General features: G+C 43.4%; 2 protein-coding genes and 1 long non-coding RNA gene across 10 annotated transcripts; 1 reads left to right on the top strand and 2 right to left on the bottom strand.

Annotated features, from left to right (window-relative positions):
* The first annotated feature begins 48,794 nt into the window (after window positions 1-48,794).
* On the top strand, window positions 48,795-130,371 carry MXI1 (MAX interactor 1, dimerization protein). 5 transcript variants are annotated; one of them, XM_033183135.1, is made up of 6 exons: window positions 48,795-49,345; window positions 69,996-70,128; window positions 87,326-87,355; window positions 122,967-123,081; window positions 123,716-123,887; window positions 128,579-130,371. In XM_033183135.1, the coding sequence occupies exons 1-6, from the start codon at window positions 49,072-49,074 to the stop codon at window positions 128,740-128,742; spliced, it is 888 nt and encodes a 295-aa protein (XP_033039026.1). In that variant the 5' UTR covers window positions 48,795-49,071; the 3' UTR covers window positions 128,743-130,371. The 5 variants fall into 5 exon arrangements, with proteins under 5 accessions (XP_033039026.1, XP_033039033.1, XP_033039052.1 ...); XM_033183152.1 differs by lacking the exon at window positions 48,795-49,345 and adding an exon at window positions 67,786-68,095; XM_033183142.1 differs by lacking the exon at window positions 87,326-87,355.
* A 5,895-nt stretch (window positions 130,372-136,266) lies between these two features.
* Window positions 136,267-148,945, bottom strand: SMNDC1 (survival motor neuron domain containing 1). Of its 4 annotated transcripts, none has more exons than XR_004430610.1 (7): window positions 148,732-148,941; window positions 147,454-147,573; window positions 144,541-144,730; window positions 142,651-142,793; window positions 141,563-141,741; window positions 139,219-139,372; window positions 136,267-138,271 (listed from the first exon to the last, which is right to left on the bottom strand). XR_004430610.1 is itself a non-coding variant. In XM_033183198.1 (7 exons), the coding sequence occupies exons 3-7, from the start codon at window positions 144,541-144,543 to the stop codon at window positions 138,134-138,136; spliced, it is 600 nt and encodes a 199-aa protein (XP_033039089.1). In that variant the 5' UTR covers window positions 144,544-144,730; window positions 147,454-147,573; window positions 148,732-148,941; the 3' UTR covers window positions 136,267-138,133. The 4 variants fall into 4 exon arrangements, 3 of the variants coding, with proteins under 3 accessions (XP_033039089.1, XP_033039082.1, XP_033039073.1); XM_033183198.1 differs by having other exon boundaries at window positions 141,563-141,724; XM_033183191.1 differs by lacking the exons at window positions 144,541-144,730; window positions 148,732-148,941 and adding an exon at window positions 148,409-148,668 and having other exon boundaries at window positions 141,563-141,724.
* Window positions 148,946-197,553: 48,608 nt separating this feature from the next.
* LOC117067066 lies at window positions 197,554-204,499 on the bottom strand. The gene is made up of 3 exons (XR_004430589.1): window positions 204,383-204,499; window positions 203,096-203,335; window positions 197,554-197,599 (listed from the first exon to the last, which is right to left on the bottom strand). It is a non-coding gene; the product is annotated as an uncharacterized LOC117067066 (long non-coding RNA).
* Window positions 204,500-270,009: the final 65,510 nt, after the last annotated feature.

Here is a 270,009-nt window from a genome sequence, read left to right as displayed (position 1 = left end):
TCGAGATATGCTGAAAGTATAAAACACATCAGATTTCAAAGGCTTAGTATGCAAAGTAGAATATCTCATTAATATTTTTATAATAATTACATGTTAAAATATTTTTGATATATTGAGTTAAATACAATTTATCTGTAAAATTAATTTTACCATTTGCTCTTATGTTTTAAAATTGTGAACACTAGAAAACTTAAAATTGCATAGTTAACAACTAATATCATAATTAATGGTAAAAGACTGAACGCTTTCCCCTAAGATCATGAAAAAGACAAGGGTATCTGCTCTTGTCACTTCTATTCAACATTGTGCTGGAGGGGCTAGCCAGGGAAATCAGGCAAGAAAGTGAAATAAAAGGCCAGTTTGGAAAAGAAGAAGTAAAACTATCTCTGTTGACAAATAATATTTTATGTAGAAAACACTAAGATATCTACCCGCAAACACCAGGCTATTAGAGCTAATAAACAAGTTCAGTAAGATTTCAAAATATAAGACCTGCATATAAATATTAATTGTATATCCATACACTAGCAAGTAAAGATTCAAAAATAGAGTTTAGAAAACAATTTCACATCTAGTAGTATCAAAAGGAATAAAGTACATAAGCATAAATTTAACAGAAGTACAAGATGTGTACATTCAAAACTAAAATATTGTTGAAGGAAATGGAAAAAGACCTAAATAAATGGAACAACATCCCATAGTTGTGAATTGGAAGGCTTAATATTGCTAAGATGGCAATATTCCCCAAATTGATATAGCAGATTCAATGCAATCCCTATCAAAATTCCAACTGACTTCTTTGCAGAAGTTGATAAGCTGATCAAATGAATGTAGAATGCTTGTAAAATGCATGTGGAAATGCAAGGAACCCAGAATAGCCAAAACAATTTTGAATAGAAAAATAGAGGATTCATACTTCTCAATTTTAAAACTTACTACAAAGCTACAGTAATTAAGACAGTGTGGTACTTGTCTAAAGACAAAGACATAGAGATCAATGGAATAGAAATGAGGGACCAGAAATAACTCTCACAGTTATGGTCAATTGATTTTCTTTTTTTTTCTTAAAAATAAAAACAGGGTCTCATTATGTTGTTCAGGCTGGTCTTGATCTCCTGGGGTCAAGCAATCCTCCCACCTCGACCTCCCAAAGTGCTGGGATTTATAGGCGTGAGCCACCATGCTCAGCTGTCAATCAATTATCAACCAGGATGCCAGGACCATTCAATGGTGAAAATAAGAGTCTTTTCAACAAATGGTGCTGGTGCAAATGGAGATCCACACGCAAGACAGGGCAGGACTAAACCTCATGTTTCCTGTGTCCAGTATCAATGTGTGAAACTGGCTGGGATTAAACATCCAACGAGAAAGGAAAAACCCTCGTCTCTTCCTGGGATCCCAGCCGCCACAGCAGGGACACCAGGCAGTACACAGCACCACCTAAAGAAGTGCCTGTGCTTTGACCCAGCAATTCCACTTCTAGAACTTTACATACACACGCACACATGTGCACCTCGACTTAGGTGTGTGGTTATCTGCCGCAGCATTGTTCATAACAAAAAGCCCTGGAGGTAATCTGTGTTCATCAGTGGGGGCCTAGTTATGCTGCATTCATAAAGGGCCATAATTTATATAACAGGAAAAAAAAAAAAAAGATGAGAAAGCTCTGTATGTACTAAGGAGGAATGATCTCTAAGATCCATCATTAAGTTAAAAAATAAGGTGCAGAGGCCAGGCACAGTGGCTCACACCTGTAATCCCAGCACTTTGGGAGGCCGAGATGGGTGGATCATGAGGTCAGGAGTTCGAGACCAGCCTGGCCAATATGGTGAAACCCTGTATCTACTAAAAAATACAAAAATTAGCCGGGCGTGGTGGCGGGCACCTGTAGTCCAGCTGCTCAGGAGGCTGAGGCAGGAGAATCGCTGGAACCCAGGAGGCGGAGCTTGCAGTGAGTCAACATAGGGCCACTGCACTCCAGCCTGGGCAACAGAGTGAGACTCCGTCTCAAAAAAATAAATAAATAAAAATAAGGTGCAGACAGTGTTCAAAGTATGTTAATTTGTTTATCGTGTGTGTGTGTGTGTGTGTGTAGGGAAAAGGAGTGTTTGCATAGATACTAGATACTAGTGCATTTGGTTGACTCCAGGGAGAAACTGGGTGATTTGGCAAGGGATAGGAGAGAAATGTTTATCGTACATCCCCATGTCTCTTTTGTATCCAGAAAAATAAATGCATATTCCAAAAATTAATAAAAGAAGCCAGCAGAAGCCGGGCACGGTGGCTCACAGCTATAATCCCAGCACTTTGGGAGGCCGAGGTGGGCGGATCACCTGAGGTTGGCAGTTCGAGACCAGCCTGACCAACATAGAGAAACCCCGTCACCACTAAAAATTCAAAATTAGCTGGGTGTGGTGGCGCATGGCTATAATCCCAGCTACTCGGGAGGCTGAGGCAGGAGAATCGCTTGAACCCAGGAGGCAGAGGTTACAGTGAGCTGAGATCATGCCATTGCAACATGATCTTGTTGCCTGGGCAATAAGAGTGAAACTCCATCTCCAAAAAAAAAAAAAAGAAGAAGCCGGGCGCGGTGGCTCATGCCTGTAATCCCAACACTTTGGGAGGCTGAGGCGGGTGGATCATGAGGTCAGGAGATCAAGACCATCCTGGATAACACGGTGAAACCCCGTCTCTACTAAAAATACAAAAAATTAGCAGGGCGTGGTGGCAGGTGCCTGTAATCCCAGCTACTCAGGAGGCTGAAGCAGGAGAATGGCGTGAATCCAGGAGGCAAAGCTTGCAGTGAGCTGAGATGACGCCACTGCACTGCAGGCTGGGCAACAGAGTGAGACTCTGCCTCAAAAAAAAAAAAAAGAAAGAAAGAAGAAAGGAAGAAAGAAAGAAAGAGAGAAAGAAAGAAGGAAGGAAGGAAGGAAGGAAAGAAAGAAAGAAAGAAAGAGAGAGAGAGAAAGAAAAAGAAATCAGATACCTTCATTGCAGACCTTCTCAGAGCCTTAAATATGCTAAAAGCACTGGGACATGCCAGATGTGGCTATCCCATGTATCCTTTCCCAAACTTGTTTGACCTCAGAAGCACTTTGGAGGAAAACACCTATTAAACTCTCCTGGAATAAAGGCAACCCATGGAGCGCAGTTTGAGAAGTGCTTATTAGGTGAAAGTAGGGTAAACACAAAACACTATTCAAAGGCACAATGGTAGAGATAATGACTGCAATATAAATTCCTGTCATTCTAACCTCCTATTCAGTTTCCCTGGCCATGCTCACAATGCTAGGTGTTTTTAAAACTACAGACTATAAACCATTTGTGGGTAATGAAATCAATGTAGTAGCTTACAACTAGCTTTAAAACAAATGAATTGGGATAGAACAGAAAATAACAGAGGGTATTGCATTTAACACGGGTAAGTTTTGCTTTGTGAAGCACACATGCACACATGTATGCCCTGGTTTGTGATGAAAAATGTATTTCTTACTGTGGATTACAGTCAAAACATTCAAAAAGACATTGCTCTACAGCTCCTCTTTCAGTACTAGGGAAATTACCACGTGAAGGCTTCCCTACCTTCCCAGCTGAACCTGTGGGACCGTCTGCTGAGGGCTTTGGGGACAGGGGCCTCTCTCTGGCTGTGTGATTGCAGGACAGATTTTAGGATTAGCAGTGTCACCTCACTGGACCCAGAGAATGACAGAGGCCCCCTTTGTTACCCAATGTGCCCCAGAAATGCAACTGATCTTTCATTCTTTTTTCAAATGCTGCTCAGCCTTCCCGACCAGAAGCACCTTTCTCCCTGGGAAAAACAGGATTGTTTGGGGGGCTTAAGCTTCTAGGTTCAACTTAGACATCCAGAATGCAACTCCCATGCCTTCCCTTCTGAAAACTCATTTTGACTTTGACTCTTGGACATTTCTCTTTAGCCGTTGTGTTTTTCTTTCTTAAAACATTGTGCCTGGGTATAAGTCCTTTCCTTGCCCTGATTCTCATTCTCCGTGATGGGTGAGTATTGTTTAAAACTTCAGGGAGTGGCTGGGCACATGGCTCACTTCTGTAATCCCAGCACTTGAGGAGGTTGAGGTGGGAGGATCACTTGAGCCCAGGAGTTTGAGACCAGCCTGGACAACAGGGTGGGACCCATCTCTACAAAAAAATGTAAAAATGAATAGGTGTAATAGCATGCATCTGTGGTCCCAGCTACCTGGGAGGCCAAGGTGGGAAGATCGCTTGAACCTGGGACTTCAAGGTTGCAGTGAGCTCTGACCACACCTCTGCACTCCAGCCTAGGCAGTACAGCAAGACCCTGTCTCTAAATAAGTAAATAAATAACTTTGGGGGGGTTCACATTGACCAGTTGGAGCAAATATCCTGTGAAGCTTTATTTATTTATTCTCTATTAGTGATTGATTGATTCTCTATTAAGGGGTGCTTTGTCAAAGTTCCAGCACAGCCACTGCCAGCTGTATGACTCTGGGCAAGTGGGCTTCTCCCTCTGTGCCTCTGTTTTCTCATCTGTTCAGTGGGGGTAATAAAATCTGCCTCCCAGGGTGGTTATGAGGATTAAATAACACAGTTTCTCCAAGACGTTTATCACAGTCCTGGCACATAGTAAGGGCTCAATTAAGAATTTTTTTTTTTTTCAAGGCAGGGTTTTGCTCTGTCATCCAGGCTGGAGTGCAGTGGTACACAATCATGGCTCACTGCAGCCTCGACCTTCTGGGCTCGAGCAATCCTCCCACCTCAGCCTCCTGAGTAACCGGGACTCCAGGTGCGTGCCACCATGCCCGGCTAATGAGAACTAATTTAGTCACTGCTCCTGGCACTACTTCTTTATAGTGTAACTCATCCGTTTCCTTGAAGCTTGAAGTGATCTGATCCAACCTCCTGTGTCTTTCAACGGACCCATCAAGGTTTGTAAAATAGCTTTGAACGTTTGGAAGCAGTCCCCAAACCTGCAGAGGTTTCTGCCCAGACTCCCAAGCTTCCTGTCACCTCCTGCTTCGGTAGAAAGAGAGAGTCTAGTGTCATGAAGAGTTCAGGGAGGCTCTTCTGTGCCTTGGGAGAGCACACAGGGCCCTCTGAAGGGACCTCACCTTACCTTCCCTGTAGGTTTTGCTTAAGATTTTCTCCTGATTTTTGCACTGAATGGCCCCGATCCCAGGAAACTCCTCCATCCCGGGCAAACCAGGTCGGTTAGTCACCCTACTTCCCAGCCCCCCCTCTGGTGGCCTTTATCCCCCACCCAGGACTCCCTGCAGCCTCTCACTTGGAATCCCCCACCCCTCTCGCACATGCACGCTCTCTGCTTTCCTGCTCCCTGGGCCCTGGTTCCCTCATTCACTGTCTCCAAAGGCCCCAGCTTCACTGGCATTTCTCAGTTGACTCATCCACCTTCGCAACTAATCTCTGTGTCCCTTGAGGCCAGGGACTCTGTCTTGTCATAAATCCAGCCTTGCGCCCCTCAGCAGCTCCCACCACTTGAAGTGGGAGGACTGGCGCCTGACTGAGCGCTGGGCAGTTGGCTCAAAATCAGGAGAGAGCAGCTCCAGGGATCATCTCCTCCTCTCCTCCCTGTTCATTTCACAAACCCAGGATGTCCCCTGCCCCTCTGGAATTCTACATGGATGCCATGGCCCCAGACATGAGTAGAATTAACTGAGAGTCCTTTTGACTAGAACCATCAACAGAGATGACAATGTGGACTCTGAGCCTGTCTTGCTCAATGGGCCACATTATCAGGAACGATAGTGACTTTTATTGAAAGCACTAATTCTGGCTGGGCGTGGTGGCTCACGCCTGTAATCCCAGCACTTTGGGAGGCTGAGGCAGGTGGATCACCGGAGGTCAGGAGTCCGAGACCTGCCTGGCCAACATGGTGAAACCCCGTCTCTACTGAAAGTACAAAAATTAGCTGGGCGTGGTGGTGCATGCCTGTAATCCCAGCTACTTGGGAGGCTGAGGCACGAGAATCCCTTGAACCTGGGAGGCAGAGGTTGCAGTCAGCTGAGATCGCACCACTGCACTCCAGCCTGGGTGACAGAGTGAGACTCCATCTCATAAAATAAAATAAAATAAAATAAGTCATCAATTCCTGAATTCCACCTTGGATGTAATCAATCAGAATCCTTCAGGATGGGGCCCAGGAATCTGCTTTTGAACAGGTAATTCTGACGTCAACTAAAATCTAGAAACCATGATGTAGTTGTAGAACTTCTTTCACCTGCTCCACTCCCAGGTACCTTTCCTGGACTCAATCCCTGGCTCACACTCTACTGGAGGAGCAAATGTCGGCCCACCCAGTAATTTCAGAGCAGGGGGTCAGGTGGGGGGCGAGTGGCCCAACAGCACGGTCATTCCGAACGGATGATGTGGACAGGCCAGCCCCCTTCCCCAACCTGGGACAGACCCTAGAATCTGGAATTGGTGAAGGGGAGAAGTTGGCTCCAGGGCAGCCTGGCCAAAGACCCCCTGGCCTGGGGCTTCCCTCTTCCAGCACGTGGTCTTTGCAGAAGTGTAAACCCCAATATTAGTTTTGGGTTTTTATTTTATTTTTTCATTTTTATTGTGAGACAGGTCCTTGCTCTGTTGCCCAGGCTGAAGTGCAGTGGCACAATCTCGGCTCACTGTAGCTTTGACTTCCCGGACTCAAGCGACCCTCCTACCTCAGCCGCCTGAATAACTGGGACTACAGGTGCATGCCACCACATGAAGCTAATTTTTAAATTTTTGGTAGAGATGGGGTCTTGCTGTGTTGCCCAGGCTGTTCTTGAACTCCTGGGCTCAAGCAATACTCCCACCTCAACCTCCCAAAGTCCTGGGATTACAGGTGTGGTCTGCTATACCTGGCCTGTTTTGAGTTTTTTTTTTTTTTTCTGAAGTGTTGCTCACCTGGAGCTGGACCCCAAAAGAGGATTTTAGGAGAGTCACACAACCCTTGAAATTGACTACACAGTTGTGCCTCTGTGTGTGTAAATGCACATGTATGCTCATGTGCTTAATAATGGTTAATGGCATGGACTGTGGAGTCACACTCACCACGTTTGAAACCTGGCTATACCAGTTTACAACCAGTGACACAAGTAACTCAGCCTCTCTGAGGCTCTGCTCTCTCATCTGCAAAATGGGGATAATGAGAATATTTACCATATGGGTTGTTGCTAGGGTTAAATGAATCAGTACATGTAAAGCACCTAGAACAGCACTTGCCCTGTGGTAGATATTACTGATCATTAGCTGACAAAATAATAGCTTTTGGGCCGGGCGCGGTGGCTCAAGCCTGTAATCCTAGCACTTTGGGAGGCCAAGACGGGCGGATCACAAGGTCAGGAGATCGAGACCATCCTGGCTAACACGGTGAAACCCCGTCTCTACCAAAAAAATACAAAAAACTAGCCGGGCGAGGTGGCGGGCGCCTGTAGTCCCAGCTACTTGGGAGGCTGAGGCAGGAGAATGGCGTAAACCCGGGAGGCGGAGCTTGCAGTGAGCTGAGATCCGGCCACTGCACTCCAGCCTGGGTGACAGAGCGAGACTCTGTCTCAAAAAAAAATAAAAAAAAAAATAAAAAAATAATAATAATAGCTTTTGGCACATCTTCAAAAGTCAATGTTCCAAAAGGAGGTTAAGAAACACTGACGTTCTCTTGGAGCCCAAGAGGCAGTATCGTGGGGTGGTTAAGAGTCTAGTAGTTCCATCCACGAGCTCTGAAAGCTCTGTCAGTTTCAGCCGCGCTGGGGACAAGTAACTAACTGTACCCCTCTAAGCCTATTAACACATCCTTAAACTGACAGCAACCATGGCACTCATTTCATGAGACTTCTGTGAGGGTTAACTAGGGGGCTGGATTTAGGGTGCTCAGCACAGCGTCCCGCAAGCATCAGTGAAGGCTCAGCAGCCATCACCATCATTTTGCTGCTGCAGGGGTTCCCAAAAGACAAGACTTCTCTATAATATCTCCTTTGCCAGCTTCCCAAAACACCATCCACCAAAGCAGTCGGGAGAATGGTCCACGAAAGCCTCTCTCCATCCATCCATACTGTCTCCGAAGGGATAACTTCTCCTCTGCAAGGGAGTGTTTTAACCAGGACAGGCTCCCTCCTCTCAGCCTCAGGGTGGAGAGAATCACTGAATACCCTCCGAGCTAGAAATGAAAAGCCTCCCCCTTCACCTCCTCCCCTTCATCTGGCAAATGTGGCTTTCCTCTGCTTTTTCCTGGCTCCCAGGGCTCCTCCCAGCCCTGCTCTAGGTATCTCTGGGGCATCAGGGCGGCTCTGAAGACAGCTCAGGTGCCCTGGAGCCGTCAGAAGGTGCCAGAAAGTCTGACACAGTGGCTCAGGAAGGACCTGCCTAAAAATAGAATCTCCAAATCTCAGGCCACACAGGAGTCGGAAGCCCTGATAGAGTATCGGGTGCAGCTTCCTCTCAGTGGGGGCTCCCTAAGGCCATGCCTCCCACACCTACTTAGCGCTTGCTAAAAGCAAACTCTGGGGACCACCCTGCCTGCCCGCCCCTGGAGGTTCAGCTGTGGTTCTGGAGGGGGAGGCCTGGAATCTGGAGGTGGAGAAGCATCTAAGCAATTCATGTGTCAAATAAGTTATAGCATCTCTTGAATACCTCTGGGAATGAGGAACTCACCTTTGGCTGCCCAAGGTTGTGAGGAGGATGGAGTTAATGGTTAAGAGTGTGGACTTTGGAACCAGCAGCGGGTAGGGACCTCCGCTCTCCCAGGTGCTAGCTCAGCCACATTCAACCAGTTACTTAACTTCACTGAACTTAATTTCTCATCTGTGATCTAGGGACAGTAATTAAGTGCAGGCATCTACTTCCCAGGTGGTCAAGAGGTTTACTTAAGCCAGTGTAGATAAAAGTGCTTATCATACAACTTGACATTGTCCTCCAGAAATGGCTGTTGCTAGAATAACAATGACAACAACAACAGCGAGAAAGTAGTTATTTCTTATGTTAAAACAACATCTCCTTCTCTAAGATGTATATCCAAGGGGATTCTCTCTGCCCTCTGAAGTCCCACTTCCTAATCTCTTTTTTGTGGCAGCCCTGCAGGTATCTGAAGGCAGGCGCCACATCCCACTTACTCTCCTCTCCCCAATATTTTTTTTTCTTCCCTTTGAATATGAGGATTCTTAAGGCTGGGTGGCAACCTCCCAGGTACAATTTGAGGAAGCAGTAGAACTCTCGCCCCCAGACCCTCCAGGCACCACAAATCACCCAAAGTGTCACATCTTTATTTCTAGAAGGCCCCCAGTAAAAATGTTTGTGATGGTGACTTAACGGCAGTCAATAGCCACTAGCACAAAACAGCTTTTGGAATGTGTTAGAAAAGGGGAGCAAGATACTCAGGAAGAGGGTCCCAGGGCAGCCAAGGTGGCTGGATCCCAAGCATCCTCCTTGCACTGAACATGTGCTTCTCTCACCCACCCCCTCCTCAGCTCCCTTCTCTCTCCTGGTGTTGAACCTGTGTCCCAAGGCCTCTGGAATAACTGCTCCCACTCCACATTTTTCAGAAGGAAGGGAGAGGGAGAGGGCTGAAAACTTCCCATTGGATGGCCTTCAGGGGATGGAGGACATTGTGCATTTTTTGCAGCTCTGAGAGGAGCCCAGTATCTTCCCGTGATGTAGAGGTTAAGTGCTCAGGCTTTGCAGAGACTGCCTTGGCACTGATCTCCCATCTACCACTTAACCTCTCTAAGCCTCCGTTTGTTCATCTGTTAAGAAAAGAAAGAAAGAAAGAAAGAAAAAAAACCCCCACAAATATCCACTTCACATGGTTACATTGAGAAATAAATAAGATAATCCATATGAAAGTATCCTGCAAGCCTTTGCTACTGTGATCTCCTGCGCTACAAATGGGAAGGTTTCACCAGCCCTAGCGGGTCTCACAGCTGTGACAGATTTGGTTTAATGTCCTGGGCGTCAGAGCTTCGCACGATGTCCCCTAGAGCCTAAAGCCTGGTGGGGGGACTGGAGCAGCTGTTTGTCAATGAGGAGAGATCAATGTTTCTGGACCAAGGGCTGGGCTCTGCCACATCCCCAACCCGGAGCAGCTGCTCACATGGTACAGTTGAAGTGACGACCCTGTAGCTGCCCTTGAGCCCTTTATGACTCTGGGTTCGGCCATGGCGGCTGCGCCCCCGGAAGGAGATGGTCAGTTTCCTCGTCCTTTTCTCTCAGTTTGCAGCAGGAGGACACCCTGGAGGCAGGAATGGGTGTGGCTTTGCAGAAGAAGAAGTTTTCTGGCTTCCGGGGGTTGCAGGAGGGGACCCTTCCTCTCCCTAACAGCCTTGAACCAGGGACTTTAAACAACCCAGGGTGGATTTTCTTTCTGTTTGGATTTGGGCTCCGGGAAATTAAGCCTGATGTGTGGTCCTCCCAGGCTTTCCTGGAGAGGATCCCCGCCTATCTCTCTTCCTCCCCAGCCCATTTATTGTGTAGCTCTTGTGGGCTGCTGGGTCCATCAGTGGCCAAAAACATTTTTTTAAATCTGCTAACAAAGAATACTTCCTCTATCTCACACTGCACTGAGGAACTATAAACTTTCTAACAGAAATGGGAGATCAGGAGTCAAAATATGAAACCAGAAAAAAAACATTAAAAACCCAGACTGTTTTCCTGGAGGGCTTGCTGTAATTTGCACAAAGGACTGAGCTCTGTCTCGCAATGACTCCTTGTTGGAAGGCAGCTGCCCCTGGCGGGGGGCAGACCATCCTTTTCTTTCAGGTCCAGCGACTCCCTGAGGCTCTGAGCTGAGGACAACCCCAGTCATCCGCTGGGAGCCCAACCTTGCCTTTATAGATGCAGTATCTGAAGGGAAATGACTCACCTAAGATCACGGCTGCGTGAACCTTACCTTTCCTCTCCCAGGAGGAGGATGTCACACCTCATGTTTCAGAGTCAGAACTGTGTGCAAATCACCACTATGTGATGTTGGAAGCAACAACAGATCTATATGTATGTATTAGACACTACAAAATAAAAGGAAAGAATGAAGATGAGTGTGCATCCAGTTTGCTTCATAGAAGCCGTTTTATTATCAGAAAGGTCAACGTAGGATGTTTTGGGGATCAAAGGGAAGCCAGCACATCCATCCTCTCGACAAACCATCTTTATCCTAAACCGCACAGCCTGAAACTCAACCCATCTAATAAATCCACTTTTAGTCTGAGAGTACACACACACACATTCATGCACGCACGCACACACACACACACACATATATATATATATATACACACACACACACTTTTTTTTTTTTTTTTGAGATGGAGTCTTGCTCTGTCGCCCAAGCTGGAGTACAGTGGCACAATCTTGGCTCACTGCAAACTCTTCCTCCTGAGTTCAAGCAATTCTCCCTGCTCAGCCTCCCAAGTAGCTGGAATTACAGACACCCACCATCATGCCTGGCTAATTTTTGTATTTTTGTAGAGAGGGGGTTTCACCATGTTGGCCAGGCTGGTCTTGAACTCCTGACCTCAAGTGATCCGCCCCCCTTGGCCTCCCAAAGTGCTGGGATTACAGGAGTGAGCCACCATGCCTGGCCTTATTTATATTTTTTAAACATCGCAGAATGACTTGACCACAGTTTAAGGACCTGTCTTTCATGTGATTAATGGGCATCCAAGTTCCTGATGTGATTTGAAGGACATGGAAGAGGCTGCCCTGCACCCTAAAACTCTCCCCCAGCGTGCTGACTCTGTGCCTGAAGTTCTATCATAGGTTCTGCTGCATATTCTTTGGTTTGACTTTGTGTTTCTGGGGTCCCCAGAAATAGTTCCAGGGTGCCAGCTGAGCATTTGTCTACCATGAAGTCATTCAAGTTCCAACTCTAATGACCACAACTTTTTCTGATTTTCCCCATTACCATGCACTTGTTTTCTTCCAATCTGCACGGTTGCTGTTTTGAAGTGCTCTGACAGCCAGATGTCACATGTCTCTCTCTTGCTACCTTCAAGATTTCTCATGCATATTAAGTAAACATGACTAAAAATGACAGTAATGCCCATTTACGTTAAAACAACTGTTATTTTTATGTTATGATGTCCCCCTACTGTCATTATCACTATGCTTATACGATTTTACACAGGTGTAATCAAGGCTTGGAAACTGTTTTGTATTCTTTATTTACCTGAAATTGTTTCATATGTACTTTTCCACAGATCTACTTAAACTTCCGTATTATCTTTCCTTTTTATTTAATATTATTTTACCTCTTTTATTTTTCTTTGGAGAAGGCATCATAACTCAGAAACTTCCTTATTTTCTCTTTCTTTCTTTCTTTCTTTCTTTCTTTCTTTCCTTTCTCTCTCTCTCTCTCTCTCTCTTTCTTTTCAGATGGAGTCTTCACTCTGTCGTTTAGGCTGGAGTGCAGTGGCACAATCTTGGCTCACTGCAACCTCCGCCTCCTGGGTTCAAGTGATTCTCCTGCCTCAGCCTCCCAAGTAGCTGGGATTACAGGCACCCGCCACTACTCCCAGCTAATTTTTGTAGTTTTAGTAGAGACGGGGTTTCACTGTGTTGGCCAGGCTGGTCTCAAACTCCTGACCTCATGATCTACCAGCCCCAGCCTCCCAAAGTGCTGAGATTACAAGCGTGAGTCACTGCACCTGGCCCCTTATTATCTTTCATAACAGCAATGTGCTATTCCATCAATTTAATAAAACAAGTGTACTTAACTATTTTCTTTTGTTGGACATTTGGGCAATTTCCAAGTTTTTATCACTGTGGATCTTGCTGTTATATCTTTATATAAACAGCTTTTTAACTTTTGACCAACATCCTGGGGATGGCTTCCCCAAAACCCCTTTGGATTTTGAGTTCATGGGAGAAAGGGACTGCACTTGCTGTTTCTTTGACATTGCATACTTTTTTTCTTTCTTTCTTTTCTTTTCTTTTTTTTTAATTACAGGCAGAGTCTCCTCCCTATGTTGCCCAGGCTGGTCTTAAACTCCTGAATTCAAGTGATCCTCCTGCCTCAGCCTCCTAAAGTACTGGGATTACAAGTGTGAGCCACTGTGGCTGGCCATGACATGTCATACTTCTTATGCCCACCTCTCAACCCCTGACCTCACCCAGGAAAGAAATCTGCTCATCCCGAGGGCTCTATGCTTTTGCTGACTGATATTGCAGAGGGATAGCCCTGTCTTTCTTACTGTCCTTAAAGAAAGAGATAGACGATCTTTCTTTAGGCAATACCCTAATCCTTAACAGATTTGGCTGCCAGGACACATTGTCCAATGGTGGCTGGAGAAAGACCCTCCCAGGAATTATGGAAAGAAGGACTGCCCAGTACACCAGGCCGGCTGCCCACACATCAGCTGCAGAGTTTCACGTGAATAGCGCTCCTTTAGAACTGAGCGGGTCCTGTTATTTCTGACCTGTGAGTGATGAAGACAAAGAGTGGTTCTTCACCCCAGCAAAAAGGGTCTTGGACTGAAAAAGTTAAAGGCCTCGGTGCTGAGCCAAGGTCAAGTCTGATTGTGTTTCCAGGAGATCAAGAACATTTCATGTTAAGCTATATGTATTCAATAAACAGAAAAAGAGAGATTATGTCCCATTAGTGGGACTCCTCACAGGCCCTCAACATTGTAACAACTGGTCTATGGGGGCAGGATGGGCTCTTAGAGTCTCTGCCCTGCCGCTTACCAGCTGTGCATCAATGGGCAAACCACTTGACCCCAGCGATTTCCTTGGAGGCTACACAATGGAGACAATGCTGATGCTAAGGGACTCCACAGAGTTATTGTGAAATTAAACAATGTAATATATGAAAAGTGCTTTGTAAATACGAAGCAAATGCCAAGGATTTTTGTTACTGGTATTTGGATGATCGTCGTTGGCTAATTGGAGAACACGTCCATTGTGCTTTTGAATGGAGGCTGTGACCTATGGCTTCTCTTTTGAATATCAGGTAACTGAGCTTAACAGCTCAACCTAGTCATAAAACAATATGATTTCAATCATCATGATTGAATGTCAGTTTTTTTGTTTTTTTTTTTCTTTTTGAAACAGAGTCTTGCTCTGTCACCCAGGCTGGAGTATGGTGGCATGATCTCTGCTCACTGCAACCCCTGCCTCCCAGGTTCAAGCAATTCTCTTGCCTCAGCCCCCTGAGTAGCTGGGACTGCAGGCGCCTGCCACCACGTCCGACTAATTTTTATATTTTTTAGTAAAGACCGGGTTTCACCATGTTGACCTGGCTGGTCTCAAACTCCTCACCTCAAGTGATCCGCCCACCTTGGCCTCTCAACAGGCATAAGCCACTATCCCTGGCCAATTGAATGCTATTTTATGTGTAAGACACTGAGCTTCTGTGGAAAGAGAAGAGAGAGTTACTCACTGTGTGGGAGACTCTTCCCCGTCCATTATGTTATTCAATCCTTACCACGACTTTGCCTGATAGATACTATTATTCCCCTATAATGGAACAGAAATTACTTGGGAAAAGTCACATCTCTGCACATGCCACAGCCTGGGACCTGAACTCTGTCTGACTCCAGGGCCTATGTTTCCGCCTTAATATTTTGCTACCTCTTTGTCCCTAGGACTTCAGTGTAGATGGGCAGTAGGTCAAGAGACATAGACAGGAGGTACTAGAGGAGGGAGAAAGGACAATAATAGCTTCCTATATGCATCAGTTAGCTATCGTGCATAACAAACCACCGCAAAATGTAGTGGCTTAAAATAATTCACTTGTCTTTAGCTCTTGAGTCTGTGGGTTGATGTGGTGGTTCTTCTGGTCTAGAACAACTTCATGTGTGCACCTGTGTTCAGCTATTGGTCATCTGTAGGTTGATTTGTTGACCTTGGCTGTGCTTTCTCACATATCTAGGGCCTCAGCTGGGACAATGAGGCTGATTCAGTTCTGCCTCACTTAGTCTCTTATCATCCAGCAGGCTAGCCTGGGCATGTTCCCAAGGCAGAGACAGAGTTCCAAGAGAGAGCAGAGTGGGTAAGACCTCTTGGGGCCTAAGCTCAGAACTGGCCCACCTGTCACTGCTGGCCGAAGGCGAGGGGCAAGGGTCAGGGGAGCAGGGGAGGCAATGTTTCCTGCTGGCCAAAGGGGAAAAAAACTAATATTTATGTTTAACATAAATTAAAATATTTAATCCTAATAATAACGTTTTTGAGATGGAAACTGCTAGTAGTCCCACTTTACAGATGGGTTTATTGAGTTACGAAGGGACAAAGCAGATTTTCCCTAAGAAGCACTCTCTGTTAAGTGGCAGAAAGTTGAGATTACAACCCAGAAGTCACTCTCTTAGCCACTTGTGCCTACAGTGTTTGCAACATGACGCTGCCCTGGGGAGGGGCAGAAACCAAGGCTGCTGAGGGAGATGAGGTAGGTTACACAGCACTGAATGCCTGCCTGTGCCACCCTGATAGGCACCCAAGTTGCCCAGCTTCTGTGACCTCCTTCTCCTGAGAAGGTGCCGAGGGAAGAGAGGGAAGGGGCCCTGGAGGATGGCATAGCCCAGCTCGGGCCACTGGCCCTTATATCACTGGAAATGCTTGTTTTGGTGCATTTAATTTTTTAAAAACGTCCCCTGGCTGGGACTTTCCATGTCTGGCTCAGTCAGAGAGCTGTTTGTCTGGGACGAGCTGGGAAGCCCTTGGACCTCGGAGGCCCCGATTGCCGCGTCAGCTCAGCATTGTAACAAAAATAGCCCTTCTCGGGGAAGGCAGGTACTTCCTCTGGCTGCGTTTCCCCTCTCAGCCCCGCCTGGCCCTCAGAAGAAAAGAGACACAGAAGCCACTGCACACAGGACTGGGACGTGGCTGGGGAAAGGGCTTTATGGGGACTCAACAGTAACAAAGGGAGGAAATGAATATGCAGTATTAGTAATTATACTGTACGCGTCCCAATTTGTATTTCAATATGTCATTTCCATAATAAAACTGCTGAAGCGAGTAACTAATGACACGGACTCATGTCAGGGAGTTGGGAGAGGAAAGGGGTGACAGGGGCTTTTTTTTTTTTGTTCCTAATAACAAAATTGCCTTCAGTGAGAAACTCTTTCATGGCAGACTGGCTGTTCACAAGGCAGATGTATTTCAGGAGATGAAGCTGCAGCCCAAACCCTTTATGGAAAAGGAGTCAAGGTTGACTGGCCAACTGTTGGAGCTCCCTGGCTTCCGCTACTGTGTGGAGTTATGCTCCGGGGCAGGGACACAGACTATAGGACCTCGAGGCTGGATAAGAACAAACTGAGATGTAATCTGAGCTTTGTGAAGCCCAAAAGCTAAAAGTACGAGCTGGCTGGTCTTGCGAATTTCGCTGTCCCATTTAAGGTCCCGAACCTATTATATTTCTTTTCTTTTCTTTTTTTTCTGTGAGACAGAGTTTCGCTCTTCTTGCCCATGCTGGAGTTTCTATGGCGCGATTGCAGCTCACTGCAACCTCCACCTCCCCGGTTCAAGGGATTCTCCTGCCTCAGCCTCCTGCGTAGCTGGGATTACAGGCATGTGCCACCATGCCTGGCTGATTTTGTATTTTTAGTAGAGACAGGGTTTCTCTACATTGGTCAGGCTGTTCTCGAACTCTCGACCTCAGGTGATCGGCCCGCCTCGGCCTTGCAAAGTGCTGGGATTACAGGCGTGAGCCACCGCGCCCAGCCCCGAACCTATTGTATGTCTAAAAATTTCCTTGCCTTTGCATTTGCTGTTCCTTCTGCTTGGAGTGCCCTTTCTCCTTTCTTTTTCTTTCTACTTGTTCATTTGTTTGAACTCAGCATTATGGTCACCTTCCTAAAATCCAGCCCTGGCCACCAATCCCCAGATTCGGATTCCTTGTGTTGGAGAAATGTGCTCTGTGCAGGCCCTGGGCTGACATCTGCAACACTAACCGCATCACATGGTAACTGTCATTTCACTTCTCCCCTCCCACACTGGGGCAGAGAACCCAGCACAGTAGGTCAGAAACTCCAGGCCAGGGCCCTTCTGAGGAAGGGGAGGAGGAGCAATTGCCAGAACCTTCTCCACCTCCCGATGATCGGGTCAGATTTACCTGGCTTTGCCCAAAGCACCTTTCTCCACTTACAGATGGAAGAGAGTACAGGAAAAATCACAGAGTAAGTGTCTGGTTATGAAAAAATAATAATAACACCCCCATAATTGTATGGTGCTCTACCAATTACACAGCCCTTTGGAAACCCTGTTCCAACGGATTCTCTCTTAACAACACTGCAAGGTAAGCAAACAGGAATTATAGTTATTTTCATGTCACAGAGAAGAAAGCCAAGACTCCAAGAGTAAGTAACCTGCTCAAGGTCACATAGTGCAGATGTGTGTTTGGAGCTGAGACTTGAACTCTGGTCTCCAATTCCAACTCCAGGGCTTTTCCTACTGACATGGAAGGTGTCGTGATGGTTTCATAAAGCGTATCAGTCATCAGGTTGAGATGTTATTTTTTTTTAAATTATTTTTATTTTTATTTTGAGACAGAGTCTTGCTTTATCACCAAGGCTGGAGCGCAGTGGTGTGATCTTGGTTCATTGCAACTTCTGCCTCCCAGGTTCAAGTGATTCTCGTGCCTCAGCCTCCCGAGTAGCTGGGACTACCGGCGTGCACCACTGCACCTGGCTAATTTTTGTATTTTTAGTAGAGACGGGGTTTCACCATATTGGCCACGCTGGTCTCAAACTCCTGACCTTGTGATCTGCCTGCCTTGGCCTCCCAAAGTACTGGGATTACAGGCGTGAGCCACCGTGCCTGGCCAGGCTGAGATGTTATTGTGGCTCTGCAACTAGCGGGCTTGGATTACCTTTAGCTCAGATTTTTGTTTTTTCTTGTTTTTTTTTTTTTTTTTTTCTGAGATGGTGTCTTGCTCTGTTACCCAGGTTGGAGTGCAGTGGCCCGATCTCGGCTCACAGCGTCCCCCACCTCCTGGGTTCAAGCAACTCTCCTGCCTCAGCCTCCCATGTAGCTGGGATTACAGGTGCTCACCATCTTGCCCAGCTATTTTTTTTGTATTTTTAGTAGAGACTGGGTTTCACCATGTTGACCAGGCTGGTCTCGAACTCCTGGCTTCAAGTGATCTGCGTGCTTCAGCCTCTCAAAGTGCTAGTATTACAGGCTTGAACCACTGCACCTGGCCCTTTAGCTCAATTTTTGAAGAAGCCAATAAAAAAGATTACGAATTTTATATATATGTACATACACACACATATATATACACACACACACATCTATATACAATATATAAACTCGCCTTTCCTGAAACTGATATCAGATGAATATTCTTTAGAATTATCCTCCAGTGAATTTTAATCTTAGAACAGGAAGTTTTGGGCAAAATGAAAGAAAATGAGGATATTCTCTAGCTGAGGGACCCTGGCACAAGCCTTTTGAGTTGAAGAATTGCATAATGTAGTTTGACCTTTTATTTCCTCAAAATCTCCTTTTCGTCCACTGTCTTGTTCCCTCAGCCAAAAATTGCGCTTACACTTCACCTTCCAAAGAAATAAAACAAGATCAACCAACAAGCAAATAAGAAAACTCTTGGCCAGGTGTGGTGGTTTGTATCTGTAATCCCAACACTTTGGGAGGCCGAAGTGGGAGGATTGCTTGAGTTCAGGAGTTTGAGACTAGGCTGGGCAACATAGCACGGTATCTTCTCTATAAAAAAAAAAACAGCCAGGTGTGGTGTGCACTTGTAGTTACAGCTACATGGGAGGCTGAGGTGGGAGGATTACTTGACCCCAGGAGTTCAAGGCTAGAGTGAGCTATGATTGCCCCTCCACTCCAGCCTGGGTAACAGGGTGCAACCCTGGCTCAAAACAAACAAATCAACAAACAAACAACAACAAACTCTTCCCTCAGCTCCGTCTTTTCTTCTGTTCTGCATTAGGTTTTTAGAAAAAGCATTCTCAACGTCTCCACATCTTCTTACAAAACAACTTGCCTGCTCCATCTCCAAAACCACCAGCTTTATTGGGACCCTCCTTTTCTTGCCCCTGAACAGTTACATCAGCCTTCTGAAGGGTTTCCCATCTATTTTCTGGCTGGGCCCATCCTCTTTGCAGCTCACCAAGAGGAGCTCTCCAAAGACCCCAGGTCCCCATTCCTGACTCAGCCAGGATTCTTCAGACTTGATTCTACTGCTTGTGGGATGACCAGCAGAGGAGTTCCCGAGTGGGCTGTTGTCTCCCACTCTCAAAGCGTGGTCGATCCTCATGGGGAGAGGAGGAGGGAGGGAGGTGGTAAAGGGCTGTATCTAAATCACAGACGGTACTGGAGATATGCTTGTGCGTGCGGAGAATATCTCTGGAAGGATACCCAGGAAACCAGGTGGCGGGGTGGTGGGAGTCCAGGAGTGAGAGAGAGACATCTTTTGTTCATTGAGTCAATAAACAAAAGGTGTTCAGGTGTCTCATTGTTATTGAGCCACAGTTTGTCAGGTACTGTTTTAGGCACCCCTCTGCACAGCTCACATCTTCCCATGTGTGCACTCCAGCCTGGGCAACAGAGCAAGAATCCGTTTAAAAAAAAAAAAGAAAGAAACTGAAAAAATAAATAGAATAGAGAGGGGAAAAGTCACATCCATACTATTGAACACTATGTGCCTATTCAAAAGAATGGGAAGAACACAAAGATATACACATACATAAACGTATTGGAAAATGTATTTTTATGTAGGGAAACAAATCATAATGTATACTGCATTATTTTCTGCGTGTAAAAAAGTGTACATCTATAAAATCCCATATGTCTATGTTTGCGTAGATGAAAACATTAATTAATTAATTAAGGTTAAAATGATTAAAATCCCAGAGATGGTGGTGAGTGCCTGTAATCCCAGCTACCCAAAAGGCTGAGGCAGGAAGATTGTTTGAGCCCAGGAGTTTGAGGCTCGCCTGAGCAACATAGTGAGACCCTATCTCTAAAAAAAAATTTTTTTTAATGTTTGCATAGCTAAATGCAAACATAGAAGGAAAAATCTGGAAGGACTGTAATGCGTGTATGGAGGTATAACAGAATGAATGAGAATTACACTTTTTACACTATCTTATATATTTCTGTGTTAATTCAAATGTTTTTATGTGTAAAAATTAACTTTAATCTTGAAAAAGAAGCCAGAGACCATGGCTGGTCTCAGAGACCCTCTCCCGGAAGGGTGAAGTTCCAACGCCTTTGAAGGCTACTTCTGGCCCTGGTTAGGACAGACATTCCAAATCTAGTCAGGGCCTAAAAGCTTCTCTTCTGTGGAAAGAAAGCAAGCCTGTTGGCTTTGAAAACTGATAACACTGTACCTGAAGATAAGTCCAAAGCCCCCAGGAAGGCTGCAGTGAGTGGGAGGGCTGGGGGCGCTGCAAGAGACCACATTGTTGATGGTGTCGCCCGGGTCCTGGCTCCAGGAAGCAGCAATGAAAAGATATTGGCAACTTTGGCATGGGGGAAATTGCTCTTTTCTGTAGGAAAGAGGATTCTCTTTTGAGGACAAAAAGCCACTTGCCCTGACAAAATGCTTAATTAGGAGATAAGCCAGGGAGCAGTGGGAGGGGTGTCGTTTGCCAGGGGTCCTGGGGAGAGTGTACACAGATGCTGTCCTCCGTGTCCTGTGGTCAGGGCTGATCAGAGCTTCGCAGGCTGCTGGAGAAGCAGCGTATAAGGTATTACCGCCAGGGCTCTCCTGGCCCCGGGACAAGCCATCAAATCTGTCAGGACCTTAGTTTACTCATCTGTAAACTGGCGACGGTAATCCCCACCTCACCAGGGGTGGAGAGGATTAAGCGAGACTCTGCATTTCAAGTTCTCAGCACAGTGCCAGGCACCTAGTCCCTGCTCAGTGACTAGTGGCCGATGTCACTGTGATTATTACAAAGGCAATTCCACACATTGGTAAGGACATGGGCTCTAGGCTCAGACCACCCTGGTAAGATTCTCAGCTCCCTCACTGACTAGCTATGGAATTCGGGCAATTTCTTGACCTCTACATGCCTTAGTTTACTTATCAGTAAAATGGGGATAATGATAGTACTTACCTGGTAGAGTTGTTGCTAAGATTAAATGAGCTAATGTTTGTTAAGTGATATCTGTCTGGCCCAAAGCGGTCAGGGCTTGGTACATGTTAGCTGCTACTATTGATAACAATGGTGGTAACCACAAGGTAAGTATGTCCTGAGGATCTGAAGTCTTCTTTCCCAACACGCATTCTCTCACTGTCCAGTCCTGTTAGGTTGAAAGAGATATGCAACAGGATTCCCTTCTTACTCCTGCCCAGACAGATAAAATAAAGAGGGAAGAGGTTTCATTCCATGTCCCAGATGCCCCTGCTGGAAAGTTGAGGCCCAAGATTCTCATCTCCCTTGTTTCGAGACCCATGCTGTTTTCTCTCAATGTGGCTCCAGGCACTGGCCTGATAGTGATGTGGACTGAGTGCCACTTGCCTGCAGCTTTGGATAAGTCCCACAAGAGGGAAGGTGGCAAGTGCAGGGATTCCTAATTGGAATTTGAGACTTGAGATGGTCTAGTGGGCACCGCCACCACTGAAGGTGGTGAACCTGGAAGTCTGAGAAGAGATGACCTGGGTCTGTCCCTAGGGGTTGGTACTGCTCAGATTTGGGCTCAGCAGTTTTTAGTGGAATCATTTCTTCCCAAAAGGGTCAGGGAGTAAAGTACTCCCTGCAAATCATCTACTGAGGCAGTGGTAGTTGAGGGACACCCAGTCTCTTAGTGCCAGATGCAGATGTTACAGAGGGGTGGTCCGCTAAAGAGGCCACATGACCCTTCTCAGACACCCATGTTTAAAGTGCCAATTGCTGGCCAGGCATGGTGGCTCACGCCTATAATCCCAACACTTTCGGAGGCCAAGGTGGGTGGATCATTTGAGGTCAGGAGTTTGAGACCAGCCTGGCCAACATGGTGAAACTCCATCTCTGCTAAAAATACAAAAATTGGCCAGTTATGGTGGTGGGCACCTGTAATCCCAGCTCCTCAGAAGGCTGAGGCACGAGAATTGCTTGAACCCAGGAGGCAGAGATTGCAGTGAGCCAAGATCATGCCACTGCACTCCAGCCTGGACAATAGAGCGAGACTCAGTCTAAAAAAATAAAAAATAAAACAATTAAAAATAAAGTGCCAATTGCCATGGGAGAGTCATCAGCATAAACCTTTATGCATATGTTAAGAGCAAATCACAAATTAATTGGCAGCTTCTTGAAAATTAGAATGACACTGAAGTGATGAAGACACTGTGTGTGTTGGGGAGAAGGGATAGGAAGTAGACGTCTTCATACACAGCTGATGGGAGCAAATAAACTCCAGGACAATTGGATAAAACCTTTCTCTAACCTCAACAATGTACAAATGTCTATCCAGCTATTCTCTTTCAGGGAGGATTCCTAAGGAAATAATTAAGGATGAGGGCAAAGATTTTGCTATATTTATTGGAACATTGTTTACAGCAGCAAAAAATATCTGGAAACAATTTAATTGTCCATCATTGGGAGACTAGTTAAATAGTTAAATTAATTATGGTGCAGCCATACAATGGAATATTGTACAGCCATTAAGATATCATGAAAGCATACTTATTGACCTGGAAAGATGTTCATGATTCATTATTGAGTAAAAAAAAAGAGATTACAAAACTGTCTCTACGGTATATAATTTTCAAGAATAAAATATACATACATGCACACTTTGCAGGTAGGGAGAGCACTTTTTCACAGAGGACTTTGCTAGGAAAACATGTAATACGGGGCTTTATAAGGAATGTTTCTGCATTATGGCAACACAGCTTTTCCACATAACATGTTTTTACTTTACGCAGAAGGTTCGGGGAGGTACAAACCAAGGAGTCTAAGTGGGAAAATAGGTGTTTGTGTGTATATATCTACCAAAAATGTTATCACTAGCAACTGGGATTTTGATAATTTTTATCATCTTCTTTTTTCTTTTCTTTTTTTTTTTTTTGTTTTTTGAGATGGAGTCTTGCCTTATTGCCCAGGCTGGAGTGCAGTGGCGCCATCTCGGCTCACTGCAACCTCTGCCTCCCGGGTTCAAGTGATTCTCCCGCCTCAGCCTCCTGAGTAGCTGGGGTTACAGGCGTCTGCCACCACACCTGGCTAATTTTTTCTATTTTTAGTAGAAACAGGGTTTCGCCATGTTGGCCAGGCTGGTCTTGAACTCCTGACTCCAGGTGATCCACCCACCTCCGCCTCCCAAAGTGCTGAGATTACAAGTGTAAGCCACCACGCCCGGCCTATATCTAATTTTTTCATCTTTGTATTTCTGTAATGATTATTTACTTATTTTGAAATTTTTTAAGCCTTTTTTTTTTTCTTCAAAGACTAATGGAAATCTAGATGGCCAGAGTTCTACAAGACTTGAAAGGGAGTGGAGGGGAGTGGAGAGAGCAATAAACTCCAGTTGCCTCAGAATCTCATCTGCAGCCGCTCAGGGACCAATGCCCCTGACATTTCCAGAGACTCTCTTAGACACATGCCACCAATTGCCAGGCCTTCTTTTCCGTGGTCACATCTCCTTGGGGTGATGGTGCAGACAAGTACCATGTACTAGATTCTGTTTCTGGGCAAACACTGGGTCTCTGCCACGTGGCCACCTCATTTTTGATTAGGCTTGGAAAAGAGAAAAAAACAAGGGAAACCAAAACCACTGCTGCACTGGAAAAACATGAATGAGAACCGGGGGGGATAGCTCCAGGCCCTAGTACACATGAAAAAGAGAACTTCAACCCAAGACAACAGTGCGCAGAAAAGAGAGCTCCTGCCTTGTGTGTGTGTGCGTGTGTGTGTGTGTTTTAGCTGCAGCCAATATTTTATGAAAATGCCATTAAAGTGAATATAAGCATATATAAAAATAAGTAAATAAAAAGTAAATAAAACATACAGTGATAACTCTTAGAATATAAGAAAGTTATACTGAATAAGTATATTATACCAAACATTTGTGTTAGAGGAACTCTATACAACACTAATGAATTTTTTTTTCTTTTTAAAATTTTATATCACAGTAAGATAACTGTAGTTTGTTTCTGGGCAAGAGGCTACCCATGTTGAAGTGGAATAAGGTATATTTTGACAAATATATATATATATTCAGCACCTATGAGTGGAGGACATAGTTATATCTTCCAAGGGTAATTCTGATTCCTTCTTTCTGTTTATTTCTTGCCCTATTTTTAATTAATCTTTTTATTTTGATATAATTATAGATCTTGTCTACCCTTCACCCAGTTCTCTAATCCTGCAAAGCTATCATACAATACCACAACCAGGATATTGACACTTCGTATAGTTAAGAGACAGAATATTTCCATCACAAAGATTCCTCATGTTGACCTTTTATAGCCACACCTACTTCTTCTCTTCTGCATCCATCCCCTCTTTAATCCCTGGCAGCCACTAATCTGTTCTTAATTTCTTTAATTTTATCATGTCTTTTTTTTATTTTAAGTTCTGAGATACATGTGCAGAGTGTGCAGGTTTGTTACATAGGTGTACATATGCCATGGTGATTTGCTGCACCTATCAACCCATCATCTAGGTTTTAAACCCCGCATGCATTAGGTATTTGTCCTAATGCTCTCCCTCCCCTTGCCCCCCACCCCTGACAGGCCCCAATATATGTTGTTCCCCTCCCTGTGTCCATATGTTCGCATTGTTCAACTCCCACTTATGCGTGAGAACATGCGGTGTTTGGTTTTCTGTTCCTGTGTTCGTTTGCTGAGAATGCTGGCTTCCAGCTTCACCCATGCCCCTGCAAAGGACATGAACTCATTCTGTTTTATGGCTGCGTAGTATTACAGGGTGTGTATGTGCCACATTTTCTTGAGCCAGTCTATCATTGATGGGCATTTGGGTGGGTTCCAAGTCTTTGGAATTGTAAATAGTGCTGCAATAAACATACGTCTGCATGTGTCTTTATAGTAGAATGATTCATAGCGCTTTGGGTATATACCCTGTAATGGGATTGCTGGGTCAGATGGTATTTCTGATGATATAGAAATGGAATCATGTAGTGTGTAATCTTTTGGGATTAGCTTTTTCTTTTCAGTGCAATTCCTTTGAGATTCATCCAGAAGGTTGTTTGTTTCAGTATTTCATTCCTTTTCAGTACTGACTAGTATCTCATGCTATGGATGTACCAGTTTGTTTAACCACTCACCTGTTGAAGGACATCTGGGTTGTTTCCAGTTTTTGGCGATTACAGATAAAGCAACTGTAAATGTTCATTTACAGATTTTTGTATGAACACAAGTTTTTCTTCCTCTTGGTTAAATGGCCAAAACTACAATTGCCAGGTCATACGATTGTTGGATATTTAGTTTTGAAAGAAACTGCCGGCAGGGCGCGGTGGCTCACTCCTGTAATCCCAGCACTTTGGGAGGTCGAGGTGGGTGGATCACGAGGTCAGGAGATCAAGACTATCCTGGCTAACATGGTGAAACCCCGTCTCTACTAAAAATACAAAACAACCCAAAAATTAGTGGGAGGCTGAGGCAGGAAAATGGCGTGAACCTGGGAGGTGGAGCTTGCAGTGAGCTGAGACCACACCACCGCACTCTGGCCTGGGTGACCCAGCCACACTCCGCCACTCCGCCTCAAAAAAAAAAAAAAAAAGAAACTGCCAAACTGTTTCACCATGTGACTGTACCCTTTTACATTCCTACCAGCAGTGTGTGAAGGACTCCATTTCCCCACATCCTCATCAGCATTTGATGTCACTTTGTTTTATTTTAGCTATTTTGACAGGCGTATGATGACTATCTCATTGTGGTTTTAATTTGTGTTGAACATCTTTCCATGTGTTTATTTGCCATCTGTATACCTTCTTTTGTGAAATGTTTCTTCACATCTTTTGCCTATATGCTAGTTGGATTGTTTGCTTTTTTTTAACCGTTGAGGTTAGAGAGATTTTTATACATTCCAGATACTAGTCCTTTGTCAGATATGTGGTTTGCGAATATTTTCTCCCAGTCTGTAGCTGGTCTTTTCATCCTCTTAACAGGGTCTTTCATACAGGAAATACTTATAATTTTGACGGAACTCAATTTATCAGTTTTTCCTTTTAGGAATCATGCTTTTTATGTCATCTATGAACTCTTTGCCTAGCCCTAGACCCTAAAAGTTTTCTCCTATGTTTGTTTCCAGAAGTTTTATATTTTTATGTTTTACCTATAAGTCAGTGATCCATTTGAGTTAATTTTTATAAAAAGTATGAGACTTAAGGTTCTCTCTCTCTCTTTTTTTTTTTTCCTATAATGCCCAATTGCTCCAGCACCATTTATTGAAAAAGCTATCTTGGGAGGGTCAGTTTCATTTTAATAAGTTTTTTTTTTTTTTTTTTTGAGACGGAGTCTCGCTCTGTCGCCCAGGCTGGAGTGCAGTGGCGCCATCTCGGCTCACTGCAAGCTCCGCCTCCCGGGTTAACTCCATTCTCCTGCCTCAGCCTCCCGAGTAGCTGGGACTACAGGCGCCCGCCACCTCGCCGCTAGTTTTTTGTATTTTTTAGTAGAGACGGGGTTTCACCGTGTTAGCCAGGATGGTCTCGATCTCCTGACCTCGTGATCCGCCCGTCTCGGCCTCCCAAAGTGCTGGGATTACAGGCTTGAGCCACCGCGCCCGGACTTTAATAAGTATTTTTATACTTTTGGAGAATAAAATTCTCCAAATGACTAGAATTTCTAGTGATGACTAGAATTTCTGTATATACACAGAATGTATAGAGAATGACTAGAATTTCTGTATATACACAGAAGTTTAAAAGAAAAGTCTATCTTTCCTCCGTTGAATTGCATTTGCACCTTTGTCAAAAATCAGCTGAGCATATTTGTGTTGGTCTATTTCTAGATTCTTTACTGTCTTATTAATCTACATGTCTATTCATATGCCACTACCACACCGTTTTGATTACTCTGTGTGTGTGCATAAATCTACTTGATTTTCTTTCTTTCTTTCTTTCTTTTTTTTGAGACAGAGTCTCATTCTGTTGCCCAGGCTGGAGTGAAGTGGCGCAAAGTGGCGCAATCTCGGCTCATTGCAACCTCTGCCTCCCGGGTTCAAGCGATTCTCCTGCCTCCGCCTCCTAAGAAGCTGGGACTACAGGCGCGTACCATCACCTTGGGCTAATTTTTGTATTTTTAGTAGGGACAAGATTTCACCCTTTTGGCTAGGCTGGTCTGCAACTGCTGAGGTCAAGTGATCTGCCTAGCTCAGCCTCCCAAAGTGCTGGGATTATAGGTATGAGCTGCCGAGCCCGGCCAATTTTCAAGATTTTCTTTTCTTTTCTTTTTCATTTTTTTTTTTTTTTTTTTTTGAGACGGAGTCTCGCTCTGTCGCCCAGGCTGGAGTGCAGTGGCGCGACCTTGGCTCACTGCAAGCTTCGCCTGCCGGGTTCACGCCATTCTCTTGCCTCAGCCTCCGGAGCAGCTGGGACTACAGGCACCCACCACCACGCCTGGCTAATTTTTCATATTTTTAGTAGAGACGGGGTTTCACCGTGTTAGCCAGGATGGTCTCGATTTCCTGACCTTGTGATCCACCCGCCTCGGCCTCCCAAAGTGCTGGAATTACAGGCTTGTGCCACCTAGCCCAGCTAAGATTTTCAAGATTTACTATACATAACAAAGGAAACCAAAACTGTTGCTGTGCAGGAGAGCTGTAGCTGCGAAACATAGGTGGTGGCTACTGGCTCCAGTATGCCTGTGTATATGTGTATCTATATACATACATAAATAAATGTGCATATTCATGTACCATATAACATTTTGGTCAACCATGGACTGCATATATGATGGTGGCGCCCTAAGATTATAATATTGTGTTTTTACAGTAACTTTTCTATGTTTAGATACACAAATATTTACTATTATGTTACAAATACCTATAATATTCAGTACAGTAACAGTCTGTACAGGTTTGTAGCCCAGGAACAATAGGCTGTACCAGATAGCCTAGGTGTGTCGTAGGCTATAATATCTAGGATTGTGTACGTGCACTCTATGATGTTCACACAGTTATGAAATTGCCCTATGACTCATTTCTCAGAAAGTATTTCTGTCATTAAGTGACAAATGACTATATATATTATATATACACAAAGTCTTAAAATCTGGTTTGAAATCAAGTAGATTGATACCTACCACTTTATACTTTTTAATTCAAAATTGTTTTAGCTATTCTAACTCATTTACCTTTCCATATAAATTTTAGAAGAATTTTGTTCATATGTACAAAAAGTCTTTCCAGGATTTTGATAGAAAGTGTATTAAATCTGTGTCTCATTTTAGGAAGAATTGACATTTTTACTATGTTGAGTCTTCCAATCCATTAACATGGTATGTTTCTCATTTATTTAGCTTATCTTTGATATCTTTCATCAGCATTGTGTCATATTCACCATACTAGTCCAGAGCTATTTGTTGTTTTGTACCTAAGCATTTCTCTAAAGAAAAGATTTGTCAATTTTACTGATTTTTTTCGAAGAAACAACTCTTTATTTTGTAGATTTTCTCTATATTTTGTATTCTAAATTTTGTTTATTTCTACCCTTTATTATTTTCTTCCTACTACTTGCTTTGGGACATTTTGTTCTTCTTTTCCTAGGTTTGTGAGGTGAGAGCTTGTTGATCTCAGACTTTCCTCTTTCCTGATGTATTCATTCAGAGCTATAAACTTCCTTCAGTACTGTTTTTAGCTTCTCCTCACAAATTGTGATATATTGCATTTGAATTATCAATCAGTTCAATGTATTTTTACATTTCCCTTGTGTGTTCCTCTTTGATTCATGGATTATATGGAAATGTGTTGTTTAGTTTGCAAGTATTTGAAGATTTTCTTGTTATCTTTCTATTATTAATTTCTAGTTTGATTCTATGATAGTTGAAGAACACACTTTGTAGGATTTTATGATTTTATATTTGTTGAACTTTTTTTGCAGCCCAGAATATGATCTAGCTTGGTATCTCTAATGGCCACTTGAAAAGAATGTGTGGCAGGGTGCGGTGGCTCACGCCTGTAATCCCAGCACTTTGGGAGGCCGAGACGGGCGGATCACGAGGTCAGGAGATCGAGACCACCCTGGCCACCAAGGTGAAACTCTGTCTCTACTAAAAATACAAAAAAAAAAAAAAAAGAGAGAAATTAGTTGGGCACAGTGGTGGAGTGGCAGGCGTCTGTAGTCCCAACTACTCGGGAGGCTGAGGCAGGAGAATGGCGTGAACCCGGGAGGCGGAGCTTGCAGTGAGGCAAGATCTCCCTACTGCACTCCAGCCTGGGCAACTGAGCAAGACTCTGTCTCAAAAAAAGAAATGAAAGAAAAGAATATGTATCCTGCTAGAGTTGGGTCGAGTGTTGAGTAAATGTTGATCAGATCATATTTGTTGAAGATGCAACTGAAATCTTCTATATATCCTGATTTTCTGTCTAGCTGTTTCATCAATTATTGAGATAAGATTACTGAGATCTACAAGTATAATATTGAATTTATCTATATCTCTTTTCAGTTTTAGCTTTATGTATTTTGCAGCTCTGTTGTTTGGTGCATGTGCATTTAGGACTGATATATCTTCCTTATGTTTTGACTCCTTTATTATTATATTCTGTTCTGTCTCTTGTGTTTTTTATCCTCTGAAGTATACTTTATCTGATATTCAAATAGCCGTATCTGCTTTTCTTTGATTAATACTTGCGTGATATATCTTTTTTCATCTTTTTACTGCCAACCTGCTTATAGTGTTACAGTTGAAGTGAGGTGGTTTGTTTTTTGTTTTATGGTTTTTTTGAGACAGGATTTCACTCTATCACTGAGGCTGGAGTGCAGTGGCATGATCTCAGCTCACTGCAGCCTCTCTACCTTCTAGGTTCAAGCAATTCTTCCACCTCAGTCTCCCAAGTAGCTGGGACTACAGGCGTGCACCACCATACCTGTCTAATTTTTGTATTTTTTGTAGAGACTGGGTTTCACCATGTTGCCCAGGCTTATCTCAAACTTCTGAGCTCAAGCAATTGGCCTGCTTAGGTCTCTTAAAGTGCTGGGATTACAGGCATGAGCCACCACGCCGAGCCTGAAGTGTTTCTTGTAGACAGCAAGTTTGGTCATGTTTTTAAATTCATTCTGTCAATCTCTATCTTTTAATTAGTGTATTTTACAATTTATATCTAATGTAATTCATGGTATGTTAGACTTAATTCTGCCATTTTATTTTTTGTTTTTTGTTTGTTCCGTTTTCTGTTTTTCATTTTTTAGAATTTTATTTTGATTTCTCTACAGTATTTTTGAGAATATCTCTTTGTGTAGCTTTTTATGGAGTTTTATTACGGTTTACTTATATCATCACTTTACCAGTTCATATGAAGCACAGTACCCTTACCTCTCTTTACTTATCTTTATCCTCCTCCATTCTTTGCCATCTTCCATATATACCATATAGTTAAGAGAATTATATATCCTGTGATATAATTATCTTAACTATTTCCTCTACATACATTTAGAGCAATGTCAGACAGCTGTATTTTCTTTCATCATCAACATATAATTTTAAAAATTCAAGAGGAGAAGGAAAGCCTAGTATATCTACATATATTTTCACTTACATGTTCTTTCTTCCTGATGTTTCAAAGTTCCTTTTTTTTATTTTTTTAAAAATCATTTACTTTCTTGTTTAGAGAACTTTCTAAGCCATTCGTTTAGGGTATGTCTGCTGGTGACAAATTCTCTTAGCTTTCCTTATCTGAGATGTTCTGATACTCTCTTCATCTCTGAAGGATATTTTCAGTAGGCATAGGATTTTCAAGTGACAGCTGTTTCAGCACTTGAAAAAGATTGTGCCACTTCCTTATGGCTTCCATGGTTTTTGATGAGAAACGTACTCTCACTTGAATTGCTTTTCCCTACAGATAAAGTATAATTTTTCTCTAGTTACTTTCAAGAGTTTGTTATTAGTTTTCAGAAGCTTAGTTTATGGTGTATCTTGGAATCAGAAGCTTACTTTAATTATGGTGTATCTTGGAATTAATTTATTTGGATTAACTCTGTTTGGGGTTCACTAGGCTACTTGAATCTGTAGGTTTATGTCTCTTGACAAATTTAGGAAGTTCTCAATCATTATTTCTTCAAATACTTTTCCAGCCTTGCTGTCTTTCTCCTCTCATTCTGGAACTCCAATGATATGAATGTTAAATCATTTGTTATAGTCCCATAAGGCTCTGCTCATTTTTTTCAGTCTATTTTTGTCTCAATTATTCAGTTGAGTAATTTCATTGTTCCATCTTCCAGCTCCATTTTTCTTTCTTCTGCCTCCTCCATTCTGCTGTTAAACCTGTCTACTGAGCTTTTTACTTTTGTTATTGTACTTTTTAGTTCTATAGTTTCCATTTGGTTCTTTTTCATATCTTCTTTTTTTGCTGAGACTTTCTATTTATTCATATATATATATATATATATATATATTTTTTTTTTTTTTTTTTTTGAGATGGAGTCTCACTTTGTCGCCCAGGCTGGAGTGCAGTGGTGCGATCTCGGCTCACTGCAAGCTCCGCCTCCCAGGTTCACGCCGTTCTCCTGCCTCAGCCTCCGAGTAGCTGAGACTACAGGCGTGCACCACCACGTCCAGCTAATTTTTTTGTGTTTTTAGTAGAGACGGGGTTTCACCGTGTTAGCCAGGATGGTCTCAATCTCCTGACCTCCTGATCCGCCCACCTCGGCCTCCCAAAGTGCTGGGATTACAGGCGTGAGCCACCGTGCCCGGCCTTATTCATATATTTCAAGTATGTTTGTAATTATTCATTGAAGCATTTTATTGTAGCTATTTCTCTTTCATCTAAGCACTGTCATCTATTTTTAAATTATTTTTAAAATTGACAAACACAAGTTGTATACATTTATAATGTGCAACATGTTCTGTATATATGTATATATACACAATATGTATACATTGTGGAATGACCAAATCAAGTGAACTAACATATTCATTATCTCATATATTTATCATCTTTTGTGGTGAGAACACATAAAATCTACTCTCTTAGCAATTTTCAAGTATGCAGTATGTTGCTATTAACTATAAGCACCATGTTATAAATCGATTTCTTGAATTTATTCTAACTGTCTAACTGGAATTTTTTTTTTTTTTTGAGACAGAGTCGTGCTCTGTTGCCTGGGCTGGAATGCAGTGGCACGATCTTGGCTCATTGCAACTTCCGCCTCCCCGATTCAAGCGATTCTTGTGCCTCAGCCTCCCGAGAAGCTGGGATTACAGGTGTGCACCACTATGCCCTGCTAATTCTTGTATTTTTGGTAGAGACAGCATTTCACCATGTTGTCCAGGCTAGTCTTGAACTCCTAACCTAAGGTGATCTGCCTGCCTTGGCCTCCCAAAATGCTGGGATTACAGACATGAGCCACTATGCCCAGCCCTAACAGAAGTTTTATCCTTTAGCCAACATCTCCTCAATTCTCCCTCCTGCTCCCATCATCTTTTGAGTGTCTTTTTCATTTGGTTCAAGATCTTGCTGGTTCTTAGAATGATGAATGATTTTTTTTTATGGAAACCTGGAAATTTTCCTGTTATATTATAAGGCTCTGCATTTTATTTAGACCTTCTGTTTCATGTGGCTTTCTCTAACCACCATGGCAAGAGAAGAAAAAGTACTGCCTTGCTACTGCTAGGTAGAGATAGAAATCCAAGTTCCTTTGTTGGTCTCCAAGGACACCTGAGGGGGCACTTTGTTAAACGGTGCAGGAATGGGAGCGCCCCTGTGGTCTCCACTAATCACAGCGGGGAGGGCCCTTATTACCAGCTGGTAAGATTGAAGGTCATGGCCCCCTATTCTGCCTTCTCGGACATCATTCTGGTGGAGGAGTGGGGAAGGCGTATTACAGCCTGGCTAGGGTGAAAGTTGAGGCTCCCCACTTGGCCTTCTCTGGTGAGAGCGAGGATGGGGTCACAATTTCTCTGTGGTACTTGGCTGGAGTAGAGTGGTTATTATCTAAAAGTTTTTGTCTTGCTAGGCTGTCCCTTTCCTGGTCCTTTGGCTAGAGAGCATAGGCTTTTGTTGGGACTGTTTTCACCTCTGCACTTTTTGGAGTGTCCAGGTTACTGACTTCTTCAGCTCTAAGCCTGGAACATATGAGGCAAAAATAAAATCCAGAGAATTAATCACGGTGTTGTTCCTAGGCTTCTGAGATCTCTGGGCAGTCTTCCTTTCTCTCTCCACCTTTTAGAGTTGTCTTATGCTTGTTTGATATATAATGTCTAAGGTTTGGGGTTGTGCTTAGGAGGAATAGAGAAAAGTATGTCTACTCCTTCTTTTTGAAAGTAGAAATTTTTTCTGCCCCGTTTTTATTTACACCTCTTAACCGAAGCAAAAGCCCACTAAAATTTCAGTATCATTCCAACTTTCAGCGTAACTCATCAACATTTTCAAGCGATCAAAATCCTTTGCTAATAGAACGTCTCCATGAGATATTTTGGGCCCATCTTTCCAGAGAGCTAATCAGGCCTGAGTTATTCAAGTATCCTCTCTGGGTAAATCTGTTATCACAGTAAAATTAACCCCATCAAAGGTTGTTAAATCTCCATAGTTCAAAGAGGGAAGATAGTTTTACACTCCGAGTGGCTGTCCTAAAAACACCAAAATGCCCAGCTGTTGGGTCTTGCTTTACCATGTCAAAACTCCGACTGGTGGCTGGTGATGTCCCCAAATTAAGTATCTGCAGCCCACATCCCACTTTTTAGATTTGGTCTCCTGGAGATGTGGCCTAAATTCCTATTATGTTTCTTTCAGCAAAGCAAGTGACCAAAGTCAAATCAGAAACAAATCTCTGAATATTATGAATAAAGAAGTTTCCTTTGAACTGAGTCTTTTTAACTGTGTTTCCCAGAGATTTCCTGTGCAGCTTCAAAAGGAGTTCACGATCACTTTGATTAAGACTTTATCTCAAATCCTAATGGAGACAGGCGTTTTCTCAGAATACCCATAAGTATGAATGTTAGCCAGTTATATAGCCTTGTTAAAAAAAAAAAAAAAGCAACATAACCTCTCCTTGGGTTCTACACTAATAAAACGATTTTCTTCATTAGAGGTGAGAGGCAGCTATTTATCCAGCTCTGAACCCTGTGGCAGGAAAACTTCTGGAAACCCAGAGAACTTTTCTGTTGGTACCATGTTTGCTCTTAGGTTCGTCCTGATATTGATTAAACATGGACAAAATGCTGTGTGTTGCAACCAGATAATATATTGTCTTTTATTTCACTATTATTTTAGTTATTTGGGGATTTGGAGAAAGAGGATGGGGTGGGGGATGGTTAATGGAGACAGATGGCCAATGCAATTATCACTTGAAAAACAGGTTTGTCCTTCAAAAATGACAACAGTGGACTCTCAGTGGCAGGGGAAATTTGAAAAAGGATTAGGAACGGATTACCTAAGAGAAAAAGAACAGGTGCATCCAGGGTGCTCCAGTGAGCAGGGAGGGGCTTCAGCGTTTGAATGACACCCTCAAAATAGTCCTTTTGCATTTCAGTTCTATTTGTTTCTTTTCTTTTTTTTTTTTTTTTTTGAGATGGAGTCTCGCTGTGTCTCCCAGACTGGAGTGCAGTGGCACGATCTCGGCTCACTGCAAGCTCCACCTCCCAGGTTCACGCCATTCTCCTGCCTCAGCCTCCCCAGTAGCTGGGACTACAGGCGCCTGCCACCACGCCCAGCTAATTTTTTGTATTTTTAGTAGAGACGGAGTTTCACCGTGTTAGCCAGGATGGTCTCGATCTCCTGACCTCGTGATCCACCCTCCTCAGCCTCCCGAAGTGCTGGGATTACAGGTGTGAGCCACCACGCCCAGCCTTTTCAGTTCTATTTGTACTCTAGACTTTGACAATGGTCAGTGCTGGGTGAGTTTGGGCTCATCTTAAAGATGGGCAAGAGACAGAATGAGCTAAGAAGTTTCTCTCCATTCTTTGACGGGAAAACAGAACTTAAAGATCATATGTTGTACTTTTCAGTGAAACAGATATACAGACGTACCTGAAGAAAAGACAGGAAACCCATAACTCTGCATGAGCCCCAGTTCTCCTCTTGGCAACCCTGGGAATAGGTAGGGAAAGAATATTAATTATCTGGAGAAGGTGGCGGTAAAGTCAAGGCAAGAATTTCCATAAGGGAGCTTATCAAGCAGTATTATGGATGGAAGTGATCATCTGGCCCATACTCATTAAACAGATGAAGAGACTGAACCCTAAGTGATGCAATGACCTGCCTATGGTCATGACAAGTTATTGGCAAAGTCACAGCTGGAAATCAGGGAGTCAGGTCCCTTTTATCCACCCCAGCCCTTTTCTTTATGCTACGAGTAATGCTATTTTGGCTAGGCACGGTGGCTCAAGCTTATAATCCCACCACTTTAGGAGGATGAGGAAGGAGGATTGCTTGAGCCCAGGAATTTGAGACCAGCCTGGGCAACAACATAGTGAGACCCTGTCTCTACAATAAATAAATAAATATGTGTGTGTATGTATATATATATGTATCTCCAGGAAGTGTGGTGGCTGCATCTGTAGTTCCAGCTACTTAGGAGGCTGCGGCAGGAGGATTACTTGAGCCCAGGAGTTTGAGGCTGCAGTGAACTATAATTGTGCCATTGCATTCTAGCCTGGGCAACAGAGTGAGACCCTGTCTCAAAAAAAAATTTTTTTTAAAGAGTGATACTATCTTAACAGGCTTGGCCTATGTGTTTCCCTCAAAAGCTGAAAGATGGGAACAGGGGGTTCTGAGCCTACATTCTGTTCAGCAGAGGGACTTCTTGAAGAGCTGCAGGTTTTATAGTACTGCACTCCCACCTGCATGGACCAATGTCCCCTGCTCTCCTGCTGCTGCCAAACATTGGGAGAGGAGGATCTGTAGGGGACCTCTGGGAAAGATAACAGCAATAAAATAATAACAACTACTTATTGAGTGCTTTGTCCATGCCAGACACTGGGCTAAGTAGGCATTTTATAGGCATTATCTCATTTGATTCTCATGATAATCTTGTGAGGGAAGTATAATTATCATTCCCATTTTGCAGATGAAAAACTGAGGTTCAGACGAATTATGTAATTTGCCCAAGCTTATATATCTCCTAAGTAAATGACAGAAATAGAATTTGCACCCATCTCTGTCTGGCTCCAAACTTCAAGCTTTGGACCCTGTGTTGTGTGACTTGTCAAGATGGACTTCACTCTGAGCTCCCCAAGTCACAGGAGACATTTGGGTGGCTGCTTAACTCACATACACAAAGGAAATGAAATTTGACATATACTGGCTTTGCTGTTTCTGGATGGAGGTGGTTAGTGGGAGGGTTGATGTCTTTGGAGGGCACTGAGTTCTCTAGAGATGGTACTGGGCACTCTGGTGTGACCTTGAAAACATGATGGCTGCACAGTCCAGCTCCACTCTGACTGTGGCTGACTTTGTCTCTGGGATGTGGCCCAGCAGAACTCCCTGAAGGCAGAACTTTGGGTAGGTGACATTTGTCGCATATCTCCACTCCCCTCCTACTCAGGGGTTGCCCACTCTGGGTCAAACCCCATTTTCCCTCCTATGATCTCCAAGATTTTAGCTCTCTTCTATCAGTGATTTCCAAGCACAGCTGCCCACTAGAATAACCTAGGAAGCCTTTTTAAATTGTTAGTATCTGAACCGCATTTCAAGAGATTCCGATTTAATTATTATCAGTTGTTTCCCAATTAAGGTTGCCAGATAATATATAGGATGCTCAGTTAAATTTCAATTTCAAATGACAATGAGTACTTTTTAGCATAAATATGTCACAAATATTACATGGGCCATATTTATACTAAACCATGATTTGTTGTTTATTTCAGATTTAAATTAACTGGGCATCCTGTATTTTCACTAGAAAAATTTGGCAATCCTATTCCCAAGTGATTCTGATGTACAGGCACAGGCTGAGAATCTGCCATATGCGATCCACAGTCCTTGCAAATGCACTTATGCGTTACTCTCCACTTCACAACCTCTGGCCAGGACAGCAAATGCATGCATTTTCTTAGGGTCTTCTGTGGATAATGGCCTAGTGTCTGCCCTCTAACTCAGCAGTGGGGCTGATCTTGTGAAAGGGAAGACAGACACCATAAGAGGTCACTGTTGGTGCTCATGGGAGGTTGGTAATGTCTGATAAATAACTGGAGGTGCTACCTATTCCCTGGGCTGGTCCTGTATGGAGTTCCTAGTAATTGAACAATGCTTATTGGGTAGCTACTCTATGCATGATGCTTGCTAGGCCATGCAGGGGATGCCATGGATGCTCTAGAACTCACAAACTGGGAAGGGAGAATCTGAGTTTCCTTTACTAGAAATTTTAATCTACAATCTAATGAGGATTAGATTGGAACCAGTACCCCTTTATGCACATAAACCCAATTAGTAAGATTGCATACACTTATACCCAACCAATGGATGCCTGGACAGAACTGAATGAAGATATGTGCGTTGTAAGCAGGAAGAAGGAATGTCTTGCCATTTCAGGCTGGAGACCAAGAGCTCCAGCTCTACCACTTACTAGCTATGCCATCTGGGTCATGGTATTTATTTTTCTTCAGTCTCCATTTCTTCATCTGTAAAATGGGAATGATATAGGCTGGGCGTGGTGGCTCACGCCTGTAATCCCAGCACTTTGGGAGGCCAAGGCGGGTGGATCACGAGGTCAGGAGATTGAGACCATCCTGGCTAACACGGTGAAACCCCGTCTCTACTAAATATACAAAAAAAATTAGCCGGGTGAGGTGGTGGGCGCCTATGGTCCCAGCTACTCAGGAGGCTGAGGCAGGAGAATGGAGTGAACCTGGGAGGCGGAGCTTGCAGTGAGCCAAGATGGCGCCACTGCACTCCAGCCTGGGCAACAGAGCGAGACTCCATCTCAAAAAAAAAAAAAAAAAAAGGAAATGATGATAATGGGTCATGCAGAGAGTATGACGGTGAAATGAAACTGTGCATGGAGTTTGGGTGCTGGAATACCAACACACCTTAGAGATACTGCAACTTTGGGGTTTTCATTCCAGACCACCTTCATAAAACAAATGTCACAATAAAGCCGCTTACATGAATTTTTTGGTTTCCCAGTGTATATAGAAGTTATGTTTACATTATACTGTATTTTATTAAGTGTACAATAGCGTTATGTCTAAAACATAAATGCACAAACCTTAATTAAAAATACTTTATTGTGGCCAGGCACAGTGGCTCACGCCTCTAATCCCAGCACTTCAGGAGGTCGAGGTGGGTGGATCACCTGAGGTCAGGAGTTCAAGACCAGCCTGGCCAACATGGCAAAGCCCCGTCTTTCCTAAAAAAAAAAAAAAAAAATTAGCCAGGCTTGGTGGTGTACATCTGTAGTCCCAGCTCCTCATGAGACTGAGGCAGGAGAATCACTTAAACCCAGGAGGAGGAGGTTGCAGTGAGCTGAGGTCATGACCCTGTATTCCAGCCTGGGCAATAGAATGAGAATTCTCCCTTAAATAAATAAATAAATAAATAAAATAAAAAAGAAAGAAACTTTATTGCTCAAAAATTCTAACAATCATCTAAGCCTTCAGGGAGTCATAATGTTTTTGCTGGTGGAGGGCCTTGCCTTGATGTTGATGGTTGCTGAGTGATCAGGGTGGAGTGACTGTGGGAATTCCTTAAAATAAGACAACAGCAAAGTTTGTTGCGTTGATTGACTCTTCCTTTCACAAAAGATTTTTCTGTAGCATGTGCTACTGCTTGATTTCACCTTACCCTCAGTAGAACTTCTTTCAAAATTGGAGTCAATCCTCTTATACCCTGCCATAGCTTTCTGAACTAAGTTTATGTAATATTCTAAATTCTTTGTTGTGATTTCATTAATGTTCACAGCATCTTCACCAGCAATAGGTTCACTCTCAAGAAACCACTTTCTTTGCTCATCCAGAAGAAGCAACTCCTCATCTGTTCAAGTTTTGCATGAGATTGCAGCAGTTCAGTCACATCTTCAGGCTCCACTTCTAATTCTAGTTCCCTTGCTATTTCCACCACATCTACAGTTACTTCTTTCACTGAAGTCTTGAACCCCTCAAAGTCATTCATGAGGATTAGAATCAAATTCTTCCAAACTCCTGGTCATGTTGATATTTTGACCTCTTTTTATGAATAACAAATACTCTTAATGGAGTCTAGAATGGTGAAACCTTTACAGCAGGTTTTCAATTTACTTTGTCCAGATCCGTCAGAAGAATCATGATCAGTGGCAGATACAGGCTTATGAATTATATTTCTGAAATGATGATTTGAAAGTTGAAATTACTCCTTGATCCATGAACTGAAGAATAGATGTTGTATTAGCAGGCATGAAGATAATATTAATCTCCTTGTACATCTCCATCAGAGCTCTTGGATAACCAGGTGTATTGTCAATGAGCAGCAACATTTTGAAAGGAATTTTTTTTTTGTTCTGGGCAATAGGTCTCAACAGTGGGCTCAAAAACAGTAAACAGACGTGCTGTTATCCAGGCTTTATTGTTTCATTTATAGAGCACAGACGTAGAGATTTAGCATAATTCTTAAGGTCCCTAGAATTTTCAGAATAGTAAATGAGCACTGAATTCAACTTAAAGTCACCAACTGCATTAGCTCATCAGCCTCTATCAAGACAGTCAGCCCGGCCTTCGAAACTTTGAAGCCAGGTATTGACTTGTTCTTTCTATGACTTTTTTAGCTATGGAAGTCCTAGATGGCATCTTCTTCCAATAGATGGCTGTTTCATCCACATTGAAAATCTGTTGTTTCATGTAGCCATCTTTATCCATTATTTTAGCTTGATCTTCTCAATAACTTGCTGCAGCTTCTACATGTTATGGAGATGGCTATGTTATTATGGAGATGACTTCTTTCCTTAAATTCGTGAACCAGTCTCTGCTAGCTTCCAACTTTTCTTCTGCTGCTTTGTCACTCCTGTTAGCCTTTATAGAATCAAATAGAGTTAGGGCTCTGGATTAGGCTTTGGCCTAAGGAAGTGTTCTGACTGGTTTGATCTTCTTCTTCTTTTTTTTTTTTTTTTGAGACGGAGTCTGGCTCTGTCGCCCAGGCTGGAGTGCAGTGGCTGGATCTCAGCTCACTGCAAGCTCCGCCTCCTGGGCTTACGCCATTCTCCTGCCTCAGCCTCCCAAGTAGCTGGGACTACAGGCGCCCGCCACCTCGCCCAGCTAGTTTTTTGTATTTTTTAGTAGAGACGGGGTTTCACCATGTTAGCCAGGACGGTCTCGATCTCCTGACCTCGTGATCCGCCCATCTCGGCCTCCCAAAGTGCTGGGATTACAGGCTTGAGCCACTGCGCCCGGCTGATCTTCTATCCAGACCACTAAAAACTTTCTCCATAGCACCCATAAAGCTGTTTCACTTTCTTATTATTGACATGTTCACTGGAGTAGCACCTTTAATTTCCTTCAGTAACTTTTCATTTGCATTTACAACTTGGCTAACTGGTGCAAGAGGTCTAGCTTTCAACCTATCTAGGCTTTGTCACTGAGGTTAATCATTTCTAGCTTTTAATTTAAAATGAGATACATGTGACTCTTCCTTTCACTTGAACACTTTCTGGCCATTGTAGGGTTATTAATTGGTCTAATTTTAATATTGTTGTGTCTCCGGTAATAGGGAGGCCCCAGAAGAAGGAAAGAAATGGGGGACTAGCTAGTCCGTGGAGCAGTCAGAACACACGCAACATTTATTGATTAAGTTTGCCATCTTTTGTGGGTGTGGTTCATGGTGCACCAAAAATTACAATAGTAAAATCAAAGATCACTGACCACAGATCCCCATAACAGATATAATAATTATTTGAAAGTTTGAAATATTTTGAGAATTATCAAAATGTGACACAGAAACACAAAGCAAGCCCCTGCTGTTGGAAAAATGACGCCAATAGACTTGCTAGATGCAGGACTGGCACACATTTTCAATTTGTGAAAAATGCGGTGTCTTGGGAATGCAATAAAGCAAAGCATGATAAAATGAGATGTGCCTGTACTAAGCATGCTATAAATATTAGCTCTTATAATGACAACATCTCTAAGACAATATGGGACCATATTTCCCATGTTTATAATGCACTCAAAAGTGTCCATGTCCAGAGAATTTAAGAATAAAGCTACCAAGAGAAGACCTTTCCTTTAACACCAGTTTAGTCTAGGATTTGATACAGCCTAAATCTTTGAAGACTGTGAAACGTGACACAGGAAATGGAGAAGAATTTCCCAATTCCAGTCTCCCTGTTTGGTATTTTCTACTAAATTTTACTTTCACAATGATGCAATAAGTATCCCAAGTCTAGAGCAGGTTCTTGCAACTGTATGCCAACATGCTATTCTCATGTGCCTGCCTGTCTGGGATGGGTGTTTTTAGGGTGTAGTTATATGGAAATAGCCTCTGATTATGTTTCTGACTTTTCCAGGTAGGTTATAATTTCAGACAGTTGTTTTGACGTGACTCTTTGGCAAGGCACACATATCTGTGAGATCTTCAGAACTCTGAATTAGAATGACATGAAAAATTTTAAACTATTCTAATACATGAGGTAGTGTGTCTTGATACTGTTTTGTTTTGTCTGAGATAGAGTTTCACTCTTGTCACCCATGCTGGAGTGCAATGGCACGATCTTGGCTCACTGCAACCTCCGCCTCAGCCTCCTGAGTAGCTGGGATTACAGGCATGCACCACCATGCCTGGCTGATTTTGTATTTTTAGTAGAGATGGGGTTTCACCATGTTGGCCAGACTGGTCTCGAACTCCTGACCTCAGGTGATCCTCCCACCTCAGCCTCCCAAAGTGCTGGGATTATACGCTTGAGTCACTGTGCCCAGCCTTCGTACTGTTGTAACATGCAAAGGGTCAGCTGTATGCAAACAAAAGTTAATTTTCAGAATAAGCAAGGAGAAAGAAAAGGAAAACATGAAAGCAAACCATTCCTCACTTTTATGACTATTTCTGTGGTGTGTGGAGAGGATATAGTCGTCCTTCTGTATAAATCCTGCTACTCTGGCCCTAATTTTGAGTTTACATTTCATTGTCTGAAAGACACAGCAGTTAAGGGGTCTGTTTTTATATATGCATCTGCATGTGTATGCCTGGGCATGAAATAACTCCTGTGAGGTTGGAAGGTTTTGGCTGTTTGCTCACTGCTGTGTCCCTGCACCTAGAACAAGCCTGGCACACAGGAGACTCTCAATATCCTCTGATGGAATGAATTAACGTATATGTAGAGTATGTGCTCCTGGATCTGTTATCCCTGATAAACATACTCACTTCAGTGCTCATCAACTTTTTCACCCATGAGAACTGTGCTTTGGATAAGGAAAGGGAGAGGGACAACTTATAGGCTACTGGTAGGAGAGACAGAAAAAAGAGAAAGAGAACATAGACTTCAGAGGTGAGGACAGGGTGGGTGGTAGGCAGGTGTCCAGGCAGAAGGTCAGGAACTAGAAGCAGCAGATTTTGTATATCCTCCAAAGTTGGGTGGGGGTCTGTCTTCCAGATTATTCAGTCTAGGCGTCTTGGGCCCCTAGACTAGGAATGAGGCTACTTCAACTTTCCTTTCTTTCTTTTTTTTCTTTCCAAAAAAGAACCAATGGGAAGCAGTCTTTTCCAGAGATAAGGCAGATTGGGTGACCTAAAATGCCGATCTTTTTGCCTTGGGCTAGAATTTTACCAGCTCGGTGTGGTCACAATGGTTCTCCCATGCTGTTCCAAATACTTCTGGGCAGTGACATCCCAGTCTGCGATTCATGAACATAGGAGAGATGAATTAATGAAGCTTTCTGGAGTAGTGGAGAGAGGCAGACTCTGTGGCAATGGAAAACCCTCTTCATCAGCAAGGACACCGAGGCACCAGATGACGAGATTGTTTATTCAAAATTACACAGTAGTTCAGTAGAAGAGTTGGCCCAAAGCCCTGGTCTTCTAATTTCTTCTCCCATCTTCTTGTCATTTTTGGTTTTGTTTTCCCTAAAAATCTTCCAGGACTCTTGTAGCTTGATTCTATCTTGACATGCACACCATTGTGTTTTTGTTTTTTGTTTTTTGAGACAGAGTCTAGCTCTGTTGCCCAGGCTGGAGTGCAGTGGTGTGATCTCGGCTCACTGCAACCTCTGCCTCCTGGGTTCAAGCAATTCTCCTGCCTCAGCCTCCCGAGTAGCTGCGATTATTGGTGCGCGCCACTATGCCTGGCTAATTTTTTTTTGTATTTTTAATAGAGATGGGGTTTCACCATCTTAGCCAAGCTGGTCTCAAACTCCTGACCTTGTGATCCGCCCGCCTTGGCCTCCCAAAATGCTGGGATTACAGGCATGAGCCACCGCGCCCAGCCACCCACACTACTCTTTATAGTTTCAAAAGTTTCTTCATGTATACCCCTTCAGCAAGGCAAGCATTGTTCTTCCCACTTCGTCGATGATAACACGGATTATCTGAGAGGTTAAGTGACTTATACAAGTTCAGCTAACTAATAATCAGGAGGAAAACCCTTTACCACTTGCAAACTACCTTGCCCTTTCATCTCTTGATGCCTAATATTTTACCATTAGAACTTTATTCCTTAAAGCTTAAGGTACTGGTCATCTTTAATTCCAAATGCCTCCAGGGAAAGTCATATTTAAGCTAGTCAGTCACTGATATCTGCCACTTTAATGTATATAAATTTAGAAACTTTTACTGAATTAATTAAAAAATAAGGAGATGTTAAAGGAACCGGGGCCTGAAAGACTGAGAAGACACCCTAGAATGGGGGAGATGTGAGAAAAGCTCCATCTGACTTCTAATTTAGTCTCAGGCCACTGCCTTCACAGCCTGGTGATTTCTGAAAATTCTCCATTAGAGGCATCTTATAACACAGGAGACCCATGTTGTCACCAGATCTGTCACCAGCAGTAAGGACAGGGGAAAGGGCAGCTGAGTCTCTGCACTTTTTTGTAATGGAACCTCAACCATCTGGCTCAATGGGTTTCTGGCTTCTCCACGGAGACAGCATTTAGATATTTAAACTTTAATGTGAGTGACTCAGGAATAGTTTTGCAGACAGCATCAAATGCCTCTTCTCACCACTGGAGCAAGAAGCCATGAACGGCCAGCACTGAGGCTCTGACCAGGCAGGGAAGAGCATTCAAGCCTTTGACTCGTCACCTAAGCCCCAGTATTGTGCCATGCATGTGCTAGGTGCCAGGGCCTGGGGATTCTAGGAGGAGCAAGGCGTGCTTCCTGCCCTTGATGAGCTCATAGTCTAATGAGCCCTCTAAGTACTGGGTGTTGGACAGGAGAAGCCCAGGAGTCTGCTGAACCAGGAAGAGGCTGCCAGACTCACAGTTCTAGGAGAAAGGAGGGCAGAGTCCAAGAGAGCTGAGATAATGCCTCCAGGAGCAGGTGACACCCAGTGAACACCACTGTAGGGTGGAGGCTACTTATTGCCTGCCCATGTCTATACCCACTGGTGAGTGTGTGGGTGGTGGTGGGGGGTATGGGGAGTGGTTAGAGGAGGCCTGGTCCTCACTTTTAGGCCAGTGGGAGAGAGTCTCACAGTTCTCCTTGCTCTTGCCATTCTGCTTGTGTCTTACAGTTCCTAACCCTCTATTCTTGGGCTTTCTACGGGGCCACTCCTTTCCAACGAATGAAGGCAAGAGTCAGGCCGCCAAGGAGAAGGAGCTGTGAGCCAGTTCCTCATCTAACTCCTGGATGATTCCTTTCCAAAGGGGAAAGGTACCCAGGAAAACTGTGGCTGGGAAAGCTGTGAGAATTAGGACTCAAGTGACAAGGGACGGGACAGAAGAGCTCTTCATGGTGTTTGCCAACTCTGAGTACAAAGACCACAGGGCAGAGAGCAAGAAAGAACCTGACTAGGACATTTTGGCAAGGTCCAAAGGAAAACTAGAGGGTGGAAGAGTGATGGATTTAGGCAGAAAAGGCTGGTGAGGCCGGGCACAGTGGCTCAAGCCTGTAATCCCAGCACTTTGGGAGGCCGAGACGGGCGGATCACGAGGTCAGGAGATCGAGACCATCCTGGCTAACCCGGTGAAACCCCGTCTCTACTAAAAAATACAAAAAACTAGCCGGGCGTGGTGGCGGGCGCCTATAGTTCCAGCTACTCGGGAGGCTGAGGCAGGAGAATGGCGTGAACCCGGGAGGCGGAGCTGGCAGTGAGCTGAGATCTGGCCACTGCACTCCAGGCTGGGTGACAGAGCGAGACTCCGCTTCAGAAAAAAAAAAAAAAAAAAAAAAAAAAGGCTGGTGAGTGGGGAATAGATGAGGCAGGAAGAGCAACGCTAAGGAACCCAAGAGAGCCAAAATGGTCCATGACAGAGGGAAGAGCATCCCATCCCAACGCAACGTGGGGAGGTCTCAATGGCAACGCATCCATCACCTTCTCAGTAATTAACCAGCCTCTGTGTACATAAATACATAATTATAGGCAAAACAACTCCTTTGATGTAAGAGTATAGAATGTCTGGGGGGAAAGGGGCAAATAAAAGAAAGAACAATCTTGCTTTAATATACAAACAAGGTCCATGGAAAGGTATTACCAAACAAGCAAATAAGCCAGACAAACAAATGAACAGAATGTTGGGAAAGGAGGACCCAGGCTGACTGGGCACCCAAGATATCCTGGGCCCTCTGAGAGCATTCTAGCTCACTTCATTGGGCATTTCTGCTTTTCTTTCAAAGAGTTCATGTCTTTTCATTAGAGTGACTGTATTCGCATCCCCTACCTGTTCTATGCAGAAATTATCAGCATTTCCAAAGGGGCCGGTTTCCTTCTGAAATGAAAGCCCCAAAGAAAGGGGGGTTGCAAAGGGTTTGAATGGCTCCTCCTGGGAAGCAAATCTAATCGGGAATGGAGCTGAGCTTGTAACCCAGCATCCTGGATGCCTGTCCTGTGATATAACCCCTGAAGCACCACTCTTTCTGTTGTGGCCAACTTTATTAGAGAAATCTGTTAATTGGGGAACGGAGGGGGAGAAGGGAGAGAGCAATGGGATGTTAATATGATTTAACACTTGATGGGCTCTGAAAACAAATAAGGAGGGGGCTTGGCACATTCGTCGTTCCACATATGTGTTACCAAAATGAATATATGCAAGTAAACTATATGCGAGACTCTGGGGGCACAGTAACACAGACTTTATGAAACAAAAAAGCATTTCTCCTGCTTCCACTTGTCTCTTGTGGTGCCATTGTCTGATGCTAAGAACTCACATAATAACAAAAAACAATGCCCCTATGGTGGGGGGAAATCTTGATTTGGCACCAGCCGTGGTGTTTTCCATGGGAATGATGGTGGGGGCTGTGGCCGACTGTGGGAATAGTGCAAATCAGCACTTTTTTGTAGATTTTCTTCAAGCCATTGTTTATTTTGGCTTTGGTCAGATCCGTGGCCCAGCTTGAAGATTCCCACTGGGCTTTCTGAAACTCGCAGACCTATGAGAGATGGAACAGGCATAAATAAATAATTATAAAACACCCTTCCCCCACCATGGCACTCATGCACGCGTGTGCCTGCCTTGGTGGTGCATATATGTTGCAGTACTATATATCTGACCCATGCCACCACTGGGCAATTAAAGAGAAAGCAAGGTTTTGTCTGGGCTTGGCTGGTTCATTGTCTCAGTACCATCTTTCATTTGGGGCAAGAGAGCTCAGAGCTGTTTCACACAAGGGCCAGTTTTTGCAAAATGGCATTGGAGAAAGCTGATTTGAAACTGTGCATACATGAGGACTTCCTAACATCTTTAGATGTTTATAGGCATTTCAACACAAATAACTCAGGTTGTGGTTCTCACAGAAACAAAAAAGTTAGTAATTGTTCTAATAATGGAAAATAAACTTTTATCTCCAACACTTAGAAGCTTCTACTCTATTGTAGCTAAAGGATGCAGCGATCACCCAGGCAAAATTTGTCACAAGATGGAAAATGAGCAAAGAGTATGTGTGGTATAATTATATTATGGTCCAAAATGAGAATACATCGGCTTTAAAATGACAATTGCTAATTGTTCCTCTCATATCAGCAACACGTTTTTAAAAGTGTTTTTACTTTTAATTAAAAGTAATTTTAGTTAAATATTTTTAAAAGTGCACAAAGGCTTTCTTGAAGGCTCTGGGAGAGTGTGTGCATGTATACATATTCTGTAAGTTTTATACAGAGTATTTCACAAAGAAATGTATTTTCCTTTTTTTTAAAAGAAAAGTTTCCATGACCTGTAAGAGTCTTTTTCCTTTTCTTTTCTTTTCAGATGGAGTTTCACTCTTGTTGCCCAGGCTGTAGTGCAATGGCGTGATCTTGGCTCACTGCAATCTCCGCCTCCTGGGTTCAAGAGATTCCCCTGCCTCAGCCTCCTGAGTAGCTGGGATTACAGGCATGCGCCACCACGCCCGGCTAATTTTGTATTTTTAGTAGAGACCGGGTTTCCCTATGTTGGTCAGGCTGGTCGCCAACTCCCAACCTCAGGTGATCCGCCCACCTCGGCCTCCCAAAGAGCTGGGATTACAGGCCTGAGCCACTGCGCCTGGCCATCAAGAGTTTTTATGACAATGTGTATGAAGCTGCCGCTGAGTAGGGTGGCTGCATCGCACACCTCCAGGGGGCAGCATTGTCTTTGTCCTCTATATAAATGGTTCTCCTGGAGGAAAACTCCAGGCGACCTTGCAAAGTAACCATATTTAGATGGGCTTGTCATCGAGATATTTTCCAAGGAAGTGCAGAAGAGTCTTGTTCACTACATCGTGTTCCTTTCTTAGATACAAGTTACATCAGAATAGGGGACTCAGGCTCTTGCCTGGGTCTGGATTGGAAAAAAAAAAGATCTTACCATGGGCCAGCGTGTGCTAAGTCAGATACAATTTAATATACAAGCTTCTTATCAGACATTTCAGTGATGTGGAAACTTAGGCCAAGAGAAGTTAAGGGACTTGTCCAAGCTCACACAGTCTGTATGCAGCAGCGCTGGGATTTGAACCCTTTCCTATGACACTCTAGAGCAGCCTTCAATTATCCCCTGCCGCCTCCAGTACTTCCCAGGGCTGGAAAGCATCCATGATTGCTGGCAGCAGCGGCAGTCAAACAATGTCAGCTGGGGAAGGGGTCTTCAGAGGCAAAAGGTGGAATTCAGTTGGGGAGGGGGGTGGTTCCTAAGCTGCCACTTCTACCTCTGAAATAAAAGGGAGCCCGGTGTGGAGGCATCCTGGTGTGAGCTTTGCACAGCTGAACCACGGCTGGGGAGACGAGTGTGGAGAGGGATGCTGACATCTCCTCCCACTTCTGAAAAATAACTTTGCATTTGAAGGGAGAAAGGAGTGAGTAAATCTGTAACTCGGATTTGGACGGCCTGGGATTTCATTTGGCTGTGTGAAGGCACACACAGGTGCCTGCAAGTGTGTGCGTGATTATGTATGTATGTGTGTCTGTGTGTAGGAGTGTTTGTGTTGGGGGTGGGGGATCTCCTGGTTACATACTGGTTCCCTTCTTCCCATTTGGATTGGGGGGCTTTTATTTAAGTCATAGCAACCACCATGTATGAAGACCTAACTATGTGCCAGGCATTGTGCTGGACAATTTTTGAGGTATTATTTTTCTGTGAAAAAAGTAGTTTGTTTTTATGCAGGTGCACCCAGAGACATCAAATATTTTTTTCCATTCCAGTTAAAACAGTGTTCTACTCTGTGGTAAGTCTTGGAGAGAGGCAGGGAAGGCTGCGGGGACGGGCAGGGGCGGTCCCGGCCTCGCTAGTCTCCACCTTTTATTTTGACCGGTCCGATGGCGACAGTCTCGCACTAGGACCCAGGCGCCAGAGCGCCTCCGTCTGTCCTGTAGGTTCATTCAATCTCCCATACACACAGACCCACTGCGAGACCGACACACACTCCCATACACTCACACACACAACTGCAGGCAGCGAGGCTCGGGAAGTCAGGCCGGCTCCTCGCCCCGGCGCCTTCTCCTCTCCAGCCGGCCGGGTCTCCCTGGGGGCCCGGAGCTCTGCCGGGCCGCGCAGCCCGTTAGAGGACGAGCTCGGCGGACCCCCGTTGCTCCATGGGCAAACGCGGGCGGCCGCGCAAGGAGGCGCGCTGCGAGGGCGCGGGGCTGGCCCCCTCCGCGCCCCCAGTTGTGCCCCCCGCCGCGGCCGCGCCCCAGCCCCCGGCCCTGCCCGAGGAGCCTGCGGGGGCCAAGCCCAGGTGCCCCTTCTCGGACATTTTCAACACCAGCGAGAACTCGATGGAGAAGCACATTAACACTTTTCTGCAGAACGTGCAGATTCTGCTCGAGGCCGCCAGCTACCTGGAGCAGATCGAGAAAGAAAACAAAAGTAAGTTTGGGGGCCCCTGCTCTTCCTCGGCGCCCGGCTCTTTCTTTCTCCCCTACTTGGGCGACCCCTGTCGCGAGCTCGGCCCGTAGTCCCCCCACCCCCCCACCACACACATCCAGCCCTTGGCAGTAAAGCCGATGACACCGGAGAAAGGACACGCACGCACAAAGCTGCTAAAGATGTAACAAAGACGGGCGAGGGGGAGAGAGGGGCCTGTCGGTGCGTCGGTCTGTCTGTCTCCGGCGGGCTGGGGCTGGGAGGATGGCCCAGCGGAGGAGCGGGGGAGTGTTGTTGTTTGCTGACAACTGAGCCGAGAGCTCATCTCTTTGAGGTCGCCTTTCTTCCTTTTTTTTTTTTTTTTTTTTTTTTTTCCGGAGCCTTCTCAGGCAGACAAGTGTTGTTTTTCTGTCGCTCGTTCCTGGGTGGGGTGGGGATTAGAAGCCGAAAGTTGGAAACCATAGGCAGAGCTCAGAGGTTCCAGAAAGAAAACACACAGACACACACTACAACAATAACAACCAAACAGCCCTCCACGGCGTGGGCTCGGCTCGCTCGCTCGCTCTCTCGCTCTCTCGCTCTCTCTCTCTCTCTCTTCCTCCCTCCTACTTCGCCTTTTTCCTTCCTTCTCGCAGCAGGACTGGGCTCAGGCCATCACGTCCACGGACACAGTCCCCCAGTTGCCCTGGGGTGCCACCGCCGCCCCCCCAAAGAAAGAGGCCGGCGGGGCCAAGCAACGCCAGCAGCTCGCCCCGGACACGCCGTCCTGAGCCCGGGAAACTTGGCCGTGGGGACGCGGCTAGAAGGAAACTTTGGGATCTTGGAGAAACAATAGTTGGGGAACAAGGTGTGGGCTGTTGTGTGCTTTTTCTTTATTTTCCGGGAGACGGTTCCTGAGTGAGCGCGCAGGGCAAGCAAGGCAAACGCCTTCCTGGTCGATTTCTACCTCCCCCCCCAACCCGCCCACCCCCAGATTCACGTGGAGAATAGTGCGTGGGTGGGGGTGTGCTGGGAACCCCACCGTGGCCTGGCCTCTTTTTTGTATATATTTGTTTCATTTTTGCCACTACCAGCCAGGTCCCCCAGCTTTCCCCAGGCAGTCGACTCAGCGCCCTAACGGGGGCACGCGTGTGCAGCGTATCCAGCACGGTCCTCAGAATAATAGCTGTGAAAAGGAGGAAGGGAACTAGGCAGACAGACCGATAGACAGGAGGAAACCGGGATGTTTAATGTGTCCGAACAAGTAGGAAGATCAGTGAGGTGCGAGTGTGTGTGTGTGTGTGTGTGTGTGTGAGAGAGAGAGAGAGAAAGAAAGAAAGAAAGAAGAAAGGTCCCGATTGCAACGTGTCAGATCTTGCAACCTTCCCCCCACCCAACACAACAACCCTCAGACACAAAAACACCATTGCTGACCGACACCCCAGGTCTTTAGGGTTAAAGTAACCGTGTGTTGGCAGCGCAATTATGCAGACGCTGTAAGGCCAAAACAAGGATTTGTGTTGCGAGGTCGGTGGTGCGTTCTTTTCTTTCTCTTCTCGCCTGTTTTCCCGGAGTGCTTGGGTTGCGAGAGAGGCGCATCGCAGGCTATGCAGCCGAATCGCTTCGCAATTATTCATGCTGGTGGTGGTGGGGCCGGGGGGCGGAAGGTGGGGGGATGCTATGTGTGCATTTGTCTGGAGGGTAGTTTCTGAAAAGCCAGAGCTGCTGGGGAGCTGGGTGAAGACGTGGTTTTGTTTGGTGTGTTTGCTTTTGTTGCAGGGGGGAGGGGCGCGATTTCTTTAGCTACCCCTATCCCCGGCTCCCAGTTCTCTGGAGTCTGTCCCGTGGCTTTGACTCTAACTAGGGGTACACCCCATGAGGGCACCTTGGCAGTGTGTGGCAAAGCTGGCTTGTCCCCCCACCCCAGCCCCCCACCCCCGCCCGCCAGCGAGGTGTATGGAGCAGGCGGTCGGAGCTTCCTCAGCGTCCCGCCCCCACTTCGCACCCGCTCCGCAGACAATCGGAGACCTCCCCCCGCCCCACCCCGCCGCCCGGGCCGCCGCCACCTCGTTGTTTACCCCGTGCCGGGGCTCCGGCGTGGCCACCAGTCACGTAAGCAGAGAGCCAGGCGCGCTGGGCTCGGGCTGCCCCGCGCGGGGCGGGCCCGTGGCGGCGTAACCGGGCCCCAGAGGCTGGTGAAGCCGAGGGGCTTCCTCCCAGCCCATCTCCCGAGGCGTCCATCCTGCAAATCTGCCGGCCCCCGAGAGGGGTTTGGAACCTTAGCGCCCTAGTCTAAGTCAACTTCGTGTGCGTAATAAGTCCCTCGGCCCCGCAGCCCCCCTTCTCCAGCCGACTCCCGGAGGGAGTATTTTTAGCTCTCTCGCCTCTTTTCGCCGCTGCTGTTTGGCTCTAAATGACGTGATGCCAATGGCCCCCAGATTTCCCCGAGAGCTTGGGGCGCTGCGCTGTGCCCAGTTTGGCTGCAGAGACCTTGCTCCAGGCCCTCGCCCGTCCCCAACAGCTCGGACAGGCTGGGGTGACCTCCGGCAAACTCCGTGCGACCACCCGCCAGGCCCTCTGTTATCCCCCTCGCAAAGAGAGGCGGCCCACGGGGGCCACTTTATCCCACCCACCCCCTCTCCTCCCCTCCTACTGCCCGGTCTGGGTCTCTGGGTACGGAAACGGCGGGCCCTACATCTGCCTCGTTTTACGGGGGGCGCTTCTTCGCGCTGGCGGCGCTCGTCGTTGTTTTCTGCTCGCTGCACACAATGCCCGCGCGTCACGGCAATCCGCGTGTGCACAGCAATAACGCGAGTTGGGGGGCGGGTCGTGCGTGCGCCCGGCTCGGGCACTGCGGGTCGCTCCGCGCGCGCGGGGCTTGTTTTGCTCCAGAGCTCTGCTTTCCGAAACGCTTACATCATTCAGTCGTTGGGGGAGGGAGAGGGATCTGGGCGTTCCGATAGGATTCCAGCATCTACTGGGTCCCTGGTTTCTGGAAGGCAGCAAGGACCCTAGCTTTTTAGTTATTATTATTGGGAGTGGGGTGGGGTAGTTTGTTGTGTACGTCTTTTTTTTTTTTTTTTTTTTTTTAGGTCACTACTGCAAAAGGGCATCGCTGGCCGACTCAGGTGCACAACCTCCCCGCCTTCATTTCAGCGAGTTCCCCTATAATCACTTGATCTGGGTTTCTCCGCCTTCTCCTCCTCCCCCTCCCGGCTAGAGACACATGGTTTCCACATGGAGACAAACTTCTTTCCTCCGACTGGACTTGACCTAGCTGCGTCATTCAGCCAATCGGCAGCTCCAGCCTCTTCTGACGTCACGCGTTGCTGAGGCCGGAGGCTGCGGGGGTGGAGCCAGGATGCAAGCCAGGAAATCTCTGAGAGCTGTAGTGAGGCCAGCTGGTCCAGTCTCTTCTTAAAGGGACGCTCTTCTCTCCGGAGATGAGTGTCGGGCCCCGATTCTCCATTTAGGGTTCGGTGAGACCTTTCCGAGATGCACGGTGGACCCTGGTCACGAGTTAACACGTTCCATTTTTACTGCTGTTTGCAAAGTACTTACTTGGCGGGAGCTTGCCTTATTTTCCATGGTAGCCAGAACTGCTTTTCGTTCCCTTGTTGAGGTTTCTGTACTGGTAGTGTTCACCAAGTTGTGGCCACATTGCTGAATTATTTCTAGTGGAGAGGTTGAGTTTTCTTGGAGGAGGAATTCAAATTAAGTCACCCATTGTTGACTGTCTGCTGTGTGCAAGGCAGGGGGGATTCCCTAGGAAAGGCAGGTACATTCTCCCAAAATTCCAACTGATGTGAATCTCTACAGATCACATATTGAAGGCCTCCAGAAATATTAATCATGAAGGCTGTGACCCTGTTACCACAAATTCAGAAATTATATGTAAATAATCTCTGACATCACCTATACACATTTTGAGTCCAGTGGAAGGGTGGGAATTAAGGACTGACTCATAAGTAGAAAAAGATTTTGGAAAAGGTTAAAACTAAAAGAGAAGAAGAGATCCATAAAGGGATGTTATGTGCATAAGAGCTGACTGGCAGGTAAGTGAAAGAAGCTGTGACAGCAGGTAAGATCTGGAGGAGAGAAATGGGCTTCCTAGTGTCTGGGGGAGGTTGCTTTGGAGGCAACACTTAAGATAGGGAAGGGCGATCAGATGAGAGTAGAAAACCATAACGCTCCTTGGAGTGGATCACCTGGTTTGAGGGTGGGGTGCTTTCCTAGGGGCATGGAGAGCCCAAGAAGCAGCCTCTTCCTCCTGGCAGGGGAAGCTGCTGTTGTGTGGTGTCATTTGGCCCCACCCTGCCTTCCTGACTTAATCTCCTTTGCCTTGCCCTGAAACCTCTGTGTCTGTCCGGCAGATCCACCAGCAAGCAGGCTTCACAGTAGAACCTCTGTGCTTGACTTCTACTGTCTAGAATGCCTTCATTCTCTTACTCCCCTAGGGATATCTGTATCCTACCGTCTCTTCAAGACTTAGGTCAGTTCCCACCTCCTCCAGGAAGCTGCCCCTAGGTATTTCAACCCATGTGGCTCTATTTCTTAAGTCATTGTACTTAAGAGAATGAAACCTTTGCAGTCACATGGAGCAGGGCCCAGCTTGCTACTCTACTGCTTACTGGCTTTGACTTTGTACACAACTTACTTAGCCTGAGGTTCCATTTCCTTTTTGCAAAATGGGGATAACAATAGTATGACCCTCATATCATGGTCAAACAACTAAATGAGGCACTGCACTTAAATATTTAACGTACCTGAAATATAATAGGTGCTCAATAAATAGCACCTTCTCTGAGCTTTGATAATCAGTACCATGCACTTCTCTACTTGCTTCCTGTGTGTTAGCTTTATCTTTACAAGGACATTATTAGTAACATAAGAGAAAAGATCACTTACGGTATTCAGTGTATGTTACCCATTGCATATAGCACACCACTGGGCATACAGTAGTAGATCCTTAACGTACATTTTTTGATTGGTTAGATTTGTCATTTACTAGCTATGGCACAAGGATCAGGTTTGGATGCCAGGGGACACATGATAGCCTTTCTGAAGATTTGGAGAAGAATCAGGAATACTGATCTCTAACTCCCTTGGGTGATGAGACCAATCCCTGTAAGAAGATGATAGTTGAGACCTGAAGAGCTGAGACTGCATCCTGTGAACAGCTGTGACCCTGAGAACAATAAGAAAGTAGGAGACTAGAGTGACTTCTGCTGAAATTGAGGGCTTTGACGGCAACTAATGTTCAAGCTGGTCACATTTTTGCATGGCAACAATCTTATGATGAATTCATACATTCTTCAAATGTACATTGAATGTCTACTATGTGCAGATGCTTCTTTCTGAAAACTCTGTAGGTTGAAATATGGTGGGAGTGGAGTAGGGTATTTGTCTTTAGTGGAGTTATGTGAAGAGCATTCTTACATCAGGCCCTATTTCCTCTGCATCCCAAATTATGTTCCCCAGATTTAACTTATTTTTTCCAGTTTTAAATATGATCTCTGCTGACTGGTAAATACCAGAAGGCTTTTTTGAGGATATTGTTATGGCTTTCAGAGTCACAGAGCTCCCAAGGACTGCATGCCCTGGAAAGGGGATCCAGGGAAAGGGTACAAGGCCTTGGAAGTTAGAGAAGCTGAATTGAGCCATTCCTGGTTTGGGAGCAAAAAGGAGGCTCCATTTAGCTACTAAGGCAAAACAGTAGCTGCTCATCCATCTCTCATCTCTGATCAAAACACTCTCCCACTGACACATCCAGAAATGGGGATTCATCTGGGGATGCCTGGGCAAAAGTCTAGAGGTGAAACTGAAGAAAATGAAGAGGGTGCCAGCATGCAGGAGCAGCAATAAATTGTATGGCATAATATCAATTATGGCTACCATTTATTGAACACTGACTATATTCCAAGTATGGGGCTATGCATTCATTATCTCCCTCGATCTTCATGCTAACCTTCTGATGGATGCAATTTTATTACCTCCTTTTACGGAGGAGGGAACTGAGAAGCCGGGATGCCAGGTAATTTGCCTAAAAGACATATAGCTAGTAAGTGGCAGAGCTGAGTTTTGAACTTAGGCCTCTAATTCCAGAGCCTGTGCTCTTAACCATATACACATGTACTCATTTTACAGCCAAGGAATGAAGTCCAGAGAGGTGAAGTGACTTACTCAAGGTCACCCAGGAACCTGAAGCAGAGCTGGTATTTGAAACACCTTGTTTATTGTCCAAGGTCTTCTTGTACACACCTTGCTTAGAAAAGCTTTAGAAGTGAGGCTGGAGACAGAATAGCCAACCAGAGAGTTTTTTTTTTTTTTTTTGTTCTTTCAGAGTTGTTCAACTCTCCTGGCCTTAACTCAAGTTTAGGGCTCCTAGGAAACACCACCCTCCTCCTACTGCCTTTCCCAAGTCTGTCCTCTGGGCATATTAGAGGACTTGGGGCTGTTGCTATGGTACTGGGGCCAACAGCAGGTTCATCAAAAGCTGGGTCTTTTGCCTTTTGAAAAAAAAAACCAAGCCCTGCAGAAGCGAATTGGCCACAAAGATTTGCATCAGTCATTGTGGCTTGTTCTGTTTTAGATCCCCCTGCCTCCCTACCCCACCCCCTCCTCCCTACCACCACCACTTTCTATAAATACAGTTGGATAAATATTGATTTAAACTGGGTTTCTGGAGGAGAAGCACATGCTTGCCTTGGCTTGGTCTTCACTTAGATACCACCAGTATGTCAGGCCTGACACACCTAACCCCCGACAGCTCTGGCTTCCAAATGTCTTGTTTTGGGGAGATGAATTGTGGTTTTGTGGCTTTTGAGTTTTTTTTTTTTAAAGGAGAGAAAGAAAAAGAAATACAAAAGTAACAACCCAGCAAGAAATGGGAGTTTTCCTGCAGAATGAGGAAAGCAGTTTTCAGCAGGCAGAAATGCAGGAGCTTTATGGTAATCTGGCCTCCTAAACCATTCTTCTCCCTTCCAATGTTTCTTTCCGGTCCACTTCAGTTTTTTTTTTTTTTTTTTTTTTGAGATGGAGTCTCACTCTGTTGCCTAGGCTGGAGTGCATTGGCACAATCTCGGCTCACTGCAACCTCCGCCTCCTGGGTTCATGCAATTCTCCTGCCTCAGCCTCCCAAGTAGCTGGGACTACAGGTGGGTGCCACCATGCCTGGCTAATTTTTGTATTTTTAGTAGAGACAGGTTTTCACCATGCTGGCTAGGCTGGTCTCGAACTCCTGACCTTGTGTTCTGCCTGCCTTGGCCTCCCAAAGTGCTAGGATTACAGGCGTGAGCCACCGCGCTGGGTCCAGGTTTTGTTTTTAAAGGAGGCAGATAGTAGCACAGAGCATCAGGTTCAGAAGGAGCCCCAGAAGTCACAGAGCATCCATCATCTGTACAGTCATGGAGTCTGAGACCCAAAGAGGGACACTGGCTTGCCCAAGATGACACAGCAGAGGCAGAACCAGGTCTTTCTGGGCTGTGTTCCCTCCCACCTGATATGAGAATGGGTTCCAGGAAGAGTCCCAACCTAGGCATGTGTTTCACAGGTCCAGTGCTCGTAAAGTCAGCAATTTTCAAACCTGGTTTACTGATCCCAGGGTGTGTCCGGTTATTGCAAAGGTCGTTGCAACATTCTCAATAGTCTTTCAAAATGAAGCTAATTTCAATTTGCCATACTTAGAAAAATACTGTCTTTTACATTTGGGGGATGGGAGGAGGGAGGAGCTAGAAGGTGGTGGCAGTGTCCAGATGGCTATCCCAAGCCTTGACTGAGGAGGAGGAATTCAAGTCTTGGGGGAGCCTTCTGGAGGTCAGGAGTGGAGCTCTAGGCTCACAGTGGGGAGAGAGAAAAAAAGAGAGGGAGGGAAGATGGAAGGGAATGGGAGAGGCTTCAATTCCCCAGGGACAGACGCCTGCTCTCTGGCTCTTCTAACTTAAAGGAAGCAATTGTCTCTGATGTCATTGTATCCAAGTGGCCTGGCTAGAGGTGTTAAAGCTGTCAACAGCTGACTTGATCTTTGTGGTCAAAAATAATGGGCATTTGCCACCATCATGCTGAGCAGGAGGCTTCTTCTTTGCTTCCTCATCTTGGCAGAATGTGTGCTGGGCCCCTTGCTTATGAAATGTTTTGAAAGTTCAGGTGACCCTTGCTTTGAGCAATACACTCTAGGAAATATATGTAAACAGAATCCTCTTTCAAAAAATATTTAGAGAAACTCTCTTGAAAAGCCCTTGTGGCAACTATTTAAGTAAGATGTGGAATTATGTTGTGAGCCATTCTCCCTAAATTTGTGTTTATTCATTCATTTATTAAACCAGTACATAAAGAGTACATACTTGCTTAATGGGAGGCACTGGGCTAGGTCTTGGAGGTAGAGTCCCTGCCCTCATGGAGTGTATTATTGTAGTGCCAGATTTTAGAGGTAGAGTTCCTGTCCTCATGGAGTGTACTATTCCACTGCCAGGTTTTAGAATTTCACTTGTCTTAAAGTGAACCCCAACAATGCAGGATGGCATTTGACTTGAAGTTTTCTGTCTTTGGTTCTAGCCATCATCATAGACTGAATAAAAATTTAGCCTGGGCTTCCTAAAGGAGTAGTTCCTTCCCTCCCTGTCTCCTCTATCTATGTTTAAAATATATACATATTTTTGGAGACAGGGTCTTGCTCTGTTACCCAGGCTGGAGTACAGTGGCACAGTCTCAGCTCACTACAACCTCTACCTCCTGGGCTCAAGCAATCCTCCCTGCCTCAGTCTCCCGAGTAGGTGGGACTATAGGAGTGTGCCACCTTGCCCCACTGATTTTTTGTACTTTCTGTAAATACAAGATTTTGCTATGTTGCCTAGGCTGGTCTCGAACTCCTGGGCTGAAGCAGTCCGCCAACCTCAGCCTCCAAAAGTGCTGGGATTACAGGCGTGAGCCACCGTGCCTGGCCTACAATCCTTTGTATTTTTGTGTTTGTCCTTGTAATGTCTACAGATCTATTTTTTTTTTTCTTTTACCGCCGGAGCTTAGGAAACTGTAAGCAACATTGTAAATAAATACATTCCACTCTCAGTTCTTTACAGATAGGGGCCTTCTGCACTTGGAGGATTGTCCACACCAGCATTCCTCCCAAGTCCACTCTCCTGTACAATATGCTCTTGGCCACAGACCTCTAATATCCAACTCCAGTGTCTGTAAGGAAATTTAGACACAGCAAAATTAGAAAGATAAACACACGGTCCTGAGGGAGAGGGAGATTGAGAGATTCAAACTAAAGTCAATAAAAGGGGATTTGGATTACCTACTATTTGAAATTTCTTTTTCTGTGTCTTTATTGCCATTAGCAAGGATACTTGAATAAAGATGATTTGGGAGTAGGAAGGCTATTGTATTGAAGTGGAGGGCATGCCTAGGGCTGCTCTGGGCAAGTGAAAGCTGGTGTGGACTTTGTTTTTATTTCTACAGGGGCTCAGAACTACCTTATGGTGCCCCTGTGTTATTTCCCTCTTAACACCACTACAGCCTGACCGTCCTGCCATATTTCTTGGCTCCCAAGACTGTGTGTGCCTTGCATACAACTTCCATTTTTTTCTACCAGTTGTAAAACTGAGCTAAGTTCAACAAATAATTTCTAAAACCTGCCAGAGAGCCAAGCTCTGTGCTTGGTGCTTCCAAAGGGAACCATGTATGATTTCCAGTTCCACGTCTATATTCTAGTTCAAATGACAGACATAGAAATCAGTCAACAATTCTTGTCTGTCTTCTGGGAGTGTGATAACCTGTCCCCAAGAGAGCTGCTGACAAGCGCAATGTCTTCTCTGTTTTCCAAAGGAATGGTGATAATGGCCTCCTATTATTGAGCATTTACTATGGGCCAGCACAATGCTACATGCTTTATATTAAATTCTCACAAACATCCAATATGCAGGTGCTGTAATAACCCTCATATTGTAGATGAGGAAAGCCTTAGCTTTAGCAAGGCTAACTTTCCTAAGTCCACAGGCTAATAAATAGTGGAGTAGAGACTAAAACCTCAGGTTTTTCTTTCTTCCTAGAGAGACCTTAGGGCTCTGGGAAAAGCCCTGGGGAGTAAGAAATGTGCAAGAGGCAAGAATTGGAATCTGAAGGCCGGGCGCGGTGGTTCACGCCTGTAATCCCAGCACTGTGGGAGGCTGAGGTGGGTGGATCACAAGGTCAGGAGATCAAGACCATCCTGGCTAACACGGTGAAATCCCGTCTCTACTAAAAATATAAAAGTTAGCCAGGCGTGGTGGTGGGTGCCTGTAGTCCCAGCTACTCAGGAGGCTGAGGCAGGAGAATGGCGTGAACCCGGGAGGTGGAGCCACTGCACTCCAGCCTGGGTGACAGAGCAAGACTCCATCAAAAAAAAAAAAAAAAAAGATTTGGAATGTGGAATGTTTTAACTTAGGCTGAGGGTCTCCTTGGGGATGCCTCCCTGGCATTCTTTTCTCCCCACTCTTGCTAGCGTAGAGAGCAGGCTGTCAGAACCTCCAGGGCCCTTTGGGTGTTGACAGTGGAGCCAAATGGCTCCTTTCTCTAGACGGAGATGGTTTAGGATGTCACTGCTTACACGTGCAGTAGTACCTTGCCCAGCAACCCCTGGGGAACTCACCCAACCAGTGTCTCCTGTGGTTCTGCATACGAGGGTGTCAGGGTGTGAATCCACACCCTGTCAGGCTGTATTAGGCTTCTGGAGGCGCCCGAGCTTGTAGGGCAACTGGGCTGGCCCATACATGGAGCCAAGGGCTTCTGCCAGGGAAGCCAGAGGAGAGAGGCAAGTGTGAGCTGCAGAGATGAGCATTAAGTCCTCGCTGCCACTGTGACAATGTGGGTCAGCTGGTTCCGGTCAGACAATGACATAGGCCAACCTCTTCCTCTCACTGATCCAGAGCTAGGAGATAAGAGGGATCTTTAATATAACTGGGTTTGGCCGGGCATGGTGGCTCATGCCTGTAATCCCAGCACTTTGGGAGGCCGAAGTGGGTGGATCACCTGAGGTCAGGAGTTCAAGACCAGTCTGGCCAACATGGTGAAACCCCATCTCTACTAAAAAGTACGAAAATTAGCCAGGCATGGTGGCGAGTGCCTGTAATCCCAGCTACTTGGGAGGCTGAGGCAGGAGAATTGCTTGAACCCAAGAGGTGGAGGTTGCAGTGAGTCAAGGTCGTGCCACTGCACTCCAGCCTAGGCGACAGAGTGAGACTCTATCTCAGAAAACAAAAACAAAAGCAAAAAAACCCAAAATATAACTGGGTTCCTATTACTTACTTTTAAAAAGCCCTTCAATAGTTTCTTTCCTGCCTCACTTAAAATCCAAACTCCTTGCCATGGCCTTCATCATTGCGGTTCAGCGTGAGTGTGATTGGAGGATGGAGAGCCTTGGTACCTGCTGGGAGCTTGTCAGAAATGAGACTCCAGATCTGCTGCAGCAGGATCTGCATTTGCCACAATACCCAGGTGATTTGTGTGCTCCTTAAAGTTTGAGAAGATGTCCTAAACAGTCTTTGTGATCATCCCAGAACTCCTTACCCACCCACCTAAACCTTACCCCACTTTTATCATCTATCCTGTATCCTACTCATCACAATTTACACTTACTCTACTTGCTTATTGTCAGTCTGGAGGGCTAGAATATAAGCACATAGAGGACAGGGACCATAAGTAGTTTTGTTCATTATTTTATCTTTGGCATCTAGCTTAGTGCCTGGCATATAACAGATGCTTAAGGAGTATTTATTGAATAAATGATGAGTTTTCTGTCTTTATCTTTCTGACCTAGTGTTTCTCAACACAGGAGCTGTTGGTGTGACAGTTCCTGTACAGATTCGTCTGGAATATGGCAGGATTTAACATCCTTGGTTCCCACCCACTAAATGCCACTAGAACCCCCCAGTCTTTGTGACAATAAAAAAGACACTCCTACAATGTTTCTAACACCTCTTAGTATGATGGGATTGCCCTTGGTTGAGACCATTGCTTTAACCAATTTCGTCTGACCTTATGCGATTGAACATAACATGATGTATGCTGTAGGGTCCAAGAGTCAGAAAATTCAGGTTCAAATCTTTTCATAGCCTTTGTAACCTTGGGCAAATCACCTAACCTTTCTGGGTCTTATTTGTAAAACAGGAATCTCAGAGGCGTGCTGAGGATTAAATGAACTGACTGGAGGAGCAGCACCGCGCATGTCGGCCCTAGTTACGTGGCAGCTAGTAGGCAAATGGATGCGTATTGTTCTAGGATCTAGGGACAATCCCAGCTTCCTCAAATCAAACCACTGTTGCTAGAAGAGCTGGTGAGATCAGCTACACCTTGGACAGGCAAGAGAATGTTATTTTTATTATAAGTGCTGCATCTGAGACTGAGAGAACTCAGATACAAGGTGGCAGGAGCTGCTTGTGTGGTTTGGTGTTCAGGGCCTGGCTGGACCTAAGCGTGACCTCCACAAGTTTCTGCTGCCTGGAGAAGGGTGGTGATGCCAAGGGGTGGGGGCAGGGCAACTCAAGGCCAGCTCCTGGCAGGGGAGGGAGGGTTACCCAGGGCTTTGGCAAGAATGTGGGGCATCTTCTTAGCAGTAGGAGAAGGCCTCTGGCAGTCTTTTTTTTTTTTTAAGGTTTTAAAAACAAGTAATATCTAACTTTGAAAGAACAGACTATTGCAATACCAACATCTAGTAAACACAACAAAAAATACAGTTTACTTTTGCTTTCAAATATAGATGCAGAAATCCTAAACAAAAATATCAACTCTTGGAACTGAACAGTGCTTCAAAAGAATAACACACCATGGCTGACCAGGTTATTTGCCAGATATTGCTGAAAGTCACAAAATCTACCAGCATAAACGATTACAGGCACACATTAAAGAATAAATGTGATTACACTAATAAATGTTGAAAAGTATTTGGGAGGCATTTCTAATGAAGAAAACTACTTCGACACAACAAAGATTGTTTCCTGTGGTGGTCTTTTAATTATAGTGGAAGGGTGAGGTTGGGCCCAAGGCTTGGGGTCCTCACCAGGAGTGAAGGAGTTCACTCTGATGGCAACATTGCCTTGGGGAAGAAGGAACCATGAACAGAAAAAAACAGCACTCGGATCCTTTGGGAATGTAACTTGATCTTGATATTTAAAGGATTGGGCCCCACAGGTTTAAAAAGCTTGAGTTCTAACCCTTATTCCATCAGTTTGATAGACAGCTGTTAGCCTTCGGCCAGTGACCATACCTCTCTGAGCCTCAACCTTCTCAACTGAAAAATGGGGACTGTATTGAGAAACAAACTTAATAACACAAACTTCTATGACATAAACCTTGAAATGTTATTTGGGGAAATATTCACTTGGCATGGCCCTAGCAAAATCCTCCCAAATACCTTATTGGTAGCACCCTGGTGTCACCCCAAGTGGGGTGCTCCAGAGTAAGCAAGCCACTTAGATGTGCATGTGAATTGAGTCCTGCAATGCAGATGTCTTCTTGGACCAAAGTTCGTGCAAAAAAGAAGGAAAAGGACATTTGAGAGATTAACACATCCATTATAATCACTGAAATAGGCTGCTGTAATAAGCACCATTTAATAAAATGTAAGAAGCCCTTTTCTAAGAGGGAAGAGATGGGTCAGGATGGAAGTCAAGTGCAGCTGTTTGAGCCTTTGCCAGTGGTCTGATCTCACCAGTAAAGCTGGAGTTAAAAAACAACAAACTTCCAGATTCAGCGGTCTCAGATAAACACTGCCTCCCCCTGGCGTTCCACCCACCCCATGTCTTTTCCCTTTCTCGCCAGCTCGGGCAGCACCTGAGTCACTTGGTGCGTTTCCGTGTGGTTGGGATGTCAGCCGGCAGCCCTGGCGACCGGAGCCCTGGGAGGCGGCAGCTACCTCTCGGGTTTAGCATTACGTCATCCCTTCTAGGCCCAAATTTATCTCGGCTGCACAGAGACCCGCAGCTCTGAGCTGCCGCTGACTTGAGGAGAGCTTACGCATGAACTTAGGCAAGGCTGACTCACCGGGCGAGGGAAAGGTTTTCTGCTGTTCTTCACGTTTCTGGGCTCTGGGGGAAGAGGAGGGGAGGAGGCTGCGGTAGTCATTTTGGAGTGGGGGATGGAAAAATGTATAACTGTTACGGTTCTCATTTAAGAGCTTGGAGTTCACCTCCCCTATCCCCAATGTTGAGTATTTGAAAACGCTCATCCTTAAAGATAGTTGCGGAAAACAGTGCCCTATTCAGTAAACACTTTGCAGTTTCGGGAAGTTTTCCAAAGTGCAAGGTGTCATCAACACAGTGACTTTGGACTTGTAACTTAACCTCATGGCCCCTTCCTCTCTCCCCATCTCTCCTCCCTGAAGAAAAGATACAACACATCAGCCTCCATTGTTTATGAATCTGCAATAAATCACTTGGAAATTGTCACTAAGTAAACTGTGCTGAGAAAGGACCCTTAAGAATTGAGGGCTTTGCCTGCTTCCTTCAGAAGGCAGATTGTCCCCATCTGTGGCTGTGATCGTTATAGGCCTGGGGGATTCTGGGGGACTTTTTCCATTTTCAAATGACTCCCTTGAGAGAGATACATACTTTAGGGAGAGGGCAGGACAGAGACTATGGGTAGGATTCCAGGTTCTTATATCGGTAGACTTCGGAAGCCTTGCTTTTCCTGTTTCCCCATCTGCATTTGTAGTGGAAACTAGTGCACTGGAGCAAAAGAAAGGCCATGGCTGCCTCTGGGTTCCTCTGGGTTGAGACTGTTGCTGAGGGATGGTTTGTGGGTAGCATTACTTTCCTGTGGATAGAGCCCTAAGCTTTGTGCTGGAGAGGCCCTTGTAGCTGATATCCTAGGAAGGACTCCAGGAGGCAGCCAGAGCAGGGAGAAGGAAGTGGTACCTCAGTTGCTTTTGGAAAAGGCTGGAGATTTCTGTACATGAACCAGACCTTAATACTGCCCACCATGATCATCTCTCCTCTTCTTCAATGCAGGTGGCCTTTTGGTGAGTCTCGCTCTACTTTCCATGTCCTCATCTCCCTCTTGGCCATGGCTCTAGAAGAAGGGCTCTAGGTTAGTTCACCTGGAGGTCAACTGTGGAAGGCCATGCATAGGCCCCAGGCCTCTTGCATCTAGCCATCTCTTCCTAACCAGCTATGGCTCTGTGACCTCTGGAATTAAAGCCATCTTGAATTCATGTATATTTTCAGTTTGTACTACTTTTCTTGATTGCTTGTCACACAAGTTTACCTCCTATTAGGAAAAGTAGAGTTGTATTTGTCCTGACCAGGCGCAGTGGCTCACGTCTGTAATCCCAGCACTTTGGGAGGCTGAGGCGGGCAGATCACGAGGTCAGGAGTTCGAGACCAGCGTGGCCAACATGGTAAAACCCTGTCTCTACGAAAATACAAAAAATTAGCTGGGCGTAGCGGCAGGCACCTGTAACCCCAGCTACTCAGGAGGCTGTGTCAGGAGAATCGCTTAAACCCGGGAGGTGGAGGTTGCAATGAGCCGATATCGCGCCACTGCACTCCAGTCCGGGTGATAGAGTGAGACTCTGTTTCAAAAAAAAAAAAAAAGAATAGGCCGGGCGCGGTGGCTCAAGCCTGTAATCCCAGCACTTTGGGAGGCCGAGACGGGCGGATCACAAGGTCAGGAGATCGAGACCATCCTGGCTAACACGGTGAAACCCCGTCTTTACTAAAAAATACAAAAAACTAGCCGGGCGAGGTGGCAGGCGCCTGTAGTCCCAGCTACTTGGGAGGCTGAGGCAGGAGAATGGCGTAAACCCGAAAGGCGGAGCTTGCAGTGAGCCGAGATCCGGCCACTGCACTCCAGTTTGGGCAACAAAGCGAGACTCCGTCTCTAAAAAAAAAAAAAAGGAAAAAGAAAAAAAAAATTTCTACCCTCAACTAACAGATGTTCTAAATGAATGATATTTTCTGTAAAATAATCGAGTCCCACCCCTACCCAACATGGCTCTTGTTGAGGGTGGAGGGTGGTTGTTACCAACACCCAATGGGAAAGCCCAGATCTGAAACGACCTAGTCAACAGCTAAAAAAACAGTCCCTTTCTCAAAGCCTTTACAAAAAAAAAAAAAAAAAAGTTATTCTGTGGCTTGTGAAAACCTCTCATTTTGGGTCTTCTTGCATTTGATGGAATATCTATTTGGTTTTAAATGTGGTGCCAAGTGTCATATTTAAAAGAACTGGCAGAATTTTGCAGCTTGTGACCTTACTGGAGATTTTATTCACTTTAGAAAAAAAGAAAATAAAAGGTATGAGGGAAAGGTATGTTAAAATGCAGCATGAAGCCGTTAACATTTTTAAGTGGGTAAGAGTTCCATCTCAAGATGGTATTTTCTGCAGAAGCCAATGGAGTGACCACGGGAGGAGGAAACTCTTCCCTCACCAGGAGCTTCGTGTTATTTTGGATGTGATGTCAACCAGCAGGTTAAAACAATTGGGGTGGAGGCCCAGCGCAGTGGCTCATGCCTATAATCCCAGCATTCTGGGAGGCCTAGGCAGGCAGATCATGAGGTCAGGAGATCGAGACCATCCTGACTAACACGGTGAAACCCCGTCTCCACTAAAAATACAAACTATTAGCTGGGGATGGTGGTGGGCGCCTATAGTTCCAGCAACTCGGGAGACTGAGGTAGGAGAATGGCATGAACCCGGGAGGCGGAGCTTGCAGTGAACCGAGATCGTGCCACTGCATTCCAGCTTGGGCGACAGAGCGAGACTCCGTCTCAAAAAAATAAATAAATAAATAATTGGGGTGCAGAACAGTTATGGGTATGTTTGCATGGTTCCCAGCTTGCTCCTAGAGCATTCAACAAGTACCATCCTCTTTTCCTTCCTCTCCCTAGATCCCTTGTTCCCAACTCGGGGAGAGGGGAGGGATTTTGTGCCCCAGGAGATATGTTTGGTTGTCACACCGGAGGGGTAGTGGTGTGCTACTGGCCTCTAGTGGGTAGAGGCCAGGGATACTCCTAAACATCCTGCAAAGCACGGAACAGAGCTCCTGCTCCAAGGAGGAATTACCCAGATCAAAATGTCAATGATGCTAAAGTTGAGAAACCCTGGTCTAGACTTTGAGAATTTTTTTAGATGGAGGACCTAGAAACAGAGTGGCCATGAGAGCAGTCAGGGGCCTTTTTTTTTTTTTTTTTGAGACTGAGTCTTGCTCTGTTGCCCAGGCTGGAGTGCAGTGGCGTGATCTTGGCTCACTGCAACCTCCGCCTCCCAGGTTCAAGTGATTCTCCTGCCTCAGCCTCCCAAGTAGCTGGGATTACAGGCACCCGCCACCACACCAGGCTAATTTTTGTATTTTTAGTAGAGACAAGGTTTCACCATGTTGGCAAAGCTGGTCTTGAACTCCTGACCTCAGGTTATCCGCCCGCCTCAGCCTCCCAAAGTGCTGGGATTACAGGCGTGAGCCACAGTGCCCGGCCAGTGGCAGTCTTTTAATGTGGTCTCTGCCCTCTTTAGCTAACTCCCCTTTTAGCTACAGAGGACAGCGTAAGAGAAAAACATCATCATCGCTTCTATTTACTGAGTGCCTAGTATATACTGAGTGCTGGAATTATTGCATTTAATCTTCGCAAAAAGCCCTACTGAATACAGGAACCTCGAAAGCAGGTCTGCGTCTATTTCTCTTTTACTATGCACACTAAGTCTAGTACAGTGCCTGGCACATGGCACGCGCTCAAGGCTGTGGATATGATCATATCCATTTTATACATAAGGAAAATGAGGCTGGAAGAGTTCACACTGTCAGTGTAAGTAGCAGAGTCAGGATTTGAATCAAACTCTGTTCAGCACCAGGGAGAATTTTCTGGCGTCTAAAAGCATTAGTGAGGGACTGAGGGAGGAAAGTTTTAAAAAGTAAGATAACTACTTGTCTGTGTGGAAGCTGAGGTGGAAGAAGGGCTTCATGGAAACCCTCTCTGATGAAATCATCCCTCGTTTTTGAACAGCAATTTCGGCTTTTCCAGTTTCTGTGTGCGCTGTTGGTGCAAGTGTGTTACTCTTCTCATTTTGCAGATGAGGAAACTGAGGCACATACGTTACATGAGAAAGTAGGAGATAGAGGACTGCAACATGATACTTGGAATAAAGAGTGTCTCAGCCCCTGGGCAACCGCAGGGAGTCGCTGAGAAACAAGTTTCCCCAGGAGTAGACTCCCAGCTCGCTCAAATCCTTCCCATTCCACAGCGTGTCTGGAGGGGGAAAAAAAAAATCCTTCCCTCCCAGAAGCAAAGTCCCGCAACTTCTTAGGCTTCCCTAGAGACAGGAAAGGAAACCCAGCGGGACTACACCTTCCGACGACCTTTGCGAATCGTGCGGAACGCAGGCGCTTGAAACATGGTGCGCACTACGATTCCCGGCAGCCGCGGGCGGGGGCGGGACTACACTTCCCAGGGGGCAGAGGCAGGGGCGGGAGGGGGCGGGCCGCAGCGCTGCTCCCGCCCCTCCCCCGTGCTCGCGCGGAGAGGTAAACAAACCACGCGCGGGCTGCCGGTGGCACGGTGGGCGCGGCTGGCGAGGCTGGGGCGGCTGGGGCGGCGGAGAGCGCGCCGAGCCGCGGCCGGGCTGGCCCGCCCGCCTGCCGCACATGTTCCGGGACGGCGCCTCGCCGTAGCCGCCTGCGGCGCCTCCTGTGGGCCCGAGAAGGGAGTGCAGAGAGGCGCCGGTCGCCACCCGCGGTGCCCATGGAGCGGGTAAGGATGATCAACGTGCAGCGTCTGCTGGAGGCTGCCGAGTTTTTGGAGCGCCGGGAGCGAGGTAATGGCTGGGCGCCACTGCGTGAGCCCGAGTGCTACTAATCTTTATGGGGAGTGCGGTGCGGCCGGTGAGGCAGGGCACGCGTGTGAGGTGCGCGCATGTGAGGGAGAGGTGTGCGTGCGAGTAAGCGTAGGGGAGCGCGCGTGTGAGGGGAGGGGCGTGTGGGGAGGGGAGCGGGCGTGTGAGGGGAGGGGCGTGTGAGGGAGGGGTGCCCGCGTGTGAGGGGAGGGGCGTGTGAGGGAGGGGTGCGCGCATGAGGGGAGGGGCGCGCGTGTGTGTGGCGGGCGTGTGAGGGGAGGGGAGCGCGCGTGTGACGGGAGGGGCATGTGGGGAAGGGAGGGCGCGTGTGAGGGGAGGGGCGTGGGAGGGAGGGGTTCGCGCGTGAGGGGAGGGGCGTATGAGGGGAGGGGAACGCGCATGAGGGGAGGGGCGTGCGCATGTGAGGAGAGGGGTGCGCTCATGTGAGGGAAAGGGCGTGTGAGGGGAGGGGAGGGGCGTCTGAAGGTAGGGGAGCGCGCGTGTGAGCGAGGGGTGCGCGCGTGTGAGGGGAGGGGCGTGTGGGAAGCGCGCGTGAGGGGAGGGGCGCGCGGGTGTGAGGGGAGGGGCGTGCGCATGTGTGAGGGGAGGGGTGCGTGCATGTGAGGGGTGGGGCGCGCATGTGAGGCGAGGGGCGCGCGCATGTGAGGGGAGGGATGCGCGCACGTGTGAGGCGAGGGGTGCGCGGGTGTGAGGGGAGGGGCGTACGCGTGTGGGAGGGGAACACGCGTGTGAGGGGAGGGCCATGCGTGTGTGTGAGGGCAGGGGTGCGCACATGTGAGGGGAGGGGCATCTGAGGAGAGGGGCAGGCGTGTGTGCGTGGAGGGGCGTGTGCGGGGAGGGTCGCGCGTGAGGGTGCGCGCGTGGGAGGGATGGTGCGGGGGAAGGGGCGTGTGCGGGAAGGGCGTGCGCGTGTGGGAGGGGCGCGTGTGGGAGGGGCGTGCGTGCGTGGGAAGCTTGCGCGCGTGAGGTGTGCGTGGGGAAGTGTGTGTGCTGAGATCGTGAGTGGAGGCGTGTGTGAGAGGTCGTGCAGGTGCGGGGGGAGGTGCGAGGGTGCGCCCGGAGGGTAGTGTTGTGGGTGTGGGGGAGCGGGAAGGAGACGGGCGGAGGGGAGTTGGAGAGAGGGCGGTCCGGGACTGGAGAGAGGGTGACCGCGGAGAAACCAGGAGGGCCTGGAGTGGGAGAGGGTGCTGGGAGTTAAGAAGGAGGAACGCGTATGCTGGGGGTGTCTGGGGAGGAGACGAGGCCAGGAGAACACCGAGCGGGGGAAAGCCGGTGGAGAGTGGGCAGAGGACTGGCAGCGTGCGGAAGGGGCCTCTGAATACCTGCGGGGTGGTGAGATAGGGCCTCTTTAGCGGTGGCAGCCCAGGGGGCTGTGGAGATGGGGCAGGAAGAGCAGGAACTCGGAGATTGTGGTATCAAGAGAGAAAATGTCTTTGTAAGACTTGTTCGAAGTACACAAAAATACTGGGCTTAAAAGAGACTCTTTAGAACAGAGAGAGTTGAAAGTAAATGGGAATTTTTGAGGCAAGTAAAATCAATGAGGCGAATGGTAACTGGTCAAAAAAATGTTGTTCTAAAGCATCTGAAACCTCAAAAAAAATTTTGGGGAGAGAAGGATTTTGGAAAGGGAGGATAAATTATTTGGTTTAGAGGAGGTATCAAAACACCTTCCAGCTGATGGGGTGTCACAGGATTGATGTCCAGGCGAGGGACATTAATCTTCTAACCAAAAAGAGTGGAAACATTGTACCTTTTTTCTTGCTTTCAAAAACCTGTTACTGCAAAGACCTTGGATTTGTGGTTCAATGGATTTGGGTACTATATTCTTCTTACCATATCTTTTTTTTCTTGCTCTCTTCAGAGTGTGAACATGGCTACGCCTCTTCATTCCCGTCCATGCCAAGCCCCCGACTGCAGCATTCAAAGCCCCCACGGAGGTTGAGCCGGGCACAGAAACACAGCAGCGGGAGCAGCAACACCAGCACTGCCAACAGGTAGCAAACTGGGAACGCTTAGAAGAGGGAACTGGAGGGAAGGAGCACATTTCTCCTGTAATCCCAAGTCTGGAGGAGCAGCACTTGATGGGTTCCTTTACCACTACCCTGGGGTGGGGATTTGGCCCTTTTAAAATAATAAAGTCTGGAAATCATAACCTGGTTTTGCATGGAAGGGAAGGAATAGAATCTGGAAAGACAACCAAAGAAGTTCTTGCTGGGATTATTAAGATGGCTATGACTGAGAGGACAGTAAGTTGAGAAACTTGAGAAACTTGGCAGCATGTGTCCATGCATGTAGCCACCTGCTAAAAGTAATTGTGGGGTGGCTTTTAATATTCTGGTCAAGTTTAGGACAGTCCAGGAAGATTTAAAAAAAGTCAGAAATAGGTCTGGCAGGATGTAAAGCAGAATCAAGGGCTTTGTTAAAGGAATAAAAATATTTAGGTAGAATTGGTAGTGAGCGGGTGTGGTTGTTTAAGGAGGAAAGGGAAGACCGTGCTGTGAACGTTTTGTCTCTTTAAATAAGATCGGATTGGTTGGTGGGCTCTACAAGCAAAAATGAAAAAAAAAAAAAATTTGCTTATCTTTCAAGCAGAATAGATCTTTTAGAATATACTTGTCTAGATGTACTTGGAAAGGACGGGCCTAGTGGCTCTCGCCTGTAATTCCAGCACTTTGGGAGGCTGAGGTGGGAGGATTGCTTGAACTTAGGAGTTCAAGACCAACCTGGATGACATAGTGAAATTTTGTCTCGAAAAGAGAAAAAAATAGATGTACTAAGATGTAGTTGACTTCCATTTTTGAAAACTTTGAGTAGTATCTGGCTGTCTCTTCAGTGTTTTTATTCTAGGGAGCCAGTAAATTCCTAGGATTCATCTCATAAGAAGTTTTCAAAAGGCCTTTCTTAACAGAAGATTAACAGATGGCTGCCTTTTCCATTGATAAGGGGAATTAAATGAGACCTTTATTTCTGTTTCCCAGAGCTTTGTCTAGAGAATATAATAAACATTCATTCTGGGGAGGACAGAGCAATCCCTGGGTAACCAAATTTCCCTGAAGGCTTTGGGGAGCTTCAGTCAGGTGGTTGGTTAGTCATTTGGAACAGCAGATTGGGACAGAATGGGGCTCTTGATGCAGAAAGCCTGAGGTTCTATAGATAACAATTGGAACTTATGAGGTTGGATCATCCCACTCTGTATTTCAGACATCTCCGAGGAAAAACTAGGATTCACTTTTCTCCTTTGACCTCTCTGTAGAGGTGCATGTTCCCTTTTTTAGCTACTTTTCATTAAGACTACTATATAGTTTTTAATTTCTTAAGTTATAAAAATAATTAACCATAAGCTTGATGTACTATATGTGTTGTGTGTGGGTCTAGAGATTTTGTTGTAGTATGGTGGAGATGAAAATATGTGGTATGATATAGAGCATTTTAAAAAATGTACATTTGCTTGTCCTTACAGTTTCAATGTTTAAGCTATCAAGAATTAAGACCTATTCAGGAATTTATGTATGTTTCAATCCACATAGATTAAAAAAAACTCTCTTTTTCAACTTGGAGACATAGTAAGAGTACACATAGGAAACCAGACCTGGGTTCTGTCATGCTGCAAGTATTTAAGCCTTTCCTATTTTCTAGAAATTAGGTATATAATTTCAGTACATTTCCCATCCCTTACTATATTCATCTGTAAAATGAGATGTATTAGATTCTCACCAAGGTCCCTCATTCTCCTGAACTTCTGTGACTCTGATTTATTGACAGTTTTAGAGATTGGTTACTATATTAGTAATTTAATATGTCTCCCATCATTGCAGATGTGACATTTTTAGGAACTCAAGGATTGTAGCGGCATAAATAAAATGCACATTCCTAGGTTTTTATCAATTATGTTACCGGTCATTAATAAAAAACTCTTAGTCATCTGTTGACTTACACTTTGCTCAGCTTGGGGTTTGGGCTAAGTGATGTTTCTCTTTCATGCTAGCATTTCTGTTAGGATTCTAATTTTTTTTTTTTTTTTGAGACGGAGTCTTGCTCTGTCACCCAGGCTGGAGTGCAGTGGCCGGATCTCAGCTCACTGCAAGCTCTGCCTCCTGGATTTATGCCATTCTCCTGCCTCAGCCTCCCAAGTAGCTGGGACTACAGGTGCCCGCCACCTCGCCCGGCTAGATTTTTGTATTTTTTAGTAGAGACGGGGTTTCACCGTGTTAGCCAAGTGGTCTCGATCTCCTGACCTCGTGATCCGCCCGTCTCGGCCTCCCAAAGTGCTGGGATTACAGGCTTGAGCCACCACGCCCGGCCAAGATTCTAATATTATGTGTGGGACCACCGTGCTAATTACTGTGTTTTGGCATAGCATGTCGGAAAATTTGTAAAACTGCAAGCATGCCATAGTGTTCTGATAGTGCCCAAAGGAGAATATGTGAACGTTAGACCACCTAAAACAAAAGAAGGTACTTTTTTATGGGAATGTAAGTAGAAAGAAACAGAGAGAGAGAAATAAATAGATATTAGAATGTGTAATCTCGAGATCCACAAATGTGTGGGGTTTGGGCTGGGGCCTATGAGAGAGAACTTGTATGTTAAAATGAAACACTAGAAATTATTTCTCCTTAGCCACTTATTTAAAATGCCTGCTTCATGGAATTAAGGAGAGCTGAGGTAGAAGTTCCAGTACTGGGGTATTTGGACAATAGTGTTGATCCATTTCAAAGAGGACTCTGTAGGCTGCTTCTTAATTTTAAGTTTACTGTTGGATTTTAATAGAGATTTTATTATGTGGGTTACATAAAACAGAAAGAAGACTTACAGAAATTTCCATGTGTTTATCATCTGAAACAAGGAAAGGAATAGAGTTCATAAGTATATGTGTCTTAGTTTTACCTGATCAAAAAGCTACTAGTGTGGAAGTAGCTTTTATTACTATACATCTTGAACATTGATGTATGTTATAAAATGACATTTGTTTCTCTGACATCATAGCATCTTTAAGACATAATGGTGATTTGATTCTTTTACCCCTGATATTCTCAGGTATTATATGATATACCCGACAAAAATGTACTTTAGGCCGGGTGCAGTGGCTCATGCCTGTAACTCCAGCATTTTGGGAGGCTGAGGTAGGTGGATCACCTGAGGTCAGGAGTTTGAGACCAGCCTGGCCAACATGATGAAACCCTGTCTCTACTAAAAATACAAAAATTAGCCGAGCATGGTAGCGTGTGCCTGTAATCTCTGCTACTTGGGAGGCTGAGGCAGGATAATTGCTGGAACTTGGGAGGCGGAGCTTTCAGTGGGCCGAGATTACGCCACTGCACTCCAGCCTGGGCCACAGAGTGAGACTGCATCCCAAAAAATAAAAAAATAAAAAGTTACTTTATAAATTTATGCTGAAAGTTAACTCCTAATACTATAAATTCCTATTCCCCTTCCCCCACGTCTTAAAATCTTATTTTCACAGAAGTACAAAGGAGAGAAAATAAATGATATAATGTGATATTACAGATATGTTCCTTGCAAATACCAGTAATTTTATCATTTGGGATGGGTCTGATAGTTGGAAGTGGGACCTATAATATATAATTATTTTAAAAATAAATGCTTGATTTTACTGTGGTCTTGGTCACAGCCTTCTGGCACACTTCCAAAAATCAACATTGCTAAGATGTTACTGCTGTTAGAGAATGTGGCTGCAATAGCTATCTGGCTCTTTGGGGAGCATCAGATAAGCTCAGATTCTAGCTTCTTTACTATTTGGTATCACAGGTGAAAAAATCTCAAGGTCTGTCATCCTTAAAACTCTACTAAATAAGCCATTGCTGCAGTGTAACACTGATTTCTTCCTAAATATCTCTTCAATCAGCCTTCTTTCCTGTTACCTTCATTACTGTCCTCCTAATCTCAGCTACCATCATCTCTTACCTGGACGACTGCAGTAACTTCTTACCTGGTGTCCCTGCAACCACAGTTCTTTTTTTTTTTTTTGTCTTGCTCTGTCACCTAGGCTGGAGTGCAGTGGTGCGATCTCAGCTCACTGCAAGCTCTGCCTCCCAGGTTCACGCCATTCTCCTGCCTCAGCCTCCCGTGTAGCTTGGACAAAGGTGTCCACCACCACGCCTGGCTAATTTTTTGTGTTTTTAGTAGAGACAGGGTTTCACTGTGTTAGCCAGGATGGTCTCAATCTCCTGACCTCATGATCCGCCCGTCTTGGCCTCCCAAAGTGCTGGGATTACAAGCGTGAGCCACCATGCCTGGCCAGTTCTTATGAATTATATTGGCCAGACTTCTTTGGATACACGTTTTCTTCTACCTCAAGATCTTTGCATACTTTCTGTTCCCTGCTAGAAATCATTTTTCCTCCCCCTTTGTTATCTCTGTTGAACAACACTTTTCCTTCAGCTCGATCATAAGTTTCTCAGGAATGTTTCCTCATCTGTCATAGTGGATCAGGTCTTCACATACTTCATGGCACCCCTATTTTTCCTTCATAGTGTTCATCACGTTTGTAGAAATGCAGTTATCCAATTCTTTCTTAAATTCGTATCCTATTCACTGGATTAAAAACACTGTGAGGTGGGCAGCGATTGAGTCTCTTCTGCTTAAACATTTATCCCTAGTACTTATCACAGTGCCCCGTACATAGTATGTGTTTCTTAAAGAATGGAAGGTTTTCAAACTCCAAGTAGACTGTCTTAAATTGAGTTTCTTTTTTGTGCTGAGTACCATATTAGACTTGAAGGAAGGATGATAGAACCCCTGCTTTGGCAAACTTTAATTACTTTGTGTTCCAAGGGATGTTAATGATATATTTGGAAGAACAGTATGTAGTATTTAAAGAATAAAAATCTATCTAAACTGTCAATTCTTTTAAACAAGTAGGCTACAGAATGCCACACTTAATTTTGAAGAACGTTCAGTGTCATCCTGTTTCGTGAAAATAAAATAATATCAAAATTTGCGTATTGAAAGAACCAGAAGTTTGTCAAATATTGACAATAAATATTCGTATGAGCCTGTGACACGCACATATTAATTGCATTGTTTTAAGGTAATCTGGGAAGTAGTAAATAGCCAATTTATGCTTTAATTTCAAGTTGATATGTTTCTTCTCTTTAGTGTCCTATGGATACTAAAGAATCTCATAACAGCAGTATTTCAGTTCCACCTTCTAAGATTGAGGACACTAAAAAACAACTTTTCTGTTGCTTATAAGGGTTTAGTTTAATTTTTCTTGAACTATAGAATAAAGAAATGTTTTAGTCTTATTTTAGATAGAATTATTATATTGTTACATTTTTAGCTTTGCATCCTTATCGGCTATCTTCATGGATTTTTAGTTTTTCTGCGGGGAGGGATGGTGGTGAATTATTTTCCTAGGATGAGTTACAAAGGATTTTTTCCAGTAGTAATTTGAGATGCTTTATCTTCTCTTTATTCTACATAACCTATTTGTTCACAGAAGAATTGAATGAAGCCTTATTTTTATTTTTGTGTAATTTCTTTCCACTATTCTGTGTTTTTCAAAATTTATTTTAAAAAATAGTTTCTGGGTCTTTGTCCCATAGAAAACTCCCAAAGTTTCAGGACAAAAATGTAGATTAGTAGCAGTTAAACTCTTAATGATGTTGTTATTATTCTTCAGTATTTTCTGCATTTTGAGTGATTAACACTTCCAGTGAAATGTGTTTTGTGATAGTCTTCCACGAAAATTGAGTTAAATGAAAAATTCCCAAGAATTATATGCTTTATACTAAAAAAACTCAGGCTTTCCTTTAAATGCTTCCTTGAAGTGTAAGTTTGCTTCCTTGAAGTGTAAGTTTGCTATTTTTTTTTTTTTTTTTTTTTTTTGAGAGAAGTCTCGCTCTTATCCCTTAGGTTTGAGTGCAGTGGCTCGATCTCGGCTCACTGCAACCTCTACCTCCTGGGTTCAAACAATTCTCCTGCCTCTGCCTCCCAAGTAGCGGGGATTAAGTCGCCTGCCACCACGCCCAGTTAATTTTTGTATATTTTAGTAGAGATGGGGTTTCACCATGTTGGCCAGGCTGGTTTGGAACTCCTGACCACAAGTGATCCGCCCGCCTCAGCCTCCCAAAGGGCTGGGATTATAGGCGTGAGCCACTGCGCCCAGCCTGCTATTGCTGGGTTTCTTAAGGTTATATTCCTCTACGAAAGTATTGAAGGAGACTTGTATGATCATGCCTTGTAAGTCAGTAGGACAGCTGTTTCTGTTCCCATTAGATGAAAGGCATTTTTGTCAAAATATTGAATATGTGATGTAGAAGATCACAAAATGTAGAAAGGGAATGCTTCAGTACAGTTCTCTGTTTTATGTACTTCAGTACAGTACTCATTTTATGATTAAAGCACATGTGGCTTAGAAATGGTGATTGCTTAAGCCTTATAGCTGTAGATGGTGGCTGACTTTATTGTCAAGCTGGATTTTAAGCAATACATGCATCACTGTTGTAATCAGGCAGTACTGTTGACTAGAAGAAAGCTTTCTCTTCTAGATTTCTCCTTACAAATGAAAGAACATTGCCTCCTTTTGAATATGGCATGATTCTTTGTCATTTTTTCAGTAAGGACAGTTTTCTAAATACTAATCTAATCAAAGAGGTTTGATGGTATGCTTTGACAAAGTATATTTCCAGGTCCCATTTTTAGTGTGATTTTATAGTGCCGATGAAATATAAACATGCATTTTTTGTTAGATTGTTTTTTTATTTTGATTTCCTACATTTTAAAACACAGTCAGTGGTACTATAATTAACAGCATTACCCATAATATCATGTCTAGTTTTTTGAAGTTGCTCCTAATTTTTATATTATTATTAATATACTCACCTCCTCCCCATAGATGCAAGTGTTATACATCTGTAGGACCACTCATTTTCCCCCAACAATTATTTACTGAATATTTATTTCATGCCTGACTCTTTCTTCTTTTTCTTTTCTTTTCTTTCTTTTTTTTTTTTTTTGAGACAGAGTTTTGCTCTGTCGCCAGGCTGGAGTGCAAGGGCACGATCTCGGCTCACTGCAACCCCCACCTCCTGGGTTCAAGTGATTCTCCCACCTCAGCCTCCTGAGTATCTGGGACTACAGGCGCGCACCACCATGCCCAGCTAATTTTTGTATTTTTAGTAGAGACGGGGTTTCACCATGTTGGCCAGGATGGTCTTGAACTCCCGCCTCAAGTGATCTGCCCGCCTCAGCCTCCCAAAGTGCTGGGATTACAGGCATGAGCCACAGCGCCCAGCCAATGCCCAACTCTTTCTTAAAATGATTACCTTTGGAAGTCAGGTGAGTTAGGAAATTGCTGATATTTTCTGTACTTTTAAAGGTTTTTTAGAATATTGCTCTGTAATAGAATTTGTTGTTAACCAATGAAGTAGTTTAGATAATTAGTGGTTTATCTTAATGTCTTTTTAAACTTTGAGAATATGTTTAAGACCAGTTATTTTAACCATCAAAATTATCTGTAGTTTCTAGTGTTGCTCCCTTACCTAAGAAGTATTATTTTACAGGGTCGGGCGTGGTGGCTCACACCTGTAATCCCAACACTTTGGGAGGCCAAGGAGGGCGGATCATGAGGTCAGGAGATCGAGACCATCCTGGCTAACACGGTGAAACCCTGTCTCTACTAAAAATACAAAAAATTAGCTGGGCGTGGTGGTGGGCGTCTGTAGTCCCAGCTACTTGGGAGGCTGAGGCAGGAGAATGTTGTGAACCCGGGAGGCGGAGCTTGCAGCAAGCCAAGATTATGCCACTGCACTCCAGCCTGGGCGACACAGCAAGATTCCGTCTCAAATAAATGAATAAATAAATAAGCTCTGTTGGCCAGGTGTGGTGGCTCACGCCTGTATTCCCAACACTTTGGGAGGACAAGGCAGGCAGATCTCGAGGTCAGAAGTTCGAGACCAGCATGACCAACATGGTGAAGCCCCATCTCTACTAAAAATACAAACATTAGCCAGGCATGATGGCACATGCCGGTAATCCCAGCTACTTGAGAGGCTGAAGCAGGAGAATCACTTAAACCTGCATAGTGGAGTCTACAGCGAGTTGAGATCACACTACTGCACTCCAGCTTGGGTAACAGAGTGAGATTCCATCTCAGAAAAATTTTTTCTTCTCTATTTTCTTCTAGCAGTTTATAATGTTAGGTTTTACATTTAGATCTAAAATTCATTTAGAGTTAATTTTTGTAGAGGGTGTGAAGTAAAGGTTGAAGTTCATTTTTTTTTTTTTTTTTGCAAATGGACATCCAGTTGTTCCAGCATCATTTGTTGAGAAGACTATACTTTATACATCAAATGGCCTTGGCATCTTTGTGAAAAATCAGTTGACCACAGACTTGTGCATCTTATTTCTGGATTTTCTGTTCTGATCCTTTGATCTAAATATTCATCCTTATTCTAATGCCACACAGTCTTAATTATTATAGTTTTTCAAAAAGTTATGAAATCAGGTAATGAATGTACTCTGACTTGGTTCTTCTTTTTCAAAAGTTCCTTTGGCTATTCTGGGTCTTTTGCATTTTTATTTTAATTAATTAATTTTTTTGAGACAGGCTTTCACTCTTTCACCCAGGCTGGAGTGCAGTGGCATGATCATGGCCCACTGCAGCCTTAACCTTCTTGGGCTCAGGTGATTCTCCCATCACAGCCTCCTGAGTTAGGAGCTGGGACTACAGGTGTGCACTCCTACACTTCGCTAATTTTTGTATTTTTTGTAGAGGTACGGTTTCACCATGTTGCCCAGGCTGGTCTTGAACCTGGACTCATGCAATCCTCCCACCTCTACCTTCCAAAATGTTGGGATTACAGGCGTGAGCCACTGCACATGGCCTGCATTTTTACATACATTTTAGAATCAGTTTGTCAATTTCTATAACAGAGCCTGCTGGAATTTTTGTTGGGATTGCATTGGATCTATAAATTAATTGGGGGAAACTTGATATGTCTTAACTATTGAATCTTCTAGTTCATTAACATGGTATGTCTATTATTTGGATGTTTTCAAATTTCAGCATTATTTTTTAGGTTTTCAGAGTGTGGGTCATGCACATACTTTGTTAAATTTACCCTTAAGTATTCTTTGATGCTATTTTAAATGGCAATTAAATTTGGCATATTGGTTTTGTAAACTGACTTCACTAAACTTAATTGTTCTAATAGTCTGTATATTCCTTAGGATTTTCTTTTTTCTTTTTTTCCCGAGACGGAGTTTCACTCTTGTTGCCCAGGCTGGAGTGCAATGGTGCAATCTTGGCTCACTGCAACCTCCACCTCCTGGGTTCAAGTGATTCTCCTGCCTCAGTCTCCTGAGTAACTGGGATTACAGGCATGCGCCACCACGCCCGACTAATTTTTGTATTTTTAGTAGAGACGGGGTTTCTCCATTTTGGTCAGGCTGGTTTCGAACTCCTGACCTCAGATGATCCACCTGCCTCAGCCTCCCAAAGTGCCGGGATTACAGGCGTGAGCCACTGTGCCCGGCTTCCTTAGGATTTTCTAAATAGACAGTAATGTTGTTTGCAAGTAAAGACATTTTTATTTTTTCCATTTCCTTCTGTGTGTTTCCTTTTTTTTGTTTTATTTCACTGGCTAGAATCTCTAGTACAGTGCTGGAGAGAAGTGATGAGAATGGACATTCTTGCCCTGTTCCTGATCTTATGAAAAAATGCATTCTTTGACCATTGAGTGTGACTATACTTTTTCTTAGATGCCTTTTAGGTTGAGTGAATTTCTTTCTTCCCTTATTTGCTAAGAGTTTTTATCATGAATGGATGGTAAATTTTATTAAATGCTTTTTCTACATTATTGAGATGATACTGTCATTTTCTTTTTTATTCTGTTAATATGGAGGATTACATTGATTGATTTTTGAGTCTCTTAAACCTGCATTCCTGAAATAAATCCTACGTAGTCATGTTGTATTTTGTACTGTTGCAGTACCGATACTAACAACCCAGAGCTAAAACAAACTTCACAGGTTTAAGGATTTAGTCCCCAACATGTCTGCCCTCGCTACAGATGCCAGCTGTAAGTTTAGGAGTCCTCAGGCCACTCTCACATCTGGCCAACTGGCTGCAAATTCAGAGGTTCCTACAGCCCCTTCAGGTTTGACAATTTGCTAGAACTACTTATAACTCAGGAAAGTGCTACACTTTGTCTGTTTTTAGAGACAGGGTCTCACTGTCACCCAGAGTAGAGTGCAGTGGTAAGGTCACAGCTCACTGCAACCTCAAAATACTGGGCTCAAGGCAGTCCTTCTGCCTCAGCCTCTCAAGTAGCTAACAGTATAGGCATGCGCTACCATGCCCAGCTGCTAGGCTTATAATTACAAGTTTTATTGTAAATGATACAGATCAGGACCAGCCAAATGCACAGACACAGAGAGTGAGGTCTAGGAGGAACCTGGACACAGAGCTTCTGTGCTTTTTCCATGGAATCAGGATGCATTACCCTCCTGGCACATTTATATGTTTACCAACCATGAAACTCACCCAAGTTTCAGGTTCCAGAGTTTTTATTGGGATATTATTACATAAGCATGATTGATTGAATCATTGGTTATATGGTTGTCAGTTCCCAGTACTTTTCTCCCCTGTGTTGGGCCAGAATCAGTGACTCAAAGCCCCAACCCTCTAATCACATGGTTGGTCTTTCTGATGTGACTAGCCCCTATCCTGAGTTATCTCTCCTTGGCATAAACTCAGGTGTGGTCCAAAGACTCACCATGAATAATGAAGACACTCCTAATTACTCAGAAAATTTCAAGGTTTTAGAAGCTCTGTCCCAAGAACTAGGGTACTTTCTATATATTATTGGGTTCAATTTGGCAATATTTTGTTAGAATTTTTGTGTCTGTGTTCATGAGAGATATTAGTATTTGTTTTGTTTGTTTTCTATGTAATTTCTTTGTCAGGTTTTGGTATCAGGCTAATACTGGTCTCATAAAATGATTTGGAAAGTGTTCCCTCTATCTTTATTTTTTCAAATATTTTATGTAGGATTGGTTTTATTTATTCCTTAAATGCCTGGTAAAATTTGCTAATGGAGAACTTACAGGCCTGGAGTTTTCTTTGTGGGAAGTTTTTTTTTTTTTTTTTTTAAATTATGATTTCAATCTCTTTAATAGATGAAAGGCAATTCAGAGTTTCTGTTTCTTCTTGAGCCAGTTTTGATCATTTGTATCTTTCAAGAAATTTGTTCATATCATCTAAGTTATCAGATTTAGATGATCTGGACAATTGTTGGCATAAAGTTGTTAATGATATTCTCTTATCCTTTTAATGTATGATGTATATAGAATCTGTAATGATGCACACTCTTGATACTGTTTTTGTATTGTAATTTTTGTCTTTTATTCTTCATCAGCCTTAGAGGTAGTTTATCAATATATTGATTTTTAAAAGTCAGCTTTCAATTTTACTGATTTTCACTATTTCTCATTTTCTCTTTCTTTCATTCCTGTCCCTGGTTTTTATTATATTTCTCTACTTCAGTTTCTCAACGTTAGCAGTCTTGACATTTGGGGTCAGATAATTCTGTTTTGTGCACATTAGGATGTTTAGCAGCATCCCTAGCATCTCCTTACAAAATGCCAGTAGCCTCCTCCTAGTTGGCATAACCAGAATATCTCCAGACATTGTCAGATGTCTTGGTGGGCAAAATTGCTCACAGTTGAGAACCATTGCTCAACTTCTTTCAGTTTAGTTTGTTCCTTTTTCTACTTTCTTAAGGTGGAATCTTGGATCATTGATTTTGGACACTATCCTCCCAACAGAAGGATTTAAAGCTAAACAGTTGTGTTTAAGCACTGCTTTAGCTACATTCAACAACTTTTGATATGTTGTGTCATTAAGTTTAGAATATTTTCTAATTTTTCTGCAATTTGTTCTTTGAGCTGTGATTTATGTTCCAAATATTGGGATTTTTCTAATTAGCTTACTGTTGCTGATTTCTACTTAAATTTCATTGTGATTGGAGAACTTACTGTGTATGATTTCAGTACTTTTAGATTTGTTAAAAATTAATCCTTTGAGATGTTTACTTAGTATGCCAAAAGATTTGTCAAGGACTTACATTAGGGTGTTTGCTATATTTGAAGTAAGAATTGATTTTTAAAGAATTCAGTTTGTATGCTATTAAAAAAATTTTTCCTGTTTACCAAAGTAAAATGTACATACAAAAGAGCATACAAATTGTGTGTATAGTTCAATGCATTTTTACAAAAGCAAAGAAATATTACAAATCTCAGAAACCCCCTCCTGACTTTTCCAATCACTGTCACCCCTTCCCCAAGGTAACTGCAATTCCAACTTTTTTTTTTTAATTCTAACTTTTTATGCCATAGTTTAGTTTTACCAGTTTTGAACTTTATGTGAATGGAGTTATGTAGTGTGTACTTTTCGTGTGTGTTTGGCTTTTTTCATTCAACATTATGTTGAAATTGTGTCGATTAATCCATGTTACTGCACAATAGTTGTAGTTAGTTTATTCTCATTGCTGTATAATACTACGTTGTATGAATGTTTCACAGTTTATGCATTCTGCTATTGATGAATGTTTCCAATTTGGGGCCAGTATGAATAGTTCTATACGAGCATTCTTTTGTATGTCCTTTGGTGAACCTGTAAACATATATTGGTTTGGTATATGCCTGTAAGTGGAAATACTTAGTCACGAAGTATACATATATCCAGCTTTGATATGTAAGTTTTAAGAAAAAAGATTTTTGATTGTAGTTATTGTTGTGCATCTTGTTTAGATACTTGCTGTTTGGGGCTTAGTTATTATGGTGGTAATGGTTTTGTCGTTGTTAAGAAAGAAGCAATATATTTCTTATGAGGCATTTTTTCTAAAAGTTTACAGTATTCAACTTTTACTGTTTTAAATGGTTTTTAAAATGAGATGTACTTTTTGATGGAAACAAATGCACGAAACTACCATCTTAAAAGAAGAGTAATAATAAATAGAAGTTTTACTATTCTGCTAATCCCAGTATATTTTCAATCTCAACCCCTTTGGTACATCCTTGAGAGATACCTGCTCTACTGTAGCTAAAATTTTCTGTTTTTCTTGCCCTCTACGTATATGTATAAGAATTGTAAGCTTTAGGATACCAGTTAGAATTTAGCTTCGTAGAATGTGTTCTTTTCATTGTGTGGAGGGCAATGTGTGAGGCACTTCAGGATTAGAAAGTAAGTTAAATGATAATGTTAACAAAGTGTAGGAGTTTGGCTCATTAATTCAGCAAAATTAGAAATCTTTTCTTTTGCTAGAAGAGAGTATTGGAATTCTGGAGTAGGGGTTTTTATTTTCTTTCCACGATGGTACTGCGCTTGAGCCAAACTGTACCATTTCGTATAGTTTCAATTCTGTGGTTCATTTCTTTGACTACCACCAAACTACACCCTAAATAACCACAAGTTTATGTATTGGAGCTATGTTGTAGTCAATGAAAAGTCACATATCTGGTTAAGGTAGTCACATTTCGTAGATAATGACTCCCATTCAAATAGGGAATACATTAGGATGCCTCTCTTAAAGGGATGCTGTTTGTGAAAAATATTACCTGTGATTCAGTGATGAAATGATAGACGTGTCTTTTTCTCTGTTATTGGAAGTTGTTAAGCATTCAGGGTAAGGGTGTTTGAAAGGAAGACACAGTTCATTAGTGTTTGCTCTCAGAGGTGCATTTTATTGGGAGAAGAAAAGTGGGCTAACTAGATGGATTATTCAGAACATCTCAGCCTTACATAGGGAATTTATCGTAATTGAATATTTCAGTGGAACATTATTGGAAGGGCTTGGTTGGACACATAGCTCAGAGAAGCAAAGGGGTTGTTTCTGAATGTGCTAGCGTGTGATACATTTAATTACTTGTTTATCGCCTCTGCTGTTTGGATTACTTTCTCTGTGTACATATAATTAGGCATCTCTCTCTGTAATATACTCCTAAACCTTGTACTGTCCTCACAGCTGACTAAATGATCAAGTAGCTTCAGTCACCTATCTTTCAGTTTCTCTTTCCAGGCTAATTCAAAGTGTTACTGAGAATCTATCAATTTGTTGTCCCATGTAGTATAGTTAATAACGTTTTGGGTAGCATAATTTTAGTCTTTTAAAAAAATAATAAAAATAGTAACAGCTAACAATAGCTAACATCTATTAAATATTTATTGGGAGCTAGATGTTTTTACATATGTTTCTCTAATTCTCACAGTAACCTGGCTGAGGCATGTGTAATAGTCCAGTTTTACAGATGAGGAAACTAAACCAGAGAGGTTAAATAATTTGTCCCAAAGTTACACAGCTAATGTGAGTGACAGAGTTAATATTTAGATTCAGGACTGACTTTCTCTAACACCATGGGTCTTTATGATCTCTCTGTGTTGTTTGCTGGTTTTGCTTTGGACTTCACAACTCGACTTTTTTGCTTATCTTATGCCTTCCACTTGGAATGGCATCTCCTTAACAGTTTCAGACTCTACTAGTAGCAAATGTACCTATCATTTAAGCCTTAGACCAAATGCCACCCTTTTCTAAAGTTTTTCTTACAGTGCCATTTGGAAGTAAACTGTCTGTTTTGAACTCCCACAATACTTTGTACCTTTCTTTGTATATTTATTTTGCCTTCAGTTATAATTATTGCTAAACATATCTTAATTTACCCAATGGAGACGGTCTTTGATTTCCTGCACTGTAAGACAGCCTTGAACACTGAAGGTTCTCAGTATTTGTTGACTTGATATTACAGGTAAAAACTCATCAAAACAGAAGTAAACACTATTGATGCTTCTTTAAAAAAATTGGAAGAACATGGCAACATGGTAATGATTTGTATATTTATGATCATTTTTGCTTCTTGTTATTTGAAAATCTTGCTAATTTTTGCTGGTGGTATAATTAAATGTGGCATGCATTTCCTGGTTTGGTGAAAAGGTTCATAATCTTAGCTATCATTTTCTTTAAAAAAAGATAATAAAGAAATGTCTGTTTGACAGGCAGGAAGAACCCGCTGTTTTAATTTTGTTCACAGCAGTGGGTCAGATTATGATCTTTTGGAGCTAGCTCTGATAATAGGCTCAATATAATATTGGAATTCAACAATTGGTTATTGTCGAGTATATTATCTCTTGCACTGATGGCTGTCAGTGCAATTGCCAGACTGTTTAGAATAAGTTTATGGCTGTTTAGAGTAAGTCTATGGCAAATAGTCTACTCTTCTCTAAATACAATGTTTCCATTTATTACTTACTGTAGTATTTCATATGTGCATTGTCTTTTTGTTTTGTTTTGTTTTTAGTTTTCTTCTCAGAGAGAGGCAATTAAACCAAAACTGGCTCACTAGTGGGGGTGGGGGGAATCTTATTATTGATTCTTTACTCCATTTTGAATGATACTTTTTCTTCTAAACCTCTTTAAATAGGCCTTTTCCCTCTTCTAACTTAACTGGTTTACTTTAACATTTAATTCAAACAAAGATTAACAAAATTTTAAATAAACACTTTTATGGTGATAAAGGCACACTGTGGTTGTAATTTATTGAATTTTGAGCTCCGAGTCTCTGTTAAACTAAGATTTCTGACTATGCTTTTATAGTTTCTTCTATCTGAATTCTTGAACCATCCTAAGACTCTATTTAAAACTTCCCTCAAAGGAGAAGTCCTTTTGTTAAGATAATATTTTTTAAAATGAGTATCAGTCTTTTTAATCTCATGTCTCTTAGACTTTATGAAATTACTCATGAAGCAAAAGGTGGATAGGAGACAGTAACTCAAAGAAGTCTTTTGGCCCTTGAGCTAAGACAGTGGATAAAATTTACGCAAATTACGAGACCAGCAAAAGCACTCTTAATTTTAAGGTTTGAGGATCTGATTATTAAATATCCATTGAAATAATCAGATTAAAGCAATCAATATTCTTTAAGCATTTGACATTAACCAGAATCTACAAAATGATGAAAGTTTTAGTTCTAGTGACAGGAATTTAAATTGTCCTTCACAAAATTCCTATTGTTGTTAATGTTAAGTTATTGCAAAAGTAACACATGTTAATTCCAGGAAACTAGTATAATTCTAATAGTAGCTAACTTTAGAGTTCATTATATTTTGCTATTTAGTGTAAACTTGTTAATCCTTATAACAATCATATGAGGCAAATACTGTTATTTTTCCTATTTCATAGATGAGGAAACCGAGCACAGAGAAATGGAGGGACTTTACTGAGGCCATACAGTATTTGAACTCAGGCAGTTTGGCCTTAGAGTCTGTGCCCTTAACCTCTATTCAGTATTGCTTCTCACTGAATGGTTAAGATTTGAGGATTATTAAGATAGACCTGGATTTAAATCATGGCTACCACTTTATACTCTTGGGATAGGAGTATATTTCTTGACTTCTCTGAGCTTCAGTATTCTTGTTTATAAAACAAAGGTTGTTTTAGGGATAAAATAAGATATATTAACTGCTTATCCCACTGTTCCCCAGATGCTGTGCTTGTTCAATAGGTGGTATTATTTAAAACAAATGATGAGAAGCAAAATGAAAAAAAGGCACCAAAACAAAACAATAACCATTGCTAACATTTCGAATTATCCAGTCTTGTAAAACATGTTTCTTGATTTTATTAATATGTTTTTTCTTTATATTAGTATATTTTTCTTTCATGTATAAGTTTTCTTGTTTTTGTTTTACAAAATAAGGTGGGAAGACTTGGATTTGCCTGTATCACTTAGCAGTAAGGCAACCCTTTTTTGGCTTCTATGCTAGCCAAAACTTTTTTTTCTCTGTTTAGAAGTGGGTAGATGGAGATAGAGGAGAACATGGAAGTACACACACTTTTTTTTTTTTAAACAAAAACAGGATTATGTTTAAAATTTCTTATATAACATCTACAGATTAACAAAATCTAGGATGCTAGAAGTAGGGAGAACATGTGCTAGTATTACTTTTATTAAAATAACAACAGTTTCAGAATATTTAGAGTTGTTAACTGAAAATACTATATTTGAATAAGCAATCTTAATGAATGTAGACTTTTCCTCTTGATGAGTGAGCTTGTAGAAGTCTGACCATATATTGCATTGTTAAATACATTCATTGGGTGTAGCATAACCTCCTGTCTTTCTATAGCTTTTATCAACAAAGCATGGCTAATGCTTTTTTTTTTTTTCTTTTAGATCTACACACAATGAGCTGGAAAAGAATCGGTGAGTCAGTGATGAGGTGCAGCTTTCACTTATGTTTAAAAGCAAACTCACCATTTTACCTGTGAAAATAATGTAATAGTGCATATGTAGTTGTAATTTTGCTTTTCAGATGTACAGCTTATTGTGAGTCTGATACATATGTATTTTCTCTAAAAAATGACTTAAATAGTAAGCTTATAGCAGCTAGAAATGTAAATACATTTTTAAAGCTTATTCGAATTTGAGTTTTGGGTGTAGCCTTTATTTCTGTCTCTGAAAACGAGTTAATTATTAAAAACTCATGGTTTAAATGTGGTTTTGCTAAAGGGTAGTATTTCTAAGAGTAGGTAATAAGCATTACAAATTGGAGGGCATTGAATTTTTCTTTCTTTGTAATTCATTCTTTCATTCATTTATTCATTTATTCATGCATTCAACAACTATTTATCAAATATGAGCTGTATGTCAGTGCCAGGCAGGCAGAATGCTTTATATAGGAAATATAAGAATATATAAGATAGTTTTTATCCTTTCCTTAAGGAATTCAGAACTTTGTAAAGGAAAGACAGGTAATTAAAGTACTATATAATGTGGCAAGTATGGTAATGGAGAAGCAGAAGGTACTGGACGGTACTGAAAGATATTTTGGAAGGTCACCTGATTCCTTTTTGAAGGGAGTCTTGGAAAGTCTGCAGAGGATGGTGAGTGAGCAATGTATACTGAGGAAACTGCAAACGGGTTCAGTATGACTATAAAAGATTGTAACATGAAGTGAAGCATGCCAGGTATTGAAGAGTCTTGTCTACCATGCCGAAGAGTTTAGACTTCCTGAGATCCATAGGGAACAGTTAAATAATTTTAAGGTGGGTTATCAGTTGATCAGCCTGTTTCTTGGAAATATCATTTGGCTACAGTTTGAAGAATTGGTTGGTTGGGAGAAGGGATACCAGAGGCATAAAGATGCTTTTTAAGACTATACAGTAATCTAGGTAAGAGATGATGGTGGCCATTGAGATAGAAGTAGACAAAGTAAAGAGTATGGAATAGAGTCAATAGAAATTGGTGATTAGTTAGCTATGGATAGTTGAATCTTAGATGGTATTACTATTAATTGAGGAAAGAGAAGAAGAGGACAAGTTTGGAAGAGAACATAAGAATTATAAGAGTAAAATACTTTCTTTTTGGTATAGCGATTAGGTTAATAGCAGTCAGGCCTGGTGGCTCATGCTTGTAATTCCAACACTTTGGAAGGCCCAGGTGGGAGGATTGCTTGAAGCAAAGAGTTCAAGACCAGCCTGGGCAGCAAAGTGAGACCCCTCCATCTCTACAAAAAAATAAAAATAAATTAGCTGGGTGTGGTGGCATACAGTCCCAGCCACTCAGGAGGTTAAGGCAAGAGGATCACTTGATCCCAGGAGTTGAAGGTTGCAGTGAGCCGTGATCATGCCACTGCACCGCAGCCTGTGTGACAGAGTGAGACCCTGTCTTAAAAAAAAAAAAAGAGAGATTAATAACAAACTGAAATCATATGTACCAGCTGTTTTTGACAAATAAGATCTCATGACCTTCAACTTTTTGTCCTCCCTTTAACACAAAATAGATTGACTAACCTAACTGCCTCATTGCAAGTAAGTTTAAATGTCAAATCCCCTTGAAAAGGCTTAGCATAGTCTTTTAGGCAGACTCAGTGGCTGTTACTACTTTGCACAATACTCTGTTCTTGTCTCCTATTGTAAGGCTGAATAGTTAGCATTGTAATTATTTGTTCATATGTCTCTTTCTGCCAAATGACTATGCCCCAAATGCAAAGATTCTGTTTTGTTCAATTTTGTATCCTCAGTGCCTAGCATTTGAGGCATGTATAGGAGACAGTGGCTCTCATATTGAGTGAAGGATAAAACTGGAGCTCAAAGTTGAGTGGTCGAGTCAAAGACATTTTGGTGTAGTTAGTGGTAGAAACTCCTTCGTTTTAAAGAATCTCTTTTCTGCTTTTTTATTTCTGATTTATTAAAGATCTGGATAGATAAAGGAAGGACATATCTGGCTATGTTAAACATAACAAAAAAGACTGAGAAATGAAAGTTCTGAGGATCCTAAAAATAAAACCTTAAATTGAAGTTTACTCTAAATTAGATCATAGAGTATGTTTTGGGCCCATGGATTAAATATTGATAAACACGTGGCTTTTATAGTTATTTCATGTGAATGTGGTCGTTGGGAGACCCTCATTGGAAACCTGGCGAAAACCATTGACACTGGAGTAGAGACTCTTTTTAGTAACTATTTGGAATGGAGCTTTAAAAATCTTTGATTCAGTTTTGTTGAATGCATTTTGCAGATTCTTTCTGACTCATTGATAACCTTTTTAAAAACCCTCACAGAAGATGTGTGCATCACCCATAGTATTACTTTGGTATGCCATATAAGTTGTTTAATCTAGCATCTAGCTGTGGCACAGGTATAACGTGTGTGGTTTTATTACCTGGGCTGTGTGTAATCTCCAATAAAAGTCATTTGTTCCTATTTTATTTACTTAGATATAAGACTTTTAGACTGGTTTCTTACCCTACCTTACTTCACTTAAGGCATGATTTCCTTATCTTCTTCTAATAGCTTTGGAAGTACTAACAGATATTCTTTATTAGCCCAGAGGACTAATAGACATTGTTTATTTCTCAAATTATTTCTTCCCTTCTCTCTTTACTCCTTTTCCTCTTGCTGTTCCCTGAGGCGTCATTGAAAGATGATATAGAATTAACTTTTCCAAGATATATTTGTTTTTAAAAGGGATTTTTATCAACAAAAATAAAACTCAAATTTAGAATAATAATCTGTACCCCGCTTCTGGAAAGTTACCAGTGGTGGTCTGGCAAAAAACAAAAATACTGGTAGACATAGGATAGGGGAGGTGGTTTAGCAAGAAGGTGGCACAGGAATATTTTAAAAATTTAAGCCTATATTGTTTTTATGTTTTAAAGCCCCCATCCAGTTCTGTTGTAACAGTCCTCTTTACCAAGGCATCATTTTTATTTGACATGTTAAAGAAAGAAAAGTTAATCTAGCTTTGGCATCCTTTAAAATAAATAGAATTTTGACTTTACCTTTGATATGCCTTTGAGTGTGATGTTATATGAAGACAGTAACTCACTATCAAAAGATTAGTTTTGTCTTCATTCTGAAAAGACATTCCTGAAGTAATTCATGTTCTTTAAAATTTGTCACTTTATATAACATATTCGTGTCAGAAATTGCTTTTTTCCTTTTTAGCGTGGTTCTGAAATCTTGGATATAAGCTTCTCTGTGTCAGTGTTTTTTTTTTTTTTTTGAGACGGAGTCTTGCTCTGTCACCCAGGCTGGAGTGCAGTGGCGTGATCTCAGCTCACTGCAAGCTTTGCCTCCTGGGTTTACACCATTCTCCTGCCTCAGCCTCCTGAGCACCTGGGACTACAGGTGCCCACCACCACGCCTGGCTAATTTTTTTTCTATTTTTAGTAGAGACGGGGTTTCACTGTGTTAGGTCTCGATCTCCTGAGCTGTGATCACCTGCCTCGGCCTCCCAAAGTGCTGGGATTACAGACTTGAGCCACCGTGCCTGGCCTGAGTTAGTGTTTTTTTTATTGGAGCAAATGCAGTGAGATTTAGAGTAGGTGATTTTAAATTGCTGATGAATGGCTAAGTAATTCCAGATAGCTATCTCAAACAAAGCCCTAAAATTGTTGAAGCCCTGGGATCTGGCCTAAAAGATATAATAGCCACCAGATGTTGAGGTTCATACTACTAGATCTCCAAGGGAAGTCTAGTGGTGGAGATTTGGGTTTTGACAGGCCCAGAGTAGTTGTTTGTGATCCACAATTACCCCAGGATTCCTATAGCCCATTAGGGAGCTCTAGGTAGTTTCAGGACTGATAGAGAAATTCTGATTTTCTTCTTGGATAGGTCTTGGGAGCTGTTTTCTGCCCAACTCCTTATTGGTTATACTGAGTCTGCTCTAGATGGTTCAGAGCATTTGTTACCTGTATACCAACCCTGTCTGCCTAGGCCCACAACAGGTCATAATAGGCCTAGGAGATGGAGGGGAAGCAAAATACTTCATATGTTCTGCATTCCTCAGGAACCTGTGTGAAGCATCTCATAGAAAACTTAATGAGACTTTGAGATTGAAGAATTAAGATATTACTTTGCCCATTGGCTTATCTTACAGGTTGGGTCCTTTGCCAGAGAAGACACAATTCAGTATCAGTACAGATTTTAGATTGCCTCATTGTTTTTTCATTTTTTAAATTCAAATTGTTGATGATGTTTTAGAAAGAATCAAAAACTCTGGCCAGGCATAGTGGCTCATGCCTGTAATCCCAGCACTTTTGGGAGGCTAAGGGAGGCGGATTGCTTGAGGCCAGGAGTTTGAGACTAGCAGGGCCAACATGGTGAAACCGTCTCTACCAAAATTACAAAAATTAGCCAGGCATGGTGGTGCATCCTTGTAATCCCAGCTTTTTGGGAGGCTGAGACACAAGAATTGCTTGAACCTGGGAGGTAGAGGGTGCAGTGAGCTAAGATCATGCCACTGCATTCCAGCCTGGGCAACAGAGCAAGACTTGTCTAAAAAAAAATAAAATCAACAACTTTAACAGGACTCTGATGGTCAAGAACCTTAGTGCTAGAAGGGCCAAAAGAGAACACTGGACTAATAATGTCTTCCTAGGCAGAGGAGAAGTGACTAAATATTTGTTAAAATAAAATAAAATAAAATAAAAAAAGAAAAGGATGTCTAGTGAGTGATAATAGGTGTTCTCCATATAGGGACTTTCACATACCTCTGAGGGGAAAATGGAAATTAGCATTTATAGAGTTCTTACTGTGTTCCTCCACTGTGCAAGGCTGTTACATAATTCTGTAAGGTAGAAAGGCTGAAAGTTTGAGTCAAAGTGTCAAAAACTGACCATTTTATCATCATAGCTACAATTTGAAACAAGATGGATATGAACACAAAACAGTTCTAATCATGATCCTTTTTGATCATGAATATGAGAGTTATGGTTAATATCAATCTTTCTCTTCAGCAACAATTAATAAATACTGTATGTGGCATCATGATAGATCAAATGAAGTATAAGATACCCTATTCTATTCTAAGGTTAAGGTCATTATAGTTTGGTATTTATATTTCATCTTTCAATATCATGATCTAGTTAAGTTACCAGTAAATGTCTAGAAGGGTATACACTAATAGTGTTTTTCATACTGAAAATTGAAACTCACTAGTGGTCTATGTGATCATTTAGTGAATCATTTTGAAAAAGAAATTGAAGAAAACACCAAAGTACACTGCATGAAGTTAAATATGGAATTGTAAAACTTGTGTATACTGGATTGTGATATAAAATCCTGTGCGTCATAGTCAAAACCTACTACTGTGGGTAGTTAAGGAGAATGTATACTGAGCCATGAAGAAGAGAGATAATTTGAATATAAGAAAAGAATACGGAAAGGAGTCAGTGTGAGTAGAGCCGTGGAAGCAGGAATGTAGCATTGTAAGCTGTGTTCAGGAAGGAGTGAGTAGACCATATTGAGTTAAATAGCAGAGTCTTATCAGATTAGTAGTGGAAGACGAGGCTGAAAAGGTGGTTTGGAATTAGACTGTGGAATGTTACTGAATGCCAAGGAATTTGGATTTTATTTTATTGGCAGTGGTGAATTTTTGAGGCTTTTGAAGCAAAGAGATAGGCATGTACAAAGCATTAAAAAAAGTACAATCTAGCTATAGAAGCAGGGAGACCAGTTTGGATCCTTTTTGAAGTAATCCATATAGTAAAAAGATATGAGTCAGCACTCAGGTGATAGAATTGGGAACAGAAAGAAAGACAAAGGTCTAAGAAACACTGTAAATAAAAAATTATTTTCTGTTAATTGGTACTACATATTTCTTCACATAGCTGCAAAAGTTATCTTCTCTCAGTGCCTACTGCAGCAAGGAAAAAAAAAAGTGTTCTTCTCAAAGAATATATCAAATTGAGTCATTTCTCTGTTTACAGTCCTCCACTGGCTTCTCACTACAATTAGATAAAATCTGTGGCCTGCAAAGTGCACCACTCTATCCCTTATCTCCTGTAGCCCTTCTGACATTGCTTCCTCTCTTTTCTTTAAACACAGCGTGATCATTTCCATCTTAGGACTTTTGCACTTGCTGTTCCTTCTGCTTGGAAAGCCCTGCTCTAGTTCTTCATCATTATTTAGTTCTCAACTCTCAGGTCATCTGATTAGAGAATAATCATTACCTCCTGGTCACACTCTATCGCATTACTTTTTATGTCACCTTAACATATATATCTGTCTGAGTTATTTATTCATTTATGCTGTCTGACTTCTTTCACTAAAATGTAAGTTTCAGGAAGGCAGGACTTTGTCTTATTTACCCAAGGACATAGCAGTCATTTAGTAAAAGTTCATTGAATAAAAAATTATATGTGATAGTAGATTTATAATCAACATGTTTTCACATTATAATGACTTCAGTGAAAAGTGATGAAGATATATACTCTTGAGAGTTCAGTTGACCTGATAAAGTAATTTTATAATAGGCAAATAGAAAATTTAATGAATTCTTAAAATGTAAATAAATTATATGAGAAAACTTGATAAGTGAGAACAGCTTAAAGGATTTTTACCATGCCAGAGTTTATCCTACTTTTTTAGAAGTGTATGGACTCATTTAGTCCTTTAGGATATCATACAGTGCACTAAGATAAGGATAAGTAATTTTATAAAGGAGAACACTTTATCTGATGGAGTTTTTGCTGTACTTGTGGGATCTTTATTCCTTTCTCATCCCATGACTTGAAAATGGTAAGCATTTTTACAAGGAAAAGATTTATTTATACTTGTAGACAAGAATCCTGTAAAAAATTTCAAATTTTTCGTGTTAGAATTTTTGATGGATTAGTTCTGTTTATTCCAATTATTTGGACATGATAATGAATATAATTTTTTTTTAAAAATCTATACTGCCTATCATGTCCCCATTTTACATGCATGTTTTAACCGAGTGATGGTTTTGGTCTACCTTATCTTAGAACAAAATGTAAAAGTAAATCTTTATGACTGAGGTTAGGCAGTGTTTTCTCTTGGTACATCATCAGACTAATTTAGGATTCCTTGGCAGGAAGAGCATATCTGAAATGGTTTTCACTGCCTATTTTTTGTGCTTTTAAGATACTTGTTTAAAAAGGACCTTTTTTTTTTTAACACGGTGTGCACATTCTAGAAAAAGAATGTTCACTTGTTAGTAGGAAAGAAAACATTGGTTTGGCAGAACTTTCTTTAAAACTCTTACCTCAACTAATAGTACTTAAAGGGTATTTGCTTGCATTAAAGTCAAGTTGCAGGGTTAGGGAAGTCAAACCTTTATTGTAGGTTTAAAATTAACCTATAACTTCAGCTGGATTAGAAGTCTATGGTTTTAGATTGGGTACTGTAATTTTGAAAAGTTTAGTCAAAATCCCATTTTAGCCTTGGTTTTTACTAGGATGCAAAGGGTATTAGTATGTCTCAGTTTGAAAATACTTTAGAGTAACTTTCTCAACCTGATAAACAGCATTAATGACAAACCCACAGCTTATGGCACTTGTAATGGTAAAAAACTGAATGCTTTCTCCCTAAGATCAGAAATAAGGATGTCAACTTTCATGACTTAATACTCAACATTATACTGGAGGTTCTATCCAGGGCAGTTAGATAAGAAAAAAATACATAAATAAAAGGCATCCAGATTGGAAAGAAAGAGGTAAAACCATTTCTGTTTGCAGATATCATAATCTTATGTACAGGTATACTTTGTTTATTGCACTTTGCAGATACTGCATTTTTTAGCAATTGAAGATTTGTGGCAACCCTGTGTCAAGCAAGTCAGTTTCCAACAGCATATGTTCACTTCGTGTTTCTGTGTTGTATTTTGGTAATTCTTGCAATATTTTAAACTTTATTATAATTGTATGCATTATGATGATCTGTGGATCTGTAATCTTTGATGTTACTATTGTAATTGTTTTAGGGTGTCACAAACCATGCCCATATAAGATGCAGACTTAATAAATGTTGTGTGTGTTCTGATGGCTTCACTGACGGGCTGTTGCCCCATCTCTCTCCCTCTTTTGGTGCCTCCCTATTGCCTGAGACACAGCTATGTTGAAATTAGGCCAATTAATAACCCTACAGTGGCCACTAAGTGTTCAAGTGAAACGAAGAGTCACGTGTATTTCACTTTAAATTTAAAGCTAGAAATCGTTAAGCTTAGTGAGAAAGGCATGTCAAAAACCACGACAGACTGAAAGCTAGATCTCTTATGCCAAATAACCAAGTTGTGAATGCAAAGGAAAAGTTCTTAAAGGGAATTAAAAGTGCTACTCTGGTGAACATCCAAATATGAAAGTGAAACAGCCTTATGGGTGATATGGAGAAACTTTTGGTAGTCTGGATAGAAACCAGCCAGAACATTCTCTTAAGCCAAAGCCTAATCCAGAGCAAGGCCCTGACTCTATTCAATTTTATGAAGGCTAAGAAGGGAGGAAGCTGCAGAAGAAAAGTTGGAAGCTAGCAGAGTTTGGTTCATGAGATTTAAGAAAAGAAGCCATCTCTATAACAAAAGTACAAAGTGAAGCAGCAAGTGCTAAGGTGGAAGCTATAGCAAATTATTGAGAAAATCTAGCTAGAATAATCAGTGAATGTGGCAACAGGTTTTCAAAGTAGACGAAACCACCATCTATTGGAAGAAGATGTCATCCAGGACTTTCATAGCTACAGCAGAAGTCATAGAGAAGAGAAGTCAATGCCTGGCTTCAAAGTTTCAAAGACTGGGCTGACTGTCTTAATAGGGGCTGATGGGCTAATGCAGCTGGTGACTTGCAGTTGAAGCCAGTACTCATTTACCATTCTGAAAATTCTAGGCCCTTAAGAACGAGGCCAGATCTCCTCTGCCTGTGCTCTGTAAATGGAATAATAAAGCCTGAATGACAGTACATCGTTTATAGCATAGTTTACTGTTTGAAGCCTACTGTTGAGACCTACTACTCAGAAATTTTTTTAAAAAAATTATTGCTCATTGACAATACACCTGGTTACCCAAGAGCTCTCATGGAGATGTACAAGGATATTAATGCTGTTTTCCTGTATGCTAACACAGCATCCATTCTGCAGTCCATTGGACCAAGGTATGATTTCAACTTTATTATTTCAGAAATACATTTCATAAAGCTGTATCTGCCATAGATAGTGAATCTTCTGATGGATTGGGCAAAGTAAGATGAAAATAATTACATGTAAAATAGCATCCAAAGGAATAAAATACCTAGGAATAAATGTAACCAAGGAGATGAAAGCTTTGTACACTGAAAACTATTAATACAAAATACTTTTGAAATAAATTAAGGAAGACCTAAATAGATGAAAAGATATCCTGTGCTCATGGATTGGAAGACTTAATATTGTTAAGATGGCTATACTCTCCAAATTGATCTACACATTCAGTGCAAGCCCTATGAAAGTTCCAGCTTCCTTTGTTTTTTTTTGCAGAAATTGACAAGCTGGTCCTATAATTCATGTGAAAATATAAGGTACCCAGAATAACCAAAACAATCTTGAAACAAATAAAGTTGGAGAGCTTGCATTTCCTGATTTCAAATCTCACTATAAAACTACAGCAATCAAGGCAGTATGGAACTGACCAAAGCATAGACTTACTGATTAGTGGAATAGAGTTGAGCGTGTAGAAAGAATTTCTGACATTTATGGTCAACTAATTTTTAACAAGGATCACAAGACAATGTAATGTCTTTTCAACAAATAGAGCTGACACAACTGGATACCTACATACAAAATAATGAGGTTGGATCCCTACCTCACACCATACACAAAACTCAAAATGGATCATAGACCTGAATTTAAGAGCTAATAAAATTCTTAGAATAAAACATAAGTGTAAATCTTTGTGGCCAGGCACGGTGGCTCAATCCTGTAATCCCAGCACTTTGGGAGTCCGAGACGGGCAGATCACGAGGTCAGGAGATCGAGACCATCCTGGCTAACATGGTTAAACCCCATCTCTACTAAAAAATAAAAAATAAAAAAAACTAGCCGGACGAGGTGGCGGGCATCTGTAATCCCAGCTACTTGGGAGGCTGAGGCAGGAGAATGGCGTAAACCTGGGAGGCGGAGCTTGCAGTGAGCTGAGATCCGGCCACTGCACTCCAGCCTGGGTGACAGAGCAAGACTCTGTCTCAAAAAAAAAAAAAAAAAGTAAATCTTTTGTGATGTTGCATTAGGCATTGGTTTCTTACATATGACACCAAAAACACAACCAACAAAAGAAAAAAATAGATACATTAGAATTTATCAAAGTGAGCCAGGCGTGGTGGCTCGTGCCTGTAATCCCAGCACTTTGGGAAGCTAAGGCAGGCAGATCACCTGAGGTCGGGAGTTCAAGACCAGCCTGACTAATATGGAGAAACCCCATTGCTACTAAAAATGCAGAATTAGCCGGGTGTGGTGGCACATGCCTGTAATCCCAGCTACTCGGGAGGCTGAGGCAGGAGAATCACTTGAACCTGGGCAGCAGAGGTTGCAGTGAGCTGACATTGTGCCACTGCACTCCAACCTGGGCAAAGAGTGAGACTCCGTCTCAAAAAAAAAAAAAAAAAAAGAAATGGCCAATATACATGTGAAATGCTTAATATTAGTAGTCATTAGGGAAATATGAATCAAAACTATAAGATACCACTTCACAATTACTAAGATGACCATCTAGGGTTGCTCACCAACTTTGTAGTCATCCATTCATCATACCAGTTACCACTGATCGGAGAAGGGTCTTGAAAAGTCCATTGAGTTTGCAGTTTGGCACTTAAAAAAACTGATAATCTCATCATCAGCTGATGGCACTGCACAGATGGCTCAACACTTTGCAGTTACTTAAGACATGTAATTAACCACAGGTAAGTTTTCAATATATTATGTGGTGCCAGTATATAATGTGATATGAGTATTTAATAATGGAGAAAGATTAAGCTCAGTTTAGCATATGAAAACAATATACCTTTCTTTTAGCTGGAACTACCATCTTCCAGTAATATACCAAAATAACAAACATAAAGGGAAAGAGAGAGACTCCTGATACATATTCTCTGGGTTTTTTAGAAAACATGGAACCGTTCCTTTGGCCACAGACATGCGATTCTGCAAGAAAGATGATATTATAGACATCAAAGGAATGGGTACTGTTCAGAAAAAAGTCCACAAATGTTACCATGGCAAAACTGGAAGACTGCGAGCATGCTATTAGCATTGTTGTACACAAACAAGTTAAGGGCAAGTTATTTATTTATTTATTTTTTGAGACGGAGTCTTGCTTTGTTGCCCTGGCTGGAGTGCAGTGGTGCAATCTTGGCTCACTGCAACCTTTGCCTCCCAGGTGGTCCAAGTGATTCTCCTACCTCAACCTCCCAAGTAGCTGAGATTACAGGCACCCACCACCACACCTGGTAGTTTTAGTATTTTTAGTAGAGATGGGGTTTTGCCATGTAGGTCAAACTGGTCTCGAACTCCTGACCTGAAGTGATCCACCTGCCTTGGCCTCCCAAAGTGCTGAGATTACAGGCATGAGCCACTGCGAAGGGCAAGATTCTTGCCAAGAGAATTAACGTGTATTGAGCATATTTTTTAAGCACTTTAAGAACTGAGGTCGCTTCCTGAAATGCATGAAGGAAAACAGAAAAAGAAGCCAAAGAGAAACATTTCTGGGTTCAGCTGAAGCACCAGACTGCTCCATCCAGAGAAGCGTACTTTATAAGAACCAGTGGAAAGATGCCTGAGCTACTGGAACCTATTCCCTGTGAATTCATGGCATAATAGGTATTTAAAAAACAAACAAGCAAACAAAAACCCTCTGGACTGGAAAAAAATAGGGGGGGTGGTATAGGTTTCAAGGATTTCTAAATAACAGTGAAATCTAACAAAATTAAGACCAGATATTGAAAGAATTTACTAGTTTTATAAATTTCATTTAAGATATAATGGAATATAACTTGTTTATATTTGTTATAACAACAAAATTAAAGGAGTATAGTTGTGGAGGAAAGAAGAAACAACATTGTCCAGTGATCAGGAAGTAGCTACTGATCCAGTTTTCTGGATTTTATTTCTGGCAGATAAAAATGGTGGTTACTTCCCATTTTTAACCTAAAGGTAGAAAACTGACACCCATACTTTTAATTATTGGAAAAGTCCTGAAGAAGATAATTATATTCTTTGCACTTTTTTAGACAGTAGGAGTCCAATTGCAGGGCTTAATTATAGAGGGTTACTGTAGAACACTTAAAAAGTGACTATGTCTTGAAAAGTAGGGATCCCTCATTTAATTGAATTTTCTTATGAAACTCTTAGAAAGTAGGGGAGACTCATTTACTTGAATTTTCTTAGGAACCAGATAAATATGTAAATTAATATCAAACAGTATGAAGAATAGTATCATTTGTCAGAGAGACATATAATTCATGTATTTCTTTTTGTATGCAAGTAAATGAATATTTTAACTGTAATTTCTATAGGGATAGGAATACTGAAAACTGTAGACCAACTAAAAATATTGTCAGAGGGCAGAGATAGGCATCTGTTAGAGTTATAATTGAATGCTATATGAGATAAAGATGAAGTAATATGCAGCTTTTAGAGATAAAATAGAGGAAATGTAGCCAGGATAAAATTACACATCTAAAATGCAGTCTGTACAATGAAGTCATGGCAGTTGTGTCTAGATAGATTCACAGTTTCTATACTGACCTTTGTTAGAAATAGTTCATTAAGACTAAGCTTTCTTCTCCCTGACCTAGGTTACATATACAACAAGGTGACAGTGGCTCATTCAGAGACAAAGACTGAATTGTAGGAACCAAGTGTTCTTAGTATTTCAGCTATCCAATTATTAAAGTTTGAAGCAATTCTACAACTGATGTGTAGGAAGAAATGAGATCATGAGATCTTTAAAAAAATCAGAAGTATTATAACTTGAAATTCAGCTTCTAAAATTATGTATAGAAGTAAACAAATAAGTGAGACCTTGAATTATTGACATGGTATATTACAGCGAAGTTGAGGTAGCTTTTTGTGCAAGTGATTGCGGAGTGCCTAACTTAAGCTGTAACTTGTTTAAGAAAACAATTCTTCTCAAACTATGAATTTGTAATTTAAAAAACAACAGGAAGAGTTTAATTAATAGATTTTCTTGAGATATTTTAGATGATGCAATATAAATTTATTTTATATGCAGCTTTGAGGAATGTGTTTGATTCATAAACTGACTATACCTTTAGCACTGATGCTTGTAATAATTACATAGGAGAATCCTACTAGACTTTAAGGCAGTATGTTATTTTGCCAGATTCTTTTGCTGCATATTGTAAAGGAATTTGTCCATTGTAAATGCTGTGATAAATATTGAAAGTTGAATAGTAAGCACAATTCAAATAGTTTTCCTTAGACTAGAATCTTCTTCATTTAAAGATAATTTCTATTCTGGTACAAATTTTGGCAATTAAAGCATGCCAAGAGGAAAATCAGTAAGAAATCTGTCTTTTTATTAGATGGGAGACTTTGTTAGTATCTTGCATTTATATTCTAAAAATGAAGAGATTCAGATTTTTTGATATATTTTAGCTGTCTTGAGGAAGAGAGTAATTCTTTTCTGCTTGCTTATCTTTTTCTTTTTTCTTTTCTTTTTTTTTTTTTTGAGACAGAGTCTCGCTGTGTCGCCCAGGCTGGAGTGCAGTGGCCGGATTTCAGCTCACTGCAAGCTCCGCCTCCTGGGTTTACGCCATTCTCCTGCCTCAGCCTCCTGAGTAGCTGGGACTACAGGCGCCCGCCACCACGCCCAGCTAGTTTTTTGTATTTTTTTAGTAGAGACGGGGTTTCACTGTGTTAGCCAGGATGGTCTCGATCTCCTGACCTCGTGATCCGCCTGTCTCGGCCTCCCAAAGTGCTGGGATTACAGGCTTGAGCCACCGCGCCCAGCTTGCTTATCTTTTTCTATTTATTCTAGTAAATAATGTCAATCCCATGACAGTGAAAGTCCCGAGTTACTAGTGAAAAACTTTAGGTCTCAACTAGGATTCAATAATGACAACAGAATTTCCTAATCTGATTACTAGTTCTAACCAGTTCTTTAAGACAAATTTGTTTGGAAAATAATTAATCAGCACTATGACAAACACATGACATATTGCTTATACTCACATCTTCTAAATCAAGAAAAGTTGGAACTTAACTCATAAGTAAATGACTTCCTTGTTTTGTTGTTATTTTGGGAAACGCTAATGGAGAAAGACAGGTTTTAATACTAAACATGATTTTGGAGCCAAATTGTCAAAAACGATACCCAGAATCCAACACAGATGACCCTTGAGAGATATGTAATACATTGACTTGAGTATCATACCAGAAGTCAGAAGACATAATTTTTCCGTTCATCTCTACTGCTGATAGACTGTGAATGTTGTATAAGTTATACAACTTCTTGGGGTCTTGCTTTTCTTGGCTATTAAAGGAGGAGCTCTAGATAATCTTTGAAATCCCTGCTTACATGTAAAGTTTTGTACAGTTTTGTGAATTTTTGAGTTCAGTAATTATTGGCATATTAGAAACTTAGTTGTTACTCTACTGTTTCTGAAGCATTTTCCTTGATACAGGTGTGTATGTGTATATATATATTATATATAATATATACACACACACATACATACATATATACATATATATAACACTTGAGACACACATACACACGAAATGAAAGACCAGCAGGAAAAATCAGCTTAGAATCTCACTTCATTTAAAATTTGGTGCTTTGTAAATATCTAAAGATTATTATAATACATGGTACTGTAGCTATAATAAGGTTTTAATTTATAATGAAGTACTTTGATAAGTAGTAAATATATAAGACTAGAATTTGCCCTAAGAAACATATATTTGTGCGTATATTACAAACACATTCCTCAAAGCTGTGTGTACACATATACACACTCATATGGATAGATACAGATACAAATTCTGAAATTTAAATGCTTAGGAACATTCAGGACCCTCTCCCTTTTGGAAAACTGCTTACCATCGACTTTTTTTTTTTTTGAGACAGAGTCTCGCTCTGTCGCCCAGGCTGGAGTGCAGTGGCGCGATCTCAGCTCACTGCAAGCTCCACCTCCCGGGTTCACGCCATTCTCCTGCCACAGCCTCCCAGGTAGTTGGGACTACAGGCGCCCGCCACCTCGCCTGGCTAATTTTTTTTTGTATTTTTAGTAGAGACGGGGTTTCACCGTGTTAGCCAGGATGGTTTCGATCTACTGACCTCGTGATCCGCCTGTCTCGGCCTCCCAAAGTGCTGGGATTACAGGCTTGAGCCACCGTGCCTGGCCACCATCGACTTCTAAGGAAATGTAGTTAATCTGGTAAACGTTATTGTGCTATAACTTCTGGCCACTTTTTTTTTGTATTCTCTGACAAGTTTGTATTTGCTCAGGCTCCAGAAATCTGGTTTTGTGGTTATAACTATATTATATTGTTGTATCTCATCAGTCACTTTAATAGGCTCCAGTGATCACTGGATGGAGTGAGCCATATACCAGGAGGAAAGAGCACACTGCTCTTACACAAAACAAGGAGTTCAGCTTAGCTCATCTAAAATATTTGTCTATAAACAATCTGGAGAGAAAGTAGCTGCAGGTCAGTATGTTGGAATCTTTCCTCCTAACCATTTAGACAATAAAAAGTAGCTTTTAAATAATGTCCTCCCTGCTTTGATAATCTGCCAAGCACCATTCCTAATTCTAGGACATGTCTGCTGTTTATTTTTTGCTTGCAGAGTTTCTAAGCGTTGGAAATCAGAGCTGTGCTGACTGAGTCCACTAGATAGTTATGCTGTGTTTTAATTGCAGCCTTTATGGATTGACCATTTTCACTTCTCATTGTCCCCCTATAGCATTTATCATAATGACTATTCAAACCATTTTTTTTTAACCCCTTCAAGAGAGTGTGAGGCAAAAGCCAAAGCTCTAGGGGTCGTCAAATTATATTGTACTTTACAGACAGGACCTTAGTTCCTCTAAAATTATGTGACAGAGATGAATATTTTTTAAGATTTCTTCGAGACTAAAAATTTCTGCTATTTGAAGTACCCAATCCCACTTTTTACTCTTGATCTAGTTTTTGATCCAACGGCTAGGACCCGTATCTCCCATCTACTAGTCTAAAGGTATTTCCAGTATCCTGTTGTGACTCTTCATTTCTCCCTTTGCTGAAAATATGGATGCCTGGTCTGAGCTTTTTCATCTTCTTCTATATTTTCTACCTTTATAACTTCAGCTCAGATTGACTATATACTTCCCTTGCTTTTTGAACTTCTACTCATGCACAGATAGGCATGAACAAGAATAACAAAAGAGTTTATAATAACAAAAGAATTAGAAGTAACATGAATTTCTGCTAACAGGGGAATGACTAAATAAATGATGATACATCCATACCATGTAGCAAGTAAAAAGAATGATGTAGATGTGTATATGTGTATGTGGAAAGATTTCCAAGTCATATTAAATGAAAATAAGCAAATTGCAAAATAGCATTTCAATATGATCTCATTTATGTTAAAAAATAACAAAGCAAAATCACATATAGTTGGCTCTTGTATCTGTGAACTTCACATCCATGGATTCAAATGACTATGGACTGAAATATTTGGGGGAAAAATTGCATCTATGCTAAACATATACAGACTTTTCCCCCGTGTCCTTATTCCCTAAACAATACAACAACTATTTACATGGTATTCACATTGTAGTAAGTATTATAAGTAATCTAGAGATGATTTAAGGTATAGAAGAGGATATACATAGGTTATATGCAAATATTACACCATTTTATATCAGGGACTTCAGCATTTGGGGATTTTGGTATCCCCCATTTATACTGTGGGATGATTATATTTCTGTATGTACATGTATGTGTATATAAACGCATCGGAAAAGGCACACCTCAAAAGAGATGTCAAACGGATACACTTTTGTTACTTCTGGGGAAAGGAGTGAGATTCAAGGGGAAATGATCATGTTGATTTTATTGTCATAGTTTCTGTAGTAAGAGTGCATTAATTTGTGAACTTAAAGATTTTTTTGGAACCACTTAGTTTACAGTACTTTAAAAAGATTTTTAAAAAGGCAATAGATGTATTCTGTTCATACATTTCCACAGATAATAAAGATGGGAGAGACCTTAGAAGATCGTCTAGTAGAGTATTGAAAATCTAAGTCCCTTTAAGTAATATGCTCTGCCAGTCTGGTTAATGACAAAGTCAGGATGAGAAACTAGGTTTTCTGATTCGCAGATCAGAGTGTTTTACACTACCTTCAAGGTGCACAGCTAAGATACATAATTTTTCACAAAGTGTTTCCTCATTATCCAAACTGATCTCTCTAAATTCCTATCTCAGATTCACTGTTTGTGTCACTTGTATGAATTTTAACCCATACTACTTTATAGTGTTATTTCCTCCCTTTCTAGATCATTTATATTCTTACTAGAGCACGTATATTCCATGAGGGCAGAAACTGTAACTTGCTTGTCTTTGTATCTGACATAGTGCCTTACACTTAATACTTAAGGTGAATTAGTAAGGAACATTTCTGTAGCAGGCTCTGCACCTTTCGTTAGATTAAGAGAAAAAAGTTGACTGCCAAGTCAAATAAATAGCTGAGTTTTTTTTTTTGCTGGTAAAACCTGCCATGTCAAGATAGAAAATATTTTAGGAAGGCACATTCTGAGATATTTGCTACCCTGCAAATATATTCCCTTTCCAAGGAAAATAGTTTTGTTCTCCACTCCTGCTTCAAAGAGAACAGTTTGTCCCCATAGAATATTCTAGTTAATATGACCCACTTAGGAAATATGTGGTGATTGTGCTTCATAATGGGACCTCTTTGCTAAAGTTGTACCTTGAGAAAATACCTCTTGAGTGCAATGGTTTTACAGATGAAAGTACATTTTTTTCTGTATTTGAATTGGTGCAGCAAACCAAGAAACTCCATTGTAACTTGAAGTTTACTGTAATTAGCATAGAAGCTGTGACAGATCTTTTTTGTTACGAAAACATTCCTTAGAATTTTTGGAATTTATACAAGTATCTGGCCCTTGAGGTGGTGTTACCCTGTTCTGTCTAAATAGCTCTATAATTTGATAATAGCATCTTAGGTTTCAGCTTGCTTTTCGAGATAAACTCTTTTCTACGATTTTCATCTGCAGTTGTGTTAATCCTATTTTCCTTCTGTTTTTTTGTTTCTTCTCACAACTATTTAATTTGACATCATTTAAGGCCTGTAGAATTATTTACAGAAATACAATCTTTCATGGAAGTTTCCATGATCTGCTGGAACACTGATCTTGGACAGAACCTTAGGAAGACCTATTCCTTTTTGGAAAGCTAATGTCTCTCTTAGTTTAGAATTAATAGCTTTAGGAAAATATGTTAGGATGTGCTAAATTTCCATACATGCTGCTAGCTACAGAGATTATTATTGAAATGGTCAATGGCTTCATCTGGAGCCACTTTTCTGTTACCACAATTTAAAAGCGTGTATGTGTGTGTCTATGTGTATGAGAGAGATACATATACACATCTTTTTTTTCCACAAAGGTATGTGAGTTACATATATGTGAGTTCTGAGTTTGATTCATTTGAAGGCTGTGAAGCAATTAGAGATAAGAGATTATTAAAAATAAAGTAATTTGGCTCACGCCTGTAATCCCTGCACTTTGGGAGGCTGAGGTAGGCAGATCACGAGGCTAGGAGATTGAGACCATCCTGGCTAACATGGTGAAACCCCGTTTCTACTAAAAATATAAAAAAAATTAGCCGGGCATGATGGCGGGCACCTGTAATCCCAGCTACTCAGGAGGCTGAGGCAGGAGAATGGTGTGAACCCGGGAGGCGGAGTTTGCAGTGAGCCAAGATTGCGCCACTGCACTCCAGCCTGGGCAACAGAGTGAGACTCCGTCTCAAAAAAAAAAAAAAAGAAAAAGTAATTTGTAACTATTTTAGTGAGTTTCAAATATCATATACCAAAACTTGTTCCTGCTGTATTGGGCATTTTATTAGAAAACTTGGAAATAGTTTTGTTTAGCACATTCTGATTTGCTGTGCTTAGAAGAAAATATATTAGTAATTGATTTTTTTTTTTGATATGGAGTCTCGCTGTGTCGCCAGTCTGGAGTGCAATGGTGTGATCTTGCCTCACTGCAACTTCTGCCTCCTGGGTTTAAATGATTCTCTTGCCTCAGCCTCCTGAGTAGCTTGGATTACAGGCACCCGCCACTACGCCCAGCTAATTTTTATATTTTTAGTAGAGACGGGGTTTCACCATGTTGGCCAGGCTAGTCTCAAACTCCTGACCTCGTGATCCGCCCACCTCGGCCTCCCAAAGTGCTGGGATGAGCCACCACACCCGTCCTAGTAATTAATTTTTAAATATTCTCGAGATCATAAAATTTTAAATTTCATCCAGATAAAGATTTCTTATGTTGATTAATTTACTCAGGCAAGTTCCTGTTAACTTTATTATTTTTTAGATTTTAACTGGGTTTATAATTTGCCATAATAAAATTCCATTCATTTAAAGTTGTAGTCAACAATGTTTAGTAATAATTGAATGGAATGGAAAAAAATTGATTTTTAAACATTAGCTTGAGGCTACTGCTGTTTAGTGCTTTATGTTAAAAATTTTGTTTTTTCAAATGGTGGTCCTCGATGGAGAAATGTTTTCTAGAAATGGTATAGAGAACTGTATTCTACTTCTATTTAGGATTTTTTAGTTTGGATATGGAAAAGCTGGAGCTCAAACATACGTTTGAGTTTGGCACCTTCGATTTGCAAAATGGACACATCTTTCTTGGCAGGTGAAGATTTTGGTAGAGCTCTTGAGTATGGCGGAGTTAGATGCTAGTACAGGCCCAACAGTGGTTAGGAATAAATAATAGTTAAGAATTGTTTATCTTTTAACAACAGTTTTACTGTTTTCAATAAAGTACAATTTGGCTCCTCTCTCTGACTCTTCACTTCCTCACCCTTTGCACTTTTAGATGAGAGAATAAAGAAATATGTTAAAAATTTAGATTTAGGGTTTGTTTCAAACTTCCTTGATTACTTGATCTTGAAAATTTAGGATTTATTTTGAACTTCCTTTGATTATCAACCTAGGGTGACTTACAAGTAATGGGTAATTATGCTGATGTCTCTTGACAGTCTTACATACCCTAAGATGTTTTCTGATTTGAAATTTTTGGTGGAAATGGGAGTTCATTTGAAGTGGTATAGATCCTAACACTGACAGAGGACTTCTAAAGATAATTACAAATCAACTGACAAGCACGTATTAGGCATTGACTGTATGCTAGGTAATGGGGATAGGATAAAAGAAGTAGAAGTCCTAAGCCCTGCTCTGGAGACTTGTCGTCTAGGTAGAAGACAAAAGATATTATAAGCTTCTATAAGCAGCATATAATTAAGTGCTAAGTTGTGTGTGTTTGAGATGGGAGTTAAGGTAAACTCATAGCAGGGGTTATCCCAGGCTGAAGCTAATATGAACAGCTTAGACATGAGTGGCTATTCCTCTGCATGGTTCTCCCTTGGAGTTTGCCATAATTGGTTTTTCTCATGTTTTCAGTATGTTTAAAAGGGCTTTCAGGAGAAATACTACATCTGAGTCATTTTTGCTCTTTTAATTGTTATAGTTGTCACCTACTCTGGGGTGAAAGTGAACTTGCAGCTTTTCAGCATGGATAAGATAGATACAGGCCTGAGAGTACATTTGGAGAATGTGATACAACCTTATTAATTTACAGTTGCTTTCCTGGTATGTCTCTGATGACAGCTAAAATACAGTGTCATTTTTAATGGCTGTGTTTTCTATGAAGGAGTGTCTACAATGGTTCTCCCTCTTTTTGTGGTGGCAATGTTGGTGAATGCCCAAATGTCTTGTGAAAACAACCAAAAGCCTCAACTGGGACAGATCAATCTATCATTACCTCTAAGTAAATAAGGATAACTGAACATCCAATTCCTTAGCCCTCTATAATTTTCTTTTTTCTTTTTTTTTTTTTTTTGAGATAGAGTCTCGCTCTGTCGCCCAGGCTGGAGTGCAGTGGTGCAATCTCGGCTCACTGCAAGCTCCGCCTCCCGGGTTGATGCCATTCTCCTGCCTCAGCCTCCCAAGTAGCTGGGACTACAGGCACCCACCACCACGCCCGGCTAATTTTTTTGTATTTTTAGTAGAGACGGGGTTTCACTGTGTTAGCCAGGATGTTCTCTATCTCCTGACCTCGTGATCTGCCCTCCTTAGCCTCCCAAAGTGCTGGGATTACAGGCGTGAGCCACCATGCCCAACCAGCCCTCCATAATTTCTTAGAGGTCATTCTGTTTTGGAGTACTATTGAAGATGTCAACTTTATTCTAGTAGGCCCTATATGATGAAGAGCCTAGTAACTTTTGAGATTATGTATTTCACCTTGTACATTGTATTTTATCTTATCTAAGTGCTTCTCATCCTTTAATAGAGAAGCCCAAGCAAGATGTTTGCATGGGAAATCCTGTGCCTTTTTAAACTTTCTGCCTGCTTTAGTGCATCAACCCGTGATTATTGATTTTTAAAAATTTTAACCCATAACCTATCTCTTGTAAGCTTCCCTAAAAACTGAGGTTGATAGGGGATTTTATGCCATTACAAAAAAATCTATGGTTCATAGAATGCATTATTTTCTGATACTTTTATCCTGAAGTAACTAGAGCAAAGCCGTCCCTTTAAAATCTAAAATTAAATGAGAAAGATACAGGTTTTCTAACATTGAAGTGTAATGGCTAAATTAAGATAAGGGAGAAACCCAGAAATTAGGAAAAGGTACACTTAGATTTCTTCTTCAAAAATCATAATGACTAAAATGAGGCTGTCTATTCCCTTTGAATTTTAAAAGAGGAATTCTCAAATTAAAAAAAGTCTTAATACAATGTGTGGTAACTATCTTACTACCCTAATAAAAATAGAAATAAAATCAAACCAAGTTTAAATCAGTTCTTTGATTAAATATTGCTGTTGGGCTTTAGTAAGGAGATGTTAGGCATATGTTTCTGTAATATATTGGTTACTGTCATGGAGGACAGCCATCATAGTTTTTTGTGAGCCATCTGTTGGTGTCATTGTCAAAAGTGAACTCTTTGGCATTTGGACCATTGATGCAACCAAATATGTCATTTTTCTTTAGAATTGTAATGTTTGTAGGGTTTTTCTATCTTGATTCACTTTATTCCAGCCTGATTCACAATTACTCCTTTACAGAACAGCTTGTATTCGACAAAGCTGTGAAAAAAAATCACTCTTTTCTAAATAAGGTTCTTTTTTTGATTAGAAATTCCATCTTTGCAGTTAAAACATTTGTAAACATCACAATTTAGATAGAGCTGATTGACTTTTCAAGACTGCTATTTTTTTTTTTTTTTTTTTTTTTTTTGAGACGGAGTCTCGCTCTGTCGCCCAGGCTGGAGTGCAGTGGCCGGATCTCAGCTCACTGCAAGCTCCGCCTCCCGGGTTTATGCCATTCTCCTGCCTCAGCCTCCCGAGTAGCTGGGACTACAGGCGCCCGCCACCTCGCCCGGCTAGTTTTTTGTATTTTTTAGTAGAGACGGGGTTTCACCGTGTTAGCCAGGATGGTCTCGATCTCCTGACCTCGTGATCCGCCCGTCTCGGCCTCCCAAAGTGCTGGGATTACAGGCTTGAGCCACCGCACCCGGCCAAGACTGCTATTTTTATAATGGAAAATGATTTTTCTTAAAGAAGCAATTTGGTGATATGGGCCCTTAGGACTTCCTTGAAAACAGTTGGAATTTACTGCTAGCATATATTGGGTCAGATGAATGAGGGAATATGGGTTTGCTGGTTTGCAATGTTCAAGAAATATTGATGTTTTAGAAGAAAATACAGAATATATGTTGGGTCTTATTTTCCACTGTGTCCAAGTATCCTTCATATGCCTTTTGTTCTGTGAGTTAACAGTTGTTGGTGATCCTGAAAGATGTTTTAGAACTTTCATCCTGCAGTATCTGAAAGGAAATGTAGCCAAGATTGGAAAATGTAACCTCCGTACTCCTATACTGGCTTCTTTAGTTGGAGTAATGGTCAATATGTTCTTGCTGTTGGAATATACTTAGGCAAGAGAGCCACACAACCTGCCTGATGAACAACTAAATTATTGATTGGCAATGGTAACAAAATGAAACATGTTCCCCTCCGCCTGGCTCTTCCTTCTTTTCTCAAATCTGTGGAACTGTATAGATTTTTCAGGAGAACCTGAGCTATTGATGAAATGAAAATAATAGCGCTTGTGTAGCAGTCCTTAGAAAACTGTAATGGTATTGAGCTGAGGCTGGAATCATATAAAATAAATACTAGAGCTCTGATTCCTCTCTCATTTAATCTTTTCCTGGGCTTTTCTAGAGGAGAGTCAAACCAAGATTTAGACAAATATAAATAGAAGCAAGTCACACAGTGTAATGTTGCAACCCAGATATAACTTGAACCCAGTCTTTTACTTGATAAAGAGGAGATAATTGTAATTGGTGTTAATCTATCAAACCACCTTTCCCTTTTCAGAAGGGTTTTAAAAAATAAAGTAGTTCTTAGGGCATGTTCACTTTCTATCTGCCTAAAAGTGCTAATCTGTAAGTGCCCTACTATAACACTGAGAAAATTTCTGCCTTATCAGAGGACAGCATGCCCAGGATTGGTGCCAGGTGTTGTGTTATGCTAGGCTGCCTCCAAAAGTTACTCTCAAAAACTACTCTTCAGTTGGGCCCTTTGTGGTCAGGGAAAAAAAAAAAAAAAAAAAGGTGATACAGTATAATGAAAGAGAGCTCAGAACAATTAAGTAATTTAGAAATAAAAAGACATACCAAAACATCGATTCTCTATTATTATTAGGGACTATGGCATATTTTGAATTCTGTGAATTTTATTTTTCCAGAGGTTGCAAATGGCCTGTAAATGCCTCAGTTGTTAACAACGACAACACCACCACCACATACATATACACATTGGCCAACAGTTCACTTTGTTACCCTTTTTCTACCGCAAATTTTATCTCCTCCTCACCAAAAAACAAACTGCATTTTGATTTTGGGAAAATTGTTCTAAAATGGGACTTTAAAAATAATTCCTGGCTGGCTTAACTGGATTGGCAGATGTCCAGCAATGCCAAATCATTTGCCATCTGCCAGTAGTAAGCATGGTTACCACTTTTAATCGTTTAACTCTCTATTTCAGGTTACTCATATTCAGTACAAATTATGAATATTCGCCTTTCGGGGTGAATTAATTCTTGGGTCAGATTATTCCTGTTCCATTTAATAAAAATGTCTTTCCTCCTACATGAATATATCTCCTTAAAATGAGCTATTTTACAACTCACATCTTATTAGTAGGGCCATCTTTAAAGGTGCTTTGCTATTTTCATTTTATGCTTCTAGATGAACAGCTATATTACAAAGCATTCTTTAAATGTGCTGTTTTGTGCTATGTAAGATCACCATTTTAATTAGAGATCAGTAACAGTATTTCATCATTTCCCTCTTCAATCCTGGACAATAATTTGATATAATAAAGCAATTATACTGGGCTCTGGGTAGGAACAGAGCTATGAGAGTTAGATTTAAACTTTCATAGAAGAGTAGACTTAATTCTTGCATTTTGTATATAAAACTAGGTCAGTGTCTTATAGAACGTTATCACTGTGTCTCAGATCTCACTTGCCAGCACGTAGGAAGTTTGTTTTGGTTTCAAAATGTACTTTACCCCATGGTGGCTGGCAGGGTACAATACTATTGACATCACTGTGTTTCAAATAGAAAATTAACAAGTAGCTACTGTTGTGATTGCAGATTGCCTTCCCAGTCCCTGTGAGAGAATGCTTTTTCTTTTGGACAGCAACACTTCTCAGCCCCTTGGTACCATTAAATCAGCCAATGGGGGCTGCCAGAATAGGGATGAACACCAACAAAAGGCCAAAGAGTAGAAAAACTGTTAATAAGGCAGAAATCTTTAATCAGTTTCCAAATTGATGTGAAAGATAATTAAAAAAAAATGCTCTCCCATCGATGGCTAAGTTTTGACAGTAGTCCAAGTTCAGAGCCTGATCTCTCTAGAGAGGAGTATCCCTTCCGTCCACCCAAACCCCTGGAAAGTTGCCAAAGGAAAATAAGCTATTTTGTATTTAGAACAAATTGCCACTGTTTTCTCCAGTGATGTAGCCCTATTTCCCAGACTTTGAAACTTGGAATACAGAAAGTTCTTGTGTGACCGAAGAAGAAATATGGTGAATGCATGATCAAGTTTTTCTTTTTAACTAAATCCTTATAAACAGATAAGAGAGGGTTTTGGAAGTATGCATAGAAACTAAATTTAGCACAGAATGGATGTCAAGTGAGCAATTTCTGTTAAATCACTTTGGAGACTGGGTTCCTTGTGGGAGTTCCAGTCAAGAACAAATGCCTCTGGAACAAGATTTAATTATTATTATTTTTTTCAAATGAGGCTGTCAAAAATGAAGTCTTCCTTAGACATGAATGCAGGATAATTAAAAAAATAGTTGTTTATAGGCCGGGCGCAGTGGCTCAAGCCTGTAATCCCAGCACTTTGGGAGGCCGAGACGGGCGGATCTCGAGGTCAGGAGATCGAGACCATCCTGGCGAACATGGTGAAACCTCGTCTCTACTAAAAAATACAAAAAACTAGCCGGGCGAGGTGGCGGGCGCCTGTAGTCCCAGCTACTCGGGAGGCTGAGGCAGGAGAATGGCGTAAACCCGGGAGGCGGAGCTTGCAGTGAGCTGAGATCCGGCCACTGCACTCCAGCCTGGGCAACAGAGCGAGACTCCGTCTCAAAAAAAAAAAAAAAAAAAAAAAAAAAAAAAAGTTGTTTATATGTTCTGCACTATAGTCTTCGACTTAGCAAGCAGTCCATGGATCTTGTAAGCCTATGCATACACTAGTTTCTCATTTATCACATGGGACTAAGAATTATTGATTTAATTTTTTTCTTCTTTGCATTATGGAATATTTCTTTCTGGACTTTCCCTTCTCATACCTTGGTTTTGTTAGCTGTTTCTTTTCTGTTTTCCTAGTCCTAGGCCCCTATCACTGTAAATACTTTGATAAAGTCATTCTGTTGTAAAAGCTGCAGTTCTTAAACTCTTTGCTTCACTATTAAAAAAGGTGTTGGCCGGATGTGGTGGCTCATGCCTGTAATCCCAGCACTTTGGGAGGCTGAGGTGGGCAGATTGCCTGAGCTCAGAGTCCAAAACCACCCTGGGCAATATGGTGAAACCCTGTCTCTAGTAAAATAAAAAAATTAGCCAGGCATGGTGGCACGCGCCTGTAATCCCAGCTACTCAGGAGGCTGAGGTGGGAGAATTGCTTGAGCCGGAGAGGCGGAGGTTGCCGTGAGCCGAGATCCTGCCACTGCACTCCAGCTTGGGCAACAGAGTGAAACTGTGTCTCACAAACAAACAAACAAAGCGTTGACTCTCATGAAGAGTTAAGTTGGAGACTGTTGGTTACTCTACATGTAGACATCTTTGGTGGTGTGCACCTTAACATTTGCTGGTGACTTCAGTTGCACCAGAAAACAAAAAACAAAAAATAAACAACAACAAAAAAACGGTTAAGAGTTCTGGCATTCATAAACAGATCTCTCACAAATGCTAGCCTGGCATCTGATTATACTGTTTGGAGGTCCTAGTATTGATTGTTACCTCAACTTTGGTGAGATAAAGAGTCCCAGAGACATCCACTAGAAATATTACATCTCTCCTCCCCACTGTGTGCCAGCCATTTTGTTTATTTGGAAAACAGAAATGACTGAAAGTATGGCTTCAGTCTCAATTGAAATACAGTGTGATTAGTATAAAATCAAGTATTATCTGAGGAAGGAGTATCCCTAGGATGATCTTGTGGAAGAAATTGTTTGGCCATGGCCTGAAATTGAGTTAGATGCCCACCAGGTGGACATTTGGAGAGACCGGCATTCCAGGTACAGAAATTGGCAAGTATAAAAAAGTACATTTGGTTATGGAAGAGGTTTGCAAGGGTATGAGTTATGGGAAATGAGGCTGGAAGGGTGGTAGGCAGAGGACTAAATTATAGTCTTCAAACAGGTAAAGATTACTGACAACTTGAAAAATCGTTACAGCATTTAGCTCAGTGGTATAACAGGGCACTGTTGTTTACTGATGATAATTGTTATTGACTGAGTGGCACTTCATGTTCTTCATATTTCTGAGTTGTAAAGACTAAATAACATTTCAGCCTATGTGGAATCTGTGTAGTTTGAGAAAGAATATGCTACTATTTTGTCATCATTAATTTACATCTCCCTTTCCTCTCTCTTCCATATCTTCTCTCCCTTCTCCCTTGTCCCTTCTTTTTCCCTCTTCAAACCTTTGAGAGACATAGTCCCAGCCATGAGTCAAAAATGATGTTCCAAAGTCTATAGTGATGTGTAGTGATTTGCTCTAGCAGTCTGAACATAAATTCCTGGAGATCCTGGGATGTAGTACAGGTTGAGCATCCCGAGTCCAGAAATCTGAAATGCTCCGAAATCTGAAACATTTTGAGTGTCAACATGACTCTCAACAGAAATGCTCATTGGAGCATATCAGATTTGGGATTTTTGGATTTAGGATGCTCAGCTGAATAAAATGCAAATATTCCAAAATCCAAAAAAATGAGAAATCCAAAACACTTCTGGTCCTAAGCATTTCACATAAGGAATACTCAACCTGCCTGAAATAATATGAAATTTGAAGTCTTCTTTTAAAAACATATTTTGCATTATCTGTGCTTGTTTTTATATACAATGTTTTTCTTCCAAATTTTTGAAAAAAAATTAGGACTTCTGGAAAGGATAGTATAACCCCGTGGCTTCAAATATCCTCTGGCTCAGTGTTGAATACCTCTAGCGGTATATATAGGCTATGCTAAAAACTATTTAGATTTTATTGAAAGAAAGTGGTTTTAAAAAGTCTCCCAAGAATGACTAACATGCATCTCAACTATTTTAATTCTTATTTGTATACAGATAAGCCCTTTCATGCTGAGGCTGACAATGTGACAAAATAATTTATATTATTATATATTATATGTAATTTGTATAATTTGCAATTTTATAATAACACTCAATATTTCTATTTGATTATTTTATAAGATACCAATTAAGACTATTTAAGTGAAAGCTGCTTCTTTTTGAAAAGTGAGAAGAGAGTCCCAGCTATTTTCCTAAGTTTTTATTTCTGTCATCATTAAGTCCCATGACTACCACAATCAGATCTGACACTAGGGACATGCCACTTGCCAAGTTACTATCTGGGAGTTAATAGTCTGTTTATTTACTGTGAATTAGATAATATATGAGTTGTAGGTGAAACATACAATTATCAAATGCCATTTTGTAGAAATAGCTTGTTTAGCTTTTTTTTTTTTTTTTTTTTTTTTGTGAGATGGAGTCTCACTCTGTCACTCTGGTTCGAGTGCAGTGACGCAATCTCGGCTCACTGCAAACTCTGCCTCCCAGGTTCAAGCGACTCTCCTGCTTCAGTCTTATGAGTAGCTGGGACTACAGGCGCGTGCCACCACTCCTGGCTAATTTTTTGTGTTTTTAGTAGAGACTGGGTTTCACTGTGTTAACCAGGGTAGTCTTGATCTCCTGACCTCATGATCCGCCCGCCTCAACCTCCCAAAGTGCTGAGATTACAGGCATGAGCCACCATGCCCGGCCTTTGTTTAGCTTTTTTATTTCATGAACAGAATAAGCTGAACAGCAGAATATGATCGTACATGTTTTAGTAAATAAAACTCAGCCACAATATGCTTTTGATATATCAGGATCCATTTTTAATGTCATTTTTCATTAGGAAAACAAGCAGGCAGGGTTTTTTTGGGGGGTAAATTTGGGTTTTCAGAAGATTCTCAACCCATTAAGTTTTAGAGACACTTTGGTATATAGGATGTGTAGGATAAGTAGCTAGCTGCTGTCACATGCAGGAGTGTGTGTTGGGAGTTGGGAAACCTGGCCATAAGCCACTGCAGCTTTGAAGAATGTGGCTCATGGGAGGACTCATAGCCTATTACGTAACATTGAGCAGAGAGGAAAATATAAGCACTGTCTCCATCACTAGACTTGCTTTCCATTTTGATTTAGTTACCTGGTAAAGTCTAGGTATCCTATAGTGGAAGAATGAAAGATAAGCAGGTTCCAATGAAGGACCATGCCTCCAAAGGCATCTGCCATTGGATCATCTGTGGGGCCAGGCAGGGATTAGATTTATTATTGTTGGACAGGGGCATTAGAGTTTTAAAGACTACTTGAAAAACATCATCAAATGATACTCAGAGTTTGTTTCTGAAAGGGTATTCTTTCCTCTCTTTTCCCACAACAGTGTACGCTTCCTATAGTTGATACACCTGTGCTTTAAAATATCACAGCTACTAGTGGAGCCATTTTATAGCAAAATCATTTCCCTTCATGTTCTGTGGTACATCAGTTTGGCAGTAGAGGTTACAGAGTTTGAAATCAAAAGGAGCATTGGTTCCTTCAGGGAAAAATGATCCCAGTCTTCCAAAATAAAAGCCAAACAGACTCTAATTGTTCTTTATCCCACAAGGGGCTTGCCCTTTTCTGAAGGTGTGGTTAATTTTGATAGGACTCCTCTCTCTAACAGGGTTAGTGGCTGGGAATTACCTTTTCCCCTGGGCAAAACCCACTTTAAAATCTCATTTTAAAACAGAACTCAAAGTGTCTTTGAAAATAAAAGTACTTTGGGAACTCTTCATTCTCCAACCCCCTCCCTCTCAGCAAGGCAACTCCAGTTTTCTCACAGGGCACTTCCTGCTGCAGTACTTTAATTCTAACTTTGTTTTACTATAACTCATGATAAAATAGGAAAGGTTTCAGTTTTACAGTTTTTATTAGCTGTTCATGTTTTTTAAAAAAGGTATGTGTTAAATAAAAGTAAAGTAAATGTCTACCAAGGAGCTAAATGTTTTAAAAAATCAGTTTCCATTAAATCTAGTTCTATAAATGTTTCAGTACCAGGTTTTTTCTACTTGCTGTTTGTCTAGTATTCATCATAATATTCAGAACAGCAGCCTTAACTTTCCCCGTCCTTCTTTCCCTTCTTTTACTAGAGGTGCAGGACCATGCCTTTCATGAATCCTTATTCTCTCTGTCAGCTCTTCTCTCCCTTAGAGACTTGAAAAACATCATCATATGATAGTTGCAATTTTTTTCCTCAGTGAATAAGGATTTTTTTTTTTTTTTTTTTTTTGGTGGAGTCTTGCTCTGTTACCCAGGCTAGAGTGCAGTGGCGCGATCTCAGCTCACTGCACCCTCTACCTCCCGGGTTCAAGCAATTCTCCTGCCTCAGCCTTCCGAGTAGCTGAGATTACAGGCATGGACCACCATGCCTGGCTAATTTTTGCATTTTTAGTAGAGTCGGGGTTTCACCATGTTGGCCAGACTGGTCTTGAACTCCTGACCTCAGAAGATCTGCCCACCTCGGCCTCCCAACGTGCTGGGATTACAGGCGTGAGCCACTGCACCCAGCCCGTGAATAAGGATTTTCAAATCAAACCAAGCTTTTTTCTTCTATTGCTTGTCCTTTTTCCTTCCCCTGAAGTCTTACAGCATCCATGATTTGGCAACCTCATACAGGAGGCTCTTGAGCTACCAGTCACATGAGAATGAAGGCAAGAAAAGAAAGGACCAGATGGCATCAAAAGATATGCCTTTCTAGGTCACTGGTGGTTAAGCTTGCAATCTGGTTACCAACAGGGAGACTTATGGGGGAAAGGGTGGAGAGCAGCACCACTGAAAAGGAAGAATAATTTTGCCATACAATTACTGTTCTAAGAAGTTGTGGGAGAGAAAAAACTTACACATTGAGGAGAATGATTTTTCTGATTTAACTCTTTCCAGTTTACAGTTACAGGGCATCCATTGCTCTTGGAAGGGTACATTTACCTAAGTGGCATCTAAGGACATGTGGTAACCGTGTGTATTATTTGGATGGGACTCTCCCTCTTGGTCAGCTGCTGTTCTTCAACTGCCATTAACCATTTGTTATTCTACTCTCCAAATGCCTGTTACATTTAAATACAAAAACTTAAGGAAATGACATTTATCTTCCACAGGTACACCTCTCTCCACAAGAGCAGAGGAAATAATTCACTGTTCATCCTTCATATTAATATCAATTTTGGAGGACTGTATTTACAAAATATGAAGAATGGCATCACTGGCCCTTGTGAGAGATCTCAGGGTGTATTTTCTTGGTGTAAGCTGTATCTCAGAGCAGATGAATAATTATTTGACAATAAATGTTCAGCAGTGGCTAATAAATATCTTTTAGAGCATTCTTTTTTTTTTTTTTTTTTTTTTTTTTGAGAGGGAGTCTCGCTCTGCCGCCCAGGCTGAAGTGCAGTGGCCGGATCTCAGCTCACTGCAAGCTCCGCCTCCTGGGTTTACGCCATTCTCCTGCCTCAGCCTCCCGAGTAGCTGGGACTACAGGCGCCCGCCACCTCGCCCGGCTAGTTTTTTGTATTTTTTAGTAGAGACGGGGTTTCACCGTGTTAGCCAGGATGGTCTCGATCTCCTGACCTCGTGATCCACCCGTCTCGGCCTCCCAAAGTGCTGGGATTACAGGCTTGAGCCACCGCGCCCGGCCTCTTTTAGAGCATTCTGCCTTCCCTGTTCATTTAGGCATTTTTCAGACTTTGGTCTGGGTACCTCCTGATTTGTCAGTGCAATGCAGATCCTCAGACAGCTGAAACTAGCTGATTATTTCCTTATAGAATTCCAGCTCAGTTGTTTTCCCTTGAAGGAGAGAAAATAAGGCATTTAAAAAATTTTTTTTTTTTTTTTTGAGACGGAGTCTCACTCTGTCGCCGGGGCTGGAGTGCAGTTGCCGGATCTCAGCTCACTGCACGCTCCGCCTCCCGGGTTCACACCATTCTCCTGCCTCAGCCTCCGGAGTAGCTGGGACTACAGGCGCCCGCCACCTCGCCCGCTAGTTTTTTTGTATTTTTTTTTTTTTTTTTTTTTTGAGGCAGAGTTTCGCTCTGTCGCCCAGGCTGGAGTGCAGTGGCCGGATCTCAGCTCACTGCAAGCTCCGCCTCCCGGGTTCCCGTCATTCTCCTGCCTCAGCCTCCCGAGTAGCTGGGACTACAGGCGCCCGCCACCTCGCCCGGCTAGTTTTTTTGTATTTTTTAGTAGAGACGGGGTTTCACCGTGTTAGCCAGGATGGTCTCGATCTCCTGACCTCGTGATCCGCCCGTCTCGGCCTCCCAAAGTGCTGGGATTACAGGCTTGAGCCACCGCGTCCGGCCTAAAATTTTATGTTTAAACTTGCTCCCAGTCTATAAATTTAGGTCCTTTACTTTTTAAATTACCTAGAGAATCCTCGCTTTTTCACAGACAAATTCAATATTCTTCAAGTCCAAAGTCAAATTTCAACCTCTTTTTCAAGTCTACCTCCTCTGATTATAATCTCTCCATTTATTCAAATTCTGTTGTCCTTGATATCTGTGTGACTCATTCAGTGTGGACCAAATGATACAAAACAGTATGTTTCTTTCTGTAGTCTAGAATGTAAACTCTTAAAGTTAACATTTCTTTTTTACTTTTCTTTCTCAAGCAGGTATCTGAAACAGTGCTGAGTACGTAAAATCCATGTAATAAATACATGGAATGATTAAAGAGAGAAAAAATTTTAATTTGTTAGTTATTTTCATTCTAGGTTTTAGCAAGTATCACAAAACGGAAAATAGACCCACCTTTCTTTTCCTTGATATGAAAGTTTACGGAATCATTTTGATCTCCCCTCCCCTCCCTCTCCTGTTGTTCCTGAGGCAGATTTCCACTCTGTGGCCCACGTAGAATGCAGTGGCGCCATCTCGGCTAACTGCAACCTCCATCTCCTGGGTTCAAGCAATTGTCGTGCCTCAGCCTCCTGAGTAGCTGGGATTACAGGCATGCGCCACCATACCTGGCTGACTTTTATACTTTTAGTAGAGATGGGGTTTTGCCGTGTTGTCCAGGCTAGTCTCAAACTCTTGGCCTCCAACAGTTCGCCCACCTCAGCCTCCCAGAGTGCTAGGATTACAGGCGTGAGCCACCATGCTCAGCCCATTTTGAAGTTTCTTAAAAACTAAAAAATACAAGATAATTCTTACATATACTGAAGTTTTGGAGTTAATTCGAACAAAATTGACAAGGTATTCTTGTGGTAATGTGCTTAACTTTACTAGTTGCTTTGTTGAGTTTTTTAGAAGACTGAATTTAAAGCTGGAATGTCTATTAGTGTAGCTGCCAGTCTGTTTCCACACTCCAGTCATATTATATGAGTGCAGTTGTTATATGCCATAATAATCTTTTTTTTTTTTTTTTTTGAGACGGAGTCTCAGTCTGTCGCCCAGGCTGGAGTGCAGTGGCCGGATCTCAGCTCACTGCAAGCTCTGCCTCCTGGATTTACGCCATTCTCCTGCCTCAGCCTCCCAAGTAGCTGGGATTACAGGCGCCCGGCACATCGCCCGGCTATTTTTTTGTATTTTTTTAGTAGAGACGGGGTTTCACCATGTTCGCCAGGATGGTCTCAGTCTCCTGACCTCATGATCCGCCCGTCTCGGCCTCCCAGAGTGCTGGGATTACAGGCTTGAGCCACCGCGCCCAGCTGCCATAATAATCTTAATGAAGAGTTTAAAGGCACTTTTTACTCCAGTGTTTTGTTGTTGTCGCTGTTTGTTTGCTTTTTTTGGTCTGCTGAGCAAGAGTACTGTGGTCACATGAGAATCCTCACCTAAGAAATTTTCCAGTTAAAAATAAAAATTTAGCTAAAGGTTCCATGCATTTGAGTAGTAGTATAGCAGGGGAGGAAAGTGACTTTGAGGTTGTTAAATATCATTAAGGAGAATCCATTGATACACTTTTAATTTAGGGATTCCTTTATCCACGTCACTTATGTCAGGTTAAATATTAGACTTGAGGTACTGAACTCAATAAAGAAATTTGAAATGGAAATACTGTCAGACCTTTAACTATAGTTAGGTTAGTAGGTGCTAAAAGAATCTTAATTCATCAGCCAAACCTCTGACCTCATTACCCTTAATCATCCTTGTTTATCATGACATAATTGGCTGCTTATTGCCTTCTCCTACCTCTCTTTCAAATTGCTAGCCTTTGAGAATTTCACTTGACATTATTTCTTGTCTATTAAGACAGAGAAAGCACATAGTTTGGTGTGTGAGTTAGCAAAACCATTTTGGTCCTCTTTCAGAAGAGAATGGAGGGTATGTGTTTTGTTCTTGACGCAGTTAAGACAGTTACTGAAAGTTCAATTATAGGTCCTTAAGGAGGAGGGGTAAACTATGAACATATTTGTGGATTTTCTTTTCAGATATGCTGTTAACTGCTGGATTACCTTATCCCTTGTGAAACACAGGACCAAAGATGTGGACTAGTATTGTTTTAGGATGAAGTTAAATACTCAGAACTCTCTCATCACCATGATCATAGTTCTTTTAGGGCACAGGGAAGGTAAATCCATGAGGTTCTCTGCTATCATTTCTAGGAGAAATTTCCCTCAACTTTCCCACAGGAAGGGTAGATTAGAGAATGCAATGACTTTCAGTAAGTAATTTTTGTCACCTGTTGTCCTTGTGGATTGGAGGCAGGTAGTGAGAGAGAGAAGAGAGAAAAATAAAAAAAAATTAAGCTAACAAGCTAGCACACTTAGGTAAGAAGCAGGGGATTATTTTCTGGGTTATTTCTGTGGCTAGAATTGACCACAGGACATATATTTTGTCTAATCCTACCCTAGCTGGTCACAGAATTTTGCTGTTTCTTTTGTATTGGAGTATAAGAAATCACTATTTTTATAAGTGAAAAGTGGTTGAATATCAGAAATTTCATATGGTTCAAACTAATATATAACAACATGTAACACATTGCAGGATGGCTACAGTTGTAGAGAAGTAGGGTGTGTGTGTGTGGGTGCGCGTGCGCGCGGCGCATGTCCACATACACATGTGCAAACAAGTAAAAGGTGGGAGGAAATAGAAACTTGTGAGCATTTTATACTCCTTTGGGGTACCACAGCTGAAAACCTCTCCTCTCGCCTGTGATTTTAGTTATTCAAGATCAAATACAATTGTCCTGGTATGTATTCACACTTCCATATTATACAGTTGAGACAGTTTATGGGGTGAGTTAAATAAACCATCTTGACAGAGATTACCATTGGGGATAATAATCTAAAGTGACTGTTGTCTAAAGAGTACAACAGAAATAGCAGAGACTGAAATGCAGCCACCCCTACATTCTTTGAAAGTGGAGAATTAGGGGTGGAACATCTATCCTATGGGCTGAATAGATGCAAATTTTTGTTTATCTTAAAATAGATTTTATGATATTTCTAGTGAAATATCCAGACTGTGCTGATTTGACTTTTTGTCTTTCTTAGACGAGCTCATCTGCGCCTTTGTTTAGAACGCTTAAAAGTTCTGATTCCACTAGGACCAGACTGCACCAGGCACACAACACTTGGTTTGCTCAACAAAGCCAAAGCACACATTAAGGTGAGAATTTTTACTTTCAGAATTGCACAATTCACTCGGTTCTGGTTTAATTATTGGCACTGATTCCTATTCATATACATCAGCTAGTTCACCATGCCCTCCTTATTAGTAACTGACCTCCAGAGAAGTCTTTCTAAAAACTTATCAGCTAATCTGATGGGAACAACATAACCTGATTAAACTAAATTGTTTTGACAGTGTGGCCATTTGAAGAGCTGGGAACACTAGGAAAATAACAATTACCCTCTTCATACTCAGAAGGCAGGCAGTTGTGCCCTCTGGTGGAGATGACTTCATTTGGCTGTGTCCTTCAGTATTTTTCCATCAAATACCACACTACAGAGGAAGTTTCTCTGTGGAGATTACAGACTTTTAGAAGTCCATCTTGTTCAGTAACATAGCATTCATTACATACACACAAAAGTAAAGACAAAACTATTTTTCATTTTTAAAAATATGTATTTATATGCATTCTCATTTTGGAGGCTTTAAAAATGTATTTATGTATTTTTATACACACACACACAGACACACACACACGTGTATATTCATTCATGTTTTCTCTGCCAAAGAAGGAATTTTTTTTGTTTGTACTGGACTATACACAAATGTAAAAATCATTTCATCATTTCAGAAACTTGAAGAAGCTGAAAGGAAGAGCCAGCACCAGCTTGAGAATTTGGAACGAGAACAGAGATTTTTAAAGTGGCGACTGGAACAGCTGCAGGGTCCTCAGGAGATGGAACGAATACGAATGGACAGCATTGGATCAACTATTTCTTCAGATCGTTCTGATTCAGAGCGAGGTAGGCAACTTGCCTCTTCTTTAATGAAATACTAAACATCTCTGTATCTGAATTTAGGGAGGGTATGTTGGGAGGCACCATATTTGCTTTCTTTTTAGCCAACAGTGTAACATTGTAGGTTTTATGCAATCATAATATTGTCTAGCAGAGCCAGTGTGGGCTATTAAACTTTTTGTTTTTTTTCTTGAAAAAAATATATTTATATTTATGTATTTATATTATATATTATATAATGTCCCTCAATATGGGTTTGTCTAATGTTTTCAAATGATTAGATTGAGGGTATATAGTTGGGGTAAGGAATATCACAGAAGCAATGTTGTGCCCGGTGGCTCACACATGTAATCCCAGCACTTTGGGAGGCCAAGGTGGGTGGATCACGAGGTCAGGAGATCGAGGCCATCCTGGCTAACATGGTGAAACCCGTCTCTACTAAAAATACAAAAAATTAGACGGGTGTGGTGGTGGGCGCCTGTAGTCCCAGCTACTTGGGAGGCTGAGGCAGGAGCACGGCGTGAACCCGGTAGGCAGAGCGTGCAGTGAGCCAAGATCAGGCCACTGCACTTCAGCCTGGGCGATAGAGCGAGACTCCGTCTAAAAAAAAAAAAAAAAAAAAAGATGTGCCCATGTCAGGAAGATACATGATATCAAAGTTTTTATTACTGGTGATGTTAATTTTTATATGTAGATTTTAAAGTACAACACCCTTTATTTTGCTTTCCATCTATCCTAGAATATTTGTCTTTGACAGAATTAAAGAACAGAAGTCAACCAAAAAAGAATGGTTTGAATTTTACTGATCATTCTTCTAAAGCTCCCACCACATCAGGCTTCATATCACATTAAAAGATCCCAGAGGTGAACACTGGTGATTTGAAGCCTTACATTTGGAGAAAAGAGCTCATGAGCTCTTCAGGATTCTAAAACATGAGACAAATGACAGGGTTTTTTTGTTTGTTTTTAGGACTCTGATTTTGTTTTTTGGTTTTGACTTTTTTAAGTGGAAATTTTCAAATATACTTAGAATAGAATAATGAACTCCTGTATACCCACCATTCAGTTTGAATAGCTGTCAACTTGTTTCATCTGTTTTTCACTACCCTCACCCTCAGTATTTTTTCTGGAATGCTTTAACTCAAATCCCAGATAACATTATTTTGCCCCTAAATACTTCAGTATGTATCTTGAATAAATAGGATTTTAAAAAATGTAATTATAATGCAATTATAATACCCCACAAAATTAATAAAATCACATAATCTTATTTAATATCATCTAATATCCAGTCTGTGATAAATTTTCTCCAGTTGTCTCAGAAATGGTATTTTACCATTGGTGCGTTTAAATCAGGATCCAAAGGCCACATTGCATTTGTTTGATGTGCCTTTTAAGATATTAATCTATAATAATTTTTCCTGTTCCACACCATTTTGGTAGAAACAAAAACTGATTTCTATATAACATCTCAAAAAGACTTCTTTGGCAGAGAAAACATGAATGAATATATAGGTATAGATCTGTGTGTGTATATACTTACTTTTTAAACATCAAGAGACTGAGTCATTTTTCTTATAGAATTTCCCACATCCTAGATTTGTCTGGTTGTATCCTCATGGTGTCATTTAACATGTTATGTCCTTTATATTTACTGTAAACTAGTTGGCAGATGCAGAATACTTCATAGGTGGTGCTTTGTACCTCCTGTTACATCAGTATTGTGTCTAGTTGTCACACTTTTAATATTAATCAGTAGGTTCAGGTAAGGTCATTTTAATACATTTATATAAATGTATCAGCCTTTAACTTAATAGTTTTAGCAATTATTGCCCTTATTTCATTGAGGTGTCATAAAATAGTGGTTTTCTAATTGTGTCATTCTTCGTGTATTTATTAACTGTTTTTCTTCTATAAACATTTTCTCAACTTTTCTGTTATCCTGAAATAAAGTGCATACAGGGAAGGTGGGATAAATGCTTGGTCTTGTTTTTTGCTTTATCAGTTTCCCAAACAGAGCTGGTACCATAGCAACTTCCAGAAGTAACAAGTTTTGGTTTTACTGGTTTTTGATTATATCATGAACTCACGTTTTGCTGTACCGAATGTGTTCCAATCCATTACAGTCATCCTTTTAAATTCTTTTGAATGCTCAAACTGTCCCAGATTTGGTGAGTAGGAGCCTTTCAAATAGTTTTTTCATCCTTTTTAACACAACTCTAGGAGTTCTTGTTTTTCTGTTCTGTTACTTTTCTATGTAAAAGTTTATTTTTGTGTCGCACTCAGTTTTCAAGAAAAGTCTACCAGAGGCAGTAGCAAGAACCTGAAGGACATTCTGCATTTATAACAGTGAAGTATAGCAGAAATAACCCTCAATTAGGTATAGCAGAAATAACCCAGACCTTGGTGTCCTGGTCTTTCCTCTATTGCTAACTAGTGGAAACCTCTTCTTAGGTCTTTAGGTTTTAGCTGTCCTTCCTGTTACTTCCTCCTTGTACCCACACCAACTACCTCCAAATTTCAGAGAGGAGGGTGTATTTCATCACTATAGCTCTCATATTTTTTTTTAGTGTTCCCAGTGTACCTTTAGTAGTACCTTACCAAGTACCATCCTTGTCCTGAGCTGGCAACCTCCTTTTTGTAGTGTTACAGGGGCTTTTAGTTAACATCTCTGGCACACTTGGCTAAAGCAGTTTCTCATTTTTTTTTTTTTTTAATTTTTAAAACATTTTTAAATTTTATTAAAATAGAGATAGGCCTTGTTGCCCAAGTGGTCTCAAACTCCTGGGCTTCAAGCAATTCTCCCGCCTTGCCCTCCCAAAGTGCTAGGATTACAGGTGTGAGCTGCTGTGCTGGCCATCATTTTACTTTGTTTTGACTGAGTTCAGCATGCTCTTTTGAATAGTGTGCCTTGTTATTATCTTCTAGTTGTAGGTTGGATGAATGTTCAGTGGTGCGGGGAAAAATGGTTTCTGAAGCAATATGGATAAAGAGCAAATATATGAAGTAATAGATTTGGATAGCTGCCTACATTTTAAAAACACAACTCTAGAATCTCTAAAACTTTTGAAGCAACAAGCCCTTTTGAAAAGTATATTCCTGGAAATAGCTTCACCCTGCCCTTTTGGCCTCACAAGAATCCCTTTTTTTTTTTTTTTTTTTTTGGAGACAGAGTGTCGCTGTATCTCCCAGGCTGGAGTGCAGTGGCACGATCTTGGCTCCCTGCAACCTCTGCTTCCCAGGTTCAAGTGATTCTGCTGCGTCAGCCTCCCAAGTAGCTGAGACGACAGGTGCGTGCCACCATGCCCAGCTAATTTTTGTATTTTTAGTAGACACAGGAGTTCACCAAATTGGTCAGGCTGGTCTTGAACTCCTGATGTCGTGATCCGCCTCCCTTGGCCTCCCAAAGTGCTGGCCGCACCCGGCTGAATCCACTTTTTTTTTTTTTTTTTAAGCAGTTGTGATTAGTGTGACCCCTTAAAGTCAGTGCCAAATGTGAAACATCAGGCTTTGAATTTGTTTTAAGATAAATGAAAAATCCTGGGTTCACTCTAGCTCTGATGGGAGAAAACAACTTTTTAACTCCTTTTTGTTTTTAACATGTGTATTGCTTTATATATATTATTGGTGATTGAATAGCTAGTATTTAACAATTAAGACTTTTTTTTATTTGTAAGAGACAGGGTCTCACTCTGTCACATAGGCTGAAGTGCAGTGATGAGATGTGGGCACACTGCAGCCTCAACTTCCTGGGCTCAAGAGTGATCCTTCCACCTTAGCCTCCTGAGTAGCTGGAACTACTGGCTCACCCACTGTACTCAGCTAATTTTTGTGGGGTTTTTTTTTTTTTTGGTAGAAATGGGGTCTCACTTTGTTACCCAGGCTTGTCTCAAACTCCTGCGCTCAAGTGATCCTCCTGCCTTAGTCTCCCAGAGTGCTGGGATTACAGACACTGCATCCAGCAACATTATCTATTGATAGCTGAGTCAAATATTTATGTGTGTTTTTTTTTTTAATGTTTGGTTTTTAAGTCTGTATACTACCACCAAAATGGATCTCACTGTAATCTGAAGACTTTTAAGTCTCAGGCCCTTATTTCAAGCTATAGTTGATGCAAGAAAATTAAATCTAAGACATATCCCTCAAACTCTACTTTATAATGACTTGTTTGACTGACTAGTTGAAGATCTTTATGATGAATCCTAGAAGTCTGTTGAACTATCTGTAGAATGGCACTACCAAAGGCCTGGATGGGTAAATTTTCTAGTTTGCCTATATTAAGTTTATGCTCCTGCCCACCATTTAAGGCAACCCTGATTAATAAACAGAACTGAGAATTAGTTTGTGGTTTAATGCAAAACAGATGTTTTTAAACCACTTGGGGGTTGGGACCTTTTAATATTAAGCACTAATTCCCAAATACGCCAAGTGGTTTTAGTGGGAGGTCCAGACGGACTGGCGTCAAAGGATTTAGTAAATTTGCTGCCTAAATTAAGACCACCACTGTATATCAGACATTCCCCTTGGCAAAAAAATATTCCTGTCTCTTCACCTTCAGTTCCTCTGTTCTCCAGGGATCACTGATAATAAGCTTGTTGTATTAACATTTCTTGTACCTCTTTTCCTCATGCCGTTAGTTTTTGAAAGTGCGCTATACTTATTAATGTTTTGTGTTTTTTTTTTTTTTCCTTTGGCAGAGGAGATTGAAGTGGATGTTGAAAGCACAGAGTTCTCCCATGGAGAAGTGGACAATATAAGTACCACCAGCATCAGTGACATTGATGACCACAGCAGCCTGCCGAGTATTGGGAGTGATGAGGGTTACTCCAGTGCCAGTGTCAAACTTTCATTCACTTCATAGAACCCAGCATGACATAACAGTGCAGGGCAAAATATTCACTGGGCCAATTCAATACAAACAATCTCTTAAATTGGGTTCATGATGCAGTCTCCTCTTTAAAACTAAACTATACTTGAACAAAAGGGTCAGAGGACCTGTATTTAAGCAAATACTTCGCAAAAAGTGGGGCAGAGCCTCCCAAGGAGAACAAATATTCAGAATATTCATATTGGAAAAATCACAATTTTTAATGGCAGCAGAAAACTTGTGTGAAATTTTCTTGATTTGAGTTGATTGAAAAGAGGACATTGGAGATGCCATCCTCTTTCGCTTTTCTAGTTTGCTCATACTACATTGAGTAGACACATTTAAGGATGGGGTTATGAACCCTTCCTGAGCTTTATGGTCCTAAAAGCAAAATAAAAAGTATTCAAATGAAAAGACAAGAAAATCAGGTATTAATCTTGGATAGCTAATGAGCTATTAAAACTCAGCCTGGGACAGTTTATCATGAAGCCTGTGGATGATCAATCCTTTATTTTATTTTATTTTTTTAAAAAAGCTCATTTCATGCTCTGCAAAAGGAGAGACTCCCATGAAGCCTTTTGAAAGGGATCATCATGCAGCTCAGCTTTCTGTTGGATTCCATGCTAAGCAAGCTAACCTTATCCTGCATTGTTAGCACTAGGGCACCCAACTGCCAGCTCTCCATCCTGCTGCCCTTAGGCCACATGGGAGCAGTTCATGCATGACAGCCTCTATCCTACAAGGCCTATGAGTATGGATTGGGGGGCCAGAAGGAAAAAGCTCCACGTGCCTCTGTGTCTGCGTGGGTCAGAAGAGTTGTGCACACAGACTAGCAGGCCAAGGTCTGAGCCACAGCAGCATTTTTATTTCAGATTTTGATAACTGTTTATATGTGTTGAAAACCAAAATGACATCTTTTTAAAGCTTATCCATAAAAAAAAACATAGATGTCTTTTATAGTGGAAAAACACATGGGGAAAAAAAATCATCTATTTTGATGCAGCATTTGATAATGATAAAACACCTCACACCTCACTCTTTATAGTGCACAAAATGAATGAGGTCTGGGCTAGGTAGAAAAAAGGTCAATGCTATTTTTGTTTTTAGAATCATTACCTTTTACCAGCTTTTAACCATCTGATATCTATTGTAGACACACTATCATAGTTAACATAGTTAAGTTCAGCACTTGTCTCATTTTAATGTAAAGATTTGCTTCCATTTTCCTACAGGCAGTCTCTCTCTCCCTCACAGTCCCACTGTGCAGGTGCTATTGGTACTCCTACGAATATTTTCAGTAATGTTATTTTCTTCTAAGTGAAATTTCTAGCCTGCACTTTGATGTCATGTGTTCCCTTTGTCTTTCAAACTCGAAAGTTCCTCTTTGGCCCTCTCTCTTACCCTGGGAAGGCCTCTTGGAGACCTTACCCCTGCTGTTTGGACTTTGTATACTTTAAATAATTTAACTACCCTTAATTACTTAAAAAAAAAAAAGCTTTATGATTTTCATAACTTATTGCTGATTTTAATGGATTGTTAATTTCAGTCCTGTAGTTTTATTTTATGTTTAGATAGGGCTGGGCAAGGAAAAAGAAAATAAAGACAACCATATTTAGTAGTGCAGTTGAGTTGTGTGTTAATGTTAAGACTATCCCTTTTTAAGTGGCACTTTAACAGCATTCACTGCTTCTATATATAGTGTACCATCTTGGTCATATGTTATGCCTCAACCTATACTTGTTCTTGTGCTCTTCCTGTGCCTCTGGAAGTTTTTCCCTGATTGTGCTATGTTTGAGTGGAAGAAATTCTTTGAAGTAGATGTGAGTGAAAAACTGCATGCCTTTAGAAGCCCAGTATCAGAATTTGCTACATTTCAGGTGCTAGGGACTTAATGAAAAACATGACAAAACAATTCATTTTTGTAGCCCAGGTAAATTATTACTGCTTTCACTTATAATTACTACTGGCTGAGTGAAGATGTTGCCTCTATATTTGCTTACTCTTGACCAAGTGTGAGACAGTTTGAAGAGTGTGCTACCATGGAAATTGAATGAAGCCAGTGACTAAGCTTCTGTTTTATTATTCTCATGGCCTTCGCTTGCATTATTTGCCCTAGGGCATTATTTGGGCCTTCATTCAGATGAACTTGAGGTGCTGCCATTTTGTTGTATATGTACAGGATTATGGGCTGGAAAGCATTTGTTATAAACCTATAGTCCACATTTTAACTGCCCCCTAAATTATTCCTTCCCCGGGTTTGTTTTCTTTGGGGTGGTGTAGATTGTATGACGAGTAAGCAGTATTAATTTTTTAAAAGACAAATCAACTTTGAAGACACAAAAGTTAATTGGAAGAAATAAAAACTGTGAACGAAGAATACCCGAGTTCTTTTTGTACCATCCTTCTCTATGAAGGCAAAACCATGAATAGGTATCCACACCTAAAGAGTTAACTATCTCCTAAATGTCTATTTTGTTACCAAATCAGTATCAATGCCAAATCAAATAGCAGTTTGAATTATAATTGCCAGTCCTGTTCTGTAATTTCAACAGGAGCCTGACTGATAACTCCATATAACCTAACTGCATGTGGTTTAATGTGCCATACTAATAATAATCTTAACTGCTTCAGGTAGGACACAAAGCCATTGTCATGATCTGTTCTCTAAATAACTTGGGAGCATCCCTTTAGCTACACTATTAATCAAATTGCAAACAAGTCTGGAAGTTCCACTAACCTTAGTTTTCACTAACCTTATTTAGGGTACCCTATTTATAAAACACCTGAGTGACATTTATGTTAAAAGGTACAGGTAGGCCAGATGCAATGGCTCACACCTGTAATCCCAGCACTTTGGAAGGCAGAGGTGGGCAGATCAGTTGAGTTCAGGAGTTTGAAACCACCCTGGCCAACATGATGAAATTCCATTGCCCACTAAAAAAAAAACTACGAAAAATTAGCTGAGCGTGGTGGCATGCGCCTATAGTCCCAGCTACTCAGGAGGCTGAGGCAGGAGAATCACTTGAATCCGGGAGGCAGAGATTGCAGAGAGCTGAGATTGAGCCACTGCAGTCCAGCCTGGGCAACAGAGCGAGACGCTGTCTCAAAGAGGTACAGGTAAAACCTATAGTGCATTATGACTAGAGGATTCTGAAATCATGGCAACTCAAGTTTCTGGTTAGAATAGGTATGAAAACTCCTGTAGAAATGCCTTTCTAATCTCCCCGACAATGACTACTTTTAGCGTTACAAAGGAATTTTAAGAGGCAGTGAGAATTATTGAGGCAAAGTTCTTGACCAAAATCAGGTTCCCAACAGTTAACCCAAAATAGTAAAATGTGGGAAAAGCAAGTGTTTTAATTACACTTTAATCCCAGTTCCAACATTTGCTGACCCTGGTTATTACTTAATTCTTCATGGAATCTTTTTCCTCCTGAAAAGCTATTATAAGTACTACCTCTATCTTGAAAGGTTGAACTTAACCACCCCACTCCCCGACTGCCATCTAGGAAGATGTAGGAAATTAAAAGGTGTGTGTTTCTCTTGTTTCTCTGTTGAATGCAACCTTCTAACGCATCCTTAATCCTGAATTTTACTCTGACTCTAGATCTTGCAGAAAAAGACTTTCTAAATATTGGTTCACTTAAGCAAAATTCCATGGTAGGTAATACTTTAATAAAGAAGTCATTTGTTATTTCCTATAGAATTTCTGTCATGCAGGCTGTAGTGCAGTGGTGCGACCTCGGCTCGCTGCAACCTCTACCTCTTGGGTTCAAGCGATTCTCCTGCCTCAGCCTCCTGAGTAGCTGGGACTATGGCATGTGGCACCACACCCGGCTAATTATTGTATTTTTTAGTAGAGAGGGCATTTCACCATGTTGGCCAGGCTGGTCTCAAACTCCTGGCTTTATGTGTTCTGCCCACCTTGGCCTCCCAAAGTGCTGAGATTACAGGTGTGAGCCAGCGCACCCGGCCTCCTACAGAATTTCTTTTTTTTTTTGAGACGGAGACTTGCTCTGCCACCCAGGCTGGAGTGCAGTGGCCGGATCTCAGCTCACTGCAAGCTCCGCCTCCCGGGTTTATGCCATTCTCCTGCCTCAGCCTCCCGAGTAGCTGGGACTACAGGCGCCCACCACCTCGCCCGGCTAGTTTTTTTTTTTTTGTATTTTTAAGTAGAGACAGGGTTTCACCGTGTTAGCCAGGATGGTCTTGATCTCCTGACCTCGTGATCCGCCCGTCTCGGCCTCCCAAAGTGCTGGGATTACAGGCTTGAGCCACCGCGCCCGGCCCAGAATTTCTTAAATGAAGGCTTTATATAATGTAGCATCAGTTTTAGCGATTATTTGTTCAAAAAAAAAGGACTAACCTCAAGTTGAACATACTGTACACTGATAATAATGTGCCCTAGGTTAATATTTAGTGTTGACTTTGCCAAGAAAGAGAAACAGCAGCTATCTCCTTTCCTATGTATCAGATCTAATAGGAAACTGGTTTTCTTGTGGAATATGTCAGATTGTTTTAAATAGGCAGCGTAGTTCAAAATAAATGTACTGGCTGATCACTTCCTGTTCTCTTTTACCTTTCTATAGTCCTAAATTAGAGAAAATGGCTTTAAATGAAGTTCTTTTAAGATACTGCCAACTAACTTACTGTAGTTTTGGAATTTTTTTCCATATCCTCAAGCTCATAGCTCTTTGCCATGGGGAATGCTTTAAAAATCTTTATTGGTAGAGTAATAATTGAGATACTTATTTTAGATGCTCACACCAGCGCACAGAATAGCACTGTAAAAATATAACAAAACCTATAAAAGTACCTCTAAAATTATAAGAGTATAAATTTAAGATCATCAATTATTTCTAAATTAGTAACTTCATCACACTTAGAAACCTAGGTCAACTAAACCTGAGGGTGATTTTGGAGGGAAAAGAATAAAAGGGATACTTACTCCTTCCTGCTACTTCTGAGCAATGAACATTTATTTGGACAGTTACCATCTATTAAAGTGATTACTAGCCTAGCTTCAGATCTCAGGCTTCAAGTCTAGTTTCCCAGGATATGGAGTCAAGTGTTTCCTCCAAGCCTGAATTCTTTTGTTTCTCTGGTCAGAAATTCACTGCATCTTGCTAAAGTAAGTACAGGGCTTGAAAGGGGAAAAAACAAAAGCACATCAGTTTTACCAAGAAAGGGAAACGCTGAGCCAGCAAAACAACCACCACCTTAACTTTCAGCCCCAAGTTGAGAAAGTAGCTCTTCAAACAAAATGCCAACTTTCTCTCCTAGTGAGTATCACCATGGCTCTTTCAGCTGTATTCTTAAAAAAAAGACTAAGTGGAGAAACAAATTACAGTTTAAATAATTCCAGTGACTATACTGGTTTTGTTTTAAATAACTGGTAAGGTGTGTGGTGGAACTAAGTTTCCAGTTTTTATTGCCTGGGAACTGAAAGATTAATTAAATATCCAAAACTTCGTGTGTTTAGCTAGTTCAGCTGTCAACTACCACAAACCCCTATTATTCTCAGTTCTGCTTTACCCCAATCAAGGCCACAAAAGAACAACCTTTATATACGTAAGTTAAAAGGCAATTAAAACACCTCACAGAAATCTAACACCATTTTGTTTTGTTTTAACTTATGTTTGGCTAGGCCAAAACAAATTATTAAAATGTTCCAACTATAAAATTGATTTCTGAACCTCTTAAGATGTTTCTTAAGAACCTAACTATACACATATATAGGCCTTTTAAACGATGATCGGGTAAAGGGCGCCAATTACTTGGGTTTTTCTGTTTAAAATACAATATTACCTGTTATTTTGCCTGCTATGCTCTTCCTCTCCACTGCAGTAAAAATTCAGTTTAACTTGCAACTCAAAAATCCTAGATACAAAGAATGTTTACATTTACTGTTGAACTTGTAAATTGCCATTTATACTAATTGATTGCTTCGTAGTACCATACAAATACTTAATTCAGCTGATATTTATTGAATCAAGATTTTAACAAATATAAAACCTCATTGGTTTTAATAGATTTTCTTCCTTTATATTTCAATTACTACCCAAGTTAAAGCAAAAAGCTATATCAAAGCTTTAAATGTTTTTTTTTTGGTTGAATTTACAACTGGTAGTTTTTATCTTATAAAAATTGTAATTATAAAATTATAATCTACAGACATACGAGAGTCACAAAACTACAATTTCCCTTTATGCTAACCTGATGGTCTCCTTTGCTTTTTTAAGGCAGACATTCAGCATTAGAATTGCATACTGGAAACATACACACCCTTCAATGTGACAACAAGCAATTTTTTTAAAAAAAATGTGTTGCTACAATAACTGATGCATCTTGTTTTGGTTTGATGCCTAGTCTTCATGATTAGGCTAAAAGGTAATTTTTCTTCATTTCAAAAGTCAAATCTTTATAGTTAACAAAACAGTTCTCAGACGGGGTTGCACATCAGGATCACCTGTGGTGTTCGTCGGACAGACATACCTTGGCCTGGATAAGTCTAAGGTTGGTCCCAGGCCCACAAATTCCTCTTTAATTTTAAACAAGCATTAGGGGTGACTTTTATTATAACCTTCACCCCTTCCCATTAAGAAACATGCCCTAGTATACAAATTAGTTCAAACATTTAACTAGGAATACTAAATATATCTTATAACCTTGGTAATTTGGTAATACTTCAATAATGGTTATAATTGGATGCCTCAAATCATAAACAATGGGTATTGTTATCCATTGTAATGTGGATTGCTGTTGAAGTTACAGAAAAAACACCAGATAATTCACCATTGCCACTCTGCAGAGTAATAGCAGACACTTCTATAGTGCTTATGCCAGACACTCTTAAGCTATTTTCACATTTGAACTCAATCCTTAAAACTGAAACAGATTTTCCATTCTACAGCTGAGAAAAATAAGTCAGAGGAATACACGGGTAATAAATGGTAATAAACACTCGTCTGGTTCTAGAGTCCTTGCTGTTTTCCAATATGCTCTGTGGCCTCCCTACATGTTAATTAAAATAGCACTTGTTACCTGTGATTACTACTAAAACTAAACATTTTGGTTATTAATTTCCGGGAGATTAGGACTGTTCTTTCCTTGAAATGGTAACAACAGTCAAATGTCAAGCTTTGGTAAGTTACATGCAACCATTTCTACTTAGGTGCCCATAACTCAATATTTAACATTTCAGTCTGTCACACTTTCAAAGCTTCAAGTCTCCTTTCTTAATGGGGAAAACTCTACATTAAATTTTCTAACAAAGCTTTTTAAGGTCAATGTTTGTATTTCGTTTTAGAATAGAGAGCTTAACCACCTTCAATTGTAAAATACTGTTGGTATCATGCTTCTCATTGAGCGTCTTCTCAAATTCAGTATCAAACTGTGACAGGTAGTCTCCCCAGGAGTCCTGCCTTACTTCAGACACAAACATCATCCTGACACTAGGATTTTCCAAAGGGCCACATCTAGATCTTTGACACAATGGTTGCTGATTTCATTCTAAAGGTCTATTTTCAAAATGGATTTTTTTTTTTTGATAAGGTCACTTTTATTCCTTTTCTCTCTCCTACTGCAAAGTCCTCTGGGAAAACTAAGGCCCCCAGGGTCAAAAGAGGGACAAGACTGTTAACAGTCCTGCCTACACAAACATCAGGTGAATTACTATTCTAACACCACCGAGGTAATCTCAACAACCATTTTCTGGGGTCACACGACACCAAATTTCTTCCCATTGCTTTTTAATTCAAAGGATTCTCTTGCAGTCCATCAAGGCCACTCTTAAGATGTTACAATAAGAAACTTTATTTTATTTAGAAGTGTACAGGCTTCCAAGAGCCCTTTTTCTACTGCAATTTGTGCCTTTCTGTCCTTTGTGTCCTACCCTGTGGCCACAAATTATATGAAGAAAAAGTGACCCTCCTGGGTTGAGAGGGGTTGGGGGTGGAAGGGAGAGATGAAGAATTCTACCTACCACTGTCCTAAGTTTCAATTTATTAAAAAAATTAAAATCCATGAAATAAAAACTTATTTTCCCCTTCCACCAAAAATCTACAAACACCCATTAAAATGAGGACATCCTATAAACACATGCCTAGTTGGCCCTTTAAGATCCAATTTCTTCTAATGGAAGGAATACTTAAGGATTTACTGAAACCTTTCTCTCACACTCAATATTCTCCTCCATGGCAATGCTGTGTGCAAGTACTTGGAGGTTTAATCACTATAAGTGCTGACAGCTAAAGAGCTTACCCTTTTGTTCACACACCCTGGAGATTTTAAAAACACTTTATTTAATAAAAGTTAAACATACAAAACTGAAATAATACACATCCTAAAAATTACCTTCTTCCATTAATAGGAAGACCCTTTTCTATGCATGTATTTGGCTTAAACTCAACTCAGGATAACTGTGATGTTCATTTATACCAACAAATGCAGACAACTTGATCTAATTAACAAAAATTACAAAACAGCTAAATGAACATAATATACAGGGAAATTATGGTCAGATTAATGCACAAGAAATACAAGAAATTTTTAATGATGAAACATTCAGTACTCTTGTTCATTAATTTAGCCTTGTGTTTTTACAAAAATAGTATCTACACTGTATACAGGGCTATACATCAGCTTTTTGTTCTCCCATATAAACATTACACATCCAAAACATGGTACCACTGCCGTAAATAAAAAAAAACAAAAAACAAGAAAAAAGCAAACATACAAAAAACAAAAACACCTTAGAAAAAGGGAGCTCATCCTAAGGTTTCTTACACAGAACTAAGAGTACATAAAAATAAAACAGATCAATTTTAGAGATGGCCTAATAGGCCTAGGAAACAAGTTTTTGAGGAAAAACCTCAAAACAAACTTTGCCATTTACAAGTTAACCTATCTTTAGGCTTAACTGAATGACAGCCAAGTTTTAAAGTTGAAAATAAGAAAAATGAAAGGATCTCTTTAGCAGGTTGGTGGTTTTGCCTTGGTGTTCCAATGAATTGCCAGAGTATGTGTCAAGTTCAAAGCATCTGAAAATTTCAAGTTACAACTTACAAAAAGTACATACCATAGGTTAAGTAGGCGCCTGATATTAGGAAGATCAATAATTCATCTAAGTGCTGTATGAAACAGCATCTACAAAAGTTGCTTTATTCAACAAACTTTGAGGGAATCGTGGTACTGATAATGAGAAAAGTTAAACAAATAGCAGTTATCAAATGCAATTTCTTCACGTTTCATTCTACTTAAGTCAACCAATGACGACAATGGTATCTTGCTTACTCATCTAACAAATAATTTACCTTTAGAAAAATATAAGGATAAAAAGGTAAATGTAAAGCCCTGCAGAGATGAAATCCAACAGTTTTTCTGATTATTGAGGCATCAAATGCCTGACATTGTATTTAGAGGTATCTTGATATTGTGTCATAGGTTTATCGGCAATTCCACAAGTTCCTACTCCAACTTTGCCAGTCACACTCTCAGGTGAAGCAAAAATACTCCTCTTTACCTAGGGGAAAGAAAACAGAAACCATTCCTATTAGTATTGGAAAAAATAAAAAATTTCAAATTTTAAGTAATATTAAAATATATTCTGGTTTCAATGTTTAAAAGAAGAAAAGCATATTGCCTTTGTTTAGTGTTAAAAAATGGGTACAGAAGTGGTCCCATGCTGGAAGCCATTTACTCTAACTTCTAAGTTGAGGAAAATATCATTAGACACTTACTAATACTCTCACACTTGCCTTCTGATACCTCAAAATTTTAGTTTTGCAAACTCAAATCCTAACTTCAGCTGTGAGCGAGCCATTTTAGCATGATTAAAACTCTGACTGTTGCGGTTTACTGTGGGGCCTGTTACGATATCTAAATTGTGAGGTCCCTTGGCCTTTATTTGTCACAAAATAAACATCTTTATGAAAAGGAAGCACTTCTTTCCAGAAGCCATGTCCATCAATGGAAGGGATACCTTGATGGGAGTGACAAGTAATACATGGGTGAAAGTCAGGCTATCCTTATTCTTAACTTCCTATATGAATGCTACAGTTTTTTTCTACCCGACACACACTTAGAAAGATAAGTGTATCAAGGGAAACTGAATGCACTTTTAAATAAAGTCTACCAGTAATGCCCAGCATGAAGGCATGTTAACAAAGCAGGTAGAGTTAAGCACACTGCCTCTAAGTAGCAACCATTTTTTCAAATATTAGTTTATTAAAGGAAAAGAACATAGACTTTTTGTAATTCCTGATATAAATTCTCTCATTTGCAATATTTTTATGCAGAGACGATGGCTAATATTTTTCAATAAGCTAAATTGAGCATCAACAAGGATTCTGAATGCAAAATCTGAGTTAATCATACTCTAAAAAAATCTACATATTTCTCTTTTCATTTTAAAGTTAATAACAGTTACATTTCTCAAATTTACAAAGTGTCATAAAAAGATTTACCAACCTGGCCTTTTTTGTTTTTGGAATAGGCTCTGTTGTTGAATTGTTGCCATTTCACTTTCTGGTCCTCCCTTTCCTGCTCAAGTTCTTTTATTCTCTGAGCTTTTTTCAAAGCCTTCTTCTTTTTATATTCACGCTGCTGGGCAATCATTTCTTTTCTGCATGAAAAAAAAGTTAAATGTCAACTGTTAAGACTTATTATACAAGAATGCCTTCCTTGAAGACACCGGCAGTGCCGGGAAAAAAAAAAAAAATCAAACATATACAATGGTCTATGAATAAAAAGTACTAACTCATTAAAATCAGTACCAATCACCCAGAATGACTAAGCAAGGTTTTTGGTTTTTTTTTTAAATAGCATCCTTGGGAGCTTTCAAACATAAGTGTAATCTATTTACCCATATAAAGTAAACTTCCAACTATGATTTTTAAATTTTTTTATTTTGCGACAGTCTTGTTCTGTCACCCAGACTGGAGTTGGAGTACAGTGGCACTCCTGGCTCATTGCAACCTTCACCTCCGGGGTTCGAGAGAGTCTTGTGCCTCACCCTGCCTAGTAGCTGGGACTATAGGCATATGCCACCATGTCCAGCTAACTTTTGTATTTTTAGTAGAGATGGGTTTTTGCCATGTTGGCCAGGATGGTCTTGAACTCCTGGCTTCAAGTGATCCACCTGCCTTGGCCTCCCGAAGTGTTGGGATTACAGGCATGAGCCACTGTGCCCAGCCTCAACTATGACTTTCTATTTTACTTCTGTATAGCTGTTGCCAGTTTTAGGAATAAGTTGAGTTTCAGTATTAATGGGTATCTAAGCCTTCATCTACTTCCAAACAGACACAGTTAACAAGTGTGGCATTTAGAAAAAATGTATGAAGAGATTCAGTGCAGATAAAATATTTTACCTACATTGGAAGAATGCAGCAGCACAAAGGGAAATCATAGCTAACAATTTTCATCAAAACAAAACACCTGGGGGTTTCAAAAACATTCTAAGTAAGATTCTAAATAGGATCAGAGCCTAAAATCCCCAATAATTTCTGCTCAGTTAACACTGACTTCTCACCAAAAGGATGAAAAAAAAGATCTTTAAGAGGGGCATTATCTAGACTCCCTGGTACCATATTACCACCATGAAGCTATGGCTTTTTACACAGATGACGAAGACATAAATATATATATACACACACACACACAATTGTTCTAGAATTGGATTTTATTGGGATGCTTACGTTAATATATAATTTTTGCATATTCCAATATGAATATGTAGCAACTTAAGTTTTGAAAACTCTTGACAAATCAAAAGACTAAGTTGTGGCAAATATGCAGTTCACCAAAATATTGTTAATTCTGCCTCTTACTTTTCAAAACTGCATAGTTCCCCATTCCCATTGCTACTCCCTGGGTTCAGGCCATCATCTTATACCTGGATCACAGCAGTAGTTGCCTCTCCCTACTGACAGTGATCATTCTAAAGCTCAAATGTGATCACATCATATTCCCTCTACTTAAAATGTTATCAGTGGCTTAAAGCTCTTTATGTTCTGGACTTTACCTCTCTAATCTCTTCTCAGACCACCCACTTTCCAAGTCCCAAATTTCTACCACAGGGATTTGTTACTTTTACGTGCTCACCCCCTCTTTAAAAAAAACTTACTAAGCTCTTACTACTACATGTAAAGAACTGTTACAAGCTTTACTAACACTTATCATTTGAATCCTCACACCCAATAATGTACGTACGGCCCCTATCTTACAGACGAGGAAACAAGAGTTAAACAGCTTATCCAAGGTCATAGTGCTCATTAATAACAAAGAATTCAATCCCAGATCAAAGTCGTATCACCTTGTAGCTTTGTACTTGGTTCTCTCTTATTCTTTTCAAATCTCAGTTTAGATGTCATTTTCTCAAAGAAATCTGCCCTAATAAAAGTGTAGGCTGAGTACCTCTTGTTCTCTTCCAGTACCTGTTACAGCCCCTTTGTAATGCTTACACTCTATTATTAAAGCACTTCATTCATGATGAGTTTTCTTCTCTAAATATAAACTCAGCCGAGGTGGTCTCCTGTGGTGTAGCCCCAGCACCTGGCTTATAAAATATGCTGGGAAGATGTTCATTGTACATAGTATCTTCTTAATATTTACTGAATGCCTAAATGGGAATCAAAATTATCTTCACTTTACTTAGGCACATTTATACAGACAATGTTGACCCTTTGTTGCTAATCTTCAAAACGACAGTAAAACAGTATTATAAGTTTCTTATGCATAGATTCTTTCTGCAGACTACTTCAAGTATCCAAATGGGGAAGATTACACCTAAAATGGAAAAATCAAAGTCACTTACTTTGACATGGGTTTGTTGCCACTGTCCTCCTTTGCTTTCCTTCCTTCTTCTACAGGCTTGAGGTTCAACAGTGGAGTCACTTCAGCATTGCCATAACCAGCAAAGGTGATTGCAGCGGTGCCATTTTCTTCATCTATCTCTTCAATCTCCGCTTCGTAACACCTGTAAAGATATCATGGCTGTAAGCAGGTGAGTAAAGGTTTAGTACTCAGCCTACAAGACTTATACTGTAGTGATACAATCATTACATGTGTCTATAATGAAACTTCTATAACCAAATGGTTGTTTTAGCAAAGAGAATACAAAAGAGTGGTTGAAGTTAGTTGTATTTTATCAAAAAAAAAAAAAAAAAGACATCCTAATCAAAATATTGCTGGGAAAGTCTCTTGCACGTATCTACCCAATGTGCTTTAATGTCTTTGAGAAAACAGGTTTCTTTTCTTTTTTGCGACAGACTCACTGTCACCCAGACTGGAGTACAGTAGTGCAATCTCGGCTCACTTCAACCTCTGCCTCCCAGGTTCAAATAATTCTCATGCCTCAGCCTCCCAAGTAGCTGGGATTACAGGCACACACCACCACACCTGGCTGATTTTTGTATTTTTAGTAGAGATGGGGTTTCACCATGTTGGTCAGGCAGCTCCCTAACTCCTGACCTCAAGCAATCCGCCCACCTCAGCCTCCCGAAGTGCTGGGATTACAGGCATGAGCCACCACACCCAGCAAAAAGATATTTCTTATAGGAATGATTTCAGTGCATGCTCTTCACAGAATTCTCAGAAAAACCAGCCGTTCAACTCAATTTTCAATTTCAGGAGAAAATAATTCAGATTATTTTAGAAAACACCCATTCACTGTCCCGTTTTTCCTTCCTCTAGAATCCAAGTCATTCTTATCCCCGAAACTTAATCTAAAGCTAAAACTAAACTGTATTAATGGCAACCACCCAAGAATCAAATTGGCTCTATAAATCATACTGCCTAATAGAAGTAAAGATTAAAATAGGGTAGTTAAAACTGAATAAAAACTTCTTACCATTGTATTTTATTATTTCATGTTACAGTTAGGGTTTTTTTTTCTACACTTACTGTCCATCTTCACTCCAGATTGCCATACACTTGTCTCCTACTTTCCATGAATGAGTAGGTTGAGTAGAAGCAAAACTGTCTGAACTTGCAAGCGTCTCAGAAGGTTGAGTTGACAGAAGGTCTTTGGTTAGTTCTATAACTTCCTAAAAAAGAAAAACAAAAACCACAACATTATTTTTGTAATTCTCATTGTCAATTTTGTTTCTGATGACAGCTTTCATACTGTACACTAAGTACTCTACATATATTTCATTTGCAGTTCATAACACTATTAAGCAAGTACTGTGATTACCCCCATGTATAAACTGAGATACAGTATTTTCTACAAGTGGTAGAGCTGTGATTTAAGCCCATATAGTTGCCTTTCAACTTAACCACAAATGCTAATGAAAATGTAAGACTTGAGCTTATACCATGCATTATTTCTAAGTGCCTATTTTAGCTGAATAGATCTCTCTAAAGATGAGAAAGTCAAGTATGAGGGACTGAATTAGATATTCTTATTGTAACATATTTTATGCAACTGTACTGTTTTATAGGGCATTACTCAGCAGTATTAACTGCCAAACAATCCCAAAACAGTTTAAGCAGCTTTATTAGTAACAAAAATGTTCCTACTTATACATATCTCAACTAAAATACTACAGGCATATGTAAAAGAAACCAGTGGTCTTCCTATTCAATTATTGTAAAACTCACCCCATCTGGGTAAGCAAATTACCAGGTTAGATTTTAAATGTTCCATACCTTAATGTTAAGCACATCAGCACAGCTTCATTTAAAAGGGGGGAAAAAAAAGGTAACACACATAGGCAATGCCTTTCTGTGTGGCAAATATTTTCTTCTAATTCAGGCTTACATTTATTGGCTTCATTCAAAGATGTTTGGTGTAGGGACGGCTAAAAAATTGAGAATAGTACAAACTGACAGATTCCGCTACCTATCTACTACATTTTTACTCTAATGAAGATCCACGCTATGCATCTTATCTGATCTAAGAACTGGCGTAGCTGTTCACCCATTGTTGCATTTAAAACATCATACTGTGTGTTTGGGGAGAAAAATGAACAAAGTTAAACTATGTACTGAGTTTCTTCTAGTTCCCACTGAGGTTTCATAATAGTAAATCTGATTCAGTAGCCAAGAAAGTTAAATATTACCTCTCTTCTAAAGAGTCTAAATCTTCCTGGCTATTTCTGAAAAAACTAATATTTGAGTCTTAAATTACTTCAAGAAAGGTTAGTTTTATAAATAAATAAATAGAACACTTTGGTTTGAGTTAAAAATTTAGTAGGAATAATATCTCTAAGTTTTATTAGTTGCCAACTAGCCATTAATTAGATCTTTTTAATTACACAGTCCTTTGCAAATAAAGCAAAGAAACTTCCAAATAACTGGATCAAGTAGTACACAAAAGAAGAGTAAATTATCTGGTCTTACTTTTAACCACTTTTAGGGGTAGGAATGTAATCCAGTAAGCCTGACTCAAGAGCCTACACAAATCTCTATCATTAAATATTTCCAGATTCACCTAAGGATCATTTAAGCACAGACATGAATTCTGCACTTGCAGGTTTCAGATTTAGAACTCTATTTCTTTTAGGACAGAACTATTTTCCAAATACACTTTGTTAAAGAAATATATTTCATCAAAGAAAAGGGTCCTGAAAAGCTGTGCATATCAGTGAATTCAGAGGCCTGTGCTGAAATCTTTTTTTAGAAAAAATCCAGAGCATTTACTCCTCATGTCCTTTAACTTTGCCATGGTTTTACATAACCCTCCCAACAAACTATGAAGAACCTTCTAAATTTCTATTCTTCACATGTGCGTATGGACCAAAGTATTAGAAAAACTATTTTATGTATGAGGGGGTTCTTGAAGGTACATACCATTAATTACTTTTCCTCCCTCAAGTCTGAGTTCTGAAACTGCTCCTTCATCGACAGATGGGCAGCAGTTACAGTAATCGGCAATTCCAGGAAGCATCAGGTGTTGTGATCTACATATCAGCAGGTCAAAGGGGGTGCACTCAAGCACTCTGCTTACTGAAGGAAGGCGTTTCGGGGATGCAGAGAGCCACTGTAATATATGAGACAAGTGACTTGACCCCTGCCTCCTTTAGAACCAGCTTATTCAGCACAACAGCCTAATAAATTGACTATCTGTGATTATCATAGACTGCCCGGGGAGCTAGTCAGCTAGCTAGCCTAGATTTTATTACACCCACTTTTTTAAGTGAAAAAAGAGAGGCAGGACTTTAGTAGATTATTTTGCTGCCTGCTGAATAACTTTAGTCTCTATGAAAGACAGTACATGAAAGAGATAAACATAGAAACCCTACTGGCAAAATGAAGTCATTGAAAAGATGCAGAAAAAGTATTTTGTCATAACTCAAACGGCAAACAAATTAATAACCAGGGTAAGGATCTAATTCTATAGAGAAACACAAGAAATTAGAAACCATATGGTCAAAAAATATTAATATGAGGAAGCCACAAAATCAGTCCCAACAGACTTCTCACCAAATGTAACAGGCTGAATTAAACACCCATAGCATGAGATACATCCCAGAAGGCAGAGAAGGAAAAAAGAGGTGAATGAGTGGGGGAACCCCCATAGCTAAATAGAAGCTGTAAGGATAGTCTCAATGGAGACAACAGTTACTGGGTGGAAGCATACAGCCAAATACTTTTCAGAGTATTACCTCATCTTAAAAGATGGTTTCCATTTTTGAGTAGTTTTCAATTCAAAACAGACCTTATCTACTGACCAAAATGAAATTTCTAATGATAGAATAAAATGGGAAGAAACTCTGATCAAGACTGGTCAGGAAAAACATTCTGTTATTACTATCTGAAGTATGAGAACTTACACTTCTAAATTCTCGCCATCCAATATGGTAGTCACATGTGGCTAATTAAGTTATATTAAAAACTCAGCTCCTAAGTAAACCTAGCTATATTTCAAATATCCAACCAAATGTGGCTAGTGGCTATGGTACTGAATAGCAGATATAGAACATTTCCATCATCACAGAAAGTTCTACTGGACAGTGCTGTTTTAAATGGTTATAGAAAAGAGGATACTTTACAGAGAAATGATTTCCAGGTCATTATTAACTGAACCCCCACAGGCAAGCCTTTTAGGGGCTTACTACAATGTTTATCACAATGGTTTCCCCCTACAGTACTTTCCACTACAATGATCATGACATGGTAAGGCAGTTCTGCCCAGACTCTAATGATGAATTAATGTAGAAATATTAAAAACACCTGATGATAATGCTATTTCTAACTCCACTCCCAACTTCCCCAGCCCAACCAGCTCAACAAATACCCCTCCTCCCACTGCCCAGGAAGCAAAATACACAACGCTGGCACTCAATGTTTTATTTTCCTAAAAAAGGACTGCTTAAGTTGGTAAAGGTAGTCGAGGCATCTCTCTTTGGGGCAAACAAAGTGCTTTACAGAGTGTAAGAAAAGAAGAGGTCGGTGTACCTCTGTTGCCTCATCTTCAATGTATACTCACAACATGTGAGCAAATCAAATGGACAGGTGGCAAACCATTGGGTTATTTTTCACTTAAGGGTCTGGGTGGGAGTGGGAGAAAATGCTCCCAAAACATCTTTTTCTTATTGACTGGCACCCTGAAACCCACAGGCCTGGCTTCCACGTATTGAAGAGGGTTCTTGTTCATATTGAAATTATCCCAGATGGTTTGTGTGTGTTTAAAAATAACATACTACTGCAATTTTATTCTAAATCTAGAATTTGAAAGTATTCAATTCATTTTAATTATGCCCAGATAAGCAGTTCCAGAATCCCAAATCTGGACCCTATTTCAGTTAAGTTTGTTTGCAGTTGTGATATCCCTAAAATAGTAATAGTTTTAATGGACACTGGAATAATAAAGGGAGGGAAAGAATTTTTAGACAGGATACAGATTCGAGTTTAGTACTTAATTAGTAAAGCAATCTCTAATTAAAACACCCTTGAAACTTTTTAAAAATCAGGTTCAGAATTTAAAGGAAGCTCTTAAAAGTCATATATATTTGCAAATTATATATGGCATTTTTCTGAATCAGTCCAGTGTCCTGAGAAACAAAAGGTATTTACTATGATGGCTCTGTCTTGAAATCCCAGTGCAGGTTTTTAAAAAAAGGTTTCATATCTACTGAACAGGACAAAGATCTCCTTTTCACCACATAGTTCAATTTCCCCAAGTGTCAACAACTTTACTGTAAAAGCTAGCCTTACGTCCTAACATCTATGTAACAATTATACAGAGCACATGTCTCTCTCTAGGCATTTTTGCAGTGTGTTTTCAATACAAAATATAACCCACAAGTTTTGCAGGGGGAAAAAGTCACGCATTTTCAAAGAATCTTGTGGTATTAAAAGGAATCTTAAGGTTCTATTTTTCTCCTTCAATCTTTGTTACTTTTTGAACTAAATTTCATTTTCCAGGTCTTAAAAAATAAAAGTATTTTTCATTGTGAAGTTACATGTACCTCTCGTCCTGAAAATCTGACAGACTTAGAAATTTCTACCAACTTTTGTTTTTAAAAATTATGTTTAAGTACACAAGATTTATATAACAAAGAACAGTATGTCATTCCCTCTGATGTACAGAAACCTGAGAACTGGGGACACAACCCTACTTCTACAAACCACAGTACCTACACAGTTTACCTACATACACAGGGTGGGGTGTAACCCCTCAAAAGGCGCTTTGGGTGCTTAGGGATTCAAGTAATAATTTGAAAACCAGAGAAAAAACTACAATTGCCTACCCATACTTACTTGTAAATCTTTCTTCAATTTTAGCAAATCTTCATTTTCTCCATTTCCAGATAATGCAGCTTCAACTTGCTGGAGCTGAGCTTTGTAGCTTGCTAGCTGCTTTGCTAAATCCTCTGACATCTGAGGAAAATAAAAAGGGTTAGACCATGAAAACTGAACCAAAAATCAAGGCCTAAAAAACTAACTTCCCTGTCTGCCTGAATGACCAGTTTTTGCCTCCAACTCCTTCTAACACTGCAGCTTAATTCACCACCATTACCTTTACTCTCAGTTTATACTTTACCTAAACCACAAACTTAAAGGCAACAACTTCCTAAGATTATAAACTTGAGATACAGTCCATACTTTAAAAAAGCATACAGATACAAAGAAATTTCTAATTTTCTTTTAACTCCTATCCACAGGGTAGGTGCTGAGTTCGGCTCAATAATCAACGTTATCTTTTTAAAAAGCACTACTCTGCTGGAGAAGTCGAAACTTTCAAAAACAATCCAAATACTTATTTTTAAGCACTAAAGTACGCTTCCAAAGTCAAACAAGTACGTTTTTAACTTAACTACACAAACAACTAACTTTACGTGAACTATTCAATTAAGAGTGTATTTAAAAGTGCTTCTCCAGAACAAAAATCTTTCGCCCAGTCGCTTAACTATTTATCGCTGCATTATCTTCAGCAAAAGAACAGCACAGGTACTCTCCTATTTAGGCGTTCTAACGAATGAGCCTTTCGCCAAACCCAGCTCACTCAGTTTCCTGAAAATAAGACACTAATTAACCTTTTTCGATGGTTTATAAGCAAATGTACGACGTTTCCGAGGACCCTTCTCTCTCGTAAAATTCCCGTCCAACCAAAGGCTGGGAGCCTGAAAAGGCCCCCAAGAGTTACAGCGACCCAGGCTGCTCTCCTCCCCGCCACGCAGCGCCTCAAAGCTCGCCACAACTCGATCATTCAGACCTGGAAATCCAAACGCCAGCTCCAGGACCACCACCGGAGCCCCGCTGCGCTCCAACAGGCAAGCTCCACACGGAGCCGCGCGGCGCCCAGCCCCACCCGACCCGGTCCCCTGCGGGCCGTGTTTGCCGCCGCCGCACGGAGGCCAGCGCCGGCCGGGCCGCCGAGGCTCAGCTCTGGCTGGGAGACGGCCGTGGCTCCGGGCTCCAGGGCCAGCGCCTGGACGTCTCCGGCGAGGCGGGTTCCTCGGCCCTGGGCCTCCGCTTCACCTCGGGAGGGACCCGAGCCGGGCCAGGCCTCACTCTCTCACTCGAGGGGGTTGTTACCTTGTGTGGGGCTGGGGGCGGGGCGGCGGGAAGGGGTCGGGGCAAATGAGCCCAGTGGTAGTGGTGGCGGCAGCAGCAACAGTAGAAGGAAAATCTCCGCGACAACAAGACGACTCGGTCTGAAAAGGAAGAACTCGGTCGGCGGCGAGGGGGGAGGGGAGGAAAGCCGGGCACTGGAAGGAGGAAAAGACAGAGACGGTGAAGTCTCGCGAGAAATACAAACTCTCGCGCGAGTTCGCTCGACTCACGTGACTCTGCGTGCCCTCTAGCCTGTCTCTGGCTGTTAGGGACGCAGAGTAGGCGGGGCCTAGGACGGATGTGGCGTAGCTGGGCTGCGCCAGGCGCGGAATGTAGGTTGTCTTCCTGGAGTTCCGGCTTGGAATTTATTGGAAATGCAAATTCTCAAGCCCCACCCCAGACCTCCTGAATCCAGAGCCTCTGTTTTAACTAGCCCACTGGATGATACCAATGTCTGCTGACGTTTGGGAACCACTGCTTTTCGGAGCGGTGGTGGTGGGTTGGGGGGGTGTTCGTGGGGGCTCTCCTTATGTTGCCCTGGCTGGTCTCCAACTCCTGGGCTCAAGCGATCCTCCCGCATGGGCGTCCCAAAATGCTAGGATTACAGGCGTGAGCCACCGCACCCGGCCTGAGAACCACTGCTTTATATGATACAAGGCTTGGTAGCAACAGAAAGCTAATTAAATCGTGACAGAAATAACCTATTGGAGAGGATATTGATTTCTTTAAAATCTTTTTTGTTAAAACCTACTTGATTTTAATTAAGTTAGTTGGGTTAATCTCGCCTGGTAGGGAGCAAAGTCCAAGTTAGTCTAGAATGGTAAACAGAGTGGTAGGAATACTGACATTTGTGTTCAAAAAGAAATGCCCCTTGTGTATGTTTGTAATAATATATACGCGTTCTGGACGGATACACAAACCTGTCCAGAGGTTTGGAATGGAAGCCAAATGTTTTATTGATTGCCCTCTTTGCTGTTTACTCTTTTTCCTTTTCTTCTTCTTCTTCTCTCTCTCTCTTTTTTTTTTGAGACGGAGTCTCGCTCTGTCACCCAGGCTGGAATGCAGTGGTCTGATCTCAGCTCACTGCAAGCTCCGCCTCCCGGGTTTTCGCCATTCTCCTGCCTCAGCCTCCCGAGTAGCTGGGAGTACAGGCGCCCGCCACCTCGCCCGGCTTGTGTTTTGTATTTTTTAGTAGAGACGGGGTTTCACCGTGTTAGCCAGGATGGGCTCGATCATCCTGACCTCGTGATCCTCCCGTCTCAGCCTCCCAAAGTGCTGGGATTACAGGATTAAGCCACTGCGCCCGGCCCTTCTCTCTCTCTTTTTTTAACCACATGTATATAATTTTGTTTCAATTAAAAAAACAATAAAGGCCTGAGACACAAAGGGTTATATAGATGCCAGGAAGCAACCTTTCCTGGGAGGTGGGGAGTTTGTTGCTGGACCCATAAAAAGGCCCACTTCTTGCGGATCACCTGAGGTCAGGAGTTTGAGACCAGCCTGACCACATGGAGAAACCCCGTCTCTACTAAAATACAAAAAGAAAAAAAAAAAAAAAAAAAAAAGCCGGGCGTGTTGGTGCGTGCCTGTAATCCCAGCTACTCGGGAGGCTGAGGCAGGAGAATCCCTTGAACCTGGGAGGCGGAGGTTGCGGTGAACCGAGATCGCGCATTGCACTACATCCTGGGCAGCAAGAGTGAAACTCCGTCTCAAAAAAAAAAAAAAAAAAAGGCCCACTTCTCAGATGGGATCTTTCGAACTGTACCAACATCTTTAGTTCCTTGGTTTCTTTTCAAGGAGCCTTCCCTTTTGTTGTCTACATACACACACGTAACCGTTATAGTGAGTCAGATAACCAGTATAGATGGAAACTAGGTCAGGTTTGTGAGTATGATTGAGATGGCAGACAACTTAGAAAGATTGAAATTGCAGCAGAGGGCAGCAGTGTGTAGCTAGAATTAAGAGGGAAGACAAACCAGAAAGCATGTGCTTTTAAATAAAGAAGAGATTTGTTTAAAATAAAATGTAGTTTTAGAGAACTGCTGTTATTGTAATTGTGTGTTTTAAGAACCGATGCGAGGAGGAACTTCCTTGAATATAAAGTAAACCTTATTGTGTAAAAAATCTCTTAAATGAGAACTTTTCCTGAACCCCATAGATCAGAAAATAGGGAAATATTCATTATCAGTTCCATTATAGATTTCTATACTATCTTAATAATTTTGTTTTCAGGATTGTTTTATCTATGCAACATTCATTTATAAAGAAAAGCTATATTGAATTTTAATTTTCACAAAGAAATAACAGTTTGTATATGCCAGATACCATTCTAAGCACTCTACACATGTTCATTTAATTTTCACCATTGTATGCAGTGTTGCTCCAGACAAAACTGGAGCAGACAAAACTAACAGCAATACTTCAAATAGGCTTTCTGAATTAGTACTTCCTTTGAAGTGTCAAAATTTACTTTCAGTGTCTGACTTTTCTTAAAACATTTGTGTTCAAACTTAATCATGTTTATTAAAAAAAAGCAGTATCTTAAACCTTCAGTTTTGAAACATGATATTTATTTTATTGAAAGACAGTAAATAAATAAAATGTAAAGGTTCCAAATTGTCATCAGAATATACAGCTCTTTCCTTTCTACTAAAGAAAATTAAAGTATGGCACCATGGCACCCAGTTACTCAGAAGGCTGAGATGGGAGTCTGGAAGTTTGAGGCTGCAGCACACTCTCTGCCTGTGAATAGCCGCTGCACTCCAGCCTGGGCAATACAGTGAGATCCTGTCACAAATTTTTAAAAATTAATTTTTTAAATTTTAGATGGATTCTTGCTCTGTCGCCCAGGCTGGAGTGTAGTGGTGCTTTCTCAGCTCACTGCAACCTCCACCTCCATGGTTCAAGCAATTCCCCTGCCTCAGCCTTCTAAGTAGCTGGGATTACAGATGTGTGCCACCATGCCTAGTTAATTTTTTTTGTATTTTTAGTAGAAATGGGGTTTCACCATGTTGGCCAGACTGGTCTTGAACTCCTGACCTCAGGCAATCCGCCCGCCTCAGCCTCCCAAAGTGCTGAGATTACAGGCATGAGTCACAGCACCCAGCCTAAATTAAAAAAAAATTTTTTTTAAAGTATAGTTTTCTTTGGAAATGTGCCACCCCACTGCAGAGCAGAAGAATATGCAATAAAGTAATACATGTTGGTCAAATAGGTTTGGGTTTTTTGTTGTGTGTTTTGTTTTGTTTTGTTTTTGAGACTGGGTCTTACTCTGTTGCCTAGGCTGGAATGTAGTGGTGTAATCTCGGCTCGCTGCAACCTCTGCCTCCCAGACTCAAGCAAACCTCCTGCCTCAGCCTCCCTAGTTGCTGGGACTACAGGCACATGCCACCATGCCCGGCTAATTTTTGTATTATTATTTTTTTTGCTAGAGACAGAGTTTCGCTATGTTGTCCAGGTTGGTCTCAAACTCCTGGGCTCAAGTAATCTACCCACTTTATCCTCCCAAAGCGCTGGAATTACAGGGTGAGCCACCTCTCTGGGGCAGAGACTGCATTCTTTATCTCAGCTTTTATTGTATCATTTCCTGACTAAAAGTAGCCCCAGATTTGGTCACGTCTTTTTCTAGTTTGACAAAATGCCAAAGGTAATGAATTAGAGTTGTGTACGTAATCATAGTAATTGTTTTATGCTCCTTTCTTTAGTCCTAATAAGTGATTTGAATCTTTGCATAATTTGCTGCAGGACAAGCTACTTACCTTTCTGTGCTTATTGAGTATTTTTGGATACAGTACATGGAACACATGTATCCTGGGATGAAGCTTAGGTGGCATCATCCATTTCAAGTTGATGGAAAACAACCTGAAAATGGTGTTGGTCAGTGCAGGCGCTCAGATATTCATCAGTCATAGCGAGACTGAATTGTTTGCTTAAATTTGTATGGCACAGCTAGCCTTAGGATGTGCATTTTCTTTTTTTTTTATTATTGTTATACTTTAAGTTCTAGGGTGCATGTGCACAATGTGCAGGTTTGTTACATATGTGTACATGTGCCATGTTGGTGTGCTGCACCCATTAACTCCTCATTTACATTACGTATATCTCCTAATGCAATCCCTCCCCCCTACCCTCACCCCATGACAGGCCCTGGTATGTGATGTTCCCCATCCTGTGTCCAAGTGATCTCATTGTTCAATTCCTATCTATGAGTGAGAACATGTGGTGTTTGGTTTTCTGTCCTTGTGATAGTTTGCTGAGAATGATGGTTTCCAGCTGCATCCATGTCCCTAAAAAGGACACGAACTCATCCTTTTTTATGGCTGCATAGTATTCCATGGTGTATATGTGCCACATTTTCTTAATCCAGTCTATCATTGATGGACATTTGGGTTGGTTCCAAGTCTTTGCTATTGTGAATAGTGCCGCAATAAACATACGTGTGCATGTGTCTTTATAGCAGCATGATTTATAATCCTTTGGGTATATACCCAGTAATGGGATGGCTGGGTCAAATGGTATTTCTAGTTCTAGATCCTTGAGGAATCGCCATACTGTCTTCCACAATGATTGAACTAGTTTACAGTCCTACCAACAGTGTTCCTATTTCTCCAGCTCCTCTCCAGCACCTGTTGTTTCCTAACTTTTTACTAATCACCGTTCTAACTGGTATAAGATGGTATCTCATTGTGGTTTTGATTTGCATTTCTCTGATGGCCAGTGATGATGAGCATTTTTTCATGTGTCTGTTGGCTGAGGATGTGCATTTTCAAGTATTCTGTGTTTTACACGTACCATTGAGGAACAGAAGACTGTACCACTAAAAAACAAAAATATGCCACTGAAAACAGAAAACAAGAATTTCTTGAGTTTGAAAAAAGATTATAGTCTAAGGCTTTACAGGATAAGAAATGTCAGGGTTTTTTTGTTTTGTTTTTGTTTTGTTTTGAGATGGAGTCCCACTCTGTTGCCCAGGCTGGAGGTTGGCGTGCAGTGGCACAATCTCGGCTCACTACAACCTCCACTTCCTGGGTTCAAGTGATTCTCCTGTCTCAGCCGCCCGAGTAGTTGGGATTACGGCCATTTGCCACTACGCCTGGCTAATTTTTGTATTTTTAGTAGAGACGGGGTTTCACCATGTTGGCCAGGCTGGTCTCGAACTCCTGATCTCAGGTGATCCACCCCCCCCCCGCCCCCCACCTCGGCCTCCCAAAGTGCTAGGATCACAGGTATGAGCCACCGTGCCTGGCCAGAAATAGCAGTTCTTTTTTTTTTTTTTTTTTTTTGAGACGGAGTCTCGCTCTGTTGCCCAGGCTGGAGTGCAGTGGCACAATCTGAGCTCACTGCAACCTCCACCTGCCAGGTTAAAACAATTCTCCTGCCTCAGCCTCCCAAGTAGCTGGGACTACAGGTGTGTGCCACCATGCCCAGCTAATTTTTTTTTTGTATTTTTAGTAGAGATGGGGTTTCACCATGCTGGACAGGCTGGTCTCGAACTCCTGACCTTGTGATCTGCCTGCCTCGGCCTCCCAAAGTGCTGGGATTACAGGCATGAGCCACCGCGCCTGGCCCTGAAATGGCAGTTTTTTACTACTTATTTAGAAGTAGTACTCCAACTATACATTCTTAGTGGTTTATATTCTGAGAGCAAAAAGAACGAAAACAAGCAAAAGCCCTCAAACACCACAGATTTATTGCCAGTAGTGGTATTGGTAAATTTTGAAACTCTTAGGCCTACTATAAAACAAACAATAAATTTATTAGTAGAAACTCTAAGAGAAAAGAAATACAAATATCCTTTTTGTATTGTATAAAAGAAGATCCACCTTCTTTTATATTTGTACTTCTCTTACAGTGGGAAAAACTGATGTTAAAACCTCTGATGTTAAATTGAATTAGAATCTTTCATATGTATATTTCTTAGAAGCAATGTCATCCCACTAGAGAATGCCCACAGCTTGATATCAAAATGCCAATCCCCACTGAAAGGAAACAATGTTTCTTAGAGAAATGGCCAATTTCCGGTTTCAGGCCCATAAAGTACAAAAACAGAAAATTAAGCCTGAAATACCTTGCCAGAAATCATGGAAGTGCCCCAGAATGAATAAGGTCAAGTTAAAAGCCCACAGAGCCCAGCTCAAGTGGGGTCCACTAGCCACATATGAGACAATTTGGCCACTAAAAAGAATAATAATTAATAGATCATCAAAGCCTTCAATACATTTTAAAAATCCATTAAGTCCAGAGTGATACTCAAAAAGTTTGGGAAGGGAGTTTCTCTTTAAAGAAGAATGTCAGCCAATTCATATAAATAAAATGATGGAATCAGAAAAATCACCATTTGCAATTTCCAATAATTCAGGCAAGTATCATCAGGAGAAGCTAAAACCCATCTGGTGAAAGGAGGTGGGGAAAAGGAAGATGCTGGCATAATGTCAAAGTATCACACATACATACAAAATATCCCCACAGACTATTCAATAATTACAAAGGGGAAATATATCTTACTATGATAAAATTCAGCTGTCACCAACTTAACCCAGAGATCAAGTTTAGTACCGCTAATTGTGGAACAACCTGATTTTATATGCCTCTGATTTGATGCAACATGAAGCAATAATAGCATTACCTGTGAAGGAAGGCTGCCAAAAATGCTTAACCTGAATACAATCAAGCTTATTGACCCAACTTCCAGTATACAAGAAATATTGGCATAAAGGAACAAGTAAATTGAGCATGAGGGAAGAACTACCTCCAGAATATAGGACATTCTATAAGAAAACACCTAAATTCTTCCAAAGGTCAGTGACACTGAAAAGTGTGGGGAAATGTTCTAGATTAAGAGGTAAACAGATGTAACAAGTCTATGGATAAATCTTGATTGATCTTGGTTTCGAAAAACAAAGCTGTAAAAAATTTTAGGGACCCCCTCGAAAATTTAAGTATGGACTCAGATTATATTAAATTATTGCTAATTTGATTAGATGTAAAAACTATTTTATGGCTTCTCAGGAGAATGTCCTATACTGACTCTAGAAGTGTTCTATAGAAGTGATTGTTTCAAATTTTTCAAAATGAAAAATGTAGATAGACTGGCTAAAACGCCTTTTAGAATAGTTTTGGGAGGTGTGTGTGTACATGTGTGTTTGGGGATGATGGGGAAGAGCAGAAGGTAGTTGCAGGGAACTCTAGGCATTAGCAATAGTTTAACAAGCTGAGAAGTAATACAGGAGATTACAAAAGCATTGTCAGAAACAAAAGACAATAGAAAGCCAGATGGGTCAAGGTTTAGCAGGAAAGATGTGGGCAGTGGAGGCTGTAGCAGTCACCAGGAGCTCTTTGAAGGGCAGGAAGGAAAGCATGATTAACATGTGAAAGAATTACTTTGACTTCCCCACATGCAGGAGAGTCCAGTGGGTCTTGCCTTCTGATGTTGTGATAGGACATTATTTTTCATCTTTTGGCCCTGTTTAACTTCCTCGTATAGCAGCTCCAGCAGCAGTCTTAAGACAGTCTTCTAAACTCTGAGTTAATTGGATTCATTTGCATCACAGCCCCTGAAAGTACCCTTCTTATCTGGATATTCCCCACCCCATATTCATGGCACTTACAGATCATTTATCTTAGAAAAAAGAGGAATGGAGTGAATTAGTCCACATTATTTGTATTGCACAGTGGATAAAAGAGCAATATTTTAATGAAGGTTGGTTAAACCAAACAACCATGAGTGGCAGGGGATGTACGTTCCCAAATGTAGACGGGAAAAAATAAGACAGTTAACTTGACTTTTTCCAAAAACCAAAATGAATCCCAGAGTTTTCCCCCATGAAGACTAATGGGCATAATTTGACATGGTCACATTTAGCCATTTTGTTGATATTATTTATGTCAGCAGTTGAAAACCCCCCCAAAACCACACAATGAAGACCTTAATGCTCAAAGATTCCATTAGGTGGCAGTCAGGATACAGGAATCTTTTGATGTCTGATTTTTTTTTTTTTTTTCCCACCCCCACCTCCTCCAGCCTTAGTGAAGGAATATTGCCAGGTAGTGTGGTGGGGAGAGAGGAGTTAGGGAAAAACAAACAACCCCAAAAAACTATGGCTCGCAGTATCCAAATGACAAAGAACAGCAAGTTATCTGTGCTCGACTTCCATTTTGGTTCTAATATATATGTATTGTTTGGCCTTGCTGTGATTCCTTCCTTTATAAATTCTTTTATATCTAAAGTCCTTTATAGACCACTTGTAATGCTGTTTACATCCTGTGTTATTAGTCTTAGAGCATAAGTAGGAAGTGTGGCTCATTTTGTTAAAGACCTATAAAAGTTCAAGGGACTTTCGTAGTGACACCCTCATCCTCTGTAATTATTGCTCATGAAAGGCTCCTGGTGGTCCTGGTTGGCTTTGTACATTGGGTTTCACGGAGAAAGGACTCTAAGATTTCTGTGCGAGAGGTAAAGTTTTGGAGAGTGCCCTTGGGAACATCACCTGTGAGGGCTGATGGGCAAGACTGCACAGAGGAAGGTGAACTGTTATGTGCTTGCAATAGGGACCTTAATCAGTCCTGTAGAGGCTCTGGAACTGGGATGGCCTTTCTGTATCTGAGATGTCCTGTCCCTTAAGTCAAGGGGCCAGGGCTTTATGTTCACCCATCATCAATTGACCAGCCAATAGATGGGGGCTGTCCATGTGAAAGGGGCTAAGAACAATTCAGCTAAGAGCTGTCAGCTATCAGCACTCCCAACTGCTAGGAGAATGAGTACCTCAGTCCTAAAGAGGGAATCTGGGAAGCACACCATAACATCTGCTACAACAGGGGGGAAAGGCATACTTTTTGAGTATCACTCCTATTTTTGGTGTCTCTGACATTGTTTCTCTTGCAAAAGCTACTCATATTAGAGATCATGAAACATCACCTTCTCATCTTGTTTTCCTTTGATTAAAACTAATGGAGAAATGCCTCAGCACTTCCTGCAGATGATATGTCTGTTTCAAATTGATTTCTGATACATATATTTTATGCTGTATGAGAGTTTGCTTATGTAGAAGCATCTCAGACACAAAGATTAAGCATTTCCTCTGTTGCAGAATACTCCAAAATATTTTGGCACGATTGGTGATGATTTACTCCATTCCATCAAAAAGCCATTAGAGTGAATTTTATAAAAAGAGAAAGAAAAGGAAGAATAAATGATATTTTCTGAAAATAGCCTATTTGCAGGTAGTAAATATATGATTGGCTAGATTTTACATTGATATTTTTGCCTGACCTTGTCTTTTATTGTATTTTGTGACACTGATGCTCTTCCTAATTTTTTTTTCTAGTTTTAGCTGAAGGAATCACTTTCTTCCCTTATAGTCATTTAACTAGTTTTCAAGTCCCTCTGAAAGCCTTTTGGATGTATTTCCTTTTCTCTATCCCCTGTGTTGCAAACCAGGCTGCCATCATTTCTCACTTGGTCTAATGCAATAGCCTAAGAATGAATTCCTTCCCTGAGACGCATCCTTCACTCTTGGTTATCAGATAGATCTTCTGGAAACACTAATCTTAGCATGCCCACACCTACTCATTGAAATCCCTTGTTAGCCCACCATATAAGGCCATTGGTGATGTTGTCACAGCCTTAGCACTGGCACATACTCCATATGTAAACCTGCCCTGCCTTTTCATGCATTACTGCCTTTGCTCCAAGTGTCTGCTCTACCTCACATGCCTTTCCCCACTTCCCTGCCTGGAAGAATGCCTTTAAAGACCCAGTTCTTTATTTTTATTTTTTTTTGGTATAGAGTCTCACTGTCACCCAGGCTGGAGTGCAGTGGCCCAATCTCAGCTCACTGCAATCTCGAAACCTCCACCTCCTGGGTTCAAGTGATTCTCCTGCCTCAGTTTCCCGAGTAGCTGGGACTACAGGCACCTGCCACCACACTTGGCTAATATTTTTCTGTGCGTTTTTAGTAGAGATGGGGTTTTGCCATGTTGGCCAAGCTGATCTCAAATTCCTGACCTCAGTCTCCCGAAGTGCTGGGATTACGGGTGTGAGCCACCACGCCAAAAGACCCAATTCTAATGGGCATTGGTGACAGCTCACCAGCTTTCATGAGTAGAGCTCCTTGTTTCTCTTTTCTGCTCCCTTAGTATTTTTATATCTGTTAAGAGAACCCTGGACTACTGGGTTTAGAACTGGGAGCCTTGAGACATTATATCCAAGGGGGTAGGGGGTAGTCACATCCTGTTCTTTGCGTCTTCAACACCTGGCAAGATGAGCCTCCTTGATAACGTGACTGGTTAGTTGGACTAAATTTGATCTCCCTGAGAACACAGAGAAAGTATATTTTTGGTATCAGTGAACACTATATTTGACTTTGGCAAATATTCTAAAGATTTCTCGGAATTGGTGTTATATGTCTCTAACACTCGGACACGTGATAGCAATTTCTTCATAAGTTTGTTGCTATAGTAAGAAGTAAGGAGTGAATGTTTTAGGCGTTTTCATTATGGAAAGAACTTTTGATTAATCCTAATGATAGCATGTTTTTTTACAGGCAATTGAAAGTGATTTTTACATTCATGTGTGCTGGTAAGGATATAGATATGAAAAATGAGAGCTGTAGTAGCAGCTTGGTTATGAGCAATTTAATCAACATAGCTCTGGTTTATTTTTTTTCAGCATTACTGGCTTCTCAAGTTTGATGCTTTCTCTACGGGCAACATTAAGTAGAACCAATTAACCTGGCTGTCAGTAGAAGAACAATATTCATGTAACTGAGACAAGAAAGTAGCTATGATGTATAGATACATGTGGCCATTGATCCTTTGACTTATGAAATTATTGAACGTGTTCTTTGTGTCTTATCTGGAAAAAAAATGAGGCTAACATATTTCCCTATATTCTCATAAGGCAAACAAATGGATGTGAATGTAATAGCTGTTTCTAACAGTTTCTGTGCCACATTTAATGGTCATGGGCTTTTTGGGGTGTTGATGTTCTGTTTTGAATAATTAGTTTTTTCTTCACATCACTCTCAAAACTATTTTACCATCAAAGGAAGATATGTCAACTTTTTTTTTTTTTTTTTTGAGACAGAGTTTCACTCTTGCTGCCCAGAGTGGAGTGCAATGGTGCGATCTCGGCTTACCACAACCTCTGCCTCCTGGGTTCAAGCGATTCTCCTGCCTCAGCCTCCCGAGTAGCTGGGATTACAGGCATGCGCCACCATGGCCGGCTAATTTTGTATTTTTAATAGAGACAGGGTTTCTCCATGTTGGTCAGGCTGGTCTCGAATCCCTGACCTCAGGTGATCCACCCGCCTCGGCCCCCCAAAGTGCTGGGATTACAAGCGTCAACCACCGTGCCCAGCCCCCCCCGCCTTTTTTTTTTTTGAGATGAGGTCTCACTCTATTGCCCAGGTTGGAATGCATTGGCACAATCATGGCTCAGTGCAACCTCCATCTCCAGGGCTCAAGCAATCCTCCCACCTCAGCCTCCTGAGTAGCTGGGACCACAAGTGTGTGCCATTGTGCCTGGCTAATTTTTTGTATTTTTGGTGGAGACGGGGTTTTGTCATGTTGCCCAGGCTGGTCTTGGACTCCTGAGCTCAAACAATTCACCCAGGTCAGCCTCCCAAACTGCTGAGATTACAGGCATGACCTGCCATGCCCGGCCCCATGTCAACATTCTTAATGAGCAGGTGAGACAGCACCCTGGATGGGAATCTGTAGTTCTAGTATGGATTCTGCCTCTCACTAGCTGTGAGACCTTCTGCAGAGAGACCTTCAGTGTGCCTCCATTTCCTTACTTATGTTAATTTTTTCCTCCACATTTAAAATTTGTTTTTATTTTACCTGAAATTACAAGAGTAGTTATTCCCAACCTACTTTACCTCATTGTCATATGTAGGATATCATCTCATGAACATTTTTCATTGGTATAACACTTAAATGGGATACAGATAACGAGATAGATGTTTTCACTGTATACATCTATTTATTATCTTTAAAAATAAATTCAGACTTTATTAAATGTAGTTTTAAACACTTTTAAAAATTAAGACATTTAACCAACAGTAGGAATTAAAGAAAGTTGTTAGCAAGTTTTTTTCCGGACATATGTCATATTCTTTTACATAATAAGGTCATTTAGATAAATTAGTTTGTATGCACATCACATTCATAAAGTGAAATACCTAGTTTTATGGAATTAGTCACTTCTGATACTGTTAATATTTAATGAATTCAAACTAAGACATATTTAGTCAAAATACAAAATTGTTACTTCTTTTATAACTACTGTATCTAAATCTCCTTATAAAATATTTATATGAAAGCTACAGATGATTTTTCTTCCATGGTCAATTGACTACCAGTTATCTATTAATTTTCTTTAATGAAACTTCCCACAAATTAAAAAATTTTAATGGTTTTAAATATAAAATATAAATATATAACTATAAATATATACTATATATAATACAATGGTTTAAAATATAAATGTAAAAATGTCTTTTGTAGCCATAATTTCAATATAATTTTATATATTATACTTTAATATACTTTTTCTCCTTTCATTAACTAAGATATTATCCATGAATACTCTTACTTATGTTTCTTTGCAGCCTAAGACTCTGTGATTCCTAAGTGTGCAGGAAGTCATAAAATTTGACATACAGTCTGCCCTGATGAATCCAGTCCATAGACAATTACTCAGTCCTATCCCAATCTCTCCTTCCTCAAGTTTATACTACAGTATTTCAGAACTACACAGTCTAATGCTTATTAGTCCTCTGATGGTAAGTTCTAGTAAGGCAAGTTTCCATGTATGAAATCCTACCTCATCTCCCTCCCCTCCAACCCAGCCAATTCCCAGGTCTAGGCATTTGGTGTGGACTCAGTTAATGCAAGGCGATGGAAAGTGGAATCTCAGGAACGCTACAGCTATATCCAAGGATTGTCCTCCCCTTTCATTTTACAGAGAAAAGAAAGATCATTTGGCAAGAATTTCGTAAGATACCTTCCCCCTCCAGCACATACACCTTCAGGTTTTATTCATCCTTGAAAATATTGAAAAAATATGACTATATTAAAATGTAAATCATGTATACAATCAAAGACATTCTTAAAAAGTTAAAGACAAGTCACAGACCATGAGAAGTTATCTGTGATAAATAATTAGTAGCCAGAATAATAATAATTTTTAAAATCCTATGTATCATTTAGAAAATAGATAAATAGGCCGGGCACGGTGGCTCAGCACTTTGGGAGGCCGAGGCGGGTGGATCACGAGGTCAGGAGATGGAGACCATCCTGGCTAACACAGTGAAACCCCGCCTCTACTAAAAATACAAAAACTTGACCGGGTGTGGTGGCGGGCACCTGTAGTCCCAGCTACTCGGAGGCTGAGGCAGGAGAATGGCGTGAACCCAGGGGACGGAGCCTGCAGTGAGCCGAGATTATGCCACTGCACTCCAGCCTGGGCAACAAAGCGAGACTCCATCTCAAAAATAAATAAATAAATAAATAAGAAAATAAATAACCCAATGGAAAAATGAAAAGTAGAAGAAGAAAAAAGGAAAGTAGGAGGCTATCTAAACAAACAGCTTACAAAAGAAAGAACCCCAAATGGCTGATAACATATGAAAAATACTCAAACTTATGAATAATCAGGGATATATCAACAAAAGCTATAGCCCCTCAGGTAGGAGAAAATGTTAAAGTCTGAAAAGAAAACACTCAGCAAATGGTAACACTCATACACGGCTAGTGGGAGTACCGATTGTCATACCCACTGTGGAGGCCAATTTGGCATTATCTAGTGAGAGTAAGGTGGGTACTCCTGTAGCCAGCAATTCTGCTCTTAGAGAAGTTCCTGGATATGTAATGAGGAGACATATAAAACCGATTACAGCTTTAATTTTAAAAATGAAAACTTTAAAACAAAACCTGAATGCCCATCAATAGGAAAATGCTGGGGAAAGCATGGTATATTTATTCAATGGAGTATTGAATAAATATTTTATGAAATGAATAAAAACAAATGGACTAGAGGTACAAATATCAACATGGATAAATCTCAAAAAAAAAAGCAACAAAAAAAGAAAGAAAGGAAAATTTCAGGAAAATATGTATAGTTGGAGACCGTTTATACAAATTTTAAAGTCATGGAAAAATATTTCATATTGTTTATGGGAACACATTGGTAGCAGAGTATAATACCATGCATGAAAATGAAAAATACCTTCTTCAGGATAGTGGTTGTTTCCGGGGAAGAAGGAGGGGCATTGGGGTGCTACAGAAAGCTTTTCACTATGTCTGTAATATTTTATTTCTTTGATATATGATGAGTCATATGTTTAAAAAGCAGAGAAATCAAGATCTCGTAAGAGTCCTCATGGCATATTTATTTAAAAATATGTAAGTTCAATACAGGGCCACTTTTGTAAATCTTAGAAAAAGGCGATATGAGAGGGGGGCGGGGAAGTGCTCTATAGAGAAAAGTGAGGTCCCTGGTGAGGGCTCCACCCTTGGGCCTGTGCCCAGGGACCTAAGTGAGGACAGGCATTCCTGGTTTCCTGCCCAAATGTTGCATTTTCCACAACTACCCTGGCCTGCCACACCCCGCATTGTGTGCCCACAAAAACCCAAAGATCCTAGCGGGCCCACACACAAGCGGCTGGACGCCAAGAGGAGCAGAGGAGAAGAGCCCACTGACAGACACCAGCAGACGCTGGCAGGCCATCGATGGCAGGACAATGTGGAATTCAGTGGTGGGGGCGGTTGGAAGAGTCTGGCCAACCGGAAAACAGGGCACAGAGGAAGACGGCCTTCCCACACCATCTCCCTCATGGCCTCCCCATCCATCTCGCTGGGGGCTACTTCCACCACTCAATAAAAAAACCTTGCACCCGTCCTCCAAGCCCACGTGTGACCCAGTTTTTCCGGTACACTAAAGCAAGAACCCGGGATACAGAAATCCTCTGTCCTTGCAGTAAGGCAGAGGGTCTAACTGAGCTGATTAACACAAGCCACCTGCAGATAGTAAAACTGAAAGAGCACACTGTAACACACGCCCACTGGGGCTTTGGGAGCTGTACACACTCAGCCCTAGATAAGTCCTCCCCATGATCTGCCTGTTTGCATGCTCCGGCTAGGGGTTTGAGCAGCAGGACACCAAAAACGCAAGCCACAGCCCTGTCACATGACTTGTGAAGGGCATAAGGGAAAACTCCTCTCATTTCAAAAGCACCCCCTCCCTTCAGCAAATGTGATGCCACAGAGGCATGTTTAGATATTACGTGAGTAAGGATGCCTCTTCCTCTGGGTTGGCACAGCCCCACATCAGGGCTTATGGCTTGGAGAGCAGATGCTCTTCTCAGCCAGGGATCCACATACAGGACATGACCAATATAACCATATGTAGCAGCCCTGACTCTATATCAAAGAAACCCTTCTTCCCCTCCTCTCTTGTGTCTCAGGGTCAAAGGGAGACGTCTCCTTGCTCTTATCCAAGGCAAACGGCTCCAGCTGACCTAAGCTTAACTCTCCCCAACTTTCCTCTCTCATTATTCCCTCATTCCTGCAGCTTCAGCCTTACTTCCTTTCTAGCCCCTTTTCCTAGCCTTTGACCCCATGTTTCTATTTGCTGCCACTTCATAGCCCATTGTAGTCTTCCACTGTATCACTGAAATGATTGTCAAAGTCATCAAAGCCCTCCTAACTCTCAGAGAGCCACTCTGCCATTCACTTGATCTTTGCAATATTTGACACCTTCCTTATGAAAACTTCTCTTGTAAGGCCGGGCGCGGTGGCTCATGCCTGTAATCCCAGCACTTTGGGGAGCCGAGGCGGGCGGATCTCGAGGTCAGGAGATCCAGACCATCCTGGCTAACACGGTGAAACCCCGTCTCTACTAAAAAAATACAAAAAATTAGCCGGGCGCGATGGTGGGCACCTGTAGTCCCAGCTACTCCGGAGACTGAGGCAAGAGAATGGCGTGATCCCGGGAGGCGGAGCTTCCAGTGAGCTGAGATCTTGCCAGTGCACTCCAGCCTGGGTGACAGAGGGAGACTCCATCTCAAAAAAAAAAAAAAAGGAAAAGAAAACTCCTCTTGCAGCTTCTGTGACATTATTCTCTCCTGGATTTTCTCCCTTTGGCTGATGGAACTCTTTGTTTTTATAGGCTCTTGTTCTACCACATGGCTTGCGAATATTAGTGTTCCTTCCTTACCCAGGTTTTCATCTCACTTTGATTCAAGTAGTTTCAACATTCATTTAACAACTATTTATTGAATACCTACTCTATACCAAGCTCTTTGCTCAGTGTTTGGGAGAAAGCGGTGAAAAGGCCCTGCCCTTGCAGACCTTATACTGTAGTGAGGGGAGACATACAGCAACAATTTTTTTTTTTTTTTTTTTGAGACGGAGTCTCGCTCTGTCGCCCGGGCTGGAGTGCAGTGGCCAGATCTCAGCTCACTGCAAGCTCCGCCTCCCGAGTTTACGCCATTCTCCTGTCTCAGCCTCCCGAGTAGCTGGGACTACAGGCGCCGGCCACCTCGCCCGGCTAGTTTTTTTTTTGTATTTTTTAGTAGAGACGGGGTTTCACCATGTTAGCCAGGATGGTCTGGATCTCCTGACCTCGTGATCCGCCCGTCTCGGCCTCCCAAAGTGCTGGGATTACAGGCGTGAGCCACCGCACCCGGCCTGCAACAATTTAAAAAGCAGATACTGGCCGGGCACAGTGGTTCACGCCTGTAATCCCAGCATTTTGGGAGGCCAAGGCGGGTGGACCACGAGGTCAGGAGATGGAGACCATCCTGGCTAACACGGTGAAACCCCGTCTCTACTAAAAAAATACAAAAAATTAGCCAGGCGTAATGGCGGATGCCTGTAGTCCCAGCTTCTCAGGAGGCTGAGGCAGGAGACTGGCGTGAACCCGGGAGGCGGAGCTTGCAGTGAGCTGAGATCGTGCCACTGCTCTCCAGCCTGGGCAGCAGAGCAAGACTCCCTCTCAAAAAGAAAAAAAAAATAATAAAATAAAATAAATGAAAATAAAAAAATAAGCAGATACTAGTTACGTGAAGATAAGTGCTATGGGGAAAAGTAAAGGAAGCAAGGAGATAGGTAGTGGAAAGGAGGGAAGGAGTTGTATTTGTTTTATAGCAAATGGTCAGGAAAGCCTCATTGAAAAGTTGACTTTAGGGCTGAGAGCTGAATGGAGTGAGAATTGTGAACCATGTGGATACCTGGTGGAAGATCATGCCATGCAGGGGGAACAGCAAGTGGAAAGACCCTGAGGTGGGCATGTTCCCGTTTTGAATATGTTGAATTTGAAAGGTCTATTATTTATTCAAGTGGAAATGTCAAGGCAGTTGGAAATATATTCAGACTTGGGGAGGAGCAGGTTGGCAGGAGGTAGGAATGAGGGAATGAGAGAATCAAGAGTTTAATTAATTTAGGTTAGATGAAGTGTATAGTGTCTATCAGTGATCAACATGTAGCTATAAAGTGGGTACTTGAATCTATTCAATAAATATTTATTAAACACCTGGAATTCCATCTCTGTTAAAAGCAGAGTAGTTCATATTGGATTAGCCCTTCTGCAAATAACAATTATAAGCTCTGGAGGAAAAAAAATTGACCTAACGGCATTATAGAGTGACCAAATGAGAAACCAGAGGATAATTTACAATTGGAAGAAGGAAATGGTACTGGATGAGTCTGCTTTTTTTTTTCCCCCCTAATGAATTTTTGCCTGAGGACAGGCCTCAGTCAACTCTGTGATGGAATAGTTAGAATTTGGATAGAAATATACAATTTTGAAGAATTGGAAGTCAGACCTTGAGGTTATCACAGCTATTGCAACAACTGGGAACTTGTTGTGGTGATGGGTATCCTAAAAATGAGAGAGCCACGGAAGAGAAACCAAAAATTCTGTGTATAAAGTTTCCCCAAATCTCTGACTGTCCTCCAAATTATACGCATAAAGGGCAGACCTCAAATAGCCTAGCTAATGACAAAAGAACTGAACAGACACTTTAACTCTTGCCCACTAAACAAGAGAAAGAGTTTGAAGTTTTAGCATAGCCAAGTTAACTGTTTTGTAAAACAAAAAATTAAAAGCTTTCCAGAGGAACACAACAGAAACCATGGTCTCTATGATATATAATTTACCATGTGCAGGTCACAATCCAAAATTACTGGACAATCAAAGAAAACAGAAAAATGTGGCTTATATTCAAAAGAAAAGGCAATCAATAGAGATTAAATCTAAGATGATGTAAAAGTTTGAATGAGGATACAATTATTTTAACTATTATAAACTATTTTAACTCTGCTCAAGGACATAAACAAATATATGTTCATAATGAATGAACAGAGAGGAAACCTCAGCAAAGGGACAGAAACTAGAAAAATGTACCAAAAGGAGAGTCTAGAAGTAAAAAAATACAACATCTAAAATTAAAAATTCACTCAATGAACTTGACAGAAGGTTAGAAATGGCAGATGAAAATCAGTGAGCTTGAAGATAGACAAACAGACATTATCAGAACAGAAGATAAAAGAGAAAAAAAAAGATTGAAGAAAAATTAAGAGCTTCAGTGACCTCTGGGTCAATACAGAAAATTCTAACATAGGCACACCTGTAATCCTTAATGAAGAGAAAATAATACAGAACATGTATTAGAAAATAGTGGCTGAGGTTGGGTGCAGTGGCTCATGGCTGTAATCCCAACACTTTCGGAGGTTAAGGCAGGAGGATTGCTTGAACCCAGGAGTTCAAGACCAGCCTGGTAAACATAGTGAGACCCCATCTCTATTAAAGAAAAATTTAAAAAATAGCCAAGTATGGTGGTGCACGCCTGTAGTGTAAGTTACTCAGGAGGCTGAGGCAAGAGGATTCCTTGAGCCCAGGAGGTTGAGGCTACAGTGAGCTATGATCACACCACTGCACTCCAGCCTGGGCAACAGAGTAAGACCCTTTCTCAAAAAACAAACAAGCAAAAAAAGAAAATAGGCCAGGCACGGTGGCTCATGCCTGTGATCCCAGCACTTTGAGAGGCGGCAATGTGTGGATCACTTGAGGCCAGGAGTTTGAGACCAGCCTGGCCCACATGGCAAAACTCCATCTCCATTGAAAATTCAAAAATTAGCTGGGTGTGATGGCATGCACTGGTAGTCCCAGCTATTTAGGAGGCTGAGGCAAGAGAGTTGCTTGAACCAGGGAGGCAAAGGTTGCAGTAAGCCAAGATTGCACCATGGCATTCCAGCCTGAATGACAGAGCAAGACTCTGTATCAAAGAAGAAAAAATAAGAAAATAGTGACTGAAGTTTTTCCAAATTTGGTGAAAGACATAAAGTTACAGATTCAAGAATCTTAGTAAACCCCAAGCAGGATAAAGACAAAGAAAAGCATACTTTGGCACATTTTACTTAAACTGCTAAATGCGAAAGAAAACACAGACATTTTGCACACATGTCCAAAATGGAATTTATCCTCTTGCCTCTGAAGTTGCTCCTCTTCTTATATTTACTTTTTCAGGAAATGATGCTACCTGCTGCACTCTACAAGAGGGAACCTTGGAGTCCCTCTGAACTCATTCTTCTCCTTTCTTTTCTACTTCAATGGGACACCAACTCCATCTACTATGTCATTACATAGCTCAAGCCTCTTTGCTCTCTTACAGCTGCTGTCTTAGTACAATTCCATATTTATAGCCTGGGAGCCTCCTAGATTGTCATCCTGATCTCTTCTCTTTCTGCTGCCAGAATGGTTATTTTAAGCCCTAATTCTGACCTTGTCACTTTCCAGTTTAAAATCTTCCAGTGATTTTCCATCCCTTTGGAAACAGAATTTCTATAACATAGCATATTGCTTCAAGATCTGGGTCCTGATGTAATCTCCAGCCTTAGTTATGCCAAATCACTTGGAGGTCTCCAAAAGAGCCACGGTGTCACACCTCTGACGGCTTTGCCAATGTTGATCTTTTTTGGTGGACGCTTATTCTCTTGTTTCTCAGGCTAATCTGTACTCATCCTTCAATCATCAACTCAAGGGTCATCTTCTCTTGGAAAATGTCCCTGACCCCTTTCCCTAAGTGGAACTGGATGCCCCCTGCTCATCCTGTGTAGTGCTGTGGTATCTGTACTTCTTTACCTTTATTATACCTGGTGTTCCATTGTACTCTTGCCATTGATTTGCCTTTAGCATCAGGTCTCATTCATCTGTAGATCTCCAGAACATGGCAAATAGCTGGGGCTCAGTGTTTGTTGAATGAGCAAATGGCTGAATGAAACAGAGTTTGAATTGATTCCCTGTATGGAGTCAATCTGTTTCTCAGGCAGTAAGTTCTTCTTTTGCCATGATAAACCTCCCCAGATAAGATTATCCAGGTGAGAAAACCAGCAAGGAACCTGAGGCAAAGGCCCAAGGAGAGGAACTTTGTACACATGCTTAGGTAAGGGACAGTGAGGCACCTGGGCTTATTTTTCCACCAAGGAGATGCATTGGGTTAAGCAATTCACGTGCAACTTTGTATGGTCACTAGCACATGAGTAGAACAGCAATAAGCTTAAACTAGGAGAGTGATCTTTTTCAATGAAACTCTTTTACACTCTTTTCTGCTGTGGGTGAGAGACTACCCTTCTTTGCTTTTTATACCACTTTTTGTGGACTAGTACTCATGCCCATAATGCATATCCCTAGGATTCTTCCTTATAAATCTTAAGCAACTCATTTGCCAAAACAAAGCCCAAATTTCTCCAAAACATTGTCTTTTGTTTGCAATCATTTTCAGCTCATCAGCATTATTGATTTTATGTCCACTCAGAAGGGAAGGCCACAGAGTTGACACCCAGGAAAATGATTCTCACTCAACTTACAGACCAGCTTAAACCAAGAAAAATGGGACCTGCAGAAAGATCTGGCTGTCCCAGACAAATGGACGTGAGTCAGGTTTAGCTCTGTCAGGAGGCCTCTCTGCTGCTGCATTACTGCCACATCAGCTGCCCTCCTACACATTCCTGCTCTTGCCTCTTGTCTTCTGGAGCTGGTTGCGCATAGGCCCAGGGACCCAGTAAGTCAGCTCTTACCTCTTTCCTCACTGGCTTATGCCAGTCCCCTCCTCTGTGACCTGGTGCTTTTCTTTCCATCCTTTCTTTTCTATCGTCCTCCCAGATGATAACATTTCTCTTATAAAGATTATATTATGACCATACTTGAAATATTTGTACATATTTTGTTTATTTTCATTGCTGGAGCTAATTACCACACTAGGGCTTTCTGTAGATATCTCTTGACTAGCCCAGAATCCTTATCCTGAGTCCACTTAATAGATAACATAGGTGGGAGTCCTGAGACCTGGGAGAGGCAATAATCCTCCAGTGTCCAGCCCAAGCCATATACTGAACATCTGTTGCCAGCTCTCTTTGTACTCCCAAGAAACTCCTTTCACGTGAGGGAGACCCCTTCAGGGTTCACTAAAAAGCAATTTAGAAGTAGCAGAAGTGGCATCAACAAAGGTAAGTCAAAGAAGGAAAATAAGTTGTCAAGAACAATGAGCAATGATAGAGCTCAAAACAATCAGACTACATATTTCTTTGTTTTTAATTTGAGATGGAATTTCACTCTGGTTTCCCAGGCTGGAGTGCAATGGCATGATCTCGGCTCACCGCAACCTCCACCTCCCGGATTAAGGTGATTCTCCTGCCTCAACCTTCCGGTAGCTGGGATTACAGGCCTGCACCACCATACCCAGCTAATTTTGTATTTTTAGTAGAGACGGGGTTTCTCCTTGTTGGTCAGGCTGGTCTTGAACTCCCGTTGACCACATATTTCTATGCTTGGGGTGTATCCATCAAAGTGAGTGGGTGACAGTTGTCCCAGCCCAACACTGAATGACTCACCTTCTGTGCTATCAGCAAACTACCAAGCCTCTGTCTGGTAGTTAACAAACTCACCGAATGAAACACTTTTCTGAATCTGTCACGAATTGAATTTTTAAATGTAATCCAACTGCCAGCCAATTTACAAACTTCCTCTGTATTCTCCAGGTTGTTTCCAGCCTTCCTCCTAATCACTTTTGCAGCCTGGCTGCATTTGATCAGGTTTATCTTTGTTTGCTTTGAGAAGGACTTGAAATGCCTCCTTCTCTAAGAAGATGATTGTATAGCCTAAGAAGATGATTGTATAGCCTAAGAAGATGATTGTATTGCCCTTGCACAGTTTGGTTAGAGCACAAGGTGATCTCATAGGGTTTTTCCACTCGGTGTACCTGATTTTAAAAACATAAATATGTGAAAGCCCCAATGTTGCCTCTTAAAATCCCCTTTGTGCTCAAAGAGGAAGTTTGGTGAACAGTTTCAGCAAAGTATCAGGAATATCAGATGGCATTGATTCACCGAGTTCTGGAAACAAACCTCAGTTTCTCCGGTCATTGGCCCATGATAACAAAACTTCCCTTTCCCACAAACTAATATCACAAAAAACAGAGATCAGCCTGTCCTCTGATAAAGATGACACATGAATTTGATGAGTGTTCCATCTTTTTTTTAACTCCAGCTCATGCTGTGCCCTTCTGGCTATATCATTGCCCTTGCTTTTCTACACAAGTCTTCTTCATTCTCACTCTTGCCCAGTAACCTTCACCAACATTCTGTCCTATGGGGAGCTCTTCCTTCCCTGAACTCCCCTGGCTTGTATGTAAAAATTTCTTAACATAGACATACAGTATAGACTTTCCAAGGCAGGGACTCTGCTGAATTCTTATTTGCATACCTGTGGGTTAAGCTGCTTAGCTCACAGCCCTGGTGTGCAATGCAGGCTGGGCATCAGAACCACCCATACAGCTTTTAAGAACTACAAATGTCTAGGTTGGGTGCAGTGGCTCACACTGTAATCCCAGTGGAGGCTGAGGTGGGAGGACTGCTTGAGCCCAGGAATTCAAAACCAGCCTAGACCACATAGTGAGACCCCGTCTCTACAAAATACAAAATTAAAAAAATTAACCAGGCATGGTGGCATGCACCTGTGGTCCCAGCTACTTGAGAGACTGAGGTGGGAGGATTGCTTGAGCCCAGGAGTTTGAGGCTACAGTGAGCCATGTTCACACCGCTGCACTGAAGCCTGGGTGACACAGCAAGACCCCAACTCAAACAGCAACAACAACAACCAAATAAACCACAAATGTCCAGGCTCCACTCCAGATCTTCTGAATCAAAATCACTCCATGGGTGACTCTGACTTGCTGCTGAAATGAGAACAACTGGCTTACCATCATTAGAAGGATTAAATGAGTTAACATATAGACAGATTTTTTTTAAACTATAGACTGCCATGACAAATGCTAGTTATGATTCGTAGTGAATGCTACAGTTGCCCCCCACCCCATCCAACCCCTCTAACTCCTCCTCCCTTTCTCAAAGTTTCTGTTTGGAGGGTCACTCCTCCTCCAGGCAGCCGTAGCTCCTCGCTTCGGGAAAGCTGACCCCACCTTCAGTGTCAGGTGAGGGGCTGATTTGTCTGAGCCTAAATCCATGATTCAGGAGTGGGGATGTGACTGGCCATTGAGACCCAAAAGGACTACTGGAGGCTTCTGGGAAGAGTTTCCCTCACTTCTTCCAGAAGCTTCACTCTTCTGTCATGATTCTAGTTGTTACTGATGGCTATTCTGGAAACTTTCTCTCTCTCTTTCCTCTCTCCTTTCCCCAAAGGTAACTGGGCTTAGGATGATGCTGTGAAAATACCTAGGTCTCAACCCTGAGCTGATCTCAATTTGGATTTCCATTTCTGTGTACCAGGAAATGCCTCGTTGTTTAAGGCAGCTCTGTTACTTGTGCCTGAAATATCCTCCTGGCTACATTTGCTTTTAATTCCTTCTCAAGTATCACCTGACACAATGCCCTGTTTAGTAAATGCTTCAATAAGCATTTGTTGAATGAATGAATGACTTCATCGTCAATGAGTGCCTAGATTTGCCAGGTACTGGAGATACAGGAGCAACTAAAAGAAGTCCCTTTCCTTACGGATTTTATATTCTGGTGGGAATAAAACTGCACTTGTGGGTCAGGTTATTTTATTTCAGTTTATTTCCCTAGAGAAATAAACTTTATGTTTCTAGTTGTACAAACAGATCGGTTCAATCAACATTAGGGGTTAGAATGGTAACACTTATGCTAAAGGATCACTGCTTAGGAATTCACCTGACCACCAGAGTGCCTTTCTGCAGCTAAAGAAAAAGGAAATGACAAGTAGAATCATGAAGAATACTTTGTCCCTAAGTTTATGACTCAGAGGAAAAACTACAGGGCCCTTGTTTCCAGATCGCAACCCCAGAGCATAAGACAGGTCTTCGATTGCAGAAGACCAGGTGAGGAGTAACAATCTGAAAGATTCAGGAAAACTCGATTTTAACAAATGAATGAAATTGGAAGAAGGGGAAACTGATGACCTACTGAATGTTAATATTCGAGTCAGTGCAAGGTATCACGAGAGGTAGGGATCAGCTCATCTCTAGGTCTTCTGTCTGCAAGAAAGCAGGCAAACGGAGGATGCTTCCAACTTACAGATTGTCCAGTGCAGCTTAAACTGAGGAACAGCCTTTCTTCTTTACTTTTGTATAGGATAAACTCTTTTTCAAGATTGCCTTAGATGTGTTCTTTGCACAAATGTTGGGATGATCCCATCACTTCTCCGGGGAAGTCAATGCTAGCTAGGATGGCTACATTCACCACTCAGGTCAAGGAAAGAGTCACCTGGCAAGTAAAATGACTGAAATGAAAAAATGTTTGGGGCAGCAACAGGCCTGGTGATTCAGGTGGGCTGGCCAGAGAGCAAATTCCAAGGGGGAGGATAGAAGGGGAAGCAGTCCAGCAACCTGAGGTAAGGGCCAGACTTAGGAAGATTAGTGATAACGCCAGGCAAAGGTAAACACTCTAGACCTGGAAGATGAGGGCTTCATGGAGCAGGGCTCAGGAACTTTAAAGCCTGGACACTTGGGGAACAAGAGACATGGACTTTGAACCTAAGATCCTGAGGTTAGGTTTTAGTAATAAAACTCAGCACCAGCTGGCAGAAAGGACACTGACAAGGGCTGTGCCCTTCAAGGATAGGAGGAGTCCTACAGGCTTTGTGAGATGTGGCACACAGTCAGTGCTGTGTAAATGTTAAATGGGTGAATGGAGTCACTAGGCTGGGCTGTGTGATGGCAGCAATCAGACTGTTTTTCATCCTTAAGCTCTAAAACTACTGGTTCTTCTGGAACTGGCAAAAGTTTCAGTAACACGCTTTAGTTCCCCAAACAGATAATTGAGATAGTTTTTGTTTTGTTTTTCCCCAACCTGCTTCTGTTCCCCTAGAGATAGCATTGCAGTTTTCTTTGGGGGACTGCCCCTCCTCTGCCCTCAAACCTTGCAGCTCAGGTAATGCCCTCTTTAGTAAATGCTTCAGTAGGCATTTGTTGAATGAATGAAAAAATTCAGCCGGGTGTGGTGGCTTACGCCTGTAATCCCAGCACTTTGGGAGGCCGAGCCGGGCGGATTGCGAGGTCAGGAGATTGAGACCAGTCTGGCTAACACGGTGAAACCCCGTCTCTACTAAAAATACAAAAAATTAGTCAGGCATGCTGGCAAGTGCCTATAGTCCCAGCTACTTGGGAGGCTGAGTAAGAAGAATGGCGTGAACCCGGGAGGTGGAGCTTGCAGTGAACCGAGATTGCACCACTGCACTCCAGCCTGGGCTACAGAGCGAGACTCTGTCTCAAAAAAAAAAAAAAAAAAAAAAAATTCATTGTCATTGAATGCCTAGACTTACCAAATACTGGAGATAAAGTAGTAACTGAACTAAGTCCCTGTCCTTATGGATTTCATATTCTGGTGGGAATAAAACTGCACTTGTGGGTCAGGTTAGCAGCTTCTCTAGAGAAATAAGCTTTATGTTTCTAGTTGTACAAACAGATCGGTTCAACCAACAAAAGTGGTTCAAATGGGAACCCTTGTGCCAGAGGGTCACTGCCAACCATGCTCTCCTATCTAGGAGTGGGCAAGTGGCTTAGCTAACTAGCATATTCCATTCCTCTAGACACAGTGATTAGTTCAGGGATGGGCACATGATCTAAGTTGTTCCAATGGAAATTAATTCCGAGATTTCTGCTAGAACTACTGAGAAGGGGCCAGTTTTTCTCTACTGAGGTTGCTGAGCTATACAACGTGGAATGTAAACCCAGGGTTGGCAGGAGCCCACTGCATGGAGCTGGCCTGGCAGCAAATGGAACCAACTCAGAAAAAAGCATAACTGGGGAACTGGGGGATAGATTGAAAGACAATAATTCTGGTGACATAATTTGAGTTTCTGCTGCCAGCTGTGCCTGAACAGAGGCCTACTACTGGTCTTCTCTATGACTATTGCATAAGCCAGCCTGAATTGGGTTTCCATTACTAAAAACTTGGTGTCCTGAAATGATAAACAGTGGAGACCGTGTGATAAGTAACTGCTTTCCTATCTTGTCAGAGCTGATGAACTCCAGGCCCGGCATGGTGGCTCACACCTGTAATCCCAGCACTTTGGGAGGCCGAGGTGGGTGTATTACTTGAGACCAGGAGGAGTTTGAGACCAGCTTGGCTGACATGGTGAAACCCCATCTCTACTAAAAATACAAAAATAAGCCAGGTGTGGTGGTGCATGCCTGTAATCCCAGCTACTTGGGAGGCTGAGGCATGAACATTGCTTGAACCCAGGAGGCAGAAGTTGCAGTGAGCCAAGATTGTGCCACTGCACTCCAGCCTGGGCAACAGAAAGAGACTCCATCTAAAAAAAAAAAAAAAGAAGAAGAGTTGATGAAATCCAGCCAATCAACTAATACTTATATAGTGATTTCTATTGCTAGATACTGTTCTAAGTACTGGGGATAGAGCTACAAACAGAAGTCCTTGCCCTCAAAGAGCTTATATTCCAGCAGGAGGAGACAATCATTAAAGTAGTCAACAATAAATACATAAGAAAAGTTTAGGTATAAATAAGAGCTATTAAGAAGATTAAATAGAAGCTAGCCACCTGCTCTCAGACAGGGCCAATCTCTCAGAGGAGGCAACATTTGAATTGAGGTCATAATGACAAGATACAAAGAAGCAGCTGTTCAAAGACTGGGGCAAGAATGCTCTGAGCAGAATGAAGAGCAGGTGCCAAGGCTCTGAAACAGGAACAAGGCTGGTCTGTTCAAGAGACTAAAAGAAGGCATGCGTGTCTGGAATGTCTTGAGTAAGGAGACCAGTAGAGAGAAGGAGATGGGGCAGAGAGGTAAGCTGAGGCAGTCACCTAAAGTTTGTGAGAATTTGGATTTTATTCTGAATGCAACAGACCCTCACTGGAGTTACTGAGACCTGATTTACCTTTTAAAAACATTATTCTAGGCTGGGCGCAGTGGCTCATGCCTATAATCTCAGCACTTAGGGAGGCCAAGGCAGGTGGCTCACCTGAGGTCAGGAGTTCGAGACCAGCCTGCCCAGTATGGTGAAGCCCTGTCTCTACTGAAAATACAAAAAAAAAAAAAAAAAAAAATAGCCAAGCTTGGTGGCCGGTGTCTGTAATCCCAGCTACTCAGGAGGCTGAGGCAAGAGAATTGCTTGAACCTGGGAGGTGGAGGTTGCAGAAGCTGAGACCGCGCCGTTGCACTCCAGCCTGGATGACAAGAGCAAAAGTCCATCTCAAAAAAAAAAAAAAAAAAAAAATTCTAGATGTGGGTTGAAGGTTGGACTTAAGGAAGGCAAGAGAGAAGTAAGGAGGACCTATTAGGAGATAATGCAGTAGTCCAGGCAAGAGATTAGGGAGGGGCCCCAGGCCAGGGTTCAAGCAGTGGAGATGGAAATGGAGAAAGGGGGTTGCATTCAGGGTACATTTTGGAGGCTTAGTCAATAGGATGTACTGTGGGTTAAAGGGAGGTGTGAGGAAAAGATGATTTAAGCCTCATGAGTAAGTTTTAGCCTGAGCAGCTAAGTGAATGATGGTGCCATTTACAAAAATGAGAAAGTCGAGGTGAGGTGGGAAAGAATCCATATTGGTGGGAGGAAAGTTGAGTGTTGGGAGAGAAGCTGAGGCAGGGCTTGCATGTCTGTTAGACTTGCTGGCTCCTTGCTTCTAGCACTCCCATTATCTCAAGTAGCCATATGTTTCTAATTCACTTAATACACTGTTTCCTTTCAACCCCCATATCCTCACCACCTGTTTCTTTGTTTGATCACCAGTAAATAGCTTGGGCTTCCAGAGCTCACGGCCTTTGTAGCCTCTACACTCGCGATGGCCCCCTGGTCCCACTTTCTCTCTCAAACTTTTTCTCATTCCTTTGACTCCGCTGGACTTCGTCACCCCCACAACCTGATGTTGGGTCTGATCACTCCAATACATATTCCTGCCTCGGCTATGCAAGACATCCAAGTGGAGATGTCAAATGGGCAATGGGATAGAATATGCCTGGAGTTCCTTTTTTCTTTTTCTTTTTCTTTCTTGCTTAAACAACAAATTTATTTTCTCTCAGTTCTGGAGACTAGAAACCTAAGTCCAAGATCACAGTGTCGGCAGGGTTGCTTTCTTCTGAGGGCTCTCTCCTGGGCTTAGAGATGCCCATCTTCTCCCTGTGTCTTTGCATGGTCTTCTCTCTGTGTCTGCATCCTAATCTCTTTTTTTTATAAGGAAGCCAGTCCTATTTGACTAGGGCCCACCCTTATGATTTCATTTAAACCTAGTTACTTATTTTTAAGAAAGTAATCAATTTATGTTTTTTGTTTTGTTTTGTTTTGCTTTGTTTTGAGACAGGGTCCCACTCTGTCATCCAGGCTGGAGTGCAGTGGTACAACCAGAACTCACTGTAACTTTTACCTCCTGGGTTCAAGCAATCCTCCCACCTCAGCCTCCCGAGGAGCTAGGGCTAAAGGCAAGTGCCCTATTACACTCACCTATTTTTAAAATATTTTTGTAGAGATAGGATTGCACTATGTTGCCCAGGCTAATCTGGAACTCCCAGCCTCAAGCAATCCTCCTGCCTCAGCCTCCCAAAGTGCTGGAATTACAGGCATGAGCCACTGCACTGGGCCTAATTTACTTTTTTTTTTTTTTTTGAGATGGAGTCTCACTCTGTCTCCCAGGCTGGAGTGCAGTGCAACCTCTGCCTCCTGGGTTCCAGCAATTCTCCTGCCTGCCTCAGCCTCCCAAGTAGCTGGGATTACAGGCATGTGCCACCACACCTAGCTAATTTTTTGTATTTTTAGTAGAGATGGGGTTTCACCATGTTGGCCTGGCTGGTCTCAAACTCCTGACCTCAAGTGATCTGCCTGCCTTGCGTTCCCAAAGTGCTGGGATTAGAGGCGTGAGCCACTGAGACCGGCCCAATTTACTTTTTAAATTAACTTATAATTATACATATTTATGGAGTACATAATGATGTTTTGATGCATATGATGTATACTGCTCAGATCAGGATAATTATCATATTCATCATGTCAAACATATATCATTTCTCCATGTTAGGAATATTCAGTATCCTCCTAGCTATTTGAAACTACGTATTATTCAACAGCATATACATTCTTCTCATCACCACATCACACTTCTTCCAAAATTGACCACATAGTTGGAAGTAAAGCACCCCTCAGCAAATGTAAAAGAACAGAAATTATAACAAACTGTCTCTCAGACCATAGTGCAATCAAACTAGAACTCAGGATTAAGAAACTCACTCAAAACTGCTCAACTACATGGAAACTGAAGAACCTGCTCCTGAATGTCCACTGGGTACATACCGAAATGAAGGCAGAAATAAAGATGTTCTTCGAAACCAATGAGAACAAAGACACAACATACCGGAATCTCTGGGACACACTGAAAGCAGTGTGTAGAGGGAAATTTATAGCACTAAATGCCCACAAGAGACAGCAGGAAAGATCTAAAATTGACACCTTAACATCACAATTAAAAGAACTAGAGAAGCAAGCGCAAACACATTCAAAATCTAGCAGAAGGCAAGAAATAACTAAGATCAGAGCAGAACCAAAGGAGATAGAGACATAAAAACCCTTCAAAAATCAATGAATCCAGGAGCTCGTTTTTTGAAAAGATCAACAAAATTGATAGACCGCTAGAAAGACTAATGAAGAAAAGAGAGAAGAATCAAATAGATGCAATAAAAAATGATAAAGGGGATATCATCACTGATCCCACAGAAATACAAACTACCATCAGAGAATACTATAAACACCTCTAAGCAAATAAACTAGAAAATCTAGAGGAAATGGATAAATTCCTGGACACATACACCCTCCCAAGACTAAACCAGGAAGAAGTTGAATCTCTGAATAGACCAATAACAGGCTCTGAAATTGAGGCAATAATTAGTAGCCTACCAACCAAAAAAAGTCCAGGACCAGACAGATTCACAGCCGAATTCTACCAGAGGTATAAGGAGGAGCTGGTACCATTCCTTCTGAAACTATTCCAATGAATAGAAAAAGAGGGAGTCCTCCCTAACTCATTTTATGAGGCCAGCATCATCCTGATACCAAAGCCTGCCAGAGACACAACAAAAAAAAAGAGAATTTTAGACAAATATACCTGATGAACATCGATGCAAAAATCCTCAATAAAATACTGGCAAACCGGATTCAGCAGCACATCAAAAAGTTTATCCACCATCATCAAGTGGGCTTCATCCCTGGGATGCAAGGCTGCTTCAACATATGCAAATCAATAAACGTAATCCATCATATAAACAGAAACAAAGACAAAAACCACATGATTATCCCAATAGATGCAGAAAAGACCTTTGACAAAATTCAACAGTCCTTCGTGCTAAAAACTCTCAATAAATTAGGTATTGTTGGGATGTATCTCAAGATAATAAGACCTATTTATGACAAACCCACAGCCAATATCATACTGAATGGGCAAAAACTGGAAGCATTTCCTTTGAAAACTGTTACAAGACAGGGATGCCCTCTCTCACCACTCCTATTCAACATAGTGTTGGAAGTTCTGGCCAGGGCAATCAGGCAGGAGAAAGAAATAAAGGGTATTCGATTAGGTAAAGAGAAAGTCAAATTGTCCCTGTTTGCAGATGACATGATTGTATATTTAGAAAACCCCATCGTCTCAGCCCAAAATCCCCTTAAGTTTATAAGCAACTTCAGCAAAGTCTCAGCATACAAAATCAATGAGCAAAAATCACAAGCATTCTTATACACCAATAACAGACAAACAGAGAGCCAAATCATGAGTGAACTCCCATTCACAATTGCTTCAAATAGAATAAAATACTTAGGAATCCAGCTTACAAGGGATGTGAAGGACCTCTTCAAGGAGAACTACAAACCACTGCTCAACAAAATAAAAGAGGACACAAATAAATGGAAGAACATTCCATGCTCATGGATAGGAAGAATCAATATCGTGAAAATGGCCATACTGCCCAAGGTAATTTATAGATTCAATGACATCCCCGTCAAGCTACCAATAACTTTCTTCACAGAATTGGAAAAAACTAATTTAAAGTTCATATGGAACCAAAAAAGAGTCCGCATTACCAAGACAATCCTAAGCCAAAAGAACAAAGTGGGAGGCATCACACTACCTGACTTCAAAGTATACTACAAGGCTACAGTAACCAAAACAGCATGGTACTGGTACCACAACAGAGATATAGACCAATGGAACAGAACAGAGCCCTCAGAAATAATACCACATATCTACAACCATCTGATCTTTGATAAACCTGACAAAAACAAGAAATGGGGAAAGGATTCCCTATTTAATAAATGGTCCTGGGAAAACTGGCTAGCCATATGTAGAAAGCTGAAACTGGATCCCTCCCTTACACCTTATACAAAAATTAATTCAAGATGGATTAAAGACTTAAATGTTAGACCTAAAACCATAAAAACCCTAGAAGAAAACCTAGGCAATACCATTCAGGACATAGGTATGGGCAAGGGCTTCATGTCTAAACCACCAAAAACAATGGCAACAAAAGCCAAAATAGACAAATGGGATCTAATTAAACTAAAGAGCTTCTGCACAGCGAAAGAAACTACCATCAGAGTGAACAGGCAACCTACAGAATGGGAGAAAATTTTTGCAATCTACTCATATGACAAAGGGCTAATATCCAGACTCTACAAAGAACTAAAACAAACTTACAAGAAAAAAACAAACAACCCCATCAAAAAATGGGCGAAGGACATGAACAGACACTTCTCAAAAGAAAACATTTATCCAGCCAACAGACACATGAAAAAATACTCATCATCACTGGCCATCAGAGAAATGCAAATCAAAACCACAATGAGCTAGCATCTCACACCAGTTGGAATGGCAATCAGTAAAAAATCAGGAAAAAATAGGTGCTGGAGAGGATCTGGAGAAATAGGAACACTTTTACACTGTTAGTGGGACTGTAAATTAGTTCAATCATTGTGGAAGAGAGTGTGGCAATTCCTCAAGGATCTAGAACTAGAAATACCATTTGACCCAGCCATCCCATTACTGGGTATATACCCAAAGGATTATAAATCATGCTGCTATAAAGACACATGCACACGTATGTTTACTGTGGCACTATTCACAATAGCAAAGACTTGGAACCAACCCAAATGTCCATCAATGATAGACTGGATTAAGAAAATGTAGCACATATACACTATGGAATACTTTGCAGTCATAAAAAAGGATGAGTTCACGTCTTTTGTAGGGACATGGATGCAGCTGGAAACCATCATTCTCAGCAAACTATTGCAAGGACAAAAAACCAAACACTGCATGTTCTCACTCATAGGTGGGAATTGAACAATGAGAACACTAGGACACAGGAAGGGGAACATCACACACTGGGGTCTGTCATGGGGTGGGGGAAGGGGGAAGGGATAGCATTAGGAGATATACCTAATGTAAATGATGAGTTAATGGGTGCAGCACACCAACATGGCACATATATACACGTGTAACAAACCTGCACGTTGTGCACATGTACCTTAGAACTTAAAGTATAATAATAATAAAAAAGAAACTAAGTATTATTAACTATAGTCATACTCCAGTGGTATGGATCACTAGAACTAATTCCTCTTGTTTAGCTTGTTTAACTCAACAAATGGGACATGTTTTCTTAATATACCATTTAACACACTCTGTGAAAGAACAAGTTTCATTTTTCAACTTTAAATAGATGAGTTTTACATAAAATAGCTCTTTATTCAAAAAACACTGGCCAAAGCAAACTAATGTACTGCGTTAGAAGTCAGGATAAGGAGGAGGAGAGAGTGTGTAGCAATGGGAAGGGAAATATCAGGAGCTTCTGGGGTGCTAGAGATGTTCTATTCCTTTTACCTGGGTGGTGGTTACATGGCCCACTTAAGGATAATTAAGCTGTACACTCACGATATGTATACTTTTCTGCATGTATGCCTCAATTAACAATTATTTTTGACAATAACAAAGGAATCAGGAGGCCTGTGCTTCAGTTCCAGTACTGAAGGTAACCAGCTGTGTGATCCTAGGCAAGTTACTTAATCTCTCTGGACCTCCAGTTTTCTCACCTGCCAGTAGAGAGGATTGAGCCAGATGCTCTCCAAGATCCAGTCCATCCAACGTGGTTCCACAGGCAGCTTCGTCCACTTGAGATCGGGCACTTGTGCTGCTGGAGTCAGCCTGAAGCCCTCTCCGACCTTCGCCAAGGAGGAGCTGGTCCTTTTTCATGTTCTGCCTTTCAGAAACTAACAGTTGTGGCTAATATCTTTGTGGTACCACTTGTTACTAACAAGGCAGCAGTGAAGTTAATGATAGTGCAAATAAAAAGCTGCTGGTAATTAGGTGGCTACATGTTCAGGCATTATTGTTGTTTTAAAAAAAATTGGCTGGGCGTGGTGGCTCACTCCGGTAATCCCAGCACTTTGGGATCCGAGGTGGGTGGATCACCTGAGGTCAGGAGTTTGAGATCAGCCTGAACAACATGGTGAAACCCTCTCTCTGCTAAATACAAAAAAAAAAAAAAATTAGCTGGGCATGGTGGCACATGCCTGTAATCCCAGCTACTTGGGAGGCTGAGGCAGGAGAATCGCTTGAACCTGGGAGATGGAGGTTGCAGTGAGCTGAGATTGTGCCATTGCACCCTAATCTGGGCAACAAGAGTAAAACTCCATCTCAAAAAAAAAAAAAAAAAAACAATTAACTGAATAAGAAAATGCCATTGACATGAACATTTATTTTTCTCTTTAGCATGATTCTGGTTGGATAGGAGGATAATGTGGTCAATTCCAGAAGGGAAAAATATGTTTCTTATATATTAGAACTTAATATGTACTTTTACAAGTGCATAGGGGGCCAGGCGTGGTGGCTCATGCCTGTAATCCCCGCACTGTGGGAGGCCGAGGCGGGTGGATCACGGGGTCAGGAGTTCGAGACCAGCCTGACCAACATGGTGAAACCCCATCTCTACTAAAAATATAAAAATTAGCTGGGCATGGCGCACGCCTGTAATTTCAGCTACTCGGGAGGCTGAGGCAGGAGAATCCCTAGAACAGGGGAGGCAGAAGCTGCATGAGCCGAGATCTCGCCACTGCACTCCAGCCTGGGTAACAGAGTGAGACCCTGTCTCAAAAAACAAAACAAACAAAAACTGCTTAGGGGAAGATGGAGGCTTTTAATTTTTTACAAAAGGTTTCTGTCAGTGAGGGAGAAACTTCATAATAATGACCTGTGATTTGTACCTACTGCTGACTTATTAACCAACTTCTGACTCTGGCAATGACCATATCTTCATTTCCTCCTTTTAGAAGGTAACCAAAAACACTTCTAGGAAGTCTGGGGTTATCAAGCTGTACTCCTATCTCTAAGACCTAGATAGTCTGTAAAGCAAAATAAATGAAGCAACAAACTTTTTCCCTATACTTCTCTTGTTCACTGTTCAAATAACTACATTTAAGCCAGCAAGTATTCTAATATGGCTGCATTTGTTTACAGCTGTCTTCTGAAGACTGCCTGGATCTGTTTTAACCTGGTAACCCTGGGCAAGTTACTTATCCTTCCTGAGCCTTATTTCTTCATCTGTAAAAGGAGATACTGATGGTACCCACCTCAACATGTGTGTGTGTGCGTGTGCATGTGTGTGTGCACGGACATGCATGTGAATTAGGTGATACAGCCCATGGAAAATGCTTTGCACAATGCCTGGCATGTAACAGGCTCTCAAAAAATATGAGCTATTTTTATCCTTGGGTAGAAGTGATTCTTACACCTGTGGTGAAGGGACCGGGCGACGTTAGGCAGCAGAAAGTAGGTCTGACTGTTTTCCTTTTGTGTGCCCTTGAGAACTCCTGCATACAAGGGCTCTTGTCCATCCTGGCTCTCACAGGACCCCCAGCAGGGCTTTTAGACTTCTCTGTGTTTATTAGTTTTCAGTCCCTGCTTGTCATGCTTTTAGAACCACAAATAGCCTCGGAGAGAGGGAGTCAGATGTTCCGAATCTTCCACTGCTGATTGATGGGACCACACCCCCTGTCGCCACAGCTGGTAACACAGGCCTTTAGCATAATGGAAGGCATTTTGGGATCTATTTTTCTCTCACTGCGCAGAGCATTACTCACCTCACTCCTCTGTGTTACAAGGAAGGCGAAGGAGAAAAACACAATAAGCTGCCAAGGATGAGTCAAATTTCAATAGAGCGTCTTTGCTCAGAGGCAGTGACTGCCAACTGCCGTTTCTTATGCATTCCTGAGATTCACATTGCAAAGCAAATCCTGAACTCCTGCCCCTTTCTTCTTCTTTTCCCCAGGGAAGGGCAACAAATGGAGCTGCGTTTTGACTGCACTCTTTCTAGGTTGGAGAAGCAGGGGAAGTGATACTCTGGGAGCTGGTGTCTCTAAGGCCTCTGTGAGTCTGCATGGCCAAACGGCTGGCTCTGCCTTTGCGCTCAGCTTCTCCTGAGGCATCAACCCACATCTAAGCTCTTCTGCCTCCTTTCCAGGAGTGGCCACAGTCTATGGTTTCTCAGCTGACTCTAGATTCAGGAGAGTGTGGAGAACTTCTCCTTCCCTGACCAGTGGTATATTGCTGTGACCCTCGTAGCAGGGGGACAGCCTAACTGCTACTACATTCATTTCAGTCAAGAGGTCAGTCCACTCCCACATGGGAGCAGGTGCCTCCACCCATGACCCTGACCTTCTTACAAAGCTTTCATTTCAGGGTGGCATGATGTCTTTCCTCAGAAGGTGTCAAGAGAGAGAAACGCTAAAGGAAGAGATATAATCAGTTTTATGATCATTAGGTGTTTAAGCAAAAAGGGCTTTTCTTATAACACATTGTATCTGTGGTATAAAGCAATGGAAGTGTCAGAACGGAAAGGATGAGGTTATGTTCAGAGTGTAGGGCAGGAAAAGAGAACATACAGCATTATTGAATTAACCAGACTCTCTCCTGCATGAGGCATATTTTGAGCATCTCCATAGGCCATGGGAAACAACATTGCAGAAAACATTAATTTTAACTGAATGGGCGTACTTGAGGCTGGTGGTTCCCAAACTTGGCTGAGCATGAGAGTCACAGGGAGCCTTCTGATGATACAAGTTCTCGGTTCTGTGTAAGGGACTTCTGATTCCCTGGGTCTTGGGTGGAAATATTCATTTTAGAAGTTCCCCAGGTGGTTCAGATGACCAGTCAGTTTTGGGAACTACTAAGGTGGGCCACATTTTGAAAGGACATGGTCCCATATCATCTACTATCAACAAGTCAGCTTTTAAACTTTTTATTGTGAAATAATGCACAGATACAGAAAAGCTTATAAAACAGAAATGTGGCTCAGCTCAGTGATTTAGCTCAAAGAAAATGCCCAAGTGTCCACCTCCTCCTTGAGAAGTAGAACACTGCCAACAGATGTATTTTCTGGCAACTAAACAAAATCTTGAAATTGTCCCCATTTATAAACCATCGGAGCTATTTGGCTTCTCTAGTACCTGGATTTCAAGCCTTGGGCTTTGTGTGTATCTCTGATACTCTCAGACTTTGTTTTGACTTAAGGAGATGAGTTTTTCATCCTTTATAATCTTGCACTTGAAACTCATAATTAACCAGGAGCCAGAATCTCTCTTCAAATCTTAACTCCTCCACTTGCGTGCAGTGTGATTGTGGGCAAGTTACTTAACATTTCTGGTTCTTAGGTCCCTCGTCTATTAAATAATGAGAATAATAATATGCGCCTGATAGGAGTTTGTGACCATTAAATTTTTTGAACAAACTCAATAATGCCTTACAACCGTACAACACTTTTCTGTCAGATCCCGTTTACATTTTGCTATTCTCCAAAATGACCCTTCCCAGCAATTATCCCCTCTCTCCCTGGGGGATGGGTCCTGTGCCAGAACCTGTGTCATTTCTGTACTGCTATGGTTTGAATGTGTTCCCAAAGTTCGTGTGTTGGGATCTTAATCCTCAATGCCACAGTGTTGAGAGGTGGAGCCTGATAAGAGGCGATTGAATTAATGTCATCATTATAGGCTTGTTATAAAAGCAACTTTGGCCCCTTCTTGCCCTATTACCTTCTGCATGAGATGATATAGCAAGAAGGCCCTCACCAGATGCCAGCCCCTTGACCTTGGACTTCCCAGCCTCCAGAACTAAAAGAAATAAATCTCTGTTCTTTATAAATTATCCAGTCTAAGGAATTCTGTTACAGCAGCACAACATGTGCTAACACAATTCATTGCTGCCTTACCTCCTACTTTAAAAGGAAGCAAGCAAGCAAAAACATCTTCCTTGACCGCACATCTGTCTCCTGCCATCACCTTACCATTCTGCTTCCTTTCACAGCAAAAATTTTGTAGTTACTGTCTATGTTCTCCCCTCTATCCTCTGCAGTTGGGGCTTCTGTCTCTGTTCAGCCACAGAGATGACACTTGTCAGATCGCAGTCATATCTGTGTTGCCCAAGTCCAGTGACTACCGCTCTATTCTGGACTCAGTTGGCCTTTCAGCAGTATTGGACAGAGGGAACTACAAATACAAAGGCCCCGAGATGGGGACAAGTTTGGTGAGTTCAAGAAACAGAAAAAAAAAAAATGCTGGTGTGGTTGGAGCACAGAGCTGAGAAGGCAGTGGTCTGTGAGGGCCAAATCACATGACGGCACCTTGTCAACTGGAGGGAAGCTTCAGACCAGGTCTGGCACAAGCAGGTCTCAGTGTTAGCTATCACCCTTGTTACTAAGAGCTTAACAGTGCCAAGTGTGAGCAAGGTGGGAAGGCGGCTGTTAGGGAAATGAAGAGAAAAGCTCAGCCCTTGAAAAGCTTTCCATCTAGTTGAGGGTCTAGATTGTACCTGTGACATAGGTTACTGGGAGAGAGCCTGTGAGCCAATTTCTTGGTGGCTGATTTGTTGTCATTGCCCTCCCCTGCCCGGTTCACTTTCTTGGTGAATTGCATCGCATCCAGTGATTGTGTCTGGATAATTAAGATTTTTTTTTTTTCAACCAGAAAGGGGGCAAAAGTGGGCTGTGAGCCCCAGTAAAGAAAGAGGCAGCTGAGAAGTACCAACCACGAGATCAGAGTGCAGGTTGAGGACAGAAACCGACCTGGTGTCCTCTCTTTTTCCAGATTACTCAAGATAATCCTCTCCAAATAAATAATAATAACTGGTCACTGCTGTCTCATTTGTACTAAAGCTGCAAACCACCCAAAAGAAGTCAGACTGCAGAAGTAGCCCTTTGGATTCCTGATGCAACGCAGGAGGCCTAAGACAGGTGTGTGTGTATGTTTGAGACAGAGTCTCGCGCTCTCACTCATGCTGGAGTGCAGTGGCGCAATCTCAGCTCACTGCAACCTCCGCCTGCCGGGTTCAAGAGATTGTCCTGCCTCAGCCTCCTGAGTAGCTGGGACTACACCACCACCACACCTGGCTAATTTCTTTCTTTCTTTCTTTTTTTTTTTTTTGAGACAGAGTTTCACTCTTGTTGCCCAGGCTGGAGTGCAATGGCGTGATCTTGGCTCACTGCAACCTCCGCCTCCAGGGTTCAAGCAATTCTCCTGCCTCAGCCTCCTGAGTAGCTGGGATTACAGGCATGTGCCACTGTGCCTGGCTAATTTTGTATTTTTAGTAGAGATGGGGCTTCTCCATGTTGGTCAGGCTGGTCTCAAACTGTCTACCTCAGGTGATCCGCCCTCCTCCACCTCCCAAAATGCTGGGATTACAGGCGTGAGCCACTGCACCAGGCCTAATTTTTGTATTTTTAGTAGGGAAAGGATTTCACCATGTTGGCCAGGCTGGTCTTGAACTCCTGACCTCAGGTGATCCAACCCCTCAGCCTCCCAAAGTGCTGGGATTACAGGCGTGAGCCACCGCACCCTGCCAGGCATGTATGTTTTAATCCTCCTGCTGTCTTTGCACACATCCCTAGTACAGGCACATTTGCAGGCACACACTCAACAGACCCATACACTCAACACACACATTCAATATATATGCACACTTAATACACGCTCAATAATATTAGCACTCATCACCCAGTTAACACACACAGACACACACACTCAGTACACTCAGTACATATGCTAAACATACACTCATCCAACAGAAACACAACTCTATACACACGTACATACATACTCAACCCACACGGTCAGCACCCACATATTCAGCACTCACAGACATTCATGCAAAGTCCAAGCATTCATGATACTGATGGACTGTGAGTTATTTCCCATTTCTTTGCCTGTATTGCCCAGCAAGTTGAAAGTTGAACATCATGGAACACTAAAGTGAGTCAGGAAAGATTCACCATCTTCAATTATAATTTTATGCCACTTATCTGCCACATCAGAGTCTGGTGAAAATGAGATCAAGAAAAATGAGCAGGTAATTCTTAAAAAGTAAGACACTACTGCATAGCATGTTCCCTTTTTCTATATATATGTCTCTCTGACACTCTCTCTATCTCTGTGTCTATCTTTGATTATGGAAAAGCCGGCCCAGAAGAGCATCCCGTTTAGAAATGAGCTAAACAAAAAGTTAACACGTGCTATGACTTTTAAAGGAGATGTTTGAAATAGGACATCCTGAGATAACTCCCAAAGCTTGAAAGGTTAGAGAATAATACTCCAGATACCATCTGGGCAAATTAATGATGCTGGATGATGCAAAACCAAAACTTTAATGAAGGATTCCATAAATAAGTAGAATAGATGATCTTGCCCTATCTAAAATTAATTTGCTTTCGTTTCCAAACTCTGACGTTAGCAGAGTTCTTCCTTAAAATGATGAACCTGTAGAGCATTCTGGGCAATGGCATGCAAATGAGTAAGATCGCTGTGTTCCCTGCTTGGATTCCAGTAGACCACTTCATATGGCAAGAAATATGCTAGGGTAGAGCATATTCCACTCTTAATCTGGTTGTTTTCAGATTTGCTGTTTGAGGACATTTTGTCATTATCCTACTTTTCTAGTATTCCTCTTTTTAATGTCTGGTAGCTCAATTGTCTTTTCTTTCATGCCTCATTTCCAGCATTTCAGGCCGGTTTGATACCTTTATTCTCTCCATTTTAGATCCTAAAGCATCCATTGACTGTCTAAATGTATCTGGCTCTATACAGGTGCTTTGTGTAAAGAAAACCTGGTAGACTATTAAAAGCCAAAGTCACAGAAAAGGATGCAGCAAATTTTCCTTGACAATTGTCTTAGCACTGGACAAATTTTCAATCTATTTTATAATCTTATTTTATTTTAGAACATATTGGTCTGCCACTAACGGAAATAAAACCAAAAAATTGGTCCATCACCCATAGGTGAAATAGATAACATTAATATTAAAAAATGCTAGCAATGAAAAGAAAGACAAGGATGAAAAAGCAAGTCATAAAATGGGAGAAAATTTTTCAACACATTAATTGTCAAAGGAGTTATAAGAATTAATTCAAACAAAAATGGGCAAAACACACACACACACGCACACACACACACACACAACCCATGGAGAGATACTTTACATGAGGAAATCCCAAGGCTCAAGGAACAGGTGAGTAGTGTCCAACCTGACTATCATGAGGTAAATGAATATTAAAACCACAACGAAAGCCACAGAGCCACCAGATCATCAAAAACTACATCTCACAATCCCAGGTGTCAGTGAGGATGCTGAGCAGCAGGAACACGCGAACACTCTGGTGGGAAGTGAACCCATCAAAGCCCTTCAGAGCATTCTTCAGTAGCATCCATCAAAGCTGAATGTGCTCACAGAACCGTGAGCAGCAGTTCCACTGCTAGTCCTCATCCTAGGAACCAACAGCAGTGTGTGTACAAACCGAGAGGTGGGGATGGGAGCATTCATGGCAGGAGGGTTTGTGATGGTTGCAAAATGGAAACAAGCCAAATGTCCACCCAAGAGCACTGGATAAATGAAAGCTGTTGTATTCACACTTTGGAATAGTAAACGGCAGTAAAGATCATCAAGTCACAGCTTCAGATACCACTGGTCTCGTCTGACTTCCCCACTGGATCTGCAGGGCATCCCAGGGACAGATTCTCCATGAATTCAGTCATATCTTAGTCCTGGGGTTACTCCTGTCTGCAAAGCCTACCCCTGCTTGGTGCCCAGACATCATAAGCGGTTAGAAAGGACCACTGAAGGGGTCTTGGCTGGGAAGATCCCCCAGGCTCCCTGCCACAAGCTTTGCCCCCTGGTAATTGCTGGGATGCTGTCTAGAGTATTTGATCTGCTGGTTCATGAACCACAGGTGCTTGTTCAGGTTGAGTCCTGCAGCCCTTCTGCTCTTTGTAGACTGGGTACCCACTTTTCTCGAAGTATTTCTCCATCTCCTGCTGTGATTCCCTGCTAGGACTCTGTGTTCCTGGTGCCACCTCCTCAAGGACTAAGAATGGTGTGGGGCCCTTGAGATTCTCAAGTTCTTGCCTCCTTCATTCATTTGTTCCCTCCCAAGAGCTTAATACATTTTTTAATGGTGTGTATCATCTAAAATGTTCAAGCCGTATACTTGTCCAAAAATAAGGTCTCCCAGAAGCATTAGACAATGAGACAGTTATGGCCTTGGCTCCTGTGAAGATAGCCTGGATTGATGACTGAATAGAAGACACTTAATGAAAATGTTAAGACATTGAACAAATGCACACACAGAATACCAAGGACCTACCCTGTCCTCCTGAAAATAACCAGCTGCCTCTTTTCCTTCCCAGCTGCAGGCCCCTGCAGCCCCACTGCTTAACCACATCTTTCAGCGTTCCCTATGCCTCTCCAAATAGATTTCATTTACATTTTGCCTCATAGCTTTTGTGGCTTTTTCCTTCTAGGAGCTCTCAAAATGGACTCCCAGTCGGCAGCCCTGCCTCCTAAAAATCAGCATCCAGGTAGAACAAGCCCCAGCCCCAGTTTCTGGAAGGAGCAAAGTCACAGGGTTAAAAGCCCAGAGACTCCTTAGAAGCTTTGTGATGTCTTTGCACTAAAAATGTGTATTTTTTAAAGTTGTTAATTGTATTTCTTTTTGAAAAAAATTAGTTCATCTAGTTATAAAATAGGTAAAATGTGTACATCTACAAATTGAAAAGGTAGAAAGAGATACATGGTGAAAAACTCTCTCTTTGCTCTCACCCATCTCCAGCCTCCCAAGCGCCCTCTCCAGAGGTACCACTGTCACCAGTTTGTGCCAGAGACAGTCGATGTGTGTGTAAGATTATATGTACATAGACTTTCTCTTTATTAAAATTTCAAGCAATAGCATACCACACAGTGTTTGCCTTTTCACTTTAAACTATTTCTTGAGGATTGTATCATACAAGGACATTTTGCTCTGCCTCATTAAAGGCTTCATACTACTCTACTCTATAGAGGTGCCAATGGACGGACATTTAAGATTGTTAAATAATGTTTGGCTATTATAAATAAGACTGCAGTGAGTAAGAACCTCTCTGTTTCAATCGTTCTTCTCCAGACCCAGTCTCCTGGGGGTAGTCTTCCAAATGTTTAAGAGAATGTAGACAAGGGAGTGGTCTTCTCTGGTGCCTGCTGGGAAATTAGGTCTCCTCTGTCTAGTACTGCGTCACCGTGGGAGAGTCGCTGATCACGTGGAGGTAAAGTGGGTAAACTCTCCTAAGAGGGGTCTGGATGAAAAGCAATAACACATTGGTTAAAATGCTTTAAGAAGTTGAATGTATTTTACAGATATAATAAGGTATGACTATAAACTAACGGGACAGATTTTACCAGAATCATATACTAGAACCAGCCACATTGCTTTACATTGGATAGATGATACTCGGAAGACAGTTCAGACTAACTTAGGAAAAAACCAGAAATTATTCTCTTGGGTAGCATAGGAGCCCATGAAGCAGGGCTGTCTTTAGGTATGGCTAGATTCCAATGCTCAGATGATGTCACTAGGATTCAATTTCTCTATCTTCGGCTCCGCCTTTACATGTATTGACTCCGCTTTCGTATGTACCCCCTTGTGTGGAGAGGATGGTCCTAGCAGCCCAAGCTTCATGTCCTCGCTGGCTTTACTGGCTGCAATTGAGTCTCCTCGACTCTTATTGACCAGAATTACGTCAAGTTGTCGTCCCTCAATCAATTAGAGAATGTGGTCATCTGGTTGTCCCAGCCTGGGTATAATGACTTTTCTAAGGCTCAGCACAGAGCCAACTCCTCTGGAATCCAGCGAACTAAGGGGGAAAGAGCGGTGTCTGAAAAAACACCCAGTGCTCTCGGGCTTTACGGGGATGGGCGCTGGGCCCTTTTCTTTATCTGTTTGTGTTGCTATAAAGGAGTACCCGAAGCTGGGTAATTTATAAAGAAAAGAGGTTTAATTGGCTCATGGTTCTGCAGGCTGCAAGGAGCATGGCATTGGTATCTGCTTCTGGTGAGCTTTAGGAAGCTTCCACTCATGGCAGAAGGTGAAACGGAACAGGCATCACATGGTGAGAGAGAATGAAAGAGAGAGGAGGAGAGGGGTGCCTTGCTCTTTTAAACAACCGGCTCTTGAGTGAACTAACAGAGTGAGAACCCGATTACCACAGGGAAGGCACCAAGCCTTTCATGAGACATCCTCCCCCATGACCCAAACACCTCCCACCAGCCCTACTGCCAACTTCGAGGATCAAATTTTAGCATGAGATTCGAGGGGAGAAATATTCAAACTATATCAGCCATCAGGAAGCCACAAATATTCACTACCTTTTGGGGATTTGCTGTTCACAAGCCTGTCATTTCAAAATTCCGGCTCAAACAGCCGAATTCCCTTCAAGGAACAGCTCTGCATTAGGTTTTAGGAGGTGGTGGTAGTGAGCAATTAAAGGCACGCATGTGGCGAAAGAAGTGTTTACCTGTAGAAACAGCCTTTACAAATATTTCTTCCTTTATGAGATGGAAGACTTCCTCCTGTCAAGTAAAGATGTTTGCCCTACAAAGGTCTGGCAAAACAAATTTAGTTCTTCATCTGCATTGCAGGAAAAACAAAACCACGAAGTCTGGCATGCTCCTTCTGCACAAATAAGAAGATATTAGGTGCTGGAAACCCCCGACACATGTAAGGACATTTAAATCTGCAAAGAGGGAAGAAAATAAATGTTTTGGCCAAATACATGATTGTTACTATGATAAACTCAGCCATGTTTTTTCCGTCACACAGGGAAGGTGGAGGAGGTCCTTAAACAAGCTTCCTACCTCAAGCTTTGAAAAAGACAATAATGGAATGCAAATGACCCGAAATGACGTTAGGAAATTCATGTTGAAATAAGCTATGAGGGTGTCAGTCCTCAAATCTTATTTTCTTGGTTTAGGTATCTGCTTCCATTCCTTTCTGCGTCTTCCTTCTGTTCATTTCCCCAACTCCATCCTTCCCCTAAGTCTCATGTCATGGGAGGTTGCTAGTCTCACTGAGCACGAGGAACCAGCAGTACTTGCAGCCAGCAGACAGGCCTTCCCGAGCAGAGAATGGCTGTGGGGGGCCCTGTTTCCGTTTCACCATTCATGTTAATCAGCAGTTACTATCTTGTCCTCAACTCTGTTTTTGGGGGAGAGTGGAGTGACTCCTGGGGACAGGTGAGTTACACGAGACAAGCTGGAGGAACCACAAGGAACACAGGTAGAGAGCTAGCTGTCCATCTGACAGCCAAAGGGGCCTGCTCTCGCTCATGCTCTCTCTCTTTCACTGTCTCTCGCTCTCTTGCAGGAGGGGAAAGGGAGAGCTTTATTCTCAATGAAAAACAATCTGCAGACTGGGGAGACAAAGCCTTTAGCATCAGTGAAAGTGTGCTCTCCTCAAAGGGGTTCTTTTGACTCTTTTTCTGGCTCTTTGGCCAAGCAGCCCCCAGCTCTCCCTGTCCTCCTGAAACTCTTTGTTTCCAGGCAACTTGTTCCCCTGCAGTCATGGACCCAAAACTGCCGGCTGGCAGACTTTGCTTTATTTGACCAGCAACAGGTTTGAACATATTTTAAATTTAAATGTCTTTGGGCATAGTGTGTGTGTGTGGGTATGTGTATGTGTGTATGTGTATCCTTCAGTTTTCCACAGTCTCCACCACTCCCTATTGCATTTTACAGGCCTGCTCCACTCTATCTTATCTGCCCAGCCCATGAGTTTGTGACTCTGACCTGCAGCTGATAGATGACATATAAATTCTTATTTTCATAATTTTAAGTTTCTCTCCTCCATTCTTTTTGAAGCAAACGACCTCAATGATGACTCCCAAACTTGACTGTATACCCTCTTCCATGCCTCCACCACCTCACTGGGCCACACTTTCCATGTCTGCTTTTCCTGTCCTCAAACAGTCCTCCTGCTCAGGGTCCAGGCACATTCTGGCCCCCTTTTCTGCTGTGCCCTTCAACCTCCCATTAATTAATTTAGACTCAGCCTCCAGAGCCCCTCCCAAACGTTACTTCCACAGGGAAGCCCTTCCCTAACTGCTCTAGGCAAGGGTAGATCCTGTCAAATGCTCAGGACACCCGCACTTCTCCTTCAAAGTCTTACCTAGATTGTCTTGTAACAATTAGTTATGAAATTAACTATTAACTGTTTGATATCTGCCTTCCCTCTTCCTCTGCCCCCCACCTCCATCACCTCCTAAACATGAGCTTGAAGAGGGTGGTTACCCTGATCATCTTATTCAGTTGTATCTCCAGCTTCTGGTACAATTTGAGCACTCATTACATATTGATGAATAAGTGAATGAATGAAGGAGTAAATGAAAGGATGGGTAGGCCAGGCATGATGGCAGAAACTTGTAATACCAGCACTTTAGGAGGCTGAGGTGGGAGGATCACTTGAACCCAGGAGTTTAAGACCAGCCTGGGTAACATGGTGAGACTCCATCTCTAATTAAAAAAAAAAAAAAAAAAAAAAAAAACAAAGAAGAAAGCATAGGTGTGATGTCATCAGTTTGAGATGGCAGGGAAGAGCATTTCAGGAGAAAGACCAAGAACAAAGGCTCTATTCAATTAAGTTTAGCCTAAAGCTGCCTCCTTACATGTATTAAGTTAGGCCTACAGGTTTCTCCGTACATAGTGAGTAACCTACTCTTGTACCAATCACCAAGTTTCAACCTATTTTCAACAGGTGGTCAGCTGTCCAAACCATCTTCAAATTAGGCAAGTGCCAAGCTGTAACCAATCCAGTTATTTCTATACCTCACTTCTGGTTTCTGTATATTAATTTCCTTTTGCTATCCATAAATCTTCAACCATGAGGCAGTACCAAGTCCGTCCAAACCTACTCTAGTTCAGGGGGCTTCCCAATCTATAAATGGTTCTTTGTTCAATTGTGTTAAATTTAATTTGCCTAAAATCAACAGGTCCAAGATGGTAAAGCATGGAGCATATGTAGGGACCATGTAGAGCCACATTCATTCATAAAGTTCAGCTCCCTGAATGAGCTGGACTTCCTGAAGGTGCCCGGGTGAACTGGAGACTCTCATCCCATCATCCTTTCCCTCTTCACTCTGTCCCAAGTGCCCACCATGCACGGGCAGAAGAGGGTTTCCCAGCTTCCATGGCTCCTTTTACTTTCCCCTTTTGCCCTTCCTCCTCTTCCCCAACCACTGTTTAAACTTCTTACTCCATTCCTTCTCAAAATAAAGGCCATTTAGTGATAATTTCCTCAGTTTTTCTTTCTTTTCATTTCAATGCTAGCCCTCAGCAACACTTATGTAGGTAGAGCAGCCTTCTCAGGGCAAGTTTTTTGTTTTTAAACTTCTGTGGTTTTATCTGAATTGTTTTCGTTTGAGGTTTAAATGGATCCATTGATTTTTCTGACCTATTCAGGAACTTTGCTATTTTTAAATAAAAGAGGGATGTGCCAAGGAATAGCAAGCCAAAACCTCTTCCATTGGTGAAAATCACCTTCAAGAAGGACAGACTGACTTTCAGAGGCCCAGCAAAGTTGTGGGAGGGGTTCCAGTCTGAATGTAGGAGGTCTGGGGGCTCAGCTGTTTGGAGCCCAGCCCCTGATGGGTGACCCTGCACATCACTGCCTTTCTCTGTACCATGAGTGGGTTGGTCAGGGGATTTCAAGCCAATTTCTAACTTTGACGACTCACCTGGGTCTCCTGAGCTTAGGGTCAGTGGGTGTCACCCTATCCATGCAAAAGCAAAGCCCAGGAAAGCCCCAGAGCATAAGTCACAAGTGGTGGCCTCAGTGGGCCTGCCTGTGTCCCTACACAAGACAATGATCATGCTTGTCTGGGTAGGGCAAGCATTGTGAGGTCCAATTTACAGGAATGGGAAGAAATTAGAGAAGTGACTCTTCCTCAGTTTTGTAAAGACTCTAAATGAGCCAACCTCTCACTTCCACCTACCAGACCTATGACTCAGGAGTGGCCTCACGGTTGGGTTGGAAGAAGAGTTCCCTGCATACACAGGGTCTCCTCATAGCCCCTTCAGGGTCCCCTACATTTTCTTCCCTCCGCCAGCTCTTGTTATCACTGACTGGAATATGCTTGGGTGGTCAGATGGAAATGGAGAGAAGACTTCCTCCTTTTGTGTTCCCCTATCCCTACTAGAATAGTATATTCATCACCCAAGGGGACTGTGTTAGTCCATTCTCACATTGCTTTAAAGAAATACCTGACACTGGGTAATTTATAACGAAAAGAGGTTTAATTGGCTCATGGTTCTGCAGGCTGTACAAGCATGGTGTCAGCTTCTGCTCAGCTTCTTGGTAGGTCTCAGATAGCTTTTACTCATGGAGGAAGGCAAAGAGGGAGTCAGCACATCACATGGCAAAAGCAGGAGCAAGAGAGAGAAGGGCAAGGAGGTGCCACATACTTTTAAACAATTGGATCTCACTAGAACTCACTTACTATCATGAAGACAACACCATGCCATGAGGGATCTACCCCCATGACCTAAATACCTCCCACCAGGCCCCAACTTCAACACTGGGAGTTAAATTTCATCATGTGATTTCAAGGACAAACATCCAAACTGTATCAGGAACACAGAACTGGTCAATAATTAGATATTCACTGTCCCCTGACGACCACATTGCAGTGGAACAGAAGAAACTCCTGGAAGAGTCAATGGCTCAGGTACACTTACAGCCTGAACAGTTAATAATAAAATATCAGATTAATGTATCCCAAGACTGGAACAACTAGGATCCATTCACCTCCAGGGTTCCAGGAAGCAACAGCAGACACTCAAAGAAGCTTGGAGCTTGCTGAGGACTCAGTGTTGGGCACTCGTATTAGTCCATTCTCACACTGCTATAAAGACACTACCTGACACTGGTTAATTTATAAAGGAAAGAGGCTTAATTGACTCACAGTTCCACATGGCTGGGAGGTGTCAGGAAACTTACAATCAGGATGGAAGGTGAAGGGGAAGCAAGGACCTTCTTCACATGGCTGCAGGAGAGAGAAGAACATGTGAAGGAAGAACTGTCAAACGTTTATAAAACCTTCAGATCTCGTGAGAACTCACTCACTATCATGAGAACAGCATGGGGGAACTGCTGCCATGATCCAGTCATCTCCCACCAGGTACCTCCCTCAACACGTGGGATTATGGGGATTACAATTCAAGATGAGATTTGGGTGGGGACACAGACAAACCATACCAGCACTGGAAGGAAATGGTGGGTGAAGGAAGATATGGGATGGGGCTCAGGACTCCATGCACCAAGTAGTGTAAGTCCTGTCACCAAGTCATACTACCAGCCCCTGCTTGTGAAGTGGGAGGAGGTTTACAGCTTCAAGTATTGCAGAATCCAAACCTGGCTGACATTCTGACTCCAGGCTTGACTCATCCAGACCCTTTGATTCTTTCCAAATGCCTTTCATGGGCCTTTCCCTGCCCAGAAAATTTTATGAGTCTCTAATTTTTGAAAGCAAAACAAAAGCAACCTCCCTAGCTAGACCAATGCTCAAAGCTGTCCTGTCCTTCCAGTATGGAGCCTCCCCAGCCCTTTTCCCACTCCTGCCTTCAGTAAGCCATCTGGGATAGTGAGTCACAAGCCTCCAAACCCACCAACTCATTTTCCTCTAGTCCTTGCTCCTTCTTCAAGTCCATGTCTGGGTCCTCTTCCTTCTTGAAGCCTTACCATCCACGTGGTCTCTGTGAGTCTTTACTCGACCTGAGCTCTGTTGTAGGAAGGAAGTGTTGCAGCCTAGTTTTGACCCGTGGATTAAAAGGGCATGAAGGCAAGGACAATTTCTGTTTTGTTCACCAATGTATAATATCCGTCATCTAGGATAGTAGTTGGCACATAGGAGGTGCTCAAAAAACATTTGCTGAGTTGCTGAATCCCATTTTTTTGTCTTGTTTCATGTATGCAATTTAGCTGCTCAATTAGACTACAAGCTTTTCAAAGCCTAACCCTGTTTCTATAACTTGTAAAGTTCTTGTCCACAGATTAAGGTGGTCATCAGAGCCCATGATAGTAGTCATTATGTAGGATTAGGTGATATTGAGCATCTCTGCCAATGCTTTTCTGGAAAGCAATTTGACAGTACAAACCAAGAGCCTTAAAACTGTCCACACCCTGTCATCTGGGAATAGCACTTCTGTGAATCCATCCTAAGGAAATGAACTGAGATGTCATCAATATTAATAAAACAAGAGTGGCTGCAATTTACTAAGCCCTTACATGTGCCAAACATTCTGCCACTGGCCACTTTGCATATCTTCTTTAACTTGATCCTCTGAGTTACCGCACCAGGCAAGTATTACGATCCCCATTCTACAAATGAGAAAACTGAGACTCAGAAAAGTTTGTGAAACTTGACTAAGATCACATTCTTGGTAAATGACAGAGTCAGAATTTGATCTGGGAATATAAGACTCCAAAGCCCATGCAATGCATTCTTATTGTAATGGTGGAAAACTGTGAACAACCTAACTGCCAAACAAGAGGAAAATGAATGAATTATAACATATCCACAACATGGAATGTTATTAGCCATCAAAATAGTGGTTTTGGCTGGGTGTGGAGCCTCATGCCCGTAATCCCAGTATTTTGGGAGGCTGAGTCGGGAGAATCACTTGAGCCCCGGAGTTCAAGAACAGCCTGGGCAACATAGCAAGACCCTGTCTTTACAAATGATTTTAAAAATTAGCTGGAGGTGGTGGCACGTATCTGTTGTCCCAGATACTCAGGAGTTTGAGGCAGGAGGATCACCTGTGCCCAGGAGGTTGAGGCTGCAGGGAGCCGTGATCATGTCACCGTTATCCATCCTAGGTGACAGAGTAAGACCCTGTCTCAGAATAATAATAATAATAATAATAATAATAATAATGATGATGATGTTTTTGGAAGACTGCTCAATGACATAGGAAATACTTAGGTAAAAAGTTAGGTAAAAGTAATAAGATAATGTGGTAGTTTTAATAGTGGCACCTAAAAGATCTGTCCACAAATCCTGGAAACCTGTGAATGTGACCTTATTTGGAAAAAGGGTCTTTGTATGTAATTAAGTTAAGGATCTTGAGGTAAGATCATTCTAGATTACACAGGCAGGTCCTAAAACAAAAACAAACGTCCCTCTAAGAGACTAAAGGAGGGAAAGACAAATAAGTGTAGAAGGCGATGTGGAGATGGAACAAAGATTGGAGCAATGTGGCTATAAGTCAAGGAATGCTAGCAACCACAAGAAGCCAGAAAATGCAAGAAATAGATTCTTTCCTAGGTCCTTTGGAGGGAGCATGGCCATGCCAACACCTTGCTTTCAGACTTCTGGTCTCCAGAACTCTGAGAGAATAAATTTCTGTTGCTTTAAGCTACCCAGTTTGTGGTTATCTGTCACACAGCCTCAGTTAACGAGCCCAGATTTCTAGTCACATTTGTCTGTAGACACCTTAGTCTTGTCATTGCAGTCCAGACCCATTGCAATGTGATTCTACCTACAGCTCAAGTAGATAAGCATTCTGGGGAACCTGCCTCAGAAATGCTGTCCTTTCTCCTTAGGCCTGTGTTCCTCAAGTTCTCCATCCAGCCAAGGAGATAAAAAGGCATTTACCCATTTGTCTGATACAAAAACCTGTACTTAATACCACCATTGGGATTTGGTTCAGTCAACACTGGCCGTGTACCAAGCACTGGGCTGGGCACTGGGGACACCATGCGGATGTACTTCCACTGGGTAGCACTTTCAAGTTTGCAAGTCACACCCATGTGCATTTCTCTATTGGACATTCAAATTGCCTATTAGGTAAGTAAGACAAAAAAACTTAAACCTATTTTGCAGATGGGTAAACTGCGGCTCCAGAGATTATAAATGCTTTGTCCAAAGTCATGCAGCAGGGCGAAAGTGTAATCCAAATTTCCTGCATATTCTTTCCATGGTACTAAACTCCCTCTAAGCCCAGTGCTTTTCAAGTTCAGGGAGAGGAAAGTACAAGTAGGTAGGCTCTTAGAAGAGGTAGGGATTGAGCAGTGTTTTGTAAAATGAGTTGCAATAGGTCAGAAATTAACAAAGCGGATTAAATCTGACCCACCTCCTGCTTTTGTATAAAAAAAGGTTTATTAGAACATAGCCTTGCTCACTCATTTACATGTGGTCACACTATGACTGCAGAATTGAGTAACTGTGATACAAACTGTGACCTGCAAAGTCTAAAATATTTACTATTTGACCCTTTACAGTAAAACCTGCAAATCCCTGCAATAGATGGTGTCATGTGTGGGACAGAAGCTTGTGGGGGTGGGAGAGGTGAACGCCTACCAGATAAGGAAATTCACAGCTCCTGGTTAAAAGTAACATTCAATTCCTTGGAGTGACTATTTTTGTAGTCTTAATAATAGCAAACACTTATATGGTGCTCTTTGTGTGCCAAGAAGTATTTTAACTGCTATACACATAACAATGCTTAATTATTAATTATTATTATCGTCTCCATTTTAGAGGTAAGGAAGTAGGTACACAGATCAAGAAGTATGCCGGGGCTCACACAGCTAGCAAGGGGCAGAGCCAAGGTTTGATTCTGGTCAATGCATGTCAGAAACTGTGTGCAGAGCTCCCCCATTTACAGCTCACATCCTTAGGAACCCTGGGTATTCATCAATTCATTCGACAAGAATGTATGGAGCTCTGCCGCAATAAAGGCCCAGTGCTAGATTCTGTAAAAAGAGCCAGCTGTTTCTTTCCACGTGGATATTTCCTTACCATTTTCCTGACAGCCCCATACACCCTGATGTGTGACGCCTGCTGCTCACCTGGGAGCAGAAACGTTATTCTCAGGATGGTGACTCTGTTTTGATGCACTGGCCTTGGGAGGTCAAGGAAGCTATGACAGAGCAAAGGCTTTTCCGGAACATAGACAAAGTCCCAAAGCCATGATGCAGTGATCTAAGGCATAGTCAGCGTTGAGTAAGGCAGGGAGGGAGGCTGCTGGGCATTGTCATGACGCTGAGAGACTTGTCACTTGGCAGTGAGGACATCTCGCTTCTACTGAGACTGTGGCTCTGCTGAAAGCCACATCGTGATTAACTAGAGAGGATGAGAATGCTGGGTGTACCCTCCCCCTCCCCCAGCCTTACCCCCAAGAGTACCAATCAGTTGTATTCAGCTGCCTAAATATACTATCATAGTTTATTTCCTATCTTCCTGCAAAGGTGATTGGTGCAAGAAAATTAAGTATGTGGCATCTTGTCAGGAGACAGAAAATGTCATACTGATTATTTCATCTGAGGTCGGGAGATGGAAGGAGGCTGCTCTGCTGGAGTGTGTTTCAGAGGAAGCAAGGGGCAGGCTGGAGCAGGTACCCACCTGCTGGGATGAACTCACCTGGCCCTGGCCCCCCGCCCATCCCTGGGTATCTGTGGCCAGATCCTGCTCCCAGTTGCTGTGGGGATGAGACAGAGGCGGGGTGAGAAACTGTTAAGGGGAATTTGGCTACGGTTGATAACAGTGCACTCCTTCCACAGCCCCCGCTCCCAGGGCAGCAAGCCTGGGAGGAGAGAAACAGGGTGTACCTCAGGCTTCTTTGTCACAAAAATCCTTCCCTTCTCCACCCCAGCAATCCAACACTGAGAAGAAACAGAGGAAGAAGAAAGAAGACTTGATTAGGGCTCGCTGGCCCTTGGTAGGGAGATAGTCACATACACGTGACAGACGGTGATCTGTCACGAAGTCACAGGTGTCAAGTTGAAAAAAAAGAAAAAGAGGCCGGGCGCGGTGGCTCAAGCCTGTAATCCCAGCACTTTGGGAGGCCGAGACGGGCGGATCACGAGGTCAGGAGTTTGAGACCATCCTGGCTAACACGGTGAAACCCCGTCTCTACTGAAAAATACAAAAAAGCTAGCCGGGCGAGGTGGCTGGCGCCTGTAGTCCCAGCTACTCGGGAGGCTGAGCAGGAGAATGGCGTAAACCCGGGAGGCGGAGCTTGCAGTGAGCTGAGATCCGGCCACTGCACTCCAGCCCGGGCGACAGAGCAAGACTCCGTCTCAAAAAAAAAAAAAAAAAAAAAAAAAAAAGAAAAAAAAGAAAAAGAATACACTCTACCCAAAACTAAATGGAATGAAAGGGAAAATATCAGGTATGAATGGCAGGCTGTTCCCTCAAGACAGCTCCATTATCTGGAGGTGAGTCCAGTGGACAGGAGAGGGCGCTGTTTCAGAGCTTCTTACTCATTCCTGGTGTGTGCAGCCTTCAGGGAACGCCCATCTCAGTCATCTACTCACGACCTTGGCTGACAGCCCCTGGCATGACCGCTGGTGAGCCAGCCGACTGGGAATTTGAGGGAGCCTCACAACTCAAAGAGACAGGTTCATGAGAAAAGGAGGGAGCATCCAGAACCCACTTTAAAGATACACAGAGCAGCCCTGGAGGTCTGCGCCTGCTTGGCTGGTGGCTCTGCTCTGAGGAGCTGGGCCCATTAACTGCACCGACCACCTGCTCACCTACCGTTTGTGCCTGCAGGCTAAATGCTTAAGCAAGCTCTCAGCTGTGCTCAGGCCTGGACAGGATTTCAGGAATGAGTGGCCCAGGGGGCGTTTATTCCTATGCCCTGGTCCAAACCTCCAGATGCCACCATTTGTTTAAATCAGCAAGGGATGGGGGACAGCCTCCACATGCCAGGCCAAATGCACCAAGGACCCAGGCCCTGCTCACACGGAGCTTAAGGTCTCATAGAAGCACACGGACCTGAAACAAATAAATACAAAACTGTAAAGGATTCTATATGCCATGAAAAAGAAGAGCCAGGTGCCAAGGGGGATGGTACCAGGAGATCTCAGTTTGTTGGGGCTCAGAGGAAGTATCCAGGCAGCTGTGCAGCTTTGGGGTCATGGTGCGGGGGGGTGGGGGGATGCTGAGGCTGGGGGAGGGAGAAGCTGTAGAGGAAGAAGAAGCCCCACCTTCAAAGCACACAGCTTGGGGCACCAAGCAGACCCCAACCCAAGGTAGGTAGGAAAGGAGAGAGCGAAGTGAGAGAGAGGACAGGGCCTCAGCTAGGGCCCAATCAGATTTGATCTTTCTGGGATTTCCCCAGGGCTCAGGTCTCCAGCTACCAAACAGAGCAGCCCAAGTTCTTTCTCAGGAGTTTTACATATTATTTGCTTACAACTTCTCTTGCTTTCTCTCTCTCTCCTTTATATTTCTTACTGCATTTATACGCACATGCTGTAGGAGTCTTTTTCCTGTCTGTGTTTGTATTTCAAAGCCATCATATCCTGCCCTCCCTGAGCTACACTAGGCAAAAGTAAGTGTCTGGGATAGACCAAAAGACATAAGAAAGACCCTCTGAGGGGCCCTGAGGGGCCCTAACTTGGGGTCTCCTTCCCCTGAAGACCCCACTCTCTGTCCAGTGCTGAAGGCAAAGCTGTTACAATAGAGAAAGGGAGGCAGTCAAGAGCTGGATCTGAGGCCAGTTGGGTGACCTCACACAAGCTGCTCACCTTGGGATTCGTTGCCTCATCTGTGAAATGAATGGACTACACTAGGTAGTGGGTTCCCAATCTGGGATCTGCAGATAGACTTTAGGCTTTAAGGAATCTAAGAATCCCTAAAACTGTATGTAAAATTTGGTAGACTTGAGTAGGCATTTTTCTGGGGAGGGTTCCATAACTCTCATTCAATTCTCAAAGGCAACCAAGACCCCAAAAAGGTTAGGAACAACTGCCCTGGGTGATGTCCACCAGCCCACAGCTTTCAGGATGGTCGACTCAGAAGCCTCATCCGAGGTGCTCTTACCGTAAAGTTGAAGAGACACACGCTTCTGTTGCCCAAGAGAGCAGGGAGATGCTGGGAGTGTTCTAGGCAGGGAAGGGAAGGCAGGTTACAAACAGGAAGCATTGCTGTGTGCGCATTTCTGGTAAACTGCCTACGTAGACTGCTGAAGGAAGGGGCCAATCTGTAGGGTGTCAGCAGTTTGCTGTGATTCCCCTCCCCTCCCAGGTAAATACCCACTTTTGTACTTAATTTTGTTTTCATACTTTTGTATTCTTTTTATTAAGGAGTGTCCCAAATTGTAAGTCTTTGGGCCCCACACAACATAGATATGCTGCTGGGTCCTGAATAGAACCAAGGCTGAGATAGCCTGATGGGCAAAGCACTGTCCGGACCTGCGGCTGTCAGGGGCTTGGCACGCCCCACATACGTGCACAGGCGCTGCTCTGCCTGGGTGGCTTTCCTTATCGCCATCCTGGTTTCTGCTTCCTTTCCTTTCCTTTTCCCCTTCCCTTCCCTCTTCTTTTTTCCTTTAATGTGGATTTCAGAAGTGGGGTGAAAATGACCTGAGTGAGTGCCCAGCTCCATGGGACAGTGGCCCGGTATTTTTGAATTTTGACGTGGGAGTGGCGTCTGCTCTGACTCAACCTGGACCGGCCCAGGGACAACACCTCCTTCGGAGGAGCCGCTTTGTTTCGTTTCGAGCAGCCCAGCTGCGTTCTGCATGACCGAATTGGACACCTCTCACTTCCTCTGAGAACGGAACTTGGTGTTTAGATGACGCGCAAGCCAAGTCAGTTGTGTAAAATAGCACAACTCCACCTTTGGTCTCCCACCCCAACCCCCAAAGCCTAAAAAAAGAAAAGAAACAGAAAAAAGCAACACCTGAGAGGAACTGGGCTTCAAACAAGTAAATACTTTTATAAGCGCTGCAAGTGCCTCACTCTGGACTGGAGAGGGGCCGAGGGGGGCTCCCGAGACCTGTAGGAATCTCGAATCAATGCCGTCCTAGCTGTGTGACCTGGGCCAATTTATTTAACATTTCTGAGCCCCTAGTTTTTCATCCTCGCAGGGACAATGACATTCGTGTTTCTGTGAGACACAAGCGGTGTAGCACCTGGCAGGCATTCATGAACTGTTCTCCTCCTCCCAGGGTCCCTGCTATAGGGTCGAGCTACTGAGGCACCTTCCCAGTGCTGGAAATGCTTCCGTAGACGCCTTCCCCACCCCAAAGGAAGGAGTGGGCCAACGGTCTAAGCTCCAGCCCATGCAGGGGTGGTCAAGCCCTTCAAAGTGGAGGGAAGCCCAGGCTCCAGGTGAGCCCCAGGAGTCTCAGCCCCAGAACCTGGCAAGAAATACAGGGGACAGATGTTTTGGTCTCTGAGCCATTTCCTTCCCGCTCTTAGGCTCGCCTGTGACACGTCAATGAACAAATCCTCCAGGAATGATGCTCCTTTGAAGTCCTTGGCTGGGTAAAAGTAAGCAAAAATGAAAATATCTATAAGTCACGTGAGGCGGTGTCAGTTTGTATCGTCTGACTCAACAGCGGTGTTTCTGCTGGGGCACACTCACATGGGCGAAGGCGCGGGGCTGTCCTCCCACAGTCTGGTTTGCTTGAAGATAAACAGGCAGCCTGGAGAAGAACTAGAAGTCAGAGAGCCGGAGCCCACGCTTCCAGGCTGTGTGAATTTCAGCAAGTCACGGACGCTCTCTGGGCTTCAGTTTCCTGTTTGGGGAGGACTTTTATTCTTGTGGAGAGGTGGCTTAAGGGTTAAGTGAACATCCTCTGTCCTAGCGCCTAGCACGTCACAGGTGCTCACTGCATGTCCATTGCCTCCCCTTTTTCTTTTTTTCTCAGCCCCTTCTCTCTGAGAACAAAGTAGCCCATCCCCTGGGTCCCACCAGCCAGACTGAGCCACGTCCTGAAGCCTCCCTCTGCCTCACTGCCACACTCGGCGCCACAGAGGCCTGAGACTTCTATTGCCCGAGTGCCTTGCTGCCCAGGTCAACCCTCACCATTGCTCATCTCTGCTCTGGACTCACAAACACCTCCTGTCCATTGGTTCTCCTGCCTCCACCCTTGCCCTCTCCCAGCCACGGTCCCTGGGCCACTGCCACCTTTCTAAGCACGTGCTGGTCTTCATGGACCTCTGGGATCAGCCCCTGTGCCCCTCTCCAATCCCCTCTCTCCCAACCTCACTCTTGGGCTCTGGTGAATCCAAACCATGGCCTGTTGCCCTCATGTGTCAGCCTCTGTTCCTCTGTTCCCCACTCACTGTCAACAACTCAGATTTCAAGGCTTGGTTTAAGCACCACTTCCTTTTAGAGTCTTTGTTGACCACCACAGTGACCCCTCAGCCCTGCCACTCCTAGTTTCAGTCCCTCCTGGTCACCTGACTCTGTGTCTGTGGTACCTGGAGCACTTAGTGCTGACAGCTAACACAGAGACAGAACAGGTTGCAGACCAGCCCTGTTGCAAATGGCTCTTCTCATGTTAACTCATTTAATCCTCACAAAATTGCCCCATGAGGTGGGTGCAATTATCCAAATTTTTACAAGAAGCTGAGGCATAGAGAGGTTAAGTGACTTGCCAGTGACCACACAGCTACTAGGTGGCAAGACCCTTAGACCTTAGGGTGGTTCTGCAATCCTAGGCATGATGCTATTCGACTGATTCATGGACTTTGTCTGCTTTGTCTGTATGCCTGCCCCTCTCCCTTACACCATGAGCTCGCCTAGGGCCCTTCCCATCTGGGGACCTGCAGACCAAGAATGAGGTCAAGTCCACAACAGGGGCCACTAAAAGTCCCCCAACTGAAGGATCCAGCCTCTACCTGGCTTCTCATCATAATGGCTCCAAGAGTCTGTATTCTACCAGGAGAGACACCAGGCAGAAAGGTCAACTGAGCCCCCATCCCCACCCCAGGTGACTTCCTCAAAAGGCAGAGAAGGAGCAGGAGGAGGAGAGAAGCTTTGCATATGGAAGAGGGGAAGCCTGTCCCTAGGTCGTCCTGGTGAAAGAATCAGAGTTCTGTCTTCAAGGGCTTCATGCAAGGCCTGAGTGGATGAGGGTTCCCATCAGCCTCCATGCTCTACTGCCCTCTCCAGCGTTCTGTCTGCCAAAGATGAGCAGGAGTGCAGCTGATGCTTCTTATTACACTCTGTGTTACATCAGGTTAAGTTTGTCTTGTAAGCCTGAGGTCTGAAAGCCTGGAATGCCTTACCAGCCTGCCAGAGTAATGTCCCCCTCTAGTTTTGAAGTTTCTGCCAAGGGGAATGTCACTGGAATGCAGCCTCTACTAACACCTGGGTAGCTGTCCCTCAGTCATGAGGCTGGCCCGGCTGGCTCATCTGGTAAATGATGTGGCCACTAGGCGTGGGGCTAAGGGCCCCTGGTGAATTGGCCACGCTCTCCCAATGGGCATGTCTCCAAGACAGGCGGCCCAGGTTAAGAACACCATCTGTGGCTAGGAACAATGATAACAACAATAGCAAGAATGAACAGCAGGTTTGCCTTGATAAAGCACATCCTACAAGTCAGGCTCTGAGCAAAGCACAGCCTATGCAGGATCTAATTCAATCATCCAGGCAACCTAATAAGATATTAACATCCCAACTTTACAGATGAGAAACCGGGGGCTCTAAGATTGAGGGATTTGACTAAGGCTACACAGTGGTGGAGCCTGTTCTTCTAACCACTGGGTTCCATGGCCTCATGGAAATGGAGTGAAGCTGATCCTAAGCCCACATAGTGGTTTAGAACAACAGGTTTAATCTGCACAAATGACTGATTGTATTTGAGTGCAGTTGCCAGCAACCAGCAGAGGGATTCTCCTCCAGCCGAGCTCCAAGTAGAAAACCAAATGGGAAGGAATGGGCCACTCCTTGCCTGCTCCTCCCAGCCTCTCCATTCCAACCTACTTTCCTCTCCCACATTTTCTTTCTTTCTTTTTTCTTTTTTCTTTTCTTTTTTTTTGCGACAGTCTTGCTTTTCTGCCCAGGCTGGGGTTCAGTGGTGCGAACTCGACTCACTGTAACCTCCACCTCCTGGGTTCAAGTGATTCTCCTGCCTCAGCCTACCAAGTAACTGGGACTACAGGTGTGCACCACCATGCCTGGCTAATTTTTGTATTTTTAGTGGAGACGGAGTTTCACCATGTTGGCCAGGCCAGTCTCCAACCCCTGACCTCAGGCGATCTGTCCACCTCAGTCTCCCAAAGTGTTGGGATTACGGGCATGAGTAAACTTGCCCAGCTCCCTCTCCCACATTTTCAAACCACCCTCCCACCATCCTCTGATGTCTACAAGAAAAAAGGAGAGAGTTTTTTTAGCATGATGTCCATTTCTATCCATCATTCACTGAATTCTCATTCCAGCCCTTCGAGGTTGGGTGCCATTCTTACCATTTTACAGAAGGGGAAGCTGAGGCTCTGAGAAGGCAAGCAACTTGTTCAAGATCACCTCATTGGCAGAACTGGGCTTGACACAAAGCTAAACCTGAAGCAGAGCCTGTACTTGGTCTGCCACACTACAAAAAATGGGTGTAACCCTCCTCAGTACTGGAAACTACTTCAGAACCTTGGAGAGCAAGGCTGAGCTTGACTGGGAAAGAAGGGATAGTTTGGAAGAAGAGATGTGTCCTCCTCTGTCAGAGCTCAGCCCCAACCTGCCCTGGTACGGTCATGCCCCTGCCATGGTCAGCCCCCTGCTAAGGAGAAATAGGATGCTGGCCCCCCAGTAGACAAGTGTCTGTGGGGTGAGTCACCCATTATCCCCCTCCCATGTGACACACTTAGTATAAGGCATTGGAAAGTACCAGACCAACAGAATAGACTTCAAGATGCCACCTGCCCACAGACCTGGGAATGGTTGGTTTCCTGTGGCCTTGGATTGCATACTCATTCAAGAGGCTCCCAAGAAGCTTACCAGCCAGAGGTTCCCATGCCAAGGAGTTGGGCTGGACTCTATGACCTCTCTTTGCCTTGCCTAGGGCCACACAGACCATTAGACCATAGGCACTAATGCACCTGCCTGCTGCCTCTTACTGTAGAAAAAGAGATGGGTAGAGGCAGGTGGATTCCTTGGGGCTTGGGAAGCTTCAAGGTGGTGCACATAGTCCTGGAGCCAGGTAACCCTGGGTTAAATCCCAGTGCCTCCTCTAATTAGTCAGACAACCCTGGACAAGTTAGGTTACCTTACTAAGCCTCAGTGTTCACATTTGTAAAAAAGTGATAATCATGCTTTTCCACAGTTTGGATTGAATCGGAAAATTTGAATAACCATCTTTTCCCAAAATAGCTGACACATAATAAGGGATCTTTAAGTGAAAACTTTTCATTTTTATTACAATATTAAACATCTTCAAAATTCACATAGAAAGAAGAGCTCTAGAATAATTGCAAATGATGGGGCAACCAAAGCCACTAATGATTGAAATGTTCTCTGTGACTAAAGGATGGTTATTTATTCTGAAAGTAAGAATACAGTGATATCAGGAGAGGAAAGCGGATGGAGCTCATCTTAAGTGCTGTGCTTGCACTGTAGTGTGTGTGTGTGTGTGAGAGAGAGAGAAAGAATGCATATGTATGTGTATTTGTGTGAATGTGTATGTGAGTGAGTGAGAGAGAGAGAGAGAGAGAGGGAAGGGTGGGGGAACACACTTTCAATAGACTAAAATCTAATCCCTACCCTCAGGGAATTTACACGTAACTGGAATATTTTTAAAAGTGTCAAAATTGACATCTGTGAGCTACAAAGTGCTATAGGAATATAAAGGCAGGAGAGTTCGCTTCCAGCGCAGGTGGGGTTCTGAGTGGTACGTGACACTTCCTGGAGGAATGCTATTTGAGGTAACCGAAGCGAAGGTGAGATTTCAACAGGTAGTAATGGGGATAGGGTGGAAAAGAGAATTGTTGAGAAAAGCCACGAAACAGAGAAAGCAGGGTGTGCTCTGTGAATCTGAGGTAATGTGAAAAAAATACCAAATACCAAAATATTCTTACCCTTGGATGGTGGGATGATACCTGATTGACTTTAGTGTGTGTCTTTCTGAATTTTCTATTCTTTAAAAAGCCTGGGTAATTTGTACACTCAAGAAAAAAAATCATATTTTTTAGAACCAACATCAGTAACAAAATCAGCAAAAAAAAAAAGTGCTTTTGTGGCTGAAGGTAAGAAAGCAAGAATGTTTAAAATTCTAGAGACGACTGGCAGTAGAGAAGGGGGCTTGTGTCTAACTGGGCTCTCTACCTCAGCACTGTTGACATTTTGGACTGGATCATTACCTGTTGTGGGAGCTGCCCTGTGTATTGTAGCATTCTAGTCTCTGCTAGATGCTAGTGGAATTTTTCCCCTTCTCTCCTTGGCCACTCCAATTGTGACAACCAAATATGTCCCCTAAGGGATGAAATTGCCCTGGGGTGGATAGAATTACCATTCTAAACCCTGGAATCTTTGATGTGAAGGAAAAGTCATCCTTACATACTTCCCTGCATGCACAGAGAGTGTAATCCCGTCACTGTGCCTTGGCTCTCTTAAAATATTTCCCTCTTTCATCCAATCCCACCCAAATCCAGGGGGCAGAAGGTCTGAATGCTGGGTCCCAAGTCTTAACATTAGTTAGCTACATGATCTTGGGTTAGTTGAATGACCCCTCTGGGCCTGCTTACTTATCCATAAAATGACAGGTAGATGAGAAGAGCTCAAAGATTCTGTGAATCTGTGTGTCAGTGCCAACCCCGTATTTTGTACAGGAAGTAAATGACATTTGGCAATATGTAGTTTTGCCCAAGGTCACACACCTCACCACTGGCAGCACCATCACTAAAACCCAGCAAGCACCATGACTAAACGCCATGAATTTTGATTTCTACGTGTGCCCCTCCACCCCGCACTCTTTGTACATGTCTCCTTAGAAGCATGGCTTCCTTGTGTCAGAAAGGAAGAAAACAAGAGTGACTGGGCCAGGCCACTTATATGCGCTATTTGGTGAGCAAGGCGATAGAGAAATCTTCTCTACATAAATAACAACAGCGACAACGACATGACTTTCCGAATGAACCAAAGCAGCTCGAAGAAACACAGGGCTATTGGCTCTTTCAAGACAGTGGAGAATCTGAGGGTGATGAGTTTTGTGGTATTCAATGGCAGGCTGCTGTGACAGAGGGCTGCAAATGCCACTCCGGGGACATGTTAATGAAGGCTCTGCATGCACAACAGGAGAGGCAATTATTCTGTTCTCCCTGGCACTGGGTCCTCCTGGCAGGAGAGCTGCTGCCGACGCGGTTGGAAAGAGTTCAGTGCAAAGTTCACAGAAAAAGCCAGATGGAGAAGGAACAAGACTTGCCGTCTGGCTCAGCCACTGCCAAACAGACCAAGTGCTCGTCTGCTGGCCTTGCCCTGATCCTTGGGAACATATGCAGGAAAGGCATCGTGGGCGGAAGAGGAGGAGACTTCTGCTGGCGGATGCGAGAGGGATCTGGGCTGCTTCCGGCCTGCGTGTAGGCCGCCATCTCTGAAGCTCCCCAGGCTTGGGGCTGCCTTCCCTCCTGGCCAGATGTTGTCAACATAGGTTGGGAGCAGTCATCCCCAGACAAAATATGGCCAGGCAGGTGAACCAGAAAAAGAGGCGATGAATGCAGATCAGTTTGTGGATAATTTTCCTGACACCCATTTTGTGGGCTGCCCCAGCCTCTTTCTCTCAGGTTCACCCTGGGGAATGGCTCTTCCAGGTGCTGGAAAGAGGACTTGGTCTCCTTCTTTTTCAGCTTGGACCAGCCCTATTAGTGGAGTTTTCTAGGCAAATCTGGTCCGCGCCCCATCCCCCACAAATCAGGTGAAGTCAGGTTAAAAATAATATTGAAGGCTGCTGTGAGTGCCAGTTGAGTCACAGCACTGAGGGTGTGTGGGTTGCAAGTAAGTGGGTCCCACACGTTTCCCAGGGAGATGATGGGGCAGAAACAGGTTGTGGAGTCTGCAGTAAATGAACCCCAGATCTTAGCAGCAGCCTGCCCCCACCCCCTCCTGCTGGCATTTCCAGGCCAGAAGGGACTGTTCTGTCTCACTGTTTCTCAAAGGCCACCTGCTGCTGCCTCAGTGAGTCAGAAGGGCCTGTCTGGCTTGTCGTGGATCACTTGGAACCTATCCACATGCCTCCCTTTTCTATTTCTGTGCCCTAGAAGATGGCAGTACCACCCAACACCCCACCCAGGAAATCGCTGCCACTAGCTCTAGTGAAGCCTCAGGGCTAGTTACCTAGTAAGAAGAGCAGTGCTGAGAATTCAGGCAGGTAGAGATGAGGTCTGCAGCAAGGGGAAAGAAAGGAGCCTTCTGAAGACAGCTGCTCAATGGAGGAATTAGGGAAGGTTGGAAGCAGAGTTATCCTCAGGATGAGTTAGTGACAGTCCTGGCATTAGGAACATTGTCCCTATGAGGACTCTCCTGTGGGCCTGGACAGCTCAGGCCTGGGGCTGGGTAGCTCACTGGTTGGGCCTCAGCTAATGTAGGCAGAGTGTGAGGACAACCGCCAGGCACTGGGGCAGCTTTCCAAGGGATGCTCTTTTCATTGAAGTTATTCCAAATCCTTAGTGCATCATGCAGTACCCTATGCTGTTTGGGGCCTTCTCACTCATGCTCCCTCCCCACCTCTCCTGCATGCAATGTCCCTTTCTCCCCACTTAGTGGACAGTGCAGCACAGTGTAAGGGATTTCAAACTTTATGTGCATCAGAACCATCTGGAAAGATTGCTAATGTCAGCTTCCTGGCCCCATTCCCTGAGGTTCTGATTCCGTAAGCCCAAGCAGGATGCTACGTTTTTATCAACCATTCTGGGGAGATCCTCAGCATGTGGTTCCTGGACTCTACTATGAGAATGCTGGTTTCATGGCTAAGAGCTAAGACTCTGAAGTCAGACCAGAATTCAGATCCCAGTTCTGCCGCTTACCAGCTATAGAACCTCTAAGCATCAGTTTCCACGTCTATAAAATGGGAATGGTGAATTACTTTTCTCATGCTCTGAGGATTAAATGAGATGATTTATGTAAAGACCCAACAGACTGCCTGAGAGGCAATGAGCACTTAATAATGTTATTATTGCTAGTGGAATTCCTGCTGTTCCATGCTCCCGACACACACATAGATGCTCAATGTGTGATGACATGTTTGTGGCTGACTCAAAACTGTTATGTTCTTTATGGGAAATGATGCAGGGACTTTAGAGGTGATCTGGTTTCTGTTTGGAGAGCTGGGCCTCTTAGCCACCCAAAGGGAGGACCTTCTTTTTTCACCCCAAGGATGAATTAATATCCTGTGTTTGGCAATTTCATCATGCAGTAAGACATGAAAGAGCCTCTTCTTGCACCCTTCACCCAGCAGGAACTGGGTGTTGAAAAAGTCTTTTTGACAACTTGGTGTCTTTTTTGACTTTCACAAGAAAAAGGGAGTCTGCTTGTGAATAGTATCACCCTTGAACTCAGAGCCTGAAGGAACAGGAGTGGGCTGGGCAGAGCCTGGACTAATGCCAGGAACCTTCAGTGAGGAAAATGAAGATCTCAGCATGGGGCTGTTGGCAGCCAAGGCCTCCCCAAGCCCTGGCGTCTTGGGCCTGGGCTGCCCGAGGACAAATGGAACCACTAGGACCTAGGCTGGGTCTAGCCTGGCGAGACGTTTTTCTTGCTGTTCTCACACCTCCATCTCCTCCTCGGCTTCCCAGGACCCGGCTGGGAGGTGGAGCTTGGCAGATGACCCAGGGCTCCCAAGGCTGGTGGCTCTAGAAGGGACTATTCACCCAAGGATCAGGGTGTCAGGAAAGGCCACAGGACAGGACAGAAGCTAGAGCAACCCAGGAAGGTGGGTTACCTTACAGAGGCCACTAATAATTACTATTTGGCAGCGAGACCCTGCCAAGTTTTCTCAAAAGCCTCCTTCACATTCCTCCTGAGGGTCTATCCAGTAGTGTCTAAGCTATAAGACCTGGATATAGTTACAGAAGATGATGGCCCATGGCTTAAAAGCACCTACCCCATCTGATGCCTGGAATTCTACCATTGGAGCACTTTGGCCCTCACAGATATTGAACCCCATTTAACTCCACACATCCTTGGATGAGGTAACACTAAACTCTTAATGCAGTGCATGTGTTGACACCATGCCAGCATATGAGAAGCACTTAATATTTTGTAGCTTATAATAGAAGCAGTAAGTAATTAGTAGTTATCATAATCATAGTGAACACTTTAGAATTACTGAACTTCCAATGTTTTGCAAATAACATTTTTTTGAAAAAAGGCAAAGAAGAGAGCCTTGAGTTTCTGCAGGAGAGAAGGAAAGAACTCACTAAAACCAGCTACAGGGCCTTATAAATTATGTGGCCTTGGGCAAGTCAGCCAAGCCATCTATAACTCAGCGTCCCTTTTGGTACAGTGGTGATGGTGGTTCTCTTGTCCTTCTCTAGCTCCTAAGACTTTAAGATAAAATGAGGTAATAGCTTTCTGTGGGTTTTGGAATCGTATTTGCCCTGTACATAACCACAAAGGAGTGTGACTTATAACAACTTCTGTTAGTATCAACACAGCAATTCTGCCATTGGTGCCAATAGCTATGAACATAGAGGAAATGCTGTGTGTGAAGACCAACTGACCAGGAGCAACACGTGGCAGTAGGCAAGGAGGCCCTGTCCAGATTCTGCACCCGGGTTACAACTCCTCACCAATGGCTGAGGTCACACTCCACCTGCCAAGTTGAAAGAGAAACCGCCAACAGAGGCATGGGCAGAGCACAGGCTCTGGGGGCAAAAAGTTTTGGGGGCCAGGTCTCACCTCCACTAGTTACCAGTGGTGTGGCTTTTAGAAAGTTCTTTATCTCTAGCCTCAGTTTCTTCTTCTGTAGAATGGACTAACGGGACTGTGCTGTGATGGGAATCAACTGAGAGTCTGCATGGAATGTACTTAGCTCAGAGCTGACTTAGTGAAGAGGAAAAATTATAATCCTTATTGCTGCCTGATTTGCCTCCCTTCTCTTGGTCTCCAGTTCAGCATTCATTCAGCATGTTTTAAATCATACTTCTCTATGGGGAGAAAGAGGAGACCACTCTTGAAAGACATTCAAGAAAAGCGACTGGGTTTTTCTGCATTTCGTAGAGCACACTGATAAGCTCCTGAGGGAGGAAACAGCTCAGGGATGCTCCTTGGGCTGACAGTTGTCATGGAGGAAGCAGTGAGGGTGTTTCTCCTTGAAGAAGAGTTGTACTCGGTGTTTGTCTTTCTTGTTTTCTCTGTGTCTCAGGGAAATGGTGTGAAGCAGTTCCCTGGGAGAATCCAGGGGCTGTGTCATCGCTGCCAGTCCACAGGGCTGAGCGTTCTTCCCGACCCTGGGCTGACTCACGTCCACAGGGCAGGCGCTGTGCCCTGGAAATAGCTGCCCTTTCAGAAAAAAGCCCCTCCTGGTATGGGGAGAAGCATAAGTGGTGTGAAGGGGAAATAGAAACTCACTTGACTTTTACCTAGAAACTCCCTGTTTAGTGTGTGATTCATTATTAAATCCCTCTTTCCTCTGTTGCCTGCAAGCTCCTCAAGGGTCATCTTGTTCACTTCTGTACCCTTAGTGCCCAGGACAGTTGGTGCTCACATAAATATATCCAGAACACAAAAATGGATGGATGGATCAATAGACAGGTGGCTGGACGAAGGATTATGATGGCACCCTTGCCCTTGACTGGCCCTCAGGCCAGTTGAGAGGGCAAGATTTACCCAACATAGTTTGCAAGTGCAGAAAACAATTTTTATTTAGGCATCAAATTGAAGGTATAATCTGTGGAGTCCAAACCATTTGGGAAGCCAATGAGAGTAAGCCTCACAGGCCTTCAGCTATAGAAAGTGTAATTAACGATGGGCCCCACCTGCTGTGTTCTGAAGTCCATGGATGCTGAGGCCACATTTCCCATAGGCTGCTCCCAGCCAGTGACTGACCACAGCAGGGTTACTAGGGCAGGCTCCTTCCTGGGAGACAACCAACTCCTCTGACGGCTGGCCTTGCCTGAGGACTCCTCAACAGCTTTGCCAAAGCTTCTTTAAACTGCATGATGGTCTAGGATGCTTTCACCCAACCTTTTCTTCCTCTGTTCTTCACATGGAGTCAGACTTTTGTGGAGGCCTGATGGCTCCCATTCTTTTTGGTTCCCTCTCCTTTTTTTTTTTTCCCCCTCACATAGACATTTCCCCTAGTAAAATCTTTGCATATTTATCCCTGTCTTTGTGACTGCTTCTCAGAGGACTTGGACTAACACAGCTTCAGAAGTTTAAAATGACCACTGTGGCCTAGGGGAGTCAGAGCAGGTTCAATAAAGGAGAAGGCACTCCATGGACTTTCCTAGTAGCATACAGATTCCTAGTTAGGGTAATGGAGGCACAGGTTAGACTGTGGACTCTATGAAATAAGAGACTGTCTGCATTGTTCACTGTAAATCTTCTGCACCAAACGCAGTGTCAAGCACATAGTGGTCCCTCACGGAATACTTGTTGAATAAATGAATAAACAAAGACTCCTTTTCCCCTTCTATAGCATCAGAATGCTTTCACCTTGCCTGTGTTCCATTAGCCATCACACTTGGCTGTTACTGAAAGAATTACTCATTTATCTCTGCCCCTAGACTGTTTGCCTCTTAAAGGCAAAGAGATCACATACTGAAGACTCGAAGGCCTGGCTTATATATAGTGTCCAAAGAAGAAACTAGTAGGACTGAACAACAATGGCCAAGGGAGAAGGTGGTCATGAGGATTGGCTATTACATCTGAGAAGTGGCTCATAGTTAGGGGTGAGAGTGGTATTCCTGGTCGCTGGTCCGGGCACCTCACTTGGCCTGTGTGTAAAGTGCAGTGCTTCTTCCAGCTGCATCTTGGCACCACAGCCAGCTCCTTTCTTTCCAGCTAACATTCTATGGTCTCATGAGGACCTTCTATCTGAAGGGATCTCACTTTTTTCAAAATCCCACCATATACATGATTTTGTGGGAACTGCACAACTCACAGCATGGAGAGGTTAGCTATTCCCAATTTCACAGATGCAGCAGTAACAACTGTGGTTTAGACTGCCCTCAGCCACCAGCACAGCAATTCTGCTGGTAATGACACTGCCGTTTTGCTTTGAGGAACACCCTACCTCCATTGGATTATCTTGTAGGACTGCCCACCAAGGGATCCAACACTTTCCTGGACAAAGGGAGGTCGTGTGACTTGAGTAAGACCCATTAGACACTTGTCCTAGAATTTGAATCTTGCACAGACAGTAATTTAAAAGCTAGAGCCTTTGAGAATAAAATAATGGATTTGAACAACAATAGCAAAAACCCGGTTAGGCTGGGCATGGTGGCTCAAGCCTATAATCCCAGCACTTTGGGAGGCCAAGGCGGGTGGATCACAAGGTCAGGAGATCGATACTGTCCTGGTTAACATGGTGAAACCGCATCTGTACTAAAAATACAAAAATTAGCTGGTGTGGTGATGTGTGCCTGTAATCCTAGCTACTTGGGAGGCTGAGGCATGAGAATCACTTGAACCCAGGAGGTGGAGGTTGCAGTGAGCTGAGATCGCGCCACTGTTCTCCAGCCTGGCAACAGAGCAAGACTCTGTCTCAAAAAACAAACAAACAAAACAAAACAAAACAAAACTCTCTTCTAGGAATATACACAAAAGAATTGAAAGCAGGGACTCCAACAGACATTTGCATATCCATGTTCACAGTGGCATTATTCACACTAACCAAAAGGTGGAAACGACCCACATGTTTATGAACAGGTGGATAGAATATATGTGCTATATACGTACAGTGGAGTATTGTTCAGCCTTAAAAAGGAATGAAATTTGGATGCTACAACATGGGTGAACCCTAAAAACCTACTTAGTAAAATAAGCCAGACACAGGACAATTATATTATTACAATGTAATATTGTAATATTATATTATAAATACATAGATTCCGCAGCCATATAAAAGGATAAGCTAATGTCTTTCACAGGGACATGGATGAAGCTGGTAACCATTATTCTCAACAAACTAACACAGGCACAGAAAACCAAACACCACATGTTTTAACTCATAAGTGGGAGTTGGCAAATGAGCACATGGACACAGGGAGGGGAACATCACACACTGGGGCCTGTTGGGAGGTGGGGGGGTAGTCTAGGGGAGGGATAGCATTAGGAGAAATACCTAATGTAGATGACAAGTTGATGGGTGGAGCAAACCACCATGGCACGTGTATACCTATGTAACAAACCTGCACGTTCTGCACATGTACCCCAGGACTTAAAGTATAATAAAAAAATTAAAAATTCAATAAATACATACCTACATACATACATAGATTCCATCTACATGAGGTATCTAGAATCATCAAATTCATAGAGACAGAAAGTAGAAGAGTGGTCACCAGGGGAGGTAGGGAGGAGGGAAGAGGGCGTTATTATCTAAAGGATATAGAGTTTCTGTTTGGGATAATGAAAAAGTTCTGAAAATAATAGTGGTGATGGTTGGACAACATTGTGAATGTACTTAATGCCACTGAATTGTACACACATCAACTGTGTATTGATGGTTAATGTCTCACGTGTGTCCGTGTGAAGCACCACGAAACAGGCTTTGTGTGAGCAACATGGCTGTTTATTTCACCTGGGTGCAGTGGGCTGAGTCCGAACAGAGAATCAGCAAAGGGTGGTGGATTATCATTAGTTCTTATAAGTTTTGGGATAGGCGGTGGAGTTAGGAGCAATGTTTTGCGGGCAGGGGGTGGATCTCACAAAGTACATTCTCAAGGGTGGGGAGAAGTACAAAGAATCTTCTTAAGGCTGGGGGAGATTACAAAGTACATTGATCAGTTAGGTTGGGGCAGCAATAAATCACCATGGTGGAATGTCATCAGTTAAGGCTATTTTCACGTCTTTTGTGGCTCTTCAGTTGCTTCAGGCCATCTGGATGTCTACGTGCAGGTCACGGGATATGATGGCTTAGCTTGGGCTCAGAGGCCTGACATTCCTGTCTTCTTATATTAATAAGAAAAGCAAAACAAAATAGTGAAGTGTTGGAGAGGCAAAACATTTTGGGGTGGTATGGAGAGATAATGGGCAATGTTTCTCTGGGCTGCTTCGAGCAGGATTGGGGTGGCCTGGGAACCTAGAGTGGGAGAGATTAAGTTGAAGGAAGATTTTGGTGTAAGGGATGATATTGTGGGGTTGTTAGAAGGAGCATTTGTCATATAGAAAGATTGGTGATGGCCTGGGTGTGGTTTTGTATCAACTGAGAAGCTAAAAGGAAGACACAAGGTCTGAGTAAGAGGAGGAGAAAAACAGGTATTAAAGGACTAAGAATTGGGAGGACCCAGGACATCCAATTAGAGAGTGACTTGCTTGGTTGGTGAGTTTTTGGGAAAAGACCATTAGTCTATTTTACCTTTCCTGAAGACTGAGGATGGTAAGGGGTATGAAGTTTCCACTGAATACCAAGAGCCTGAGAAATTGCTTGGGTGATTTGACTAATAAAGGCCGGTTTCTTATTGGACTGTATAGAGGTGGGAAGGCCACACCTAGGAATTATGTCTGACAGAAGGGAAGAAATGACCGCAGTGGCCGTCTCAGACCCTGTGGGAAAGGCCTCTACCCATCCAGTGAAAGTGTCTACCCAGACCAAGAGGTATTTAGTTTCCTGACTCGAGGCATGTGAGTAAAGTCAATTTGCCAGTTCTGGGAGGGGGCAAATTCCTGACTTGATGTGCAGGGAAGGGAGGGGGCCTGAATAATCACTGAGGAGTAGTAGAATAGCAGATAGAACACTGAGAAGTGATTTCCTTGAGGATAGATTTCCACAATGGAAAGGAAATGAGAGGTTCTAAGAGGCTTGTAATCTACATGGAAGAGATTATGAAATGAAGACAGAATGGAATGGGCCTGTGAGCCTGGAAGAAGATATTGTCCTTGGTCCAAGGACCATTTGATTTGCGTGGGAAGAGATTAATAGGTGGAAACTTCAGTAGGAGAGTAAATAGGAGTGACCAATGAGAAGGAGAAAAACTGACCATGAGGGACAGAAGTTGGAACACTAGCTGCTATTTTAGCTACCTTATCAACATAAGTGTTGCCCTGAGCGATGGGGTCTGATGCCTTTTGATGACCCTTGCAGTGAATGTCTCCAGCTTCCTTTGGAAGTAAAGCGGACTTGAGAAGAGTTTTTATTAAAGAGGCATTAATGATGGAGGACCCTTGCGTAGTGAGGAAACCTCTTTCAGCCCATATAACAGCATGGTGGTGCAGGATATGAAAGGCATATTTAGAGTCAGTATAAATATTGACGTGTAGTCCCTTTGCAAGAGTGAGGGCCTGAGTTAAGGCAATGAGTTTGGCTTGCTGAGAGGTAGTGGAGAGGGGCAGAGTGGTAGCCTCAATGATAGATGTGGAAGATACTATAGCATAGCCCACCTTTGCTGGTGAGTGGCAATTAGGCCTGGTGGAACTGCCATCAATAAACCAAGTGTGTTCAGGGTGAGGAACAGGAAAGAAGGAAATATGGGGAAATTGAGTGAATGTCAGGTGGATTATAGAGAGACAGTCATGGGGGTCAGGTGTGGTATCAGGAATAATGTGGAAGGCCGGGTTGAAGTCCAGGCCAGGAACAGTGGTAAATGTGGGAGACTCAACAAAGAGTGAGTATAGCTGAAGGAGCCAGGGAGCAGAAAGTATATGTGTCAGGTGTGAGGAAGAAAATAGATTTTGGAAGTTACGAGAACTGTAGAGAGTGAGTTAAGCATAGTTTGTGATTTTGAGGGCCTCTAAAAGTATTAAAGCAGTGGCAGCTGCTGCACACAGACATGAAGGCTAGGCTAAAACAGTAAGGTCAAGTTGTTTGGATAAAAAGGCTACAGGGCGCAGTCCCGGCTCTTGTGTAAGAATTTTGACCACACAGTCCTGCACTTTGGCTGTGTGTAATGAAAAAGGGTTGGGATGAGTTAGGGAGAGCTAGTGTGGGGACAGCTTCTAGGGCGTTTTTTAAGGAACAGAAAGGAGTGGTAAAAGGATTTAGGATCTGTGGGGTTAGCTAGGTTTGCTTCTGTGAGTTTATGTAATGGTTTAGTCAGGATGGTAAAACTAGGTATCCAAAGATGGAAGTACCTAACCATGCCTAGGAAGGAAAGGAGTTGTTTTGTAGAAGGGATTGGGGTTTGGGAGATTAGCCGGACACAATCAGCAGGGAGAGCACATGTGTTTTCAGGAGAATTATGCTGAGATAGGTAACAGATGAGGAAGAAATTTGGGCTTGACTGAAGTAATGGGGGTTGTCTGTGAAACCCAGCAGCAGTACAGCCCAGGTAATTTGCTGAGCCTGATGGGTGTCAGGGTCAGTTCAAGTGAAAGCAAAGAGAGGCGGGGCTGAAGGGTGCAAAGTAATAGTAAAGAAAGCATGCATGAAATCCAGAACAGAATAATGGGTTATGGAGAGGTTGTGGAGGGAGGTATTGAGGATAGGAGAGTACATGGCTTTGGCACCATGGGGTGGATAGGCAAGACAATTTGGTTGATAAGGCGCAGATCTTGAACTAACCTGTAAGACTTGTCCGGGTTTTGAACAGGTAAAATGGGGGAATTGTAAGGAGCGTTTTTAGGTTTTAGAAGCCCATACTGTAGCAGGTGAGTGATAACAGGCTTTAATCCTTTTAAAACGTGCTATGGGATGGGATATTGGCATTGAGCAGGGTAAGGGTGATTAGGTTTTTATTGGATGGTAAGGGGTGCATGATCAGTTGCCAAGGAGGGAGTAGAGGTATCCTATACTTGTGAATTAAGGTGGGGAGATAAAAGGGGAGGATGTGAAGGAGGCTTTGAACTGGGGAAAAGGGTAGCAATGAGGTGTGGCCGTAGCCTAGGAATAGTCAGGGAAGCAGATAATTTAGTTAAAATGTCTTGACCAAAAAGGGAGCTGGGCAGGTGGGGATAACTAAAAAGGAGTGCATAAAAGAATGTTGTCCAAGTTGGCACCAGAGTTGGGGAGTTTTAAGAGGGTTAGAAGCCTGGCCGTCAATACCCACAACAGTTATGGAGGCAAGGGAAACAGGCCCTTGAAAAAAAGGTAATGTGGAGTTGGTAGCCTCCGTATTGATTAAGAAGGGGACGGACTTACCCTCCACTGTAAGAGTTACTCAAAGCATCTGTGATGGTCCAGGAGGCTTCCGAGGCAATCAGGCAGCGTCAATCTTTAGCCACTAAGCCGAGAAGATCTGGGAAGGAGTCAGTCAGAGCCTTGGGCCAGTTGGACAGTCCAATTTCCAGTGGGGTCCCATACAGATGGGACACGGCTTAGGAGGAATCCTGGGCTATGGGCATTCCTTGGCCCAGTGGCCAGATTTCTAGCACTTGAAGCAAGATCCTGGGAGAGGAAGTCCTGAAGGAATGCATGACTGCTGTGGTTTAGGCGTTTTGAAGTTTTTGTGTGCTGAAGATATGACTGGGGTTTCTCTCACAGCAGAGGCAAGTAATTGCAACTGTTCTCTATTATTGTACACCTTGAAGGCGAGGTTAATTAAGTCCTGTTGTGGGGTTTGAGGGCCGGAATTTAATTTTTGGAGCTTTATTTAATGTTGGGAGCGGATTGGGTAATAAAATGCATATTGAGAATAAGATAAGCCTTCTGGCCCCTATGGGTCTAGAGTGGTAAAATGTCTAAGGGTTGTTGCCAAATGGGCCATGGACTGGGCTGGGTTTTTATATTTGATGAAAAAGAGCCTAAATGCTAACTGATTTGGGAGAGGGCGGATAAAGAAAAAGGGAGCATTAACCTTGGCTATGCCTTCCACTCCAGCCACCTCTCTAAGAGGAAATCAGGCAGGTTGGGGAGGGCTAATAGAGGAACGAAACCGTAAGCAAGAACAGGTGTGAGGAGGAGAGGTGATAGAAAGATTATAGGGTGGGGGAGCAGAGGCTGAGGAAGAATTGGGGCCTGGCTCGGCCTGGTGCGGAGCAGCCTGAGGAGAAGGGGAGTGGTCAGATGAGTCTGTAGAAAAGGAGGATTCAAAGGACTCAGAGGTTGGGGTGGAGACTGAAGAAACAGACATGAGAGAAAGAAGAAATATTTGGGACAAGTCGCATTGGGAGCAGACTAATGTATAAAAAATGCCTGGACGTCAGACACCTCAGACCATTTGCCCATTTTTTGACAAAAATTATCTAGATCTTGTAAAATGGAGAAATCAAAAGTGCCGTTTTCTGGCTATTTAGAACTCAAAGGATTGTTGAGTTTGTATTGGGGCCAAGCGGTATTGCAGAAGAAAATAAGGCGTTTAAGTTTTAGGTCAGGCAAGAGTTGAAGAGGTTTTAAGTTCTTGAGAACACAGGTTAAGGGAGAAGGAGGAATGGTGGGTGGAAGGTTGCCCGTAGTGAAGGAGGCAAGTTTAAAGAGAAGGGTAGAGAAATGGAGAGAAGGGATGGGGGGTGCTTGCCCCCAGAAAAGTGGAGAAGTGGTGGGAGGTGCTTGCCCCCCAGGAAAGTGGAAACAGGGTGGGAGGTGCTTGCCCCTCAGGAAAGTGGAAACGGGTTGGGAAGTGCTTGTCCTCAGGAAAGTGGAAAATGGGTGGAGACACGGAGAGAAGGGGTGGGGTGAGCAGCCAAAGAAGGCGTGCCCGCAATTGACTTGCCACAAACAGAATGACCAAGACAGGCATCCCCGAGAAGATCAGACACCAATGGAAGGTGGGTGAATAATCAGGCAGGCATCCCTGCAATGATTAAACACCAAGAGAAAGCTGCCTTCCCGAGTCCATGACGGGTACTGGAGTTTTGGGTCCATGGATAAAATGTGTCTCCTTTGTCTCTACCAGAAAATGAAAGGAATTGAAATTAAGAGAAGGGAGAGATTGAAGGGTGGTGCCAAGATTGAAAGGAGAAAGAGGTTGAGGGATAGTGAGAGAGGTTGGAGAAGAGAGTAAGAAGAGGCTGCTTACCTGATTTAAAATCAGTGAGATGTTCCTTGGGCTGGTGGGTCCGAGGACCTGAGGTCATAGGTGGATCTCTTCATAGAGTGAGGGTGAGGACAGGGGACTGATCTCCCAAAGGAGTCCCATTGACCCAGGTCTTCGGCACCAAATGTCTCATATGTGTCCGTGTGAAGAGACTACCAAAGAGGCTTTGTGTGAGCAACATGGCTGTTTATTTCACCTGGGTGCAGGCGGGCTGAGTCCGAAAACAGAGTCAGCAAAGGGTGGTGGATTATCATTAGTTCTTACAGGTTTGGGGATAGGCGGTGGGGTTAGGAGCAATGTTTTGCGGGCAGGGGGTGGATCTCACAAAGTACATTCTCAAGGGTGGGGAGAAGTACAAAGAATCTTCTTAAGGCTGGGGGAGATTACAAAGTATGTTGATCAGTTAGGTTGGGGCAGCAATAAATCACCATGGTGGAATGTCATCAGTTAAGGCTATTTTCACTTCTTTTGTGGCTCTTCAGTTGCTTCAGGCCATCTGGATGTGTACGTGCAGGTCACAGGGAATATGATGGCTTAGCTTGGGCTCAGAGGCCTGACAGTTAAAATGATACTTTTACTACAATTTTAAAAATACAAAAAAGTAAAACTTTCAAAAACATCTGCTGGAGTTTGTCCCATGCGTCCATGTGAAGAGACCACCAATAGGCTTTGTGTGAGCAAAAAGGCTATTTATTTCACCTGGGTGCAGGTGGGCTGAGTCCGAAAAAGGAGTCAGCAAAGGGTGCTGGTATTATCATTAGTTCTTACAGATTTGGGATAGGCATACAAAGTACATTCTCAGGGGCGGGGAGAATATATCCTATCAGTTAGGGTGGGGCAGGAACAAATCACAAAGGTGGAGGGTCATCAAGGCTATTTTCACTTCTTTTGTAGATCTTCAGTTAAGGCTATTTTCACTTCTTTTGTGGCTCTTCACTTGCTTCAGGCCATCTGGATGTCTACGTGCTGGTCACAGGGGATATGATGGCTTTGCTTAGCCTCAGAGGCCTGACAAGCCTGATTCATTTACAATGCTCATACCCTGAAGAATCTTTTCATTATTTTCTGCTACCTGGACACCTAGTCTTCTTATATTCCTGTTCTGGGTTTGAATCTTGGCTCCACTACATGCCAGACATGTGACCTTGGGTGAGTTACTGTGCTTCTCTGAGCCTCTATATTCTCATCTGAGGATAATACCCAATGCATAGAGTTTAGGAACTAAACCCACATTCACATAACCAGTCAGCAACAGAGTTGTGACTAGGACCAGACCTCCAGACCTCTAGGTCTTCAGCTTGAGGGAGGAGAAAATGACCTGAGAAGTCTTTGGTAATTGCAATGGACAGAAGAGTTTTTCATCAGTTCATTGGATATCTACTCTTCGACTCCTTAGTTTGGAAAGCCCTTTGCTCCCCAGCTATCCTTGTTTAGCCATGAAGACACTTTAAGGAAGGGAGAATTTTGTCTCAGTAGGAAATTGGGGGAGGAAGGAAACACTACACAGAAAGGCACCTTAGAATTGATTTACTTTGAGCTTTTCTTGGGTTACAACCTCTCATCCCAACAGAGTTTTGTGAGGATTTAATGAGATATTACCTATAGGCCCTAGCTTGATTCCTGGCACACAGTAAAGACCCAATAAATTCTAGCTGTCATTGTTATGATGACTAATAGGCACTATGGTGATGTGAGTTCAAAGGATTTGCGAGTGGCCCATCAACCCCCACTCCACCTTGAAACGTTACCCACATCAGCTCCCAGAGTCTGAAATTCCTTTAAGGAGAGACTGATTCTTTTTCTTCCATAGTCAGATACATGGTTGACCATATAAAGTAAAGGAGGAAGGGAGGGAGGTATGAGCAGTACGCATCTTGTGCTGTAGCAGAAATGCTAGCTGGGGACCCTGGAGTCTGTGCTCATGGTTTCTGAGCTGAGCATACTCCCCAGAGTCTCAGTCCACCTGCTCTTGTGTCTGATCCCTGGAGAGTAATAGACAGAAGAGTCTATTGCAATGGACAGAAGAGTTTTTCATCAGCTCATTGTACATCTGCTCTTCGAGTCCTTAGTTGAGAAAGCCCTTTGCTCTCCAACTATCCTTGTTTAGCCATGAAGACACTTTAAGGAAGGGAGAGTTTTGTCTCAGTAGGAAATTGGGGGAGGGAAGGAAACACTACACACAAAGGCACCTTAGAATTGACTTACTTTGAGCTTCCGTTCATGCAATAGAACCTAGATTCTGAAGACTAAGGTGAGAAGGAGCTGTGGGTCACAGGGGTTAGTAATAGGGAGGAAATCCCCTAAACCCAATTGCAGAGAAATCCAGGAGTCTATAGAGTTCTTGGCAGGAAACCCCAAATATTGCTGGTTCACTGTCCACTGGTTTCCTGGTCATTCAACATTTTCCCAGCACTTGCCAGGAACAAGAAGACAAGTAGAACTGTGGCTCCCACCTTCGAGGGATTCTGTAGGGATGCCTGTGGTGCCCAACTCACAGCCCCTGGATCCACTGCTCTCAGCCACAGTTGCTGGGACAGTGGCAGGCGAGCCTGACAGCACCCCATCTTGCCTGCCTAGTTCCTGCCCCAGGGCTCTCTCCACTCTGCAGGGCCTGCTATGTCTACCGGAAAGTATAGGCCAGAAGTTCGCTCCTTCAGGACAACTGGCCAACCAGCTGGGCCCAAAAGCCTTCCTTCAGGCAGAAGACTGTGGCCACATTCTGATTTCTCAAGGGTGTCCAGGAGACCTGAACCCCTATTTCCCACAAGATCCACTTTGATAACACATCCCTCCTGGGCTTTTCCTTGTTTCCTGCCTCACTTTCCCTATTCCCTGCTCCTTCCACATAGACTGCCTGCACCTGAAGCCTTATGCAGGCTTGGTTTTGGGGGAATCTGATCTCAGATAGGTTTCTCATCTATTATCAGAGTGATGAGTTCTGAAATCAAGATAGGAATAGGGTGCACAGAGGAGGAAGCCCAAGCTACATGGGGACAGAAAAAGCCCTCAGAGGTGGTGACATTTGGTCTGAGTCTTGAGAGATGAGAAGTCAGTCAGTAGACCAGAGACAGGAGGCATTCATTCTAGGCAGAGGGGCTAGCCCACGCAGAGACCCAGAGGTGAGTGAGAACATGTGGAAACTTCCAATAGTTCAATCCACTGGAGTCTGGGATGCCAGTGAGGGCAGGGCTGGGGGAGCTGGGCAAACAGGTGGGCCTGGGCCAGGAAGGGTCCACCCATGGAGAGGTGGTGAGGGTCCAAGGTAGTAACAAACAAGAAACACCCATGTGAGCCCCTGAAACTAGGTCTGTTCAGACCATCTGGGCTCCCAGAGCTGGCAGGAGAAGGTGTTCTGTTGACATGAGTAAAGGAAGGGGAGGAGGAGGAGAAGCCAGTGAACTGAGCTGGCCAACCATGCTGTTGACCACACACAGGTCCTGCAGCAAAGACACAGGACGGCCTTGCCCACTCACCTGGCAGTAATGAAGGGGGTAGGGAAGGGCATGACTTGAATCCCAGGGTGACTTCATTCTGCAAAGTCCTCCTGGGAAATCACCCCCAGTGTCCCTTCCCCAGGAAGCCCCTCTTCCTCCACTCTCACCTCCCTCCCACCACCTGCCAACTCACCATCGCCACCGTGAAGTCTCCTTGAAAGTGCCCCTTCCCTTAAAAGACACAGTCTCCAGGGCTCTTTTCCCTCAAAGGACACCTGACCAGATGCTTAGCACCATTCATGATGTTTATGTTTTTTAAGACAGTAAAGAGGCCAGATAGGTTTCTAAGTTGCTTGTTTTTTGAGACGAGTTTCACTCTTGTTGCCCCCACTGGAGTGCAATGGCGTGATCTCGGCTCACTGCAACCTCCGCCTCCCGGGTTCAAGCAATTCTCCTGCCTCGGCCTCCCGAGTAGCTGGGATTACAGGCATGCACCACCACGCCTGGCTAATTTTGTACTTTTAGTAGAGACGGGGCTTCTCCATGTTGGTCAGGCTGGTCTGCCTTTTCGTATTCTTATAATGCTACAGCTTCATGGGGGTAGGATGTGCCCCAGGGAGCTTGTCCCCTGGCAGGAGTGACTCATTTGTGGAGGAGATAAGGGGTCTGCCAAGGAGGAGAGAAAGGATTGAAGGGGCAGACCTGGACAAGGAAGGGCGACTGCAGGTCTCACCTTCCCTCCCTTGCCAACCCTGAGCACTGCAGCTCTGCCTCCACGCTCAGTGAGAGCTGGTGGCCTTCTCCAGTCTACATCCCACAGGGGAAAGCCTCCCACTTCCCTAGCTGTGATAGATTGGCAGACAGGGCAACCTCACCTTGGAGCAAAAACATGAATTATCCACCCGCCCAGTCTTGCAGTAGCGATCTTCATTTAGTACTTACTCTGTGCTAAGCATTTTACATGAGTTAACTCATTTTATCCTCATAATTGTACTAGATACTATTATTGTCTTCAGTTGCAAATGAGGAAAACAAGGCCCAGAGAGGTGTTGTAGGTAGCTCAAGATCACAGGGCAGACGGTGGAAACGGGCCCTGAGGCCCCCCAAGTTCAGGAGGGTACATTGGATGTTCCCGTAATTGGCGACTCTGTGGGCCTGTATGTAGGGCGGGAAAAGACACAGGTGTGAGCAGAGTGTGTGAAATAGGAAGAAAGCCCAGCTGTAATAACAGTAATTCTGATCGCAGCAGCAGTGGTGCTGACTGGGCACTTAGTGTGTCCTGGGCCTGGTGCTCTACCTGTGGCTTCATTCTCACCCACACCGCGATGAGGTAGGTGCTGCTGGTGCCATCGTTGGCAGAGAATGCTCATTCACCCACTTGTTTCCTCATGCACCCTTCACTCATCCCTCTTTGAGCTCACGCTGGGGGTTATCTCCAAACAGTGGTCCAGATGCCCAGTGAGAGCAGCCTGACCCTGGCCTGAGGCCTCCCCCAGCCATGCTCTAGGTCTGTGGCTTCATTTACCCACACGCCGAGCACCTCCCTCCTCCATCCATGCCCTCACGGGACCCGTTGCCCTTCCAGCCCTACAGGCCTCGAGCCTGTGCATTGCTCACCAAGCATGGCTGCTGGCATCTACCCACCCTGCCCGGCTGGCTCACCGTGGGGTGGGCAGACACCACAGCCTTCACCCACCCAGGCTTCCACCTCCCTCTGTGCTTCCCCATCCAGCACGCACTCCTGATGCCATGCCCTGTTCAGGCTTGGTCAGAGGTCCTGGCCCACGGCCTGGGGAGACCCCACGGTCCCAGCAACACCATGGCCTCCACCCCTGCCCTCCTCCCCAGGGCCCAGCGTCCTGGTGTCCATCCAGGAAGTTTGTCCTTCCTCCCCAGGCAACTTGGCCTTGGCCAGGGAGCATCTTCAAGTGCGATTTCCGTCCAACTTTGTCCCATGACCACTGTGCCATGGAAACGCCACCCTCCACTCCCCTCCTGCCTCCGGCGCCACTTCAAGGCCACTTCCTGTGTGACCTTCCTGCTCCTGGGATCAGTCATTCCCATACAGGCTAGTGCTGGGGCCAGCCCCTTCTCTCCCTTCCTCCCTCTCTCCTCTGTTCCTCCCACTCTCCGGAAGGGAGGAAGGTCTGTCACCAGGCCCCACAATTGATTAATAGCCCAGCTTTCACTGATAATTCCACCCCTGGGGGCTGCAGCCCAAAGGTTTGAGTAAACATAGTGATTTTCCTTAAATAAACATCCTCCCCACAAAGTAAAGTTGGTGACCCACCAAGGCCAGCTGACCCAGCAACTGTTTTCACCTCGGGTGTCCTGGTTCTCTCCCCTGCCACCCCCCATGGCAAGGGTGTGGGAACAGCTTGGGAATCAGAATCCCCTCGGGGCCCAGGGAACTCACCCTACTTTGGTGAAGTCTTTCTAGACCCTCTTCAGCCTGAGGAAGTTCCTCTCTACTCCTCCCCTACTGCCTCCTGGACTGTCCTTCAGGCTCAGAGCTCCTGGTCTCTGCCACTGCTGACCCCTTCAATGGTGCCTGCCACCCACTCCAATGAGGAGCAGGGTCACCAGGCCAGTCTGTTGCTCTTCCGTTTTAACCTGCCATTCCTGGCTGTCCCTCTTGGACTTCGGAGGTCAAACATTCCTGCTTCCGAGCTCCCACCTCTTTCCCCAGCTTATCTCCATAATGTGTTTGGACCCACTCTCCTGCCTCTACTCTCATGGCCTCAGTTTTGGCCATCTCTGCCCAGTTCCATGCCCTATTTCAGTTGCAGGGGGAGGAGGGTAGAGGCCCTGGGGACTGCACACTCTGAAGGATTGAATGCCTCAGGGACAGGAACTTGCAGAGGACAGAGCCCACTGCACCAGCTAGTAAAAAACTCCATCATCGAGGTCACAAAACTGAAGGTCTTGAATCTGAGCTCTTCAGAGGGATCCTGGTCCTGTTGCCTTTGATCTCATACTTAGTCCATTGCACCAGATGCTGTGGTCACGTATAAGGCTGGATCTTTTTGGAATATTAATTTTTTCTTTTTTTCCCTCTATGTGTTAGTTCATTTTTCTTTCTCTCATTCAAGTAGGAGTCATTTGAAAGTTATGCTGCGTCTTCGTTTGCCCACAGATCAAGGACAATTTAGGGAGTTTGCAGAACAGATGAACAGAGATTTACGGAATGAGCAAAACGCGCTGTGGGAGCAGTGGGGAGTGAGTTCTGGGGCATCTCCTGCTCTGTGACCAGAAAGCGATTCCTCTGAGGAGATGGGGAGGCCACCCAGCAGCCAAATCCCAGCCCTGCTTCCTTGCAGGGTGTGTGGAGACAGCAAGACCCTGGGGAGGAGTGGCTCCCTGAGGGCAGCAGGCATTTGGAATCATTAGCACTGGGTTTCTGGTCTTAGCAAAGTCTCTGGCACAGAGGCAGAGAAGAGTCAGTCAGGCACAAAAGCATGTCCATGCCAGGCCGTGGAGACTGGTCAGTGACTCCATGTTTTGGTGCAGGGGATTATAATATTACCAGGAATGATGGGGTGACGTTTTCTGCAGCTTGGAGGAATAGGCCTCAGAGTCAGAAATGAATTTTACTTACAAAAGACAACTTCTGTGTTTGTGCACTAAGATTTATGCCCCAAATAACCAGAGGCCTTGTGGTTATCAGAGCACACCACAGTATTTCCCATCTTCTGCACAGCCTTTGCATGTGCTGTTCCCTTTGACTAGAAAGTCCTTCCTTCCCACAGTCTGTTTGCTGACTCCTGTTGGCCCTTTAAAACCAGGCTCAAGTGGTGCTTTCTCTCTAGGAAACCTCCCCAGAGAGGCAACCCTGTCCACACCTGCTTCCCTCTCTGTGTGCTACTGACCACTATACTGTTACATATATTATATATAAATATATATTCAATTATATGTAATATATTATATATTTTAATATATTTTTATATATATGCTTCCCTCTCTGTGTGCTACTTACCTCCATACTGTTTTTTATACACAATTTTTAAAATTTTTATTAAGATATAATTTACATACCATAACATTCATCCTTGTGAAGTATTACAGTTTAGTGTTTTTAGCATATTCACGAAATTGTGCAACATGGTGATATAGTTAGACTTTGTGTCCCTACCCAAATCTTATCTGGAATTGTAATCCCCATAATCCCCACATACTGAGGGAGGGACCTGGTGGGAGGAGATTGGGTCATGGAGGCAGTTTCCCCCAGGCTGTTCATTCTCATGATAGTGAGTGACTTATCATGAGATTCTGATGGTTTTATAAGGGGCTCTTCCCTCTTCGCTCATCCCTTCTCCTTCTTGCCACCATGTGAAGAAGGTCCTTGTTTCCCCTTCGCCTTCCACCATGATTGTAAGTTTCCTGAGGCCTCCCCAGCCATGTGGAACTGTAAGTCAATTACACCTTTTTCCTTTATAAATAACCCAGTCTCGGGTGTGTCTTTATAGCAGTGTGAAAATGGACTAATACACATCACCACTGTCTAATTCCAGAGCGTTTTTATCATTCTCAAAATAAACCCATACCCATTAGCAGATACTCCCCTTTCATCTCTGCCCCTAGCCCGTGGCAACCACTCATCTACTTTCCCTCTCTATGGGTTTGCCTATTTTGGACATTTCATATAAATGGAATAATACAATAGGTGGCCTTTTGTGTCTGGCTTCTTTCACTTGGCATAATGTTTTCAAAGTTCATTTGTGTTGTAATATGTACCAATACTTCATCCTATTTTTAAATTTTATATAATAATGTGTTTTATTACTTGACCAAGCTATTTCTAAAAGTAAGCTCGTTATTACACCATAGAGAAATAGCATCTTATTCAAAAAGAATTACTCTAGATTTATTTGGCAAGTCTTATTTTTGTTGAATATTAATTTTAATAAATTTTACACTTTTACATATATTTTTTAAACAGGGTCTCACTCTGTCACCCAGGCTGGAGTGCAGTGGCTGGATCACAGCTCATTGCAACTTTGGCCTCATGGGCTCAAGCAATCCTCCCATCTCAAACTCCTGAGTAGCTGGGGCTACGTGCTACCTCGCCCAGCTAATTTTTGTATATTTGTAGAGATGGGGGGTCTCACTATGTTGCCTAGGCTGGTCTCGAACTCCTGGTCTCAAGTGATCTGCCTGACTTGGCCTCCCAAAGTACTGGCATTATAGGTGTGAACCACCACATCTGGCCCATTTTACACTTTTAAATCCTTTTCTGCTAAGGTGATTCAATCAGTTTCCATATAGCTTTTCTTCTGTACATAAAGATAGGTAAATTGTAAATAAGTATTATATTCTGAATTCACAGAAAATATTTATAATCTCAAGAGAAGAGAATCTATTTTGAACAGAGCTCTTGTTTTTGTAAATATTAGTTCACCACCACGTTTTTCCATATGTTTCTGCATCCACCTTTTCTTGGAACTTATGGGCAGGAAATGATAGAAGAAGGCAGGAAAAGGAAACGTCAAAGTTTTTTTGGAGGGACTGCATTTTCTGGCACTGATAAGATGGATGACTTCCACTGTCACTCTCTGGTTATCAAAGGAATAGGAGAGATAACAAATTCTCAGTTTAGTTGTCAATCTCACTTACTACCATCAGAATGAAGGATTTAAAAGAAAAGTTCAAGTTAAAAGGCATCTTTAAAGATAATCCTCTGATATTCCTAGTGCTCTCACTTATTTACCCATGTGGGTGTTTTTTAAAAACTGGAAGTATAATAAAAAGAATCCAGAATCCATATAAAGAGTAGATATGAGTGTTAACATATAAATTGAATAAATTGGTATTTTAAATATCAATCCCTATATTTTTTCCGTCATGAAAAAGAAATACATTTTTAATGTAAAGTTTTGGGTTTTGTTTCTACTTAGAACTTTCACTTATTTGTAACTTTCATTTCTTATTTTTTGTAACTTTCCTTTTTAAAAAACTAACTGCTGGCCGGGCGCGGTGGCTCAAGCCTGTAATCCCAGCACTTTGGGAGGCCGAGACGGGCGGATCATGAGGTCAGGAGATCGAGACCATCCTGGCTAACACGGTGAAACCCCGTCTCTACTAAAAATACAAAAACTAGCCGGGTGAGGTGGCGGGCGCCTGTAGTCCCAGCTACTCGGGAGGCTTAGGCAGGAGAATGGCGTAAACCAGGGAGGCGGAGCTTGCAGTGAGCTGAGATCCGGCCACTGCACTCCAGTCCGGGCGACAGAGCGAGACTCCGCCTCAAAAAAATAAACAAAAAAAAAAAAAACAAAAAACTAACTGCTTTGCATTTCCCCTTGTGGAAAAAAGAAAAACTACTCAAAATAGCTTTCCCTTTATGAAGTGAATGTACTCCATTTATTTTTATGCTGAAAAATATTCTATTGCATGAATATACTATGTTTTATTATTCCGTTTATCAATCAATGGACAATTGATTGTTTCCACTTTGGGGCTATTCAGAATACTGCTGCTAGGATCATTTGTGTACAGATTTTTGTGTGGACACATGCTTTAATGCTTTTGGGCCTATACCTAGGAGTGGCATTGCGGGGTCACATGAAAACTCTGTGTTTAACCATTTGAGGAACTGCTGAAAGTGGCTGTACCACTTTACATGCCCCCCAGCAGTGTATGAGGATTCCAATTTCCCCACACCATTTCCATTACTTGTTATTATCTGTCTTTTTGATTAGAGTCATCTTAGTGGTATGAAGAAATATCTCATTGTGGCTGGATTTGCATTTCTGTAATGACTAATAATGTTGATCGCTGTTTAATGTGCTTATTGGCCACTTGTGTATCTTCTTTGGAGCAATTTATATTTAAATCCTTTGTCCATTTTTAATATTCTTAATTGTTGAGTTGTATGTGTACACATTTCCACTAGTGCATTTCCCACACTGTTCCGTAACCTATGTTTTATGTGTCTGAGTTTCCTATTAGACTGTGGGCAGGATCTGGGTCAGACTCGAACCCAGGCCCTTCTTATGGGCACATTGCAGAGCATATGGTAGGCACCTGGTAAATGCATCAAGACTGGAGACCCAAACTCTCTGGGGAGCCCTTGTGCTCTCCTCCAAGGTTCTTTCTTCTCAAAGTCCCTGCATTTCTAGATTCCTTATATATGGAAACCCATGGTGGGTCTGGGTCCTCTCTGGGGAAGTAGGGGTTGAGCTGAGAGGCCTGAATTCTGGAATATACTGCCTCACTGCCTAGGTAAGGGCCCCACTCCGCACTCAGCCTTGCCTCTGTGCCTATTGTCTTTCCTTGTTTCTCTTTTCCTGTTGGTGGAGGTGATGGGGGTGGGCGGGAAGAAAGGATTGCTTTTGAGCTAGGGTTGATGCAGCCCTGGTTGAATTTGAAATAAAAGAGGAAAATCCCCATCTTTTAGTTTGTGCCACACGGATCCCAGGATGCATTTGTCTTGTAGCCACACCCGGTGAATCTGCTAACTCTACCTTGGCTAGGGCTCTGGGGATCTTCTGTTTGCTGCCACCCACCCCATCCACTCTCTCCCCTCCTCTGTGCCCAGAAGCTGGCATTGGTGGGTTATATCAGTCGGTACCTTTGGGCTCTGGCTTCCAGCTGGATTTGACCAGTGCGACACTGGCTGGAGACTAGAAAGACAGGGAGATGAGCAGTTAGGGGTGTTTATTCCCTTTTTGCTGAGCTGTGTCTGTGTCTCTCCACTGAAGGCCACAGCTCCTGCTGGGGAGCCTCTCCACATAGCCCCTGTCTCAGGTTCGGGCCCAGGAGTGCTGTCCACACGGCTGGCGTGAGCTAAGGGTACGCTGCTCTCCATTTGGGCTCGCCCAGACCCTGCTCATACTTCTGTGCAGTGTCCCTTTATTCAGTTTCCTCAGATTACCCAATCTGAGTGTGCTTCATTTCCTACAGGACCCTGGCTGATATATCTGGGGACTGTCAAACGTGATGGTGGAGAGCCAGATATTGGTCTCGGACTGCCAAACATTAGCTTCATTAACTTGGGCAAGTCATGTAAGCTATCAAGCCTCAACTTTCTCATCTGCAACATGGACACAATACAGTTCTTCCGTCACAGAGCTGATGTGAGAAGGAAGTGAGGCTGTGGCTGTCGGCATGGCAGCTGGCACACACCAAGGCCCCCTTCAATAGTGGATGCTATTGTTAGGAGGACTAGAGCTTTGACTGTTAGAGGAGAGTGATTTACTCTTTTTCCTTACCTACTTGGTCCCATTTCACTTGAGATGAACAGCTGAAGAGCGTTTGCAGGATCGCAAGGCTGAAACAGGAGTAAAATAAAATTTAATTAGCACCTGATCCACACTGGGGAGATTGTGAAAGGACGCAGGAGTCTGAGAAGATCTTCTCATCCTTAGGGAATTGGCCGTAGATTGGAGAAGTCAAGACAGACCCACAGGGGACCTGGGCATGAGAGGGTCTACTGAGCGTGGATAACTGGAGTTGTGGCCACTCAGACACTTGAGCCTACTGCCGTGTGGCAGGGGTTTGAATGTATTCTCCATAGTTCAGGGGGCAGAGCTCGCATCAGGAAATGAATGTTCCTCCCAACTCTAGATCCTGTGAAACTCCCATTTGATAACAAGTGAGCCTCCTTCTGGTTTATCTCGGAGGCTGCCTGGGCTATAACAGGAAAAGCGTCAGCTTTTGAGGCTGCAGAGACCTGGGTGTGACCTTGTGTTACTCGCTGGCTGGGGACCAGGGCGAGACACATGACCTCTCTGAGCATCCATGTCCTCATCTGTGTTGAGCACACAGAGCAGCTTTATCAAAGGGGATAGTGGCCATTCAGACTTTTAAAAAGAAAATAAGCTAAGTATATAAAGCAAGGAGGAAAAGAGCTCTGGGAGGTCCCTGAGGGATCAGAGCCAGGGAGTTATGAGATGGGCTGAACGTTGAAGGCCAACAGATCTAATCAAATGTCTGGAGATGGGGAATGTGTCAGGCTAGGGGGCTCAGGGAACCCAGCTGAGAGACCACCCTGAGTGGGTAGAGAACAGGTCATAGAGAATGACATTAGAGAAACTGCTTGTATCTGTCACCCCTCACCCTGGCTTTCCTCCTGGGGTTTAGGGCTGGGGCAATGGGGAGGCATGGGTGAGCAGACAGGGGTGTAGATAAATGCTGGGACCAAATGCCAATAACTGGGGCAGGGTTCCACACACCCACGCCTGCCTTCATTTGCTCAGCAACACTCAATGAGCATTTGTTATTGCACGTGACATTCCAGACCTGTGTCAGATGTGGGGACATGGCAGGAAAGTGATCCAAGTGCTGGTCTCAAGGAGGTCACAGTCTTAGATGCCTTACTTGGTTACGCCAGGTCCATCTGAAGGCCCATAGCTCTCTTATGAGCTCTGTGATCTGGGGCAAATGAGTTGTGTTTTTTGGACCTTTCCCTCATCTGAGTGGATAGCGACACCAGTTCCATGCAGGGTTGATTGGAGGAGTAACAGCATGTGAGATTATGACACAAAAAATTTAGCATTCCCCAAGTGCCAGTACATGGCAGCTATTTGATTGACATGCATTCAGGGACACTTGTAACCTTAATAAGTAAATGAAAGTTTTCCTAGAGAACTACTTCTATATGTGTGCAAAGAGGCATTTATGCTGAATGGCCTGTAATAGCCAAATACTGAAAATTGTGTTAAGTGTCTTAGTCCATTCGGGCTGCTATAACAAAATACATTAGACTGGGTAATTTTTTTTCTTTTCTATTCTTTTTTTTTTTTTGAGATGAAGTCTCACTCTGTTGCCAGGCTGGAGTGCAGTGGCATGATCTTGGCTCACTGCAACCTCCACCTCCTGGGTTCAAGCGATTCTCCTGCCTCGGTCTCCTGAATAGCTGGGACTACAGGAACACGCCACCATGCCCAGTTAATTTTTATATTTTTAGTAGAGACGGAGTTTCACCATGTTGGCCAGGATGGTGTTGAACTCCTGACCTCAGGTGATCCACCCACCGCTGCCTCACAAAGTGCTGGGGTTACAGGTGTGAGCCACTGCACCCAGCCCATTTTAACCATTTTTACATGTACACTTCAGTGACATTAAGAACATTCACATTGTTGTGCAACTATCACCTCCACTATCCATCTCCAGAATGTTTTCATCATCCCAAATTGAAACTCCATACTCATTAAACAATAGCTTCCTGTTCCCTCCTCCCCACAGCCCCTGGATACAACTATTCTATCTCTATGAATTTTACTATTCTAGATACATCGTGTAAGTGGAATCATACAATATTTGTCCCTTTGCATCTGGTTTATTTCACTTAGCATGTTTTCAAGTCCATCCATGTTGTAGCATGTATCAGAATTCTTTTGAAAGACAAAACATCCCAGTTTGTTGTATCACATTTTGTTTATCCATTCATTTGTCAATAAACATTTAGGTTGTTTCCATCTTTACTATTGTGAATAATACTGTTATGAACATGAGTATACAAATATCTGTTCAAGGCTCACACCTGTAATCCCAGCACTTTGGGAGGCTGAGGTGGGCAGATGACTTGAGGCCAAGAGTTCGAGACCAGCCTGGCCAACATGGCAAAACCCTGTCTCCATCAAAAATACAAAAATTAGCCAGGCATGGAGGTAGCATGCCTGTAGTCCCAGCTATTCCAGAGGCTGAGGCAGAAGAATTGCTTGAACCCGGGAGGTGGAGGTTGTAGTGAGCTAAGATCGCACCACTACACTCTAGACTGTGCAACAGAGTGAGACTCTGTCTCAAAAAAAAAAAAGAAAAGAAAAGAAAAGAAAAACAATCTGTTCAAGTCCCTGTTTTAATTCTTTTGTGTTTATACTTGGAAGTGTAATTGCTGGGCCCTATGGTTATTCTGTTTCATTTTTTGAGAAACTGCCTACCGCTTTCCACTGAGGTGGCCTCATTTGACATTCCCACTGGCAGTGCACAAGGGCACCAATTTCTCCACATCCATGCCAATAGTTGTTACTTGTTTTTTGATAATAGCTACCCTAATGAGTATGAAGTGGCATCTCATTGTGGTTTTGATTTGTATTTCTCTAATGATTAGTGGGTGAACATATTTTAATGTGCTTATTGGCCATTTGTATATCTTTTTTGGAAAAATGTCTGTTCAAGTCCTTTTCTCAATTCTTGAATTGGGTTGTTTGGGTTTTTGTTGTTGTTACTGAGTTTTGGAGTTCTTTATATATCCTGGATTAATCCCTGATAAGATATATGATTTGCAAATACTGTATCTCATTCTTCGGTGGCCTTTTCACTCTGTTCATAGTATCTTTTAATGTGCAAAGTTCTAACTTTTTATGAAGTTCTATTTATGGAAAGGAATTACTTTAAAAATATTTAAAATAAAAAAGAAGAAAAGTGCTGGGTGCATCTGTTCACACCTGTAGTTCCAGCAACTCAGGAGGTTGAGGCAGGAGGATTGCTTGAGCCCAGGAGTTCAAGGTTACATTGAGCCATGGTTGTGCTGCTGCACTCCAGCCTGGGCAACAAAGGGAGACCCTTTCTCTAAGAAAAATGAAGGAAAGAAGGAAGGAAGGAAGGAAGGAAGAAAGGAAGGAAGAAAGGAAGGGGAGCGGGGGAGGCAAGGGAAAGGAAGGGAAGGGAGAGAGAAAAGAAAAGAAAAGAAAAAAGAAAAGAAAAAGGAAAAGAAAGAAACAAAGTGGAAAAAGAAAAAGGAAGATGGGGCAGAGACATGTGTAACCAAAAGCAGGTTCTGTGGTCCTTGGCTCTTGTTCCTGGCTCGATGTCACCTGGCTCAGACTGCCCCAGCCCAGGGGCACAGCATTGAGAGCAGATGGTAGAAGGTGCGAGAGACGCTGGCTGGGTTCCGGTTAGCCCCAACCCAGGCTCACAGGCTGCCTGATTGGGAGTGGGTGTGTGTGTGGAGGGGGTGGGAGCCCTGGGGTTTCCCTGAGATCTGTAACCTGGGGACTAGTAGGTGGGCTCAAAGGCAGGAAGTTCTCAGTTAGGAAACCTGTGGGTGCACCCACCTGCCTCTCTCACCCTCCTTAACTGCAGATTAAATTACGGGGCCCGGAGCCACCGTTTCTAAAGAGCATCTGTCTCTCTCTCTTTCTCTCTCTCTCTGCCCTTTGCTCCCTGTAAATCACTCATCACATTTCTTTTGTTTTGTGAGTGGTTTTTTTTTTTTCTGATTCTAAAAATAATATGCTTATAGAAAACTGACCAAAGAATAGAGGGAAAAAACAAACCACAAGCCCACCATCCTGTGTAATAACAGTGACCATTCATTGGGTGGGAACCTTGTGGCAGGAACTGGGCTTCATATTTCCCTGACACCTCCCTCCAGACTTCCCCCAGCCCCTCACAATCACACAGACCCCGCCAAGGAAACTGAACCACTCGGTGAAGGGCTAATTCGAACACAGCTGGGCTCATCTCAGGTGTATCTGTTTCTAAAGCCCATTTCCACTTTAGTCTCTGTTTTGCTACTGTTAATGTTTGGACTTATTTTTTCTAGCCTTAAAAATAACTGTTGTACATTTCAAAGCCCCCCTTGCAAATGTAGTCATTTGGTTATTTTAGGAATAGTAAGACATGCTATTTATAACATCATTTAATCGTAAAATGATCACATTGGGTGTTATTAAAAATTGTTTGACAGTATGGAAATTTATCAGAAAACTGAAAATAGTTTTAGTTCCGGCAATCTCACTACTGGGTATTTATCCAAGGGAAAGGAAAGAAAATCATTGCATCAAAGGGATACCTGCACCCCCATGTTTATTGCAGCACTATTCACAATAGCAAAGTTATGGGATCAACATAAGGGTTCATCAAAGGATGAATGGATAACGGCAATGCTACACACACACGCGCACACACACACACACAATCAAATAGTATTCAGCCATAAAAAAAGAATGAAATCTTTTCATTTGTAGTAACGTGGATGGAGCTGGAGGTCCTTATGTAAAGTGAAATAAGCCAGGCACAGAAAGACAGATACCAGAGGCTGGGAAGAGTGTGTGTGTGAAGGTGATATGGGATGAAGAGGGATTGATTGATGCTATAAACACACAGATAGCAGGAATAAGCTCTAATATTCAATAGCGGAGTAGGATGACTATCATTAGCAACAATATATTGTATATTTCAAAATAGCTAGAAGACTTGAAATGTTCTCAACACGTAGAAATGATCAATGCACAAGGTGATGGAGGTCCCAAATACCCTGACTTGATCATTACACATTCTATGCATGTAACAAAATAGCATATGTATCTCATAAATAGATGCAAATATTACGCATTAATAAAAAATGGTCTGAATCAAGATCATCATTTTTGTACTGCTTTTTTCACCTGCCCCAATCCCTGAATGGGGCCATCTGGGCGTCTTTATATTTCCCATGACTTGTCGCAACAGAGCAGCTCAGCTAGGTTTGAAGGCTTACATGTTTTCTAGAGGTTTATCATTAGGTAGAGTGTGCAAGGATTTTGTCCACAGCAGCCCCAGTTTCTACCACCTTCTGGAAAGAGATAAAAACTATGGCTTCCTGAGAGGCTGCTAGGGAGGTACCCCACTGGTCTCTAGTAAGATCTATTGCCACCTCCAACTGCAAGACAAGGAAGGCCCCACAGCCAACCCAAACCCTCAGCGCTGGCCACAGTTCTGTGCTGCCACCTCTACTTGTCACCTTGGGCTTAAAATGGGGTACCTCACCCTAAGACTAAAGATGAGACCACGGTTTTTTTCTTGTTGTACAAATAGCATATGTTCAATGTTTCTCTTTTTTTAAAGGTAACTATGGAAAAACAAAAGTAAATTAAAATGGAGGTTGGGTGCAATGGCTCACACCTGTCATCCCAACAGTTTGGGAGGCCAAGGTGGATGGATTGCATGAGCCCAGGGGTTTGAGACCAGCCTGGGCAACATGGTGAAATCCTGTCTCTACAAAAGCTACAAAAATTAGCTGGGTGTGGGGCATGCACCTGTAGTCTCAGCTACTCTGGAGGCTGAGGTAGGAGGATTGCTTGAGCCTGGGAGGTCAAGGCTGCAGTGAATCATGATTGCACTGAGCCATGATTGCACCACTGCACTCCAGCCAGGGGAACAGAGCAAAACCCTGTCTTAAATAAATCAATAAATGAAATTCATCTCCAATATCATGACCTAGAAAGAACCACTGATACATATCTTCTGTGGAACATACATGTGTGCATGGGTGGATGTATGCATCTGTTTTTAAATTTTAAAAAATGAAGTCATACTACAGTTTTTTTTGAGTATGTGGAATAATTTATTCTCTTGTGAAATCAACAAGTAAGGAAAGAATCAATGTGGAAACAAGCTCGAATCAGTATTAGAAAAATAAACATTCTTTTCTACATTTTAGAAAGTATCATAAGACTAATTGTGCTAAAATGAAGTATCTATTTACAAAAGTATATACCTAAATTTAAACAGATTAGTTACATGTACTATTTTCTTACCCGTTTTTTCTCTTAACAATATGTCACAGGCATCTTACTAGCTGTGTGACCTTGCGCAAGTTCCCTGTGCCTCAATTTCCTCACATGTCAAATGAAGATACTGTGAGGATTAAAGAAGTCATTTTGTGAGAAGTGCTCAGAACTGGGCCTGGTACATAGTGTGCCCTCCATACATTTTATAATTACTTTTATTAGTATTCATCATTTTTAATGGCTGCATAGAATTCCATCATCTACACCAATGGATTTGGCTCCCGTTTCTAAAAAGAAAGAAAGAAAAATAAAATAAATAATAAAGTTCCTTGAAGGGACAGATGGAAACCCCACACAAAATACCACTGACTCTTAAATGTAGAAAGGTGCTCATCCACCTTCTAATAAGAACAATGAGAATTCAAGCTATGCTGAGACTCTGTATTTCACCTGTCTGTTTGCAAAAGACCAAAATGTTTGCTAATGCTGTTGGCGAGTCGGGGAGGAGAAACTGGCCCAACATTCTGTGGAGGGCTTGGTGGCAACATCTAGTGAAAGGATAAAGGCCTGCACTCTTCTAGTTGGTACTGCTACATCTAGGAACTCATCGTACAACTTGACAGGAAACAACCTAAATGTTCACTAAGATGGATCTGGCTAAATAAATTATGGGATGTCCACACACCAGAATACTATGCAGCTGTGGAAAAGTGTAAGGAGGGCCTCTGTATACTAACATGGCAGAATCTCAGGATAGCCTTAAGTAAAACAATGGTGCTGGGATTTTTTTTTTTTTTTTTTCTATCATCACCCAAGGACTTTCTAACTCTTCCTCCAAAGACCTGTCTGGGAGACCATAGCTTTTTTGGTCCCCAGCCCTGGAGCCCTCTCCAGACCTGTGCAGGCTCTGCAACTTGTTGGAACACCAGGTTTGCCTACAGAGCAAGGGACCTTTGGGGTGCCAGTGACAGGCTGCAGTGAGGTCCACCTGGGTTAGCTCTGTGGACAGCTGCTGCTCTGGAGGCACTGACTGGCCAGTCAACCCAGGCCCAAGCCCTCATCCCCCGGGGTTTTGGTCCTTCCTTAGTCTCCTATCCTGCAGATATAACTCTACAGGCCAAGCTCTCTGCCTCTAGGACTATCCTCACTGCACCTGACTTTTCCAAAATCCTGGTGGTGCTGTCTCAGGGAGCCCACTCTGGGGCTCAAGTCTTCCAAGAATGCCTGCCCTGTGGCTCAGCTTCCTGGGGACTCTCCTTAACCCCCCTCCCACCGGTATCAAAAACTACTTTTTCTCAAGAGGCAGGGTCACCTGTGGCAGGGGTCTGGTGGTAAACTGCTTGGGTTCCAATCTTGGCCCCGGGGTTTCCCAGTGTATGTGAGCTGGCAGAGTTACTTGCCCTTTCTCTTCTAAGAAATGGAGATGCTAATAGCCTTTCTCTTTAAGGTCTACTTAATAGCACTTGGCACAAAATCAAGAACCCAGTAAATGTTGCTATTATTTTATGAACCACTGGGAAGCTAGCCTGAGTCAATCCATGGCATGCTGAGAGGAAATTTATTTCCTCTGAGTTTCCCCCAATGGACTTTATGGGGAGAAAGTCATTTGGCAACACCTTGCCCAGCAGCTTGGCAATTGTGTTGGGGGAGTGGCCGGGTCGACCATGGCAGGCTTTGTGTTTTAAGAGGTGTGGTCCAGTAAGCACTGTCTGCCCCCAGTGTTAGCCAACCCTCTCAGGTTGGCAGGAAGGGTGAGACCCTTTCTCTGCTGAGGTTCATCTCTGGCTGGGATGAGGGATTCAGGAATGAGTAGGGCTGGTGCCCGGTGGAGTCCAAAGCAGTTTAAGTGACTCACTTAAGTTAGTGAGGCATTTACTTCTGACCTGACAACTCACAGGTGGGAAGATCTGGGAGTCACAAAAGGGGCATGGGTGAGAGAGAGCCCTCCCGTGTCCTCTCCTGCTGGTAGCTTCCCGGCAGAGCTTATGGACCGACCCCTCCTCTCCTGTGGGCTTTTTCCTGTCCCCCTCCTTCCTCAGGCTCACAGCACATTCCCAACAAGTCCTAGTTCCAGACCCTTGCTAGAGGCTCAGCACTCAGCCATGTCACTCTGTTGCCAGACAGGATGCCCCCTCTGCCTGCCTCCTCTTTTTTCCTGCCGTTCCTTCCCTCCCTGCCCTCCTCCTCCTATCTCCTCCCTGCCTTGCTTCCTCTCAGTCTCTCACAAAGGCTCAGGGAGATCCCCCCGCCCCTGCCTTTCGCAATTGGGCCACATGGCTCTATCATTCTAACATTCCCCAGATTTCTGGCAATGCCGAGGAAGCGTGGGGTGCTCCCAGGCGTCCGCCTTGGCATGAAGACACATCTGCGTGGAAAGCCGCTCTCTCTGGAAGCGGAGGATGGAAGTGTTGCCAGCAATTTTCCTTCTAAAAAACAGTGGCAAATGTGGCCCAGGGGCTTTGTGCTGCCAAGCAGTTTGCTGCTTCCTTAACTCTGAGAAGGTCTAATGGGGAAGAAGCCAGAAGGTGCACATTAAATTCCCCCAGGCAGGGATATTAACCAGGATTAACTGAAATTAACTGAGGACAATGTGAGCCCTGGGACGGGAACTCTTGCTGCTCTCAGGGCAGACAATGAAGGAGACAATGCCGGGCCTGAGTATGGAGGGACAGCTTTGTCCATCCACTCAGTGGGCTCACACTTGACACTGTATTTTCACATCACTGTGGGCACTTGCTGCCCAGCCCACAGGCCCTCGACCCACACGTGGATTCCACAGGCAGCAGGTTCCTCCCCTGCGCACACACCCAGCGCTCATCCATATGCCCCAAACAGAGTCACGAAGACAGCGATATTTCCCATCACAACCCCCAGAGCCGACACAGACTCACAGAATGACCACACAGAACCAGTTCCCATCGCAGCAGGTAAGTCTCCACACACACCTCCCACCGCTTCCACTCCCACCCGCAGGGCACACACGCGGCAGATTCATAGATGCAAAGGGGACTCCCAGCCTGCCCTCCCCTCACACGCAGACACCCGCCCCCTCAGGGACTCAGCCCTGGCCCATGGAGTCCACAGGTGATTATCACAGTTCTCATGTTTCATACCCAGCAGCCTCACATCAGCCACTGCCTCTCATTTGGCCACTCATACGACCACTCACACATAGGTGTGTGCGCACACACACATACACCCACGAGATCTCTACACACACAGACACACGCATGCATACTCATGCCTAGATTCTTCCATCCCTCCTTCTCAGTACTCCCCCTCTAAGCCCTGCAGGGCGAGGGTGCTCTGGCTTCTGGGAAAGCAGCCCTGGGAGCAGACACCATGCTTCCCGGAGTCAGGGGGATTCCCATCCCGACCTGGCATCCCAGGACTCCCACCCTACCACTCCTGCCTGTCCCAACGCATGCTCTGGAAACCTCTGGGAATAGGCGATCAAACTCATCCTGGTTGGAAGATATCCTGAAACCCCTTCAGTCCTTATCAAACTGGGAAGGTTGGTCACTGTCTTGGGGAACCCAGTTTGGGCCTGGCCGGGTAGACAGAGCACCTGGCTATCAGCGTGTGCACTGAGGCAACTCATTTCCTCTGAGTTTACCATTCTGTCTACAGGTCTATACAATGGAGCTGTGGCTTTTCCTTAAACATCCTTGGGCCCTGGCTGTTGTCCTCAGCCCTGGGCCATAGCCTCCTCTCTCCTGGGGCCTCCAGCCTGGAAGCAGGGAGATGCCCAGGCAATGCCCAAAGCTGGCCTGGGCTTCTGAGTCCAGAGCTCCTAATAAAAGCCTGGGGATGGAGGTGGAGGGCAAGGCAGGCTGGGCAGGTCAGGCCTGGCTCCAGGAATGGGATGTGCTGCACCACAGATGTGTTTGGAAGGGGGAATTCAAGTAGGACCACCTGCCTGAAATGTCTTTCACTGCCAGTTATTTTAGCATTAACACTCTCATCCCCTGTCATCTGCCTGCTCAGATATCCTCCTACCTGCCTCCTGCAGGAGTCATCACATCCTACAAGAGACCTGTTCCTTGGGTTTTATATGACTGGCTTACACGCACTGAAAAGCCAGGAAGTTGATTTGAATTTGGACAAAGACAGAAGCTCAGTAGATGTGATCCGGAATCCTCCTCTGTCTCTTAAACAGACACACACACACATACACACACACACACTCACACAGACACCCTCTTCCACTCCTCTTTTCGAGGGTTCCACTTCTAGATTCTCACAATCATGACCAAAATGGCAGAGCCCACCTCCAGACTCCATCCTACGGCTGAACAACAGCCATGTAAAGAGAGCTCCTTGTGCCCAGCCACAGTTCCAGCGTTGATTCGGATTGGCCAGGACTTGCTTTCGTGTGCCCTCAGGGTTCTGGAGAGTGGATTAGCCCTACTGAAGCACATATGACCAGAGTTGGGGCCCATGGTTCTCCCCCCAAAAAATATGATCAATTTTACCAGAAGAAGGGGGAATGGGTCCAAGACAGGCAAAACAATGTCCACCGAAGTGGGGCTTTTCAAACTTTAATGAGCACACTCACCTCTTGGGGATCTTGTTTAAACATGCAGATTCTGGCCGGGCGCGGTGGCTCAAGCCTGTAATCCCAGCACTTTGGGAGGCTGAGACGGGAGGATCACGAGGTCAGGAGATTGAGACCATCCTGGCTAACACGGTGAAACCCCGTCTCTACTAAAAAATACAAAAAAAACTAGCCGGGCGAGGTGGCGGGTGCCTGTAGTCCCAGCTACTCGGGAGGCTGAGGCAGGAGAATGGCACAAACCTGGGGGGCGGAGCTTGCAGTGAGCTGAGATCTGGCCACTGCACTCCAGCCTGGGCGACAGAGCGAGACTCCATCTCAGAAAAAAATAAAACAAAATAAATAAATAAATAAATAAATAGATAGATAAATAAAAATGCAGATTCTGGTTCAGCTGGTTGGTGGAGCCTGAGAGTCTGCATTTTTGACAAGCTCCCATGGGATACTGATGCAGCTCCGCTGGGAACCCCATCCTGGACAGCGGGGAACCCGAAGCCCTAACACCTGGCCCGGAACAGACTTCATGTATGTGCAATGTGGAAGGGGACGGAGGTGTGGGCGGGCTTGGCGACCACCTCAGTCCTCCTTGCACCCCAGGGCCCAGATGCCCTTTTAGATGGCTCCTCACTGGCACCTGGCAGGGCAAGCAGGGCAAACCTTCTTTCTTATTCCTATTTTGCAGATGAGAAAACTGAGGCTGAAATAAACTCTGTAGCTCTCCCAAGTCACACTAGGACAGGGGCTGAACTGGGTCCCAGTGACCCAGCTGCTCTGAAGGACAGTGCAGTTCTCCTAAGCCAACTCCCTCCTCTTAAGGGACAAAGAGGGGTAAGTCAGAGCCCTCACTAGAACTCCTCCCACTCTTAGGAAGGTGTTGAAGGGCTGCCAGGGAAAAAAGAAAGAAAAACAACCGCCTGACCTCTGTGTATCGGTCACACCACAGGACTGGAAATTCCCAGGCCACTGAGTCGAAAGCTGCGTCAACCATGAGGTTTTACAGCCAGCATAGACCCAGGTGATCTGCTGGTTGTGCTGCTTGTAAATCAAAGTTGCAAAGGGCAAAGGTCATGCAGGCAGCTCATGGGTTATTTTTAACCTCCTCTCCCTTATCAGTTTTCTGCTTCCTGCTCTCCAGGTGGTTATCGTTAACAGATACGTCTCACCCAGGGTGGGGCCCGTCACACCTGGGCTCCAAGGAAAGAAATGTGGGTGTCCCTGGTCCCTGGCACCACCCGACAGAGTGGGACTGGGCATTTGCAAGAGATTTTAAGGAGGCTCCTTGGTGGATCTCCGGGCTGGCCCCAGAGGAAGATCACTCAGGGTGATCCAAATATAGAATGGGCTCCTGAAGAGGGAGGGAGTTCCCCATCTGCTATGGGTTGCATTGTGTGACCCTCAAATTCATATATTGGAGCCCCAACCCCGGTACTTCAGAATATGGCCTTATTTGGAAATAGGGTCTTTGTAGATGTCATTAGTTGAGTAGGTTGGGTCCTTAATCCAATATGATGGGTGTTGTTATTTTAGAGGAGAAATGAGGACACAGGGAGAGCAGCATGTGAGGACAAAGGCAGGGTTGGAACCAGGGTGATGGAAAGCATCTCATTCATAACCCTTTTCAGCTGTAGAAGCCACAGATCCAAAAAGATGGCCAGCAAACCTCCAGAAGCTAGAGGAGAGGCAGAGCCTTAGAACGAACCAACACCCTGATTTTGGACTTCCAGCCAGAGATGATAAATTTCCAGAACTGTGAGACAATAAATGTCCATTGTTAAAGCCACTCAATCCGTGGGATTCTGTTGCAGCAGCCCTAATGAACCAATGCACCGTCTCTAGAGATGTCTGCTAAGGCTGCACTGCTACTTGGCAGGGATATTGTCCAATAGAGACATTATGCAAGCCACATATGTAATTTAAAACTTTCGGCCGGGCGCGGTGGCTCAAGCCTGTAATCCCAGCACTTTGGGAGGCCGAGACGGGCGGATCACGAGGTCAGGAGATCGAGACCATCCTGGCTAATATGGTGAAACCCCGTCTCTACTAAAAATACAAAAAACTACCGGGCGAGGTGGCGGGCGCCTGTAGTCCCAGCTACTCGGGAGGCTGAGGCAGGAGAATGGCGTAAACCCGGGAGGCGGAGCTTGCAGTGAGCTGAGATCCGGCCACTGCACTCCAGCCTGGGCGACAGAGCGAGACTCCGTCTCAATAAAAAAAAAAAAAAAACAACTTTCTAGCCAGGCATGATGGCGTGCACCTGTAGTCCCAGCTACATAGGAGGCTGAGGCGGGAGGATAACTTGAGCCCAGGAGTTCATGGCCAGCTTGGGAAACATAGCGTGACCTTGTCCCTACAAAAGAAAAACAAATAATAAGTAAAAGAAAAATGTCTAGTAGCTACATTTAAAAAGTGAAAAGAAACAAATGAAATTACAGTTGACCCTTGAACAATGAGGGGGTTAGGGGTGCCAACCCCTATGAGGTCAAAGATCCAAGAATAACATTGACTCCCCCAAAACTTGACTATAACTAGCCTGCTGTTGACCAGAAGCCTTGCCATTAAACAAGAAAATGTTATTAAGAAAATTATAAGGAAGAGAAAATACATTTACTCTTCGTTAAATGAAAGTGGTTCATCATAAAGGTCTTCATCCCTGGCAACTTCACATTGAATAGACTGAGGAGAAGGAAGAGGAGGGGTTGGTCTTCTCTCAGGGACAGCAGGGGTGGAGGAAAATCTGTGTATAAGTGGACCCTCTCAATTCAAACCGTGTTGCTCAAAGGTTAACTGTAATTTTAATGATAGATTATATTTCATTCAATATATCCAAAATACTATTTCAACACGTAGTCAGTACTAAAAAGAGCTATAAATTAGATGTTTTATATAGTTTTTGTTTGTTTCTTACTAGGTCTGAAATCTGGTGTGTTGTTTATACATACAGTACAGCTCAGTTGGGACTGGCTACATCTCAAGAACTCAATAGACACATGGCTAGTGGCCCACATATTGAAGGCTGCAGGTCGAATTTTTCTTCCCCTTTGTATCCATGTGGCTTCAGATAATTTACAGAGCCTGTTAGAGCTCTAGTTTCTTCACCCATAAAATGGGACAGTTTCTTCACCCATAAAATCAGGTAATAATGGACATAGCTGTCTTCAGTGATTTCCCGGCATGGGGTCAACCTCCACAGCCAAGCCCTGTAACTGTGGTACAGGCCTGTGGGTATCAGGCAGGATATTTAAAAACCTTCCCACTCCAAAGGATCACACAATTGCCTCATTCCTCACTATGTTCATCTTGAACCCCCTTCACACTCAGACCTACCTCCAGCCTCCCCACTCAACCAGCTTGAGTCCACCTCCTCCAGGAAGCCTTCCTAAGGTCCCAGCCCCCATTTAAAATTCCTAGAGCACCTAGGGATGATCTCGCAATTTAACACTTAATCGTTCTGTGAATTGTATTGTTACTGTGAGTGAGGTTTTGAATTCCTTGAAGGCTGGGATGTGCCTCCTCTGTTTTCTCCTCTGGCCTGGAGTCATGAGCCCGATTCAGTTACTCAGTCGGGCAACACACCTTTATTGAACACCCATCCCAAGTCAGCCACTGGGCCCTGCTGGACTTAGAGTAGGTGCCAATTAATGGTGTGCAGGTTGACTTAGCTTTTTCTTTTCTTTTTCAGCCCAGCTATTCTAAACTCCGTAGGTTGACTTATCTATGCATACCTCTCAGAAGCCCTGGGAGAGATATTCTCTGGGCACCAGGACTCGTGGCCCAAGCTAGAGTAGTCATACCTCTGGGCCAGGGCAATGGAGGTCCTGGAACCTTCCAGGAAAAAGATTTCATAAGGTTTGAGCAGTGACCTTTTCCATTGTGCCTCACCCCAGACAAAGAAAGGTTTTCCACTGCAGCCTGGGGATGGGCCTTGGGTAGGTGCTTTATGAAGCCCAGGTAGCCCAGGCTCAAGATGAGACACCACCCACCCCTCCCCATTTCCCTCTTGCCTGGATGACAACTTGTGACTTGTTTACTACAAGTCACATCCTGATAGAGGCCCCACTCGCTGGAAGGGGCAATGAATCACCAGCGTCTCCATGGGAATCACAACCCAGCTAGCCCCGCCCCGCCCCTCCTAATCCACTGCCCTTACCCACCCCCCCAACACACACAAACAGTCATGTCCACTGGGTGAGCATGCCAAGGCTGAGCCTGGCACGGGACAAGGAAAGGCCTGCCCAAACGAGATGTCCCTGCCCACTTCTGCTTCCCTAAGCAGCTGCTGTCTCTTCTCCTGTCAGCTCTTGGACTGGACCGCCCTCCATACAGATTACAGAGGGGGCATTTTCCCTCCAAGAGCCATCCCACACAAGTCTTCCCTGCCACCTCCTCTCTTATTGGAGGTAAAAAACAAAACAAACAAACCAAAAACAAAAACCAAACAAAAACTTGGGTTTATACCTGACTCTGATATCTCTGTGTGGCTTTGATCAAGTTACTTAACCTCTCTGAACCTTAAATTTCTCAACCATAAAATGAGGATAGCAGTACTACCCAGACCACTGGGTTGGTTGTGAAGTTTAAATGAGACCATTTACATAGCGTGCTTGGAATAGAGAGTGGCACGCAGCAAGTGTACATGATAACTGATCCTGCATGATGGTGGTGATGAATATCATGGACTTATGTAGCACGGCAGGAGGCTCATTTGGCCACCAGAATGCACATTGCATTCTATTGCAAAGCTAGGAAACATGATGTCAATCGTACCTGCATTTCCCGGATTTTGTTGAGGAATTCGTACCGATGCAAGGCAACTCATTCATTCTACAAATATGTACTGAGAACGCATTCATTCTACAAACATGTACTGTTAAGGAAGTGACGTGTTGTTGGCAGTCCCAAGAGCAGAACCGGGGCATGTGGATGAGAGGCTGTTCCTGGCAGCTTCCCAGACCCGTATCATTTGATTTGCAAAGGTTGCAAAGTTCCTTTCATGATTTGCTGAGATGACAGCAGATTCTTTGCCTATATATTGGGTGTGGTATGGACTGGAGGTGATATCCGGGGAGGTAAGGCAGGAGGGGCCTGTGCCCAGGGTCTTGAAGCAGTGTTGGTTTGGGTCCCAGCTTCACCTGTTCCAAGTCTTGTGACCTTGGGAAAGTCAAGTAGCTTTACCAAACCCGGTTTCCTTCTCTGTTAAATGGGCAGAATAACACCTAGTCTGTGACCTCACAGGTTTGCCATCAGCTCATGTGTGTGAAAGATAGCCTCTTAATGACTGTATTTTCCATTCATTCATTCATTCAGCCCTTATCTCTCCACCCAACCATCCAAGATTATTTTGATTATCTACTATCTTTCAGTTACAATAGGAGGAACTGGGTACCAAGGGAAACCCAGAAGATATGGGGAAGTGCTGACCACCAGGATTCCATAGCAGAGATAGTCCATCTTCCAGCCCTCCAGATGTCAATGTTGGGCCAGCAGACAGGAGTCATCGAACAAGTGCTTGGGAGTGGACAACCCTTCTTCAGTCCAGCCCAGGTGATAAATGGTTCCTTTGGTCTAGGTGAGAAGCAGCACATCCTCTGGACAGGTGTCCAGGGTGGACTGTCCCCTTCTCTTGGACCCCAGCCAGCCTACCCAGCCCTCCAGACTGAACTCTTGACCCTCTGTTTTTGCATTTTTTGGCAGGAGATGGGCTCTGAAAGAAGATACCTGGGTGGGCCCCAGAGAGTATATCCACACTTCAGGCAGGAAGTAGGAAGGACGGGGCCCAGCCATGCTGTCCCCTTCTTTCAGAAAAGCAATGCTTTTATGTGGGTCTCCCCCAGAGACCTCTGCTTAGTTCTCTTTGGACAGCACTAGAACATGTGCCCACTCCTCATTGCAAGAAAGCCTGGGAAAAAAGGAGCAGGATTATCATGATTGCTTAGACCAAAGGTTGCAAACGTTTTCTGGAAAGGTGTCAACAGGAAACATTCTAGGTTCTGTGGGTCATGCTGTCTCTGTTGCAACTACTCAGCTCTGCCTTTATCACACACAAACAGTCATAGATAATATAGAAACAAACGTATGTGGTTGTATTTAAATAAAACTTTATTTGTGAACACTTAAACTTGAATTTCAGCTGGGTGCAGTGGCTCGCACCTGTAATCCCAGCACTTTGGGAGGCCGAGGCAGGAGGATCACTTGAGGCCAGGAGTTTGAGGGCAACATAGCAATGCCCTGTCTCTATACAAAAATAAAAATTAAACATTGAAAATTTAAAAATCTTCAATATCATATAATTTTCATGTGTCACAAAATATTATTTTTATGTTTTCAACCATTTGAAACAAATGTTAAAAACCATTTTAGCTCATGTGCCATAAAAGACCAGGGGGCATTTAGATTTGGCACTCAGGCTATAGTTTGTTGACCCTTGGCTTAGACCAATCATAGTCCATTGCTTGGAGCTGGGTTTGCTGTCACTGTAAGGAAGGGTGTGTATGTGGCAGAAGGTGTAGCATAAGGAGGGCTGAGGGAGATGTATTACACAGGCAACTAACAGTATTCGTCAACGGCAGAATTTGAATCCAAACCATCCACTCAGCTAGTCATGGGGGTGCACGCTTGTATCCCAGCTACTCAGGCGTCTAAGGCAGGAGGATTGCTCAAGACCAGGAGTCCAAGACCAACCTGGGCAACAAAGAAAGACCCGCACCTCAAAACAAAACTGAAACCCAAAAAAAGAAGACCCATTCACTCTTAGCCTCTGTGTTCATATTCTCTTCTCAGCAACCTCACTGTGCTGGGAAGGTGAGAGGGAGAAGGCATGCAATTAGGCATTGGGATTATGGTGTCAGCTTTGCTATCAAGATGGCTCTGGCTGGGACACATGCCATGTCTCCTGAGGCATTCCAACAGCCTCTTCTCTCCAAGGCCCCAGATGGGAGATCATAGGAGGGGAATGCAGGGAGGGGTCCCCAGGTGGCAAAGGCTTCTCAGGAAGCCTGAGATGGGTTGGAGGTCCTGCCTCCCTCCCTCCCCATGGTGCACATCCCTGAGGTGTGGATCAAGGGGTGGGGGTTTACCTCTGGCCCTGGATGGAGCAGGATTTACTTTTCCCCTTGACATTGATAGGCCTGAAACTGGGTCTTACTCTTAAGACTAGAGAAGCAGGAACTCCCGTCAGCCTCTGACTCCCTCCTTCCTGTGTTCTTCGCTTCCTGCCCACCCCAGCATGAGGGAGATTTGGGAAAGAATCAAATGGTGAGGGAGCACCCCAGCATGAGGGAATGGGAAAACTCACAGATGTCATTCTTTTAGCCATTTAAAAAAATCTTGGTTTTAAGCTCTTACCATATTATTTATTTTTTTAAAACTAATTCAGTTTCCACCAAGCACGAGCCGGGTACTCCGCTAGGAATTTTACATTCTCTGACTCATGTGATCCTCCAACAGTCCTGTGAGGTAGTGGTCTTAGACCCATTTCTTAAGGGTAGAAACTGAGGCCAAGAGTTTATACGATCAATGGGAGATCCAGGATTTCATCCAGGGCCGAGTGACTCTAGATGGAGTCCCTTCTCCAGGGCCAGTTGAAATGCTTCGGCACAAAAGGTAAGGAGGTGCTGACTCTCAGGCTGGCGCAAGTGCCCTAGGTACCTTGCCTGCCTTACCCTGCCTGGCCGAGGCACACCCAGGTGTCGCTCCCTCCTATTAGGGTTCTCAAGGCCCCCAGCTACCATGAGCTGCTGTGCATTTGCTCACGTGGGTCCCATGCCTGAAGTATCCTCTCCACGACCTTCGCTGCGCGCCCAACTTCTCCTTTTCCTTTAAGATTCAGCTCAAACACTGCCTCCTCCAACAAGCCTTCCCTGAACCCTCCTGGTCAGGATTGTTCCTCAGCTCACCACACCTGCTATCTCATATTCTCTACCTCAGGACTCCATCCTGTGAGAGCAGGAATGAAGGCTGAATTTGTCCTTGTTGCTGCAGCACAGAAATAAGACAATCGATGTAAAGTACTTAGCACAGTGTCTGGCTCCCAGTGAAGATGCCTTTGGTTGCTACAGCTTTGTGGAAACTTTACCCTAAATAGCTGCAGTCACACACAATGTATTGTCCTTTTTTGTTTTGTGTTTTTTGAGACAGAGTCTCGCTCTGTTGCCAAGGCTGGAGTGCAGTGGCGCGATCTCAGCTCACTGCGGCCTCCACCTCCCAGGCTCAGGTGATACTTTCCACCTCAACCTCCCAAGTAGCTAGGACCACAGGTGTGTGCCACCACGCCTGGCTAATTAAAAAAAAAACAACAACAAAACAAATTGTATAGATGGGTCTCACTATGTTTCCCAGGCTGGTCTCAAACTCCTGAGCTCAAACAATTCTCCCGCCTCGGCCTCTGAAAGTGCTGGGATTACAGGCAAGAGCCACCGCACCCAGCCAGAATGTATTATCTCACCTAAGAAACGGGCTTCACGCAGGGTGCTCCAGGGTTGGATAATTCACAGCTCAACAGCTTCCAGGTTCTTCCTACTCAGTCATCTTCAGAATGTAAGCTGCATTCTCAGGTGGATCCCCTCATGGTAAAAGAATGGCTGCCACAGACCCGGAGGCCACAAGCCCTCACACCAAGGCACGACAACATCTGGTAGAAAAAAGGAATATCTCTTGTGTGCCTCATTTTGAGAACCTTTCCCAGAACGCTATCCCCAACTCAGCTGACTCTTTCTTTCTTTCTTTTGTTTTGTTTTGTTTGAGACAGAGTCTCGCTCTGTCGCCCAGGCTGGAGTTCAGTGGCGCGATCTCGGCTCCCTGCAAGCTCTGCCTCCCAGGTTCATGCCATTCTCTTGCCTCAGCCTCCTGAGCAGCTGGGACTACAGGCGCCTGCGGCCACGCCCGCCTAATTTTTTGTATTTTTACAAAATACAAAAGAGATGGGGTTTCACCGTGTTAGCCAGGATGGTCTCGATCTCCTGTCCTCAGGTGATCCGCCTGCCTCCGCCTGCCAAAGTGCTGGGATTACTGGCGTGAACCACTGTGCCCGGCCTCTCAGCTGGCTATTTCTAAAAACACTTTGGCCAGGATGGCATCCCATGCCCACACCTACACCAGTCTCTGGCAAGGGAAATGGGATATGCCAAATTGACCAGGTAGTCAGGCACCTGGCCCTATGGCAGAGGGAAGATTACCCAAGCCCAGTCAGGAAGGCAGAAAGGCTGTGAGGTTGACCGTATCTACACCTGGCTATCACATAAAAAAAAGTGCAATAAAGAGTAGCTATTAGCTTTAAATGTAGACAGACATGTGGTGTAGTAAAAAAAAAAAAAAAAAAAAAAAAAAAAAGCACTGGTTTAGATGAATTCCTGAACAGGCTTCATGCCACAACTTAGGACTTGAAGACAGAGGGTCTTGTATTATTCTCTACTCCTGTTTTTTTGTGCCTGGTGAGGTTCTCTCCATCTCAAGCTTGGGCTTCTCCAGGGCCACATTTTCTACCCTCCTGCCCCGACCCTGTCTACTGCAGGACTGGGCACATAGTGGGCTCTCAAATATGCAGACACTGTGGCTGGAGAACATAGACATGCCCCTCAACTGCCCAGCTTCCTGGAAATAAATTGTTCTGCATTCCCAAGAAGCACCCCAAAAAGTTACCCTCTAAATCCTGTTCTGCTTGTCACTTTCAATCTGGTTAATTAAACTCAATACCTCCAGGGTGATTAAAAGTTAATTTGGCATTCAACAGGCCCGGAAATGAAATTCCATGGGAAACACTCTTGGTGAGCCTGGCTAGATGTAATTAGAACATAGTCCTGCTGGGGGAAGAAGAGTAAGTATGGCACTGGCGCAGCCACAGAGGTGACAGTAGGGAGGCGGGTGCCGAGGTTACATGGCAGCAAGCCTTTTCCCAGGCCTCTAATTACTTACTCAGCTGTTGCTGACAGTTGCATCACAAGAGCTGTTGGTTTACAATAAGAGTTTTTACTTCTAAATGGATAAGGATCCATAGGGACTGCTTCTGCCCAAGCCTGCTTGAGTCTCCACTCTGCTGTTTGTATAGTTCCTGCTTTCCCCTCACCCTGCTGCTGAGAGCCAAGGCCAAGGTTTCTCTTCCCTCCCCCTCTGTCTTCCCATCTGCACTAGGCACCATCCTGGCCCCTTCCACCCCCAGTGCCTCTGGGTCTTCTGCCCCTGATGCCCCATTCCACTCCTCCCTTTGCTTCTGCTGCTGTCCTCCAAGGGTGGTCCCTGCTCGCAGGCTGGCCGCCCGCTGGGAGGTCTCCTAGCACGCCTTGTCTCCCAGGCAACAGTGCCATTGCTTGAGATGCCAGCCTGGAGCCTGGTATTCCAGGATGCCGCAAAAGGGCATTTCCTTTTTCCATCTCGGAAGCCACCAGGAGGCCTTCACACCTCCCAACCCATCCAACTTCCCCATCTGGTACCTTTGAACACTGTGGGAAGCAGGAAATATCTAGTTAACCCTCAAGGGCTAGAACGTCTCTTATTGAGGAGCTCAGGAGCCTGTGGGGAAACCGTGTTTCACTCAAGATTAGCCCGAGCCCTTACTGTGAACTGTTTTGAATGAGAAGATACTGCAACAAGGTCGGAGGGCAAGTTCTGGGTTTTTGCTTGGCTCTCCGGAAGGATTATGTCAATGCTATTCAATATGGTTGCCACTAGCTATATGTGGCTATTAAATTTAAATTAATTAAAGTTGAAGAAAATTTCAAATTCAGTTCCTTAGTTCCCTTGTGGCTGGTGGTGACCATACTGAACAGTGCAGATAGACCATTTCTGTCATCACTGAAAGTTCTGCGCTACAACATGAGCTGTAAGCATGGGCTTGGAGGTTGGACCCACTCTCTGCTGTTGACTCTGTGGCCCTGGGCAACTTGCTCAACTTCCTGAGGCCTCCCTCATTTCTCCTCATTTCTATAACAGTAGCTGTCTCAGAGTGTCCTGGGGGCCAAAGGAGATAATCCAGGTACATGCTCAGCACAGCATCTGATAACAGAAAGGGCTGTTAGTAGAAGCTCCTGGTTCCTGGAGAGAGGCTGTCACTTGGTGAAGTAGAAATACTTAGGATGAAGGGGACTGAACACTACCCTGCCTGTAAGTCCCATGCGAAGGCTGTGAGCTACATCACCCACATTAAAAAGAGTGAATCAGAATTAATCACAATATAATGGAAAACTCCAGCACAGATTTTTCTCTGGAGCCTGGGACCTAACATTCAATAGCCTGCTGAGCTGCCCAGTTCGATTCCTTCCAGGATCCATCAAGTCAAGAAACCCAAATGGCCGAGTACAGTGGCTCACGCCTATAATCCCAGCACTTTGGGCAGCCAAGGCGGGCGGATCACAAGGTCAGGAGATCAAGACCATCCTGGCTAACACGGTGAAACCCTGTGTCTACTAAAAATACAAAAAATTAGCTGGGTGTGGTGGCAGGCGCCTGTAGTCCCAGCTCCTCGGGAGGCTGAGGCAGGAGAATGGCGTGAACCCGGGAGGCGGAGCTTGCAGTGAGCCGAGATCGCGCGACTGCACACTCCAGCCTGTATGACAGAGCAAGACTCCGTCTCAAAAAAAAGAAAAGGAAAAAAAAAAAAAACCCAAATGGAATGGACCCTCTTCCACACAAACCCCACCCACTCTCCCTGCATTTCCTAGCTCAGGAGTAGCATCTGGTCTCCAGAAAGCTCGAAACATAATTTATAACCCTATGATGTAATTGGAGTTATTATCACCATTGTACAAACAAGGAAATTGAAGCCCAGAGATATTATCTACCTTGCAAGTTAGTGGTAGAGTCAGGCTCTTAACCCACAGACTCTGCTGCCTCAATCCACCCTCAAAGTCACTTGACTTTACCTCCTCAAATCTGTGCACTTCTCTCCAACCCCACGGCCAACACACAACACTGGCTCCCCAACACAGTCCCCTTACCAGCTCTCTTGGTGGCTCAGTTCTGCAGCGTGCCTAAGGCAGTCACTCCTGAAAGCTCAACCTCGAGTCTTTTTCTTCAACCTTCCCAGTGATTCTGCAAGCGATTCAACACCCCATCACAAGACCTCTCCTGTTTAGAATGCAAGAGTGTTTCTCTTCTCAGTTGAATCTTAACTGATACCACTAGCTCAGAGCTAGGTGCATTGAGTTCTGAATAAATACTTAGGTCTATTGAAAAGCATATGTTTGGTGCCCATTTTCCAGGTGCTCTGTTGAGTGCTCAGGGTCATGCACAGGGTCTTTGTCCTCAGAGAGTTTGCTGCCTAGCAGAGATGCTTACCAGGAATTCAGAAAAGGGAAGAAACGTCAACAGGGGCTCATGGATATCTTGCTTTGTGGTCAGCTTCCATTCACCTATGTCTAGTAATCATACCTCATTTGGTGAAGCCAGCTCCACCAGCAGTTCCCGAGAGGTGCAGGAGATTTAGGTCTAAGTTAATCCACTAACTCCATCCCCTGGACACATTGATTGGTTTGGGAATGGGAATCTGACCCAAGTTAGACCAGAGAGTGACAATACATTTCAATTCCAAGACGAAGTTTGAGGAGCTCTGGAGAAATAAGACTCACTCCTTCCGCTATCCCGAAAACTTGTAAGGACGTAAGTGCCGGAACTGTTGTGCCTTTTGCTACCCTCTAGAGCCCGAAACCTTGGCCTTCATAAAAAAGGGCAGACCAAGATTTGGAGAGAAAGAAAATACTGATGACATTGTTTGAGCTCTGAATCCAACTGTAACTAAACAAGATCACCTGGGTTTTGGGGTTCCTTGAGTCCCAAACCCCCATTTTTTTCTTAAGTCTATTTGGGAGGGAGGTTTCTGTCACTTGCAATCAAGAGTGTCCTCACTGATTCAGAAGGTGTCCTGGAGGAGATGGAAGGAATGAGACTCTGAATGACTGACAGTATCTAGAGGGAGAGATGGGAGGACATTCCAGGCAGAGAAACAGTCCGTGGAAACCTGTGGGGCTGGGCTCCTATTGGAACTTGAAGCCCGGGCATCAAATGCTGACTCTATGCCCTGGTAGCCTCCTAACTCTTACCCTGCCTCTGAGCCACAGGATACTCTTGAAATGGGCTTTATGCTTTAAGCCTCACGGGGCTGTGTGATGAAGATAATGCATGCCAGTGTGTGATGGTGCCTGACTCTCAACACGGGACTGCTGAGCAAACAAGCCAGTCATTTCATAGGAGAAGAGAATGGAATAGGAAAGTAACATGTGGTAAGGTGTGGAAAGCTGGGGAGGTTCATGCTTTGGGCTTTGTCCTGCTATGGGCTTTGTCCCTCTCATCCCTGCCCTCACAGCAACCTGTGGGTATTGTCATTACTGCCTAGCAGAGATGCCTACCAGGAGAGCAGTGATGCAGGAATTCAGAAAAGGGAAAAAATATCCAGATAACAGCATTGAGGCTCAGAGAAGTGAATTAACTTATCTAAAGTCACACAGCTAAGAAGCACAGAAACTGACGATTCAAACCCATATTTTCTCCACCGTAATGACTGTTCCCTGTGGGCTGGAGCTGAGACCTCTGCTGGCCTCCAGTGCAGGCTGAGCAGAACGGCCCCTCTCCTGTAAGTCCAGGCAAGCTGCCTGGCCTGGGGCAAATATGGAAAGGAATGTTTCCAGTCGCTACCAGCTGATGAATAGGTGGACCTGAAAGGCCAAGCACGGTAGAGAGAAGACATTTCTACCAGCCAGCTTTCTAGGACACTGATTCTGGTAGCAGGGGCATGAGTACAGACACCTCCCTGGGAAGGAAGCAGAGGAAATCCAAATTTGGGGAGTAGAGGGTCTAACCTACCCAGAAGGGCTGGAGGAGGCCTGGGTCCCTGCAACCAAGACGATTCTGGAAAACACGCAATCCCTGCCCAAGGGACCTGCTATGTGGGCGGTAGGGAGAGGCTAGGGGAGGAAGTGTGGACAAGGCCTGGGGAGCTCTTCCCTGGTGCGGAGGAGGTGACTCTGCTTTCCCAGGGTTTGATTTGCATCTGTGCCCTGGGCCTCTAGGAGGGGGTTGTTTGTGGAGAGGGTGGGTGTGTCTGTTGTTTGTGTGTTTTTCCTTCTGCCTTTAGCCCTGCCCCTTCCCCTCCTCAGTAACTAGTAGAACCTGCAAGGCTCGTGCCCAGCCTGGGTCCCTTCCTCTGACTCAGTGGAAGGGCAGAGGAGTGTCCCGGGGAGCTGCCCACATCCCTGGCTGAGTGCCTGAGTGCCTCGCCTCCAGGGCCTCCACGAGGAGTAGCTTCCACAGGGCACCTGTGGGGCTCATTCCTCTGGATGCTTTTCCTTTGGCTGCGAATGCCTCTGGGGCACAAATATATGGCCCCTGGGTCTAGGCCTTAGGGCCACCAGTGGCCAGGATAGGAAGCATTGCAGGCCCTGCCCCGAGGGCGGCGTATTAGCTTTTCCCCACTGCTTTCATCTACCCAGCTCACCAGATTCCCCCATCAACCAGAGGTGGGTGTATCACCCCCATTTCACAGAGGAAGAAAGCGAGGCCAGAAAAGAGAGAATGACTTGCCCCAAGTCATATAGCTAACAAGTGGCCTGGCAACTGGAATCTGCCTTTTTGGTCCCCATTCTGAAGCTCTTTCCATCACAGCCTGCTAATGTTCCCACATAGGGCACAGGGATGCTGCTTTCCTCTCTGATACGGAACCTCACTGGACTCGCTTCCCAAAGTCCGCCCAAGTCATCTCGGAAGTCCCTCGGGTGTCTTGTAAGTGCCCGCGGCCAGCCTGCTAATGTGTCTTCCGCTTGACCTCTTTGCTGCTGTCCACTGTGCACTGGGCAACTGAGGCAGGGCCTTGCCTGTCTCCCTGCCTGGGGTGCTCCATGAGGCCCCCATTTCTCTACTTAAGTCACACTTAAGGGTGTGACCCCTGGTGCTGGCCTGTGTGGCAGTCATCAGTCCCCACCAGGGCAAAACGGTTTTGTGCTCTGAACTGAAAGAGACAGAAAGCTCCTCTCCCTACTGTGTGTCCCAGTTTGTAACCTGGGCCCCAAAGAAGTCTTTTCAGCTTTTCCCTGCAGCCCCCCGCCAGTGTTTCCTGCTAGCCTGTCCCCATTTACTCACTTGCAATAAAAGCCTCAGCCCAGTTTATACGATTCCAGTGAAACTGCCCCCATCCCACCATGACCAGGCTCCCCATACACACCCTCTTCCCAGACACTCAGATCTGGGAGGGGAGATTATGATCCTGCAGTCAGTACCCTCTACCCCCCGCCACAGGTATTGGTTAAGGGATGGGTACATGACCAAAGGCAGGCAAATCAGAGCCAATGAAACTCAGTTCCAGAACTTTTGAAACTCAGTTCGGTTCCTTCGCCCTGGTGAGATGATGGGAGGCCTGGAGCTTCTACACTCATCTTGCCCCCATGGGGTGGAACCAGCCAGTGATAGAGCTGTTACCTGGAGAAGAGAGAAGAGCTGAGCCAAAAGATAACAGAGAACATGAAGTTTGGTGACATTTGGAGCCCCTGATTAAGTCTTGTCTGAAACCAGCCACACCCCTTGGACTTCCATTCTGAAGTCAATAAATTCCGTTTTTGCAGTAAGAAAAAAAAATTTTTTTTCAGTCACATTCACCATTCCAGCAATACAGAGAATGAAACTCAGGCCCCTTGCTCCTCTGTACCCCACCCTTAACCTCTCACCAAACTTCCTCCTTAGAGGCCTATCTACCTTCATGCAAATTAACTCATACAAACAGATACCCAGGCCGCCCACTACTAACCTGTAGGTGCCTTTGCCTTTGTGCTATTTGGAACTGTTTGATCTACACAGAAAAAGTTATCCCAGATACAGTCCATACTTGGCTTGGTGAGGTAGAGGTGGGTGGGAGGAAAGAAAGGTGGGGAGAGAGAATAAGGCACAGTGGCCAACACTGGCTCTGCCTAAGCAGATGCTGAACCCCAAGTTCATCCTGTTGCTCTGAAGGGATGGTGTCCACTCCAGACTTGGCCCAGGGCTGGATGTGCAGTAGAATTCAGGAAAGGCTGCCTGCCTTGGTCTTTGGAATTCCTCCTACCGCTCCCAGTTGGAAGGATGTGTTAGAAGAAAGAAGAGACTGTCAATCAACTTGCTGGGTTTCGTAAACTGGCCCCCCTTCCCAGGAGGATTTATCCATGAGCTAGAGGCACCTCATTTCTCACTGCACCCTCTGGCCTGGCTCCAACCACACCCCCACCCGCAAATAAGTCCTTTTCCTTCTTAGAGCAGGAGACTGAGAATGAGTCAGTGCCTCATTCTCTTCATTCTTTCCTCACTGGTCAGTCCTCACCCTTCCCTTGGCCATCCCCTCCTCTGGACAACCATCTGGATCATGTGTGGGCAAGGCTGTTCCCACACGGCCAGCTTGGAGGTTCCTCTGTGTCAGAGAGGAGTGGTCAGGGCTGACCTTCCAGCTCCTGGGGACTTGAGAGAGAGCTGGGGCCTCCAGGGATGGGCTGCAGCTACTGGAGTCTGTCCCAGTCCCTAAAGAAGGATATTTCCTGGGGCTGTCTTCCTCCTCGGGCATCAGGTTCATTTCTGTGTCTGTCCCAAAGAAGAGGAATGAAAACTCCTTTAGGGAGTGCCTGCCATGCCCCAGACCCCACCACGAACTCTGAGTTCTCATGGCAATCCTCTATGTGGTGACCATCAGCCACTCTAGAATGGAGGGACAAGGCTGTCGGGAGGAGGCAGTTCTCACACCTGTGCCGTGAACACGCTACCTCCGCATGCTCAAGCCCGTGCTGTGCCACTCATCAAGGGGCTGTAGCGTTCTGGGCCAGCACCCTTCTCTCTCTGCCTCCTTGCCTCAAGCAAGCTTTCTTCAGGCCCACGGCTGGCAGGCCCCAAGCCAAGAGTTGATTCTTTCCTACTCTCTGGTCTAAATCAAGCTGCATCAGGTGGCATTCCTGGTGATTTGCTGGCTTTGCTTGATTGGGAGCCTGATAATTCTTTCTTTCCCTCCCTCCCTCCCTCCCTCCCTCCCTCCCTCCCTCCCTTCCTTCCTTCCTTCCTTCCTTTTTTCTTCTCCTTCCTTCCTTCCTTTCTTCCTTCTTTCCTTCCCTTCCTTCCTTCCTCCCTTCTTTCCTTCCTTCCTTCCTTCTCTCTCTCTCTTTCTTTCCCTCCCTCCCTCCCTCTTTCTCTCTCTCTTTCCTTCCTTCCTTCCTTCCTTCCTTCCTTCTTTCTTTCTTTCTTTCTTTCTTTCTTTCTTTCTTTCTCTCTCTCTCTCTCTCCTTCCTTCTTTTCTTTCTTTCTTTCTTTCTTTCTTTCTTTCTTTCTCTCTCTCTCTCTCTCTCTCTCCTTCCTTTCTTTCCTTCCTTCCTTCTTCCTTCCTTCTTTCTTTCTTTCTTTCTTTCTTTCTTTCTCTTTCTTTTTTTGCCAATGGAGTCTTGCTCAGTCGCCAGCAAAGCCTCTTGCCTTGTTTGCAAGAAGAGGAGGAAACCAGATAAGAACCATCCAGGCACCACGGGCCCTTCTTACGGGTCACCCCACAGATGGCATCATTCTCCACAGAGTGGGGAATCTGCTCCTAGAGGCCCCGAGCAACTGTCAAAGGAAGAGAATAAAATGAAGGAGCTGCCTTATAGGGCCCTAGAAGAGGGCAAATATTTGCAAGTGGTAATCATTTTCTCCCTGCAATTAAAGGAATTCCCTACTTTAAAACAAATGAAAATTAAAGGGAATGTGGGAGTCAGAGGGAGCCCCTGGGAATGTTATAGGGGGAGGGTAGCCCGTGAGGAGGGGGTCTACTGGGCCTGTTCAGTCAGAGCCCCGTCTGGAGCAAAGGTTGACCTCAGGCTCTGTTCTGGGTCTCCATAGTATTAAATCACCAAAGGGAGAGCTTCAGAAGCCCCAGATAGCCCTGGTGTCTACAAGGAACTAGAGAAAAGCAGCAGCCGTGGACCTTGGAGAATCTTCCAACATCATTTCCCAGCCCTGGGCGCACATTAGAATCACTCAAGGAGCTTTTAAAAATATTCACCCCAAGGCCGGATGCGGTGGCTCACGCCTGTAATCCCAGCGCTTTCGGAGGCCAAGGCGAGAGGATCACCTGAGGTCAGGAGTTCGAGACCAGCCTGGCCAACATGGTGAAACCCTGTCTCTACTGAGCCGAGATCGCACCACTGCACTCTGTCTCAAAAAAAAAAAAACAAAACAAAAAAACCCAGACCAAATGGATCATAATCTCTCTTAGAATGGGGGCTGGGCAGCTGTATTGTTTAATCTGTTCACATGATACTACTGAGCTGTGCTTCTCAAATTTCCCTTGTGAGAAAAATCAGCTGGGGGGCACGTTTAAAAAAGGAAAATAAGGCCGGACGCAGTGGCTCACGCCTCTAATCCCAGCAGTTTAGGAGGCTGAGGCAGGCGGATCACAAGGTCAGGAGTTTAAGACCAGCCAGCCTGGCCAACATGGTGAAACCCTGTCTCTACTAAAAATACAAAAATTAGCCGGTGTCGTGGCACATGCCTGTAATCCTAGCTACTGGGGAGGCTGAGGCAGGAGAATTGCTTGAACCCAGGAGGCAGAAGTTGCAGGGAGCCGAGATTGCACAACTACACTCCAGCCTAGGCGACTGAGCAAGACTCCAACTCAAAAAAAAGAAAGAAAGAAAGAAAGAAAAACAAAAACAAAAAGAATTATCAGGCTCCCAATCAAGCAAAGCCAGCAAATCAGAATATCTGGAGGTGATGGTGAAAAATCAGAACCTCTGGGGAATGAGGCCCAGGTCTTTTTTGCATTTCTACTAGGCTCCCCAGGGGACATCTATGCTGACTGAAATTGCAAAATCACATTCTAATCCTCTGGTCTTTGCCCCAGCTCGTTCAGCTGGTTGCCCCTTTCACCCTCGGGCCTCCCTAGAGGCCTTCTCTGTGAACACACCATAGCATCTGCCTTCTTCCTAGCACTTATCAATATTTGTGGTTGTATATTTATTTCTGTGTTTCTTTTTTTTTTTTTTTTTTTTTGAGACGGAGTCTTGCTCTGTTGCCTGGGCTGGAGTGCAGTGGCCAGATCTCAGCTCACTGCAAGCTCCGCCTCCCGGGTTTACGCCATTCTCCTGCCTCAGCCTCCGGAGTAGCTGGGATTACAGGCGCCCGCCACTTCGCCCGGCTAGTTTTTAGTATTTTTAGTAGAGACGGGGTTTCACCGTGTTAGCCAGGATGGTCTCGATCTCCTGACCTCGTGATCCGCCCGTCTCGGCCTCCCAAAGTGCTGGGATTACAGGCTTGAGCCACCGCGCCCGGCCTTCTGTGTTTCTTTAATGCCAGTCTCCCACCTAGACAACGAACTCTGTGAGGGCAAGAACCAGGTCTGTTTGGTTCCACGTAAGGCAGTGGTGAATTACCAGTGTAGGCTCTGAAGCTTGGACTGCCTGGCCTCATATCGCAGCTCTCCTACCCAGCTTTTGATCTTCAGCAAGTTGCTTCTCCTTCCTGTGCCTCAGTGTTCTCATGTGTAAAATGGATATTTGAATAGTAGTACCTGCCTCACATGGTTGATGGGAGGAATAAATGAGATTATATATGTAAAACATTTAGCATTGTCAATGGCACATTGGAAATTGTCAATAAACATTAATTATATTGATAACAAGCCACCACCACAACTTAATAGCTGAAAACTGCAACCATGTAATTGCTCACAATTCTGTGGGTTGACAGTTCGGTCAAGGCTCAGTAGGGTGGCTTGTCTCTGCTCCAGATGGTTTTGGCTGGGTTCACTCTTACATTTTTGGTCAAGTGGCTTGTTGGCTGGGACTGCATAGTCTAACTTGATGGGCTGCTGGTAGAGGCCGTCAGTGAGGGAGGTTCAGTTCTCCTCCATGTGGCCTCTCCAGCAGGCTAGCTAGGGCTTCCTCATGTGGTAGCTGGGTTCCAAGAAGGTGAGAGCAAAAGTCAAGGGTCACTTTTGCAGCATTAGTCAAAGCAAGTTACGAGGCCATCCCAGAGTCAAAGGATGGAGAAGTAGTGCTAGTTTTTGTTAGGAGGAGGTGCAAAGACTTCCTGGACATTTTCTTTTCTTTTTTTTTTTTTTTTTTTTTTTGAGACGGAGTCTCGCTCTGTCGCCCAGGCTGGAGTGCAGTGGCCGGATCTCAGCTCACTGCAAGCTCCGCCTCCCGGGTTTACGCCATTCTCCTGCCTCAGCCTCCCGAGTAGCTGGGACTACAGGCGCCCGCCACCTCGCCCGGCTAGTTTTTTGTATTTTTTTTTAGTAGAGACGGGGTCTCACCGTGTTAGCCAGGATGGTCTCGATCTCCTGACCTCGTGATCTGCCCGTCTCTGCCTCCCAAAGTGCTGGGATTACAGGCTTGAGCCACCGCGCCCGGCCCTTCCTGGACATTTTCAATCCTCCACAGTTGCTTGTTCCTGAATCTAGCATGGTATACTCAGGTGCATGGCCCAATATGCATTTAATAGATATGTGTTGAAGAAATAACAAATGGATGTGCAGAGGAGAAAGAAACTAGAGACTCGAGAGGAAAATTGATTTGCTCAAGGTCACAAAGCGTATGAGTGGCAGCACCAGGACCAGAAACTAGGTCCAGGTGCTCAGTCTTGCCTCTTCCCATTAAATCACTCTGCTCAGACAGCTGCCTGAGGTGGGGCTGAATTCTCCAAATAATTGCCTCACTCCTCAGCTGCTGTTGAGTCGCTGGAGATTTATCTAGAAGGTCAGGACTGTGCTTGCTTCCTGAAGAGTCTGGGGACGGAGAGAAGGGAGCACTTTTCATTTCCCAGGGCATAACGCATTGTAGAAAATGCTCAGAGAGCATCAGCAGTCCTCCTTGGGTTCTACTGTACGTGGCCAGTGGCCAGGGTGGGAGGTCAGAGACAAAGGCAGACTCCAGTATAGACGCTCTGCGGCCTGCTTCTCATGTACATGCTCTCACACATGTGTGCACACACGCATACATGCACACACCTTCTCTCGCCTCTCTCTTTAAGGTCTGGAAGAAAGCTACCATAAGTTTGAGCAGTTGGCCTCATGGCTCTCATTTGGGCTGTCAACTGGACCAGCAATTTCAGGAGTTTTGAACAGCAATTTTTGAACAGTGAGTTTGGGGAACGGGAGCAGGGGAAAGTTGGGAGGCACAGCAGGGGTTGTGAAATGTATGTTACAATTCCGTCATCAGCCCCTTCCTGTTGTTCTGGTACCTGGGGGAAACCAGAGCTAGCAGGACTGCGCTTCCTCCATCTAGAAGCTTTCCTCAGGCCTGCTGAGTCACCTACCTGCTGCGGGGAATGCACTTATTTTTAGCCTGAGGTAAATGAGCCCTGTAGTCACCCAGACCACATTCTCTTGTGTGTCTTTGTCACAGCTGGTGTGGCCGGATGGGGACCACATTGAAGAGACCCCACCCCCACCCCTAACAAGGTCCCTTCCTCTCCTTCCTCTGAGAAGCCTCACTGCAGGGCAGTGACTCACATAACCCCAGGAGAGAATGCGGCAGAGGGTGGCAGTGGGTGGCATACCAAGATGATGGGGGGTGTGGCGGGGACAGAAGTTGTTTATCACTGACATTGATTAGAATTGCCGGTGCATCACTGTTAGTCAGTTTATTATTGTTTGCAGTTTTTCTGTGGATGATATGACCTCTTATTGTACCCATGTGGCCCATTCCTATGGCCCCATCCTTGGGGACACCACTGCTTGGGAGTTAAGATGGTGGAGATCTGGTGCCCAGCAGCCTGACTGAAGGAAGCTTCACTACTTACTAACTGTTTGACTCAAGCAAGACCCTTTACCACTCTGAGACCCAACCTTGGAGCTCCTGGGCTGGTCCTCAGGTCACAAAGGCTGGTGATGGATTCGCAGGAGTGAGAGCAGGAAGGGCACCAAGATGTCATCCCTTGCTCTATTGAGGTGAAAATGGAAGCAGAGAAAGGGGCAGACGCTTGCCTGTATCCGATGTCCAGAGACCCCTCTAAGACCTTGTCCGGGCAGAGCCACCTGTTAGGTAAAAGGTTGGTAAAAAGCAGGTGCTGATGACAAGGCACTGTTGGTCAGAACTATTTATACTTCAGTCTGTATCCAGCCCCTGCACCCAGTATAATGTAATAAAGTATTTCTCGGAGAAGGGTGTGTAGACCACCTACATCAGAATTCCCTGAATCCCCTGGGGTGCTCATTAAAAGGGTGAGTTTCTGATCCCCATCCCAGACTGGGGGGTTTGCTCCCAGAACTGTCACTCACTAGCTAGAGAACTTGGTCAGTGTCAAACTATTTGTGTACCACTTTCCTCACCTGTAAAATGAAGCTAAACCTCCTTGTGTACATGTGAGGGACAAATGTATTTGCATGGGTGAGAGGTGCAGCCCATCGCCTGGCACATCGGAGCTGGGCAACTCGTGATTTGAGTTCTTGGTGTTTGTTTCTTATCCCCAAGCAGCTCCTGAAAGGCTTCACTCTTCTGCCCTGGTGCAGAAGTGGGCCCTACCTCTTTCAGATCAGCCTGGAACTGTCAGCTACCAGTGGCTTCTAGAACCAACCTACAAATGTCTGCCAATCAGTGGCACTGCTCAGAGCAGAGCTCAGATAAGATGTTCTGCAGTCTGTTGAGAAAATCTTCCAACACAGTTGCGGGACACAGAAGTCACTCTGCAGAAACACTGGTCTTATCACTTCTCCTTATCTCTCTTCCTGGTGAGGGAGCCCAATGCCTGCGAGATCTTTTTAAACAGAACCCTTTTTCCAAATAAGATTTGACCCAGCACAGGACCCCAGTGTATGCGAACAATAAAAGCTGCACTCCACTAATTTAAATGTATGTTGTAAGAAGTTCAAGTTTCCAACATGTCACTGTGCTACTTATGAAATCAGTGTGAACACAACTGAGGTGAGCTCCAGTGTGTGAAAATCACGTATCACTTCTAAATGTGCATGGTGCTGCTTATTACAAATATTCAAGTAGTTTAAAATACATTTTGGGCCAGGCACAGTGGCTCACACCTGTAATCCCAGCACTTTGGGAGGCCGAGGAGGGAGGATGGCTTGAGCCCAGGACCAGCCTGGGCAACATAGGGAGACCCTATCTCTACAAAAAAATTAAAAATTAGCTGGATGTGGTGGCATGCACCTATTGTCCCACCTACTCAGAAGGCTGAGGTGGGAGGATCACTTGAGCCTAGGAGTTTGAGGCTGTAGTGAGCCATGATCCATGCCACTGCACTCTAGCCTGGGCAACAGATTGAGACCCTATCTTAAAATAAATAAGTAAAAATAAATAAAATACATTTTGGGAATTATATTTGAATT

Source organism: Trachypithecus francoisi, unplaced genomic scaffold (genome assembly GCF_009764315.1).
Source record: "Trachypithecus francoisi isolate TF-2019V2 unplaced genomic scaffold, Tfra_2.0 Contig01579, whole genome shotgun sequence".
Classification (NCBI taxonomy): Eukaryota; Metazoa; Chordata; class Mammalia; order Primates; family Cercopithecidae; genus Trachypithecus; species Trachypithecus francoisi.
Note: the sequence above shows the minus strand (reverse complement) of the source record. Positions and strands in the feature narration are given on the sequence as shown.

Coding starts and splice junctions, on each gene's coding strand:
- SMNDC1 (XM_033183182.1), bottom strand. CDS start 147,573: ATGTCAGAGGATTTAGCAAAGCAGCTAGCAAGCTACAAAGCTCAGCTC. Junction 139,373..141,562: donor GGCAACAAACCCATGTCAAA/GTAAGTGACTTT, acceptor TTTTTCATGCAG/AAAAGAAATGATTGCCCAGC. Junction 138,272..139,218: donor CCAAAAACAAAAAAGGCCAG/GTTGGTAAATCT, acceptor TCTTTCCCCTAG/GTAAAGAGGAGTATTTTTGC.
- MXI1 (XM_033183135.1), top strand. CDS start 49,072: ATGGGCAAACGCGGGCGGCCGCGCAAGGAGGCGCGCTGCGAGGGCGCG. Junction 70,129..87,325: donor AACACCAGCACTGCCAACAG/GTAGCAAACTGG, acceptor TTTTTCTTTTAG/ATCTACACACAATGAGCTGG. Junction 123,888..128,578: donor TCGTTCTGATTCAGAGCGAG/GTAGGCAACTTG, acceptor TTCCTTTGGCAG/AGGAGATTGAAGTGGATGTT.